At 36.4% G+C, this 288,358-nt stretch overlaps 2 protein-coding genes across 7 annotated transcripts; one reads left to right on the plus strand and one right to left on the minus strand.

Moving 5' to 3' along the window:
- Positions 1 to 27,022: 27,022 nt before the first annotated feature.
- eIF5 (eukaryotic translation initiation factor 5) lies at positions 27,023 to 132,610 on the plus strand. Of its 4 annotated transcripts, none has more exons than XM_081725507.1 (10): positions 27,023 to 27,156; positions 27,333 to 27,471; positions 88,071 to 88,185; positions 91,884 to 92,132; positions 106,502 to 106,786; positions 114,868 to 115,031; positions 116,828 to 117,112; positions 119,276 to 119,413; positions 129,375 to 129,557; positions 131,578 to 132,610. In XM_081725507.1, the coding sequence occupies exons 4-10, from the start codon at positions 91,976 to 91,978 to the stop codon at positions 131,701 to 131,703; spliced, it is 1,338 nt and encodes a 445-aa protein (XP_081581633.1). In that variant the 5' UTR covers positions 27,023 to 27,156; positions 27,333 to 27,471; positions 88,071 to 88,185; positions 91,884 to 91,975; the 3' UTR covers positions 131,704 to 132,610. The 4 variants fall into 4 exon arrangements, 3 of the variants coding, with proteins under 3 accessions (XP_081581633.1, XP_081581632.1, XP_081581634.1); XR_014126809.1 differs by lacking the exon at positions 131,578 to 132,610 and adding an exon at positions 127,743 to 128,078 and having other exon boundaries at positions 27,119 to 27,186; positions 129,375 to 129,510; XM_081725506.1 differs by having other exon boundaries at positions 27,124 to 27,186.
- Positions 132,611 to 155,269: 22,659 nt separating this feature from the next.
- On the minus strand, positions 155,270 to 246,791 carry LOC145660461 (uncharacterized). 3 transcript variants are annotated; one of them, XM_081725509.1, is made up of 7 exons: positions 246,564 to 246,789; positions 224,305 to 224,424; positions 210,880 to 212,572; positions 205,546 to 205,778; positions 191,814 to 191,964; positions 176,612 to 176,774; positions 155,270 to 168,393 (listed from the first exon to the last, which is right to left on the minus strand). In XM_081725509.1, exons 1-7 carry the CDS (start codon positions 246,624 to 246,626, stop codon positions 167,895 to 167,897), a joined length of 2,922 nt encoding a protein of 973 aa, XP_081581635.1. In that variant the 5' UTR covers positions 246,627 to 246,789; the 3' UTR covers positions 155,270 to 167,894. The 3 variants fall into 3 exon arrangements, 2 of the variants coding, with proteins under 2 accessions (XP_081581635.1, XP_081581636.1); XM_081725510.1 differs by lacking the exon at positions 246,564 to 246,789 and adding an exon at positions 235,564 to 236,641; XR_014126810.1 differs by lacking the exons at positions 155,270 to 168,393; positions 176,612 to 176,774 and adding an exon at positions 201,327 to 203,300 and having other exon boundaries at positions 191,825 to 191,964; positions 246,564 to 246,791.
- Between the last annotated feature and the right edge of the window lie 41,567 nt (positions 246,792 to 288,358).

Below are 288,358 nucleotides of genomic sequence, written 5' to 3' on the forward strand. Positions count from 1 at the left end.
TTTTGAACAATGCTCTCATGGAGAGGATTCGTTTATGGAAAGCATTTGAACTATTCCCCCCCCCGTTAGAATTTACGTTCAATGAAAGTGTAATGACAAAAGTCTATAATGTCACCCCTTCCCCACGCTCAAAAAGGATGAATTTTGATTTATACGGTATCGGGTAGATCACTATACATATCAAGGACCCCATAAATTATGGACTGGACACCAATTTCGCCTGTTTTCTATTATTTGTCGTCTCCTTCCTATCTTCTCTCAGCCACGAGCCGAAAAATAAGATCCTAAGATAGGCCTGGGTGCATTAAAGTACCAAAAATACTTGGTACTTTAAGTTGGTTGAGGAGGAGTTAGCAGTCAAACATTGTTATAATGACTTTTATTTATATGAATAGAAAATGCCCTTTCTTCCCCTTAAAACGGAAATTTTCAAAACAATAGGAGATATTTTCCCTTAAGTTTAATGAGGAGTTTATATACCGAGCTTCTAAGTTGATAGGCTCGTGAGATACTGTATTTTAGGCACAAATTTTGAATCTCTTCTACCCCCTTAAGATTCGCCCTTTAATCAAAGTAATGTGATAAAAATTTTAGGCCATTTCAACTCATGTACTAAAAATTATAAAAATCGGTCCAAAGGTCTAGGATAAGTCAGCGAGCAAACATTATATTCATTTTTATCTGTATAGATAATTAATCATTATTAACGGCATTTATTTATTTATTAAATTATATTGTCGAATCTGTGAGTAAAAAATTCATTATTTGTATTTGGAAAGACAAGGAAGTTCATAATTATGTTTTGATTCCAGTTTTACGAGTAAAGCACGAAGTGTAACAAGCAGGCAAGCGAAGAAAATCTTCACCAATACCTCCACATGACGTCACGGTCAGGGAGCCAATCAGAACGTTAATCGCGAACTGGAGTTACCTGTTATTTTATATACCTTGGTCAAAATACTATTTTACACAGATATAGAGGCTACATTCCACGTAAACTAAGAAAATAAATACTGATACATATAACTATACATGCTCATACATAAATTATCACATCACTCAAATATAAATGAACCAAATAATATTATTTGAATTCCCTAATCGGCTCTATAAACTGAAGAGGAGGGAAAAGAGACAATCAGAGCCAAATAGCCCTTCTGTAAACTAGATCGTGTTTTCCAATTTCTGTTTTAAAGCTATTGCAAGGATATATCAAAACTGCTAATTGTGGGGGGTCCCTTTCCTAAAGGGAAAAGGACCCTAAAAATTGTTTAACCCATTTTCGTTGGAAGCTTGCTCAACTTAAGAGTGAATGAGAGCCCCTTTCTTCGTTTACACTGCCATCATAAAAATTACATAAACTGCTACAAAATCTGATACCGCCATGTTACTAATGATAAAAAAAAATACACTTACTACATACACAAACTGGAACTATATATATGAACAGTTCGCTGCAAACCTAAACTGAATTTTGGGACGGTAAAAAAGGAGATTTTAAGAAACACAAATCACAAAATTTGCACTTGAAAACGCACACTTTTATAAGTCTTATCCATCACTATCTGAAGATTACATCATGGCGTCTGTCAAGCTGACTGCGATATTTCACTGTTTTTTTTAATGAAATTACCGATGAGTTTTTGCAATCTCAGGATCTCTGTCTGCTTCCAACCATTTAATTTTTTAAATAGAGCTAATTTTACCTGAATTAACTGCCTATTTTGCTATAAAACCACCAAATTATCCGCAGCAAACGGACGTACTTGTAGCTCAGATAGTCGTAAGTTCTAGAATGATCATTCTCGCGCCTTGATACCATAGTGTCAGAAAATAGTTCAATCAGAACAAAAGGTTTCGGCGGTGGAAAAGTATAAAACGAATAGAAAATGGTAAAAACTGGATAAAACCGGATCTTGGGAGGATATGGGTATCTCAGAGGGACGAAGGGGGTCTAAATTATTTTGCCAAAAATCAGATTGGTGGTTAATTCCGAGAATTTCTGCCCAATAACAGGCCTATGTTTTTGTATAGCATTAAGATGATGGTTTCAATATTTGCCAATTTGAAATACCAATATACAAGATATTAGCATGTAATAATGTACACATAACGTTATTATTCCCCAGAAATATAATCTCTTACGAAATTATTCCAAGCTTCCGCGTTAATTTTGAGTTGAATAATAATAAAATGACTATATTATGTAAACCGAAAATATATTATGCAAAAATTGCATGGTACAGTACGTGCAAAAAATAGTGGACCCCTCCCAACAAAAATTTCATTACACAAATTGTAATGTTACATTACAACCGTTTCGGTCAGTATTTCCAAACTGCAAATTTCTTTCTAATTATTCTACTGTAAAGATGTTCACTAAAACTTTTAATTTTGTTTATTACCCGAGTATCACAACGAGTATTTTTGTTTCTTGTTTTCCTATTCTGTTTGGGATGAGGAATCCTTCGTCTGTTGTAAGTTCTCTGACTTCTTGGTAATCTTAACTTGACGCATGCATGGTACTTCCATTTACGTTCAATGACAGACTATTAGCCCTCGGGATAACTTTCAATTTCGGTAAGCTTCATGATCAGCTGTTGTATGGTTTTCGGTTCCACTGCTCTCAGAAGTTTTGATTCATTAGCTGGTAGACAGTCGAGTAAAATTTCCAACAGTTCTGACTCATCGGGATTTTGAATTGATGTATAATATACTTTACGTCAATTATTTTCCAAGCAAAATCAGTGAACCTTTGGTATTTATTCTTATCGTATCGCATGTCTTGGATAAACTTTTTCTGAATTCTTTCCATCTTGCTCGACAAGAAATGTTCTTTGAAAACATGTACAAAGACCTAATAACACACTGAATTTTATCCATAATTGTTGGGTACCACGCTTTCGCTCTCGACGTAAGGCACTGTGGCAATAGTAATAATAATTTATTACGCTCTGAAACGGCTAACAGCTCAAAAGTCCGTTCAAGACCTCCTAGAAAGGATCCAGCTAAACCATACTCACCCGCAAAAATTGGCAGGTTTTTTTATCTCCGATAAAGATCACTACTTAGCTTATCTCCGATGCAAATAAAGTTTGAGAATTCCGAAACCAGACATGATCCTGGCTGGGTCGCCAATTAAGTGTAACTACCCTCATCTATAAAGTATTTTACCCAAATAAATAAAGAAAGAAAAATGGAATTATCCATCTGACTTGTGTATGATGTTCACCTTCCCTGGATTGAAGTGTGCCCAAATGCATTGCAAGTTTAACCAGTCACAAGTGTTTAGACCCTCACAGAAGTGCGACTGGCAACCTAAAGAACATTCGTGCACTCCACTATCAGGTGGGAACGCTGATCTCAAAAGGGCTAATGTAAAACTTTTGAATAATTCTGCGCAACGACGGAAAGAAAAATTGGAAAGGTTGTTATGTCTACTTTTAGGTTCCCCTCAGACTGTATTTGTAACATTTCACTCTCTGTCAACCTTTTCTCTGCGATCACAACAAATGTTTACTTAAAATTTTACAAATCAACTTTGCCACTACATTGTCACTGCTAATTATTTTCATTACGAATAATGCATCAGCAACAAACTCTCAGTATATATTTGCAATGCAGGGAATTAGACATCCTGCTCTTTGATTTAGTGTGCTGCACATATGTTTTAAACAAATTATATTTTACTCATTACGAATTAATTAGTCATCAAGCAAGAATACTCAACTGCTACACAAATATTTACTATATATTAGCACACATCAACATCATGTTCTTGTCCTAACTTAACCTAAACTTAACCGACGCACAAGTACATACATAAAAAACAAGAAAAAATCACATTATATGTATCTGCACATATTAGTTGGTGAGGACGTGTCGGAAATTGAACGGGCATATTTACTCTGGCCTAGCTTATATTACTTTCTCTAATTTAGCTTTTAAAATTCTTAAGGTGAACAGCAAAACTTTGACCTTTTTAAAATCGAATGAATATCAGAGATGGGATGCGAGCCACGTACCATCAGTGAACTGGTGCAACTGTACACACGACTACATCTTTCCATTTCTTTTGATAATGTATAAAACAACAATGAAAGATGAATGATAAATTCACATAAGACCTTACTACCGAATTCTCATTTTAATTTGCTGTATGTATTAGGCCTATTGTAATACATGGTTAATTTGGTGAGTATTTCTTTTTTTTAAAAAAAAATCTAACGTTATGCAAGCCTAAAGAGTGGTATAGGAATTTTAAGACTACATTGATTTATTTACCTTCTACATCGTATACTGAAAGATACTACTAAAGTTGTACATGATACTTGATTTTGGATACCCCTTTCCAAAGAGGGACTGTTTGTTTACATTTTGTGTTTGAAAAGCAGCTCTGTAGGGAACGAAGAAATTACTCAAACATATTGCAAATGGATGCCATCGCTAAAAAAAATCACTACACAAATCACGATTCTTTAACAAATTATGGAATTGGAGAAAGTCACGTTCGTCACAGACTTGCCTTCTGCATCTCCGACACAAGTTTATACTTACAATACTAATTCCAGACTTTGAGGGGAGAGTCTGTAGAGATCAAACTTACTCGTAGGCTACCAATTCGATTCTCCTCGTATACAAGCATCTGTCAAGGGACGGACGAAACTGTAACTTCACTACCCACTTCTGGACGTAAAATTTCATGTATCATCGTTACACACCTGGTTTACCTTCTTACTTCCATCACCGCGTCATTCACACAAATTTTACCACTCTTCATCCTGAAGAGTTACGGCAATGAGTAAAAAATGTCATTGTATGCATACAACCTCAGAATACCATTGGGGCCATGTTGCGCAATGCGTTGAAGTACACTTTTCAATTTTGCCCTTGTTTCGTTCCATCACTCGGCTTTTTAGTTTTTTTAATGACTAGTTCCGACTTTCGCCACTTTGGTTCTCTTTCTAAAACAGTTTTTTTTTTCACTTCAAAACTTTCATATTTCGCCGAAAAAGATTCACAACGATAAAGCTACGTCATCCACTATGGATGCTGCTTTATAAGACATATTGCTCACAAAGAAGATTACGGGGATTGGCTGATAAATTTCGACAACAATATGAACAAATCGTGATTTAAGATAAAAAAAATACCGATCAATTAACTTTTGACACCTGATAATTCTTCCTTTACGTCAGATGATGCATGTAGAAGAAGGAATGTTCGATTCTGTACAGAAATCTTTGAGAATTTATGTTAGGATGGCCGAAAATATAGAATTTAGAAATTACTAAAATTTACGAAGAAAATTATAAAATTCTTATAGATGACTCATAATGCAAAATTCGATAGGAGAATGTTCCGAAGACATGAAAAATACTGAAATACGAATTTTTTACCACGAGAAAATCATAAAACACAGGAAAACAAACAAAAAAATAACACGAAAATTAATATACTCCAATTCTACGACCTAACCTAACCAAAATACACCATTTTTCTTCTTCTTAACATTAAATACAACAAAATCAAAAATTACACCAGAAAATACACTTCTACCTACAGCACCTAATTTTATATTATATCGGGTGATTCAAATTGTACCGCAACATGATACCTGACATGTTGGGAGGTTTCAATTTGACAACCATGAAGAAATCGCTGTGTCAGGGGAGGCTTTTCTGTTTACTTTGTATGGATGTGACATTAATGTAATTTCGAACCAACAAGGCATCAACTGCATGTGCGCAAAGTGCCAAAGTTTTCTCTGAAATCAAAATTTGATTTGGCGATTCTGCCTCCTACCTCCTCTGCAGCAAAGCAGCATTTCTATCGAATTTATCAGCAGGTGAGGCTGAAATTCAAATTAGTTTACTTTTGTTCTCTCTTTTCCTGGAAACAAGCTAACCTTTTTAGTCACTTTCTTTCTTTGGAACAGCATGCTTCCAGTTCGAATTAAACAAAAATTGTTTCATCAAATTTGTTGTGCCTTTTATAATTGTGGTCGGGGGAGATAAGCCGTCGTGACTCTGCAAGGACCGGTGGATGCTCACAGTAAAAATCATAAGTAATTAATCTACATCCATGGAGATTATACTCCTTTATCAGTTCTCCGCTTTTTTTTTTTTTTTTTTTTACTCAAATTCATATTCTTACACTATTCTGCATTTAGCTGCTTTATAGTTTTTCGTTTTTATATCATACGTAAATATTTATAGTTCATTTATCTGCTAGATTCAAAATTGGAAGGGTGTGCGTGCATTTACCGCAACTGAATGGGGTTGGATGCTGAAGAACGGCTGTTACAAACCCATCCTGAACGAGCTAGATGCAGCATCGGACAATGTCTTACATATCATCTCGTGCAATAGTAAATGTGGATGAGAAGGAGATTGCAAGTGCCTGAGAAGTAGTCCACGAAATGTGTAGATACTGCGTGGGCACAGAAGTAAGAACTGAGCATATTATGACGATGCTAAGGACAATGAAACAGTAGACGCTTAAGTGTAACATGCAAAATGTTTTCAACAATGTTATATGTTATAGAATAACAATAATTACGAATGCTCTGATTTATATATATCAGGTTTTTTCGGCTCTCATGGTCTGAATCAATTAAGACATTACTATTATGTAGTTTCAGTAAACACCGTTTCGGTCAGTATTTCCAAACTGCACATTTCTTTCTAATTATTCTACTGTAAAGATGTTCACTAAGTCTTTTAATTTTGTTTATTACCCGAGTATTACAGCACATAATTCAGTTAGAGTGGTAAGAAGGGCTAAATTATGGCTTTTATTTAAAGTTAACGTTGCAGTTATGTAATCCGGCTTAAAATGTTAATTTGACCCAAGAAATACCTTTATTGGACTGCTATTTCAAAGTTACACCCCAAAACTCTAATATCTAATATAGAGTCAGTTTTTCAAAGTGGCACATTTTCCCCAAACTGGATGCTTTGGTACTTTCAGTATGTTAATTAGAACACTTCCACCAATTTTCAGCGTGGTTTTCGAAATGTCTGGATCAAAGCCTAATTTATAAACCCTTAGATGCGGCAGCCATGTTAGAAGTGGCCGCCATATTTGATAACACAAATGTCGGAGCAGCGAGGACTTTCGGGGGATGGTTAGGGTCTTGCCCACCAAGTTACGAAAACTCACTAATTTTGTGTAGGTTTCACTAAACTTTTACTCCTACATACTGGTCTGTAACTCCTACAGCGTCACAATAAATGTAACAAAAGATTACGGCTTGCTGCACATAAAATTGAATATCTCCGTTAGTTTCAGAGATACAACGTAACTGGGCTCGTTGGAAATCTCTTAAAACGACAAATAACGATTCCTTCAGCATATTTTCTCGTATATGCACCTCCTGTTAAGTTATTTACAGTTAAATCTTAAAAAACAGATCAAGAAAGTACCTTATTTTCACTTTGAGATCCTTTATTTGGAAGCAGCGCCAATATAAGACAATTAGTGCTTATAAATAACAATGTTGAATTTTTTCTGTAAAATAATGCAAAATCATATTTCCTATCTTGAAATGCAGGGTACATAACACTTTTTAAAGTTTAAGGGATGAATTCGGTCGGCGGCCTTATTGATGACGTCATATCTCGGTTTCCCCAAGCTGGATTTTTTTGGGACTTTGAGTGATTGATTGATTTTTAGTTTAGCGTCCCTTTCAGCAACGAGGCTATATGAGACGTGGACCTACTGATTAACGTGGAATCCGAACCACATGAGCTCCCGCCGGGAATCGAACCCGGGTCTCCCACGCCAAAGGCGCGTACGCTAACCGCTTAGCCACGGAGGAGCTCGGGACTTTGAGTGAGTTGATTAGGATAACATTCTGAATATCTCTACCAATTTCCATCTTGTTTATCAAAATGTCCGGGTTAAAGCCTAATTTTCCTGGACTATAAGTCAATTCCCCAGAATATATCTATATCTATCTATTTTAAGTGTAACGACTCATGATGTGCTTAGCGTAAGAGTCTTGGTCTTGCAGTTTTTGCAAGAGTCTTGCATGTAAGACCAAGACCAAGACCAGGAATCCCGATGCAAGACCAAGACCAAGACCAAGGGGTGCAAGACCAAGACCACACCTGCAAGACCAAGACCAAGACCAAGACTCTTGCGTAAAAGTCTTGCACAAGTACCGGTTCGGTGGAAGAGCAGTCACATGTGGTTATATGGGTCCCTGGTTGGATTCTAGCATGCGCCATGAGAACTTTTTGGTGGGCAAACACCGTGTGCGTGGGTTTTCTCGGTGTTTTGATGTTCCCTCCTACTTTCTTCAATCCACCATTTCATTCATTTCTCATCAATTCCGTCTCCCTTAGCCTCGATGCATAATCGTAGGACATTAAACTAGATATTTCGTTTCGTTTCAAAACATATTAGTGGTGTTTTTCTTCCAAAACTAAAGAGAAATGTAGTATTGAACATTGGTAATACCGTACACCATAGGTGTCGACTACACGGGTATGGCCTTGGCTCCGAGACTCAAGCATCCGTTGGGAATTTTTAATGTGTGCTCATAAAATTAATATCGAAATAACATTTTCATGACATTGAAAAAACTTAGTACATGTGACCGCAAGTTTGATTTCATGGGCGGATGCTTATACGTTGAATAATTGTTTATCAATATAATTTTTAGCGTCCTTAGGTATACGACACATCGAGGATTGAGCGATATAACATTATCCTATAACAATAAATCTATATTATAAAATTGAAAGTGACTATTTTTGTGACTCCTAATCTCTTGAACCACCCGACCGATCTCGATCAAATTTTCAACATAGATGAAGTTTGAGCCTGGGTGTGCTTTTATCATTTCACTTTGACGGTAAAACTTAGGGGAGGGGGAAGGGGGAGTTATAGAATAATAAATAAAACTTAATAACCTGAACCAAACGAGTAATCTCGACCAAATTTTTAACAGATGAGGTTCAAGCCTGGAATGTTATATGTCAGTTCATTTTGATGGTAGAACCTAGGGGGAGAAGAGGGAAAGGGAATATATATATATATAATAAAACATAATAACTCTTGAACCACCTGACTGAACTCGGAACTCGATCTTATTTTCAACATAGAAGAGGATCGGACCTGAGATGGTTTGTCATATCACTTTCACCGTGCAGTTTAGGGGGGAGAGAGAGAGAGGAAAGATATTTAAAAATGATCGAAAATGACCGACATTAAAATGGAATCTATAGTTTTGGGGATCGCTGAGGTAAACAATGATACTTCCGCTGCTGTTTAAAACAAAATTCAGCACCGTAGCTTGGCGGAGGGGAGGGGAGATATATAAAAATGATCGAAAATGGCGAATATTAGTGTCGAATCCATAGTTTTCGAGGTCGCTGAGTTTTATACTGAGACTTCCTATACCGTTTACGACCAAATTCAGCCTCGTAACTTGGGGAAGAGGGAAATACATAATAATGATTAAAAATGACCAAATATTAGTGCCGAATCCGTGGTCTCCGACACGAACAGTGACACTTGTGATGCCGTTTAAATCCAAATTCAGCCCCGCAACTTGGGGAGGAGAAAGAAAGGGAAACATAAAAATAATCGAAAATGACCGATATTAGAGAGCGCTTTACTAATAGTAAAAAAGTGATTATTATTATTATTATTATTATTATTATTATTATTATTATTATTATTATTATAGTTTAACCCAACAAAGTGGATAGGCCCTACTTGATGCTAGTAATCCATATTCACAAGTGAGATTCAAATAACTTGGAGTTTGAAGCCGTTATTTTGTATTTCTAATACAGGTCACCATTATTTATATTAATTGAGTTTACACAAAAGACATAGACAGTTGAGTCGTTTTCAGTTTTCACTCAAATTATTCTAAAATATTAAGCGGTTTGATTATAATAATTATTATTTTAATTTTCTCTCCCTCCTTTTTTGGTCAATATTGCTAAACATATCATCATCATCATCATAGCTATTCTGCAATTATTGGCAGGTTATTTGCTTCAACAGACAAGGTTCGACGTTCGGTGGTCCTCAGCTAGTCTCTTCGTCTTGACGTGGCAATTTTCTGTTTTAATACCTTCCTTCAACTAGTCTGCTTCGCTCCCTCCCTCTTTTTCCTTCCATAATATTCTCTAGCACGTCCCTCATAATACAGTTTCTCGTCAGCCAATATCCTAAACAGTTCCCTTTCCCCCTCTTAACAATATCTAAAATTCTTCGTTTTTGCTCCTACTGCTAATATTTCTAACACCTCATTCGTTTTCGTTCAACACGGCTTTTTTTTTCTCCACGCCCATGTTTCGAAAGTCTGTACTTTTTTTTTATCGCTTTTTGTAATGTGAATGTCTCTGCCCCATAGAGTACATATTGGAATCAATAAAACAAAGTTTCAATATTTAATTGGAAGTTTGTTTAATACAAGAATTAGTTAATCGTGGTTGGAAAGAAAAATCTGACGCCTTTAGAGTGTAAAAATTATTTTGCAATTCATGGAATTTCAATAATCTGTGCCATCTGATTTTCTTTCATGTGCCTCAGGGGTAGCCTTCCCAGTTTGGGAACCAGTAAAGTGCTGGATCTGTTAAATATATATATATATATATATATATATATATATATATATATATATATATATATATATATATATATAAACAGATTACGAAACGTTGTGATTTATACATATCTTATAAGTAGTGAAGCATGGGCACCCATTAAAAAAATAAAGGTCATCACCTATGTTGTACAGCGGGGGATACTTCTAAATGGTACACCTTAGCCGTAAATCTCCATATGGCTGTACCATTTAGAAGTGTCCCCCGCTGTACGCTATCATACTTACACGTTATTATATTACATTTAGAAACATACATTGTATTTCCGTTACTACTGGTGCATTGTAGAGTTTGTTATCCCTTATATCCATAGTAAAATTTACCTATGAAAAACTTCAGATTTCTTAAATGCAAGACTTGCAAGACTCTTGCATGCAAGACCAAGACCAAGATCAAGACTGGGTATGCAAGACCAAGACCAAGGGTTCCAGTGCAAGACCAAGACAAGACTCTATGTGCAAGATCTTGGTCTTGGTCTTGCATTTGCTCATCACTATTCGATGCTAAGTAGACGACAATGATAATGGTAAGGAAATAAATAAAATAATGACGAAAGCGGAAGAACCGCAAGAAAAACAACACACACGGTGTATGTCCACCTAGAGATGTGGGTCGGGTAAATACCCAGTGGGTAGGTAAATAAAAAATGGGTATTTACCCCTTTAGTATTTACCTACCCAGAAAATGGGTATTTTCCGGAAGTTCAATTATTTTAAAGTTTTAAGAATTGATAACCTTTTCTAATATTTTGGGGTCTGTCGAGCGTGTTTTCTCATTCATTCACTATAAATATGCAAAATAATAACCAATTGACCCCGTTCATGTGCAGTACGGGTTTGCAGGCAATTTTGACCATGGATTACCCGCGATACAATTTTGGATATTATATATTATTCTAGGTTACAACGATATCTAAAACCTATATATATTCAGCTCATCCCCACCATTCTTATATATATATATATATATATATATATATATAGTAGGCCCCCCGTTATGGCGAACTGAGTCAGCAAAATTTTTGTGACGTCATAGATCAAAGGTCAATGACCTTGGCCTGTGGTCAATGACCTCGGGGTACATAGGACCACCCCCTCTAAATTTTGGCAGGGGTACCTTGGCCCACCCCCTAAATTTTGGCAGGGGTACATAGGACCACCTCCCCTAAATTTTGGAAATTGTCAAATTTAAAAATTGGATATGGTAGTCTAGGGCAATAGTATGTACCTCTATTAATATTGAGGGGTCTATGTCGTCCCCTTTTATGGGTAAAAAATGGCCAAAAAGTCAAATTTCGGTTTTTTTTACTTCATTTATCCCCTTTGATGAGGTGTTATTACCTTATATAGTTATATGGGCGTATACAATGGTCCATTCCCTTTCATAAGATATGGGTACACTAATGCACCCCTTTAAAAATTGGGGACTGGTATATTGGCCCACCCCTTTACTTTTAAAAATTGCCCAATTTAAACATTTGGTATTATAGTATAGGACCCTAATATGTATTATGATAAATTTGGGTGGTCCACCTCGTTCCCTTTTAGGGGAACAAAATTGCCAAAAATATAAACGTAAGCAATAAGTTGTACCACGTGTTTGGTTTTTGCCCATTTTATCCTCTTGAATGAGGTCATATTATCTTATATGGTTATATGGTCATGTAAAGAGGCAAATTCCCTATTATATAGCATAGGTATATTGGTGCACTCCTTTAAATTTTGGGGAGGGGTATCTTGGCCCACTCTTTTAATTTTGGAAATTGCCCATTTTAAACATTTGGTACTATGGTATAGTACCTTGATATGTATTGTGATAAATTTGGGTGGTCCACGTCGTTCCCTTTTAGGGGTACAAAATTACCAAATTTTAGTACAACCACGTGTTCGCTTTTTGACCCGATTTATCCCCTTGGATGAGGTCCCATTACCTTATAAGGTTATATGGTCATGTATAGGGGTCCATTTCCTATCATAAGTCATGGGTACATTGATGCACCCCTTTAAATTTTTGGGAGGGGTACCATACCCCTCCCCTTCAAATTTGGAAATTTTCCAATTTAAGCATTCGGTATGATAGCGCAGGGCCTCAGCATGTATCTGTATAAATTTGGGTGTCCCACCTAGTTCCCTTTCATGGGTAAAAAATTGCCAAAATGTAAACATAAGCAATATGTTGTACCATGTGTTTTGCTTTAGGCCCAATTCATCCCCTTTGATGAGGTCCTATTACCTTATATAGTTATATAGTGTAGGCAAGGAAGTAAATTGTCTATTGGACACCGGAGCGACCTGCTCCGCGATCTCTAAGGAATTTTGGGACACCGTCTCAAATAGCCAACCCCCACCCGCATTTTTAAGTGCGAAGAATATAAGGGTAACGTCGGCTTTTGGAAATAAAGCAGCGACACTAGTAGGCCAAACTCTGTTAGTCATTGTGATACAAGGGAAGGAATACCATACGTTGGGTATTATTATTTCAGGCTTGAATAGGTCTTTGATACTAGGTTCCAACTTCTTTACAGAATCTCGTGCCGTGTTAGACTATGACACCGGCCTTCTACATCTAAAACATCCACATGATGTAGAAGTAGCATTTAGATCTGTAGATTGCGAGACTGAAGATCTAGTAGTTCGATGTTTGGAGTGGAATGGAGAGTGCAGCAAACCATTTAGTTTAATGGATGAAATTAAAAATGTTAATTTTAATTTTTCCCCGTCAAACGAAAGACGGAAGGCCATAAGGGTTAATGCACATGATGAGTCTAAGACCTCCAGGGAGCAGGCAACTCATGCACCAAACTTGGATGATGGAAGATTTCCAAGTGCCCAAGAATTGGCGAATCACGTATTCCCACCAGAAGAGTGGATGAAAGTGAAGACTCGCGCCCCCGATTCAGAGATAGAAGAGTTTGTATCGAACTACTCAGATCTGTCAGCCTCACAGAGAGATAGTTTGAAAGCTGTGCTGCTCAAGCATCAAGCTTTGTTTGATGTCAAGCCAGGTTGCATAGCTAACTACGTGCATGAGATTGGAGTAACGGACGAACGTCCAATCAAGACCAAACTTTATCCTTACCCTAAACGCTACAGAAATTTAGTATCCAATGAAATTTCGAGATGGCTCGCGTGGGGAGTGATCAGAAAACAGCCTACGGCATATATCAACCCACTGGTAGTGACAGCAAAGAGTGATGGACGTATACGAGTATGTATCGACGGTCGAGCTTTGGCTGCTAAGATATCTGGTGATTTATCTGACCGACCAATGCCTCCCTTGTCTGTTCTCCAAGACATCTGCGATAATTCTTGGTTCAGTTGCGTGGATGCAACTGAGATGTTCCTTCAGATTAAGGTCAAAGAAAGTGATCAAAAGTATTTAGGATTTTTACATGAAGGTATTTCCTACGTGTTTCAGAAATTACCTTTCGGTACAAAACAGAGCCTTGCTTCATGTGTTCGAGCACTAGATATGCTTATTGGAACTGAAGCGCGAGAGTACTGCGGCGCGTATGTCGATGATCTGATAGTAGCCGACAGGAGCTTCAGCGAACATCTTGTACACCTCGACAGAGTGTTGGGTTTACTCACTGCAGATGGCCTAACTCTCAGGCTGAAGAAGTGTAACTTTGCAAGAAAGAAATTAAACATACTTGGTTTCGAACTTTCTCAACACGGAATTGGTAAAGATCCGGAGAAAGTGAAGTCGGTGTTAGAGTTCAGAACACCCAGGAACGTGAAGGAACTGCGTTCCTTTATTGGCTACTGCCAATATTACCGTTGCTTCAGCAGGAAATACTCGGAAGTTCTCTATCCGTTGTTCAATCTGCTGAAGAAAAATGTGAGGTTCAAGTGGGAACCTGAACATCAGGCAGCGATGGAGAAGATCAAACAGATTTTCCAAGAAGAAGTAGTTTTGAAGACCGTCCTGCCTGATAAGCAATTGATACTAGAATCAGATGCGTGTGATGTTGCGTGTTCAGCTCTATTGTACCAGCGTGATGACAATGATGACATTAGGGTCATCGCTTTCACATCACGTGTGTTCAACGCAGCACAGAAGAACTACTCTGTGGCCGAGAAGTAATTTTATGGACTTATAGATGGGGTTGTTAAATTTAAGCAGTATTTAGTAGGAACTAAATTCAAAATTCGCAGCGACCACCTTGCTCTTAAGTTTATCCTGTATTGTAGACTTACAAACCAGCGCATCACCCGTTGGGCGATGTTGCTGTCCAATTTTAATTTCGAGTTCGAGTTTGTAAAGTCGAATGAAAATTTGAGTGATTATCACTCACGGTACCCTCCTCACACAGAAGAAGACCTCAGTGTTGCACGGAAGCCTATCCTCCAGGAGTCGCTGATGACCATACTGACGGAAATTCCTTGTGAGTTGAGAAAGATGATAGCCATACTACCGGAGATGCAGTCTTCTGACCCTGTCTCCGGAAAGATCAAGAAAGAAGTAGAAGAGAAGACGAACTCACCAAGAGTGAATGGTGCTTGTCACCGTTTCGAAGTTTTGAACGGACGCTTATGTAAGCGTGACCGGGAAGGAGTTCGCATATGCATCCCAGAAGTGTTAGTAACTCCACTGCTCGATTATTACCATTCAGATCGAGGGCACATGTCGGCCAGCAAGTTGTTCCACTTCTGACTGAATTTTTCGTATGGCCAAAGATGAGAGCAAGCGTGAGGAGATATTGTGCTTCCTGCGAATTATGTCAAAAGAGCAACCCTCCCCACTGTTATCGTCCGGGACCACTGAATCCCGTCATCGTAGAGAAGCCAGGCTACCTGGTATGTACAGATTGGCTAGGACCAATAACCAAAGGAATTGGAGGAGTCCATTACATTCTTGTGTTCTATGATGCTTTTTCAAAACTTATAGGTTTATATGCATGTAGAAAAGCAAACACTGCCACCGCAGTAAGAAAGCTGAAGGACTATTTGAAAGTAAACCCTAGTGTGGAACTCGTCTTGACAGACAGAGGGTCACCTTTCCAGTCTGAACACTGGAAAAATGAGTTAGCAGACCTTGGTATCAGGCACATAACTTCTACTCCATATTATCCCCAGGGAGAAATGGCAGAAGTAGCAGTAAAGGCAACCGTACGTTTACTGCGCAAATTGTGTCATGACAACCAAAGATTGTGGCCCAAACACTTGGAGAAAATAGAGAAGTGTTTGAATTCCGCGAAACACCTGACCACTGGCGTGTCAGCCTATGAATGTCATTTTGGACAGTCTATGTCTAGAGACATAGCCAGGCTCTTCGAAATCCCAGAAGTGGATCAGCGCCATGACGTGCAGTACTACATAGATATCGCTAAGAAAAATCACAAAAAGAATGCTGCTGCACGGAAGAGAAATTTCGACAAGTCACACGCTACAGTAGAGTACAATGTGGGTGACCTTGTATTATCTAGAGTTTTCCCAAAGTCGGATGCTCTAGCAGGTGTTTCTAAGAAGCTCCTACTCCTATTTTCTGGCCCATGGAAAATTGTCGCTACCACGGGCAAAAACATGTACACGCTAGCGGATCCTGCGACAGAAGAGGTCAAAATGACCAGAAATGCTTACTTACTCAAGAAATATGTTGGTAGAGAAGAAGCAAACAATGGTGGTACTGGTGCAATAGAGACGAAATAGATAACTCACACACAAAGCATCGAAACCCGGATTTGACAATTTGTGTAAATAGTGTAGTGTTATATTGTTTATTTTAGTGTATTAGTGTATTGTGTGTATTATGGGGAACTTATGTATTCAGGTCAAGTAAAGTAGGGCTTCCTGAATTCTCTGCATTTAGCTTTTTGTAATTTTTCTTGAAATGATGTTTATTGTGCGTTATTTTGTGATTTAATTTGTATGTTATTGTGTGACTTATGTAATATTTTGCTTATGTTTACAGGAACATAAAATGTGCCCTCATTATGATCTACGTCCTGTATTAGTAAATACAGCACCTAGAATCATAGGGGGAATTGTAGAAGGCCGAGTTCCTTCTTCTTCATCTGCATATCAAAATGCAGATGAGGGGCACATTTACATATCATTATTTAAATATATTAATTTGTGGTAAAATTAATTGCTTTAAAATTAGCGTGCATATTAAATATTGTCCTGTTATTATAAATAAAAATGGGTAAACACCGAGCGTAATACGGAAGTATTAATACAATATTGTTGTATATTGTATTTAATTATGTATGTTACTTCCTTTATAGGCTAATTAACCTTTATTATTGCGTGCATCTCATTTGCTGGGACATTGTATTGTATATATTACATATGGAAATGAAGTGAGATAGTTATTAAACTGTTCTACATTCAATTAATTAAAGAAGAAATCAAAGAATATACTATGGATTCATGCATAGTCACTTGAACTTTGGGTACAGAGCTACGTGGACAGAGAATTTTTTTTCTTGGCGACTCTTGGCTGCATCGAGAACTGCATGTGAGGTCCATGACAACTCACACTTGAAGAAATCACTAAATGAGCAAGAGAATATGACTCATTACATATAGGAAGGATCCTGTTCACTTCCTCGTGAAAAGCAATGCTGATTTGGATACCTTGCTGACTGACGCTCAACATGCTTTGTTGAAAAAGTTGTAAAAATTTTAGCGTCAACATGATAGATTTTGAATTTGTAAAGGTGCGATTTCTTCGCCTTTTAAAAGAATTTCTCGAGTAGCAAGCTCAAAGCGTCATTCCACCCCTCTTCACCAAAGTTCGTTACCCCGTCAGCTAGCGGACCTAAGAAATTTTCCCAGGATGCACAGCAGCTTTGAAAAATTGTAATTTATTTTGATTCATTTTATATGTAAAATATTAATATTAACGTATTACGCTCACTAGTTCTTGGAAAGACCGTTCTAAATTCATGACTATATTTGTCAACGTGTTTCCCGGCGTTCAAGACATTTGGCTCTTGTATTTTTCAAAATTAATAGTAACATAAGATGTTTTCTTCTCTCTCTCTCTTGTGAACATGGCTACGGGTGTTGGTAGCAGACAGTTTGAAGGGAAGCCAAAGGAAAAGAGACTTCCTTCTAATATCACGAGAGATGACAGCTCTGTATAATAATATCAATGTATTCTGTGTATATTTTTCTTTATTTTTGTATATAATATCATGTGTTTCTATTATGCAAAGTGTTGGTTCTGAGTGAAAATAACTAATGTTTATGTGTAAATGCTATGGACTTCTGTTTTGGTCAGAAGCTTTTCATAGTTACCGCCATCAAGCTGAGGGCAGCACCTCTCATAGGTGTCTGGCTAACTATGCAGTCAGAAGCAAGTTTCTGTGGTCTGTTTGCAGGAGACCACCCAGTAGATGTTGCCCGCGGCATCAAACCCTTTGTGGGAAGATTCCGAGAAGAGCAAGTCCCGCTTTTCTTGGAATTTCATAGTTTAATAACCTTGTTCAGTGGCTGAACAGGGGGAAGTTGTTTTGATAGATCTGGAGGAGTACACCTCGAACGATCGTGTGTGAAGTCTTCAATAATACTGCAAGTACCGGGAATTGTGACCCAGGAAGGTGAGAGTATCGTTTCCCTGGATTCCTGTGTATTATTATACATGTACCGACATGTATCGGGTACTTATTTGTTCTAGTGAACAGTGCTAATACCCACCTATTTGATTGTGAGTTACCTCAAGTGCATTCAAACAGTGTCAACCTTGAAAAATTTGAAAACTACGTTATACTCAGTTGCTACGTCTGAACATGATAGTTTCAAACATTAACTTAACTATAGTCTTGTAGCTATATCTTGGTCAGCACTGCCAAGTAGCCGTTATTCGTCTAGAAACTTTCTTAGTAGCACAGTGGTGCATTTCACTAATTCCCAATGTGGAATTGGAATTTTATATTCAAATCTCTATTAGAGGGATTTCTGGCCTGTCACGCTATTACGGCAGTGCCATCCTTGTGCTCTAGCACAAGGAAACAAGCAGTAGCTTAATTTGCCTGTTTTACTGACATTTCTTATGTCAGCTCCAGCGTGGTTTTGACTATCCAGCAAATCTGAATCGCCAGGAACATTTCCTTGTTTTAGTGGAATGAGAATGTGGACACTACCTTGGTGATTTTCCAGCAGGAACTGTGCGTCAACTTTCCGAATGAACAGTGCAGCGAATATATATATTGATCATTTTCTTTTTATTTTATTTTCACATATCAAGTGTGTATTACTATTTATGTGCTATAATCATCCTCCTCTCTGAAAGACAGTCTGAGACAGTGAACTTAAAAATAATGAGGAGTGCATATTAATGTAGGGTAACAGATCAATTAATAGATTTAACAGATCTTCAGTTAAAAATCATTATCATTTTTTTTAATTTATAAATTTCTCAGAGAAAAATTTGTGCGAAATTTCAATTAAGAGTGTGTGTGTGGTGCACCATAAAGAATAGAAATTCAATATAAGTGTATAGAAAAATCGAAGTGTTAAGTGTGTTGATTTTCAACAATGGTCTATCAAGGCAACAATAAACCTTCATCTATCCAAGGTATTTCTAGAGGTCTGTTTTTCCTGCATGGTGAGTACCTGATGCTAATGCCTATGTTTTGTTTTCAGGAGTGTGAGTCAAGGAAACATTTCTCCTTGTCTTTGTACATCTGACCATCTCCCTGAATGGGGTCCAGGGAGAATTACGCCCAAAAGAACTAACAGAACACAGTCATGAGTATAGAGAGTAATTAACAGGCTGCTACCTGTTTGTTTTTGAAACTAGATTTTTTTTCCTATTGTTTATTTTGAAAACTCTCTATAAGTAGCTTCCAGACCATGACTGTAGTTCAAGAATACCCTGGGATCTTTTGTTCATTTATATTCATTTACATATGCTCTACCGACTATTAAGAGTGGCAGTGGCGGCGTCCACAGGAGGTCACCTTTATCTCCAAGCAGGGAATTATTTATGCTGATGCATTCCTTATGTATTTTATGTAAATTTTGGTGTTATTTTGAATATCCCTAGCCACTCCACCTTAATTTTATCATTTTATTGTGGTGGTGTTTCTCTGGTATGCTAAGTTTCGTCTCTAGCTACCTGCACCTCACAATAGTCATGGATATAGATTCATTTGCTATCATTAGACATGGGTACATTGATACACCCATGTAAAAATTTGGGAGAGGGTACCTTGGCTCATCCTCTCAATTTTAGAAATTGTTTAATATAAGCATTTGGTATCATATTACAGGACTTCAATATGTACCACTATAAATTTGAATGGTCCACATCGTTCCCTTTCATGGGTAAAGAACTACTAAAAAATCAAATTTCGGAGCTTATTGACCCATTTTATTTCATTTGATGAGGTCTTATTACCTTATATGATTATATGGGCATGTATAGGGGTCTATTTTATTTCTTAAGATATAGATACATTGGTGCACCTGTTGAAAAACTTGAAGTAGTACATTGGCCTCTACCTTAATTTTTGGAAATTCCCAAATTTAAGCTTTAATATAGTACTATAGGACCCTAATTTGTATTAGTATGAAATAATTTCTAAAATTGAGAGGATGAGCCAAGGTACCCCCTCCCAAATTTTTACATGGGTGCATCAATGTACCCATGTCTTATGATAGGAAATGAATCTATATCCATGACTATATAACTATATAAGGTAATAGGACCTCATCAAAGGGGATGAATTGGGCCTAAAGCCAAACACATGGTACAACATATTGCTTATGTTTACATTTTGGCAATTTTTTACCCATGAAAGGGAACTAGGTGGGACACCCAAATTTATACAGATACATGCTGAGGCCCTGCACTATCATACCGAATGCTTAAATTGGAAAATTTCCAAATTTGAAGGGGTGGGCTATGGTACCCCTCCCAAAAATTTAAAGGGGTGCATCAATGTAACCATGTCTTGTGATAGGAAATGGACCCCTATACATGACCATATAACCATATAAGGTAATAGGACCTCATCCAAGGGGATAAATCGGGTCAAAAAGCGAACACGTGGTTGTACTAAAATTTGGTAATTTTGTACCCCTAAAAGGGAACGAGATGTAATACCCAAATTTATCATGATACATATTAAGGTCCTATACTATAATACCAAATGTTTAAATTGGACAATTTCCAAAATTAAAGGGGTGGGCCAAGATACCCCTCCCAAAAATTTAAAGGAGTGCACCAATGTACCTATGCCCTATAATAGGGAATTGACCTCTATACATGACCATATAACCATATAAGATAATATGACCTCATTCAAGGGGATAAAATGGGCAAAAACCAAACACGTGGTACAACTTATTGCTTACATTTATATTTTTGGCAATTTTGTACCCCTAAAAGGGAACGAGGTGGACCACCCAAATTTATCATAATACATATTAGGGTCCTATACTATAATACCAAATGTTTAAATTGGGCAATTTTCAAAATTAAAGGGGTGGGCCAATATACCCCTCCCAAATTTTTAAAGGGGTGCATTAATTTACCCATATCTTATGAAAGGGAATGGACCACTGTATACGCCCATATAACTATATAAGGTAATAACACTTCATCAAAGGAGATAAACTAGGTAAAAAAACAACCGAAATTTGAATTTTGGCAATTTTTTACCCATAAAAAGGAACGACATAGACCCCCAATACTAATAGAGGTACATACTATGGTCCTAGACTAACATATCCAATTTTTAAATTTGACAATTTCCAAAATTTATATATATTCTCGAAGAACTTCATAGGTAAAGAGATCGAAATATTGAATCGAGTGTTTTGAAAGGGGAAAATGGTGGGGATGAGCTGTTACAATTTTCAGACGAAGCCCTCGTGTACACCTATACAGGCATCTAAGTTTGAGCAACATCGATCAAGCCAATCTTGAGAAATAATTAACTTTTCCGACTTTACGTCATTGCTCACGAACAAATCAGAGTCAGTTGAAACATGAGAAATTAATCTCTCCTGGGGGTACCTAAATCACCACCCTCTTGTCTCAAGATTGATCTCGGGCTACTGTACTATACTTATCCAACTATGCCCTTTCTTCACCAAGGTGTGAACGGCTTTTAAACTTGGATTAGTTTGGCCAAGACTTAAACAATTAAGAAATCGAAGTATGACTTCAAGCCTTAGGTTGTCCAAACAGAGAAATCGTAAATAAACCCTCTTTGTTAAATCCTTGGGAGACAGCCCCAGTTTTAAATGCAAAGTCTGGGATACGCCGCTGATTCTCAAGATCCCTATCAAGTCATTGTGTATTTTCATTCGAGAACACATGTTTTGAGACTCCTTCAATTCAACAATTTTTCCCGAAATGTACAATTTTGAAATTTTAAAATTCTCAGAAATGTTTCACAGACAACTCAGACAACCGTCATACGAATAAAAGATAAACGAAAGCTGGATCATGTATCTAAAGCATTACATATCAGAGGTTACAACTAATTGAATAAAGATGACAAAATTATCAAAATCTTTCCGAGTCGAACATTATAGAGGTTCAAGTTAATCATGAGGAGATGGTATCTTATGTCTACTAGTTTCTAACTTAAAAGAACATTTTGGAGTAATTTTAATGAAAGGAGAAAGTGGGTTTGATATAGTAGGTATAGTCGCATTTATTATACGAAAAAAATACATCAATTTCCATAAAATATACAGGCTTTTCTTCACTTTTTATGGCTTCTTAGGTTCATCGTTACTATTTCGGATTTTTCATAGAATCTTAATATTGATGTTTCTTAAAACAAATGCCGACGTATGGAACCTTAATGAAGTCTTACAGGAAGCGTTGAAGGAAAGCATTGCCAAAGCGATCTTCGTTAGTGGGTGTGCCCTGTCACTTGTTGATCACCCTTTCTGGATAGAATTTTTAAAAAGAAAATCCGTCCTTCGTATTCTCTCCCATCAAAGTATCGCCTGGCTATGAGTTACTGGGAAGCTCAACACAGCCAAATGCAAGAGGGAGTTAAAATGAAGTTAGAGGAATCAAGAAACCTATATTTACAGTGTGACGGTTGTAGTAACTTAAGAAATGAATCTATCAGTTATTACGTCATTTTAAAGCCTGAACCTGTTTTTGTTGATTTCGCGTTGTCGAAAGAAAATAAACACGATGCACATCACTTGTCTGAAGAGATTATGAATGTTCTGTAATAACATAACATTGAAAAATTTTTAATAATCATAGAAGACAACTCGTCCAACATGAGAGCAGCTTTTAAATTAGTAAAACAGAAGTATCCTAGTATAGTATCTTTGGGTTGTCTTGTTCATCTTCTCCATTTGCTTTGTTCTGACATCATCGGATGTCCATCGGTAAAGACATTACTGGGAAGTGTAATTGATGTTAAAACATTCAAACATAGCCATCACCTAAAAGCACTAATTACACAAAACTCAAGGAAGAAAAGGGGTTATAATTTCGTTAAAGTTACTTAAAAAACAAGATGAGGAAACCATTTACAATGTCTCCAAAGTGTGCTTGTCAATAAAACCGTGCTTTAGACGCTCGCGTGAGTGAGGAATCGTCATTACCTTCAGAAATCAAGAAAATACTTCTTGATGCTGTATTCTGGATTTGTATTGAAAACCTTGTAGTTATTTTGAAACCTATAGTGGATTTGATTAATTGCTTCGAGTAAAATGAGTATCATATAGACACTTTGCACTCAAAATTCCAGTCTTCATCCAACTCTGACAGAACAGTTACCACCATCAATCCTTTCGTAAACAGAAGAGCAATCAATGATGGAAAAATTTAAACAAAGAAGTGAACCTGGCTTGAGTCCAATTCATCTGGCTGCAGATCTCCTCAATCCCACTTTTCACGGCTACAAATTGACCGCTGAAGAATTGCTGGATGGAGTAAACTTCGTTTGTGAAGTTGGAAAACAAATGGGATTGAATTCTGTTTTACTGAAATCACATTTGACTGGCTATAGGGACAGGTAAGGAAATTGGGAAGGATGTTTTTGTGGAACGGAGTGGAACAAATGAACTCACTACTTTGGTGGAGAGGGTTTCGAGACATCAGTGAATTAGCTGATGTCGCCATTCGAATCCCTTGTGCTCCAGTTACATCTGCTGGCACAGAAAGAACTCTCTCTACATTTAGTAAAACAATAAATCGTTTATCATTGGAGAGGACAGGAAAACTAACATATTCTTCTTATAACTGGAAGCTTTTAAATATGAGATTGCTTGAAGTTTCACGGATGCAACACTCAGGACCAGGATCATCAAGGAACAAGTCACCAGCGTTGCTATGGAACAGAACAAAACACCAGAGACATTGGAAGAGGATACAGAGAAATGGGTGACAGAAGGAAATGAAGAAGCGAGTAATAGTAATGTTGATATTGAAGAATTATGTGATGATTCCGACTCTGATCTTACGGTTGATTCTGAGTATGACGGTAACATTTGTGGTCGTTTTATAGTACTCCAAATATGGTACAGGTTAATTGCTGTTCTATATTGAATAATTTAAAGTATAAATATTACTAAGTTACTACACATCTTAATGTTGTTTATCACATTAATATTTTAAATATGCTATTCCAACAAATTCTTTCACAAATCATTATTCTTAGTCTTAAACTCCATTTAGTGAACACTTCTAAAAATCAGGAATTAGTTACTTAAGTGGTTTACGAGATGTCATTCCTTATTTTATGGATAATTTTCTTTCAATGGCATATTTAGTAAATAATTTAATCGACCAATTTATTAAATTTAATTACCTTGATTATTCTACAACTTTCGTAATCGGTAAATATGTAATTTTTTAAGTTTCTAAATATTTTCAAGCTTATTAGTTACTAAAGTCGAGTTTCTTTACTACGATATAACTATATCAATAACTTCGTTGTTACAGTGTAGTTTCTTAAACAGATTAATTTATTAATTCCGTAAACCAGGTGTGAAACTTAAACTTATTGGTCCAATTCTTTGCATACTCTACCATTCAATACATCTCATAGTCTATAATACCAAAAATAACATAATTTTGCGTGAAGAAAGTAACCAGCCGTATCTGTAATATCAATTCAGTTTTTTTAATTATTAAAAAGGTTGTTTTCATCATTACTATTCAAAAAAAATTAAGGTAATGTTAACAATATATAAGTATACTAAAATTGTTGTAAACTTCAGGGGCGGTATTCAGAGAGAATGCGTTAATCGAATTTTAGTCACATTCTATATATTACAAATCACGTAAATTGATTCATAACTCATACGTATGGTTGTTCTGTCGTTAATTTTCAGTTTGTTTAGTTGGAGTAGCTTAGAAACTATGGAGCGGAAAAAATAATTTTTCATTTCCACCGATAACCAATCGGATGAGGCCTCTGTAAGAAGAAACTAGGGAAATCGTAGTTTTCATAAATTAATACTCAGAATTGGCAACACTGCTGATTTTTCAGTGCATCGAAAGGCGTGCTAAGGATCTGTCTACATTAGGTAATTCCTGAAAACAATCTATATATATAAAAGAGAACGTACAAATCCTTTGTTAGCTCATCACGCTAATACGGCTGAACCAATTTCTTTCATTTTTGGGGGGTTATTAAGATTTGGACCCTAGATGGTTTTTATCATATCACTTTAATTTTCAATTACCAGTGTCTTGAGATAATTGACCATTCAAGTGTCCATAACGTACAAATCCTTTGTTAGCTCATCATAGCTAAATCTAACCGTATTTATATGCAACCCACATGACCGTGTCACTCGGCGGGTTAACATAAATGACAGGCGATATAATGTTAACATTTACTCCAATCTTCTATGGTTTTTATCATATCACTTGAAAGCGAAAAAGTAAAAATTATCTAAGTAACAAAGTTTATTGCGTTCCGGGGTGACCCCAGCGAAGCGGGGTGAACGCTGCTAGTTTAAAAAATCCATTGAAATTATCATAATAAAACTTTTACTGCGTACGCGCCTTTGGCGCGGAAGACCCAGGTTCGATTCCCGGCGGGAGCTCAAGTGGTAAGAAGTCCACGTTAATCAGTAAGTCCACGTCCCATATAGCCTCGCTGCTGAACGGGACGTTAAACTCAGAATCAACTCAACTCAAAACTTTTACTTACATGCACCCGCCAACACTGGAATTCACTTCTATGGGGCTGCTTAAAGTAAGAGGTATACAAGAACAATCCTCGAACTATACAAAATCTGGAAACAAACATTCGCAGTGGCACTGACCGTGAGAACATTAACACTTCTACTCTTCGTAAACTTACTGCCGACGTGATGAAACGTGTGAACATGTGTTTGAATCAAAACGGGGGGTGGGGGGTGGCACTTCCAGCATCTGCTGTAGAACTGACAATTCACATCATCGTCATGAATAGCAGCGTTTCCGGGTGCATGTAAGTAAAAGCTTTATCATGATAATCTTAAAGTTTCTTTTTCATTGTTTTCACGAATTGCATAACGTATACGGATGAACACACTTTTGATGCACTGAAACATCAGCAGTGTTGGCAATTCAATGTTAATTTATGAAAACTACGATGTCCCTAGTTCCTTCTTACAGATGCCTCATCCGATTAGTTATCGGTGGAAATGAAAAAATCTTTTTTCGTCCATAGTTTCTAAGCTACTCTAACTATGCAAACTGAAAATTAACGACAGAACAACCATACGTATGAGTAATGAGTCAATTTACGTAATTTGTAAAAAAATTGTTTTACATACACCTTCGGTTACATCTGACAACACTGTTTGTTTCTTAATATACTACAATCGTTGCTTTATAGTTTAGAAATATATGGATGAACAAGGCTTCAATTTCCTATAACCATTATTTGTGTACCGCTTCTGGTTCAAAAGTTCTACTATCCCAAACTCCAGGTTCCATTGTATATTGGACACCCTGTAGTAGTTCGGATTCTGCTTTTGGCAGTAGATCACTCATTATCATTTAAAAAAGAAAGAAAAAGACGATACACTTCAATAAATCAACCAATAAAATTATCACGTTATGATTAAGAGAGAATTTTCTGTAAGGTTTAATTTACCGCGATTTGAGATGTTTGGTTTGCAACACTGAAGGAGTTTAGCGTGTCAACTATTAAATTAAGGAAATGTTATGAAAAAACTAAACGATGAATAGTTTTTGTAGTTTGTCTAAAGAATAGTGACATATCAACAGCTCCATTGAAATATTAGATCTACCATTGTATTATCAAAACTCCATAAAAGGAATCAAGTTTTGGAATGTTTTTTCTACTTCTTACACGCAGCTGTGAAGCGTTTTTAACGTGTGAAGGTGGCGCCTCTAGCGTCAAACATGTGAAGCATTTCAATAATGATGCAATAAAATTTATTATTTTTAAAAATTTCAAAAAATAAATTGTATACATTTAAAAAATAAAATATTTAAATAGCTCGTCAAAATCAATTTTTCATTGATTTTACTGTAATTATCTTAATTGACCTTCCATGATGACTTTTTTCGATAATCGTTTGTACATCCGGGTGATTTCTCCTCGTGTGCTCTTGTGGAAGAGGTACGTGATAAGGCTATACCTACATAAATTGTAAGTTTTAAGTACAATTTCCAAATCCGAATGCAAATTGAAATATGTTTGTAAATCTATTAAGGTTCATGTATTGTTTGGTATATATAAACGTGTGTTTACTGTGATGTGATTGTAATTCGATACTTGTTTCCTTTCACTTTCAGATTAGGTGGGTCGCATAGGATTCCACCTAACGAAGACAACGTACCATCTGTTTCGTGTCCCCTTTTTTTTTATTCTCGAAGTTTTTGATACCGTCCCGCCGGGCGTTACCATTTTATATGACTTTAATTCGCCGAAAAGGTAAGTAGAAGTTAATCTTTTATTAGAAATAATATGATGTTTAATAGTATGCATGAAAACTTGTATATTCAAGCGTTCCATCGATAATTACGGTGCCAATGTGGCAAGACATATTTGATACCTGTATATTTCATTCTATGCATTATTCTCTCAGTAAAAGTAAATTACCTTGTACAGCAAGAGTATTGTTCAGTATGTGGATTAAACCTATTAAATATGATCGACATTCATAAACATGAGAAGTACTTAAGCTGTTTCGCAAGTAGGCTATTGAGAATTGAGCGAACTTTTTTGTCAACTACCTTTTTATTGTAGTTAACAGAACTTTTGTAGGCGTAATTTACTCAATTACAGAGGGGAAGGTAGAAATCATCTAATAGTAATGAAGTTGGACGTTGCCTGTTTATTCTTTCTCTGTTATTTTTATTGAAAATTGTCACTTTTAGCAAAATAAATACCATACTGAAAATGGCAGGCAAGGTAATTATAAAATGGTACTAAAGAGCAGTACTTTATATTGCGAAAATTGGCAAAAATCTATGAGAATCCTTCCAGTTCTTCTATGAGCAAAATATATGTAATACTTCGTATTCATAATGTAAATTGCTTCTCACTGCGTGTCTGTATAATAAGTCTCATAAAGAGGGAAATTTCAAACCGGAGGGTTTGGGGAGCAGAGCCTCCACAGGGCGCACGTTTATATATCCGGACCTCAAAGGCAGAGGGGAGGAAGTCATTTTTTTTTTTTTTTCTGAAAGGAGTTATTGCCAGATTTGAAACGCGTGTTCTGATATCTCTTATTCTTAGAAAACCTGTATTATGAATACTTTATCAAATAGCAACAACAAAATTGGATAGAAGTCCGAAGGCACTTAAAGGTAAAAAGAAGTAAGTCACTGTTTTCTGTCTCTCGTGTCTGCCTTTAAGGTCCGGATATTTAATGTATAGTGTGTATCCAAAGCAACTTCCACAGATTTTTCCGACACACGACTGTAAACGTTAGGTTACCTCGGGTTCCGTATGCTTATAAATTATGCACACTTAATATTCTGATTTGTAAATCTTTCCACTTCAAAAAATCATGTACAACTGTTTCATCCTGTTTTCTCTTTAGTAGTACACACTATACGAGACGAGCAAATTTATTCTTTCCTGTCTGGTGAATTTTCTTTTTTTAAAGATAAGTAGTGGGGCTTAACCTAGGGTAGCTCCCAAAAATTAGTATTCATTCCATTTTTAGGCATTTATTCCGAAGTTGTTCGTTCGCTTGATTTTCGGCAAAAAGCGTAATAATAGCTACGAAAATCTAAAAGTCATAAACTTTTAGATAGAGATGTAAGGGCTCGGAAAAAACCCGACTGTTTTTTTTTTTTAAACTTCTGCTTCGCTTTTTTGCTTGGGGAAATTTTGGGCTTTTTTTTTTCTTTTCAAAATTCTGCTTTAAATTGATAAAGAAACTTTAGTTTCGCTTCTTTACAACACACAAACTCATTTAATTAGTGCAGGGATGCAGATGAGGGGAAGGTTCTAGAACACTGGTCCACCCCATATAGGTTAGTTCCTCCCTGTATCAAAGTTATTTAATTCACATAGTATTGCCGAGCGAGCGTAAGCGAGTGATGGCGGGTTAGAGCTCCGCAGAGCTGCGTGGGAAGGGTGGGACCTATGTTCCAGAAGCTTGCCGCAGATAAGCAACAAAATTTTACTAGCCCACATCCCACAGTATAAATCATTTATTTACCTTCGGTATGATATTAAATACTCGCCCGCACCGATGAACCACTTGCCCCGGGCGAGTGGTTATTTGCATCCCTGAATTAGTGGTTGATGCAGATAATACAAAACCTCGAGAATAAACCGTGAATTGGTTTAGAATCGGGAAATTATCGAATTTTCTCTCCATGGATCATATACGTAGTAAACTGTTCCTCAGAACGTGTGTTTTCCAAGGTTCTAGAATATATAACCACCATCATGGTTTACTCAGTCCTGAAGGTTTCTGAATTTTTAACAAGAGGAATTCAACGTATCAATACGGAGCTCTCTCTTAAAAAAGAAAAATTAAGCTAAGTCGAGCACAAGTACACAACAAGCATGAGTGAGTGGTTAGCTTTTGCTCTTCTATCAAGAAGTATGGGATTCAGTCGCGCACTCGACCATTTTGACGTAGTTTTTCTTAAGGGTAATCACTACAGCGAAATTAAACTACCAGCAGTTTTAGAGTTTTTCTGTAATATCTTAAAGACAAATAAAAATATTCGAAAAGCAGAAACGTAGTGCACTAGACAATACAATTTTGCATATGATACCTTTACCAGAATTCACTAATCTCCTTTTGGTGTACCGCTGTTTACAAAACCCGAAAAAATGCTAAATCTATCAACAGTCCCAAATCGAAAGCAGATAGATGAGTTGTAATAACGGTATCACATGCAAAATTATACTCTAGTGCACTAAGTTTTTGCTTTTCGAATGTTTTTATTTGTTTTGAAGATATTACAGAAAAACTCTACAATTAGCGGTAGTTTAATTTTGCTGTAGTAAAGACCCGTAATCCTATCTGTAAATGTAGAGATACTAAGTTAGTGTGAGTCCTGGCCGACTTCCTTTCTTATTGTTTTTAAATCGTTGTTACCGGTATTACTAATTAGCAGCAATGACGGATTTGCGAAGGAGGTTAGGGTGAGGGGGGTGTCTTGCGGACAAGCCTGTTCTCCGAAGTTACGGAGTCTCTAAAACAAATTAAATGTTTGTTATGGTCTTTACTCACGATCTTCAAACTTTCGTCAAATATAAATTTGTAATTTTTAGAAAAAACTAAACATTAATCCACTGATTATCAGTATGAAATGGTCTTCAAGGTTGTATTCGGAAGATTGTTGCTGAATTTTCAAACGAAACGAAATATTAGTTATCCCTGTGCTCGTGAACTTGAATCTCCTCCCAAATGATAATAATAATAATAAAGAAGATTTTTAGAAAAAACAAACCCCTCACCCCTCCTAAAATATTTTTCGAAATTCGCTACTTATTATTTGTGTAAAATGGTTTATAAATAAATGTGTAAATGTATTCAAGGTTGTATCCGAAAGATTATTGCAAAATCATTACACAGCTATAGTATAACAAATGTAGAAGTACGCTGTGACTGATATTGAAAAACGTATACGCTATGACTAATATATGTGCTAGAAGCTAGAGTACTAAGATCTAAGAAATGAAACACAGATGATTAAAGATAAAGTGATCTAGAGAAAAAAAAAGTATCGACAACTTAGAAGTTGAATTGCCCTTAAATACTACGTGCTTTGTTTACTTTAATTCATAAAACATGTGCTCCATCCATCGTGATGGTGAATTTCAGGGTGAAATATGATATTTATGTCATGAAAGCTTATTTAACTATAGAGTATACTATAAGAGAGCTACTTAGATAGAAAAATCATGAAAATGAAAAAAAAAACCGCCCCCCCCCCTCCAAAAAAAGACTGTTTTTTATGTGAAAAAAATCGATTCAAAAAGCCAGCTTTTTCTGCATCTCTACTTTTAGGATCGCTTTAAAAGGATATAACAGAGTAGGATAGGATACAGTAGAGTAAGGTAAGAATGAGTATGGTAGGTTCGGGTTAGCTTAAGGAAATTTGAACCCATTTTGTTAAAATTGTAATTTCTCGTCTGTGTGTAAGGGTACCAACTGGAGTGTCTTTGTACACCTGCAGTCATGTTCAGAAATTTTGCTAGAAACGAACTACCAACTTTAGGGCTTAACCCCATTTTTATGCCTAAATTTATCACATGTATTCAAGGTTGTATCTGGAAGTATTCAAAGTTGTACACTGTGCTAATTTACATAAAGGATTGTGAATATTACTAATTCATATGTGACTCAAAATATTAACAACCAGAGTACAACAAAATGAAGAAAAGGATAATTTCAAATCATAGAAATATTAATATAAACATAAAACTACAGAACCCTTCTGTTGGTATAGTGGCCAGTGCGCGCTGCTTTGGGTTCCGGGTGTGATTTCTCTGGTTGGAGAGCATTTAAATTAGAACACATAATGGTGGTTAGTCCCACCTTAAACTATAGCTCCAGTGTAATGTAGGCTCAGTGGCAGAGCGTTCACTTCTGCTGTTCCTGGTTCCAGTCATTCCGCCGAAATGATCTTTGTGGTGGACTAGCACGGTGTGTATAGGGTTTTTCTCGGGATTCTCCCGTTTACTCCTACTTTCACCATGATCATCTGCGTCATCATTATAGTCTCGGTGCATAATCGTGAAATGTTAGTGGAAACATGGTCATGAATACCGTGAACCAAAGACTACGAGGAAAACAGACAATTATATTAGGAAAACCTACGGGTACTTGATAATGCACTTACACCATCCAACATATTGTTCTCTTCTGTTTGCGTATTCATACGTTTTCTACAGCTTGTCCTTACAAGTTAATGTCATATGTCCGGACAGATGCATTTGAACCAAGAAAACTATTATTTGACATCTACTGATGTGAAAATGACATATTTGAAGCATGTCATAGCCTTGGGAGCGTAAGGTTCGGTAATTGGTGTTCCGCTAAAATAAATGGAATTTCAAAAGTTCGTCTGAATGGTGATACAGTGATTTAATTGTACTTGCGAAAGAAAATCACCAAAATTGAAGGTGGAAAGGAAATAAATAAATAATAATAATAAAAATATTCATAAGTAGCGCAATGCAAAAGGTTGTAACATAGGAATGACGTAACTCTTCCTCCTTTTATTTTCATCGATCTCCGCCCAAAACTTCAATTTAAATACCACTATTACAATATACAAATTACCAATTCCGGCGGGAGTTCATGTGGTTCGGATTCCACATTAATCAGTAGGTCCACGTCGCATATAGCCTCGCTGCTGAACGGGACGTTAAATTCAAAATCAATTCAGCTCATACGTGCTACAAATAAAACAGCGAGGACATTAATAACTTATTTACGAAATTACAATATTGACCTTTGACAAACAGTGAAAGAAACTACATACCAAGCATATACCGTGATCGAGTAATTCACACAGATAATGTAAACTTTTAGATAAAATTAAGCTAGCAATCAAACTCAGCTCACTGTCAACCAGGACAAAACGTGCAAAGTACGTGCTAGGATAAAAAAACATTCTCAGTGAAGAGAGGGAAACAATACGAATTTTTATATAAAAATGAAACTAAACCTTATTCGTGTTCGTATTGAGTAGCTAAAAAATTACTCATGGGTCAATGCCACAGATGAAATATTAATGCAGTTGACCCAGAAGAATATTATAGAACAGTTTTCACACAATTTCTAAATTCTGTTGTTACAGAATTTGAGAGCTGTTTTTAAACCACAAACATATCCTAAGTATCAGACATCAGGTAATAAATTTGAATGTTCATCACGATTCAAGTAATTAACTGTATGTAAGGCACACTAACCTACCTGAAATGCTCTTATGAAGATGATTATAAGACATTTCGCTTGTTTCGGAAACCTGTCGCATTTCATTAATGAGACTTATACAAAATGCATCACCAACGATTTTTTAATCCATTTATAGTCTGAAAACACACACATTTTTTTCACAAAGCAAAATATTTGTATTGTAAAAAGGATAGTATTTAATATAATCTTCTGTGAACAATAAACCTAATTATCGGTACTCGTTGCATCTATCAGGATTCATCAGGACAAAAGTGGGTAGGGTGTGGGATGCTGTGATTACGTATTACGTTAATAGACTTATTATTTATTTCTGATCTTTATACATATATTTATTACAACAAAAATATATCATATTGTACATATAAAAATAATCAAATAAGAAAAAAGAGCAAATAAATAGAACTTTAATATTTGAGATAGCAAACATAGAAGACTCTTCATTTATTGTATCTTTCTTATTTAAGTACTAGACATACTACAACTGGCTTAAGTAATCTTAAAAAGACCTAACCTTTTGTATCCAGGAAGCAAAAACTTTCGATACACAGGCTGGTAAACCGGGAAAACATGGAAAAGTAAGGGAATTTACAAACACCGGGAAATATTAGGGAATTTTTAAAAAAAACCTGGGAATTTCTGCTTCAATGAAAATATAAGTATTTACTATCTTTCTAGCCATTTAGCCTCTCTGTTTTCATTCAAAATACATTCGGTTTACCCCCACTTGCAACAATAATGAATCAACCGGTACTTCGGTGCGAGCGGAGAGGGCGGAACCAATGCTGTTAGCGTTGACCTTCAGCCAGTCAACACCCTGGTTGCAAACGTGGCCTGTCTTCTGCTGTGCCAAAGCAAGTCGACTGTCACGTGATTAAAGAAAGAGCGCTGGTAATGTTCTGTCCAGGGTTTGAAAAATCCCGGGTATTTTTGAAAAAACTCAACCCACCTGGGCCCATATGGGTTTTTTCGAAATATTTCAATGTCTTTGAGGTGAAAATGTTAAAACGTGATTTATATTTCAAGATTGTCATTGTCGCAACTTGCAAAAATTTTTTGTTCACTACTGTTTCGAAAAAATGGTCGCCATTTTCAAATTTTATATTGAATCGCCGAGAAAATCTATACAGCTAATTTAGAATGTCTCTTGCTTCTACCCTCAAAATTTCAACTTAGAAATCCGAAAATTGCACCCTGTAGCGTGAATAAACTCTAGTTGAAAAATGGCCGCCATTTTGAAATTTTACGTTGGATCGCTGCCAAAATACATATAAAGCTAATTTAGAGTGTCTCGTGCTTCTACTCTAAAAATTTGTTTTTAAAAGACCGAAAATTGCGCTTTGTACCGTGGATACCCGCTATTTTAAAATACCGCCAAAATCTATGCAGGGAATTTAGTGTGTTCCGTGCTTGTACCCTGAAAATTTAAACTTAAAAAGATCGAAAGTTGTACCCTGTAATATGTGTGTGGTACAGGCAGACAAACGAACAAATGTAGATCGAATCATTCCAGGAGCCTCAGTAACGTTCGCCAAATACAATATGAATATCAAATATATTAATTTAAAACAAAGATATAATTCATGTATTATAAAATAAATGTTTCAATAGCAAATACCTTATATGGCAAATATTTTCCAGCGTAAAATAAATGGTTTTATTGTTAAAGTTCACTTCCGATACTTTGCGCGTTCAATTACGGGAATTTTCCTAGCACTAGCAAGACGGTTCTTTCTCGAAAATGAATTTAAAACAATTAACAAAGAGATAATTTCTGTTTTATAAGGTAAATGTCTTAAATGAAATTAAATATCTTCCAGTTTAAAATAAATAGTTTTATTGTTAAAGTATTCACTTCCAATGCTTTGTGCGTTCAATTGCGGGAATTTCCCGAGCACTTTTTTCATGACGGGTTTTCACCGAAAATGCAACTTTCTTCACTGTACATCGACACTTCCACTAGTACCGGTATGGAAGTTTAAATTCAGCACCTGAAATAGTAGGGTTAGATAGTCTTCGGAACTCCAAGCGTTAAGCTTCTTAAATTTGACAAGAATTTGTCCGCTATTGCTGGTGTTGATTCTTCAGAATGCTTATTTGAAGAGTAGCAAGTAATGACTGAACTAAACTGTTGTTGTTGGAAAACCAAAATTTTACTGAAGAATACTTGTGTTACCATCTAATGTATGAAATAATGCTATTAGCTTTACTAATATATTTACATATTTACTGGTGATACAGGAACCTATGGTCTTAAACTCGTCAAACGTATGAGGGATAACGTCCCACGGCGTCGCCGAGCACACTATTCACGGAAAGTATTTTCTAAAATATAAAATTACATATTTTACTTCAAATGGGCTATAAATACAATCCATACATGAATTTCTTCTATAATTATCTCAAGCTAAGGTAAACTTTTTAATTCATTACAGTGCATTCAGAACTTTATATAGGGCTAACATTGAATGTTGTTGTATACTCTAACATGAAAGCATCTAATTCGTTCAACGGAAGTCCAAAATCTGATAAAAGTCACTTTCAATGTGATCACCTTAGTTGTACCGATATTATACCAATATAAAGCTCAAAAACCCAGGTGGGTCCAACCCGAAAAAACCCGGTGGGTTTTTTCGGGCTGGGCTCACTTGGGCAAACCCTGGATCTGTCGTACGTATTATATAATTATATTAAATCATAGTAACATTTTAAACTGTCTGTAATGGCACTGTAAATGCATGCATGCAGTCACAAATATGTGAGTGATATATTATCATTTCATATCGTCAATTTGCGGGGCCTTGGGCGCAGTGGCGGTTTTTTAAAAGTTCAAATTTTATCGGTAAAAGTTTAAATTTTATCATTACGAGCTAAGGGTAGGAAACTTTATACAGCATCATAAAGCACATCAGGTAAGCTTTCTTCTTTTAACTTGTATCGATAAAAAATTAATTTTTATCGATATGATTTCCTTCAAGACTCGCCACTGCTGGGACGAAGGGAAAGTGTAGAAGGGAGAATTCCATTTTCGGTATTAATAAATTATTTTGTCAAATTCGAGACTTTCGTATTGCTTGTTTTAATATTGCATAGGCGTAAGTGGATGGAGCTTAGGGAACAAAGGAGTTGCAAATTTTGCGTTTGTTGTCTACCCTACCCTAACCTAACTTTGTTGTGTCGAAATGTAGTTTTCGAGTTTTCTTAGTTTAGTTTAGTTAGTTTAGTGAAATTGCATGTTACGTCGTACTCATGCCTAAGAAGTCAGTGTTTTCAAACAACTTTCTGTTGAGCTCAAAATTTTCATTGTGGCTTTCTCCTGAGAAGCACAATAAGTATGCAACATTTTGCAAAAATTTGCAAAACTACTTTTAGCCTTAGCAATATGGGCAACCACAGGGCAAGGAAACACAGTGCACCTGTTAAGAACTCGTTGGTCAATCAGCTGATTTCAAGTTTTTGTCAAAAGCTCGAAGTGGTTAGTATTGCCGTTGAAAATCCAGGATTTTCGTGTATTAGTGAAGAAATGGCCGTAAGCGGCTTCAGAAGTAGCTTATACCATTGTTCATGGGGTTGAGCTACTGTCTAAAAGTGATCTCAATGAACTACAAAACTGCAGGCATTACGTTATTAGATTTGATGAAAGCCTTAAAGTCCTCACGAATCGTTTTTGGGATATGAATGAAAACCAAGTTTCATCAAGATGTTTGAATTCAGTTTTCCTCATACATTCAACGTATACAGACATTGAATCAAGTTTTAAGAGTGGCGTCTTAGGTTGAGACCTGAAAAAATGGTTCAAATTTCCACGGATGGCTCTCATATTAATTTCAGGTTTCTTAGTGAGTTGTAGAAAGATCTTGCATGTTCACCTTCAGACCCAGTTCCTTTTGATATTGGAAATTGTGGGGTGCCAACTATAAAATGTGCTTTCAAAGCTGCCATGCAAGCAACAGGCTGGAAATTAAAAGAATATCTGAGGGCTTCTTACAATTTATTCAAAGACTTTCGAGCTCGTCGAGCAGATTATATAAGATTCACAGGATGTTCCATGTTTCCTTAAAGAAAAAAGAAAAGCATTAGAAGGACGGAAAATGCAGAGGTTGCATCCCAAGCCATGGAAATATTACCACACGTGATGAAATATGTGCAGCGGGCTGCTGACGAGAGGAAAGTACCAGGGTGTACAAGCTTTGATACTGTAAGAAATTCCATAAATGATTAGTTCCTTGGTGCAAAACTATGCTTGTTCACAACATTAGCAAAGGTTGTTGAACCATTTTTACGTGAATTTGACGGAGAGGCTCCCTTAGCTCCTTTCTTTTACAATTCCGTCTATGCCGTTGTGTTGTTTATAACTGGTCGTTTTGTGAAATAGTGATTTGGCAGGCAAGCCGTTAGTGAACATTACTTTTCAGAACAATGGAAACCTGAAAGAAACTACATTTGTAAACATTGGCTTATACATCAAAGGATGCTTTACGAAAAGTCAGTTCTATGTCTCAGAGAGATTCTTGAATTTCGCAGATTGTCATACAAGATGTCAGAAATTTGTAGTAAAAATAATGGAGAGGTCACCTTTGAAATCCAAGCTGACAAGAGCAATTTCGTTTCTGGATCCGAGCGTATTTGTGGATGATAAGGCAGCTACAGTGTGTCCAATTGTCTGGAAATCGTGGTATCCAGAAATTGGCTGTCAGGAGCATTGGCTCATCAAATCGAAGAATTTAAAACTTTTTCTCAGAATCCTCTGGTATTGGAAGCAATGAAGACTTATGACAGAAAAAATAAGAGATTAGATGACCATTGGATGGAAGTGCTAAATTTATGCGCATGATCAAGGAAGATGACTGATTTTGTGAAATTTCTCCTAATTCTTTCTCATGGAAATGCCAGTGTAGAGAGGGGATTTTCAATCAACAAAGAATGTTTGAAAATCAAAGTGAGCAGAGTCTAATTGCACTAAGGAGGATGCACGATACGATTTCGGTTGTTGGTGGTATAGAAAAGTTCAAAATTCAAAGAAACTTGTCCATGTTGCCCTAGAGGAAAAGAAGAAACAGCAGAAGAGAAATGCCATTAAGGGTGAGGTTGTTGAACTCAAGGCAAATAAAATGAAGTTTGTTGACTGAGGTTAAGAAGAAGCTGTCTGCAATTGAAGAGGAAGGAAATCAGTCATTTGAGGTCTTGAACATTTCAACGAATGTTGTATTTATCTCAGTAGTTTGGTTTTTGGTGAACAGCTAGTGTGATGTGAGATATTAAAAACAGTTCAGTGAATGTCGTGTTGGACTTTAGAAACAGTTACAGTGTGTCGTCTTTTGTAAGTAGTGTTAATCTTCAGACTGAAAGTTACGAAAGAGATATGGACCAGTGACGGAGAAATATTGGTAGGTAGGTGATTAAAATTAGATCTTAGAAAACTAGATTAAAATTAGACTACTGTTACTTTCTGTAGCGTTCTTTTTAGTTTTAGTAATACTACATTGTAGTTCACTTACAGCTTTGTGTCGAATTTTGCTTTAAAATATGCGAATATACCCATTTTGGATCTTTCCTGGAAATTTTCTGAAAAGGTCTGGAAAACCGGGAAAAGTCAGGGAATTTCAAAATCCCAAAAGAGTGACCACCCTGATACAGCTTCGATGCTCTCTGGCATCTTTTTCATTGTTTTCCAACTGCGTTGCTAGACTGTAACATAGGTAGGTTCCTTCTGTGGAAACTTACAAGAACTAAGCAAGTTCAATTCTCAGTTCCAAAAATTGTATTAAAGCCGACCATCTGAAACAATACAGTGGTGGAAATAGTACGGAGAAGTTTTTGCTCCTCAGGTACAATGCTAGGTCTTTTTATCTAATTAATTCAGTATGTGTGTTATTATTCAGTATTCAATCTAATTTATTCAGTATTCAGTGTAATGAATTATACCGACATCCTGTAATAGATGATTCCTCACATCAAAATAAGACAGTTGATATGGACCAGTGCGGAACTTTATTTCGGTTCGCGTGGTCAGTGGTGTGGGTACAGTTGAACGACCAGAGCGGTTGGAATTCCATTATAATCGGTAGGTCCACTTCTCCTTTAGCCTAGCAGGCATACCATGGAACATTAAACTAGATTAAACCAAAACCTGTGGGACACATTGGACACGAAATGCTTCAGCGGGAAGTCAGAAATGTTAGGGACCGCCAGCTCCGCGGTTCCTTGTGTTCGGAGTAACGCGTATTGTTCTGTATTTTGTCATTCACTTAAGCACAAAACAAAACATCGCAGTACACGTTATTCCGGACATGAGGTATCGTGTAATTGACAGTTTCCAACACTTCCGAGTCCCAGTATAGCATTCCGTGTTTACTGCTTCCAGGGGTTGCCTTTTGTCTACTTCAGACCCACCTTGAAATGAGAGGGTGTCCGAGGATTCTGTTGAGAATATGTTTGGAAATTTTACCGTGTAGGAAATTCCTTGCACACCCATTACACATTGATGAAATTCCATTTTTAGATAACGTATATATGAATTCCTTTACGTTAATATGGACTGCCACTCCACATTTTCTCGAATTCGAAATAGCACGTGTTGAAATTTATCTTTTCGACGATTTTGGACAGCGTCAGCTCTGAAACTATGCGCTTTTCGTCCAAGTCAATATGAACTTTTATTTTGATGTGAGGAATCACGTCTTACAGTTTGTCGGTACAGTTCATTAACACCCTGTATATCTTATATTATAATTAGAAAGTATGATTCGTTTGATTTAATGAAAGTGATACTAATTTTGTGATTGAAAAACTAACTTGTTGGTTACCATCAAACCTGTGTGTTAAATAAATACGTACATGCTACGAATTAATTTCCTTACAAGTTATGTTATACTCATGTTTGACAAGAAGATACATACTTTAAGGATTGAGTCAATAATTAGGAAAAGACGGGAGCATGTAAGTTTTCTTTTCAAAATACGAGGGTGCCAGGTGAGTTCTCAAAACTCTGAATGCAGCGAAGACAATAGCGCAAGGACGTGAGCAGTGCTCTTCTGCAACACTACATCCTGGATCCAGAGACACCTTACCAATCTTAAGGCATTCATGCACTTTCGGTGCAAAGTGATTTTGGCAAGTCCTGTGGCCGCCCTCATTTCCGTGAATTGAAATGTTCAATGATGTTATCACAGTCACTTTCCTTTCAGAACTGGTTCCCTTCTCCGTTGATGTGCGGTCACTTTTCCAACCGTCCACCCGGTTGTATACGGTTTTGCGTGACTGTGCGCACTCTTCACACACAGCCACCAATCGCAGTTCAAAGTTCAAATTACAGATGTTCAATATGTCCTCCATCAGCGACACGAACAATATCACATGGATACTCAAATTCCTCCCAAACTTAAGGCAAGCATGTCCTGCGTCTCTGATGTTATGGCAGTACGGATCCGGTTCTTCAACTCTTCCAGGTTCTATGGGAGTGGTGGTACATAAACGTTGTCTTTAACGAAACCCCACAAGAAGTCCCAGGGTATCCAATCCGGTGACCATGGAGGCCAGCTGAGACATGCTACGTCGCCAGCTCCTTGACTACCAATCCAACGGTTCGGTAGAGTTTCATTCAGATATTCACGCACTTGGCGACTCCAGTGAGGGGATGCCCCGTCTTGTTGAAAAATGAAGTTGTCTTCGTGCAGCGTCGGAAACAACCAGTTTTGTAACATTGCGAGATACTGCTGACTGTTAACCGTGTTTCCATTAAAGAAGAATGGGCCGTAAACAGATGATCGGGATATTGCACAAAACACATTGACTTTGGGCGAATCTCGTAGATGTTCAATGACTGTATGTGGGTTCTGTAGGCCCCAAATTCGAACATTTTGTCTGTTTACATGACCACTAACACGGAAAGCCGCTTCATCACTGAACACGAAGCGTTGTGCAAAAGTGTTATCATTGTTAATAGCATCAAGAATCTCGTTACAAAATGCCACACGTTTGCGTTAGTCATCAGGACACAGAGCTTGTAACGGCTGTAACTTGTACGGCTTCATAACCAACCGACGTCTCAACCACGCCAAATTGTTGTTGTCTGCACTTGTAACTCCTGACTGGTACGACGAGTTGATTTTGAAGGACTACGTTGGAAAGCAGTTTGAATTCGTGCAACATTTTCTTCAGAAACATGAGGGCGGCCAAAACTCTTTCCTTTACATACACATCCTGTATCTACAAACTGTCGATACCATCTGCGAATGTTCCACCCATTCGAAGGGTCAATTTGGTACCTTAACCTGAAACGTCTTTGCACTGTAATCACGGAATTGCACTTCGCAAACTCGAGAACACAAAATGATTTCTGCTGCGGAGTAGCCATTTTAAACATATGACGGTTACCAAGCAAAACAGAAGACAACTGACATCTAGCGGCTATTAATATAAACTAGACTATGTATTCGTTTCTCCAATAGCCGAGCCGAGGCGCAGTGATCGATAGTTTGGACAAAATAATTCTTTGTAATACGTATATTCTTTTTGAAACAGGGTGTAAGTGGGAACCCTGGTGCTATAGTAATTCATGCAGGCAAATTAAAAATCTTGAGTTTTAGGTACTATTGAATCTAACATATGTTAAAATTCAGGACAAAGTAAGGAGCCTGTATTTTTTTGTTTTGTCTAAAAATTCCTAGCCTAAGATACAGGCCACCAAAAATGGCGCTTCGGTACCATTTCTTACGTGCAATATAGTAAAATGTTCCGGAACGGTTCAAGATATTTTGTTGCTTTTGTTTTGTTTGAAAGATAATTACAGTAAAACCCTTTATTAAACGGAAAACTGTCTTAAAGGGAAATATTTCATGGTCCCATGGACTTTGGAATAAAAGACATGTAAAAGTCCCTTCATTAAGCGGAAACTGTGTTATGCGGACAACGGAAAGCAAAATAAACCTTTAACGGAAAATTCTGAGTTTCAGAATACATCGTTTAGAAAATTTTTAAACATCCTGTGAGAGGGTAAACATATACTGTCTGCGATAAATACTTCGTTCTTTTGTTAAATCTTTATGGGCAGTGTTGACCTTTGTCAATCACTACTCATATTCAGCTCCCACAATTTTTCACTAGTCCTACGTAGCATGTCAGCTGTCAGTCTTCTTTGTAGGAGTACTTCTGTTCCGCTTGTGTAGCAACTAGTGACAGCCAACAAAAATGAGAAGAAAACAGACAAAACGAAGTTCTGGAAAAAAGGAATTGATGTAAAGCAGAAATTATATATCTCCAGCACCTGTCGTGAAAACAAGGACGAAAGAGTTCAGAGGACTTTCAAAATTCCAGAGAAAGCTTTTCTGTGTCCTGAAGTATACCGCAGCCAAGTAGTAGCAATGTATGCAAAAAATCCTGCTTGACTATTGGGAAAAATAAAGGGAAGTGTGCACAGCATATTTTGTGTTTATTTTAAGTTTTTTTCGGGTATTAATCCGTAGAAGGAAAAAGTACTGTAATTGAACAAGTTGCGTACATGATTATATTTTCTCATTATGTCCGTTATAAGCATATATATATTTTTAACGGAAAGGTCTATCTCCATTAAGCGGAAACCTGTCTTTAACGGAAATTTTTGCGAGTCCCGCTCGATTCCGCTGAAGACAGGTTTCACTGTATTTACTAATTGAAATGATATCCCTGTTTTAAAATGTGTCCAAGTTCTTGTATTTTTGTTTTTGATTTTGTTTTCACCAGAAATTTTGATTTTGTGGCTATTGATTAGTACCATACAGTACTAACTTCCCTGAAAAGGAGAACTTCCACTTTAGAGTTGAACAGTATTTATCATTTTGCCATACATAAAACCAGTTTTCGTTACTACATTCTTATATGTTGGTCTCATGAAATCAAAATTCAGTCCTATTAACAATACATTTTAATTCTGTATAAAGGTAACAGATACAGCTTTCAAACACATTAAAGCTTCCATAATATATGTGCAAGTTTCAAAATATATTACGAGTTCCAAAGCATACCACTTTCTTGCACTCTGCTTAGAACTAAAATTAGCAATTCAGTGAACTAAAAATATGATCAACTGCATCGTATATTCCTTGGATGTTGAATAATGTCTTCCGGTGAACCAATAGGAAATGGGGATGCCCACAATCATTAAAACAGTACGAATGCAAGTGAAGTAAGCACTGGTGGTGGTGTTACTGCCTTGCCGGTGGAAATTTGTATCCAGTGGCCGGTTTCATGGTGGCATAAAGTTAATGACGATTTCATTTAACTCACAGCTTGATATCTACAGGGTTCCTACTGGTCAGGGAAAAAGATTGGAAATCAGGGAAATTTTATAAAAAAATATTTTTTCTGACGTTAATTGTACACCAATTTTGGCTTAGCCAACCATTAATGATCACAGAATAGAACGTTGCTTAGATTTTTATGGGTGGTAAGTGGAATGTACATTCCATGTCCAAAATGATTGCCTAATATCAATAACTGTCTTCTTGAAAGAATATAATTTGATGATCTTGCAGGGTACTTTTAATACTGGTACTATGTGTATAATCGGGAAATGTATATTTGTGGTAAATTTCATAGGAAAGGAATTATAAATACGAAAATTAGAATGAGTAAAACAAAATGTTGCTAACTGAATAAGAAAGTTTTATTTTTCGTTTTATTAGTTTTATTTACTGCTCTTTTGACATTAAATTTGCCACATACATGTCTTTGCTGATTATACACATACCAACGTTACAAGAAATCAGGGTGGAAAAAAATCATGATTTTTTAAACAATCATTTTTGTTGATTATTTGGATTTAAATCATTTTTTTTTTTTTATTTAAATCAAATTTTTCTCCTCGTATAATACAAGTAGCGAACTGAAAAAAAAAAAACATTAGGAATTAGTGTTAAATGTTCATTATGCCATTTAAGTGAAAGTATTGGGGTTTAATTTTGAATTAATTCCCAATCGTTAACCTATTTCAATCCCAAACAATGTTTTTTTAAGAATTAAGAAAAAAACGTACAGCATCGTTTATCAACATGACACTTTCCTACTCACGAAAGTTACTGATATTTGGCAGGAGCATATTTTCAAAAAAAGAAAAACTACCTAGCGGCACGAAATACATATTAAGTACATAAATTTCGCCTAAATTTAACTAACTCTATGGCCTATGGAACCCGGATGTTCAATGCCGCGTTCACGAAAACTCTCCACTGACTTCTATCCTTAGCCAACTGAATCCAGTGTCTACTTTGTATTCCTATTTCTCCAGAGATCCATCTTAATCTTGTCCTCCCATCTGCGCCTAGGTCTTCTTAATGGTCATTTTCTGATTGGTCTTCCAGTTAAGACTTTGAAAGTCAGGGTTGGCTGGTTTAAACCATGGTTTTATCGGTCTTCCAGTTAAGACTTTGAAAGTCAGGGTTGGCTGGTTTAAACCATGGTTTAAATCTTGGTTTAAACCATGGTTTAAATCGTGTGAACTTCATGGTGACGTTTCTACATATTAAACCATCTGCATTAGTTTTATCTCGTTTTCGCCTTTTAATCAAGGTGTCCCATGTTCAATTCTCGGTCGAATCACAACCCTTCTTTCATGTGTAAACCACGCAATAGCGGCGGGGCCCTTTTCAGAGGAGGCCGGTTTCTAGCAGCTCGCATTGGTGTGATGGGCCCAAGACTCTGCAAGAAAATTACGCACTTGACACATTTCTACAATGCGCGACGTCGTGAAATTAACGTCGGAAAGGGCCGCAATGAACCCCTTTTAGTATCTGTTCAGTTTCGGCGGTATGAGACTATCCTAGACCACACTGCTCTACTGCGTAACTAATGAAATACTGTTACTTGTCTTGTTCCAGTTGGCGATGAGTTGCAAATTGACTTCTGGTTGATATAAACGATTCAACTTCTGTCTCTCGCAGATAACAAATTGTAATTTTTTTTTTTCAATGTTGATGTTATTCACCATTTCCTGTTCATTGGCCAATAACGAAATCAAGATTTATTCAGTTTTCTACTCATAGTGGTTGAATTCATTGCTTTACTGATTTTCAGCGTTTGTCTATTATATGGAATTTTAACGTTGTCTTCAGCACCGAGGCTATAGTGAGACGTGGACCTACACTGAGGTGGAGTCCGAATTACAGTAATCGTTCATATCTCAACGTACTTGCACCGAGAATCGAACCCGAGACCATGTGCACCAAAGGCTCCTTAACTAGTAGACCAGCTGGGGGGCAGTTCAGCGTTCTAGTATATAGGGAAATTAGTATATTGGTTTCTTTTAAAAAGTTTATTCTGTACATTGTCACCATGCGCCAAACTCGAAGCTTTCACTGGCTGCAAACCAGTCTGTGTTGAGAAATTATGAAATGAAACCAGGGTTGGCAAAAACCATGGTTTTTATTGAAAAAAAACTACATTTTTTTGGTTTAAACCTGTTTTTTGTAATCGGGAAACTCCCGCGTTAGCCATTGGGAAAATCCTGTTATTACTTTTAAATGCAAAGCAAATCCTGTTACTGGTTTGCATGTAAAATCGAAGGTCAACGTATCATAATCAGTACGCTAAAACTGATGTATTAAATTCCAAATTTAGTATGTAGATATCATTCAATAAAATTAAAACGAAGTCCAATCCAATCCAATGTTGGAAGCTACGTAGGTAGTAGATAAATTTTGCCAATGTCGATCAATACATTTAGGCAACCTTTGCTTCTTTATAAAGCAACAAACATTCAGGCAAACAAAAACATACAATTTGGTTTCGTTTCGTATGTTTAGACTTAACATCTTTATGTAATACCGAGGTTATAAAGAAGACTTTCGCTTTAAAGTGACATCCAAACCGCTACTTGGTTTACACATGAAAGAAGGGTTATGGTTCGACCGAGAATTGAACATGGGACACCTTGATTAAAAGGTGAAAACGAGATAAAACTAATGCAGATGGTTCGATATGTGTAAACGTCAGCATGAAGTTCACACGCTTTTAAAGCATTTTTCGTTTTTTTTCTCTTTGGTTTAAACCAGTTGTTTTTTTTTTTTTTTTGTTTTTTGTTTTTTAAAAAAAAACAGTTGGCTTAAACCAGCCAACCCTGAATGAAACTAAATCTTTTTAAGTTTTACGTCCCACGATTATAGGCTAGGCTGAAGGTTAGTGATGAGAAATGAATGAAGTGGTAGAATGGAGAAAGTGTGAGGAAACGGGAGAACCCCGAGAAAACTACGCACACGGCGTTGACCACAAAGCTTACTTGGCGCGAGCTGGGATCGAATCAAGAACACCATACAACAGAGATGAACGCTCTACCACTGAGGCACCGCGGCCCGTTCAGAAATTATAAAAAACAGTAAAGTTGTTTTCGTTTGATAATATGGTGAAACCTCGCTTCGTTGGCCACATCGGTTCCGTTGAAAAGGGCGGTCTCAACATAAATAACATTTTTGAAGCATTAACTGCCTTTTTCGTGCGTATCAGTTTGTATCTTGGGCGCTGGAACCCCTGGTTTGATTCCCGGTAAGGGCTCGTATGATTCTGATTCGATGCTGAGTTGTAGGTGTATGTCTTATATAATCTAGGTGCTGAAAGGGATATTAAACATTTAGCGCCATGTAAGCCCCATGGAACCTACAGTTACATTTCTTAACAGGTCACATACCGGTATGCCCTATTAGACCTACATGTCTATTGTTTCGTTATTTCCGTAAGAGGCTTTTGGTCTGATCTTGGTGAGATCTTTCCATTAGAAGGGATTGATGTGGCCTCTCCAACGGTTATGTGGTAACTATCCAGTAATATTGCATTTTTATTTTTTCACTTACAAAATTATTATAGCGGTCCCATGTGAAGAAACACCAATTTACCGCGGCACTAAACGTGTTAAGTTCCGAACCGACCAAGCAATAACATAATAAAAGCTATTTCTGTAGTTTAAAGTCATTATATAAATAAATGTCTTGAGTTATGAGTGTATGTCTTGAGTATACATGTCTTGCACTCTTTTTGAATTAAGGGGCCGCGGTGGCTCAGTGGTAGAGCGTTCATCTCTGGTGCTTGGGGTCCCGGGTTCGATCCCAGCCCCCGCCAAGTGAACTTTGTGGTGGACAAACACCGTGTGCGTGGGTTTTCTCGGGGTTCTCCCGTTTCCTCCCACTTTCTTCATTCCACCATTTCATTCATTACTCATCATCACCGTCTCCTTTAGCCTAACCGGCATAACCGTGGGACGTAAAACTCAAAGATTTCATTTATTTTTTTTTCTTTTTGAATTAAATGTAATTTCAAGTTGCTAGCTGCCTACAAAATTCACAGCATATTCTCTTTCTTCCTTCCGTCTATACTAATGAAGATAAGATAAATTTATCCGTTTCATGAAAAACCGGAACATGCATTTCACCCCTACTGGCTCTTAGTTCTAGTTTCACAAATTCAAAAGCTACCTCGTGGCTGTGTGGTTAGTGTACACGTCTCTGGCGTGGGAGTTTCGGATTGGATTGCCGGCGGGAGCTCATGTGATTCGGATCCCATGTTTAAGCTGAAGGTCCAGCCTCACATGCTCTCGCTGCTGAAAGAGACGCTTAATTCCAACCTAATCACTAACAAATCCTAATACTGAATTTTGAGCCAACAAGAAGCAGGAACGAGTTTTTTTCCTTTTCTTTACACTTTGCAACATGAATACGATCGTCATTTGTATGAATTTCCTACAAGTTTTCCAGAAGGGAAATATTGTGAACACGTGGCGAAATCAGTTTTGTTTTACGATAATGCTGAAAATAGTGAGTGTGCTTTTACGGTAACAGTTTTGACGTCGCCCTAACATGAAAGTTTTATCTCAGAACCCCTAAGGTGGGCCTTGTGATGGACAAACACCGTTTGCTCAGGTTTTCTCGAGATTCTGCAGTTTCCCTACATTTTCATTGCACAATTTTTCCATTACTGCCCACTTAGCCTTGGAGCATAATCGTGGGATGACACACACGCACACACTCACTCACACACACACACTCCCTCACTCACACTTTCTCTCTCTCTCTCTTCGTACCCGTACTCAAAATAAATACGTAAAATTTCCAAAATTGAAGGGCTAACAAGTGTTACAAAAATGCCCCAAATTGACCAGGCAGTTTTGGAGTGACGCCAAGTTCAATTTTCGGGCCCTGCTCTAAAATGAGTGATATTTAAAACACAACTAATTTGTTTTTTAGTTATGTAGTTCTAGTATTTAGTAAATATTCTACTTACTATATTTTAATACTATGCTAACTCGCCCAATAAAAGTCCATAATGTCAGGAGATACAGAGTGGTTATACCAGTAATATACTAATGAGTCTAGAAATCCAGGTGGAGTTTTCAGGTAGGTCCAACCCGAAATAACCTAGTGCCAGGTCCAACTTGCGGTATAGTGGAACTGCAGTGGTTCAGGTGGTCGTTTCTCCGAGTTACCGCTCACATAGGTCAGAGTAGTCCATCTGTGATATACACGAGGAGACAATTTGCACAGCAGACGTGCGAGCTAGTGTTCCCGCAACGTGCAGAGTTGTCTTGATGAAATGATATATTTGAAAGTTCTATAAAATACTTGACGTGTACATATCACTATCCAAATAGCCATTTAGTTTGGATTATCTATGGTTGCAATGTCTGAATGATACGTAACGACATGATTTACGTCCTTTCGTGTAATAAATTTCTACCAAAGGTTTTAGTTTCATTTGTGATATCTCGTGTGTTGGATTTTCCGTAATGGAAAATGGATCGACACACCACTTCGTTACATGGAGAGAACGTTTGTTGCTGCCTTTGTGCACGCTTTCGTTAGTTGGCGTTAGGTGCCAAAACATTGTCCTTTTCGGTATATATGTATTGATAAAAAATCGTAACATGAAAGCAGAAATCGTTCAGATAACATGGATATTTTAAAATAGTGTTTATTCTTTCCAGTAAAAAGTATTTCATCTGTTCTGCCGATCGGTAATTGATGTTACGTTATTCTGTTTAAATAGTAAATAAATGACTGCCATATAAATGAAAGTAGTAAATATTCGCTTCTATTAATCCATTGTGTTCTGTGGTGCATATTTTATGTTCGTGCGTGAATCAATGCATATAACTTCATAAGTATTTTATTGCCACAATATTTGTATTCTGTAGAAAAAGAAAATTATTTTGAAACTTTTTTTTATGTTAAATCGAGTTTCCATTTTAGTTTATACTTGAAGGTGTTACAGATCAGTTGGTGATTGGAACCGGCATATGTAAGAAATACCGTATTTTTTTGGCTGTAACACGTTCCTCTGTATGAGACGAACCCCAAAATTTAATGCAATGTTTTAGGAAATTGAAAGTAAAACAATGAGAATAATTAAAAAATAAAAGTATTGAACAAAATATTAGCTCTTGAACAGTCCTTTGACCTTTTAGAAATGTGCAAAATCTATCTTCATTTTGAATCTTTTTCCTCATCTTTGACGTATTCTTTTTGCTAATCAGTGTCAAAACTAACTCCCCATCAATGGCATTACTGATGCCTCACTTGCAACCAAGATGTCTTAATCTCTCGCACACTTCAAAACATCTTTCTGCTCGTAGAAAAAAAAAAAAAAAAACTATATTATTCTATAAAACGCACCCAATTCTTAAAACCAAAAAGGTGCAGGTTATACTCTAGAATACAATATATTTTCAAATACGTGAAGTTGTTGCTACTTTAAAATGCATTGGCCAAAATCGTATTTTCTTTTGGTTTGTTAGGGAATACTTTCATGTTTATGATTGATTGTAGGTCCATGTTTCATATAGCCTTCGTGCCAAAAGGTATGCAGAATTCTAAATTCACCACCGTTGATAGGTTTAATTTTATTCCTAGTGCGATATGGGTATTGGTTGAATTTTACAACTTAGCTTGTAGTACATATAAAATGGTGAATCCTAAAAATAGTACTTTCAAGCTGAGGAACGTTGAATGCGAAATAATGATGAAAGTGAAGGAGCCCACATGGAATATGTCTACATTCATAACCTCGGTGTTGCTGAAGAACCTAAAGGAAATACACTTTTGAAACAACTCCGGGGTAAGGTGATGGCGATGCCATACATCTGATGACGAACTACTATATAAAGAATAATTGGGGTTCTTGCAATAAGTGACCTACCACCCTTTATCAAAATTGAAAAAACTGTAACATTACTAAAAGTACATGCCATGAATATACGAGGGAGTAACAAAAAGGTTGTGCCATCACCTGGAAGAAGAAACTGCATACCTCTGAGACTGTGATGGGGTTAGTCCCTTACGTAGTCATCATGCATCGTGATACATTTTTGCCAGCGTTCTATGCATAAGTTGTTTCTGTAGAAGTCTGCATTTTGGGCTTGAAACCTCATTTCTACTTCCGAAATGACGTCATCCCTGCTGTCAAAATGGCGTCCTTTGAGTGGGCGCTTGAATTGTGGTAAAAGAAATCACATCGTGCATGTGGAGAGTGGTGCAAGATTTTATATTAATCTGTGCTGCATTGGTTTAAAGAATGAATGGTTATCGATCAACAGCGGCACTCCTGTGCTAAGCATTCCCAATGTCTGGTCTTCAGTTTCTGTGTAGCCGAGATGGGGATTAGAATGTTTTATTGATTAGTGATAGTTCGATCCTCTGGCAAGTAGTCTGTCATGATGATCCCCTCAATCACAGAATACAACTCCCCCCCCCCCAAAAAAAAAACAACTAAGAATTCTTGGTGTTTTATCAAACGTTGACTGAGAAAAATTTAGTACAATCAAGTACATTACTTCAACGAACAAATATCATAATACATTGTTCAAAGTTAGAAAAACATACTTAAGAATTCAAAAAAAGAGACATATGTTGATCCGGTTTGTCCCAGTGCAGAACAAACTCTCCGAGAAAGAACTGCCCCTCCAATTAGTGATTGGCAGTGGAACTTTCCCGTGGGAAGGAAGGTACCAAAAAAAAAATAAATAATAATAATAATAATAATAATAATAATAATAAAATAAAAAATAAATAAATAAAAAAATGGGAATATTCCCGGTTTTTTCCATGGCATAAATTTCCGGGAAAGAATTTTTCAATTTCTTTATTTTATCTTCCAAATTATAAGAACCGTATGACTAATTGCTTTATTTTCATTTATTATGATTTACTTGTAAGTTTCAAATAATTTAGAGGTTAAAAAAGTTAAAATTCGTTGACTGCACTTTATATAACTAATAATATAACTTTTGAAGTTCTATTTACACTAAAAAGTAGCAAAGTACTAATTTACAAATGATGAAAAGGAACCAGTTTGTAAAGTAATGTAGAATTTCTGTAGAAATAGGGGTGAAGTGCCACCAATACACCCCGAACCATCGTTAGTAATAGACGTCGGTCTGCCTCCTGTCTTTGACTCGAATTTCTTGAACAGTTTAGTTCCGTCATTAGTTGCTACTCTTCAAATAAGCATTCTGTAGAATCAACACCAGCAATAGCGTAAAACTTCTTGTAAAATTTAAGAAGCTTAATGCTCGGAGTTCTGAAGACTAACGCTACTATTTCAGGTGCTGAATTTAAACTTCTGTACTAGTGGAACACCGTACAGTAAAGAAAATGGCATTTTCGGGGAAAACTCATCAAAAAAGTGTTCGGGAAATTCCCGCAATTGAACGCACAAAGCATCGGAAGTAGGGCTGCTCCGATAATCGAGTAATCGATAACAATTCGATAAAATTTCAAAACAGTTTCGTCAATAATTTTAATTTTATCGAATTATCGAACTTTTCGCGACTCTCGTATTGTTTAAGACTCTCGAAGTGTTAGAAACATTCAACGAGTTTCAGAGACTCGAATTGTTTGAAAGCAGCAAATATTAAAAGATCTGGAAGAAACAATGCAATCGATGTTATCATACAGGAGTTGGAAAAAAAAAAAAAAAAAAATCTAAAACGTTTGCAAAAGTGTGAAAATCATACCTAGTATGGTGTGGGGCCTCCTTTTGCTTGGATTCGACGTGGAATGGACGTATACAGCTCCTGAATCGTGGTGTGTAGAATTTTGTACCATTGTTCCTCCAAAACATGCTCCAGTTCCTTAAGGGATGCTGGTGGAGGGTAATGAGACCGAACACGCCTTCCTAACTCAGACCACAATGGCTCAATGATGTTCAGATCTGGTAATTGTGGGACCCAGGGGAGGTGTGATAGCTCCTAGTCATTCTCCTCAAACCATGATTTCACCGTTTTTGCAGCGTGACAGGGTGCTACATCATCTTGGTAGATGCCATCACCATCAGGGAACAATATTTGGGCCATGGGTAGAACCTGGTCCCCCAAAATGGCCTCATACGCCTTAGCATTCATCATTCCATGCAGGGCTATGATATGACCTGCGGGAAACCACGATATCACCGCCCATACTGTAACAGAACCACCCCCATGCTTTCCAGTTGGGAGCAAACAGTCTGTGTCATAGGCCTACAACGGTGTTCTCCATACGTAAACACGACCGGTTGTTGGAAACAAGGTGAAGGTCGATTCATCGGACCACATTACGTGTTTCCACTGCTCATGAGTCCACGCCTTGTGGTCCTTGCACCACTCGATACGTCTCTTCGTATTTTATTGCTGTGACCAGGGGTTTGGCGATAGCAGCCCTGCCATGAATTTTCATTTTATGAAGTTTCTGTGGCACTGTTTACGATGAAACCGGGTTCTGTAGGCCGGAATTCAGTTCAGACATAATTTTCATTGCAGTGGTCTTCTTTTTAAGCTGCTACAATCAGTTTTAATGCCCTCTGGTCCCTATCTGACAGGATTGTCTTTCGACCACTGTTGTGGTTTGCAGACGTCGTTTGCTAATGAATTGTGTATGCCCCCGTGACATTGGACATATTGCCTTTCGATACGCCCACAATGTTCACCACTGTTGTCACTGAAGCTCCAACCAGACGGGTACCAACGATCATGCCTTTTTGGAAGTCTGTCAGGTCGCCCATTATATCGTACCACTTTCACACCATGCCACTCATAGGTGAACTGGTTACTGCTGACGGAAGAGGAAGGTCCACATGACAAATTGAAAACAAAAAGCGATCGGTAACCGTAACACGCTTTGTACATATACGCAGGGTGTTAATTTCAAAAGTTGCCGCCCTTGAAATGAAGTGAAAGCAGAGTTTCCACCACATGTCTTTAAGACCAATGTTTATGCATGTACAAGGATTAAGTAGTCCATCAGGGAAAGGAGAGAGAGAGAGAGAGAGAGAGAGACAGACAGACAGACAGACAGACAGAGAAAGGAACGCTAAATCATGCATCACTCGAACAGGATTGGAATCCAAGACACTGAGCCTTATCCAGAGTAATTCTGACCCGTGATTAGTGCCATATTAAAGAGTTCGACTAACATATGTTTCCTGCTGCAGTCCGGCATTTAGTATGATGCTAATCATACGTCAAAGCGACTCTGCATAAGGCCCCATTAGTCTACAAACTGCCACTTTACCGATTGTCAACAACAGAATAGGCAGAAAAAGGAAATTTTTAATTCTGGTTTCGAGGATTTAAATTAAAGTTCTGGATGGAGACAGCTTCTGATATAGGTAGAGTAAGGAAGTTCGATAAGGCTGAAGACTTATCGAACTTCGGTTTTGAGAATTTATTATCCGGTACTTGAAGTCCTTTGAGTATTCGAGATCGTCTAAATTTCGTGTAATGTCTGGACTTCGAGTATCATTGAAACAAATTTTGGAAATTTTCTGTGCGAAGCTCACTCTAGATCGTACTGTCTGTTTATATCTTATGTCCGACGTTAACTTTCGAACAGATTGTACGATTTTGGAGGACTTACTTTAAAATGTTGACCATATTAAATATGTTGATTATGCTAAAAGCCGTAAGAAGATTGTACACAGAAAGAATTCTAGACAAAAAATTTATCGTGCGGTAAAATATATGGATTGCGTACAGCGTGTCTGCCCAAACGTACTATTAGGGGAGGATGATTTATTTGTGTCCTGTACACAAAGCGATTTGAAAAGCAGTATGAAAAATTTTGAGAGGTGAATGCTTCACCGTACTCTAGGTTTCACCGATAACTGCCGTTTTAATGGCGACACATTCTTGTTTAGCATGTTAACTGTCTGGTTAATGGTTTCCAAATCTACATTGAGAGGAACAGATTCTTTATCTTGCTGGTGCATAATTTCATATTTACCTTCTTCCGTGGTCACCAATATCTCACACACATTCACGTTGTTCACGGTAAATATTTAAAGCACCCTTTACACAAATAATCATCCTCTCTTAATACGTTTTGGCAGACGCGCTGTACGCAATACATATATTTCACCGCAAGATAAAGTTTTTGTCTAGAATTCTTTCTGTATACAATCCTCTTATGCCTTTTAGAATAATCAATACATTTAATACGGTCCTTACTGTAATAGGACTTCTTGTTATTCACACAAACACTGTAACTAGTGCACTATAATGTCATGTTACCAGTTAAAACAATTTTCATGGTTCTAGAGAACACTAGGACGATGTTCACGACACCGAATCACGTAATGAACTGTTTCGTGGTTGCAACAGAATTTCTTGAACAAGTTCGAACTCGATGCGTGGAGTTATGAGAGGTTTTGCAATAATAAAAAATAAATTTTCTTTTTCTTGTTATTATTATTATTATTATTATTATTATTATTATTATTATTATTATTATTATTATTATGACAGCTTATACAGACGTAGTTTTTATTCGAGATTTTGGTTTTATTAATGATGGCAAACATCAAGTGAAATTCACTTAATGTTGCGAGCTAATACCTTTTAATGAAATACATGTGTTTTCGAAAACTGATGATGTGGAGAAAATTGTGTTTCATGTGATGTTTACAATCACTAATGAATACCAAATATCAAATGAAAAACATGTAATGTCATTTGGAAACAAATGAAAGTTCTACGAAGTTGGCAACACTGCCAACCGAATTGGAACTAACGTCAAAATCATCATACTGATACAAATCAACTTTCGGAACGTCATCATAACATCAACACACAGTTTCTGATTTAATGTGGAATATATATTTAATTTTCAATTGTCCCGAGCCGATTTTGGGTCCCGAGTTGGAAACCCTGTAACTCGAAAACGAAGCGGAATTCGACTTATGTTTATAGGAACTTTTCTACTGGATTTGATGTCAGGATTCATCCCTCAAAATTTCCACACTCTCTTTCAAATCGCCTTGTGTATAGGACCTAAATACCCATAAGAAATATTTACATTTCAAGTACAAAAATGGAATTTTTAATAATTAATTGCGAATGTTAGGGGCTGCAGCCGCATGAACGGTTAACGGATATTAAATACTTAGGTACTTCTCCAATAGTTGTAAAAAAATCAGATTTTTAAAAGGTGGGTTTTTTGAGAAAATGGCGTCCAAACATGGCGTCTTAATGAAATTTTCAGCTTTTCATCATGCTATAACGTGGGATGTAATAATCAGAAACATAAGTCCTTTACATTTCCAAGAGACCTTATGGAGTAGATTTCGATGCTAGAAGCAAATGGTTGATATTGCTCGTGAGGACAGAAAAATAAATGTTTGAAGTTAGCAAAAATTTCATCAAAGTTGGCAACATTGCGAGTGAATTGCGCGATTCCTATTGGACCAATAAACGAATTTTGGTCCTCCACCGAAACATACGACTTTATACTCTTCCTGCTATTGCGATTATGTTACTAAGTACACTCGTTTCTCTACAATAAAAATTTTAGTTTGACATGTTTTTCAGTTTTTTCGAGCAATCCGAGAGGAGGGCAGCCATTTTGGAAGGCTGTAAATCGAAAATTTTTTTTTTCAGCAAAAAAAAAATATATATATATATATATATATATATATATATATATATATATATATATATATATATATATATATATATATATATTGGTCTAATAATATTGCATGTAGATCCCATATAAAAAAAAATAAATGAAATCTGAGACTATGATGGGGACCAATTGTGGCTTACCTGGACGATTTGAAATGGAATCGGTCTATAATCTTTTACTGTCATTTTTGGATCTGACGTTTAATACGTTTCAGTAGTATATTTCAGCCTTTTTTCCTTTCTTCATAGTAGACTCATGATACCATATATTATGTGAAGTAGGTAGATTTTACACCAAATTATTGATATGATTTAGAATAGTTTAAAGTTACACAACCCAATTAAATTTTAACTACAATCAAAAAATGGCGAAAACTGCAATGGTAATAGAAAACTAAATTTCATTACATTGATGGAAAGAGATTTGGATTAGTAAATATTTGCTGCATGGAAAATAAGTAGACTCGCCCTTCTGCCAGTGTTCGCTTTTTTTTTTCCTACCACCATCTTGTTGCCCTCCATTTTCTTCTCTGCTGTTACTTTGAAATGCCTATGGTCACATACTGTAGTAATATGTAACGATTAGGAATCGGGTCTTGAGACCGCCCTTCTAGTATTAGCGAGCCTTTCTATGAATAAAATTTCCGTTTTGTGCCACGTTGAAATGCCTATGAGAAAGTACCGTAGTAATCGGACACATTCTCCCCTCCGATAAGAAGGTTCGCAGGAGAAACCTCATTTTTGCCGTTTTCGAACATTCCTTTTCGCACCCGCCGAGCCCGCCCCTCATGAAATTATAAGCCTGTAACTGTAGTTACTGAGGTCAGTAATCGTGCAAAGAATCACTTGATTCGGTTAATAAGTTTATGAGCATGATTATACTTCATCACTTTTCCATTGCCTCCATTTTGTTTTGGCCACCATGTTGAAATAAAATGGTGCGACTGACAACTTTTCCTGTGCCGGTTCTGTTGTCTGTGGCACTAACTTACAATGTTAGTGTGTGCAAAAGCGTATCGCTCTATCTGGTGCCCTTTGCATGGGACACACACACAGGCACGAGCCGTTACTTTAGCCTGTCCCTTCTTATAGGGTGGGCCAAAAAGGAGAGAAAAGTGGGCCAGAGTGGATTGCTCGACGGCTGTAAGGTTTGAATCTTTTTTGGAAAGCCTTGTTAACACCTAGTAGTATCCATTTCCTCCTATGGGGCGACATTGATTGATTCTAAACCTTCCAAATTACAGGTAAAATATCAAGCATTAATAAGCACTCTTTTCCTTCATATCTGACATAATTATTATTAATTTCCGCATTGTTACGGGCACTAAAGATTTCATGCCAAACTTGCTAGCAAAAAGGGTTAGCTTGCTGCACTCCAAAGCTAGGGATCCTTGATTCGAATGTCATTCAGGCATGTATATTTCTTTTGGCACCATTAGCCTCGCGCATAAGAGACAGGCCTGCAGCCACATCAAAAAAAGAAATCATGGTTGGCAGAATTTGGTGACATTCAAAAACTTTTGAATACTCGACTAATGAAGTTTCGTATTGGTTCGACAATAACCGAAATGTCAGTAATATTGAAAGTTTGGATAATGCTTGAAATTTCGATAATACCCGACGTTACGAGAATACCAGAAATTTCTGTAACAATAAAATTTTCAAAATTACCTGAAATTTTTGATAACAATAGGACTTTCAAATATCTGGAACTTCGATAAGATTCGAACCTTTGATAATACTCGAAACTTTGATAATATTCAAACTTTCGATAATACCCGAAACTTCGATAATATTCATACTTTCAATTAGTGATGGGTAGTTTCAGAACGATTCGTTCCAAAAGAACGAATCCTTTAGTTGAATGAAAGGATCGCATCTCGAAAAGGAACGGGATTGACTGGTGGAATCAAAGGACGGATTCGCTCAGCGGAAGGAAGAGACGGATTGAGACAGTGGATTCGGTTAATGGAAATAGAGGACGGAACCAAACAACATCAGTTCAAGAGCAGACCCAGTTGATGGATTGATACAGATGGAATCAGACAAAAGCAGTACTGCAAAACAGATGGACAATGTATGACTGAGTGAGCGAGTTAAAAGCCTACTGCGCATGCCTACAAACAACCAAGCCTTCTTTGTGATTGTGTCCCTTCTAAAAATATTCTGATCACGAAACTCCTCTACCAATGAAGGCAGTGGGGAAAGTGGCAACTAGGTCTTATCAGAATGTTTGTTGACTTTCTTCTCTTCCATAGGTGTTCAGGATTACCAAGTAGCCTATATTGATGTTTTGTATTGCAATTCAGAAAATTAGTTTTTTGGTGTATCCTATATTGATGCATAGTCATGTATCCTACTGTAAAATTCACAATCGACTGTTTGATTGGGTATTAATATTACAGTTCAACACAAAAGCTATATGGGATAAGCCCAATTCCATAAAGTGATATTCAAAACATTACTCTGACTTTTCTCAAAGACAAGCACCTTCATTGGGATCGAAACCGGAACCATACGAATATTAACCACTTCGCTTAGCTCTAAGTTAAACTAAAGTTTGTTTCACTACGAATAAAAGAATATAACTCTTACAGCATGATATGTCAGCCAATAATACAGAAATGTGAGAGTACTATTCCAAATATTCCTACAAAGATGAGATAATGAATAAACTGAGACTGGAGGAAAACTAGGATAGAGAAAAAATACTTCAACGTTAGGTGAATTAGTGGTATACGCAATGGGGTTTCGGGGTTTTAACCTCCCTTGATTAAGATAATGAAAAAATAAACATTATATATATATAATATACACAAACATCGAACTTGGGAGCTTAAAACCGTCTTGACGAACCTTTGCATACCCCACTGGGTGAATTAATATACCTTACAAAATTCTGATCCTTTTACGACTAGGTTTCTAATATTTAATATTTAATCTATCTTTTAATAGGCCTATATATAAAATAATGCACTACGTTATTCTGAATTGATGTAAAACTGTTACGTATGTTAGGCCTACATTATTCGTCCAGGAAGCAATTTGCTTCCCTCCAAACGACGCTTCTGGATCCGCTAGTGTGTAAATTCATCTTAATGTACAAACCGACTGTTTAAATCATACATTGTATATATTTACTGTCGTGGTAATAGATTTAATTCCGTTTTTCATCATCATTAAACTCGGTGATAATTTCAAAGTTTCCCCCGGGTAAGCTTACCATATGTCTGGGATTCAAGCCTGCGTCCGGAAAACTGTCTGGAATTAACTAATGTCCGAAATTTTAGGGAAAATGGAAGGTCGGGAAATTTCACTGTGTTTGGTCAAATGGTTGGCTTGCAAATGTCTTGTGCTGATAGTTACGAAAAAATCAATAAAGTGTTCTTCGGAAGAAGACTTTACTCAAAAATAATGTAGAAAATTATTAAGACAATAATATAAAAATATATTTTAAGTAAAGAAAATGAGCATAAGTACTTTTGGACTTAAGGTTAGACTTTAACTTCTCTAAACACACACCATTTCAAAAAAAAAAAAAAAAAGTCCGGGATTGGTGTCCGGAAATTATGGTAATCCTACTCCGGGAGATTCTCAATACACGGAGAGTGATAGTAGCAAAAATACTGGTAATCGAAGGTGAACACAATCAGACATGTTTGTGGAGAAATATCACTCCTGAGCAACCCCCTGAAGTCACCACTGATTTGATTATTTATTTTAGTGACAGGCGAAAGGTTGGGTTTGCGCCCAAAGCATCATCATATCTGATTGCGGCAATGTGTGAACTAGAGGCCATTGAGAGAGAGAAAACATGGCAGAAGATAACACATTTGGCTGAAAAAATAAAATTTTGCTATAAAATTCTAGCAACATCGCACATGATTAATATGGTTGAGGTTTTGGACCTTATACTATATCCTACGAAAAGCAAATTACCGTATTTGTACGTTTAAGACCATATGTCTGGCAACACTGATACAAAAGGTGGTCAATAAATAACAAACAAGAGTTTAGGAAGAAATTGAACTTTCCTGTGTATGTGTGAGTGTGTCTGTCGAAAACGCAGTCCCTTTCTGCACGCTATCCTTTCTCCTCACAAATACAACTTTGCAATAACTTATCAGTAATGTCCGGATTTGTATGTAATTACATATTTTTCCTTCATATTCATATTTCGTTAAATCCTTAGATGTTTGTGATTCACACCTGTAGGGTGCTTCAACTGAAGTTTCATATTACATATTTTTACATTTTTTGATCAGTATTACATATTTTTATGGTTTCTACATTTTTTTTTACATAAAACTGTCTTAAAACTTTGCGTTTACTGAAATTTTAATTTAAAATAAAAAAAAAAAACACTTCCCAACTGTGCAAGGCTTGCATCTAGATTCAATTTTGTCATGTCTATCGTTTCGTTAGAGAAATATATCTCTTTTTTTTATTTGTCAAACCATGTTTCGCAGAATTTTCGCCGATAAAAAAAGAAATAAGAAGAAACAAGTGAAAATCCTCCCTCCGAGGTACATTAGCAGCGCCTTTTATTCTGAACTCTGGAGAAAGACGGATCACGTGCCTGACAGGCGACTGGCCAAAAAATTCCGAAAATGAAGTCTATTTGATTGTTATCGGAGGTCGGACTGGAAAAAAGATGAAAGCAAATCCTGCAATTCAAGTTAAAACTGTATGCTAGTGTGCTTCCAGGAATTTATTGCAAGAGTTCGTTCCAAGAAGCTGGCGACAATGGCAATATCATAGTAGGTAACCTAAGCTTTCAAAGAACTTCGCTTGTTCAACTGAATGAGAGGACAGTACTCTAGTATTGCAGTTGCAAAACGCACGTGTTCTGTATTGACCGTCGAAGTTAGAAATGGCTCCGGTTGCCTCAACTTTATCCGCGAAATTGCGGTCGTGGGTAACTATCGATGATGCGTTTACTACGGACGGTAAAGTAGTATTGTGCCAAGTGTGATAAAAAAAATTGGATATACAATGAAATCTGTTAGAACAATACGTACGAAGTGCACTCAATGCAAGAAATAAAAATTTGCGAACTGCAAAAAAAGTACTCTTGACACAAATGCATCAAGATAATTCAGTGAGTGAGTTTTTCAGACTTGTGCCAAGCAATGATAGCAGGAAGCATTCCTTGGAACAAAGTTCAAGTGCCAAAATACCGTACTTTTCTGGAGAAGTACTGCGGGCGTCGAATTCCTGACGAATCCACTCTTCGAAAGTGTTATCTCGAAGTTTGTTATAGGGAAGTTATAGATACCATTAGGGCAGAAATAGGTAGTTCATATGTTTGGATTTCTGTGGACGAAACAACAGACGTCCATCTAAATCCTATCTTATTGCGAGTAAATTGCTGGAACGTACGAATCATTCCACGATTGCTCGCTTTGTAAACGATAGTCTTGAAGTGTTGTGGCCGGAAGGAGTTCAGGAAGAAAAAGTCCTTGTTCTCTATACAGTTAGTTTTTTACCCTCACTTAATTCATTTCACCTGTATGGCCCATGCTCTTCAGCGTGTTGCTGAAGAGGTGAGAGACAATTTTGCGAAGTAAATCAACTAGTTTCTTCCACGAAAAAAAAATGTTTAAGGCCCCACAACGTGTTCAAGTTTACAGAGATCAACTGCCAGACGTGCCACTTCTTCCGGAGCCTGTGCTAACGCGATGGGGCACTTGGATACAGGCAGTACATTTCTACAATGAACATTTTCAATGCCTGTTGTTCATTCATTTCCATCAGAGTCTGTTGTCAGTTGGTATTGCTCAGAAACTGTTTAATGACTCAAAAGTAGCGTGTGATATCGCATACATAGACAACAATTTTGGTTGGCTACCTACAAGCATTATAAAGCTAGAGACTGTTGGGCGGCCTCTTCCGGAATCCATGGAAATCATAGAGAATGCAAAGAGACTGCTGCAAGGTGTGTGTGCAGATGTAGGAGAAAAAGTTTGAAAGAAACTAAATGCAGTGCAGTACAACTAAGTTCAACTCGCCTTATATGTCGTACTTTCTCGATAACAGCTATATTTGGTGGCCAGGCTCAGTTAGGGACAGATTCGCCTATGTTCGGCTCGTCTGGTATGTGGTACTTTTTCTCGCTAAATACTGGCCGGATTTAAACTAAATTCGGTGGACAAGTAGCTCATCGTCTTAAAAAATATTCGGCTAGGGACAAGCTCGGGTCGGCTCGCCTTGTATGTGGGTATTATGTAACTTTATTTCTCGGTAACTGCTGGTTGGATTTCAACCAAACTTAGTAGACAAATAGTCTATTGTCTAGGAAATAAAACTTACTATATTTGGTGGCTGGGCTCAGCTAGGGACAGGCTCGACTGAGCTCATATTGTATGGTACTTTAATTTTCGATAACTACTGGCCAGATCTGAATGAAATTCGATGGACAGGTAGCCATTGCTTAGAAACTAAAGATTGCTACATTTGATGGCCAGGGACAGGTTCAGCTCGATAGCAGAGGCTATGTTCACAGCTTTGCACGCCGGGACCTTCTCAGTTCAGTTGTATTTCCATATTTACGTGATTTTATTAATGGGCTTTCTCTGGTGCCTGATTATGTTAAATTACACAGTCACAAACTACACCAGCGAAGAATCAGGTGTCTCATAATCAATGGTAAATATAAAGTAGGTCACCTGCTGCTACAGGTACGATCCGATAGGGCACATATTGCGAGAATGCCGTATAATTTAAAAGTTGCGAATTTTGATAAGGACTAAAACGCCACCTTGTAAAAATGTTTATTCTTCAATAGTCATTCACAGTGAATTTCGCCATTTTTTCCTTTTAAAACCTCTGTTCAAGAAGGGGGTAAAAATATGAGGTCTCCATAGTTCATTTTAACAGCTGAGAAATAATCCATGATCATGTTACGACCTGATAACGTGATCATGACTTATTTTTCAGTTAAAATAGCATGACATAAATATAGTACGTTCAATGTTATCTGCTTCAAGATTTTTTTTTTTTTTTAAAGAGTGAAATGGTTTGGATTTTTATTAAGTATAACTTAGGAGTTACATTAGAATGAAAAATATGAAAAAGGCTGTAAATTCTCTTATTCTTTCCTGTTAATTGATTAACACATTGTTTTACTTAGAATATTGATATTTATACTTCGGTAAGCATAAATAGGCTATTGCACAGTCTCTTATTGAACAAATGTATATTTCGCAACTCATGTAGTGCGATTCATGTAACACATTATGGAGATGATTATGTGTAGGGATCATTACGAAACCATCACTACGGGATAATCCACACTTCGTTTGGACATATCTTTGATAATTTTGGGTCGTAAGACACACAGTTTTATTGACAAACGGTGTTAGTACTATCACAATCATCTGTAATGATCATGAAATATGAGTGTCATCCAGTGGAAAGTTGGAAATTCGATTTTTCATAGTTCTTATTCGAAATGCACGTGAATCCAATATTTCACACTGATAATGTGAATGAATACAAATTAGCACCGCGCAAAAGTTCTGTAAGAGGAGTGTTCAAAGAGTCTGTATTGATCAATCACTCTTTGTTCAATTCGCTAGCTTTTATTGTTCAGTTATTGAGCCTGATCCTGCTTGAGCGCGAGTGTCATTCGCGAGCTCAAAGTTAATCTCTGTTGTAGAGAAAGCAACGCCTCTAGTAAATCTACTATAATTCATTCTCTTTGTCTTCCCTGTTGATTTAGTTGGTAGCGCGTGCATCTTTGGTGCACGGGATCCCGGGTTCGATTTCCAGCGGCAGACTTTTAAAAATTTGAACGTATTACTGTGGTTCGGATTTCCCCTTAAACTCTACGTCCACATTTCAAATGGAAAGGGACCCTAAATTCCAACCAAATCAAAATATTGTACTCCGTATAAGAGCGTAGTGCACCATCCTTAGGCTTAACATTCGCTTGGGATTCAAACCTATGTCCGGGATTTTCGGCTTAGTCTATGGAAGGTCAGGAAATTTCGCGCTAGTGAATCTTTTGGCTTGCTAAGCTGTCTTGTTTAGGCTTCTATAAAAAAAAAATCAAGAGTAATAAGGTGTTTCTCGAAAAGTACTTGCATCAGAAAAATAAACTTTTTATCAGAAAATAATTAAGACAACTGTAAAAAAATGTATTCTGAGTAAATAGAAAAACATATTTGGAATTTAAAGTTAACCTATTTTTAACTTTTCGACACCCACCCTCACACCCCGTTTTAAAAAAAAAAAATATCCAGAAATTATTGTAAGCCTAACCATTCTCGGTATTTTCAAATGAGCATAATTTCTGAGGTTGTCAGATTTATATTAATAATTTTGTTAATTATTAAGACAAGTACACAATATGCTATTATAGTCAGGGTTGCTCACGAAACACGAGTTTAGCAATCTCCTCGAAAATGTGTCGTGAAAGTGATATTTCGCCTCGAAACTTGTTCCTGTTGAGGCTTGTCTCTCGTCTCGTGCGCAACCCTAACTTTAGTGAGATATTGAATGTAGTAATTTCATTTTGAATATCAGGGTTTATTCCTAAATACTTAATATTTTCAGTGCTAAAATGTTTACAATAGTACCTTTTCACAATTATTTAATTTTAATGATATATTTGTTGGATGCCCACTACAGAATTAGGTGAGAATATCAAATATCTAGTTTTATCAGCAATTAGCACTAATAAACTGTTATTGAGCCATAACTTTATTTCCTCACTTGTGGCCCAGCTTTTAAGAATTTTTCATCCTATGCCAACAGCAGTGAGAGAATATCTTCAGAAGATTGTATATGCCCATCAATTTGTAGGTTATATATATTACTAATACACGTTACTATGGGTGCTTCGAAAGTTTCCAATTTGAACAGACACTTTTCTGCTAATTTAGCATCTAATAAACAAAGATACCGTTCGTCTCCCATTTCACACTTATCAACTTTGCATCACAGAATTTTATGTGATAAGTGCTTATTGCTGTAGTTACCTTATAAATAATTACAGTAATTTACATATTTATGATAATTTTCTTTAGTAGTAAAATGTTTACCATGACACATTGTAATTTTTTCAGTTATTTTAGTGATTTGTGTGTTAGATGTGCTATGTGAGAATACAAGAAGTCTTACAGATCGGCTATGTTTATCTATCTGTTGACAGGCATTAGAGCAAAAACTGTAAAATAACTAGAAGCTCTGTTAGAATATATTCAGCGTTCCAAGAATAAATTCTGTCTCCACATTTCTCTCTATTCAAACCGCACTGGTTTCAATGCATCACGAAAAAACAATAGCAAAAAGCAGGTGAATTCAGTATCACAAGACCGAAAACTAATGGAAGTCGACAAACTGTACATATCAGTCTACAGTACCGTAGTGATAAGCTCATTGCATTTTACATAATTTCTTATTGTTATCCATCAGGTAGACTGTTTCTTTATTTGTTCTCAATGTGTTTTTACTTATATCTTAAGCTCGGTACAGCCGAATCAAATAAACCCATAAACTAAAATTTTATACTTGATTAATGCAGGGGTGTGTACCTAATTTTGGGCCAACCTGTGTATATAATATGGATTCAGGATGACAAGAATAGTTTAATCTCAGATCTTACTCTTCTACCGAAACCCAAAGAAGTATGAATTAATACAAATTCCAGTTTCAGTAGTTACTCTTAATTGATACTGATTCAGCGTCCGAAGACCAGGTTCTGTGTTTGAGGCCTAAAAGAAGCGTTGAAGTACATTGAGATGGATGGGAAGTGTTTTGAAAAAAATAATGTTCACATTGAATCAGAGTAATAAATGTATGAAAAAAAAAAACTAGTCTTTTTTGAATAGCCCTAGTATTCATAGATCTACTAGTTACAGTCCACTCATACACATAATTATAATTCCTGAGTACTAAATCTAGGCTTTCAGAAGACCTTAATATACTTTTGCAAAAAGTAGAAGTATTAGAACTCGTTAGAAGTACTCACATTCTAATTTTTTAAACTTTTCTCTCAGAGGAGAAAAATAGTCTGAATTAAACAATATAAACCATTATTATTCAAGGGATTAAATTCCTGTTTAGTATAGATTACTCTTTCAAAGCTATAAGACAGACTTTATGAATACAGAGTGAAAGTGCAAATCTACATTCAGGTACTAAAGTAATCAGGTCATATCAAAATTTCCATATGACAAATTGGAAAATTTCCTAGTATTCCTTTCGAATAGTACCAAATTCCTACGATCAAAGTTTACCGAGCCCTGACTAATGACTGAGTATTTTATTTTCATTAACCGTATTCCAGTTAATAAAGAAAATACCTGTCATAACTTTATTCAGGAAAAAACTAAGTTAAAATTATGTACAGTATTTTCCAGGTTCTGTAAAATTATGTTCCGTTTTTTTCTTTTTCTTTTTTTCTTTTTTACCTTTCGTGTATACCATCTCAAACACTTTCAAAACTACAGGTTGTGACGAACTTATCAGACGCGTCTTTTGCAAGAAAGTGTACGTTGAAACAGTAAATACATTGCTAGCCTTATAAGAAATATGCATGACAAAACATCTTCAACCATTGTGTTAACTCTTTAACTTTCTTATCTTTATTGATTCTTGTTGCACCAATTTTTAATTACTACATGCATATTCTTCATATCGATCACATAGTAGCTAACCTTCAACATTTTTATCACTCAAGAGCAAAAGTTCAGGAGGAAAATAATTTAATTAAAGCAACGCCGACTGTCGAGAGAGAGCAGAACAATTGTATAAATGTATAGTTGGAACAGTGTTCTTTCAAACAACATGCCATATACGCGAGATGCAAACAATAACGTTATTTGCTAACGATAAGAACATCTCGTTCTTTGGATGCAATTTCAATGACAATAGTATTTTTATGTTCATTGTGTATTACTCCATACTATATTTCACAAAACGCGGTTTCTCCGATATTACATATTCATGCATCTCCTAAATGTCAAAAACTCCACAAATCAACATTCTGATTTTTCCATTACGTACGTTTACACTTTCGGTCTTACTATGCAAGTGTAAATTATTACAAACACTGACCATTGCTTTTGTTTTCAATGTGGTAATACTTTCTCTGTTCAAGTGGTAAGAACAGCAAGGAACTTGCACTCCCAATCGAACAAGAATCCAAGCAGCCTGTGTATTGATCGACGGTTGTGCTGCACTGCGACGGACGTCTAGCGTCGAAAATTCAGAATCGTCTACACTTGTAAAATGCTTACGTCTACCATACAATCCTAGTTACTACTGTAGCCGACAATTCTGTTGTACACGTTCATTAGCATTCAGTGATAAACTTAGTTTTTACTGTTCACATTGTAGGCTTGCCAACTCTTATGATATACAGGTCCTTAGAGATTACATGGAATCGTCAATTATAAGCTAAACTGCGTATAAAATAATCGCATTTTAAGCAGATTGAGATCTTCATATTGAGAAAATGTAGTTTTCCATCTATAGTACCAAGCAATCCAATGTAAACAAAGAAACAATCTGTTTCATTAACAAAATATGCTGCTGCTTTAATGTTATTATTCATGCTTCAGTGTTATTATTTATGCTAATGAGTGAAAATTTTATAGAATTTCGTTAAATAGCCATTAAGCCATTTTACAAAGTAAAATTAGATAATGCTCTTGTATATTAACACGATAAATTGAAAGTGGACATAACTGGAACTCCCAAATTATATAACACTGTCTATTATTCAGGAAGATACGGAACCACACTTAAAAAAACTGTTCAATTCCAAGAGAATCCTGGTCATCCCCAGAGATGAGAAACACAAGTAAGACAGATTCACGTTTATTATAACTCGTCTGCGTAGATTCATTTTACACACATCATATCACCTTGAAGTAATGTTTTTCCTAGTACATAGGGGTGCCCACAAAGGGGGGACTATGACGCAAACTGCGTCATTAAAATATTTGGGGAGGGGTTAAAAATCTATATATGTTTGAGGAGGTGTAAAGATTTTTTCGAAAAGATTAATCGATTAGTCGTAAAGATTAATCGAAAAGATTTTTTTTTCATGGAAGAACACCTACGGATAGACAATTGAGGGGGGGGGGCACCACTGTAGTACATAACATTTTCGTATTATATAAGTAAGAATTACTGCTATTTGTGATAAGGGAGAATGACAGGAACAGTAATAGTTTTCATCTTGAACATTTAATTCCTAACATCTGTAAATGATTTTTTTTTTAAAAAAAAGCGCTTGATATACAACTAAGTGAAAAACCTATTTAAGACTTACCACATAAGAATATTAATAAATGCTTCATCGGACACAGAAAAACAAAAGTGTGAATATGTGAACATGATTTTTTTTTCCTCAAAATACTCCATCCATCCATCTTAATGTAGTACTGTTACAACATTTCTTTTAGACCTCAAATACATTGACAGTTTGTGGTAATATCTTTCAGAATCGCCTCACAACCCTTTAACATCTTTGTAGAATTCTCGGTGACGATCGCGTTTTTTTTTTTTTTATTTTTTTTTTTTTATTTATTTATTATCAGTGTTGAGAAGTCTCATGGGGCAATACCAAAGCTGTAGGAGAATGAGTCAAATATTCCATCTCAACATTAGGTACATGAGACCTTCCGTTGCCATGATCCACCACTCGTTCCGATGAAGTTCTGATCGTTTCTTGCAGTATGCTTCCTTTGATTCTCCATAATCAAAGGCACACGCGCTAGCCACTAGACCATCAATCATTGTATGTGTAAATCCTAGTCATTTTATATATATATATATATATATATATATATATATATATATATATATATATATATATATAAACATTCTGGGATATTACCTGTGGAGGGATTAAAGAAATGTGAACTTCTTCGGTCAACTAAAATTTATTTCAAGCCAACTCATTAACTTCCTACATGAAGTTAAAGAAACGTGGACAGTGATAGTAATATTACTATTATTAGAGGTCTTGCATGGATGAGGATATCTGCAACAATACGAAGGTTGTTACAAAAGTTCTAAGCCGAATTGTAAACGGAGCAGGAGAGAGTTTATGGATGATGTTACTTTTCAACATAGTCCCCTGACAAGTCTACATTTTGCCCATCGATATTCATGTTAATACCGCTGGCAAAAAATGGTTGAAGTCGTTTAAAATTTCATCTTCAGCATATATGTCATCATCAACTTAAAATGTACTTCGAACTTCTTTCTGAGCTTTGGAAAGAGGTTAAAGTCAGAAGGTGCCAAGTTAGGCGAATAAGATGAATGGGGGACCAATTCGTAGCCACAATCATGAATTGTTGCCATTGCTATGACTGACTTGTGGCTAGGGACATTGTCTTGATAGAGAAGCACACGTGTTGTGAATTTCCCACGATGCTTCTACCGAATATCTTAACGCAGCTGTCGTAAAAGACATACAGTACTCACCCGTCACTGCTTGCCTCTTTGGAAGATAATCCACCATCACTGTCCCTTCCGAATCCCAGAAAACTATAGCCATCACTTTTCCAGCTGAGGGCACTGACTTGGCCATTTTCGGAGGGAGAGATGAAAGGTGTTTCCACTGCATGGTACTTTGTTTAGACTCTGGTTGTTACTGGACAGGTGGATCGAGGTCTCATCACTGTTATGAATCGAGTGAGAAAAACATCTGGATTTGTCCGGAAGAGAGGAAGATTGGCCCTTAAAATTATTAACGTCTGATGAGCTTTTGATCAGGTGTCAAAAGTTTTGGCACGCATTTAGCGGAAACCTTGCTCATTCCCAGAAGCTGGGTGATACTTTGGTCAACGCTTTCAGTAGATAGGTCTACTGTCTCAGCGATCTGCGTGATGGTCATTCGCCGATCATTCATGATCATTTCATGCACTTTGTCAATATTCTTCTGAGTTAGTTTCCACGGGCCTTCCTGATCAAGTTTCATCTTCATTAGTTCTCCCACTCTCAAATTTGGCTGCCTATTACCTAAAGTACCAACATGTTGACGTGGATCTTCCTACGGCTGTAAACCTTTCTTGTGGAGATATTCAATAACAGACCTCTCCTTCAATTCTCCATTTGGTGACACATTGCTCACTTTTCTAACTTTCTGGACCTGTAAGAACAATAAAAGTCGATATGAATACCAAATTTGGTATGACATCATAGGAAGGTTCAACAAATACAGGTTAAAAGTATTACAAGTCTAGTTTTAATATTTCTTGGTTAGGCTTAGAATTTATGTAACAACCCTCATATAGCTTTTTGCGGATGGCAGATCAAATTGCGTATACTTTTAAAGATTCGTATTGACGTCGTCAATTAGTGTATTGACCTTTTAAGGAGCAATTAACGGCCAAAGGAAATTCCCGACCATAAAGGCAGAGGGGAGTAAGTCATTTTTATTAAATTTTCAGGAGATACAGAAAACAGTGACTTACTTCTTTTTGCCTTTAAGTGCCTTCGGACTTACATCCAATTTTATTGTTGCTATTTGATAAAGTATTCATAATACAACTACAAGCTTTGTAAGAATGAGATGAGATATCAGAACACGCGTTTCAAATCTGGCAATAACTCATTTTCAGAAAAAAAAAGACACTCCCCTCTGCCTTTAAGGTTCGGAATTGTTTTTCTCTGGATTAAAAAAAAAAAAAATTGCTCTCAAAAACCTATTGTAACTGGTGTTTGTGTGTTTATCTGGAGCAACTTATTCGTGTTTTTGAAGAACATTTTATCTCTATTTCACTTTTGCTTTCTAAACAAAGACGCTCGTGTCTTATAAGTAATGAGATAGAAATAATATAAATTAAACAAAACAAAACAAAAAACAAATCAATTGACAAATACGGTATTACTAGGGGCACGAGTTTTTCGCAATGTGCGATAAAGCGAAATGCGTCAGAATTAAGTAATTTTTAGTTTCTTGACATTTTGTGATATTCTCGGTGTATTTTCATTGGTTTCCGTTGCGCGATAAAACGCGAAATTGGCAGTTTTGCGCGAAATGTCGAACTACGCGATATAACGCGAAATTTTAAAAGTACGTTTCCATTAGTTTAAAAACGCCAGTTTTCCGCTAACGGAATGGTAGAACGTGGCATGAATGGTGCATTTTGGGTGATTCTGACGGCTATAGAGAACATGTTGCGCGGTATCTATCACCATCGCAGCTGATTGGAAGTTCCGAAGTGGTGATTGTTTGAAGTTTGTTGTAAATGCACTTACATATGTGTGACTTCCAACAAGCAATGCCAATTATTTTTTTCTTCTTCTTTCAAGTATGAAGTAGTAATAAGTGACAAACGTACAACAATGATAAAGGAAAATGTGGAAACTTGTAACATGTTTATGTTTAATGCTTAAACTTGTGCGTATGTGTTTTCAGAAGACAGCAAAACTTTCCTACTCATAGTAAGTTTAGTCACTGGGTTTCCTTCGGTTTAATTTAAAAAATATAATTTTCTATAAGTGAAATTACAATGTCAAGTGAAATATTCAGTGTATTTAGTTTCTAGGTAATTAATGGTTTATTTCTGTAGTAATCTATGAGTAAAAGGAACAATTGGAAAAATGTCAGAATATTTTTTTCCACGAGAGTTACAAAACGCTAAACTTTATTTTTAAAATGCGACAAAACGCGAAATATGAAAAACGAAACGCGAAATTTTCAAATTCTTAGTGCGAAAAACTCGTGCTCCTAGGTATTACCAATTTGACAGTCTTTGTCATAAATTTGCTTTCGAGGGGACCGTAAGTATGTATATTTTCTACTAATTCCGTAATTTGTTTGCATGAAATTTATTGCATTTTATTTCGAGTGGTTAGGAGGAGGAAGAATCGTATTTAATGTTCAGCTTTAATTATATATATATATATATATATATATATATATATATAGATAGATAGATAGATAGATAGATAGATAGATAAATTGGATTTCGTATATCCACAAACCATACTTCAAACTGTACTCTGCTTTGTTAGTTTGCAGATGAATGAAAACAAAGCGTTTGGGCGTCTGGACAGGTATTGATCCTGACTGCAGATGGTGTGACTATGGCACAACTAGGAAGTCGAGCCGCGGCATTGCGGCTGATTGCACTGATTGATGTGCGAAAAATTATTTTAAAAAGACTTATGTTAGATAAATAAAGTTCTGAACGAGGCACTACAGTGAACTTGATACTGGATATCTTAGCGTTGTTCGTGTTGTTAAGATAAAATTGAGCAAAGCACTATTGAAGCAACAGTTGCGTTGTTCAGATTTATCATTGAGGGTGCTTTGTATTACTGTATCTGAACTTTCAGTAGCGCTCCAATACCTTTTTTCAGAGCAAGGCTATACCCAGAGGAAATTTACACCATTAGTTCGTCATTTTAGATTCTCAAGTGCCTCCAATAACAGTTCTTGGTTTAGATATCACCTCATCCAAGATTTTTTTTTCTGGGATATTTTCTTGTAACATGCAAATCATCCTCATACGTAGCACGTGAAACAAAACAGCTGCTTAGAAGTTCTAGTAGAGCGCTTTTTGTACTTAGATCGGATACACATATTGATATTTTCCCCATTCGTTACCAAACTGTTGTCGGAGATTCTTTTCATTAGCGTTTAAAATGTATTCCGAGCAAGCTAGGTGCTGAGAAATCAAATTTGAAATATAAAATAATTCCCAATTATTGTGAAAGCTTGACAATTTTGTAAGTTCCATTTGTAATCTTCAAGCAAAATGATCATGAGATACATTGATTCAAGTCGAAGTTTTAGAGATTAACTTTTCAACATGGAAGGTAAACCAGATCATTATAGCTTTTGCAGATATCCTAGATTCTGTGCAGATGGCAGATAACTGCGGATATTCGTGAAAAGACTGAAGAATTTTAGTAGTCAATCTCCTAGACACTACTATTAACTATTCACATCTTGTAATAAATCGCGAATACCTTTTCGATATAAATAAAATAAAATCAAGTTTCGTTATTTATTTTCTGTTTTCGAACCCTATAATCAGCATGAAGTGCTAATCTCATTGTATGGCAGTTATGTGAGTTGACTAATTCTTCTTTCTGGAGGGTATTTAATCTCCATATTGCCTTTGTGCTCTTAGCAAAGACACTGTTTTCTGATGAGTTATGAATAAACAGAGTAAAAGAACTTACTCTAAAATTGACAGATTTGACATTACCAGCCTTACAATTTTCTTGTCTAAAATCTGCATTTCAGGGAATCCTAAGTAAGTAGGTATGCTTTCCATTAATTTCGTATTGTTTGCATGCATTTTATTTATCGTAGTTGACTTATAATAGTAAAAGAGCATTGAATGTTTTATCTTGAATTTTATATCATAGGATTCATTGAACTATAAAGGAGATATTTCAATGAAGGCGGTCTGTGTTTAAAAAAAGCCACATAAGCTTATGTGCCCTTTTTACATAGATTGCCAGTTCTTGTTCTCCTGTGTCTAAAGGTTCAGTGGTGCCAGTTTCAATCAATACTTCAAAAAATGAGTCTGGAACACGTGTTTGAAGTTGACGATATCATATACTTTCTGATGTCATAGATGGTCAAAATAGAAATTTTCTGGTGAATAAGTTTACTCTTTTGTTTACAAGAGTTTATAAAATGTATGTGCTTAAACAGGGTGTCTATCGGTTACGAATGTCACGAAAAACTCACGAAATCAGAAAACGGTCATGAAAGTCACAAAAAAAAGTCACGAAATTTAGCTTTTGAGTGACGATTTATTTTAACTGTGCAAATGTAAGTACAGATCGGAAAATTTTGTTCTATAAAACGTCAAAATTCACCATCAAAAATGTCTATGACCGGCTTTAGACGCTACCAAATCGCAAGAAAAGTAGGTTTCTATAGCATGGATGAAAATTCGGCCTAATTCGCACCCAAATTCGCCCTTGAAAATGTTAGGAAATCTTATGATTTGGTAAAGAAAAGATCACGAAAAAGTAATGAAATTTCATTTTGGAATTTTAGTAGACACCCTATTAAACCTTTTCCGGTCAGAGGGCATAGTTTTCTCTTAGTACGACCGACACTGAACTGATCAGAAAGAAAATTTTACAGGAGGTAAATGGTACTTCAAAGCCTTATCGATCTGCAGTGGTGTTGTAGAGGGAAGAACCCATAACTTTTTTACGTTGTTATGAATGCAGAGCTTTAAGATGACTGGGAGCCTTTTCTGAACAGTTTCTTTTTGAAAAAAACTTCTCAAAAATGAAGGTTCCTTTTACTTTAATGAAACGTGTTAAAATCGAATTATTATTATACAGTGGTGCGTTGCTGAGTTCTAAAACTTATCTTGGACAGTATAATGTGTTTACTTATTGGCGATCTATTAAAGAGATTAAAGTTTTTCACAACAAAAGAACTATAAAATGTCTTTACCCCGAAGTGAATCAGTTAAAAGTCAATGATGATAAAAGTTTGTATCTGTTTTTTTTTTTTCTTTCTTTCTTTCTTTCTTTCTTTACAATAGAACGATATTGACTTTATGGAATATGTGATTTCACAATCTCCATAAGTTTCAGTTCCAATGCATTTTGAGAAATAGTTTCTTAAACTTTAATATGGCTTTCAGTTATCTGTTTTGTACTACAAAAATGTTCTGTGTAAAAAGGGCACGTAAACATACTGCAAATTTGTATGTGTTACTCATTAATATATTAGTGTAATACAGTGTTACCGGCAAATTAAGTTTTGCTAAGGATGTATTTTCTATGCGGTTTGTTTCCAACTCAGTAGTCATTTTATTAACAGCATACAATATTAACACTATTCTTTTGGATTTGCTTGAAACATAGTTTTCTCGTACGTGCCCTTTTAACGTAGACCGCCTTAACGGTTATAGTAGGAACTTACTGTTGAAATTGTAATTGTCGTAGAATATACCAGCTATGTAAATTTGTCTCACTATCTGCGGATGCAGCTCGAGATGTTGCACATACATATTTTTTTTTTTTTTTTTTAAATCCGTGCAGACTTCTAGTTATGCCCTTTAGGCTAATGGAGAAGGATATTTGAAGATCAATGGATTAGTCTCCCGGGAAAACTACTGAAAAGTAAAACACGCCTCTGATTCTACTTCAGTCACGTGATGTGGAAATGGACCACTGAATTGTTTTCTCATTGCAACATTCTCCTGACTATCTATGATAAACTGCTGGAAATATGCATAAAGTTGTAGTATAGTATAACGTTGAATAGTGAGACAGTATTGTAGGACAACAGGGTATACAAACACTTTTCTTTATGTATTATCCTGAAAGGTGTGTTAAATTAGTGAAAGTTGTTATTCAAGCCTGTGACAAACAACTTGGCATTTCAGCTAAACGAATAAAACGCAAGCTCTGACGCGACGTTGCCGAGTGTTAAAGGGGTGTGGCTATGGCTAAGCAGACGAACTACAGCGCGATCAGATGGCAGGGGATAGACGTGGATGTGTATAAACTAAACGTGGCAATACCGCTGGCCTCTCATTTGCTAGCAGCATTTAAAGGGAACTTGGAGCGCCGCCTTCAAATTCCAAGATGTTTGTCGCGCCGTTTCGTTAGGAGCGAACAGATAAATGGTAGAGGGGGTCGAAAACTTAAGCTCTGCTCCACCTGTTCGGAAAACCTGGAGACACCACTGCTCCTAAAACCAGTATCTTATTGTTAAAAACATAGACGTGGAAATTTGGAGATGTATGATCGTTCAAGAAGTTTCCAATATGGTGCTTAAGACTTCCCGAAGATCTGTTCCAATTAACTTACGGGAGAAGGGCGATTCCTATACCAAGGAATCTACCAAAATCCCTTGTCGACATCAAAGGGCAAATTTAGCAAATTTACATCCAAGTTTTGGTGACGTGGTTCCACAAGGTACCAAATCCCACGGTATGACCACAACTTGTAAAAGACCAATCCACTTTTGGGATCTTTTGCATTTCCGAGAGGGCGTCTTCATCCCAGTTCTGTCATCCTCCATTTTACGTGCTGAGATACCAGGACAGTAAGTTAATATATAACTATGTTTTGTAGTAATCATTATGGTTGACGCCAGAAATCCGCTTGGATCCATCATGGCTGAGTAGCAAACGTACAGGGATGTAATAGGGCATGTACGGTGTATACCCATCTATTGTTTTTGTGGTCACCTTAAATTTACGAAAGACCTAGCTTATATGGAAGTGGATATACGCTGTATTTTTAAAAACTGCCGAGCGTATATCGACCATAAATTCTAGCATTACATCTGTGCTAACTTGTAGGTCCACGTCTCGTGTAATCTCGGTGATGAAAAGGAGCGGTAAACTAATAGGAAAATTCTACACATACTACTATATAATTATTAATGAACTTAGCTTTATACCTAGTATAGTTTCTTTTCATAGGCGTAAATTGCATCCCCGCGGCGCGCGGGGAGGGATGACCCCAGGAACGTAAAATACAGTATGGTAAGAAACTATTGAACAGATTTCGGGAGCTGATTCCCGACACCGAAATTAGCAAAAGAGTCCTCTGGAACTTTGGTTAGTGAGAGAGTGAGTTTCGGCGATATAGGTTGCCGAAAGCGTGGGAAAATGAACTTCAGAGGGCTGTAATTCAAAAACAACGCAAGGTAGAGAGTGCGGTTTAGAACACACTCATTTTAGACATACCTGCTTAATTGAAAAATGAATGTTTCAAATCTCCGCAAAATGTGTGCGAGGGATTCCCCAAATGAACGTAGGGATTACTTGCCAGGTTATATGAAGAGTCTACGTTCCTTTGGGAATCCCTTGCACACATCTTGAGGAGGTTTGAAACCCACATTTTTCAATCTAGCAGGTATGACTTCCAGTGTCATGTTCTAAACCGCACTCTCTACATTGCGTTGTTTTTGAATTAAAGCCCTCTGAAAAGTTCATTTTCACACGCTTTCGGCACCTTATATCGCTGAAACTCTCTCTCACTGATCAAGTTCCAGAGGACGTTTTTTACTGGTTTCGATATCGGGAATCAGCTTCCGAAATTCGTTCAAATAGCTTCTTATCATCCTGTGTAGAAAGTAGGAGCGCATAATTGTGTTTGGCGGGGGGAGGCTGAAGCTTCAAGTTATGCCACTGTTTCTTATTATTGTCCTGCTTGAAAGGTGTAAATTCGAACTATCAAATAATAATAATTTTTTAAATACCAAAAGTCAAGCGAACAAAAGTGTACACGGAAAGGAATAATTAATTAAAAAGAATCAGATGTTAACCAAACGAAAAGTTAACATTTTTGGAAATAGGTTATTTTGTATTTATTGGGAATGCGGTCATCCTGATTTTTTCCTCGTGTTTATTTTCTATCCAATCAAATAGTAGTACTTATGTTATATATATATCAAAGCCTTGCCGATTTCTGAAATCCTCCCAACATCTTCCAGTAATTTTCAATGTTACAAGGTCTTACAGTGGCGATACTACATACCACCATTATCAATAATGATAATTTAGGCATAATTACTACTACTAGTAGTAGTAGTAGTAGTAGTAATAGTATTTTCAAAAATTTCCGATATTGTTTATTAAACAAGGCTTATAGTAATTTTCATAAATACAGACATTCCGTTCAGTATTAAAATCCTGAAATGTCATATTACAGATAATTTTAGCTGACGTGATCATTATTTCTAATTGTGGAATAGAACTTTTAAGCGAAACGGAATATCCGTCTTCTTAGCTTGAATAAGACATCATATAAACTGACAAGCAACGATGAACATTATCTTGTAAATATGTAGACTTGGGAAAATGAAAATATTTGTTCAAGATGTATAACAACGTATATTTTGTAGGTTTTTTTTTTTTTTTTTTTTTTTTGTGCATTAATTAGATTTTGTGTATGTGGATTATTCTAACACATGTGTTCCGAATGAGCACACGTAGCAGACGATAATTGTGTGATTGCCTTGCAGAAGATGCAAAGCGGTAGGTGGCAGTGTAGGTCGGGCGCAGACGTCAGCAGCAGACTGTTCGGGATACCTTTGCGGCTTGTGATTGGTAGACTTGCGAAGCTGCCTTACCCTGTGAAATCAATGGTAGTAGCATTGGCGAGCTCTACCATCGCGGCTGTAGGGGTGGGTTGGAGATACGGATTGTGTAGCTGGTTGTGCTGTGATCGAGAGGAAAGGTTGCGTGGAAGGAACGAGAAGTTGGATTTTGTGAGAGTAGAGAAGTGGAATTAAATCTCTTTCAAGTAACAAATTGGGAGCCAAGAGTTGTTGAAAGCCAAATAAACCCTGGGGTTTTGCCCCCTTTTCGCGTGTTCTATTCACCTAGTGTTCACTGGTCCAGTATTGTAGATCTTGGTCGCCCGGAGAAAGGAGCTTGCCCTGCCCATCTGCTTACCAAACATATGGTGCTACCCGGCACAGGTGAGTTTTGTCAAAAATATCGTAGTAGGGATTTTGACATTTTATATATAGGAAAAAATATTGTCCGCATATTTCAAATTTCATCGCACGCGAACCTATATTATTAAAAATAGCAAAATATTGTTTAACATCAGATGGCATGAACAGTAATACTACATGATCTTTTGAAAATAAACTTTAAAGCGATAAGAATTCAAGATCTAAGATTTTGATACATTTAAGTGACAACATGTGCAAATAATAATAATCAGTGTCTAGTGCGTATATGTGATATGATTGATATTACTTTAAATAATTCAGTTCGTTACATTACACTGCGTGTTAAGAGTTTTTCAGAAACTGATAGCGATATTTAAATTCGAAAATAAAAATGAAGTATTAGTTTTATGCTCGATGATTATGTCCTATAGGCTAAAGGAGACGAATGATTAATACAAAAGTGAACGATTGTGATAGTGGAATGAATGGGAGGAAACGGGAGAAATTCGAGAAAACATAATATTGTTCACAGTACATTACCTAGGATCGAACCTGAGACTTCTTGCACCAGAGGTGAGCGACTGAGCCACTGTATCTTCCATGTAAATTTAAGTGGAAATTAAAACTTACCATTTCTCCAATGCAACTTCGAGTATTCAAACTATTAAACTGCCGTCGACGTGAACATTATTGTAAATTTCATTGCTTGAAAGCAGAAGATTCTTTGAAACCCACCTCCCCCTCTCTTTCGTAAGTTAGATTCAGTGACGACTTATACTTTTCTGGGATGTTCACTACTCCATCACTACAGTAAGAGTTTCGATCATAAAGTTGACCTATTATTGACATCGTTGCATATTTTAAATATGATGCTTATGCCCTTTACAAGCTGAAGTGTCCGGCTTCGCGCGAGAAAAATGTTTATGCACAATAATTGATAATAAAGAACTGGCTATGAGTAGAATAAATAACGACAATCAATGCCGTTGGCGTTGCCCCTGTCAATTCTCGAACTTGACATGCACGTACTTGACTAAATTTTGGCTTAAATCTCGTCACTACTGTCATCAATCAACTTAATGATCCCGAGAATTATGGATTTTTCTCTAATATCGGTTATTTTCGGATGTCAACTTGTTTTTAGAAATGCCGTTTCATCTTTCGAATATGAGGAATTCATGAGATACTCGTGTTTTACTTACATTTTGAACCATCTCTGCCTCTTTGAAGCCCATCTATAAGATACGAACCAAAAAGTTTTATAGACTTTACCCACGGTGTTTTCCAGTTTGTCTTTTGAGAAAATTATTTTGAAGTATACTAAATGAACGGTGTGGATTTGTATACCGGACACACACACACACAAATGTGTATGATTTAATAGTAGTAGTTCTGCCCAAATCTTCAGTCTGCTATACACTATAGGTAAAAATCGTTCTGTAATTGTTATATTTAAATTTTTCTTTTCTTGGTTTACCAACCACCCCAAACTACACCATTTGTATGCGTTATTCGTTTATTTATGCAGAGACTTAGTTTTAAGGCATGCGACAGCGCAGGTGTGATCTAGGAATTAGCGTGACGTACAGACTGAGATGTTTTTGACCGTTCATTGTTAGGCTGTTGGTTGAAGTTCCTGTCCAACACCAAGGTTATATGAGACGTTTACCTACAATTGAAAGTGTAATCAATCCCACTGTAATACTTTCAAATTTTAATGCTATCCCACCAGAATCGAACCCTGGGCCATGCGCACCGAAAGCGCACGCACTACGCACTAGACCAACGGGTGCTAAATCGTGAATGTACAGGCTTTGTGTATAAAATCTTTAAAATACAAATAAAATCGTGTTTGTTTATACTTTTATCTATTAATCAAAGTGTATTTTTTCGTGATTCTATGATTTTCGTAAAGAAGGGCACGATGAATCAGTTTTACAGGGTGTCCAATATACAATGCAACCCGGAGTTTGGGGTAGTAGAACTTTTAAACCTGAAGTGATACACAAATAATGGTTATGCCAAAATGAAGCTTTGTTTATGCATATATTTTTAAACTATGAAGCAACGACTGAAGTACACTAGGAACCACACAGTGTTGTAAGATGTAACCGAAGGTGTAAATCTTTTTTTTTTTTTTTTTTTTTTTTTTGCAAAACCTGTAAATTGAATCATACGTATGGATCTTCTGTCGTTAATTTTCAGTTTGTTTAGTTGAAGTAGCTTGGAAACTATGGATCAGAAGAAAGAATTTTTCATTACTACGGATGACTAATCGAATGAGACCTCTTTAAGGGGGAACTAGGGAAATCGTAGTTTTCATAAAGTAACAGTCTGAATTGGCAACCCTGCTGATGTTTCAGTGCATCAAAAGGTGTGTTAAGAATCTGTCTATATTATGCAATCCCTGAAAACAATGAAAAAGAAACTTTGAAATTATCATGATAAAACTTTTACTTACATGCACCCGGCAACACTGCTACTTATTTCTATGGGACTAAGTAAAGCAAGAGGTGTACAAAAACAATTCTCGAACTATTCAAGACCTGGAAACGAACATTTGCAGTGCTGTTGAGAACATTAACACTTCTAATCTTCGTAAAGTTGCTAACAACCTGATGAAACGTGTAAGCCAGTTTTAAATCAAAACTGAGGACACTTACAGCATCTGCTGTAGAGCTGGTAACTCATTTCTGATAGTAACAGTGTTGCCGGGTGCGTGTAAGTAAAAGTTTTATTATGATAATTTCAATGTTTCTTTTTCATTGCTTTTAGGAATTGCATACTGTAGACAGATCCTTAACATACCTTTTGATGCACTGAAACATCAGCAGTGTTGCCAATTGTGTTAATTTACGAAAACTACGATTTTCCTAGTTCCCCCTCAAAGAGGCATCATTCGATTAGTTATCGGTGGAAATAAAAAAAATCTTTCTTCTGATCCATATTTTTCAAGCCACTCCAACTAAAACTGAAAATTAACGACAGAACATCCATACGTATGAGTTATGATTCAATATACAGGTTGATCCCAGCCCCCGTCAAGTTAACTTCCACTTTGTGGTGGATAAACACCATGTGCGTGGGTTTTCTCGGGGTTCTCCCGTTTCCAAAGATTTCATTTCATTTTTTCAATTTACAGGTTTTGCAAAAGAAAAAAGAAATTACACCTTCGGTTACATCTGGCAACACTGTGTGGTTCCTAGTGTGCTTCAATCGTTGCTTCCTAGTTTAAAAATATATGCATGAACAAAGCTTCATTTTGGTATAACCATTATTTGTGTATCACTTCAGGTTCAAAAGTTCTACTACTACAAATTCCGGGTTGCATTGTATATCGGACACCCTGTAGAACGCCTGCCTCTGGTGCATGGGGTTCCTGATTCGATCCGCGGCCAAGTAAGCTTGTGGTGGACAACACTGTGTCTGGGGGTCTTCTCGGGATACTCCCGCTTCCTTTCACATCCTTATTCTACAGATTCTTCAATTCACTTGCCTTAATCATCCGTCTCTCTTAGCCTAACAGACATAATCATGGGATGTTAAACTGAAGGCTATTCGTGGAAATTTTCGTAGCTTAGATTTTGACTATTTACGGATGTCGACGTTTCTATGTACAACATGTATTTGCTTAGAAACCTCTATTGTACTTTGACGTCCAAATTGTGCTCCAGCTCAAATGGTGACGTAGTGTGGGGTGTATTGGACTCTTGTGCAGGCTACCCATACTTCGTTTTCGGTGCGTTACATAATCATACCAAGTGAATGCTGGAGTGATAAAATACCATGGTGCTCAAAAATCTATCATTTTTTAAATTTGTTGAGCTAGAGATGTATATTTACATGAGCAATTCTATGAAAGCTATTGTAGGTCCTAGTGTATGGTGACTCAATGGTGGAGCGATTACCTCTGGTGCGTCGGACCCCTTGTTCGATCCCCTACAAAATAAGTCTGTGTAGGTACTCTCCTCACATTCTCATTCCACAGATTCTTTTTCATTCATTTGCCTTAATCATCCCGTCTCCTTTAGCCTAAAGGACATAATCGTTAAACCTGAAAGAATTTAATTTTTTCTAGTGTAGGTCTGTCCCGTAGCTTCAACACTGAAACTGACTATAAACAAAAGAAAAAAGTAGTCAATTTTCCACGCATGTTGCCAACAGGCCGTAAAGGGGCAACATGGAGTTAATAGACTTCGATATTCGGTGTAATTGGCAAGCCATGAAATTGTGAGTCGTTCTTCTACGCAACATTCTAGAATTGTACTGTGAGATTGTGTTGACTTTTATGGTGACTGATGGATTACGTTTAACGTTCCTTGTATGAAACGATCTGTGTAGATCTCTACTTTTCTTTTACTAACCTACTCACTTTGTGGCCTATGGAACCCGGAGGTTCAATGCCACGTTCACAAAAGCTCTCCACTGACTTCTGTCCTTAGCCAGCTGGATCCAGTTTCTACTTTGTATTCCTATCTCTGCGAGATCCATCTTAATATTGTCCTTCTCATCTGTGCCTAAGTCTTCCTAATGGTCGTTTTCCGATTGGTCTTCCAGTCAAGACTGAAAGCCTTTCTGCTTTCTTCCATCCAAGCTACTTGACCTGCCTACCTAAGCCTCCTTGATTCGATGGCCCTAACAATGTTTGGTAAACCGTATAAATTATTTAGTTCCTCGTTATGAAGTTTCCACTATTCTCCATTCCCGTTCCTCTTGGGTTCGAATATTCGTCTCAAGATCTTGTTCTCAAATATTTTCAGTCTATGTTCTTCCTTCAGAGTAAGCGACCATGACTTTTCTTTTACTAGTGCTTATATATGTTAAGTGATGCACGATCGTAACTGTTTAGAAAAGAATATCGTTGGATATGGATACCAAGATTCAAAACCATCGTTCATCAATTAGTATATTACAGTTTTGTTAATCATATTATGTTTTTTTTTTCAAACTTTTTCAATCAACTGCAAATATTTTCTTATTGCATAGTTCATTATTATAAAGTGATGTTCCAAGTAGAATTCTAGTAACTTAAAGGCGTATTGATGTCCTTCAATAACTATTGTACACAATTTGTTACCGAAAAGTAGTGAAAAATTCAGCATTTCTGAAAATTGACAACTTCATCATACGTTTTTGCTTGCCCTGATAAATCTTTATATGGTCTGAGTTAATGTTACGAAAGTAAATGGAAATAGGATTGAGTGTGGACATTTTTCAAAATATTACAGAATTCATTAAAAAAAAATGAAAGTTCTATTTCGTTATTTATCATTTAAAACACCAGTTAGTGAAATGAGTTGTCGATAGATTCAAGTTAGTCACGTCATAGGTTTAGATGATGAACTGAGCAAGTACGAAGGATGATAATCATTTATTACTTTCAAGAGGTAATCTTACGTACTAACCAGAAAATTACACAAAATTTAAGTTCTTTGAGTTGGGTAATATTTTCAAAAGAGGAGGAAGTTACGACCATCTCTAGGGATAAACAACTTTCACGCTAATTTCGTAGCTAAGCAAGATTTTGTACGATCGTGAGTGTATTGAATCAATAAATCAGTTTCAAAATGAATATGAAGACAACAATCCATATTGTTGTAACCAAATTTATTATTTCCATGGTTGCTTCTTAAGTTGGTGTGCGATTGTGTTTTGTGCGAAATAATTGAACGACGAAGGGATTATTTTGGCAAAAGGCCAGACCGACGCATGGCAGATATTATCCTGCCACTTCTGTGCCGTCTTACAAATGAAAATTTTTCAACAGTTCTTTACCGCAGTTATCTGCGATTGTATTCATAGATTCGAACCGGTAGAAAAAAGGCTAAGCGTCGGTGTAGAGTTATCTGTTCCCGGTTGACGGAATGCTTGCGATTAGAAAGATTATTCAGGAAAATCCAGTCGTCACATCCGTCTTGACCTACATACACCAGGAGATATGTAAGTTCCTATTAATTGGGACAATAACCTATTATTACTTGCGATTAAATAGTGATTACAGTGTAATAACGTTGTTGTTTTAACATTCCTCCAAGCTTCGATGAAGTTGGCGGAAGTTGAGCTCGCAAATGAAAGCAGGATATGATTTCACGGTAACTCTACCATAAGAAAAGTGAAAAGACGGAACTAAAGAACTTGAGTATCGAATGAATGATGTAGTTCCTGTGTTAGTAGTATGTTACCTATTACAATATTACGCTTTGTTAAACAGGTAATCCTTTTATATAATTTAACATGAAAGTGACAACGCTAAATGAAAACGAAATGTAGTAGAATACAGAATTGTTATAACACGTGAGACACGTTCATTGTTACAGTGAATTAAATGTCTATTTCGTATTTCATCGTGAAAAGTTTTATAACAATTTGTGACATCTAGTCATATTCAAGAATCTGACTATGCATTCTTTGAATAACTTAGGAGTCACAATCGTTCTTTGTTATATATTTTAATAAATTTACAATATAGATCTCAAACAACCCAATTGTAGTCTGTTTTAATTTTGCTGTTGGGTATAGGAGTATGATTGTGTATATCCAGTATGCGATTAACGAGAAGGGAGAATACTACGAAAGGAGTAAATTTCATACGTTGCCTGCAATTTGTTACATAATTTGTAAATTAAATATCTATTTTATGACTTTGCTGTGGATTGTTCTTCCCTGTATTTTATGACTTTGCTGTTGATTGTTCTTCCCTGTGCCTTCATTGTAACTCTGAAATTTTCCTGACTGGTCGCTGCCGACATATGAAGAATCGAATCCAACAAACCGAATGTTCCTGTCCATGAAAACCGGATACACACGAATCTGGTTGCACTTGCACTTAGTGTATCAAAATACCTCGTCGAAATAACTCGAAACAGTGTGACAATCGCAAAAAGGATCCACTGTGCTTGATCATACAGTAAGTTAGTTTGCTTGATTTATTGGTGTATAGGAGCGAACTGTCCAGCGTATCTATAAAGAACGGTCAAACACGCGTGTTGCGCAAACCGACTTTATAGCTATAGTCAAAAGAAACTCGAACTTGAAGGGGCCACCTACAAGTTATCATGCCTGGTTAAGGAAAATAGCTTCTAACCTGACTGGAATTGCTACAGTTCGTGAATGTAGGTCTGTTCAAGCAACTTTCCAAAAGAACATAGTGATGCAAACTTCATGCAATGGATATTAGGCTAGTACACCAAAACAGACCACTTCTCACTGCGGTGCATGAAGCTGTATTTTTTTAACGGGCTCAGTAACAGACTGAAATATATAAATGTGCAGGTGGCCTGACGAGTCTCATTTTTGTCAGTATTGTATTGATGCAAGACTTCGAGTGCGTCGAACATTGAGGGTGTTGAAGGGTATGGTTCAAAATGAAGGTTGGATCTATGCATTGAACATAAACCAACATGAATGTGTTTAGAGATTTTCAGTGATCAGATGTTTGCGTTTCTCCAATATTTACATGGTGACTACGTGTCCCTTCTTTCAAGATGAGAGTTTTCACAGGTCTCCAAACGTTTGTATGCGGTATGAGAAACTCCAGGCATCCATCGCATCTGGTGAAAAAGTTTAAACCAAGTTCTTTAGGACTGGTTGGTGCAGTGGATGAGCAGAAATAGGCGTCCGTGTATTTTACTGGAAGCACAATATGTACTGTAGAGAGTGAGAGTTCACATTCGTAGAACCGCTTCCAAATATAATTAGAGGTTTAGGATTTAGATTTCTGAGCTTTCGGCATCTAAAGCCATTTAGCCCTTTACGATTTGTGGGATGACGTCCCTCGGCGAGCACACAACCCAGGAACAGGGAAAGAAGAAAGGATTGTGGAAGGAAGGAAACTGCTTGGGACCTATAAGTTAGGTACCACCCCGGCATTTACCTGGTGTGAAAGAGGGAAACCTCATGCAGGGTGGATGGCCTGAAAAAGGTGTTACACTTTTTCGACCGAGTGCCGTTACTTAGGTCAGAGGTAACGTTAAGCCGGATAAAGGAAGTTCTACGAACGTCGACTTTTTTTTTCTATTTGAATGGTTCGAATGGTTTGAATGGTATTTCTAAATACTACGTTAGACTATCTTTTTTCCCAAAAATTTTATTAACTACATAAGGATAGGAATTAGGGACTTCCATAGAAGTATGGTTAATTTCAAGAAATTATGACACACATTGTTTTGTAGCACTTGTTCATATAAACACATGGCCCAGTGATAGTTTTCTTAAAAGAGAATGATTTTCAGTCATTTTCCCAGTAATTCGTATATTTAGTAGTATTTCGATATTAGCATAATTTACTGTACACTGCATATAATTACCACATGAGCTGTGAATAATCTAAATTGTGTAACCTCTCTAGCAGGCACCTTCCTTTTTACAAACAGTTATGTCTCACCGGTGTCCGTTATTTAAAGGTTTTACTGTGTCAGCGTTTCTCAACCTTTTTCAACTTGCGGCACACTACGGGTATAACTTTAATTCTCGCGGCACACTCACTCATAGATATTATGTATTTGTAATTATAAAATACCGTGGTATTTTTTTCTGTGATTACTGATCTCCTTCTCATAGACAAAAAGCTCGATCACTGGTTTTCCCCCGTGGTAAATCATTATGCTTATTTTTTTTTTTATTGTAATTTAAAAATAGAAAATAATTGCAATGTAATGTTGGACTCAGGTTTTTAAACATACACTTTCTTTTTCGAAAACTGTATACAACCTTTCAGTAAGATGGAAGATCACTAAATAACGAACGAACAAACAAATCTCTTGATCTTTTAAAAGATTAATGCAGGTAATTTATGTGCATGTTTGGTTTGTCGAAAAGATTGAATGATATTTTAAAATTTCAAGTTACAAAATAGACTGCAACAATAAAGAAGCAATAATGGTCATAAAATGATAATAAATAGTTTTTTCAACATTAAAAATGCACAGAAAAGCAACAAGGTCTGAAACTTGAAATTGTAGATTCGTAGTAGAGGTCCTCATTTTTCCCCGTGTCTTGCAATTTGTTTGCTATGAAATTAATTTTATTTCGATTTCCTCGCGGCACACCAGCGGTTCATTCACGGCAACCAGTGTGCCGCGGCACACCGGTTGGGAAACGCTGCTGTATGTGGTTGAACAATTTCCAATATATATGGTATATTAAATTTGAATAGTTAACTTTCACACGACTGAATGAATAATCGCTAATTATGAAGTAAATTTCTTACTTCTAGTTCTCATTAATGCATTTCCATTATATGTAATTCGTCCGTAGGGGATTAGTAGATATATTTTTAGAACTACTGATGAGTATTATTATTTACTACTACTTCTTTCCCCCTACTGTTTTGATATTGTTGGTGTTTATTATCTTGCAATCAGTTCAGTAATCTTTCTATCAAGTTATACATACCGGAACACACAATCTGTAGTAATGTATGAAATGTTCTCCATCTTACAGTTACTATTTACACATTTTCGGAAGTGTATTTTCTGTAGGACCTCTGCTTTCAGCAATACATAGTCGTCTTTTGTCGTCCCCTGTTAGTGTAAAAAGTGTTGGAAATTAGAATTAAATTTTGCCTCGGCGCTGAAGTAATTCAACCAAACAGATTAGAGCAAGAGGAATGTTGGAACTTGACCTTTGAAAAAAGTCTGTAGGTTGCATTTTGAGCTGCTCTTTGCATTGTTTGTTTTCAGAGTGTATATCGTGTATTCATAATAATTATTATTATTACTAGTATGAGAAAGTTTAGATTATCCTGAGTTTTGTTCATTTACTAGAAGATCAAATTTTATGTAGATAATCGTGCGCTAGTTATATGTATGTTGGGATTGTAAAGGTCTTGGTACTAATGAAAAGATGCTAATTTTTTCTTTCTTTCCTTACAGAAATATCATTATCCAGAGGAAAATCTGGGAGTTTTCACATAGCCCTAGAGCCAATCCTTGGCCTAGATTCAAGGTGTATGATTTCAACTAAGCGTCAAGAACCTATCTGTTATAGGTAAGCAGATCACATTTTTATCGAGTATTTTGTAATATCGCTAAATCTCAAGAGTTGTAAGGTTCCAAACGATATATCTATTCTCAATGATTACGTCAAGGATGTAATATTAGATGGATACCAAACACTGTAAACACGTTAAAAGGCAATTTACCTGTTAATACAGCCTTGGACTACCTTTAGCCTTAGCTGTGTTTGTCGTGGAAATGGACATATAACTCATGAATTGTTTCCAGAGGAACGACGGACCATTCTTCATGCACTACACCGATCATTTGCGTCAGCGATGATGGAAAGCTGTTCCAAGTCGCTGCTCTAAAGTCGACCATGTTAATGTTCAAGTTTAGATTTAGCGGCCAGGGAAGGTATGATCCTCAAATCTGTGTGCATTGAGCATTGCCATTTTATATGATAGCATCCGTGTGAGAAACATACTACCAAAGTTGTACCTCCTCACCTAAATGTCGAAGAATCGATGCCAGCAGTTAGTCCTTTGAAAAAAATAGTAGTGCCAACACCATACTACGAAATTGTGGCTGACACCAGCACAGATACGTCGTTGGTTTTAACGGCTGGCAGACCAGAGCACATACCTCATTGTTTGCAATGCAGAAACCCTGTCTGTTATTGGAAACAAAAGAAAAGTTGACTCATTGGACTATATTACTCTCATCATCGGCTGTCCATGTTACTGGCCCATGTTTTTTTTATAACGATGGTAGAGGTTTCGAAGTGGCAACCCTATCGCTGATATTGAGGTTATGCAGCTCTTCGTCGGACTGGGATTGTGGAAACCGTGTCCTTCCAGATATTAAGTGTTTTTGAACCAGTTGTACCGCGTTAGATATAAGTTTCCTGGTGTGGGGCCGCGGTGGCTCAGTGGTAGAGCGTTCACCTCTGGTGCATGGAGTCCTGGGTTCAAACACTGCTCCCGCCAAGTGAATTTTGTGGACAAACACCGTGTGCGTGGGTTTCCTCGGGGTTCTCCCGTTTCCTCCCACTTTCTTCATTCCACCATTTCATTCATTTCTCATAATCACAGTCTCCTTTAGCCTAACCGGCATAATCGTAGGTCAATGTTCGGTGATTTTTCTCACGTAGAGTTGGTTCTGTCCGTTATTCCACTTCTAATAATTTCATAGTATGAGCTCTGCATGTCACCCCCAGTAATGTTGCTCTCGATACGCCCGAAGGTAGTCCTAATACATCTGATCGATCTAACAATGCATCTGCAATATTTTGTTTGAAAATCAGATATATATATATCATTTTGCAATATCAATTCCGGGTTTTGCATATACGTATATGTACTAAATCTCCTTGCGTACTACGTAGTCATACAATATAGTCGCGATGCACGACACATGCATTGTAGCACATGGATACTTCCTTTATGTATAGGCACAAAAGTCATAATTACTGCATATATGAAAGTGTGTACATTTCACTTTGTTTTGTTCCGCATACTTTTGTGTGTGCTGTATGAAGTACAACACTAATAAATTGAGATTGTAATACTGGAGAACTTCCCTGCATTGCATTTAATTTTAAAAAGTAAGGTTTATTTCATAAACACTTGAGTAGGTGACATTTTCAGTAGTTAACTATGCCGAAGTGCATATATCATATGTCTTAATGAATGGAAAGTTAAGTCAGAAACGTCAAACCTACAATTACATAAATTCCAAAAAGGTATTTGAGCATTTCTGAAAAGGTGGCAGGTGAGGCGTTTGCGAGTTTACACTTAAGTCTAACTGCATATCTAACATTGTGGTCTGTTAAAACGCTTTGTATTATTATCTATTAGGATTTTTCTCTTAAAATATACAAGGGTGTATCAAATAGTTTCGTGACTAGTTTTATTGACAAAAAAGTACATTAAGTACCTAAGTTTGAATATTTTCTCCTTGAAAATAGTCACTTTGTGGTAACGTACTTGTTGCAGCGTTCCTGCCATTGCTGGAATGCGGCCTGGAAGTCATTTTCCGTAAATGAATCTATAACCTTGTGCAATTCGCTGTGGATATATGTAGCGGTGTGAAGTTTCTGATCTCTCAGCTGCATTTTCATCTTCAGAAAAAAGAAAAAAAGTCTCTGGAGCTAAATCTAGCAAGTAGTGCTAGTGCGGCAGCGATTATGCTCGATGAGTGGGGGTGCATTGCCCTTGTGGAGTATCCAGTTCTTCACGCACCAAATGTTCAGTTGCTTTCGCCTAATGTTCTCCCACAAACACGACAGACCAACGCAGTAAATTTCGAAAAGCACGATGACCTTTATCTTCGATGAGCTCACTCTCATCTTCAGTCGTGCATATGAGGACTCCACCTCAGGGCCGCACCTGTACATCCAAGACTTGTCATCGATGAGGTGGACGTGAAGAGGAGATCATCCGCACCACACTTACGGTGATTTGGCACACATTAACACGATGTTTCTTCTACTTAGAGGTCAGAAGTCGGGCAATGACACACCGCATATTCAATTCCGAGTTCAGTATTTTCTGTACTGACCCTTTCGACCAGGCCCTTGTTTGTTTAAGTATTTTATTACCCTGGGTCCAAGGAAATCTTCGCCTCCACCGTTTATTTGTTCGTTTTCAGTACAGTCCTAAACAATAGGGCTACATTCACTTACATTGACCCCTCAGCAACAGGAATGAGCATGCAGAACCATATGTACGGATTGCACTGGCAGCCAATAAGCAATAGCTTGGTCCTTCTAGCGCCAATAGCGTCGTAACGAGAAAACTCATTCACGCGGTGGTACAAACATTATTTTCAGTACAGATCTGTCTTAAAATTCTCTTATGGACAGTCCTTTTTTCCGCAAGTCATACTTTAATCTCGATTTAATTTGCCACCATAGGCCCATGCGTAAATATGGGCCTACGTACAACCACCAGCAATATCTGCGATCTCGTTGATTATCCTCCGACAATCCTTATGCATAAGAGTTTTTAATTCGTTTTACGTTTTCAAGGATGCTGTTCCTGGAAGATCGTCCAGATCGTTCGGCGACTTCGAGTCGTTCTTCCATCTTTAAAGCGCCTGTGCCACTTGAAGCATGCGTACGACACATTGCCTTATCGCTGTAAACTTGTCGCAGCATGCTTATTGTCAATGGCCGATTTGTCCAGTTCAACCCAAAATAGCATGTCGGCGCGTTGTTTCTTTTTTTTGTCCATGATGTAATTGCAAACCTTCTCTCACATGTGCTCATAGATACGCTACTAGAACGATTAGCGATGTCTTCTTGCCGCAACGCCTTATCAAGATTGAAGATCACTATAGCTGCAAGCGCAACCTTGTGCTGCCATCCATTGGCGCGCATCAGAACTAACTCGAAATTTTTTTGATACAGCCTTGTGTGTGTATATATAATACTAAATCAGTGATTAGTTTTAAAGTAGCCAGCAAGGTAAGGATTTGAAAAATAGTCATGAAAGTTTCATTTACATGTTCCTTTTATTTGGGTGTTTGTGAAATTTTGTAGATAGATCCATCACAATCCCTGAAGGTGAATGCAATTCCGCATTCGAAACGTCGGAAGTCAATATTTTTGCCTGGTTTGATAGCCCGAGAAAACTTACTAGAATCACGTCGCCAGGAAAGATTCAATTCTTTAGTGTAAGGATATTTCAAAATATGTTTCTTTAATTTCAGTGAAGGTTAATACGGCACACTTTTTTTTTTTCTCAGGACGTCAAAATTTTCCAGTAATCGACACAGGAAATTACAACCCTTTAGAGAAACGTGACTAGTTTTTTGTTATCCTCATTCAAGATTCCAACATGGGGAGTGTGAACGTCAATCGCAGTGTGAGCGATGCATTTTACCGCTACAAAATGCCACGCCTCTTGGCAAAAGTTGAGGGAAAAGGCAATGGCATTAAGACTGTCATAGTAAACATGGTAGAAATCGCCAAAGCTTTGTGTAGGCCCCCAACCTGTAAGTATTATTCTTTAATTATATATAAAGTGATATGTAGACTAGAAGAATTGACACTTGATGTTCAGACTCTCTCTCTCTCTCTCTCTCGATATATATATATATAGAGTAATGCAATTTTTAATTACTCCCCCTCTCAAGTTTCACATAGACATACCAGTTAATTATGTGAATTTCAATATGTAATAACTAGTACTGCAGTAATATGATACTAACATAACTGTATTTTTCATGTTAAGTGTTTAAGTGAAGCAATGCACTTAGACCCTTTGCTTTCTTTAAGTAAAGCATTTGTAAATTAGTAGACTTATTTCACATGTTATAAAAATGTTATTTTGAGAAACCATGTGCTTTTCTTTAAGTGACGAGGTGGTAAATGCACTCAAGATTTTCTCTGTTCGTGAATTGACAAGTGATGCTTGAATCTGTAGTTCCTTCTAGTCAAGTAAACTTAAATTTAGTAGGAGCTTTTCTTCTTTTTAACAAAGAATGTCATGGTGAAGAAAGCATTAAAGTAGCTTATATAAAATATTAAGAGATCGCCAAAATTTTCCGGAATCGCAGATTTCACCTTCCGAATTTCGGAAAAATTCCGGAATTGGCCATACCTTATATATATATGGTTGGACAAAAAATGTAAAACGTTTGCAAAAGTGTAAAAATCATTCCTAGTATAGTGTGGGGCCTCCTTTTGCGTCCAAAACAGCTTGGATCCGACGTGGAATGGACGTATACAGCTCCTGAATCGTGGTGTGTGGAATTTTGTACCGTTGTTCCTCCAAAACATGCTCCAGTTCCTTAAGGGATGCTGGTGGAGGGTAATGAGACCGAACACGCCTACTTACTTAGACCACAATGGCTCATTGATGTTCAGATCTGGTAATTGTGGGACCCAGGGGAGGTGTGATAGCTCCTGGTCATGCTCCTCAAACCATGATTTCACCGTTTTTGCAGCGTGACAGGGTGCCAAATTATCATGGTAGATGGCATCACCATCAGGGAACAATATTTGGGCCATGGGTAGAACCTGGTCCCCCAAAATGGCCTCATACGCCTTAGCATTCATCATTCTATGCAGGGCTATGATTGGACCTGCAGAAAATACGATATCGCGGCCCATACTGTAACAGAACCACCCCCATGCTTTACAGTTGGGAGCAGACAGTTTGTATCATAGGCCTGCGACGGTGTTCTCCATACGTAAACACGACCGGTTGTTGGAAATAAGGTGAAGGTCGATTCATCGGACCACATTACGTGTTTCCACTGCTCATGAGTCCACGGCTTGTGGTCCTTGCACCACTGGATACGCCTCTTCGTATTTACTGCTGTGACCAGGGGTTTGGCGATAGAAGCCCTGCCATGAATTTTCATTTAATGAAGTTTCCGTGACACTGTTTTCGATGAAACCGGGTTCTGTAGGCCGGAATTGAGTTCAGACATAATTTTTATTGCAGTGGTTTTCTTTTTAGCTGCTACAATCCGTTTTAATGCCCTCCGGTCCCTATCTGACAGGATTGTCTTTTGACCACTGTTATGCTTTGCAGACGTCGTTTGCCCATGAATTGTGTATGCCCTCGTGACATTGGACACAGTGCCTTTCGATACGCCCACAATGTTCGCCACTGTTGTCACTGAAGCTCCAACCAGACGGGTACCAACGATCATGCCTCTTTGGAAGTCTGTCAGGTCGCTCATTATGGGACCTACCGTAGTCGGTTCAAGACTTGACGTAGGAACTAACGTGTGCGCTACCCAGAAATACATATTTCAGAATCCTAAGGTAGTCACGCAATAATTTTTATAGTGGGAGTTTTTGAGTACTTCAAATTATATGCGAGTAGCCAAACTGCCTCTATAAGAATTGTGGCGGAAGTACCGCAGGATTCTGAAACATGGATATTTGCACAGGGCACATATTAGTTCCTAAATAGTTCATTTTTTCATGTTTTCGGCAGCCTATAATTCCGAAAGGAAGCATTTGTTCACCCAGGTTGGTTTGTACTTTCCGTCTTATCTAGGTGTCCGGAATCACGTCCCAAACGTTGTCGGTGTTGTTTTGAAACACATATAATACACACAGGGTGTCCCATAAGTCCGTGTACATAGGCCATCTCGGTAACTCTTGAAGATACGAAAAAATGATAAGAGAGCAATGTTGTTGGAAAGTATGTTTTTTTTAAATCTAAAATGTTGGAATTTTCGGAATTGGACCAACCGTCTGGGATCTATACTGGTATAGCGCCCAAAGAAAAATGCAACGTTGCCACGTCTTTGTTGTACAATGAAGGTAAGTGCGTGTAGTTTGAAGTATTGTTGACCAACGAAAATAGAAGGGACGGCCACAATGAAAGATATGAAGAAGAATCACACGCAAAGTCAATCCAAGGCAGTGGCGTCACCATCAAAACGGGAGGAGGCACGTACGAAAAAAGAAATTGAATTGAATTTATTCACGGCAAAGTGTATTAATTGCTTAGTGATATCAACGAGATGAAACAAGAGGCCAATTGAATAAAATTAGAAAAGGTCTAAGTGCCAAAACTCAGAAACCAGAGAAAAATCTATAAACATGAGTCATTACAGTACAAGTTAAACATGTACTATGACCATGTGAGTGCTTTGAAACAGAAGCAACAACTTTTAATCTATAAACTCCTTACAAACATATTGTACTTGGTACTAAAAAAACTTTTAAACGATACAATTCAATTCTACTCAGTGCGACACTTAGATCCTGTCGCTGTCCAGTGCCGGATTTAGGTTTGATGGGGTCCTAAGCTATTGAAAGAGGTCCCTTATACGTCAAGCTTTAGGGGTGTTTTGTAAGCTAAGCTTTCTTTTTCAGCGACAGATGTCACCATATTTTAGGTGTGAAAATATGCTGTGTGCTAATTTATGGACGTAATTAATATGGAAATAGAAACAAAGGCCTATTACAAGAAGAGCTAGGAAACGAGGCACCATTATAGGCGGTATTGTATAACAGGGTCCTCATTAGAAGTGGGGCTGAAAAATAGTGTTATTACTTGCTTCACAAAAACCAAGTACATAGCAATACAAAACACCATTGTTGTATGTGCGTTTTATCTTACTTGATTTTATTAGGAAATTACATTACAATAAGTTTTTTCTTTAACTTTTTGGGCCCCCAAACGAGTGGGGCTCTAAGCTATAGCTTGTTTAGGTTATACGTAAATCCGGCACTGATCCTGTCTCATTATTCAATTGTTGTCTCGTCTAGAAATAGAAGCGTCAGTTTCCAGATTTGTTCAAAAGAAACATTAATTACCCCGTACTCAGCCGGCGGTGTAAGGGTAGCGTCACTGTCCGGCACACATTTTGATTAGTGTTGTCAACGGCTGGAGCGGCTCGGTTCACGGCTGAGTCACCACCGAGCCGGCTCAAGCGCTGGGCTCAGTTAGGCCAAACCGAGCCGAGCCGGTGGCTTATCGGAACCGAGCCGCCTCGAGCCGATGGCTCATCTGAGCCGAGCCGAGCCAATGACTCATTCCCATAGCGCTGACTCGAGCTATTGTTTTAGTTGAACCGAGCCGTGCGGAGTCTGAGCTTGAGCTGAGCCGTTTGACATCACTAATGGGTAGGTCAAACTTGGCACAAAACCTGTTTCGACGGGACATACTGACTAAGGATTCTCCTGGTTTTCCTCAGTCTCCCTGGGTGCATCCCGAAATGCAGTCGTTCTTTCAAAAAAGGTATTCCGGGGGAAGGGCACACTTAGTATTCCGGAGGTTCACTGCTGGTACTATTTTATTTATTATTATAGTATAGACGTATTATTTCGGTCTCCTTCGGGGGGCAGCGCCCCCCCCGAAACATATCTGAAAGAAACACTGCCGGAATGGTCCCTTCTCTCAAACCAAAGCAGCTTCCTTCTCCAGCCCTACACTCACCTAAAGGGCTGATGTGACTTCGGAGCGGAGTCCCCATCTCTCTGTGTATCATTTCCTTGAAGAAATAAAGTTTCTCGGCTGGTGAGCATCATTATTCATTTGCAGGTCTAGTCTAGTCTCAGCTCGTAAACTTGAGGCCTCATTTCATTGAATGATTGTCTACTCTAGATTTCAGCGTTATAGACCCCTGTGTTTAAAGCCTTGTTATGCTAAAATGGCTGTCAACTATTCTATACATTATACCTTGTTTTAATCGTTAAAGTATTTATTACAAATTGGTGTATATTTGAGAGCTTTACGTGTAACTAGGAAAAAGTTATGAGTAAAAATGTACTCAAAACTGTGTATTTTTTAGCCATTTTCATAAATTAACCAGTTTCACATGATATATTTCAGAAACGACTGGCCTCTCAAAAGCGCCATTCACACAGTTCAACATGTGATTATTACTGATTGCAATGAGCAAGTTTGGTCATGTTTACTCCTTTCATCTCCATACAAATACCGATATTGTGATCCCATGCGATTTCCGAATCTAACAAAGCTGCAGGCATATTAAAACGATTTAGATAAAATATGTTATATCTATAAAACAGAAGTTAGTGTAATGTTGTAATATCGCAAATAATAAATTATATATTTAATCAGAAAGTTCCGAGCTCTTTCGCGGAAAAAAATCTCACTGCCAGCTGATTCCCTTTGTGCGACGTTGTTACAGAATTCGCCTACGCAGAAGACTAACGCATCACCAGTATGGGAGAGGGGCTCTCTCCGACTTCGCTGTGGCAACGCTGCAGACCCTCTGTTGCCGGACATTCTGCCTCTTGTGAGAAGGCGAGCGTGATTTAACAGGAGAAAAAATATGTAACAAATTCTACTTAAAAAAAAAAGCGCTGTACATAATTCTATAAACATTTTTTTTAAAGAGAATTGCACACACATAATCGAGCATACATTTTTAAATAATTGCTTTAAATACTTACTTGTTTATTCGTCCGAATCCGAATCCGAATCCAGGATTTCACTGTCACTACTACTGCCATCCGAATCTTGTGTGTTGATTATAAAGGGTTCCAAGGCAACGTCCAAATACTCTTGCGTACTGTAATAGTGATCTTCTATTTTTTGTACGTGACGAACTGCATTTCTCCATACACAGTCGGGAACATTTTTAAAGGCATCTTTGCAAAGAACACACACATCATCGACACGAAACGTTTTATTTTTCTTTGCAACCTCATTCTTTATGTAAGACCATATCAACTCTATAGGGTTCAATTCGCAATGTGCGACAGGGAGCCACAAAAGTTTGATTGTTTTGTTTTCAGTATTTCGCACAATTGTTTCTAGAAGACGTTCCTGCTCTTTGAAATAAGGCCTGCCAATATTCAATAGCACACTTTTGTGAAGTTCACTGAAAGTTTGAACGTAGTACGGAATAGGAACTTGATTCTTCTCCAGCCATTTAATTATGTCGTCTTTTTTCCATCGCATAGTTGGATTTCTAGTTTCAGGATTCAGCATAGTATGATATGGTGCTTGATCTAAAACCACGACTGATTTGTCCGGCAAAAGCTGAATGATGCGTTGAAACCATTCTGTATAGTGCTTGGCGTTCATCTCGGAATGGTAATCCTGAGTATTCCCTTTTCTCCAACAAAACACACTTCGACTCCATCAAGAAATCCCTCCTCGTTGCCAATATGCAGCATAATTATTCTCTTCCCAGCACCGGAAGGAGTACGAATGCCCCCTCTCCAACCCGAAACCTGTTGAACAGCACTCCGGTAGTAGTCATACACTGGTGTGTCTTCTTCTGGCAGAATTTGCTCTTGCCATCCATACTTGGCAGAATGGTTCGCACCGCACCAAGACTCATCGGTGTAAAAGACACTAAAATTATTACGTCTGTAAAATTTCAACAACCGTAAAAACTGATCCCTTTGCCCAGCAATCTTATCACTTTCCATTAGAACTGGTTTCTTGTTAAACTTTTTATACCGAAATCCCAGTTTTCGCAACACGCCATAACGAAGTTTCACTCATTTCTGGAGCATCAGTAAAGTCCTTTCTTATTTGTTCCAAGAGTTTCTTTACCGTTGGATACTCTTTTCGCACATAAAATTCGTGGAGCTTCCGGCGAATACACCCTTGAAGGAATTCGTCTATAACCAACTTGTTTGACGGCGAACCTGTTTTTTTCGGAGATTCTAGGACACTATTATTGCGAAACTCACTTGAAACACGCTTCACAGTTTTTTCAGACACCTTTAAGCATTCGGCAGTTCTTTTGACGGATTGGGAGAACGAAAATTGTGGAGCGTTGTTTTGTTTCTCCAAATCAAAAAATGATCTTGCATTTATTATAAACTGTTTCTCGAAACTTCGAAAATGATGCTTTTCCATTGTTTATATTACTACCTAACCAAAAAACACACAAACATAAAAAAATAAACCACACGAGAAAAAACAACGACACAAGAACAAACACAGCCACAATTTCTGTTTCCCGCGCGGCGCGCAACGCTGACTCATGAAGTTCCATGCGGCAACGTCGCAACAGCTGAGTGGTAACTGATCGTAAAAAATATGACTATTTTCATATTGTAATTTCGGACCTTTTGTCTGTATCTGAACTAAAACTGTATACGTTGTTAATATTGCCATTCAATGGAGCGTACTTCAGTGCTTTCCGTTCTTCGCTAATGGAGTTACGGGCAGAGATCGGTACATGTAACAAAATAACTTACTGTACATTAACTATAAAATTAATTTTAAAAATACTACTGCACTTTTGTTTAGTATACTTTCGTTCATATTCAGTAAAAATTTCATTCTTGTATTGCAAAAAATAACTGAGATATTTTTCTTTAAACTTCAAGGAAACCAATTTATTGCAAAAAAATTACATTTTTAAATACATTTTTTATTTTATAACCTAAAGTATTAAGCAGAGAGTTGCAAGCAAATAACCTGTTATAGTAAACACTTCAGTGAGTAAAATGGTGCATATCTCATGCCTCTACCTTAACTGGGCTCGAAGATATACTTGTTTGAACCCAGGGGTCTATAACGCTGAAATGGAGAATAGTGTTGTGTATGAGTTTTCGAAGCGACACGAGACACGAGAATATTCTGGTCTCGTGAGCAATGCTACTTATATCATTGGAAAGGGATTTAAAAATATAGAATCCAGCAGTGGCATATTTAGGGGCTTCCGGGTTTAACCCCCCTCCCCGAAATGTTGTTTACTATAGTAAAGTATATGAAATATCTTGCAGAATTTTCACATTTTCAGGCAAAGCTCCCCGACACAAAATCCTAAATACGCTACTGGAAGCCAGCTATTTTGAGATGTATCATCCCAGCATTCGTCTGATGGACGACAATGGCATACCGTCCTTGTTCCTTTGACAAATGAATGATGTGAGGAGAAAGAACTGTGACACTCACACAAGGGATACCACACCTAATCTAACCCATTAACTTTGTCACCTACCTGTTGGAAGATTCTGAAACAGGTAAAACAATGCTGCAACTGTGCTCAGAGTAGATGATCGAAGTGATTTTAATCTTGTTATGCACAAATTGCCATACAATGTTGCAAACTGGCCCTAATCCGTTTAAGATTCTCAGTGGTAATAGCAGCGCATGCCTCGCGAATACTGTGTTGTAGAGCAGCAATTGTATGCGGGCGATCCCTGTAAACGACAGATTTTAAGTGGCCCCACAGAAAAAAAAAATCAAGCCGTGTTAAATCAGGCTATCTCTAGCCATTCCACCCGACCTCGACACTCAATCTGATGTCCACTAACTGCTGCATCCAACCAATGTCGAACGTTAACTCTGAAGTGCGGTGGCACACTATTGTGTTGGCAGTGAAAGTGCTGGCGGTTTTCGAGAGGCAAGTTGTCCAAATAAGTTTTTGGTATTGCTTGTAGCAGATTTTGACAGGTTCTTAGACGAGACAACAATTGAATAATGAAACAGAATCTTAAGTGTCGCAATAAGTAGAATTGAATTGTACCATTTCAAGTTGTTTTAGTACCAAGCATAATACGTTTGTAAGGAGTTTATAGATTAAAAGTTGTTGCTCTTGTTTTAAAGCACTCACATGATCATAGTACCCGTTTAACTTGTGTTGCGATAAGTCATGTTTATCGACTTTTCTCTGGTTTGAGTTTTGGCACTTAGATCTTTTCTAATTTTATTTAATTGTCCTCTTGTTTCATCTCATTGATATCACTAAGCAATTAATACACTTTGCCGTGAATAAATTCAATTCAGTTTTTTTCGTACGTGCCTCTTTTCCATCTGATGGCGACCCCACTGCCTTGGATTGACTTTGCGTGTGATCCTTCTTCATATCGTTCATTGTGGCCGTTCTTCTATTTTCGTTGGTTAACGATACTTCAAACCACACGCACTTACCTTCATTGTTGTAGATCAAAGATGTGGTAACGTTGCATTTTCCTTTACCATTGTGCGCTATGCCAGTGTAGAGCCCAAACGGTTGGTCTAATTCCGACAATTCCAACATTTTAGATTGAAAACACATACTTTCCAGCAACATTGCACTTCGTATCTTCAATAGTTACCGAGATGGCCTATGTAAACGGAACATAATACATAATGAGCTTGAGAATTTGTGTGTTAAGGTAGTTGCATATTGTAAAACCTTTTATATTGTAACTGTATACTTCCCCCCCTGGTTCATGTCTAAATCATTATCTAAATTTCTTTCAAATATTTGAAGAAAATGACTTGTCCCAAGAAAATAACGTATTAGTGGCTGGAGACTTTAATCTACCACTAGTTACTGGTACAGACTATAATTTTTTGAGCCTACAAAATCTTTATTCTTTAAATAATTTAAAAAATAATCTTTGTAGAACTTTAGACTTACTGTTTAGTAATATTTCGGATGGTAGTGTTATACAAAGAAGTGAATTGCCAATTATAAATGAAGATAACCATCATCCTGCACTAGAAATTACTATTCCGTTGAAAGGGCAAAATTATCCACTAAAAAATGAAACAAAAATTGTATTCAACTTCCAGAAAGCCAATTTTTTAAAACTATATCAATTAATTCGAGAAGTTGACTGGTCCGTTTTAAAGCAATTTAGTAATGTTGATGATGCAACTAACGCATTTTATGAGATAATAAATAAAATAATCATTGATACAGTACCTAAAACACTAAAATGTAGTATAAGAAAATATCCGTGCTGGTTTACAAAAGATATAATAAACAAGTTAGAATTAAAAGAACATTATAGGAAACACATGAAAGACTCAGAATATAATAAAAATATCTATAAGGAGATAAGGAAGGATATAAAGAAAATTATTCGTAAGGCGTATGAACATTATATTAGGGAAAGCGAAATTGAGGTTAAAAAGGATGTAAAATCTTTCTGGTCATATATAAAATGTAAACAGAAGAATAATAATAGTGAAAATGGTAGTATGACGTTGAACGGCAATACATTGAACACAAACTAATTGTTGATGGTTTTGCAAATTATTTTAAATCAGTATATGATAAAAAATATATCATCATACAACCCTCCTGAGGAAGAACATATGGATGTAAGCAACTGCTTAGAAATTGATGAAGTGTCGAATGAAGAGTATAGGAAAGCTATATTAAGAAGTTAAAACTTAAAGCATGTGGACCAGATGGCATTCCTCCATATGTGATAAAAGCATGCTCGGAAATACTACTAGAACCACTGTCAATACTTTTCAATTTAATACTTAAAACCCAAACGTTTCCTGAAATCTGCAAAATTACTAAAGTATCACCAATCTTTAAAAATGGGGATAAGAGTAAAATAGAACATTATAGGCCTATAGTCATAATTGGTGCACCAGTAAAAGTTTTCGAACAAATATTATATGATCGGGTTTTTAACCATGTAAAAGAACTATATTTGTGAAAACCAGCATGGATTTTACCCTGGACGATCGACAGTAACAAATTTACTTAATTTCACTCAATTCGTTCATGAAGCTATACATGATAGCAAACGAGTAGACACAATATATATTGATTTTGCAAAGGCATTTGACACAATTAATCATGACATACTACTTAGAAAACTCTCATGGTTTGGATTCTCATCAAATTTACTAAAATTGTTTAAATGTTACCTGTATCAGAGAAAACAGTATGTATACTTCAATCACACAAGATCATTCAGTTATAATATTAATTCCGGTGTCCCGCAGGGTTCAAACTTAGGACCCTTATTGTTCCTATTTTTTATGAATGACCTCCCAAAATATGTTAAATATTCCAAATATTTATTATATGCTGACGATTTAAAATTATACAAAAACATACAGGAAAATCAGGATGTATTGAAACTGAATGAGGATCTAAATAACATATATCAGTGGAGTATAGAAAATAAATTATATTTTAATACTAACAAGTGTAAATTCATGATATTTACAAAACCAAGAAGGTTAACTAAAATTAATCCCTACAAGATAGACAACAGAGTATTAGAACGTGTATATACATATAAAGATTTGGGTATTACTTTCAGCTGTGATATGTCTTTTAATAAACATACATTGCTGGTAACACACAACGCTTTTAGGCAATTGGGATTTATTATAAGAAATACGAAAATGTTTACAAACATTGATGTTATAGGAACTATTTTTTAAAGTATTGTAACATCAAAGATGGAGTACGCCTTGGTGATCTGGACTACGAAATACGTAACTTAAAACAATCAATTAGAAGCAATTCAGAAAAGGTTTTTAAGGTATCAGTACTACAAGAAAACTGGACAATCTGCAATTACTAATAAAATTTCGTATTCCAGACTACTAGGTGAATTCAATTACGTAACTTTTTCGGATAAATGTGTTATTCTACAAGAAATGTGTGTATTTAAAATAGTAAATGGTAAATTCGATAACAGTGAGTTTTTGCAGTATATTAAATTCAATATAAAATAAAGGACTTTAAGAACGAGGAAATTATTATGGTATGCAACTGCGAAAACCAACACGTACAACAACTCGCCTTTTAATAAGACTATGTTCATTATATAATAATATAGCTGAGAGTATCGATGACTGACTTAAGTTTGGAAGAAAACATATTTAAAAAATTATTGAACAGATATTTGTGCGAAATTAAGTTATATAGAAAACGTAATTAATATTAGATATTACTACATTAACTTCGGTAATCACATTTGATTATTTTCTATTTTCATGTTATTGTAATGTACAGTCATGTCCAAAATTATTGTCGCATGTTTATAAATATATTGTTGTAGGAATATAATTTGATAACGAATTCGCCCAGTATTTCTTATAATGTTAGTATGTGTATAATCGGCAAAGACATGTATGTTGAAAATTTCATGTCAAAAGAGCACTAAACAGAGTGGGAAAAAATCATGATTTTTTTTAAAAAATCATTTTTGTTGATTTTTTTGATTTAAATCGATTTTTTTGATTTAAATCAAATCTTTCTCCTCACATAATGCAAGTCGCGAACCGAAGAAAAAGCATTAGGAATTGGTATTAAATGCTAATTATGCCATTTAAGTGAATGTATTGGGGTTGAATTTTGAATTATCCCCAATCGTTAACCTATATCAATCCCAAACAATGTTTCTTAACTCTGTTAAATTATGGCTCTTTTTAAACGTAAATTATAGTCTTTCAGTCAAGCAGCTAAAGCATCATCCCTATTTATCCTAGGATCATGGTGCATACATCACTCTCTTTAGAATAGAACAGCTTTTGAAACGGTAAAATTCAGATTTCCCCATCATGTCCGTGAAGAAGGAAATTTTGAGAGTAATCGGCATTTTTTTAAACTTTTTTAAAAAAATTTGATCCCCTGTGTTAACGCACAGATCTCAAAATCAACTGGGAAATACTAAGGGGTGTACTAAATGTGTGTACAAAATTTCAAGCTTCTATCTTGAGTAGTAAGGGTGAGGAAATTATTTAACAATGAGCTGAGAACATTCTCACAATGCCCTAGATGACCCGGATGTAATATAAAAATTTTCTCAGACATTCCTATTTATCCTAGGATCATGATTTGTACATTATTCCCTTCAGAATAAAACAAATTTTCAAGCGGTACACTTCAAATGTCTCCATCATGTATCTGGGGCGGGTAAATCACGAAAAAGATTTTTTTGTTATATATATATATTTAAATTTTTTACCTCTGTGGACCTCTCTCCCTGTTTTAAGGCAGAGATCTGAAACAAATCTGAAAAATACTGAGGGGTGCACTGACTAAATGTGCAAAATTTCAATCTTGTAGGTGAAAAAGTAAGCCCGCGAAAAATATTCCCCAAATGCTCCAGATTCCCGTATAAAACAGGATCTCAGATAACAGTTTCCTGAGACATCCCTATTTATCCTAGGAGCATAGTACTACATCATTTTCTTCAGAATAGAACAGCCTTTGAAACGGTACCATTCATATGTCTCCATCTGAGGCGGGAAAATCACGAAAAAAAGCTGTTTTTGTTAAAAATATTCTTTTTTTAAAAACATTTTTGCCCCTCTGGACCCCGCTGTTTCCACACAAAGATCTGAAAACATCTGAAAATTATTAAGGGGTGCACTGAACGAGTGTGCAAAATTTCAGTCTTCTGAATATAAAATGTAACCTGCCAAATAATAATAATAAATACGCATAACAAAAAATATATTTTTAAATTTATGACGTTATCACACTATGCTTCAACGCAGAAGGGTGTTGAAAGCATATATAACGTGTTCTAGAATGCTTCCAGTTTTGAAGAAAATGAAATAAAAAGCCTTATTGGTACTTTTTTAATCGAATAATGAAGATTCTACCCTATCACCTAAAAATAGGTGATATAATTTAAAAGGTTAAGCATTAAGGAAAAAGTACAGCAACGTTTATCAAAATGACACTTTTTTTTTCCCACAAAGGTTACTTATAATTGGCAGGGGCCTATTTTTGAAAGCTCAGAACTAGCTTCCGGCATGAAATACATGAATTTCGCCTAAAGTTATAAAACAAAACAAAAAAAAAAAAAATGGAGAGGGGATAGGACCCCTCTAAATACGCCCTATTATCTAGGAACAAACAGACACGCACAAAAAAGAATTTTCGTCTTAAATGTCGATAGTGATTTCCCCGTTGGAATAGTTAACTATCTTAAAACCCAAACCCAATGTTACGAAAAGAAGAAAGCAGGATTGCTCCGTTACCTGTTCAAAACGGGATTTTCCCTAATCATCCTCTGCATGACATTTGTTTTTATACTATACTGTACATTTGAGTCTCATTGTATTATGATTATTAATTTCCATAATCGAAATAACAAAACAGAAACGGGATTTTACTTATTTTTACTTTAAATTAATTTATTTCGGAATTCGATTTAAATCAACGATTTTTATTTAAAAAATCAAGTGATTTAAATCTTGATTAAAATCGTGATTTAAATCAGACTGATTTAAATCAATCCACCCTGGCACTAAATAAGAACAATAAAACGAAAATAAAACTTTATTGTCCATTTAGCAACATTTTGTTTTACTCACTCTAATTTCGGTATTTATAATTCTTTTCCTATGAAATTTACCACATATATATTTCCCGATTATACACATAGTACCAGTATTAAAAATACCCTGCAAACTTTTTATCAAATTATATTCTTACAAGAAGACAGTTATAGATATGCGACAATCATTTTGGACATAAGTGTACAATATCCATGGTGAGCACATGAATGTGTGCATGTGAAATGTGCGAGATACATATGTGTGTTCGTGCATATATATTTGTATGTATAAATATTGGTGTATGTATATGTACATATATGTATATGTAAGTGTATATATGTGTTATGTATGTATGACTATTTCTAGAATGAGAGTATGAGTTTGTGCTTCATAAAATGTATGCATTGATCTATGGAATGTCCGCATACAAAGTTATGTATTGTTTTTGCTTATTGCTTTTACTATTTTTTATTTTTATTATTTTCATTTATAAATTTGTTTTACATATTCATATTCATATTATTATTATTATTATTATTATTATTATATAATGTGATCAATTGTGTACACCTTCTATAATTAGAGATATCTCTCTGTTGGAGGAAATAAATAAATATATATTTCGCGCCGGTAGTTGTTACATAGATCTCTATGCTGGAAAAAGTTGATAATTCCCTAGCATTATATATTTAGCTTTAAGGAGTGAACTGAAAGTACTTTAAGTACTTTAAATTTAATTCATAAGGGTGAAATTTGCGTACCTCTCAAGTATACATACTATTTATTTGCCACCCTTATATATATATATATATATATATATATATATATATATATATATATATATATATATATATATAATATAGAAGTGCGAAACATCTGACTGTCGTATTTTTTAATATAACATTTTTGTTCTAGATCCTACCAAATATTTTGGCTGTGAACTGGGTGCCCAGACACAATTTGATTTTAAAAATGATCGCTTCATTGTGAACGGCTCCCATGATGCAGCCAAACTCCAGGACTTGCTTGATGGCTTTATTCGCAAATTTGTTCTGTGCCCTGAGTGTGATAATCCAGAGACTAGTCTATTGGTCTATCAAAAGAAAGGAGTCATCAGTCAGTCTTGTAAAGCATGCGGTTTTCACGGTCCAATTGAAGTAAATCATAAACTCAACACTTATATATTAAAAAACCCTCCAGGTAAGTCTGCGTATCAGTACATAAAGTATATATAATTTAGGGTAGAGCGTTTATCTTTAAAGATCCCTTGTAACTTTTAAGCCAATATATATTTAAAAAATGCAAATGTCGAGAGGAGGGTATTATTGTTACATCCTTTGCAAAACAATCAGATTAACAGTGTTTTCACCGCAATATAAAGTTGTTATACATGTTAAACACTTAAGATTATTACATATTTTAAATTATACTAGCTGAACCTGCGCTGTCTACTCAGCGCATCGTTCTATTATGAGCATGAATCTCCTTCCCACTGTGCACGTCTCCTTACTCACACAAGTAAAGGATAGGAGACTCACAAAGAAGGTGAATTGCTATGTATAGATGTTGGAGTGAGTTTGTATCAAGTTTGAAGAAGTAACACGATATCAAGTGGAAACGTTTTTTCCTAATAAATCCATATCCGTCCGATATGCCTCATTTCGTCTCTTGAAGCCTTTGAAGTTGCCAGCATGCAATAGGTTTTGCTATTCAGATTTTAAAAGCTTGGGTTTTTGAGGTACTTTTTAGGCTTTCAGTCAAGCAGCTACTCCATCGTCACTATTTATTCTAGGATTATGGTTCATATCCCATACTTTTCAGAATAGAGCACGCTTTCAAATGGTACCACTTACATTCCCATACCATATACCAGGAGAGGGAAAAATTGAGGGAAAAGGGGAAATTTCCGGGAAAATTTTGGCACCTCTGGAACGGCCCTGTGTGAACGTAGAGACCTGAAAAAATAAATACTACTCGAAGGACTGAATACGTGTATCAAATTTCAAGCTTCTATCTTGAATAGTACGGGCGGGAAAATATTTATCAATAATCCCCACAATGCCCCAGATTACCGCAAAAGATCTTGATCTCAGGTAAAAAAATTCCTGAGACACCTATATTCATCCTAGAATCATGTTTCGTTCATCACCCTCTTCAGAATAGAACTGCCTATCAAACGGTACCATTCACATGTCTCCATCATGTATCTGAAGCGGTGAAAATCGCGAAGAAAGGGATTTTTTGGTTAAAATGTCTTTTTTAAAAAACTTTTTGCCCTTCTGGACCCTCCCTGTGTTAACGCACAGATCTGAAAAGAATCTGATAAATGCTACTCGGTGTAGTGAATATTTGTGCAAAATTTCAATTTTCTAGGTGCACAAGTAAGCCCGCCAAAAACAAATAGGCCCACAATACCAAAGATTCTCCTATAAAAAAGGATCTTGTGTAAAAATTTCCTGAGATATGCCTAATTACTCTAGGATCATGCCTCACTCACCATTCTCTTCAGAATAGAAGTGCCTTTCAGACAGTACCATTCACATGTCTCCATCATGTATCTGAGGCGTCAAAATAGCGAAAAAGAGATTTTTTGTTTAAAAAAAAATCCCTTTTACCTTTTTGCCCCTCAGGACCCCCTGTGCTAACACAGAGATCTGAAAAAATCTGATAAGTACTACTCGGTGGACTGAATAATTGTGCATAATTTTAAACTTCTAGATGCAAAAGTAAGCCTGCCAAAAAATAATGAAAGTAGCCCTAACAAAATAAAATATATATTTTTTAAAATTATGACGTCATCACCTATGTCTAGACGTTGGAGGGCGTGAAACCATAGGTAACACGTTCTACAATGCCTCTAGACTTGAAAGAAAGATTTAAAAAAAAAGCGACGAAGCTCAAATAGAGTTATAACGCAAAGTTCCAGAAAACACCCGTATGGTACAAGCTGTACCATAAGATCGTAAAAGGGTTAAGCAAAGCGCCTGCAATGTCCGTCAACCCGTCGTACGTAACTTCTCTACTGGTTGCGTAACACCGCAGTTTAGGGTGCAACAATGTTAATCTTATGGGCTCAAAACGGCCCCTAAAACGTTGAATAGAACAATAACGATACTGTTTTTGAAAATTTGAATGAGAACTGGACAATCTACACAAAATTTGGAATCGACCACCGAAAACGGCACGTTTCTAGCATTTGTGGTTTTCGAGATTTCATTGTCGAAAGGATTGGCGACAAACATATAAACCTAGTATTTTAATATATAGACTAGCTGAACCTGCGCTCTCTACACAGCGCATCATTCGCATATGAGCATAAATCTCCTTCTCATTCCTCACAACATATGTACATGTCCCTTTACACACGCAAGTGAAAGACGTCTTGATTTAAAAAAATCAACAAAGGGTATCATAAAGGGGAGATTTTTTCGATTATTTTTTTTTCAACATCTCGCACAGTTTGCAAGATTTGAGCATACTTCCGATTGGAGTTTCTAATTCATGTATGACCAGTGTTTTCTTTCTTCTTGCATGCAGTATGTAATATGCAAATACATATGCAATTAATTATAATGTCAGTTATATATGGTGTTCATTGGGCAAAACACACAAAAAATAAAGATTTATCTTAAGACTCGAGAAATGGTTATCCTTCCTTTTTCACTGTATTTGGCCATGGAACAAACGCCTGAGACATATACAACCCCAATATACAACATTGTGGTGTTGGAATGTATAACGCATAGGATATGCTTTAGTTTTTTTTTTTTTAATTTCAACGCTTCCAGCATACCCTAAAAAAAATTAATAAAGAAATAATGGCCATGTTTTTTAAATATTCAATTAGAACTGGACAATCTACGCAAAATTTCCAATCGATTAGTGAAAACGTCATCTTTCTAGAGCCTGTAGTTTCCGAGATCTCATTGTCGAAAGGATTGGCCACAAACATATAAACATAGTTTTAAAAAACTCGGAAGATGGAAGCACAGCTCACATGCATTGATTTTAGAGAAGGCTTATTAAAATACAAAGACTTTGAACAATAATTTTATATCATAAACTTTATGAAAAAGATATAGTTAACTAATTTAGACTGTTTAAAGTACAAATACTTAAAATGTTTGTCTCTGTTAAACGTGAAATCACACATAACCGTAAATGAAAGATTTGAAAGCTAAAGTTATAGGTTGGAGCTCAGGCGCTTTTAATTGCTATTGTAGCATTTTAATAGATAGATGATGTTAAACGAAAACTTAACCACATATTGTTCATTGTTGCAAACAAAGAGTACTACACACATCCAAATTTCAGATGTCTGTACAAACACTAGTAACGTAAATGAGATTTTTTTAAAAATTTATTTTAAAGGAAAAAGCTACGACGTGTTTCACATCGAAAGACTAATGCAGTGTTTATGAAGTTTTGGCCTGTCAACTTTGAACTGTTACAACTCTGGAATGAAAGCGTGTAATATGAATAGGGATTGCTTATGAAGAAAGTATGATCCTTTGACATATTTTTCTGGGGAAGTGAAATGTCATGCAAGGACACACGTGGGAATGGCGTTAGGTGTAAAAACAAAAATGAAAACTCTTCGCCCAAGAAATTTTCCAGACTCAGTTTCGAGAACTTCTGCAGTTTTAGACATGGCACGTGCTAACATATAGACCTGTTTCGATATCTTGTCTTTACAATGTGTGAGTTGACATTAGAGCTAGTGGTCTACCTCCACGCTTTATCGCATGTTCGCAAGATGTGCTGTGGCCGCTCGTCCGCTCTGATGCACCCAACCCGCTTTCCTCAATCTGGACCTTAGTCCTCGTGCACGTTGTGCACCATCAAGGTTTGTCGGTACCATAACCTTGACACCTTAGCGTGAACCCCCATTCTCTGAGGGAGTGGGATATGCCCACTGCGGCAGAGCTAAAGCCCCACCTACCAGTTACTACTGGTGGAGTCACGCTGCTAGCGAGTCAGTCTTACCACTCTCTGCAGGTATGGCGCCCGAGCGTTTCAAGGCAAGCTCACCTCCTTCCCACACGCCCACCGTTACCCAGATTCTGAGATTAGCTCCCGTATGGTACCGAATTCTACGGTTTCGCCACAGCCCGGCAGTCCAACCCAAATCCGGGAGCCCTAGGCATGTCCGAGGAGGCTTGTTCAATTCCGGGCCTGCCTATCTCTATCGTTCAACTGGCAACCGCCTTGTCATGTAAAAGGTACCACACACACGTGGAGATACTCCCGTATTTCATCCCGGATCCAATGGTACGTGTTAAGTCACCATTTGAGTTTGGTGCCAGCCCATATCCTTCAGAGTTTCCTCCCTTCGGCAGGATCAGAACCGTTACCCTCATTCCTGGGATTGGTCCCTCTCTCACCTCCATTCAGTCCTCCAGCAGGCAGAAATCCGACACTTCTCTCCCGGAGGATCGTCCAAGCAATATGGGGTTTCCTCTAATTACGGTAGAGGTACACCGTACATTACCAGACCCAATGGTTGATATAGACTGTCTACCTTTAAAGACAATGACCATTTGGGAGCAGTGGCTACCCTGGTAGGGTTGTGAATACTGCACCCAGTCGGTGACAACCAGTATGCAGTAACTCTACCTCAGCGCTCCTGAGGTACAAGTGTGCGTTAGGATACTAGGTATCCCATCCCGGACGCAAAAGCATGCACTACATGCTCTTTGAGGGCAGTACCTTCATCCTCCCGGTAGGGCATTGGATCCGCCCAAACCTTGGGCACACTAACTACATACTCTTTCATACTTGTTGAGGTACCATTAGTGATGTGAGGTGGAAAATTTTCCATTCCGGAATATTTTCCGCTATATTTTTCCGGAAAATTTTCAGTTTAAAAAAAAAATAGTAATAAAGTAACAATTTCTCAGCAATCATAAAATTGATTGAATTCATGTATAGAAATGTTAAAAAGTGAAAGATCGTTTAAAGAATCTGAAAATTTTCATGGCTCAGACAATTTTCCGTACTATGTAGGAACAAATGAAACAATTTTTCATGAATCGAAACATTTTCTCTTATATGGGAAATTGAACTTTTTATGAATCTGAAAATTTTCATTTTGAAGATAAAAGTAAAACAACGTTTTGTTGATCGGAAAGTTTTATTGCTCTGTAGAAACAATTTCTCTGAAGGAAAGTTAGTCAGCAACAAATTATAATTTTCGAATTAGGTTTCGGGAACCGGAAAATTTTCTAATATTTCAAGTTGGAAAGTAAAATTTTACATAGTGTTTCTCTCTCTCTCTCTTCCTCTGTGAGCATCTTCGTTGCTAAGCGGTTAGGATACGCGCCTTTGGCATGTAATACCTGGCTTCGATTCTCAGCGGGAGCTCATGTAGTTCGGATTCCACGTTAATTAGTGGTCCCGTCTTATATAGTCTCGCTGCTGAAAGGAACGTTAAACTCAAAAGCAACTCAATTCAACTTCTCTCTCTGTGTATATATATAATATGCAGAGTGCAGAGAACATACATAGAGTTCGTAGAGTACAAATATCCCATTTTATTATTTAAAATTTCAATTCATTAACAGTCATGAATATTTTCCGATTCATAAAAACATACTCCACTTATTCCTACATCGTTGTTTAGCCGTAAAATTTACTGATAATAAATATTGTCTTAAAAAGTTTTAAGAAGTGAAAATATAACTATTCTTCATTTCAAGAACGTTTCAAAAACTTCAATGCGTTCTTCCCTCAGAATCCACCTTTGATCTTACAACATTACATTCCGTCAGTTTAATACGCATAAGACGGTTTTCTCATAGCTTTACAATTTTTATAGATTTACATACTGCAACATTTATTAATAAGTAGATATATTAATATAAAGTGCCTACTGTAAATTTTTGACTACCCAAAATTCGAGTTTAAGTAACTCATGAAAGCAAGTACTGACCATTTTCTGGAAATAAACATATTTATTTATTCATATATTCATTCAGAAGAGAAAGTGAAATATAACTAATAAGGAAGCTGATTTGTCTAGTTGTTCTTCCAATAAAATAATAAAAGAAAACTAAAAAGCTGCGCTATTAGCGCTGCGTTCTAAAAGCAACAGTGATTTCATTTCAATTTACAAAATAAAAAAAATTTCTGATATATATATATATATATATATATATATATATATATATATATATATATATATACAGAGAGAGAAAGAAAGAAATACTGTATATTTTTACTTCCTAACTTGAAATAGAAAATTTTCTGTTTACCAAAAGCTAATTGGAAAATGATAATTTGTTGCTGTCTAACTTTCCTCTACAGGAATTGGATTATATAGCTGAATGTGCAGTCAAATATAGTGGGAAGTTTTCCACATAACATCACTATACATAATATCCAAAATTCTCCGGATTATGAAAAGTTTTTTCACTTGTTTGTACATCGTGATGAAAATTTTCCGATTCATGAAAATTCCTTTCACTTGTTTCTACAGAGCAATAAAACTTTCCGATTCACAAAAGTTGCTTTACTTTTTGCTTCAAAATGATGAAAATTTTCCGACTCATAAAAAGTTCTTTAATTTTTCCATACAAGACAGAAAATATTTCGATTCATGAAAAATTGTTTTACTTGTTCCTACATAGTACGAAAAATTGTCTGAGCCATGAAAATTTTCAGATTCTTTAAATGATCTTTAACTTTTTAACATTTCTATACATGATTTCAATCAATTTTATGAATACTGAGGAATCGTTTACTTGATCACTGATATTTGTTAACTGAAAATTTTCCGGAAAATATAGAAGAAAATTTTCCACCTCACATCAAGGCTAAACAACGATGTAGGAATGACTGGAGTATGTTTTTATGAATCGGAAAATTTTCATCACTGGGTACCACGTAGCTTTATCTCCCAGACCCAAGGGCATGGTTTAGTTGCCCATTTCGGAGGATAGCCTCACCTCCGCCGGTAGGGGCGGCAGTTGGAAACTTATCTATCTCGCAGAGGACGTGACAAAGTCACACGTACTCTCCCAGATCCAGTGGCACGAGTTAGTCGCCTAAGTTAAATAGTCTAGTCGCTGAACAAAGCAGTAAGTTTTTGTAAAAATTATTAATGTATAACAGTTTCGCCAACTATCCACTTGGCTTCATCAGACATTATGAATACATAGGTAGCGACAGATTATATGTATGAGATCACGAAACAATCCCTGAATGCTGATTGGCTACCATAGGCTACTACAGCCAATCCCCTTAAATCACAAACCCAATATATATATATATATATATATATATATATATATATATATATATATATATATATATATATATATATAATATAAATCGGTAATTCCCTTTCGCCCCTGTTAACATTATATTGTAAATGTTTGTGTATTGTAATAGTGTAATGATTTAATTTTACTTGATATATTCGATCCCTAATTTTTATGGTGTAATATATTCTATTCTAGTCTAGTCTAAATAATCCTGCTAGTATATCTAAAATATTTAATAGTAAATTTACTGTATTTCTGTAACTAAAATAGATTGTTACGAAATTGTTGGTACCGGTGTATGTTACATTGAAGACTACTTCTGTACTTTTGGGGGCGCGGTGGCTCAGTGGTAGAGCGTTCACCTCCGGTGCTTGGGGTCCTTGGTTCGATCCCAGCTCGCGCCATGTGGACTTTGTGGTGGACAAACATCGTGCTCGTGGGTTTTCTCAGGGTTCTCCCGTTTCCTCCCACTTTCTTCATTCCACCATTTCATTCATCTCTCATCATCACTGTCTCCTTTAGCCTAATCCGCATATCCGTGGGACGTAAAACTTAAAGATTTCATTTAATTTTTTTTTACTTCTGTACTTTGGAACCAAAAATTTAATAACTTTTGATCAGGAAGAAAATGTCCATTGTATAATTCTAAGAACTTCTGGTGCGGCCCTCGCACAAAGTTAATGAGGCACAGCGTGTCTTTTTAGAGCATCATTTGACATAGTTTATAGACGAGTGAAAATCTAGGGCGAGCCATAATTTGAAGCTCAACCCTTTCCTCAGATCGTGTTGAAATAGTAGACTGTTATTGACGGTCGTAGCACTGTGTGGAAATATATATTATGTTGCAGTGGACAGAGATGTTAAAACGATGAATTTAAAAATTATTGGCAAAATTTAACGTATTTTTTATAATTAAGTTAAATCATTTAGTCAACATCTTTTACCTATAAGTTATGTGATTCAGCGAAATTATGTGTGGTTTTAGAATACATTCGATCATTTAATACTACTTTGCAGATCAAAACCCAGCCGCCCAAGGAGCTTCCTTGACTGAAAGCAAGAAAGGTAGACGATCGAAGAAGCAAAACGGAGAGACTAATGGAGACGGTAGATCCTCGTCACCCAAAAACGAAAGCAGCGTTGACTTAGAAGTTGTCGCTCCCGAGAAGAAGGAAGATTACGTACGTATGATCATTTGATGTTTATTTCGAAATTACGTACTTCAAAGATAATAATTTATGTTGCGTTTTATCTTTCTTAATGTTAGGAAACTCGCAAGAAATGGTAAAAATTAATTATGTAAGAGAATACCGTGAACGACCAACACTATCGATATTTCTTCTGTCGTAAACATCTGCGGAATAAATTAATTGCGAGAGATTGATCAGAACACACATTGACGATTTTGAAACCAAATCTCCACAGAAACTGTAATGACCTACCATGATTGTATTTTACTGGATAACGAACATTGTGATAATAATGTTTGTGCATAGTTTTCAATATGAAGGCCACTCTGAAGAGGGATTGTGTCCTTTTGCGCAAACTTTTCAGAAGATAACCGTAGTGGACTTGTTCCCAACCCTTCTTGACTAACGACATACTTCTGAACGCCACAACATCGCGACTCACTGGATTTTTTTTACTAATATAAAAATTACAGTAGCGTATAGTTTCTATGCTAAAGTTACTCTATAAAATAGTGAACATCGTTGCTGCCGCTGGAGACATAGACTGATATATTCTGTCTCAAAATTTATTTTAACTCCTTCGTGATTTTTAAATTCTAAAATTTCGCAATACACCTCATGGAAGTACACGACATAGCAGTGTTGCAACACACCAGTTGAGAATCACTGCCGTAATGTACAGTTGAAGAAGGCGATGTTCGAAACGTTTCAGAAGTCAAAACTTCACCACTGTGTGTAAAGAACATAGTTCATTGTTTCATTTGGTGATAAATTATAGATTTTACAATATGACTGTGAACAAATCGTGTACATATATATATTATTTATACATTAATATATTATTTAAATGAAGTCCTAATATTCATTTGCAAGATTTTGATATTTACTTGTATTTGATGCAACTCTACAAATCACAAATTTCCAATAAATCCAAGCATAATAAATCCCTGTGGGAACCTTTTTGTCCAGTGGCAAACATTTGACTCATAAATGGCAGCTTTGAGAACAGTTTACCCATTTGACCTTTCTGGGTATCTGTCATGTGGGATGTACTCGCATGATACAAATTCCTGGTATATTTTGTTAGTGAACATTAATGTATGACCATTATTGACTGAAACAGGTTACGACTATCTCTCCGATAGCGAACCAATAGTATTAACGACTTTCTAAATCTTTTATAGTTCAAGTGTGCATGGAAATAATACTTTATACACTTTTCCCAATATCAGTTAAATATAGCGTAATTTCATTTTGGATTCTGATGGTTAAGATACACTTATGCCCCACGTGCAGCACTTCGCTGCAGTTCACACATGTGGGATTCAAAATGCAGTTCGTAATTTGCAATATATATTCTGATCAACTTTCTGTAATGGATTATTTAAAATAGTCTGTTGCTGCTTTTCTCCACTTTTCGTGCGGAATATTAGCACAAAATCGTGTGACATTCATCCTCAGTTTCTCGATACACTCACTTCATTTATTTTCAAATCTTGAAAACAAAAACTTCGTGCAGCAAACTTGTAAATACTTTTTAATTTTGGTATACACTTAAATACCAAATCATGAGATACTTATGTAACAGCTTGTGCGACCTCCTCGAGGACAGCGAAGTGCAGTAACTCGCTGGTAGTCAGCTGGAGAAATGTGCAGCCTCGATTAGCGTCCACAATTTTCGGTGGTTGCAGGTGGAGGATCCTGGACATAAATAGCCCGTTCGATGATATCCCACATGTGTGTCCAGAATTTTGAGTTATTAGCTAAAATCTATTTGTGTTGCGTAGGTTGAAGATGATGATTGGGCTGTTGATGTAAGTGAAGAAGCCGTGCGAGCACGTCTTCAGGATTTGACTGATGGTGCCAAGGGTTTGACGATCACTGATGATTTGGAGAAAACTGAGAAAGAACGCATGGATATATTCTACGAATTTGTGAAAGAGCGCAGAGATAAAGGTACTCTGGAAGGTGCAGATAAAGAATTAGTTGGAGAAGCCGACCGTCTTGAAGTTCGATCTAAAGCTCCTCTGGTATTGGCTGAACTTCTTTTTAATCAGCAAATTCTTACTCAGGTTAGTGACTACGTGCGTTTTTATTATTACAAGTAATAAGTTATTTTTGTGGGAATTGCTAAGTTGATCATAGGTTGTAAAGCAAATTTTATAACGAAGTCAGTAGTTTATAAGAGAATATTGAATTCAGACTACATAGCAGAAAGAAAAGTAAATATTCTATTAATAGTATATTGATGGCGTTTACTTTTTTTTTTTCTTCCTAAGTAATGAGATTTGTGCTCTTTTAAATAATGGACTGTTTATTAAGAGGTAAATCTGGTCGCCAGGTAAGGACTACTACTGTACTTCAGCATGGAATGGTAGCTAAAATGGGAACGTTCTCTTGTGCAGAAATTTTGCTTAAATTGTCAAATCATGTCATACAGCATCGATGCTAAGAAGGACGTTCAACTCCAATTGAGATGAAAATTACTAAAGTAACACATTGAAAATATAGAACGATAAGACATATGTCGTGGCAACTTTTTTTCTTTTTACGCGAATGGGGATAACACGGAAACCCGATGATAAACGTTGGAAAGAATGAGGTGATATAAAAAAGTATCGATACTAGTTCTGTAACACGAACAGCCGGAACGCACAGGAAGTATCGACCTTCATAAGTATATGCCAAGACCTCGTTCTGTGTACATCAGGAGCTGCGCGGCTGTTGCTTTTCTGACTACGTGCATTACCATGTCTAATTTCGTCATGGACTGCAAGTTAAAACAACGGGCGAACGTGAAATTTTATGTGAAACTAGCCACAGAGACGGTTGGCATGATTCGGCGAGTGTACGGCGATGCTGCAATAAGTCATTAAAGATATTTTGAGTATTGTGCCCACTTCAAGAGCGGAAGAATATCACTGGAAGACGACGACAGGGCAGGACGTCCTTCAACGAGCCACATCCAAAAATGTCGAAACTATTCGGCATCTTGTTCATGAAAATCGTCGAAGAACAATCCAAAACATTGCTGCCATTGTCAGTGTGTCATGCGGAATAATGCAGGCAATCTGAACGTATGGTTTGAACATGCGATATGTTGCTGTAAAGTTCGTCCCCCAAGCTATTGACCCAGGAACAGAAAGAATACCGCATCGAATTTTACCAAGAACTCCGTCAACGTGCCGTGAATAACTCGTCCTTCAAATTGAGACTTATTACCGGTGACGAAACTTGGGTGTACAGGTACGACCCTGAGACAAAACAACAGTCTTCACAGTGGAAGAGCCTATCATCTCCACTGTAAAAAAGGCGAGACAGGTCAGCAGGCATTGTGGATCACAAATTCGTCCTTGTTCTACAACGTTTATCGTCGCTTCCACGACCATATATTGAATATACATGTATATGTAATGTAGTTGGAACACAGGAATCTTAGTGAGCATAAAAAGCAAATAATTATTTACGAAAAAAATTCTTAATGTGTCTATTACTGCTACACTTAATCCTATTGAAATACAATTAGATGCATTTCTGATAAGTTTGTGTACTTTATAATTTAGAGTATATACTAGAACTATTTGGAAGGTTCTCGGAATAGATGGGAAAACTAGTTTCAAATCTAGCCCGTTGTTAGTTACTGACAACTCCATATAATTGTCTGGATCAGTAGACAACTGAAGATACAGCTAATTGTTGTCGTTTAGTTGCACTTAAGTCGTTTATTTTTTAATGACAAAATTTGAGCACTGAGCGGCCTTTAAATATTTGATAACGAAGGATATGATGTTGACAAAATACATAACGCAATGAAATATACACTGGAAGTCTTGTCCTACTCATTTTTTCACTGTTGCCCAAGTAAGCATCAAAGTTCAAGGGCGGTCGTGAAAGACTGAAAGATAATCCGCAAAGTGGACAGTAAAATATATCACTACAACAGACATTGAAACGTGTACAGTATGGCAATCAAAGATCGCCGATTAGGGGCGAGTAATAAAGGCTTCAGAACAGCGTTGAATCAAGTGTATTAGTGTCAACTAGAATTGTTGAAAAATACACAATTTTCAAGATGCAAATAATATTTTGAACGTCATAAAGAGGACTTCCCAAGTGATTTTAATATATTTCTTCACACATCCACAGTAAACTTAATTTCCATTCTCAGAATAATATATATTTGCATGTGCCGCGTGATGTTGATGTGTGTTTGAAAATAATTTAATTTGTTTCAGGTGAAGAAGCATAGAGTTCTATTCCTGCGTTTTACTCATGAAGATCTTAAAGCTCAAAAATATTTAATTGGTGGTATTGAACAAGTTATCGCGTTGCACAAGGATTCGTTAATGGCAAAAGTACCTCATATTTTCAAGGTAAGTAGTAGTTTGTTTCTATTTGTATAGTGTTGGTAGTCAAGAGAGTAGGAGAGCTCGATATTTATAGAAACCTCAATGATTATAAGTTAATCAGACGTTCTGATGAAGAAATTTAACTATAAGGCAGACTATGAGAGGTTACTATTTTTAAAATCTAGAGGTTAAGTTTAAAACTAAGTTTTGCAAAGTGTACCATTGTATCCGAAATAATTTACTCTAGAACATATTTTAAATCTGTAGGAAATATTATTTAAGTAGACTAAAGAGAGATATTTATTTACATTAGTGTTCATAGTCGTGTGGTATCCGTTGCAAACTAGGAACACTACATTATCACATACGAATTTCCTTTCCATTTCACGGACGGAGAAGACAAGATGTGTGTTTCCGAACTTGCTTATTTTACCGTCTTACGTAGACATGAAATAATAATCACAAATCAAGATCTTTCAGTTTAACATTACACGATTGTGTCCATTAGGCTAAGAGAGCACTTAAAATATAGCGATGATCGGTACTCAACAACGTTAAGCTTTTCAGTCGAGAATTGCTTCTTCGGAAGTGAAGTTTCTGAAAACACTTGAGATTTTTTTTATTTTTTATTTTTTTTTTTTTTTTTAAATATAGTACATTTAAGTGGCTTTTATTGTTACAGCCATAAAAGTTTTTATCGAAAATAATGTTGTATACTGACGTCCATCCGTGTTATCTTGAGTTTTTCAGAGGAAACTGTCTGCGAAAACAGTTCGCGTAAAGGAAAAAATAAATTCTTTCTTTCATATGACATAACTTCCATCATTTTAGCGTGATGTCGTCTTGATTCTCCAGCGTAATAAGTGAAATGACATGAGTTAGACCATACGGATTTACCCTACGATGACCGGAATATTTGGAATAAAGTTTCATGTATTTTTTTTATTTATTTGAAAATTTTAGTAATTATAAGAATAATAATTAAATCCCACAATAAATCAACCTAGTTCAAGTGAGGGAACTACTACTTGTTTAAACAAACAAACAAAAAAAAAAAAAAATCAAACTGCATAGAACCGCCTTCTCTGGATTTTATCTGGGGCTTTAATTCAACTAATTGGAGATTGATTTTTACCATTTTGTATTATTTCTTGAAATATACTGGAGGAGAAAAGATTAAATTATACCTTTCAAATATTCTCCCCCTACGTGTGCAACGGGGCCTCTTAAAAATTTGTGTGAATACCTCTTCCAAAAAAAGTTTTAAGTAGTCAAAACATTAGTCTGTTATATATAAGTTATAAGGGTGGCGCAGCAAAACAGGAAAATTTTAATTGATGTAAAATGCACTAGTAAATACAGGAAAGAATACATTTAATGATTCAGGTGTATGTAGAGAATATTAACAATATTAGCTATGGCACTTACATGTCACTTTATTTCATGAAGACAAAATCGGGAAGATGTGCCTCATCTCGGCATACACATTATGAGAGTATGTTTTGGAAATTCGCTTGAATGCTTACTGTAAAGGAGGAACGTAAGTGAGTCCTCCTTTAATCCTCAGTTTCAGTTCAACGATGTTTGCAGGTTGTGTACTTTACTGTGCTTTCGAGATGTCTTCATAGATTCGTCTCAGAGAAACTGCAAACACTGAGCTCAGGGGATCTCGAAGGCCATAGAATGCCACAGTTCTTATCAAATGCTTTCACAGCAAACACACGTTCCACACAACTTCAGTGCTTCATTACTACTAAATGACAGTCTTCTCAATGTTGTCTTATCGGTCCCGCAAACAAATGCCGGCCATACATATGTTGCTAATTCTAGATTCAAAATTTACCGTTTCACTGCGCTACCAATATACACTACCAGAGCCAACGATTGAAAGTAAATACTAAACTATTTAATAAACAGTACTGATATGAAGATGTACATAGGAAATTTTAAGATAACGAAATTGTTGAAATATTAAACTATGTGAAAAGGGGATAATTCTCATTGTTTTCCTTATTAGTAGATTTTTGTTATTAGTGTGTGTAGTTTAACATTGTGTTTGTGCTTATTATTTCAATCACACAGACCATACAAAAGTTATTCGGCATTGCAACGTGTTCTTGAAACAAAACAAATTAAGTTGGAATCCGGTTCGATAGTGACGGATAAGGAAATAAGCCACATTTACGGCAATTCATCTTCAGTCTATAATGAGATTTATTTTTGTTTCAGAAATGGCTGTCAATTGTTCATATCATAGTCGTAATATTATCGTGATTTCTCACTTTGAGACACTTTTGGCGTATTTCCTTGCGACTGGGCTCTTGACTTGTTTTGTTAATGAATTTTGAAATAAGCATATTGTTCTGTTGCCCATGAAGCAATATTACGAGTTCCATATATTATTTTTGCTTCGCTGTGCACTGAGTTCACTGTTATCCTAATTCAACGCCAGTGATTTGTATCTGTCATGGAGAGATTATACGAGGGCCATCCGGAAAGTGGTACCCGTTTGTGCAATAAAGACACAGTAGTACATATTAACAAATATACACATTTTTATTGAAAAGAGCATACTTTACAATACTTCTCCACATAATAAACAAGCAAATTGAGGCTTTTGTCATACCGTGTGACGAGTTTTTATATTCCAGCGTCATATTCCTCCGCCGCCAGCGTATTGAGATACGTAGTCACGCCTCGTTTAAGTTCTTCATCGCTGTCAAATCTTTTTCCCGCCAGAAAGTCTTCAAGCTTCGTAAAGAGAGGAAAATCCGAAGGTGCCAAGTCCGGGCTATACGGTGGATGGTCGAAGGTTTCCCACTTGAATTGCTGCAGAAGTTGTTGTTTTTGCAGCTGCATGGGGCCTGGCATTGTCATGAAGGAGAATGACGCCTGTAGACAACAGACTTCGCCGTAGATTTTGTATTCCCCGCCGTAATTTCTTTAATGTTTCACAATACGCATTAGCATTAATTCTCTCTCCACGGGCCGTAAAATCAATGAGCAGTACACCTCGTCGATCCCAGAATATGGTTGCTATGAGTTTCCTGGTGGACGGAACTGTCTTGAATTTTTTTGGTTTGGTTGGTGAATGACCGTGATGCCACTCCATGGACTGTCGTTTACTCTCAGGTGATGCATAACAAACCCATGTTTCGTCCCTTGTAATGATGCGATTCAGGAAAGTCTCTCCTTCATCGGAATAACGTCCCAGAAACGTCAGTGCTGCAGCCATACGCTTGGTTTTGTGTTCATCTGTGAGCATGCGAGGGACCCACCTTGCACAGATTTTTGAATAATGCAGATGGTCTTTGACAATTTCATGAACAATTGTTCAAGACACATTAGGAAAATGTTCAGAGTTCATCAGTTGTGACGCGCGATCGTTCCTCACGCATTCGTCTACTGACCTCAGCAGTTCGTCTGTAATGACAGATGGTCTCCCTGAACGCTCCTCGTCGTGTGTACTGCCCCTCCCCAGGTTGAAGTTGCGACATCAGCGCCGAACTGACGACTCGTCCATCACATTGTCTCCATACACCTCCTTTAATTGGCGATGAATTTCACAAGGTCGAACGTTTCGTGCATTAAGAAATTTAATCACGGCCCTCACTTCACAACTGGCGGGGTTCTCAATTCGTTTAATCATTATAAACGAGCACATACACAACACAGACACTGCTAGCGTCACGCAACCTCGCACAGAGCAGGCAGACAAGCCACTGACGCGGTCTGACCTTGCACAGCGGCTCCCCGAGTCGTCAGCGCTTCATGCGGTGCAATCGGGTACCACTTTCCGGATGGCCCTCGTATAAAGGTAACCAAGAAAGTTCTGTCGCTTTTTCACCCACCACCTTCGAACATCAAAATGTCACCTCAGACGTACCTAGAAGATCAAAAATAGTCCCCATCAGCATCGACGACCTTCTGCCAACGCTTTGGAAGGCGATGGATTCCATCGCGGTAGAACTTGTGGGCCGTAAAGCGAAGAAGGTATCAAGTGCATTTTAATGCATTTGCATCTCTATTAGGGATTTGAACTGGCGTCGTCTAAGGTGATTGTCCAAGGAATGAAGATAATCGGACGGTGCAATCTTCGGGAGTATGGCGGATGCAATAGTGTTTCCCATGAAAAGCGTAGAATAGTGTTCCGGATCATGTTAGCCACGTGGGGCTTAGCGTTGTCCCGCAACAGGCGGTCCCCTTTGCGATTTAGAACTTCTGACTCCAGAGTTTTGAGTTATTCTTGAACACGGCTCAACTGCTTGATACTCTGGCCAGCTGGTAGCAGTTCTCAATGCACGATGCCGCGAGTAGTCCACCAAACACACAGGAGGACCTCCTGGTGCAGTGCTGGTTTCAACTGTTTTGGAACCGGTTCATGGGATGCTAACCGATGATGATGGCGTCGTGGAGCTTCGTACAGAACCCATTTCTCATCATATGTCAACACCCTGTCCAGAAATGGCTTCTTCCTCAGACGAGACCGTAAAGAAATATAGGTGTCTGCTGGCGTTGCCTTCTGGCCCGCAGTCAAATCATGTGGGACCCATCGACCGAACTTATAGTGCTTCCCAAGTTGATGGAGGTGCTGCCGAATGGTTTCTCCATTCACACTAACTTGCAGTCCCAGTTCCTCACACTCCTCCAGTCTGACCACTGTTCGCCTCAATTACTGCGTGGAGATGTACATGTGTTGGTCTTCCGGCACGTGGTGCGTCTTCGAGTATTTCGTCAGCGTCCTTCAACTTGTTCAACTACCGCTGCACTGTCCGGGTAGTCACGATACCCTCACCAAAGGCCTGGCATATCTTCCGCCACGCTGCAGCGGCGTGTAACCCCAGTTTGAACATGTACAACATACACGCCCTTATGACGCTCTGTGGAGGTCCCATGTTCACTCTGTCCTTACGCAAGTTGACAGTGTAACTGAAGTACCACAACCAGGTAGTATGTTGGATACACCCACACCAACACCTGACCTTCGCTTTATCTCCATTCGCATTCAACTCACGGTGTGAGGATTAATGGAACACAGACCTCCACAAAAAGGGACAGAATTTTCTTGGTTACCTTATAGTTAAATTTATGCAGCAAATAGCGTTCCCACATTAATAGTTCTCTATGTCCTACATTGGCTGTGACGTAAGTAAAATTATGTAAAACTTAAAGTACTTACCTTTTTTGTATTATACGATACTTAAAGTAAACGTGTTGAAGGTCGAATTTCCGCTGATAACTGATAAAGACGGATAAAATGTTTTAGTTAAAACACACCTCCTGTTGCCTGGTTTAGAGTGTCTGAAAAACTTTATTTTCAAACAATTTACAACCAAATGTGAACGATACGTTATTTTTATGTAAAGGAAAGTAACTTTCATACGACAGTATGTATAAAATTCCGTACAGCCCAGCATCAGAGTAACAAAGGAAACAAATTTCAGAACATCGAAGCGCCTTGTGTATGTATTTTTTTTCTTTCCTCCGTCTGAAGTGTCGAGCTTCAGGGATAAGATATTCTGTACAAGAATCACACACCTGCTCTCATTCCATTTTTATATCCTTTCTTCTTTGACACTGTCCGATTTCTGGGTCTGACGTGTGATCGCCTCTTAAAGTGGGCATCACGTATTCGTAATCTTAAATACTAAGTTACAAATTGCTTAGCGTACTTCCCACCACATCTGGGATGCCCCGTCTTATTGCTCTATTGCGGTTATACCTAAGACTTGGTTATATCTGTTCCAAGTTAGGGACTGCCTCCATAGTATTCACGACCTGCGAATTGCGAAGGTGGTCGACAAGTTGAGAATGCAAATGATGCTAAAATGCTGGGATAGTTCGGGTGAACAGCGTTGCCTGCAGTCGAAGCGATGTAGTTTTCAGCGCGAGAAACCCCTATAGAAGCTGTATGACATAAAACGGGAACATCTTTTTAGTTAAGTGATGTGCCAGTATATTATCACTGTCTCAAAAGCTTAAGATGCGAATTTTCAAGTATAAAATTTAAATTGAATTTTTAAGAGTGACAAAGTAATTTACATTCGTAATTTTCGTATCTAGTGGGTGCTGTTGAGTTCATAGTTGCATTGGTATTCGGTTCCACTGGAGGCACAGCCTTAGGCCATGGATGTATTTCTTACTCATCTGATCGTTTCCCTCTGCAGAAGCAACTTGACTGGAGAGACTTCTCCACAACCCATACTCATTTTATTACCAACCACTTCTGTAGCTTTTCTCTGCATCGCGCTCAGATATACGATTGGTATGCAGCGCGACCTCGGGTTACACGCCCAAGGTATGTTCGTCGTGACTCGCACAAGGATAAATACCCAGAGATACAAGGGTGAATCAAAAAGTAAGGTGAATTGTTGATTTACAGAAAAGTGTACAGAGATACGTCGATGAAGCTTTACTATGTTTGAAGTATGGTATCACACTATTATTCGAAGAAGGAACCGTAGTTGTCTAAACATTTATTCCAACGTGGCACCAAATCATCCATGCCCTGTTCAAAGAAATGTGGTTCCAGATTTCCTAACCAGGTACGTGTAGCCTGTTGTGCCTCTGCCAGTGTCTGGAAACGCTGCCCACGGAGATGTTGCTTCAGGGGGCCGAACAAATGGTAATCCGACGGGGCTAAATCAGGGCTATACGGAGGGTGATCGAGAATTTCCCACTTGAACCCGCGGAGGTGTGTACGGGTCCGTTCGGCTGTATGTGGACGTGCGTTATCATGCAGTAACACGCCCTCTCGGAGTGCCCCCCGCCGTTTCTGCCGTGTGGCTGCTTTCAGCCTGTCCAGGGTTTGGCAGTAGGTGTCTGCATTAATGGTCGTACCCTTTTCCAGAAATTCAACATGAATAACCCCGAGACGGTCCCAAAAGACAGTAGCCATTGTTTTCTGGGCAGATGCTATTGTCTTGCATTTCTTGGCCTGTGGTGACGATGGATGTTTCCATGTCATGCTCTGACGTTTGGATTCAGGTGTCCATAGAGGTATCGGAGTTTCATCGCCCGTTATGATGCGATGAAGGAATGAATTTCCTTCGTCGGCATAACGTCTGAGGTGGCTCAGGGAAATGCCCATTCGCTGGTTTTTGTGTTCGTTACTCAGAAGCTTGGGTACCCAGCGCGCGCACACTTTTGTGAAGCCCAGTTGGTCATGGACGATACCGCTTACGGAACCATAAGAGAGATTCAATTCATTGGCAATGTCGTGCAACCGCACTCTTCTGTCTTCACGAATCATGGCATCGACGACAGCCACATTCGTGTCGGTGATGGACGTTGATGGTCTGCCACTTCTGCCATCATCTGTGACAGTACTCCTACCACTTGCAAATGCGTTACACCACACGTACACTTGTTTCAGCGACATAACACTATCTCCGTAGACCTGCACCAATTCTCGATGAATATCACATGGTTTTGTTTCCTTGGCCCAGAAAAAACGAATGACACCGCGCACTTCCTCCTTGGCGTAATGTTCCAGTCGTTGCGCCATCTTTGAGTTGCTCTCAGCACCAGACGGGTGGACATAGAATGTTGTACAAGCCGTCACACTTCTATTACCAAATTACCTGTAACATGGAAAAGAATTAATTAGCTACACACAATACTATGGGTTTGACAGGCAATTTCACCTTACTTTTTGATTTATCCTTGTACTAGCAAACACCGTGTGCGTGGGTTTTCTCGGGGTTCTCCCGTTTCCTCCCACTTTCTTCGTTCCACCATTTCATTCATTACTCATTATCACCGTCTCCTTTAGCCTAACCGGCATAACCGTGGGACGTAAAACTCAAAATTTCATTTTCCTTGTACTAGCAAGTGTTCGGTACGTTGTTGGGACAGTATCGATTTTAACGTTTTGTATATGGACAGTTCTAGAGATGAGAATATCTTTGGCTCTTCTTTCATCACGAAGAGGACAGCTGCATCGCGTGTTCAATAATCACTGTTGAACTAATGCTTGCCCCTTGATCGTGAGATTCAGCTTCAATGCGTTGGGTGCTTATTTTCACTGATTCGCAATGATTCGCAAAGCATTATTAAAAGCTTACTGAATGTGTTAGGTAAATACGCCCTCATACAAGACATTCTTATAAGTAGTGATTTTTCCCCCTTTCTTCCACTCTTAATCTGGAATCTCTTGTGATGTTTTATGTTCTAACAATTGTCCGCGATAAGTAGTGATTTTTTTTCCCCTTTCTTCCACTCTTAATCTGGAATCTCTTGTGATGTTTTATGTTCTAACAATTGTCCGCGAGTCTTTACTCCTTAAGTGCTTATCTTTCCTTACTTTGCCTTATCTCATATCCTTTTAATTTTTTTTTTTTTTATTTACTAGTTTAAGCAACCCGCTCCGCCGGATCAGCTAAAGGAAATAAATCTCTGAACAGGGAGTAAATTAGACTATCATCATATGACTATCCAACAGGGAGTAAATTAGATACGGCAGGGAAAGGCGAAATTGAGAGAGGATTGTAAGTAATAGGGCAACGCAGCAACAATGAAAAATTTGAGCCGGGTAGTGACCTAATGGTTCTCTCTTACAGCATCGATGCAAGTACTATGGAAACCACTCCTCAACCCATGCCCTAATTGTATGTTCAAAGATTCACTTTAAAGTTCAACTATTCCGCCATAAAAAGGCGACATACATCATCAGTTTCATTTTATATATGTAAGTTATAGTTATTACTTTCCCTGCATTATCTCCCATTGTTTATTATTTATTAATGTATAATCAATCATGTACTATTCTTTATTTTTGTCATAATTTGTAATGTCAGCTTGAACTTACTAAGCAATTCATTGTTTCCACACAGTAACTTTTCAGTCATTTGCATGTAACACCGTTCTACGTGCTTCTAAATATTTAACTGAGCGCGTGCTCTGTAAGTATTGTGGTTTCTGCAGTTATATGGATAACGTACTAGGTTCCGATCTACGTTACTGTTCCCCCAGTTTTCAGCATTAGTACGATTGAATTGGTAAAGATTAAACAGGGTGTCTATCGGTCACGAAAGTCATCAAAAAATTACGAAATCAGAAAACGGTCATGAAAGCCAAGAAAGTCACAAAATTTAGCTTTTTTTTTTTTTTTTTTTTTTTTTTTTTTTTTTTTTTTAACTCTACAAACATAAGTAGAGACTGGAAAATTGTGTTCTATAAAACGTCAAAATTCACCACCAAAAATGTCTATGGTCGGCTTGAGACGGTACCAAATCGCAAGCAAAGCACACTTCTATCGCATGCATGAAAATTCGGCCCAATTTGCACCTAAGTTCGCTCTTGGAAGTGTTACTAAATTTTATGGTTTGGGAAAGAAAAGGTCACGAAATTTCATTTTGAAATTTTAGTAGACACCCTGTTAAATCAACTAACGTAATACCATTTGGTTAATTGATGTAGATTTAGTGAGGACGTTAACAGCAAGAATGTATATCCCCTTCACGAAATAACTATAACTCTGTTAAAGTGATGAGCTCCTTTGTGGCTAAGCGGTTTGCGTACGCTCCTTTGGCGTGAGACCCGAGTTCGATTCCCGGCGGGAGCTCATGTGGTTCGGATTCCACGTTAAGCAGTAGGTCCACGTCTCATATAGCCTCGCTGCTGAACGGGACGTTAAACTCAAAATCAACTCAACTCTGTTAAAGTGATATACTGCTCAACCTGTGTATGTTATACCACAAAGTGATTCATCGCACCGGTTATATATTTCTGAAATCTGACTCATTTGGATAATATAGTATTCACCTTCTCTAATTTACTTCATTCTAACCATATTTTGTATGTAATCTCGTGTGTAGTTATATATTGGAGAGACTACCGGAAATGGAGGCGACTTGAGGGCTGTTGACATATAAAGTAAATTAAGTAAAGTTGGCTAAGTAGTAAAACTTTCTAATGTTAAACTTGATTCAATAATATAAAACTTGAATCAACTTAGTGATGAGTTAAATTTGTTTATACCCAGGCATTCTACGATGCTGACATCCTGGAAGAAAAAGTGCTGTTGGACTGGTCGAGTAAAATAAGCAAGAAGTACGTGAGTCGGGAGCTGAGTCAAGAGATCCATGCAAAGGCTGAGCCATTCATCAAATGGCTCAAGGAGGCTGAGGAGGAGGAGAGTGACAGCGAAGAGGATGATGATGTGGAGGTAATTCACAAGCTTTACTAAATGTTATATACAGTACGGGACAATTGCTAGAGAACAAGCTCATTGGCTTGTAACTTTGGGAACATGATCTGTTCATATAAAATGACCAATACATGTGTACAGATATCAGTAAAGTTTTGCTGTCAAAATATGGCTAGAATTACCCGGCATGCAAAGAAACAGTCCCCTCCCCCCAAAAGAATTAAGATGTGGGGAATATTCTGGTCAGTCCGTACGGTTGATATCCTCACTGCCCAGTGTGCCTCTTAACTTCAGTGGTAGTGTGTGCGTGTGTGTGTGTGCGGCGCACGTTGTTATCCATGTAGTGTCACGATTCAGTACATCACGGAAAAGAAATATATTCTTTCAGGATCTGGATAAAAGACCGGTCTTTAGTAATAGGTTTTGCGTCGAAAGATGTGCAGCACTATTCTTTTACCATTCCCGCCTATACCATAACTCCAGGATCCCCATACTCCATAACTCCAGGTATACCTGTCATTCACCGATGTGCTTCAGATATCTTTCTCTCCATACTATTATATGTCAAAATCATTTGTAGCACAGGACCGTGATACATCGAGAACGTCATCGCAGTCATGATGTATCCTACAACACTGTAATCGTGACATGACAATGGAAAATGGAATCCACTTAACTGCTTTCTGGAATACATCGTCGTAAAGTGATAGTGGGAAACACATGGGCACCAGAAGCACAGGCAAACACATGACCAATTTGAGCGAGAGTCACTAATCGATTTCTTTTCGCAAACTGGCTTCTTCAGCGATGCTGTCGAACTGTTACCGTCCACAACCTCCACCATGCACATGCATAGCTCCTTTTGTAGCAGCAGCTTTCTGGAATCAGGATATACGCTCATCAAACATAACACTTCGACCTGCCTCAGACTGACCGACTTTTGTGTCACTTTTCGAATCACTTTATCTCGCTATTGCATTTGTGGAGCGAGATATAGTGATGAAGCTACCTTTATAGCTTGCACACTTCCCCGAAGGTCAAGACTAAGGGAAACACTACTTGAGGCAGAAGAAGGTCAGTCTCCTGGTATTTAACTGGTTGTAATAGTGGGAGCATTCTACGCATTGACAATCTCTTAAATTTACTTTTGACAATTTTTACTGCTACTAAGAAAAGTTGTTTTAGTTTGGATTTCCACTTTTAAGGTTAATATATATTTATAATTTTGTTTACGATGGGTAAGTATTGAATATGACGAATCCTCAATCCAGTTGGTTGGTTTTGAATTTAATGTTCTTTTCAACAGCGAAGGTATGAGATATAGATATACGGCTTGTAGTAGGGTCCGAACTACATGAGTTGCTACCGGAAATCCAACCCGGGCTTTCCACGAGAGAACTCAGTACTAGTAGTACGCAAAAGTTTGATGATGGGAAGAAGCAAAATAAACTTAAAATATGAATTGATTGTGTTAACGTACCTAAGTTCGTTCTCGCTGCTTGCTGATGTTTCACAGTAAGTCATAATTTATACAGCACTTAAGTGTGTAGACTGCGCATAAAATTTCCATATGCATTTTGTTAGATAAGGTGGGTATTGAATGAATACAATAGTTACTAACATCCTGTATTTAATTTGTCAAATCATTACTACTAGCTAATTCCGAATTTGACTTCTGTTTTACGTGTAGTTTGTACCTTTCACCAGTGTCTTAAATGGTGTCTTACTACGTAAAGATTTCAAGAAAGAAAAACTTAGTAATGTACAACCAGATGCCAGATCCTGCGCATGGCAGAAGTAGATGAATCCATTCCGAACAAGGTAATTGGTCTTTCGAGAGGGAGATAGTTCGTTTAGTAACGAGAACTTTTAAGCGATGTTTCTTCTGTAAAGTACATGAATCGACACTACTCTACCCTTTTGCCAGCCATACGGATCTCGCATCTAGTTTGCCAATAACCACTGCAATTAAACATTTTTGTATAAGTTATTAATGAGCATTGCTTACTTAGTAAATCATAAATTGTTCTTTCTTTAGATTGAATATGATGATCGTGCCAAAGTTTCACCATTAAAAGAGCAACCAAAGCAGGCTCCAAAACCAACTCCTGCACAGAATGACGATGACGATGATGATGATGATTTGGATATCGACGCTATTTAAACATTCGATGGCTGTGTTTTGAGTATAGAAATGGGTGTCAGGTCATTGGGTCACGTAGATGTATACTACTTTTTTTTTTTTTTAATTTGATTACACTCATTAAATAAACCCATGTTTTAAGATACGTACTGAAGTTAGTAACATGAGGAAGACTGATTTTTTTTTTTCTCAAGTGAATGTGTAGTCTTAAAAAGAAAACAATTTAAAAATATAATTCTGAATGGCATAACCAAAAACTTTCTGTCAAGTGAAACTAGATTACGAAGCAGAGAAAATGTTTACTGACAGACTGTAATATGCTATTGCCTTTATGATCAGCATCTGTTTACATTTAGTCAGGTATACAAGGATCGGGAGAAATATCGTATTTTGCACGTATGTTGTATTTTCATGGGAAACTGCTTTTACAAATTTTACTCACTTCTATGTGTTATACAAAAGAACCATTGATGTTAACATATGTTACTGGATTTGGCTGTGTAATTGTGTACTCTGATGTTTTCATGAGGAAACAGATTTCAGCTATGTATTATATATATATATAATTAAACTGTGAACCCAAATTTTGGGGTATTTAAAGATTCTGTCCTGTCTAAAACAAACTGTGATTGTTCTTACTCGTAGTAATTTATGTTTTATGTTGGAAATTTTTGGCGTCATTGTATTAAAATTAAAGTGCTTAGTGCATTATTTCTTGTTTCGTCGTAGAAATTTACAGTATTTCCAAAGTTCTCTTTTGAATAGGATCATTTTGTTTTGAAAGTTTTTATTTATGCCTTGCAGATTTTTCCTTGTGTTGATATATTCGCATTTAATGCTGAGGTATTGTTCTATTGTTGAGAAGCTTAAAAAATAGAAGTTAATGTATATTACGAATGTAGTGAAAAATAAAAGCATACATTATTTATATTTGTTAAATACCTTTACAGAAGAATCTTAATAACTTGACCTGAATGTTTCAAATAGTGCTATAGGTTGCACGAAGTCGGATGTCCTTGTTTTTATGGTGGTGGTACGAATGACGATAAATCTCGTTCTTTCTTGGAATATTTCTTTCTAGTGATAGTTTATTGGACGGTGATAATAAGAATAAACTGCTCTAAACTATGCGAAAAATCAAGAAATGGCAATTTATTTGGGTGAGTTCTCGGATTTTTTTTTTTTTTTTTTTTTCAGACTACTAATTTGATTTTCTTCATATTTCATAAACATTTCATTACTACCCCCCACACTATGGTATTAACTAAGTTATTTTTTAAAAAAAGTTACTCTCTGGGATTACTTAGACTTTCTCAAATTACTCAGTTCTGGAATGTGTGATTTTTCATGGAAATATCCACAATGACTTATTTTTTTTTTTTTTTTGTTTGTTTGTTTTCTAATTTCGTAAACAAATCTTTCAGCAATAACTGTAGCATAAATTAAGAAAAGATAACAAATGATGGCCCGTACTTTTTCATGAGAAAAACTAGGTGGAATAAAGACCAGCGTCAATTTTGATAGAACCTATCAAGTTGGGCTCCTACTTCGTGCAGCTACATATATGGAATCATGTAAGCGTTACTCCATTAATTATACCTATAGATTTAAATGCGGCCAACTTCGTGTTTCCACTTATTACCAGCATCCACTTGAAATATGGTGCATGTTAAAACCTTTCGGTCTCCCATGTATCTTCAATTAAACTTCATATATGCCAGTTTACTATTGGATGTTAATTGTTACCATTTTAGAACATCACATATATGCCCTAATTTTCTTTAACAAAGAAACCTTAAGCGGGAATAGAGAATAAATTACTTGTCAGAAAAAAAAAGTAAAAATAAAACCCCATCACCAAAAAGTACACTACGAGCACTTTCGTTAAAACAAACGGGGAAAAAAGATAGAGAATATCCAAATTGGAATGCAGGATCACGTGGTAGTATTACCAAGCTGTAAGTACGCTACTGTGACATCAGAAGACACCCAACAAATGAGCTTGTGGCTATTGGTATGTAGCAGTACACAAAGAAGTCATTGCTGATAATGCATATACGTAGTAATTGCTGGAGCCCGCTTCGGCAGCACGCGATGACGTGATTGGTAGAATTCCCTTTGGCAGCATGCAATGTTTGTCGTACGTGGCATGGTATCCAGTAAATCATCAATAACCTACTTTGACTACCATTCGTCACAGGGTTCCTCTAATACTTGTTCGTTTGTTTGCAAGGAACCGTTTGTACTATTTCAATTTGTAGATGTTGAACATTTTCTATAGTCGAGTCGATTGGTCGAGTCACGGCAGTATGAATCCCATTTGCCTCTTCCAGAGGGTGGTCGGCTTTACCTTACTTGGTGATACTACTTTGATCTGCATTCAGTATAGATGATGTGCCAATACCTTTACTACGAACATTGGCGACAAAGGCATGGGCATAGTCTTCTACTTCCTGTTTCTCTGTCGTGATGCAATTCGGTGTGGGTGACTATTATTATTATTATGGTGAATTCCAGGTGTAAAACGAAATGTGGTACATCGCCTTATCAACACATACACAATAACATTTTTTAAAAAATTAAAAAGGTATTATTATTTTTGACAATAAAATTATCACAATTTTATTGTATCCTTATCAACACATACACAATAACGTAAACAAATTTAAAAAGGTATTATTTCTGACAAAATTATTCCTATTTTATTGTATCCTTACTTGCTTGCTGTCTGACGCTTTAGAAGAATCTATATTTTCGCAAAGACTTGTACTCTCTCATCTTCCTTGAACTAATTTGCGGAGCATATCCTTATAATCTTTGTGAACTGCTTGCAGCATCATCGTGACATTTATATAGGGTCACAATCCTTGGAACGTAACTGGCAAAAGTTAAAAAATCCAATAATATTCTAGTGAATGTTGCTCCTTAAAATACGTAAAGATCATCTTTAAGTTGAACAATAATAGTCTCTTCTGCTTCAAGATCTTTCCATTCCCAATTGACACACATACACAATCCTTTTTAGCAACATACTCGATTTATCATGTAGGTAAAATTCTTTAACACATTTTATAGTATCTTGGCTTACACTTGCTCCTTTTCCTTTGCCAGGTTTGGATGAATCTGAGCCATCTATTGAATATATGAAGAATGTACATTGTTCAGTTCTGCCATCTGTGTGTAATTAACAAAACTATGTAGCCACATGAGAAACAAGTCCAAACTTGTCCAGTATAGTGAGTGCTGGCATTGTCTGAGTAGGTTACAATGGAGACTTGTTTCCTTTGTAGTGCTGAGGATGCGGAGATACAGCCATTGTGCTCTGTGTCTGATTTAAGTGTAGAAAATTAAGAACAAGACTTCTCCAGAATGAAACAGGTGACTTTACTTCACTACATATTTGAGAGTCACAAAACACAATACCTCACAAGATATGAACATAAGCAAAGATGATGCTGTGACCCTCTGAATCTGCGTCCCCATAAGCCACGAAAGAAATATCTTAAAACTATAACAGTGAAAATGTTGTGGAAGTCAACCTTACAAATTTGAACATTGCACCAGGACAGAAACTGTGCATCACATGCTACCAAAATATTTTTACTGCAACAGGATATATGTGCTTCACAGTCTGAAGATGTTTTCTGAACCAAGTACGTCTCTGGAGGGACTGAACACCTCCCTCACTGCTGGTGGCTGTTCACCTCTCAAGCGCACACCATAGATTTAAGTGTAAAATGTGTTCAAACCGCAGCAAAGCTGTCCAAACTCATGAGGTCGGCGCTCACGAGTTCGGAACTCTCGCTCACTCGACCTCAACCTCACGAGGTCAGACTGGTTATTTGAGCGTGAGGTTGGATCAAAGTACACCTGGTTCTTCCAATAGCAGGGAGAAGTATATTGTAATTCGAAAACACTGTAGATTTTTTTGTTCTCTACACAAAAACTTCTTTTTCTCTATCTGAAGATAACACCTGCTGTGAAACGACCATAGGTAAGCAGGGAGTATCTTTGATTTTTTTTTTTTTTCTTTTTTTTCTCATCATTCATTCATTGGCCAACTTGGGATAGAAGTTTTAGTGTCTTTGTGATCAGGTATTTCTTAGCAAGTAGAAAATAATCATGGAATGTCTTGATGTTTTGTCAGGCACACTGGAGTATTTGGCCTCGAAATCCGTTCAAAAGAAAATACATCATTTATGCTCGGTTGCACCAACCGAGGGTTAATCCATGGATAGGGATTAAACTAAAGTTAATCATCGAAGTGAGGATTGTGTGTTGCACAAACACTAACCTGAAGATTATATAGCCAAATCGTCGGATTAAGATTAACCATTGAAAACGGAAGATTAATCCTTGATAACATTGTGATCAGCTGTGTGTAGAGTTAATATGCTTCAAAAGATTTGGATGTTTTAGAAGAATTTGAAGTGCCTGAAGAGAGAAAATATGCTATCCAATCTAGAAGAATAATGAGACAGGCAAAATCCTTTTGGGTACTTCAACGATGATGAATTTTGTATTCGTTTTCGCTTTTCGAAGTATTCATCTTTGGATATTTTACAGCGCTTGGTTGCAGGATCGCTTGCAGATTATATCAATAATCTGGATGTTTATATGGTTATTTATGTGATTATGTGGATATAAATTGTGTTACTGTGCTTATTTCAATTGTTCTTAAAGCAGGAAAGAGTGATATTTGTATTAATAAATATCTGTGATTACTAGAATGGACCGATTGCATATTTACACTAATTCATGATGATATTTGTTTTATTGACTTATTTATTACTACAGCTTGTGAATTTAAGAAATGTAGTTTTTAGTGGCCACCTAGTAGAAATGACATGGTAGGTTAAGTTTATCTCACTTTTAAGGTGATTATAATATTCTACTTTGCAGCAAGACACTCCCACAGGTTTGTAAAATTTGCAGAACAAACTTGTAATATTTTAATAGATAGTGTGTTACTAATCGAAGTATCTTGTCTTCTTACCTGTGAGATACGTAGCTCCGTAAAAATACATTAATGTAAGTCGAACCTGCTATGCACGGATTCCCCTATAAGGTAGATAGTAACCATAATATGTGAAGTGAAGTAAAGTATCTGAAGTAAATGCGCTAACTCATGACACGTAACTTTACAAAGTCGGAGAGTTAAGAGATCCACATAATTGTGTAATTTACGTTAGTAATGTATTATGCTACTTTGGGCACTTGTGCTGTATCACTGGACCACACGAAAATCGAAAAAAAAAAAAAGTACCAAAATGTACATCATTTCGTTAGATTAGATAACGTTATATTAGGTTAGGTTAGATTGAGTTACAAGTCAGCTTGAAAACAGAAGAGTGTAACTTTTACAACTTGAAATAAAAAATCACTATATGCGTATAAATACGGCGTCCGAATTTATGCCATAAAAACTAGTGCAAAAACCTAAATCAACCTGTGCTAGGTTGCCACTAAAAAGCACAAATGCCATCTAACCGAGTCAGAGCAGGGCGAAGCTAGTGGATTCGCACAACAGCACGGAGGTGCGTCCGAAGGGAGTAGGTGCGTCAGCGATGGCGTATACTCGCGTAAGCGAGGGTAATGAAAACAGGTGGATTTTGGTAGTGATAAGAGTTTCAATAGCATTTGCCATGATTTCATACTAATGACTATCCACTTGAAAACATAAAATACACTTTCTGCACTGTTTGCAGAAATACACCGCTGTGGTGGGCACCTAGCACGTTAGCTTATAATTTGATAAAACTCAAGCACGAGTGTCAGAATCTTGATACATACACGCCATTTTTACACTGTCTTTTCCGCCACTTAATCTTACCTCTCCGCCAAGTAGTCCATTCCACCTCCATGTGCAATGCCGCTTACATCAAAAACAACTAACACCACCAAATACTTTCTTAACTTAAACTATTCCCATCACCTGACTTTTACTCATTCTTCATCAGTAGAGACCGGATGTTAGGCAAAATGCCTATTCTTTAATATTAAAGGTATGATCAAAAATAATATTTTAAAGTTTATATGGCGGGTTATAGTTTCAATTTAAGCCTATTTTATTTTGCCTATTTCGCCCATTCTGCCTGAATAATTGCTTTAGTGCCTAAGATTGCCTATTCTAAGTATTTTCTTCAAAGTAGAGCTTTATTGGGGAAAAATATATAATTTAGTACTTTAATAAAGGATTCTACCTCTTCCGAAAAATAAAAGTGCTGTTTGTAGCGATAGATGTTGTAAAATTTTGGACTACTAAGTGTACTGACAAAGTGCTTTAAAACTTTGGACTGCTGTGTGTACTGATAGCGTATAAAATTTGGACTGTTGTGTGAAGTGATAAAGTGCTGTAGAGAATGTATTTACCCAATATATATGGAGTACATGTCAAGTTTCGTTTATATATAAACGCTACTCATATATATAGTAAAAGAAAATATTAACAAACACGTAAGGCCATGTTCCTATATTCTTTGAACATTATCTGTGACTTGATTTCATTTTTTAATTTATTGAGTATTTACCTTCATTATTTCGAGTTACATTTCAGTACCTAACCTACTTAACTGCCTATTTTTAAAATTTTAAGTTTCTATTTTACAGGTTTTTAGTGCCTGAACATCCGGTCTCTATTCATGAGATATCAAAATAAGCCAATTCACCCGTAAATTTTCTAAAACTGGTCCGGCGATACAGTAGTTAGTTAATTTGACGCAAAAATATACAAGCAATGAAAACATCGGAATATTACCTATACTGTCTTTAGTAACGTACAAATACATTATTCAACGTGTTAGGTAATTTGATGACATATAAAGTGTTTGCAATAATCGATTGTCTTTTATTTGTATACCGACATTCCGTGACACACACCCTCGCTAACGACCGCGCATCTCCTCTGCGCTCGTACTATAATTAGGTTAGATAGCATTCATGCTTTTTAGTGACTATCTAGCACAAGTTGGTTAGTGTCTGTGCAATAGTTCTTATCGTGTATATATATTGAAGCTCCCGTAAAATGAATCTGTACAAAGCAATGCAAGTCCACACCCCAAGAATGATTAAAGATACAAGAAGTCGATTTGCTGAAAAAGAAGAATATATGCAAGGAATTTGTGCTTGGATACGTACATAAATCCGCACCGCATCGCCAATTGGTAACATTATGCAAACCCGACAATGAATGACTAAAATGAACTTTGCTTAATTAAGAGGGTTATCTATGTACACCAGTGCCACTTTCTGGAATGAAGCATAACCAACTCGCGACGCAAATGTAAACTTAAACTGTTGCTAATTTTTTTTCTTCAAGTGGTAGAGCGTTCAGCTCTGGTGCATGGGGTCCCTGGTTCGATCCCAGTTCGCGCCAAGTGAACTTTGTGGTGGCCAAACACCGTGTGAGTGGGTTTCCTCGGGGTTCTCCCGTTTCCTCCCACTTTATTCATTCGATCATTTCATTAATTTTTCATCGTCACAGTCTCGTTTGGCCTAGTCTGCATAATTGTGGGATGTAAAACTTAAAGATTTCATTTCATTTGATTCTAGTGGAATTGGAGGGGCGATGTAAATGTAAATCTATGTCAAAATTTGGGTTTTAATAAAGTTGTCCGAACAGAGTTGTGTGTGTGGAAGGGGATTTCTTGCTGACTTAACTGTTAAATAAAGTTTTATGGTGAGAAGCGGCAATACGATGAGCTAACCTAACCTAACCTTTCCTACTCTACCAGTCTAACCCACATTTCAAAATAATAGCTAAATATTGAAAGTAAAGTAACCTAACTTACTCTATCCTATATTTGGAGCGCTTACCTCTGGTGCGTGGCGTCTCTGGTTCGATTGCCGGCCAAATAAATGTTTTAGACAACATCGTGTCGGTGGATTTTCTCAGTATACTCCCATTTCCTCCCACATTCTCATTCCACCAATTCTTCCATCATTCACTTGCTTCATTCATCGTCGTCTTTATCCTGAAGGGCATAATCGTGGGACGTGGTTTCATTTAATTTTTCTGCCCTCACAATTGTTAAACATTAAGCTAACGTAATCTAACTAAACTTCAGTACTCTACCCTATATTTGAGTACAAAAACTGAACGTTGGATTTAAGAGAAGACAGTATTTGTGAAGCTGAGCGTAGTATGTAGCCAAACAGTATTTAAGAAAAAGGGACTACTCACCCATACTTGAAAATCTTTTTACAGTAGGATAAAGAAGTGTGATACGTTAGAGGCTCTTTTTGCTTTTAATATTTAGGCCTCAGATATCCATATTTTATTTAGTTTGGAGTTTAGTATCACTTTCAGCAGCGAGGCTATATGATACCCGGTCCTACAGCTTAATGTAAGATCCGAACTACATAAGCTCCCGCCAGTGGATCTCCCACGCCATCCCTCTTATTAAAAAACAAAGAAACGAAACTATGAACTCCTACATACATATTTTGAAATATCAGAAACAGCTTACTTTTCAGTATTTGATATGGCTTTTTTTGTATGTGGGATATGTTTGTGCATAAGCATTGAAACATATTTGCCTTGCCCGATTTCTTCCTATATTTAGTACGGAAAGTTACCACATACTACGTGAATCAGTTTTCAGTTGTTCCTGCACTGTTTTAGTCAATCAAAAATATGATATTGAATGACGTCATGTCGTGAACGTCATAGTTTTATACAGCCAGTGGCGGCGTAAGGGCGGGGCCCCAGCCCCGGGCCCACTATGTGGGGGCCCCCGGCGGTAGGTAAAAAATAATTACTAAAGAACCTTGTTAGTATGAGCCGTACAAGGGCCGTCAAGGTGTATAATCCACACCTTCTCAAAGTAAATGCAATTAATTGTCAATCAATATTACACCAATAACAGATGAAACAACAGAAAAATGTGTCTAATAAAACTAATCAGTGCCTATTATGTTGTATACATTATAAGGTCTTATGGTGCAAGTAATGGGGCCACGTCTGCTAACTTCCTTCCTAAAATGTCACTGTTTATTTATCAGTTCAAGGAAAGGCCACAAAGAAGGGATCAACGTACATAATGATTTATTAGGGTACTAGCATTCTGTTGCTAACTAACAGCTCTGGTGTAGACGCTATAGTCGTTGATTCATTTATTTTACTTCTGTCTTTTTAATTCTGTCCTTTACAATTCGAATTTTCAGCAAGCGAAACCCTTTTGCTTAGCAGGTTTTCCCTTTTTTGCTCTTATTTTTTGGCATATGAATTGACACTTCAGCCCACAAATTTAGAGTGAAGAAAATGTTCAATAAGAAAACAATTGTTCGAATATTCAAAAGAAAAAAAATATTTACGTGAGTTATATTGCTTCCTTCTATACTTAGATGGAAATAAAATAGAACTATTTTTGTACTTTGCCAACTTTGTGCAGCAGCTAGATGATAACAGTGAGGGCTCTGATTTGCCTTTGTTCTTCCCGAATGACCTGGATGGCGTAAAATTATTTCAGGATTGTAAAGATATAAATCGTTTGAATGCCACTCATTCTAGCTTTGGAAGTTCTTGTATAAAATAACAGACAAATTCTGACCAAAGCATATATTAACTAATAAATAATAGCGTTACAATTTCGGCAAATTAACTTTGCCTTCATCAGACACATTATCTGATGAAGGCACAGTTAATTTGCCGAAACTGTAACGCTATTATTTATTAGTTAATATATGCTTTGGTCAGAATCTGTCTGTTATTTTATAAATCGTTTACTAAGGTGAGCTCAAAAAGCTAAAGAGCAACTTGACTTTTCCCCACAAGGCATACTGAAATATGTACCTTCAATGGGGATTGAAGCTTACAAAAGTTTCGCAACCGCCCTTCAGATTTTGATAATACTGCCCGTATTTGTCGCATCATGTGAAAGGTCTTTCAGCAGATGAAACTGATAAAATTATACTTGTACTCCACAATGAGTCAAGAAAGACTCACGAATCTGAACATTCTTTCTATCGAAAATGAAATAGCATCTACTTTGGATTTTGAAAATACAGTTGACACTTACGCAGCTCCTAAAGCAAGGTGGAACCTAGGCTAATAAGATAGTGAAACTTTCGTCGAAAGTAGTTTCAACTTAAGACAATAAATATACGAAAGTGCCAAAAGAATGATAAAAAGCCGTCAAGATCTGTCAATTGACTGGTGATGGGTGGTAATTGAAAGTAGGATGTACAGTCCGAGGCAGAAAACCTGCAACATGAGCATGTAAGTTTATTGTGAAACGACGAAATCTTTTGCTCCAAAATAAGTGTGCAGGGGAGGACGCCGAGGTTTCTCCTGGCGTGATTCGTGCCACTTAGACGTTATATTGATTCCCTGGGCTGTTAGGCGAAAAGTTTCACAATACAATTACATGCTCATATTGCAGGTTTTTTTGCTGCGGACTGTACAACCCGTAACAGAATTATGTGCTCACATATTTAATCCCTAATTATTCTATATATTTAGGATATTTTGTTATAATATATTCTAATACTAAGTGCATTAGTAAGTGGTAACGGAAACAGTCATAAGTGACAGGATATAAATATGACTGAATTATTAAATACAAAATAATGTAAACATAAAACAAGTGTGAAATCTGGAAACTACAGTAAAAGAGACAAGCAGGAGAGAAACATTCTAGATCTTAACTATTCAATTTTATTTCGGCAAAAGCAGTGGGACTAAATAGATTGTATATTATCACTGGAGAGAAACTTTGTAAAAAAATAAGTGAAGAAGACACACAGGAGAGAAATCTGTTTTAGCCATTATTAACTGATAGTTTTTTTTTTTTTTTTTTTTTTTTAATGTTTAACTATCGTCTATGTTCACTGGAGAAAACCCCAATGTTGAATGGAGCTAATTGTAGGAGAAAAATCTAATGAAATAAAACATGTAGCGTAAACTCAGACATGAATAAACTTAACCATATGATAAAATACACACGAGAAACACCAAGGGCGAGAACCGAACAAGAAAGTCTAGAAAACTTAGAGCTTACATTTAGAAATCGTATCGGTTATATATGGGGTGGCCCATTTTAATCTTCCACGGAAATATCGAAAACGAAATGAACTAAACAAAAACGCGAATAGGAAATACCATAGGGCAAATCGAATGGCGATGTCGCGGTGCGCCCCAGGGCCGCTCTTCAAGGGAGCCCGGGGCCCAACTTTAAAATTTTAAATGGAAACATGAGGCGAGTGACACCTCGTTCGATAGATCTTTAAAAACTAAAGAGCGATGTGGTAAAAGATTTTTCATATCGGTCACAGTATTCAAAATAGCCGCCAAGATATGTTACCTGTATTAGATAAACGTCCAGTACGATTAATATAAAAACGGTTGAACATAAATGAACCAAACAAAAACTCAAATAGGAAAGCCATGGGGGGAAATCGAATGATGATGTCGTGGTGCTCCCCAGGGTCGCCTTTCATGGAAGCCCAGGCCCAACTTAGAAATTTTAAACGAAAATGTGGGTCAAGTGATACCTCGTTCGATAGATCTTCATACACTAAACAGTATTGTGACCAAAGATTGTTCATATGAGTCACCGTTTTCAAAATGACCGCCAAGACATGGTGCCTATCAAATAAAACGTCCAGTACCATTAATATGAAAACGGTTGGAGATAAATGAACAGGATAAAACTCGTATAGGAAATCATAGAGGGTATTTATCACTCCATGCCCTGAGAATAATCCAACGGAGAAGATGATTATTAAAGTATAAGTGACAAAATGCTAAAGAGGAAATCTAATTCTTAGAATATCTTTCCGATCTCCCTCCGTAAGTGGGTGAAGCAAGAATGAATGGTAAAATCTCAAATAAGAACCCCACTTTTACTTGCAATATAGGTATGGTTTGTCTGAAACACTTGGGTGTACAAGTGACTGGTACTGTAATGAACCAATATTGTGCAGACGACTTTTGAGCAAAACCAACGTTTGTACACATTGTTCTAAAATCACATTGCTCGACAAATTGGTTTCGCATTACAGTGGATTCTTTTTTGCACAAATCATTGCCTCCAATCAAAATGGAAGGTACCATTTAACAAGGATTTTAAATATTTTTTTCCCATTAAAGATACCTATCTCTTATGAAAACACATTTCTGATAATTTTGTTGTGTAGATACAGTTTGAAAAAACTAAGGTTCTCATTTGCAATTTCACAGTTCCTTCCAGCCCCGCTTCCCCAACTTACGGAAGACGTTGGAACGATGATTTTCTAGGAGTTAGATTTCCTCCTTTGCATTTTAGCACTTTTACTGTAATCAACTTCTCCTCTGTTACATTTTCGAGCCGTGGAATGATAAATGCCCTCTGTGATTTCCTATAGGAGTTTTATTCTGTTCATCCGTTATTATCTTCAAACCTTTTCATATTAGTGGTACTGGACGTTTTTTCTGATACAGGCACCATGTCTTGGCGGCCATTTTGAAAACGGTGACTCATATGAGCAATCTTTAGCCACAACGCTGTTATACATATACCAAGAGAGAGAGAGAGTAGATGGATAGGTAGGTAGATAGATAGATATAACTCTCTTAGGGAACAAATCATCCAAGGTAGACTAAAGCAAGTTTTTTACTGGATACCACAAGTGACAAGTTGAGACCTACACAGCATCTTAATACAAGATGGTGTAACGAAATTAGGTAGAACTGCGAATATCTTGGAAACGAATTATCCAAAATATATGGTTGTCAAAAAGTATTGGAAAGACCTTCATCCAGTAATGGATCAACAACTGTTGATTATGGTATGTATGTGTTTCAAATCTAAATTACCCTCACTATTACACTCATGTGATTCCAGTTCTCATTCTTGATATATGACCATTTGAGATTAAGAAATAAACGCTTATAACTTATTCTGAGACATTATAAGTTTCACTTTGAAGCTGTAAGAGTTTCTAAAAACAAAGATAGTTAAACTAAAATTTACTGTTCCAGGGTATAACTGGGTAAAATTTACTGTTATGTCTGTATAACGAACGGTTCTGCGAACTCGAAATATTTTTTTCGCGGTGGCTCAGTGGTAGAGCGTTCACCTCTGGTGCTAGAGGTCCCGGGTTCGATCCCAGCCCCTGCCAAGTGAACTCCCACTTTCTTCATTCCACCATTTCAGTCATTACTCATCATCACCGTCTCCTTTAGCCTAACTGGCATAACCGTGGGACGTAAAAATCAAAGATTTCATTTCATTTTTTCGAAATATTTTTTTTAACAACCGGTTCTAGCACTACTGGTTATAACCAGTTAGAAATCGCATTTGTAATTTTTTTTCAATATCAGCTCATTGTTACATTTTGTACGTATTTGTCTCTAAATGTATTATTAGGAGCACTACTTCCACTGTTTCATCTAATTACAGTACGCGTTTAAACTAGGATAGTATAACAGCTGTAGGATAAATTCTGGATTACTTTTTACGTTTTGTTTGTTCTTAAGAATATGCTATTTCTGTCGTGGGTTATAGTTTCCATTACACTTGTATCTCTAATCGTTTTTCTATCGTGTCCTTTGTCTAAAAATGAATAAAAAAGAGAAAAGACATGCAATGATTGCCCTGGTCCGATTTTATTTTTAGATACCAGCCTGAAGGTTGTTCTGAACATTAAAAAATAAATAAAAAATGGTTTAAACATACATACCAACGGGAAAGGGGGGAAGATGTGTAAACAGAAAGAATGATTATGCAAATGAATATCAAAAATAACAGTGTATAAATCATGATTGCTCGAGAAAGGGCCCCGATCTACTTCACTGGCCCGAGTTTGCCTTACGCCGCCACTGTATACAGCTACTGATTATTCGTGGATAAGTTAATCATTTCTCGCAAACTGTTGGTGCAAAGATGTAAGATTCTTATCCAAAGATAAAAATAATCAATGGATTATTTTATTCGATCTTAATCCTCGGTTGGTGCAACCGAGCATTACTATCATAAAATAACCGATTAAATTAAATTGTTTTGTATTTACCTAATTTTTACATTACCGCCAAAACTGGTTTGAATATTTTCCTTTGTCCCTTTAACTAGAGTTTTATCTTGTGATTTCGCTTGCCATTGTTTAATAGGGATTTTGTAGGCTAAGTCAGTGTTTTATTTACGAATTTTCTATAGGGAGAGGGGAATCTTGAATCTTGGGCTAGCAGTTAACCACATAAGAATTACAGTCCTCCCCCGCTCTCGGCCGAGGGGAGCCCATCTCTCCAACTACTTGGGCGCAATTTCCCTAGAGTGCTTAAATTCTTAGCAATATTCCCCCTCCCCAATGAGTTTCCACACTGGTTTGCATGTCGAATACATTGCAGGCTACATCACTTAGTATCCCGTGTCCATTCTTTCTAAACAGGATCAGTCTATACAGTGTTTTCTTCCAACTTCCGTCATAATTTTATCCTTTCAAGCCACAGAGAATACATTCATTCACCTTCACTGTTACCATTCTTAAAAGGAAAATTATAGTATAATTAAAAGTGCGATTCTATCATTTTGAAAGAAAATATACCCTTCCCCCCAAAAAAGAAAAGTCTAACGGGTGCAACCAACGCCCTAAAACCAGCCTGTGGTCACCCCTGCCTGCTCCAAATAGAAAATAGAATTTATATATTTTCTGGGCGAGTATTTGAGAGACATTATTACATCTTGATAAGTATATAGAATTTCATATACACCGACTATTTACTTGGAAATAAAATTCATATAGCAAGTAATTTTTTTGTATAAATATAACTACGTAGAACAGTCATAAATAAATGTTTTGTATTACTAGGGTAAATGTGCCAGTCCTCGACCACTTAACTCATTTTCGTATAATCCTTTAATCGTTGTACAGAGAGCGGAACAACTTAGGAGGATGCAACTAGCTTACGTGTTTCTAAAGCTATACCGTATTTCATCTATATTTTAACTAAAACGGAGATAACATACCATTTATGTAATATTAGTCGGACAAGCACCGATGATTGATTTAATTTTAGTGTTCGACCAGGGCCGAATTTAATGTTTTGCCGCCCCTAGGCCCAAAAGCGTTTGGCGCTCCCCCCCCCCCGCGTCGATGAACAAAATTTTAACAATACGAAATAATCATATAGAAAAACATAAATATCTTCGTTTTTGTACAAATTTTAATGAATTTTCTGTAAAGAAAGATTTGAATTTCATTTCATTTCATTTCATTTATTTGCCTGTTTCATTAGCTTACAAAGCATGAGAAATTCTCATGTAAGCATTACAGTTGTCAGAAAGAAAGAAAAAAAAAACATACAATATTATCAAGTACCAGAAGTATACATCATGCAATCTTTCTAAAAATACAAAAGCACATAATTAGGTAACTGTTTGTACCACACCAGGCATGTACTCACGGGTAAGTATCTGTTTCCAACTCTTCGGTTAATGAGTCATTTAAATATTCTTTAATTGTGTAATAGCACTTTTCAGTGAGTAGATTATATAAAGTCTTACCAAGAATGGAAACATTGGTCATATTTTTCAAGTACAGAGGAAGTTTATTATACAATCTGACACAATTCATGTACACGGTTTTGCTTATATTAGCATATTTTTGATGCATCACAAATATGTCACTACCTTGTCTTGTATTATGGCTATGAACATTTTTATTAAAGATAAAAAGATGCTTGTTTTTCACAGTAAAAAGAATAGATTTATAGATGTATAAGCTGGGGAGTGTTAAAATTTTTGCTTCTATGAAAACCTTTTTACATGACGATTTTGTGGGTAACCCAAAAATTATTCTAATCGCTTTCTTTTGCAATCGGAAAGTGCTTAAACTATTTTCAGCAGATTCCCAGTGTATTATGCCGAAGTTAATTAATGAATTAAACTTGGCGTAGTAAAAGCTAAGAAGTGCTTCTCTCGATATAGTACCTTGAAGTTTGTATAAGGCAAAACACACGCTACTTAGTTTCTTGTTTAAAGTGGAGATATGAGCAGACCATGAAAGATCATCACTTATGATTACACCTAAAAGCTTTGTTATGCAAGAATATTGGAGTAAGTTAGAAGATATTTTTATTCTAGGTGATATACGCGGTTTTCCTGGAAAATGAAAATGTAAGAGGATCGATTTATCATGATTTATAATTAACCTATTCGCTGTTATCCATTTTACTAATTTGTCCGTAAAAATGTCAGATTTCCTCTCAACTTCTTCTATTGATTTTCCTGATATTATCATACTGATGTCATCAGCATATAGAATACATTTCGCTGGATGCATAAATTCTAACAAGTCATTTATATACATCAAGAAGAGAATAGGACCCAAAATGGAACCTTGAGGAACACCTCTGACTACAGTTGATAAAGACAAACAAGTTGTTTGAAACCCATCTGCAGCTAATTTTGATATTTGTACCGCTTGTTGCCTACTGGATAAATAAGAGAGAAACCAGTTGTGAGCTACTCCTCTAATACCATAAGCATACAACTTGCTTAAAAGAATTGTTACAAATTCATTTTTTTAAAGTAAATTTACAGAGAATGATTAATTTGAGTTTTACAATACGAGCTAGTTCAATAATATGAGAAATTAGTTTCGAATTTTCGACTGTATGTAATAGTTTTAATATTGAAACTACCGCCCTAACATCTAAAATGACCAGAATAACTGTTTGGACTGTTGAAATTTATCTAGATAGAGATTGGTAAGGTGGCAGATGTGGAGGGTCACATGCGAAAGAGAACTTAGGGAAGGGGACGAAGCGCATCTAGCGACGAAGGGGACCGGCCTCTATGCAAATGTCTACTGCAAGTATAAGGTTAAAATTTCACTTCGAGCAATGATTCAAGACATACATTTGCAAAATCAATTATTTCTTGGAGAGCTTCATTTTTACTTTTATTATTATTATTATTATTGAACTTATTTTGGGGGCCGCGGTGCCTCAGTGGTAGAGCGTTCACCTCTGGTGCGTAGGGACCCGGGTTCGATTCCAGCCCCCGCCAAGTGGACTTTGTGGTGGACAAACATCGTGTGCGTTGCTTTTCTCGGGGTTCTCCCGTTTCCTCCCACAATTTCATTCATTATTTCATCATCCCCGTCTCCTTTGGGCCAACCGTCGTAACCGTGGTCGTTAAACTCGAAGGTTTCATTTAGAATGAAGGGTTACGAGAGATGACAACTATTCTTAGATGCCTAACCAGATTCCAAAGCCTACTTCTCGCTAGTTCTTACCTTTTCTGCAATATGTATTGAATCCGCAAGTTGTAATGTACTTATCATTTCCGATTTAGGTGGAAAGATAAGTAGTGATGAGCGCAAGAGTCTTGCATGCAAGATCAAGACCAAGACCGAGACCAGGAATCACCATGCAAGACCAAGAGTTTTGCAGAAGTACCGGTACTACTTGAATTTTTTTATAGAATGTGGAAAGAAAGGGGAAAAATCACTATATCTTTCACTTGGATTTCTTGGCTTCAGTAAAAAAATGCCGCTGGAGTGAATGTTTTCCCAGTAGTTTATGCAATCCGTGAGAATCGTTCTGCCTCTGTAACATATAACTGCATATAGCTAAAGTATGTCGTTTTCTGAATCGATTATTCGCGTTTTCTGTAGTTATTGCTCGTTTTCAAGCCACACAGGTGTCATCTTGCGCAGTGTGAACCTTTTTGGTGGACAAACTCCGTATGAGTGGATTTTCTGGTTTTTTTTTTTTTTTTTCTCCTACTTTCTTCATTCCACCATTTCAGTCATTTCTCATCATTACAATCTCTCTTAGCATTGGTGCATAACCGTGGGGGTTTGGGTACAAAACCTCGCCGGGCCGAAACCTCTCCTGGCCAGAACCTCGCGGGCCAAAACCTCGCCTGACCAAAACCTCGTTGTAATGATCTCGCGACACAGAATCTCGCCTTGTCTAAATTAAGCAAGACGTAGTGTCGCCTGGGAAAGAATGTCGTCAGGATAAAACCTCTTCACGACGATTTCTTCAATGTAAAATGTTCTATATATTACTGTATGTATATATTTAGTAATAACACATAATTACATTAAAATAATGACAAGAAAAATTCTAATGCATGCTTTGGAAATCTATATATATAAAAATTAAATGACTATGTTTGTTACATTATACCTCTTGAGCCATCCTACCGATCTCAATCAAATTTTCAACATAAATGAGGTTCGAGCCTAGGATGTCTTTTATAATTTCACTTTGTCGGCACAACAAAAGGGAGGGGGAGTGGGATATATATATATATATATATATATATATATATATATATATATATATATATATATATACAGAGCCGTAGCTAGAGATTTCGGCGCCCGGGGCGAAGTAGAATTTGGCGCTCCTACTCACCACACCAAGCTCTTCCTTCCTTTTTTTCTTTTTATTTATAAGAAAAGCAGCAGATAGCTGCAAGAAACCATGTCTCGCTATATGTTACCGGTACTGTTTTTGCTCTATAGTAATCAATGTTAAACCGAAAATGGCTAATTTCTACCTCTACCCATGGGTAAATCATCTTCATTAACGAACCTTTAGAAATAATTATTTTAGCTATCGATCCCAGGAGACGGAATTCAATAATTCACTTGCATTCAATAGTTCGCGTGTGAAGTAAAAGTCATATAAACGTACAAACTAATATTACAATATTGTAACTCCCACTTGGGTGATCCTGATAAATCGACGTGTGTTTGTCATATTTGGTTGTATTAGGTAGTAATCCTGTGGAACAGAGAACGCTGAAGTATTGAAAGACTTTTCATTGTTATATGAATAGTTTTCGTTATGTTGAGAAAGTGGTATCGGTATACCTTGATGTTGAAAACAAGAAAACATCGAAAACTATCCAAATACTGAAAACTATCGAAAAATCCCGACATTTCAAACTATCGATCGATACATCGAAATATCGCAAGTCCTACCCACGACCATGTGCACCAAAATGCGCGTGTTAGCCAATAGGCTAGCGGGAAGAGCTGTGCCCAAACTCATGAAATCGGCACTCACGAGTTCGGAACTCACGCTTACTCGACCTCAACCTCGTGAGGTTGAGTGAGTGTGAGGTCAGACTAGTGAGGTGAGCGTGAGATCAGACTAATGATGTGAGCGTGAGGTCAGACTGATGAGGTAAGCGTGAGGTTGAGTGAGGATAGTCAAAGTGGTCACCTGAACCGCAGCAGATCTGTTACATGTTCCTTCTCATGAGTTACACAATATTTCAACGCCGTGCACTACATGTTCAGGCCGTGACTCATTGATGGAGGACCTTAGGAGAAAATTTGCTGAATCTACCATTCCGGATAAGATGTAAATATTGACTCTAGTTCCTAACTCATGGACTATAGAATATATGGTTAGACAAGCACGTACGATTAGACACACAGAAGGTATTCTATCCAAACCTGGCAAAAGAAAAGATGCAAGTGTAAGCAATGATACTGTGTGTTCAAGAATTTTACCTACATGATGATATAGGTCGAGTTTGTGTTGGTAAAAAAAAAAAAAAAAAAAAAAAAAAAAAAAAAAAAAAAAATGTATGTCTGTGCCGACTGACAATGGGCCGGTGTTGAAGCAGAAGAGGCTATTATTGTTCAATTCGAAGGAAATCTTTACATATTTTAAGGAAAAAACATCCAATAGAAAAAATCGGATTTTTTAAATTTTGCCAGTTACGTCCGAATGTGTGTGACCACTGTAAGCCGTGGAATGCATTCTGTCTGTGTATGTAAATATCAAAATGTCAAGCTGATGCTACAAGCCATACACATACAAGATTATAAGGGTATGCTCCAAAAATTGGTTTGTACATTAGAGAATGAGGAATGCATGATTCATCGCTGGAAAAGCTGTCCATCTGAAGAGCTTGTCAAGTCAGAACTGCTGCAATCTGAAATGTTTAACCTTGTTGATACTATAAAGTATTACCAGTGGGAAGAAACGGATAGATCAACTAGCATGGATAGAACAACCATGGGATGACTTTATTGACAAACTGGTTACCAATCTTTCAAATCTTACAGCTCATCATTTCATTTCTAAACGTCAGAGCACTTTTTTGCAAATATCAAGGGAGAACGTAATACAGTAAACAGTTATCATTATTGCTGATTTTTCTGAAAAGTGCTCTGTTGTAATTCAGGATTCCATTCAGAGTTTCCATGGAGTACTTGTCAAGCTATGGTTCATCCGTTTCTGGGCTATTATAGAGATGCTTCTGGGTCGGTCTGTCACCTCTGTATGTGTGTAATAAGTGACTGCTTGCAGCATGATACAAATGCGTTTTGGTCATTTCAAAAACACATTGTTGCTTATATTAGAAATGTTGTTTCGGAAGTGGCCCATATTTTGTATTTCAGTGATGGTTCAGCTGCACAGTATAAAAATTACAAAAACCTTACAACTTTGTGCTACCATCTGGAAGATCACGTCATTTTGGTATTGGTGCAACTGTGAAAAGAATGGCTACTCACAAGTCTTAAACACCCAAAAGATATGATATTAACTCCTGAAGATCACTTCAATTATACAAACAAGAATATCACTGCCATCAAAATGTGTTTCATCATCAGAAATATTTGCTGCTTCCATTGCTCTGGGAAAAAGTACATTAGTACACAACCAATTCGTGGTATCAGGCACTATCAGTTTCATTTCTATACCGAATTCACTAACACTTCAAGTGAGCAGAGTTGCTGGTTCTCTTCATTCATACAATGTACACTTGGGTGAAAGGGAACATGTACAGCCACAAGTTACTGAGTTACAAGTAGAGCAGTACGTAGCTTCTGTTTATTGTGGAAAATGGTGGTTGGGAAAGATCATCGATATTTCACAAGAAAATGGTGATGTAAAAGTACAGTCCATGCATCCATCTATGTCTTACACCTGACCCTCACTCCTGATACATGCTGGATCCTCACAGGCCATGTCTTGAAGATCATCAATGTTCCCATTACATCAACAGGACGAACATATTACATCAGTGCAGAAGATACTGCCAATATAGTGTCCCTCTTCCAGAAGCAGTATTTGTATTTCTCGGTGGGAGCTTCTACATGCTGTACCTTCATACCATCATCGTCTTTGGACGTACTGTGATTATCATGTTATACCCTTGTTAATAACGATGTATAATTGAAGCATTTGCCTTCTATTATGTGAGTATTAATTCTTACATAGTATTGACGTACTTCCACATATCTTCTGGTGTGCTAGAACTGTTCAATTTGTGACATATATGTTGTGTTTGCAGAAATATGGACTCTTCTAAAGCGTTAGACAGCAACCAGGTAAGAGTACAATAAGATTGTGATAATTTTATTGTGAGAAATAATATCTTTTTAAATATTTTTTATGTTATTGTGTATATGTTGTTAAGGTGATATACGAAATTATTTTGTTTTACCACCTGGGATTCACCATTAAAAAATTGTCATTTCGGGTGTTATTTTGGTTAGTATTTTTTGTTTATTTCACAAGATTGTTCTGAGATTTTTGGGGTTAGGCATGCAAAAAATAACGTTTTCAGTTTGTACAGACTTTCCACTTTCCAACAAAACCAAAATCATTACAACTGGTCAAATAGCTTTGAGATGTGGCTCTTTCTCTGTCGTAAGGTGTTTTTCAGGAACGTCCAATTTGGAGAAATTCGTCATTTTTTGAACACCCTGTATTTTCTGCAGTATATATTAAAAACTCTCAATGCATTTCTTGTTACGTAGACCACACTACCTTTCAGTACAAAAAAATCAAGCAAATCTGTGATCATGCAGCAACATGCATCTGGTATGACCCCATTCGTATGGAATTACCCCATCGCAACTATATATATTGACAAAAATGAGGACGAAGCTAAAAATTCTGAAGTATGGATCCCATCAGGATATAGCACGTGAAAAATGAGTACAGTTGTTGCGAATAACCACAACATACATAATTCAGTGCAACATGCAAACCTCTACCTCGGTAGACCAGGCCTAGCTCTTATCTTCAAACTTTTTTTTTTCTCAAAGGAAGAACCACTGGACAAATCCACCGAAATACAGGGTGCGGCACGTAAAACCGGCCCGTCGTAATATTCTGGTATATTGTGTTTTTGGCAACACTTAAATAATCTACCTTCCTACCAAGAGATGGCGTGTCGAGGTCGGGTCGACTTACGTGACCTGCAGCTGTCACGTGCAGCCGCAGCCAGTGAAACTTGTCGAAACCAGTTGAGAAAAAGGCCTCGTTGTGTTAATCCGGGTGAGTGTCAGTGTGTGATAATGCCGTATTCGATACCCGAGCGTGTTGCCATTGTTGAAGGGTTCATTCTCACTGGATCTTTTGTGAAAACAAAGAATTTGTTTCGGGAGAAATTTCCAGGACGTTCTGTGCCAGCAAAAAGCACCATTCAGGAATTGATTGAAAAATGGCGGCGTACAGGATCGGTTCAAAATGCTCCCAGGAACAGACGACTATCTGTCTGCACACCTGAATTAAAGATGCAAGTGGAGGAGATAATGACAAGAAGTCCTCGAAAGTCAACCAGGAGATTGAGTCAACAGGTTCATGCGAGTGAGAGAAGTTGCAGACGTGTTTTAAGGGGACTGAAGTTAAAACCGTACCGGATAAGTGTTGTGCAAGAACTGAAGGAGCCTGACCTGCAGAAGAGGGTGCATTTCTGTTCATGGCTGTTGAGCAATGTTGCCAGTGGTTTCTTGTATCCACTAATGCTAATCATGAGTGACGAGGCGTGGTTTCACCTGTCTGGGTACGTAAATTCCCAAAACAACCGGTATTGGTCGACAGAAAATCCACACGCAATCCACCAGGTACCCTTGCATGGTGAGAAGATTGGTGTTTGGTGTGCCATTTCCGCCACACGCGTTATTGGGCCCATATTCTTTGAGACGACAGTGAACAGTGACGTGTATATGGGAATCCTGGAGGAGTTTTATACACACTTGACCGAAGAGGAGCGTCAGTTATGTTACTTTCAGCAGGACGGTGCAACATGCCACACATCAGCTGCATCATTGTCCCTTGTGCATGAGATGTTTACACCAGAGAGGACAATCAGCAAAGGCTTGTGGCCTCCTCGGTCACCAGATTTGTCCACGTGTGACTTTTACTTATGGGGACTGTTAAAGTGAAGAGTATACGAAACAAATCCACACACAATTGAAGAACTCAAGACCAGGATCCAGGATGTCACCAATAGCATTACAACACAAGAACTAACAAGGGTATATATGAATCTCCTCAATCGTGCTCACATGTGTTGAAGTGGGCGGAGGACACTTTCAGCACCTGCTGTGAAGGTGAGTAGTCATATTCAATAAATTACATTTCATTTATGTGTTGTAGTTAATCATATTCAACACATTACATTTCATTTTATGTGTTCACTTTACGGGCCGGTTTTACGTGCCACACCCTGTACAAGTTTACTTTTGTACTACGTGTAATGGAGCAATTTCTACTTTTCATAAAATACTACTTCAATTTCCTTTAGCCTTATTTGCAAAAATATTTTTTTTTTTTCAAGAGTACCAAATTAGTGGGGTAAGGATCTAATCTACGTTCTGAAATTGTGAATCCCCAAAATTCCAAGGTAGTTAACAATTTATTGTAACAAATATGTAGAAACAACAATAATAAATATATATCAAACAATTTAAATCTCGTATATGAAAATGGTAACTTGAAAAGCTTTAATAGAACAAAAACAAATCCAGCCTTGAACTGGGAACGAATACTTTTGTTTCAGTCAAACCACAAGGAAGTTTTAACACTATTAAATTTCTTACTTTTTTTTCACAAAAATATTTAACAACTTCTTTCTCTTTTGTTTTATGAAATCCTCCTTCAAATTTCCGAATAAGGAGAGGTTTTTTGGTTCAAATTCTTTAAACCTGATCTTAAGTTTGTTTTAATTTGACTTCGTTTTCTGTCATTAAACTTTAGAAACCAAACATGAAGCTTACCTTGAGAAAGACAGTGAATAGAGTCAGTGACGGAATCCGCTATAAATTTAGAATAAAAATAAAAATGCCAAAAAAAGAAAAAAAGGATTAACATAGAGGATCCCTTCACTAACTCTCCCACCTCTTCTGTGAGTCACACATTATAGTTCAAGCTTATGAAACGTTCAAAGATCGTAACAACTTGCTCAAAAATGTTTAACCAAATATCTGTTACTTCGATATTTATATTAATTTCACCTTCATTTGCAATATTTCAAGTCTTCCAAAACCATGGTGTCACAAAGAAATAATATACACTGATTAATATTACTGTATAATACTTTTCACGTTCCCATTCTCTCCTTTAAAGTACAGCTAAATTTTTCCCTACATTACACTCACCGGGTTTCGCAGTCAACAGGAAGAGCCTCTCGTTTTGCACGTAGAGGAAGCCTTCCCGATGACGTCAGCTACTCACTCGCGCAGCCGGTCTCGGAAGCGAGCCATTACGCAGTAGCATGACAAGGCAGGGTTGCCAGCCTACTTTTACGGAAACATTGAAAGGGGGTTTCATTTACAAGTAGATTTTAATACCATGATAATAATTAATCTAACACAGTGAACCGTTCGTTTCATGCGTGTTTTACCTCGAATTACATTACAAACTATCACAATTACAAATATGCGTACTTCAAAAACACGTACCAGTGGCATCTACAGGTGAGTCAAAAGTCCCTCATCACTCCTTATAAAATGAAAGCGAGTATAGATAACAGAAATTAGTAATTGTAGGGATACAGTGGGTCGAGGGGAAACCTTTGTGATGAGTGTCAGGTAAACGGCCGCCATCTTGCTGTTCGCCATTTTGAATCTCGCTCAAACAGTTTAAATAAGAAGAGGTTTGTGCGATGTATAATACTGAAAGTGAATTTTAAGAGAAACTCAATGAGTAAGCAGATTTAACATAACTGTAAGAACTTTGAATCTCATATTAACTCTTACAAAATGTACTCAGTGCTGGCCGTGTTGCACTATGCATGTTCGCAAACGTGTCTCCCAAGCTGTATGAACACACATAGCAGTGTCTTGTGACCCTCAGCATGACCACAAGGTTGCACTTTTTGGACGGACTGTGTACTCTCTTAACTTTAATCATCATGCAAAATTATTATTTTATTCACGGAAAAGAAGAAGTTATTTTTCTTGCTTTACTCTGAACGTTTTCGAGCTGGTGAGAAACTCTGTTCTTTCTTTACCTGCAGGTGTTGCTCAGACTTATCGTCGCCGTCGATAATACAAAGAAATCATTCATTTGGAATCAAACTCTTCTCTCATTAGCAGTGTTTTGAAACAGCAAACTTTTTTTCTTTCCCTAGATGAAGTTACCAACTCATGATTTTCGCTACTGAGACCGTTTTGTATATATTCTTAATAACAATAATTATCAACGTTTGGAAATCTTTTAGACACGAAGTTGTTACATTGTAAACAGGTGCGCGTTGAACGTTGTGTTCCCACGCATTAACGTTTCGTTATCTCTACCATCGTGAGAACAGTGCTCGCAGCCTTTATCAGTGCAGACAGAATGGTTAATCTACACACTTGCCAATGTGCGTTCATTTTTACTAAACTGTTTTGTGTCAAACTATGAGGTGAAAATCCATCAGTCATGGACCGATTTCTTAAAGTTAGTCTGCAACACTCATTTAATTGCAATCCAGTTTTTTTTTTCTCCCACGAAACTAAAACACGTGTTGCCAGAGCTATTAAATCTACCACCCTATATTGTATTATGTAGAGATATACAAACTTTGGTATTTCTCTTGTTAAATTTTACAATACACTGCCAACCAGAGGCATGACAACCGGGTTTTTCCCAGATGCTGGCAGAAGTGAGGAGTTGGCGTCTAGCATTGAGTGGAGGAGCGAAAGTCTCCTGCAGACTAACTTAATTATGTGTTAATGTGGGACGGCTATGAACAGGTATTAAGTATTTGGTGGAATTATAATTAGAGTATCAACTGGAAAAGTGAACGAAATGATGTTCCAGTAATTACCTCCTATAGTGCATCATCTTTGGAATTGCGGAGCCTCGTCAGGAGTTAGTGTTCCCTCCAATCCCAACACTCATCATCCGTATTTCGCAGTGAAAGCCCAACGTCAACGCGAATGGTGATTTAGTGAAAGTGATTACAAATATAACCAAAGGGCTACATTCTTAGTGTTTCCATCTACCATATATATATATCTACATATATTTTCGTGATATTAAGTGTTTTATCTTTCTCAAGTGTGTGCGCAGTTTCATTCGCTCGAGCATTCATGCTATATTAAGTGAAAATTTTGTGTGTTGTTACTATCTTTTCGTTTACTTCGTACATACATATGTCTATTCAATAAATAGGAATTCACCCAAGGTAATATTCTCTTCTTTATTTGTGTGTGTGTGCGAATCCTTATGGATTCTCAGCTTGCCAGTCACGTATATACAAGTGTGTGTAAAAAAGTAAGTACGATTAAACTGGAGTTTCCAAACCACTGAGGCTACTCATGTCAGATCGCTTATTTTATCTTACTACTGTCAATTTGCGCTTGGACAGAACACGAGCTCTGACCCAGATTGTTATCAACAGTTTTTTTGTTAGGGAATACGCTGGAAGCCAGTACCCAAGGGAGACGGTAGGTAGCTGTCTCAGGTGTGATTTGTGCACATGCATCCTGTATCCCTTGCTCCAAATGATTCAGATCCTTAATCTTTTCGCCGTATATCATTGTCTTGAGCTGACCCCACAGGTAAAAGTCCAATGATGATAAATCAAGTGATCTGGCAGGCCATTCCACTGGCTCACGTCGATCAATCCATCGATCAGGAAATTGTTCATCCAGATACTAACAAACCTGCAGTCCATAATTACATGGCACCCCATGATGATAGTAAAATAAAGGACAGCTGCCATCCGGGGCCGACATGAAAGAATGAGTTGTCCTAATATGTCTAAGTAACACTCTGGAGTTAAGGTGCCAGGGATAATAAAAGGGCCTATGATACGTGTCCCCTAGATCCCTGCTCACCCATAATTTTTCCTGCACTAACCATTTTACACGGATCTGTCCACTGAGGTTATCTGGAGACCAGTAGAGTAACTTTATTTGTTTACTTTCCCTGGAACAGAAATTTGAAAAGTTGGGTCCTGCCGCAACCGTGTGCGTGGGTTTCATCGGGGTTCTTCCGTTTCCTCCCACTTTCTTCATTCCACCAATTCATTCATTTCTCATCATCACCGTCTCCTTTAGCCTAGCCGGCATAATCGTGGGACGTAAAACTCAAAATTTCATTTCCATTTTGTTCCATTGTCTACTCACAAAATTACATTCGCATCATTATCATCCTCAAAAATGTTGCTGCAGCTAGTAAGGATGCCACTATGTGTGTTTAACACCCAAAAATTGGAGGTTTGGCTGACTGGCATTTCTGTGATGTGTGTGTGCTACGCACGCAGTAGAGACGCGACAAATAATGCGAGCACTACCGTAGCTATGCCTTCGTCAGTGTCATTTCTAGGCCTATCTGATCGTGGCCTGACCTCGATTGTATTTGTCTTTTCGAACTTGATCAGTAACTGTGCCATTGCAACGTGCGAAACGAGCATTTTGAAGATGCCTTTTATTGAAATCACGAGTTACAGTGTGACACGTCTACCACCTTACATCTTGAGGATGGTGAGATGATTTTATTTAACGTCCCTTTCAGCAGCGGGGCTATATGAGACGTAGACCTACTGATTAACGTGGAATCCAAACCACATCCGAGTTCCCACTGGTAATCGAACCCGGATCCCAACGCCAAAGGCGCGTACGCTACGACTCGATGCGGCCGGCTTTAGCTAATGACGTCGACCAACACCTAGAAATAAATTTAAGTTTCATGTGATCATAACTTGAAAGTTATTATAGTTACGTTAAATGTGCTTACACCATTGAGTTTCTCGCAAAATTCTAGCCCTGTTTCATTTATCGTATGAACCCCATTCCATTAAAATGTTTGAGCGAGATTCAACATGGCGGCCGTTCACCTGACATGCACCATAAAGGATCCCCTTCGGCCTAACGTGTCCCTACAATTAAAAATCCCTCTTATCTACACTTGAGGGACTTTTGACTCACCTTGTTAAGTCCTTCGAAGTAGTCTACCCAATACACCACATACTGTCAACGATCTGGAAGGTACTGAATACCCGTGGCCTCACCGTAAGTGTCTTCTAATTCAATTGTAGATATCTTCACATGTTCCAAAACCAATTTCATGTCATGGCTCCTTCAGTTTTGGTATGAAGTGGAACTCGAAAAAATTTGGAAAATACTGTAGATGCTCGAGTACTTCCCATCTGCATTGCGCGAGGAGATTCTGCATACATACTGTGGTGTCATGATCCTGCCATTTAGTGGATTCTTTGGGATTGGGATCCTACTACCGACTCGAGATCCTTCTGAGCTTTACGTGTAATTGTAATGGTTTGTAATGTAATTCGAGATAACACATATGGAACAAACGATTCGTTGTACACATTTTTCTCGTGCTATAGGGATATGTATGTTCATCCAAGTCCCTACATGTAATGTTTACTTGCATATTTCAGAATTTCTTACTTTGTATCCATTTTCATAAAAACAAATAGTTGCCATGGCTTTTTCAATAACTCTCGTATATAGGATGATTCAAGACCAAATATCATAATCACTTATGCGATTGTGATAGGTAGTTAAACCTTCTTGCTCATTTGAAACTCAACATTTATTAAATTGTTATAATACCATGCTTTCATTGTTGCCAGGATACAATTCATGCCTCATATGAATGGCTGTGGAGTGAAACTGAAAATACTTACGGTACTTCTACTACTTTCGATGCACAAAAGAGGAATAGAGGGATATTTGTAAAACTTTTCTCAGAATTTGGAGATATTGGGTGGCAACATTGTCGCAGACAAACATCTGTCCAAAGATATCTTTTTATTTGTTAAATATATTAGGAAACTTTTATGTTTGCTGTAAAAATAGATGAAATATGTCCTCTCCGCTGGTCTACTGCCTTTTTTGTAGGTTTCAGAGTTCAATCCCCGGTGGGAGAGCACCTTGAACGCATTACGGTGGTTCAGATTCCACCTTAATCAGTAAGTCCACGTTTCATGTAGCTTCGGTGCAGAAAAGGGACGCTAAACTTCAACAAAGCAACTAAGATACAGTAAAAAATGAACTAACTGAATGTACAGTTACAGATGGTAGTACAATAGTAACAAATTTTGAAAAAATGGCATGAACTCCATTGCATTTTCGTGTTCTTATGCGTATACCAACGTTTTTGGTCGACGGAGTTGATTTTCCGTATAACATCCCTTTCAGCAGCGAAAAAAATTATAGATGATCATTTTGCACTGGGCTCGCTCGCGCTCACTTCTTTCGACTGGGCTCGAACTCACTCGGGCTCGCGCTCACCTATCTCAACTGGGCTTGGGCTCAGTTCCCTCAATTGTGCTCGCGCTTACCTATTGGGACTCGGGCTCAATTATCCAGCCCGAGCCCAGTTGCGCGAGTCTGAACACCTATGAAATGGGCTGATTAATGGCGTACTCTACCCTCCAATTTCCACCCCTCCCTGATACAGTTTTTAAAACTAATCGGAATTTTCCAACTTTTCCTATTTTTGCGACAGCCCAAACTATTACCTGAATCAATTTTTGTTAAAATAGTGTCACTAAAGTTGGTTCAATCTTCCTTTTCAATTCTGCACACGGAATGCGTTTCTTATCTTTTAATCTCACAAGGGACCTTTTTCTGGTGTCACACGAATTGTAGAACGAGACTATGGACAATCGATTTGTGTTAGTAAACACGAAAATCCATAGGCGAGGAAAACCCTCGATCACGATCGTTCCGTACTTAAGGGGGGAGTAGGTACACTGTCAACACAACACGTTGTGGATAATGAGACGAAATATGGGTCGAGTTGGATGCAAATTTACATAGAAGCGCAGTTAAACATATACTACAATGTGACATTACATTCGACAATACTCTGACAAGTGAGGGCAGAGGCGTAGCACGTAACGACAGGGGAGAAGGGCTGGTAAACGTGGAGTATGGCGTAGGGGAAAAGTTCTAGGTAAAGCATGAACACATACGAGCCGGACTTGAGGGGAATAGCACAGTAATATGTCATGGACATGGTCAAGTACATGGGTGGAGGGTAGAAAGACATGAGGCAACGCCCCCCCCCCCCACACACACACCTACCTGAACTGATCTTTCAATGTATAGTGGTGTATTGGCCTTTGCAGTGCATTCACATAAGGGCGTATATTGTCGTCTTACTTTTATGTCATCATCATAAACACATGAAAATGAATGCTTATATGTATACAACAGTTTATACACATCGGACGTTACGAGGGGAGGGGGGTCCGGAACCTAAAGACAATCCCCTCCATAGCTATCTTTCTTCCATTTCTGCTTCACGGTGTCGTCTACAGGCTGTTTTATAGTTTGTGATTGATTATTTAACTATGTATTATTACTGTACCATTCCCTTGACGTCTTGCTTCTCCGTTTTCCTTAATTATATGGCCATTTTTACTTGCGCTTACCCGCCCCTCCTCTGTCTTTACGTGCTACACCTCTGCCCTCACTTGTCAGAGTATTGTCGAATGTAATGTCACATTGTAGTATATGACTAACTGGGCTTCTATGCATATTTTCATCGAACTCACGCCATGTTTCGTCTCATTATTCACAGCGTGTTGTGTTCGCAGTGCCCCTACTCCCCCCAATAAGTACGGAACGGTTGCGATTTAAGTTTTCCCCTCCCTCCCCTATGGATTTTCATGTTCACTAACATAAATCGATTGACCATAGTCGCGTTCCACATTTCGTGTGACACCAGAAAAAGTTCCCTTGTCAGAAGCAAATGAGTCCAAGTGAGCTTTCGAAGCGAGCGGGCTCGCGAGTTTGGACATCTATGGGCTGTATGAGACGACCTACCGCTTAACATGGGATCCGAACCACATGAGCTTTCGCCGGGAATCGAAACCGGGTTTCCCACTTCAAAGACGCGTACGCTAACTGCTTAGTTAGGAGGGAGCTCTGGAGGATGAAGTGTATCCGCACGTTCTTTGATACGGGTAGTTGCGTCCATAATCGTGCTAGTAATTTATTGCAGGTATTTTGTACTGTACACGTCACTCTTCAAAAGCAAAATTGTAACTTACATCGGGCGATCGTAAAAACCAGGTAATGAACACACACGCAATTCAGAGGTTTGGAAGATGCTTGTGAGGACAATTGTTCAGGAATCTGTCACAATGGTTCACCTTGCTGGAGTAACCTAGGGAAGTTCAGTTGCTTAAGCAATCTTCGGTTATATGTGCATCCAGAATAACAGGACAGAATAGCACACCGTCAGTCACACCACACCATACATTTATAGAAAAATGCACTTGAAAATTTGTTTTTGATATGTCATGTTTACTTTCGTGTTACTACTGTTATTTGTGCTATTTCTGATGGAGATGGCCTCAATATATAATATGCAGGAAAGCAAGTTACGATGGGCGTTGAACCAACCATTCGCAAAATTCCAGACGTATGCTACTGTAATAAGCTTTATGCTCGAGATTTTTTTAATGTCCCGCAATTATGCGCCGAGATAAAGGAGAAGCTGGTGATGGTAATGCACAAAATGTGGGAGAACCCCGAGAAAACCCACACAGACGGTGTTTGTCTACTACAAAATCCACTTTCGAGATGAAATGGGTACAATTGCTTCTTGTTTGGTGTTCGCCATACCGTGTGTGTGTCTCACACCACAGGAATAGCAGAAATACGTCTCGTAAGTGTCGTTGGATTGTTGTGGATCATTTCAAGAAAACATTTCTGTTTTTCAACATGTTGCTTGAATACCTCGTTCACAAGTGACATGAACACTTGGAAACATTCCACATTCACGCATAAAATTTATGAACACAGTACCACCTGTAATTTGTCTATTAGGAAGCATCGACGATACTCAACAACAAACGTACATTATTAATATACTCTGCTGAGCTAAAAAAAATATAAGGCGTTTTTAAAAAGCATGTAGAACAACAATTCTGAAAAATAAAGTGCGCTTCGTCTATTCCTTTGCAACAACTACGACAGTTAATTTCAGTGTGTTATCAGATCCCATGGCTATGAATGTCCACTAAAATTGAAGATATTACTGCTGCAATTTAAAAAGTGACTGATGTAATTTTCCTTCCTAGTGTTATTACGTATATTAGTACTATCCTTAGACTTACTTCTCTGTATTGTATAATATCGATAGCCTACTAGCGTAAAGTGCCAACGAGAGAAAAAGAAGTTAAATCGGCTACTGTACATTAAATGAAATTACTTCATTTAGGAACAGTGGGTTACAGCAAACAACAAACATTTTCGTACATATTCAACAGACAAAACAGTAACTTTGCATTGACTTTCGTGTTTGGTGACAGTGTTGCCACCCACTATTTATAAATAGTAAAACGATTTATTTTAGAAATATATATAGGGTGGATCATTTATCTAGATACGTATTTGTAATTTTTAAACTGGTGTACAAAAAACGCTGAAATTTTGTACCGTACAAATATCGGCGAGAAACAGTTTGGCAGATCTGTGATACTACAAGGTTAACAGTGTCGCTAGCCTAACAGTTCTATCTTTTTTTTTTTTCTTTCTTCAAATTGTACTACGTCAGGTTATTACAAGTTTCAAGTTTACATGTAAAAAGAAAATTTAAAATGTGTCGTTTGTTATGTATTGATGCAAACCATGATGCTACAACATCGAAAAAGAATCAAATTTTAGAGGGTTCTACATAGGATTGCCAACTGACCGGTTTTTCACCGGCCTGGTCGGAAATATTGTTGTTAGTTTCATTAACGCCGGTGACCAGTACAAACTTCTTACCAGCCTCTTTATGACCGTTTCTTTTCTTTCTTTCTTTTCTTTTTCTTTTTCTTTCAAATTTGTATCTAGGTCGAAATATAGATTTAAAAAGTAACTTTCATTCTGTTAATCCAAAACTGTCACCCCTCACCATCTATCAACGATTAATATATTGTGTTCGTCAGTGTAGATAATTTTAGACAAATTTACCCTGTAATGGGACTGTATCAGGGAAAATTTAAAATTTACTTATAAGGAATTTTATACATTTATTGAAAATGAAAAAGGACTTCTTAAAGCAAATTCCTGTAGTTGAAGTATAAGTTTAAAGAGTAAATTTCATTTTGTAAATCCAAAATTGTCACGTAAAGATTAATATAATTTTGTTCATCTGTTTCGATAATTTTAAAGAAGTGGCAGTTACTGGTAAATAGAATCAAATTATCAATATCGACTTCAGTTTCTAATTTTTAGCACAATGAATATCTACTAAGCTTATTAGTGAATGTATTGATATGCAGAAGGATATGCGGAATACAAGTGCTAATGCGCGTTCGTCCACGTCAGTACATTTCCTTCCCATGGATGGGTCCGAACAGGGATACTTCACACTTAGACCTATATCATAGGGAATTTTGAGAGGATTCCTTTTCTTTTCCTTTTTTTTAAAAAAAAAAAAAAAAAAAAAAATATTTTCCAGAGTTGGCAATCCTAGTTCTACAACAGCAAAAACGCAGGTGGGACAGGACAGGGTAATGCATATCCAAAGAATTTAAGTCGAATACTACAGTCACCACATGACGTATTTCGAACAAGTAGAAAACAAAGTTACAAGGAATTGAAAATTTGACTTTTTCTGAATGAGAGTTTTTTTTCTGAGTAGTTTTTTTTTTATTTCGAGAAAGTGCTTAGATAAGTAGCACATTGAATTACATCCATACATAGTTTTTCAGTAGACATAAAAATCCTAATGCCGTTTAGAGCAATTTGATATTTCAAACCATTCAGGAGATATGCAAAGAATGGTGAAATTCGATATATTGCTTAAAATGGCGTAGGATATTCGAGGGAACTTTTTAAAACAATTTTTGATTTACTTTGCTTCTATAACACTATAACAATACTTTATGGTAAGTATAATCCTGGAACAAAATATGCTCTCGGAATTACATAATTTTAAGTAGTGTTGTAAAATAAGTTTTTATCACATCATGAACGGTTTGAGATATCAAATTCTGTAAACCCCATTGTGTAGTTCACATCTATTGAAAGCATCTATAGAATTAGATTAGGTACTTACCTTAGCAGTTTTTCGAAATAAAGGCTTTTAAAAAAAGTGAAATTTTCAATCTATTGTAACTTCGTATTCATTCGAAAAATCTCATATCATAATCAGAGTATTAGGCACTAAAGTACTTTCATGTGCATTGCCTCATCTGTCTCATTTGCGTTATTACTGCTGTAGAGGTCACCAAAGTTTGGATGTTTATCATACTATAGCATCCTTAGTTTGCAACACAGTATGGCAAATGTGGTAATGTATGTTTTCGGTTTACATGTAAATTTGAAATACACAATAATCTGACGTAGTACTGTTTGAAAAATATAACTTTATATTAGATTGGCAACACGGTTAATCTTGTAGTATCAGAGTATGCCAAGTGGTGGACAAACACCGTGTGCGTGGGTTTCCTCGGGGTTCTCCCGTGTCCTCCCATTTTCTTCATTCCACCATTTCACTCATTTCTCATAATCACAGTCTCCTTTAGCCTAACCGGCATAACCGTGGGACGTAAAACTCAAAGATTTCATTTCCTTTCAGAGTATGCCAAACAATGTTCCTCTGCCGATTTTGCACGGTACAAAAATTCAGCGCTGTTTCTCTGTTAATATAACAGTTACAAGGGCGTATCAAGATAAATAGTCTTTTCTTTTCATCGACACTACTACAACGTACTGTATACCGTTCGATAGTCCACTCCATTATTTGAATCAGGTACGAATTGTGTCTTAAGCGCAGCATGTGTATGTTGTAGAGTTTTAAATGATCAAAAGGGGTTACCTTCCATGTAACAACTATCAGATAGGAACTTGTTTCAGATTCACATCCTCTATTATCTCCCGCAGTGATAATATTTCTTCTTGATTCATTTTGCTTCCATACTATAACAAGCATGCAAAATAAACTTACAGATCTCTACAGGTTTCAATTTGCAAGCTGATTTAAAAAATAAAATTAAACAACTGGCTCAAATACCAAGTTCATACAAACAGAAAAACACGTATCTTTATCAGCTTTCTGTATTTATGTTTTTATTTAATATTGGTACTTACAATACTTTTATCAGTATAAAAATATACATTATTACATTCAGTAACGTACCAATAAATTGTTTTGAGAGGCTGTTAGAGCTACCGCACTTAATAATAAAAATAAAATTACAATTACAAAGAAAACCTACAACGAGTTTACCAGTCTGGGGCCATAGGCTAACTCTTTTAACTATTATACTCTGATCAAAATTAGAAACGCATTGACGTTTAAAACTACGTGGAAACTTGTGTTGAGAAGGGAAGCAACGTTACGGAATTATTAAGGGTACCGAGAGAGGGGGTGATTATGAACGTCGTGGTGGTAGTTACAAGAAGAGAGTTTCTATAGTAAGCAACATTAATACAATATTGCCGCCTTGTAACACATGATCAGAAGTGTTTATCAACCGAAGTAGAGGAACCACAGCTGACACCTCAACGGAATACTTAAGGCGTAGCAACAAAGCAACACGTGCTTCTCCGAATATCAATTCGTTCTTATTTTGATCCGAGTATACTAAAGATACGAGAAAAAATAAAAGAGGAGAGAAGTTTTGGAAATAAAGTAGTGGAACATTTCCAAACGCACAAGTCATTTATCCTCCACATTGGTAAGGCGCCTTGTATTAAATGATAAACCGTTGTTGCCATTCAGGCAGAATTCCCTTGAGTTGTCACCATACCAACAATACAGTATTATTGGGAAACAGATTCAAGGCATTCTAAGTTCCTCACAATAATGTGCACGTTCCCTGTGTCATTTTTGCGTGTTCTTAAGTTTCAGTCGAGAAGCCTACTGAACTAGAAACGTTACTTTGTCATTTAATATAGGAATCTTACCAGTATGGAACCCGAACGGTTGCTGTCATTCGAAAAATTCCACGATGTTAGACTGAAAAACCACTTATTTCCAACAATGTTCCATTTTTTTCGCGTCTTATTCAATGGAACTGGCCTATGACCATGAGTTATATATATATATATATTCGTTATACGGTACTAGTTTCACAAGTGTCCACTATCTCTATTACGTTGTATCTTTCCTCGTTCTCCTCATTGTGAAGATATACAATAGAAATATCGGACGGATTAATTGAATCCGAAATTTGTACATCGTCTTCAGTTAGAGTCTGAATTATATTTTCTCGACAATTCAATGCTTCAACGTTATGAAGGTTTTCACTGCTAAAAGTGTAAACATCAGTTTTCGAGTTAGAAGTTTTACCTTTTGATGCAGTTGTATCGATGATATGAATAGCTTGCTCAAAAATTAATTCCATTTGATTCTCTTCAATGTGAATAACAGGAACTTCATCAGAGACTTCCGTTTGTACATGTATCGACGGCAACAGGCCATTAGAAATATCGTTCACCTCAGACCCTTCTACTGGAACTGTGGAAATAATATTCTCGTCCTGGAATTCATTATTTGTTTGAGCTACCTGGCCAACAGTTGCTGCCTTATCCTTGTTTCCTTCAATTTCTAAGCTGTAAAATAATAGTAGGTATTAAGATTTGATGCGAAAAATTTATCACATTTCTCTGGACTAATTTTTGCACTATTTTAACGTTCCATGCATATGCCCTTTAGGCTAAAGGAGACTGTGAGTAATGAAAGCGAATGGTTATCAAAGAATGGGTAGAATAAGAATGTGAAACATCACAGACACATTTCGCTGTTAGGATTTGCCCAAGTAGGAGCAGACTGAAGAAACCGAAACCCAGGGGTTTTTGAGTTTTTTATTAGTATATTATTTGTACAGCCACGCTGTATGATATTGCTTTATTTTTTACGAGATCTCGGACGTTTATTGGTAGAATTATATACCTTCACATATTACAGAGGTTGTTCAGCCTACGTTTGGCCGATTTCGTTCCTTCCTCCTCCCGGGCAGAATGGACTCACCCGACCTGGCTCGTGGCGTCCTGGGAACGGAGTTGTTTTTCCGCGCGGACGACAATAACGCACAAAACAGGACCATTGTTGTGAGTGTTGTGTTAAATTTGTTTCCAAGTGTGTGGGTTTCCGCTCTCTGACCAAAATGCCGCCCAAACCAAGCCGGTTTTAGAAAGGCTATGTTGCGGCTCTTTATGACGCCCACTTTAGTATTTCTGTTATTAGAAAACAGTGCAAGAAGAATGGTTGCAACATCAGTTTAAGTGAAATAAAAAATATTATTAAAAAGTACTTTGCCTAGGAAGCGGGAATGCACCAAGGCCACCTCCACCATGCAGAGGGAACTTCGCAAAATGGCAATGCAAGAAAATCCGCCAACACAAAGGTGTATGGCTAATCGTCTTGACGTGTCTTTGGGGACTGTGAGCCGGACGTTACACCATCAAATCAAGCTAGAAAAAGTCATGAAAGGTCGCGGCCATCTTCTCACGGGTGCCCACCAAAAGTAACGAAAGTGTAACGCTCGGAAGCTGTACGAACGGCATCTGGCAAAACAAAGGTGGATGAACGTCGTAACGCTCGATGAAGCATGGATTTATCTTTCCGACTGCGGCAAACCGAGAGCTATCATGTACCAAGAGAAAGGCGCCAAGAATTTCAGAAGGTGGGTCCGTGTCTGTAAAGAATCCTTCCCAAAAGGGTTCATTGTCGTACTGGCTCAGTAGCGTAACTAGAATTTTTCTCATGGGGGGGGGGGGGGCAATGAAGGAACCAAGAAAATTTGAGGGGGCCATCTCCAATGAATGAATTTTTTTATATATATATATATGTGTATGTTTTCAAGGTGAATGTTTTCATCTATATTGTTCATGATTTTACTTTTTTACGGCGAAAGTATAAGAATTAACTACTTCAAACAACTAGGATATATTAATACAATTGATTTCCAATATAAGTAAGTAGTAATTTAATCGCTGCATTTAAAATATGTGTGGCTGCTAGATTTAAGTGGAAGCAGAGAAATACACTTTTACAGGTCAAGAAAATAACTTAAGAGGTTCATGCCTCGACTTAAAAGAGGATCTTTCTTTCTTGTGGGCAGCAGCAAACTTATCAACAACTTCTTCAAGATCTAACGATTTAGCAATTTTCTTCAATATAAAGTAATCCTAAGTTTATCAACCTATCATCAGTCATTGAATTGCCTATATATCTTTAATCTTTTCAAACATGAGAATGGCCTTTCACATGTATCACTAGAAACTTATATAGAGATTATATGTAACTTGCTGGTTTCTAGGAATGCGTTGTTGTAGACGCAAAGATGAACGAAATTCACCAAGGAATCAACTTTGGTTTTCTCTCGTCTTCATACAACTTAATTGTGTTTGGGAGGATTTTGAGTTTACATTTAAATATTTTCAGATCACTTTCATAATACTGGACCATATGCTCCACAATGTTGTAAATTAGAAAGTTTTCACCTTTTCGATGTAGAGTGGTGATTGATCTAATGATTTTGCTACATGATCCAAAGCGTTTTTCCGTCTCAGTGATTGCTTTATCAATACTAGGCAGAAAAATGTCTCTTAATATATTATCTTTAGAAAATTCGTTTTCTGCCTCCAATGAAGGAAGAGATTAATCCACAATGAATTTGTGATATTTCAATGGAGAATGTCTAATTCGTTTCCACAAGGAATCCCTATAGCCTATCTGTTTCCGGCTCTGGAATTTCAAGACCATTTTCTATGCATATCGACAAATATTCTTGATAAATTTGTTCGAATGTTGTTCGTTGAGAGTCATATTCTCCAGACCACATTTTCGACAGCGTTCGAACTAGTGAATCTACAAGAATCAAACCTTCCGACATGTCTGCATCTAATTGAAATAAAGCGAAGCTCAAAGTTACAGCATGGCAGCAGTAATATTAAATTTTACCCGAAAACATTCCATCTCATATAGATGACATTTATTTCCCGGGTGGAATGATGGAATTAAATAAATATTACAAGTTCCAGAGTTGGTTTAATACCGCATAATAATATAAATAGTTGTTTGGTAGATAAACTGTATTAATAGTAATAATAAAGTAAAATGTGATGTACGAGGACAAAAGTGCTTACGAGACAAACGTCGCACAGAAACAGGAACTGAACTCTAACAGAACAGTGATTTGCCGTTCCACCCCACTTTAAATTATAAGCCTTGCTCTTGAAGCTTAAGTTTCACCCTAAAGTAAACTGCCAATAATTATCATGTATTCTTAATATTTCAGAAAAATGTCAAAATTTCACGCTCTAAAAGATAGTAGCCTAATCAGTGACGAAACTAGGCATTTGGTGCCCAGGGCAAATTTTGCGATTAGTACCCGTTTCATCTACATCCACACCAATAAACACACATATTAGTTTGCTGGCGCCCGGGCAACTGCCCCGGTTCCAGTATCTTGTTTTGATCTGGCCGTAGTTCAATTACTTTTTGTTACTTTTACCCTTGAGCTCTAAAACTGAGTAATGAATGTGCCTTTACGTTATTAAAATGATGAAGTGAGCACTCTTTGAAGCAAAAAGAGGAAATATGTTTTTCTTTCCCTAATATCAAACAGTGTTAGAACAGACATTTAAATCGGGACTCCTTACAGCAAAAGAAGTATACGTGGTCCTTTTCTTTCTTTCGTTTGTTTACCTTCACTACTTTTTAGAATTTGTTGTGAATTCAAATACACAAACACTTCACACCCACACCGAATGGCCAAAGCTCAGCGGTAAAACATCAGCTTAAGATTCGGAAGATGGTGTAATTGATCCCTCGTGGATAAATATTTCAACTGAGATTACCAAGATTCTTCCTCGGTGGCCCTATTGACTAATTTCCCTTATTTCTATTCTCTGAGTCTCGGATGTTTCAAAGACTTAAAATAAATTCAAATGTAGTTGAAATAACGCTACTATCCTGTAGTCGATGCTAAATTAATATTGTAAGTTTTGAGATTAGATTTGAAGGAGGGCATTAATTAGTATATCCTGTTGAAAATCCATGTCACCACTGATTTACTGTTCTGCATAATTCCTATAATGTAATTTTCTCAGAAATGCTTAATGCTTAATTTTCTCAGAAATGCATATTTTGACGCAGAATTAATATAAACCTGTGATAAAAATTGGTATTCACTGACTGAACTTACTGAATGGAATATCTGTAGATCAGTCCCACAAACATCAGATAACATACAACCTGGTCATGGGAGTAACTACACTTTTACACAAAACAGCATTACTGCCGCGACTAAGTTGTATCATCTCGGTATCTTACCTGATGGTTAGTAATCAGGAGATTGTAGCACTGGCTCTGTGATAAATTTCGGAATTTCTCTAGTAATAGCAGTTTTGGGATTAAGCTACAGTTAAAGTAGTTTAAAAGAAAATACTTCTGAAAGATTTATTTATAAAGAATCACTGATTTTTGTTAGCCTCATTTCCCAAGGCTTTAGTTAATAGAATAGGTCTACCAAGTGTAAAGTTTTACTGCAGTGCATGCTATTTGTAAGGAAGCATCTCTTATTTTAGTATGACTTTCAACATTGAAGCAAATCAGAATGCAGACTGATTTTTTTTTTTTTTTTTTTTTTTTTTTTGTTCTTTGTCGAAAACAAAGAAGACAACCAGATAAGGGACAGAGGTTAAAAGGAACGTTCAGATGCTGAGGTCAATGCATGCATCTTACAGATTTAGATAAATTAGATCTTGCTGTACTCCAAACAAAAAGGAGCCTGAAGATTTTTGCTCGGAACGCAGACTATTGCAACATACGATATTCTGCAGTTGGTAACTTTGTTGTCGAGATATTTTCGGTAGTAGTTTAACTTGCGGCCACTATTAATTCACCGTTTGTCGACCTATAGCAGTATCACTCTGTGTGTGTGTGGGGGGGGGGGCGCTAGGGGAGCCAAGATTTTGAGTAAGGGGGCCTGGCCCCCCAGGCCCACCCTTGGCTCCGCCACTGTACTGGCTACTGTTACCGAGGTAAATTGAAGATTCGTAGGGTGGCGAAGAACTGCAAAATAAATTCGCAGTATTTTCAGGAGCAGATCATGCGGTCGATCTACGAGCATCAGATTCCAACAATGTGCGGAAATGACGTCAATCTGGTGCGCATTCACATGGACAAGGCCTCATCACATACCTTACGATCGTCCCTCGCATTCTACAGGGAGATGGAGGAGGCAAGTGGTATACAGGTGATACCTTTCAATGCGGTACCTGTTAAATCTTCAGATGCAAGTCCTATGGACTATTGTGGATTTGGACTGCTGAAGCGGGCTTTGGGAAAACGGCGTGTGACAACTGTGGAAGGACTTTGGAAAGCTGTGCAAAGGGAATGGGACAAGATTCCCCTCCCAGTTCTTCAGAGAAGCCTATTACAGTGGAAATTACGCTGTCGGGCTATTGTTAGGAACCAAGGGAAACACATCGAGCACTTACGGACCTGGCGCCATGGATTCTTCTAAATTTTTAGGTAAGTCGAAATTGGCCAAATGTAGACTGAACAACCTCTGTATTACGATACTATTCTAGAACCATCGATAAATTCTGAATATACTGAGTGAATGAATTCTCACCTTGGTTAGGATTCCAGCAAAAAAGTGAAGATCGATTTCCCTGACATAAATGGAAAGATATGGGATAAATTCATACACTTTTTTAACGGCCTCCTCCATTCCCATACCCGTCCAACTCATTCCTTTAATTACTATTTACATATTTGTTATGTTCAATATGAATAATTGTTATTTACACAAAATTTATCATGTAAGTATATAATAATATATGTATACGACAGTACTACACAGCTTGACATTACAAATTTAGACTTTTTTGCTTGAAAAAACAATAAAAAGGAATACAATATGCAGTCAAGAATATATTGCCAACTCTCCCTGAGACCTACTACTATGTCCTAAAATAAAATGAAATGACATCTTTTAAGATTTACGTCCCACGGTTATGCAGTCTAGGCTAAAGGAGACAGTGATGGTGAGAAATGAATGAAATGGTGGAATGAAGAAAGTGGAAGGAAACGGGAGAACCCCGAGAAAACCCACGCACACTGTGTTTGCTCACCACGAAGTTCACCTGGCGCGAGTTGGGATCGAACCAAAGGACCACATGAACCAGAGATGAACGCTCCACCACTGAGCCACCGTGGCCAACTATTAGTCCTAATACTGCCAACTCTGAGACATGTTAATCCTTACATTTACATTTCATAAACAGAATTTTATTTTGCTTTCAGTTTTTGAATTTGTTCTACGAGAGCATCTTGTTCTTGTTTGTAACATAATTCCATTTGTTTCTTCTTTGCTTCCAATTTAACTTCAGCACTTAGTTTTCTTTTTTCACCTTCGATTTTACTTTCCTCTGCACTTTTGACTCGTTTCTGTTTAAGTTATTCTTCATAGCGTCTCCAAGCTGAACGAACTGAGAGAAGCATTCTTCGATCAACAGAAACAGATTCTACACCTCCCTAGTACATATTTGGATCATGCACCCGCTTCTGCTACCAGAGAATCTACGATTTTGTTTTCTAGAATAAGTGTCTTATTGACTAACCCCTCTTCCCCTCTCCACTGAGACATTGCCATAGGATGAAATTAAACATTTTCACAGGGAATGTTAATTTCGAAAAGTAACCCTTATGTCATGTTAATCCTGTGAATGTCAGATGTCGGGCTGGCACGCCTGACTGACATGACATAGTACGAGCCCATTCAGAGACTCAGGTGTCTTTTGTTACTGCGATAACACGAAGAACGTCCATAGTGGGGAGAACACGTGATCAGAGAGTTGTGGTTTTGAGAGTGTGCAGATCATATGTCTTAGTGAACGTGCCCTAGAAACACATGACGCAGAGAACACATATGAATGATGTAATGCGCGGTCGGATCATCAGTAGATTAGAAATGGGACAAAGTCAACAAGGTAAGGTTCGGGACTTGAATACTTCTCGCAATGATGTGTCGCGACTGTGGAATCGTTTCTTGGCTGGTGGAAACATGGAAGTACGGTGAAGGTTGTCGACGTACAACCACCCTGCCTGAGAATCCTTATCTGGTCTTAAATGCCCGACTTTACAGCTGCCCATGGGACTAATGTATCTTGTCAAACTGTTTACCGGCTGTTACAAGAATCCATATTGTATGTACACCGACCCGCCAGGTGATTCCCTTACACAACAGCAGCGGCAGTCACGCCTACAGTTGTGTATGGCCCACAGTGAGTGGACCTCAGAACAGTGGAGAAGCGTACTCTTCAATGATGTCACGATTCAGTTTGGAGAGTGGTTGGAGAGTCTGTTCGTTGGGAAGCACCTGGAACACGTTACCACCACCAAAATGTTAAAAGAGACAAATATGGAGGCCTATAATGTTACGGGTCTGTACACCAACCTCATGTGTTCCAGCAGCGAACAGCTGAGATCTACAGAAACGTCATTCTTAAAAGTGTGTCTGACTGTTCCGTAGTGCATACAATCCTGAATTTCATTTTGTGGATGATAATGCACGTCCATATAGGACACAGTTCGTGGAGGATTCCTGCAGCACTAAGACATCATGAGTCCCTAGTGACAAGCGCAGTCACTGGTCTTCAATCCCATTGAGCATGCATGAGATGCCCTCGGACGACGGATTACACCCTTAACACCTCCCCCACCGTCAACTGCTAAACTCTGAACGGTGCTTGTGCAAAAGTAGGATGCTTTACTACAGGAGTTCCTTAATCTAATCCGTAGTGTGGGTGCACGCTGTGCAGCCTGCATAGTTGTTCGCGGTAATTACGCCCCGTATTGAAGGTTTTTGTCAACAAAAACCCAAACTTGTGACAGTAAACAGGTGGTGACCCAAATTACATAAGTGTATTCAGTCACATTTTTCAGTGTTTATATGTCATCGCTACATATATATAAAGTTATTGCTAGCAATGAATGTACAACATTAAATGTTCCGCACTTTTCATATTTAGCATCTTTTCTGAAGCCAGAGAAGTCGAAAAATTCACGATAACTCATAAATATTAACATCCAGGATTGACTTTGGTTTTCTAGCCACTTTAATAAATATTCTCGATTCATTTATTTTCTGTCATAGTTTACCAGAGCTCAGTAGTACAGTTAGCTATGATTAGTCACAAAATCTGCAAGGAATGATAAAGGAAACCTCACAAACCTAAACTACTTTCTCCTTTTCTAGACTTACGGATGCAGATTATTAGCGAAGAGATACCAGACTATTTAAAGATTTAGGCTAACAGATATATTGAGAAATAATCATTTAACAAATCGCAATCTAAAATCGATCCCGTAACCAAATGCATCAGAACGCACGAAGTCTGCAAGATCCATGTTTTAAGTAATGTAACCAATCTCCTTTCTATGAAAAACTCCGTACTCTAATTCAGAAATGAATGGTTGGTAACAATTTAATATCCCGTTGGACCATGTACACAGAAAGCACGCGCGTTAGCCACTCGCCTACCAAGTTCACTATTCATTAATGGAAATGAATAAATAAATATTAAGCTGTTTTGCCTGTTTGGGGTCTACACTTCAAAAGTTAAATATTTGCTTACCGTTATATTCAGAAGTCATGAAGAAAACATACGTGGCTACTATTTTTGACCAGGATTAGGACTGCACTTACAACATACAATTTATGAAAACAACTTTACTGGCATATTTCTCAACTAAATGCAAACCGCACTGTCCTAAAATAAACTACCAAATTATAACTTTTACTTCGATTCTTACCGATTATGTTGTTTGTGTTCCTTGGATTCATTTTGTTCTTGAAGTTGTTTGCTACAGGAACGCCGGAGTTTCTTGATCCCTAGATGTTTCATGAGGTGCTGCCTTAACAGAGTTCGAGAGAGAAATCGCATGCTACAGTACTGGCATTCGTGCGGCTTTACATCTAAAATATATATATTACATATATAGTTAAAGAAAACTTCGAAGATTAAGACATATTCAGTCGTATTCAGAGACATTTTCACGTGTAATTAGCGTCGTACTACACGTGAAATACTTGTAATATTAACTTTCGTATGTAGAAACACACTGGTTATATTGAACACAACTTATATCGAAAAAGGCCAGCCACGACTTTTCCGCAGGATTGTTCAAATACATTAAGAGATATTAAGATAAGAAAGAATACTGAATGAATATAAGGCTAGAAATTAATATTTCAGTGCAAATCAAACAAACCACTAATCTTAAATGATAACATGCAGGTGTGTGCAGTCTAATACCTAGGTAAGGAACGGTTATTTAATATTGAAAAATATTACCTGAACCGCAATTGAAACTATTTCACATTAAGTCATTTTTACATTATTATCAAGACATTCCCTAGAGCCTGTCTATACCACCTATGCCCTCGGAAAATATGCGAACTATACTTCGTCCCCACCCTCGCCGCCCTCTGGCGGATGAAACCCTTTGCTTAGAGAAAAGTGAATGACCTCAGCTGTGTTGCCAATTTGTCATTTAGTCGTTTCGTCTTGACGAGTGAAGATCGTAGGCTACTTAAAGCGGTTAATAAGACAGAGCACAGAAGTCCGTGAAATAATTCATTGCGGCAACGCTTCCACATCCAACAATTGAAAGTTCGCAGCAACTTCTCTCTTTTTTCGAGGGAGGTACGGGAAATCACATATCGACAGCAGCGCCACTAGGGGCACAATTGAAATAGAAAGGCTCTAGTATCATTTAACGGTACTCTACCGGGCACATTCCATGATGGTTTGCGTCAATGCTACGCACAATTTGCGTTAAGCATAGCAGTTGTTACTTTTTGCAATTTTTGCGCCGCGTTGATATTAGGGATGAGCACAAAAATCGGTTTTCCGGTTCTTCAAAACTGGTTCGGTTTTCACCGACACCGGTTATCGGTTTTCTCCAAAACCGATTTGGTTATTTTCAAAATTGTTTCCGGTTTTTTTTTCAAAATTTGTTCTACTAACCAGAATAGTGTTTCGTTGTTCTCCGGAAACCGATTCCGTTTCCACAGAAATAGTTTTGTGTTTTTTCCAAAAGTTTTCACCGAAATCAGTTTCGGTGAAAACCGAAACAGGTTCTTGGAGAAAACCGAAACCGGTTTCGGTGAAAAACGAACAGGTTCTTGGAGAAAACCGAAACCGGTTTCGTTGAAAAACGGAACCAGTCTTAGAGAAAACCGAAATGTTTTTTTCTGGGATTTCGGTTTTTCTAGAAACCGGTTTCCGGTTTTTATAAAAAACGGTTTTGCCCATTCCTAGTTGATATACGCAGAATTTTGCGAACCCCGGTACGGTATACGTAAATTTGAAAAAAAATATTTTCTGTATTTTTTCTTCCATATTACAATCAGAAATGACGTCCTTTCGTGTTGAAAGCAAAAGCCACATCAATAACAGATGCAATTTTGGAACAGGTTTTCCAAAACTGAAGATACATGCAAGCGCCATTTATACTTCTAACCAAGCAGGGTATTATTTGAGATTGTCTTATTCCAGGAGCGCACCCATGGGAGTCCACCGGGTCCGGAACCACACAAAATTTGTAACTCAAAAGATATTTGTTCACTTTCTTAGTAAAAATATACTTACTTGAGAAGAGAAATGATTCATGTAGCCTAAAGATTTGATCTTACTTCTCATTTGTACTTTTTCTTTCCTTTTATAAAAACAATTTAGTTCTATTATTTTTTTCTGAGAATTTTGGAAACAGTAGTTACAAATCACTTATATTTTTCAAGTATATAATGATAACAGTTCAATAGTACACCCAGCCACAAAAGTATCTCTCCCCTAAGTGCTCTAATTCCATTACTTGGGGTCCAGGTAATTTGCAGTTGTGAGAACGCCTAGACAGATGCAACCCAACTTACACGTAACATTTCTCGGGACTGACAGCAGTTGGTAGCCCTGGTCCAGGTGTTTATCCAGGTAAAATTGTAAAGTAGGTGACTAACGAAAAGTTCTCCATTCTAAGATGAATATCTATGGTTCGGATCGTGTTTTCCAAAGAACAGCATATATTTATCTTAATATTGCTGTGTATGTAATGTATTATTTCTTTATATACTGTATGTTTAGAGAAATAAAAATACTGACCACGAATGAATCAGAAAATGCTTGAAAATAGCTGAAAATATCAAACCTAGAACAATTGCTGGAAATAAGTTAGTAAATGATTGCATTCGTTGAGAGACCTTCTCCAATTCTCCTCATTCCGACATCTTTTTCTTTCTGGAGGAGATATTACCTTTCTTGTGACACTGAGTATGTATTGAAATTGAAACATTTGAAAAAGTTTCAACCTGGCCGGGATTCCAACCCGGGCCCGCCGAACAGGAGTTCAATACGCTAACCACTTACCTACCACGTCACTCAACCTTTTATCTAAACTTTTAGCTAGTTAAAATCGTTGCATGTAAGACTATACAAAATCGTATGAGAAGACGTTCGTTATGAGTGTCACAATGACTTACTCGAGATTTCAATCTTTAACTCAAAAGCAAGTTATATTGACCTTCGTCAATGAGGAAAATATCACGAAACGTTCTTCAAGTTGAGGCTACCTCATCGTTTTTAACTGCTCCTGATGTACATTACTACTATTCTTTCTCATCGTAACATCTGATTTTCAAAGAAGAGCCGGCAGCATTTACGCCGATCCCAAGAGTTTCAGTATTCGCACGCTACCCTAGCCAGCTGTTTGAAGTTGGTCATCTAACTAACCCCTGCGGGGCTTCTAACCCGTTCCTACTACTACTACTACTACTACTACTACTACTACTACTACTACTACTACTATTATTATTATTATTATTATTATTATTATTATTATTATTATTATTATTATTATTATTATTATTAATATTATTATTATTATTATTATTATTACTTTTACTATGGATCCGTATAGTGAAACTACAAGCTTATTTTAATGAAAAAAGTGTTATGAAAATTTAAAAAATCCTTGGGCAAGATTTGAACCCACGCCAAAAACTATTTTCATTACTAGAACGTTGCCCTAGAACACTCAGCCACGAGGGCCAACAGCAGTTGGCCTTAATTTCCGCTATATGTAGAAATGAAAATGAAATGAAATTTTTGAGTTTTACGTCCCACAGTTATGCCGGTTAGGCTAAAGGAGACGGTGATGATGAAAGATGAATGAAATGGTGGAATGAAGAAAGTGGGAGGAAACGGGAGAACCCCGAGAAAACCCACGCACACGGTGTTTGTCCACCACAAAGTTCACTTGGCGGGAGCAGGGCTTGAACCCGAGACCCCAAGCACCAGAAGTGAACGCTCTACCACTGAGCCTCCGCGGCCCCTGCCGCTATATGTAGGTCATGACTCTTGATGTCCTATCTGTATCGGCCAATAAGATCAGAGGATATCTGAAACCCTTAGAATCTCCCGCACACCAAGGTCTGCGGGGTAGTTAGTTACGCCTCTGGGCCCGTTCCATACATGACAAATTAATTAAGGGGATAATATTAACAAATCTGACAATAATATACAAATATATATTATTTCTAGTGCCCCTAATAGTAGATATTTTTTTTTTTTTTTTTTTTTTTTTTTACTGAAATGGGCCCACGACTTATTATTGTTTTATTTACCTTTAGTGTGCTGTTCTGTTTATGTAATATAGTGAACCTGTTTGATGCTTCACTTATAAATTCATTTTCGTATCGTATATGAAGTAAGACAATTTTGTCTTAAAATGGGAACTCCTTGAAGGACCGGGAGCTTCCTTGGGGGGGAGGGCAGTGGCCCCCCTGCCCCCACCAAGTTACGCCCTGTATCGTGGGAGTCATTTGTTCTTATTTGGAAGATATTGTTTACGTAATTGATTTTGTAATTCTGTTATTCCTTTATTATTATTGCAAAGTCGAGACTTGGTTACATATTTTATGTTTTATGAATTTTCTGATTGGATTTCAAGTCTCTGTTGAATAATCGACACACTCCACTTTAGGGGGGTTTGGAGGTGGGAAATATTATCCTGTTGCTTTCATTTGTTTACTTGCATACTACATCAAGCCTGGATACTACATTTTACGTTTCTATATCTACGTGAAGTACCCTAAAGGTTGTGATGATCATAAGAGAATAAGTGAATAAGTAATGAGATCAATGAACTTTGCGTAAAACAACATTTAAAGTATCAGGTCGGAAGCCATAACGTATTTCGGTAAAACATGACAAATGATGGTTTGTGGATATACTAGAGTTATTCCGATCATGCAATAGTTTGTCATGAATAGCTAAGATGTTGAGCGTTTTGTGTATTAATATTGCTCTTTGTTTGGTTTGGTTTTGCAGATTTGATCAGAGATGACGTGGGTCAATGAGAACTTCACCCACCACCCACCGCGACCCACACTCACCCATGATCCACCACCCACCACTCTGACGCACTATCCACCATGACCCACTCCGACCCACCACCCACCATGAACCACTGACCCACCAAAACACATCGTCAACTCTGACATATGATCCACGCCCTCTTTTCTACCGACTAAAGAGTTTATACTTGTAATAAATCCAGGTTGTCAAATTTCAACTAATCGGGGTTTGAATTTCTACGGTCAATCCCTCAAGAACCGCTCTGTTACAATAATGATGGATCGGGCCTTCACGATATAAAATGGTAAAGTGTTTGTCATGGGCAAAATTACGATGAATTTCAATTAAATTATCATGGTCTAATTATTTTCTTGTTGAATTATCGATACTTTTCAGTGGAAAAACGGATAAAATTTGAAAGTCCCAAATCAAGGTACGTAGACCAACATACAGAAGCTTACATTACAAATTTTATGTCTATTTTTCTCACAACTTTATGGGTTGATTGCTCTGTGCTCTAAGCGTTCCATATAATAAACAAGTTTCAGCAATTATTATAAAGCGCATGGTAAGCATATATGGATATATGATGCGAAGCACTGTATTTTTTGTTGAGTTGAGTTGATTTTGAGTTTAATGTCCCTTTCAGCAGCGAGGCTATATGAAACATGGACCTATCCCATGTCGTAAACGTCGCCAACACCTAGTGGCCCACTTACGGGTAAACGTCGATCGTCAATATAGAGACGAGCCGAAAGATTGCCGCTAGTGTCCCACTGCTGGCAGGGTTTCGTCGAGTCGAAAAAGATATCTCGCGTCGGGGTGTTGAAGTTGCCACCGCGTAGCAGCGAGGACTTCGTTATAGTCCGCGCTCCTTCGATTCGTCGCGGAGAATCGCGAAGGGACCAACACGAACTAACGCCAGTCATTTGCATGCGATTATTATTATATATTATTTTTTCCTGACGAATTGTTCCTAAATTGAGCTCCGGGGGTCAAGAATAACCTCTGCCTCAACATCATGAAGTGAAAAATCTTGAGTGCGATAATTGTATGAATTTAGATGGCAACTGTCTTCGATCATTAGAAAGTGAGTATGGGAGAACTATGAAATAAAGTAAATAGACACGCGTCATTTTGTTATAAAATTTCATGACGAACGCATTTCATCTTATCCCAAACAGTATCGTCGCATATATACGGTTAAAAGAGCACTCTGATTGGCCAAATTAAAAAGGTCTCAACGATTTATCCCTTTACAAGCGACGTCTCCTTCATCGCCTCCGTGGCGAAGTCGGAAAAAGACCCGCCCAGTAATCATAAGGTTGGTGGTTCGAGCCCCCTCTGGGGTACTTTTTTTGTACTTTTTTAAAGTGTATTTTAGACTCACCTTAATGTAATCAAATCACACATATAGGCGATTTAACATATTTTAAGGGAGTAATTTTGTGGTTCATTGGCGTTTTGTCGCGTCAGAAGATGCTGTCTACAATACAGTGAGCAGAGAGGGTCGGTGGGTCAGAGTGAGTTGTGGGGCACGGTTGGTGTTGCGTCGCAGTGGGTCACGTGCTGTGGACCCACTCAGAAATCTCCATCAATTTGACCCACTCCAACTCTGGATTTGATACCACATAGAAAATGGAAGACCAAAAATTGCATGTTCACAATATTTTATTATTTTACTTCAGGCAAGGGAAGAACGCGCGAATAGTGTCTGTGATTTTTACTGTCCTCCACGTTTCTGTGTTTTTGTCCCTGTTCTTAAAGAGTTAGTGGAAAAACTGTAAAAGTGAGTAAAACGCGTCAAAATAGAAAACAAGATACTGGGACGGTTCGTTAAATTCATTAACTTAAAAAAATAATCCAGTCCCCTGAAACACCAGATTCCAATCAATATAAGCATCTGTCCAATGCCATGCCGTGAAAAATCCCCGAGGCAAGAGCATAAGGCAACGCCTCCGTACATATGAATTGTCAATTTAAAGTTGACTTCTGTGGACTATTCTTTCTGCATAATACTTTACTATTTTATCATGACTGAAATCAGAAAGTTTCAGCATTATTACACTGGAATCGTAAAAGTGTGTAATTACTTAATTCACTGCAGCTCCATTTTTTTCATTCTCCTAGTCTTAGAGTAGTGGCTTAAGCGTTAGTTTTATAATGTTGGGGACGCGAGTTCGATTCCGGCTGTGGCAATTCAGGAAATTTTTATAATCTACAAAACTGATACTTTTGATATATACTAATATGAAAAATATTCAATTTCTCTGGGTCTAACCGTAAGAGTTGAGACAACTTCCTTTACAGGTGAAATACCAGTAACACAATATTACGTCATCTGTATCAACCTTCGCAACTGCCTGGCAAGTAACGTGTTTGGACAAGAATTGATGAACACATAAGGGCTAAACACGTCCTTACTGCTGTAGTATGGGCCAAAAATGAGTTCCAAGGAATTGTTCGTAGCTGTGCAGAAATTGCAAATATTGATCGAACTTACAATAGGGATCGCTACTCACGAGAATTATCCTATTTAAGATTCACCCCACCTTTCTACTTAGAAGAAAGGGGAAACAAAATGCATTACTGTTATCAGCTAACAAATCTGTTCCAAAATATGTTCCATTTCTTGTTGTCATAAAATGATAATTCTATCTGTAAATCCATAAACGTAATAATATTATTGCGTTCATGTGTAAACCTAAGAAACATCTGACATACTGTATATCTTTTCTGTTCCTATGAATACCTTCGACTATGTTACTTATTCTTTCCATTGTCGTAATAATAATAAGAATAATAATAATAAAGGAATAACATAATCACAATACCAATTACATAAACATTATCTTCCTATTCAGAAAAATTACTAATTACCACGACGGGATTTGAACCCAAGTAGCTGCAATGGGAGTTTCCTGCTTTCACAATTTTTTTTTTAAACAAATCGCCCCAACCGGAGTATTGTTCGCCACTGGCACCTCATTTCCTTTCGACGTATTCCAAACACTACAGGAACACGAATAATGAGGACAATTAATATTCCGACCTTGCTCTTCAGAGGAATTCGAACCCCTAGTGGATTGCGCCTCATGATCAGAAGCCGAACGCCCACGGGATCACTCGGCTAGTGCCACCGGTTCAATTTGCCACAAACTCCTCATATGAATATAAGAAAATAAACTAGTAGTTATGGAACATAAACATAGAACTGTCTATTTCTACAAGTGTTGATACAATTCAAAGAATGTGAAAATAATTTCTGTCGTATTTTCTTCTTTGGAAATTAGAAGTTATGGTAAAGACGAAATGTAATGTAAATCGAGACCATCCCTGCAACCGATGACCAGCGACGTAACTTAGATTCTTTTCTGGGGGGAATATTAATAAGCTTATTTGGGCCCCCTAGAAAAAGTTGATTTTCTAATTATTGGGCTCCCTCTTTCCAACTTTCTCTTAATCTTTATGGAGCCCCCGGAGCCTGTGGGCCCTCCCGCACGGCAAGGTCTGCGGTTCCGTTAGTTACTCCCTGGGCCCATTCCATACATGACAAAATTATTAAGGGGACAATATTGATAAATCTCAAAGCCATACAAATAAATATTACTGAAATGGGTCCACGACTCATTTTTGTTCTATTTACCTTTTGTGTGCTGTTTTGTTTATGTAATGTAGCAACCCTATTTGATGCTTCATTTCTAATTTCATGTTCGTATCGTATATGGAGTAAGAAAATTTTGTCTCAAAATGGGCCCCCTCGAACGGCGGGGAGCTTCTCTGGGGGGGATGGAAGTTGCCCCCCACAAGTTACGGTTCTGCCAATGACGTAGGCTCAACTTGAAGAGCATTTCGTGATATTTTCCTCATTGAGCATCGTCTATATAACTTGTTTTTGAGTTAAATAAGGAAATCTCGAGTAAGTCATTAAGACACACACAAGTTGCTTATATTTTCTTATTTATATTTTTATTTATATTTTGTTTATATTTGTTATATTTGAGTATGAGTGTTTTTGTTATATTTGAGTATCTTGTTAATATTTTTCCATGAAACAACTTTAACTAGATATTAGTTTGGGTGGAAGTTTAAATGGAAGTTTAATGGTATTAGTTTAGGTGAGCGGTTAGCGCATTGAACTTTTATTTGGTGGACGCGGGTTCGAATCCCAGCCAGGCTGAAAGTTTTTCAAGTGTTTCTGTTTCAATTTCAATTTCAATGCATACTCAGTGTGACAATTAAGATCTTCTCTCCTCCAGAAAGAAAAAGATATTGGAATGAGGAGAATTGGAGAAGGCCTCTCAATGGAGGCAATCATTTACAAAGTTATTTCCAGCAGTTGTTCTAGATTTGATATTTTCAGCTACTTTCAAGTATTTTCTGATTCATGTGCGATCAGTGTTTTTATTTCTTTGAGTATACAGCATATAATGAAAAAATACATTACATACACAGCAATATTGAGATTAACATATACCGCCTTATGCACAGTCGTTTCGAAGTTTGATTCAAGTTATACTAACAGCCTGTCTACTACAGGAACCTTATGTTAGTCGAATTCTTTAGTATGGCACTAATCACGTGAAAAAATGACTCTGCATACGGCACATGATGTTCATTGGACAACACGCTCTGAACCAGAGAGATTGATATCAGAATGGAGAAATGTTTCGTGCGTCATCTAGTCACAATTTTACTTCCATATAGACTTGACTCAGTGGTACCAACTGCTGTCAGTGCCGAGAAATGTTGCATCTGTGTAGGCGTTCTCACAACTGCAAAAGACCTGGACCCCAAGTAATGGAATCAGAGCACTTACGGGAAGAGATATTTTTGTGGCTGGGTGTACATAAAATAGTTTCTTGTAGTATTGGACCCCCCCCCCCCCCCCGCCAACACACAAATATAGGTTGCGCGCCTATCTTATTGTATTATATGAGACAGGATTGGCTGTTTTTTTCAAAAAAAAAAAAAAAAAAAAAAAAACTGGTTTAAACCAAAAAACGAGAAATGTTCGTAAAAGTGTAAGTGTTTGTAAAATCTTGAAGAACACACATTTGTGGGTTATCACGTTTCACTCCCGTATATTATTCGTATTATATTCAGACCTAAATTTCCTATTCATTACTCAAAAAGATTATGCTACAAAAGCAACTTTTTTTTTTTGTATAAGTTTATAAATGTTTGTTTTGTGATTTTTTGTAGTTGTTATTATTGTTATGTAATTGCAATCAAAGAAAAATTCTAAATATTGTTTCGTTTCAATGTTTACTATTGATAAAATACATCGAAATGCCGTACTTTTTGTGTGTGTGTGTGGGGGGGTCATACAGACCCCATGAGAGGCATTTAGTGAAATGAGAAGTATCTTTGGTATCTATTTTATGTATAAATGAGCCTGAGCCAAAGTGGACTCAAATAATTCGTATCTTTACTCACTTTTCTTACTGATATGCAAATTAAGTCGTTGTATTTCTTTAATTTGGACCAATAAAAGTCGTTGTTAACTAACTTGAACTAAATTAGTTCTTCTGTACTCCGTAGTACTTTGAAATTGTCCATATGTAATTCTGTATAATGGTTTCACGTGTGCAACTGTTTATATTTTTGTCCTTCTGAAATGACTCTTGACAGTTATATTAAGAAGCATGTAAAGATCAGTACAACGTATTTTTATCAGGATTTCTTCGTGAGTGAGTCGGCAGACGTATCGCATTTGTGACCAATTAGTCCTGGTTCCGAGTTCAAATGGAAGACAATTTCTCTCGGATGTAACTGGAGAAGCAGTTTTTATTCCGCTTTAAGCTTATGTGACCCCTTCCAGCATAGCCCGGCTGTTGCATAATAACATCAAGACGAAACAAACTTATTTCTGTCCATATATGATATGAATATATAGAGCAAATTATTTAAACCAAATAAACCTGGTTTAAAGCAAAAAAAAAAAAAAAAAAAAAAAGGTTTAAACAAAAAAACTGTTTTTTTGGTTTTTTAAATAAAAACCATGATTTTTGCCAACCCTGATATGAGAGAAATAAATCGAGAAACAGTTTCTTTTTAATCAGAAAGATGTAGATTTCCATTAAATGACGTGCGGGGAAATTTCTTGATAATTACATGATTTCGAACACAAAGTAGTTAAGATTGCAGTTTAGATCAAATTTCCAGTAATAAATAAACAGTTTCTTATCAGACTACATATTCGTATTTTATCATTTGACCCCTTCCACTACGATTTATTTTCTGAATTTCCTGCTCCTATCTACAATTTATTTTTCTTTGTAATTTTTTCAATGGAAATTATATAACTTTCAAAACATCAATATAGGAACCTTACGTGATGCTACAATAGTTTAAATTTTATGACGAGTGTAGCTCGTCATTGTGCGATTTGGCACCGTGAGGCCATGACGAGCTAGACTCGTCATTTCAGTGCAAGGGGTTAAGACTAGTACTTTGCTTGATTTCCACCGATATATTAATTTCTAACGTTATTTTTGTTTAAAATTCTCTCTTACCTCTTCTTTTCTCCTATCTCCTAATGAGTTTGGACAACCATGCAGAAAAGTCATAACTGATCTCTTTCGACATAAGTCAGGATAACATCGCTAACGTGTTTCTCAATACAGAAATTTTAATTTCGCTTCAATACGACTCTGAATAGTCCCCATTAAGTTTTATTACATGAACGTAACGCACAGATCTGTGTAGGGTTGCCACTTGTAAAAATACGGGATACTTTGTTACGACCTTTCTATTATGAATAAATGAATAATAATAATAAACTTAAATCTAAAACATTTTGTACGACCTTCCTATTATGAATGAATGAATAATAATAATGAACTTAAATCTAAAACATTTTGTTACATAAAATAGACATAATTGTACCAAATACGGGAAAATTGGCAACTCTAACTAGAGCTTTACACAGAATAAACAAAATTACAATACTTAGAGCAAATATATAAACACTTCATATATACCACCACATTGGCGGAAAAGCCATTTAAGAACACCCCATATTTATCACTTGGTTCGAGCAAAATTGGCACCATATACATCCTCAGAGACATCCTGATCTTTCACATCGACCACTATACAGGATAGGACGATTGTAGCATGCTGCTAATAGTTTGAAGGTTATCGGACACGAACGAATTTAGTTCTGTATGCGAATCCGTTATACAGTATATAGATCACAGTCTACGTCTGCTATGCCAGGACGACGCCTATTGTGTAATTAAGCGAATTCGAGGCCATTTATTGAGGCTGCGAGAGGTCGGGCAGTTGTATCACAGAATTGCTCTTCATGTAGATTCTGACATGTCAGTGGTCCATCGGTGGTGTACATGACTGGAAGTAGACAGTCCAACAACAGACTGCTCTAGTGATCCCGTGTCGCACTAGGGAAGTTACACGTGTCAGTAAGGTAAGCACTACACAGCTTTTACACTCCCTGTATAACATTTCCGAAATGTCCCACAGGTAACATTTGGGATCCAATTTTCGGTCAAATCCCTGAATTTCTTACGGGGTTCTTTAGTTTAACTTTCCACTAGTGTGGTATATATAAATTAAGTACTACAAAACAGTGAAATCACTAAGTACGAAAGTATATAGTGAGCACTTTCGCTAATCGCTTTACCAGATAGCAATGGTAAGATGTGGGTAGAAACGAAATAAAATCAAATAAATACGAGCCGTGAAATGTCCAGATAGATGGCACCATTTCGTACTGTAGTCAGGTCAAATGCTTGGAGGTTTGGTAGCGGAAGATAAAAGGGATTGCACGTGTGTCCCATTAGACTGGAAAAGTATGTAGGAAAATATAGGGAAAGAAAAAAAAAAGACATGTGTACGAAAACAGAGTGACATATACACTTTCCACCATTCTGGTAGTTCCGCTTCCTCTAACATCATTTGTATCCTTAAATGCACCCACTGTTCAGCCTTGGCAAAACTCTTAATCCCTTATTTCGAATAATATCAACAATCACCGATACTCCTGCAATCCTCAAATTCCCTATTTAGCTGTCTCGAAACACACAGCTCTTTAAAACTACATGTCTGGTCACACTTCCGCGTAAACATTCTCAAAAATCTTTCATCCATAGTCCCAGAAAGAAATGGCAAGCCACTAACATCACCATTTTATCTACTCGTTTTTCTACGTGTTTTTAAAGTAAGCCATCTCTTTATATATATTTTTCATTCTATATTGTCTCCTATTATTTTCATTATTCTCTATAATTTATTTTTCATATTTTTATTTTATTAATTGGAACGAAGCTCCTCTTTACTCGACTTAGTTGTTCGTTTATTCGGATACTCCTCCGAGAAGCCTGAACCGTTCTTAACTAAATTTGACATGGTGATTCGAGAGCGCGCATGTCTCAATCGGACATACCATTGAAGAATAAACACCGAAAAAGGGGGTGCTCATAGCCTTAACATTGGAGAAGTATTTGGCGCGCGAATTTTCTCATTGTAAACAATGAAAAATAGAATTTCTAGCATTAGAAATAGGGCGAAGCCCTTTTTGTTCTGCGAACACAAGTTTTCAAAGCCATTATGCTTTTCGCTGATATCCCAAATTCAACTATTTGCATGTCGTGTTCGTTCACAAAAACAATTGATGCACTAAAAAAAATCTACGATTAATCAATAAAGGTGTTCCAAATTTGCAATTAATGCATACCTAGTTTATATTTTTCTCTTCATTAACTATCCCTTCACTGTTCTCCACTCTTATCGAACCATAGTACCATTACTATTTTCTTCTGCCGTAAATTTCTTCAAATTTCTATTCTTACCTCCTTGTCTGATGAAACTTAAGCTGAACTGCTTGTTTTCTACCTCTTTTAGCGTGTATATAGTTATACTTTCTTTCTTTCTCTCTTCCTATCTAGATATACAGATAGATATCAACATAATAAAAACACCTATGTACTGTAACACGTAGTTTCTTGAATTAGTAACAATGTCTTGTGTTGGATTCGTATGTACAATAGGTAAGTGGTGCAAAACGTACGACTTCACCGACTTTTAAAGATACTATGGGTGTGCAGTTTGCTGGAGCAAAAGTATTAAGATTTTCAGCACATTAGGCGTGTCGAAAACAACAGTATTCAGGATGAAAATGGCATATAGTACTCGTGGCAAACATCAGAAGAAATTAAATGAAATGGACTCTTTCAGTTTAACGTCGCGCGATTATGCCCTTTAGGCTAAGAAGAGAGACGGATGATTAAGATGATGGAATGAGATCGTTGGAGGAAACGGAAGTACCGGAGAAAGCCCACAGACACGATGTTGTCTACCACAATCTTACTTGGCTGGGGATCGAACCAGGAACCCCACGCTCTACTAGTGAGCCACCGTGTCCTCAAACATCATCAAAAGAAAAGTGGTGGAGTGAGTCCTAGGTGAGACGGATCGCCGAAATTGAAGCTAATATGTCACAATGAGCTAATGAAAACAACTGACTGGAAAATTTAATCAAGATTTGGCTCTACGATCGCAGTCCAACGAAACCTACATAATCTCAACATTTACGGTTGGGTTGCGATTTCAAAATATCTGATCACTGCCGCCAACGCGGTAGTGCGACAAAGTTAGTGCCGAGAACATAAAATATGGACCGCTGATAATTAGAAGGAAAAATGAGTTTTTTTCTTCTTTTCTTATTTTGAACAATAGGACGGGTTTACACGGACGCTTAGACAGATGTATGCTTCGGTCTGTCTACTTCCTATCGTAAAACATGTCGACGAGAGTCAATCAGTTCGAGTTCGTTAATGGAGTCTATCAGTTGACATCTTCAAGGGTATCGGTGGCTATCCACATTTCATTCATTCATAAATGTAAATTTTACGTTACGCTAATGTAAAACTGAAACTGAAATGAAATCTTTGAGTTTTACGTCCTACGGTAATGCTGGTTAGGCTAAAGGAGACGGTGATGATGAGTAATGAATGAAATAGTGGAATGAAGAAAGTGGGAGGAAACGGGAGAACCCCGAGAAAACCCACACACACACGGTGTTTGTCCACCACAAAGTTCACTTCGCGGAGAATGGGATCGAACCCGAGACCCCAAGCTAATGTAAAACTCTCAAAGCATTTAAATTAAGGGCTGCAAAAACATCCAGGGAATATACTTAATCTTTATTATAAACGCAAACTCATTCATTTATAAATGTACGGTTTGCGTGATGCTCGTTATTGTCTTTAGCAGTGTCTATTTCTTCTTATAAATTGTCTATTTTATCCTGTTTCCAACTTTAAAAAGTAACCACATTCTAGACACCAAATGAATTCAATAGAAATTGTGCGTACCTTGCATTATAATGTACGTTAGTAATGAAAATAAAAAATGAAAAAGAAAATAACACTAAGAAAGGACTGAACTTCAACGCAACTGACGGGTATTGCAATGCTATTAATTCAAATAATATATATATATATATATATATATATATATATATATATATATATATAAAAACTTCAGTGAAGTAGATATGTCAATGTAATGTTTAAAATTGTCTCAAGCTTTAGTAATATGATTTTAAACAAACCAAATATTTGTACAGAACCTACCAGTATGTCTCATAAGATGCATCCTCAGACAACGCCGATCATTGAAGCGACGATGACAAATATTGCACTCGAACCTTCTTTTATTTTTTTCCACGTGTGTTAGCTCATGCTGTCGAAGATTGCCTGCTGTCGGAAAGGTTTTGCCACACAACTACAAACAGAAAAAATGTAGATCTACATTAATATATTAAAAGTGATAACTCTGTTCACAATATTAGAAATCAAGATCAGCAATACATACAATAGTATTTAAGCACTTTCTTGTGTTTTCTAGCACTATTAAATATGCACTCTATTGTCAAAAAACGATAATCTTACATATAAATGTAGGCTATTAATATGAGTGTCTACAAGAGGAGTGCAATAGATGATATTTGCCCGCCATTTTAAAATATCCTACACATAATTACTACTAGATTGTATAGAATACACGTAATAAAATAAACTTGTACTTGCCTTGTTTGTATTTCTAGAAGACTGAAGTAGTTCCCATATTTCGGATAATCGATTAATTTATCCGAATTATAGGAACGACTTTAGTTCTCTAGAAATACAAACATGGTTTGTACAATTTTATCCTTCATTTTATTTTAGAAATTCATAACGATGAGGTAAATATAGCTTTCATGAAGATAAATAATTTATACGTTGTTATAAATTTTGATTACATTGGGAATCCAAGATGTTAACCAAAGTAATACATATCTATTTATGCTATTAAAAATGTAATATTGTTTGTAAGCAAAACTTAATCGCAGCACGAAACAGAATTTTATAACATGAATTCTAAGGCTTCTTCTTTAAAAAAAAGTAAATCTGAATTAAGAAGTTTTGGCTTAAATCAATAGATTGTAATTACAAGGTTATTCCGCTAATTCGTTATTCTGAATACAAAGTTTTTTTTTCTTTCTTTTTCATTTTAATCAAGAATTGAATTCGGAACAACACGTATTAAATGCTTATTGATCATGAGACCAATGAGATATGACGTATAATGCCATGAACAAATACAAAAAGCAAATCATGTTACTACGTACTGTCTAAATTATATAGAGTTTTAGTATATCTATTTGTTTAACATTTTTTACTACTATAAACAGACCTAATTTGTGTAGATTAGTAGATTGGTTTTGTGTAGACTGATAGACTGGTTTTGTGCATATATTTGAGGACTTTAATACTCGTTATATAGATGAATTAGCAACATCATGTGGTTATTTCAAAGTTCGCCATTTCAATCTTTGCATACCTATATTATATTATTAAATAATATACATTCTTTTATTAAGCAAGGGTAATATAGAAAGAATTAAAAATTTGCTCATGTCAGGATTTCAAATCCAGTTCACATGATCCTACTAAACATCAAGTCAACAGTTTATTAATTAGGTTACCAAATCTGCTTGCCGTTCGCTGTGGTTATATATATTGTGGTAGTACCAATCTTAAATTTTACTACGAATTAAATCTAATTCTCATTTTAGTTATAAAACATAAAAAATACAAAACTAAGTTCACTTGTAAATAACTGTGTTAAAAATTAAATCACAATCTAAACTCTGTTATACAATCGTATCTGTAAATTCGTCTTATGCGCTTATAACAGCTTTACTTACATCATTAAACTCATTACAAAAACTTGGCACAACCATACTTCTTTCTTTCTAAATTCCAAAATTTATTCTAAAACTTCTAAAACCCAAACTCAAAATACTATGATTTACTGCGCGTAGTTTTACATCACGCCCACGAGCTTTTAAATTATCAACCTTCAACAAAGATCCTAATATAAAATATTAAATAATTTTAAAGTTCAAGTAACTCTAGCAGTTTTAGCGGAGTTCACAACAATAAATCTCAAAAAATAAACAACGTAAAAATCTATGCCCATTATCATCATAAATATAACCTAAGTTCTGTATTCTTCATTTATTTAACAGCAATTTAAAACAATATTCATCATAAGTTTAACGCCGCCGAAACAGAGGGTCTTCCGCACAATCGTTGCAGGACTAATAAAAAAATACTACTCATCAGTACTTCCGTCTCCAAAGTAAAACTTCGCCACCAATCAAAACCATATCAAAATCAAAGCTAAAATAGCGATCAAAAGCGTAAAACTAAATATTCATCATCATCAAAATCAATCAGGTATGTGTAAAAAAAAAAAAGAAAAAAAAAAAAAAGAAAAGAAAATCTATTTATACTAAGCTTTCCACGTGCATAAAAATATCCACTATCAAACACATAAATTTATATTCAAAATTAAAAACTTATTAAAATCCTTTTAGAATTAATTTATAAAATTTCATTATTATACCTCTCGCAAATACTTCCAAATTAAAACCTTAAAATTAAAAATAATCTCATATATCAACTATCTATCTATCTATATACAGCGAAGCACAGAAAACGAAATACATATATGTAGTGGGACAAGTGATGAATGGATCGACCAAGTTTGAAGGCCATGACGTCAGGAATGTGACCTTGGCAGCCGTTCAAGCACACGTACTTTCAGTTTCGCATAAGGCAATATGGAAGTAACACGCGAAGAACAGTACAGTGCACTGAAATTCTGTTTTCGCTTGAAAAAAACAGCAGCTGAAGCATATGCGATGTTACAGAAGGCGTATGGGCAGTCTTGTTCTTCCCTATAGCACAGCGCGAAGATGGTTCAAAATGTTTAAAGATGGGAGACAATCAACTTCAAAGGAAGGTGAACCCGACGCTCCAGTAACTGCTCTGACAGAAGTGAACATCAATACCGCTGTTATGATAGTGAGAGAATATCATCGAATCACGGTAAGATAACTAGCGCAAAGAATGGATATTTCATTTGATTCCGCTCATACGCTGCTCACAGACAAACTGCATATGTCACGTGTGTTTGCGCGATGGGTTTCACGATTGATCATTCCCGATCAAAAGAGTGTGCGTGTGGAGGTTCGTTCGGAGTGGAAATCCCGCTGCAAAACGATCCCATGTTTCTGTCGAAAATCATCACTGCCGATGAAAATTGGCTTCATCATTGTGACCCTGAGTCCAAGCAGCATAGTTCTGTGTGGAAATCTCCTTCATCACCAACACACAAGAAAGCAAGAATGGTTGCTTCTGCTAACAAAGTTATGGTCATATCATTCTTCGATATTCGAGGCATGGTGTACTAACATGTCGTCCCACCACATACAACTGGTGTACTGCAAACCCTCCAAGGTCACATTCATCGGAAACAACCATATTTGAAAGAAACAGGATGGATACTACACCATGATAACGCCAGACTCTATATTTCCAATGTTGTTATTGACTATCTTGCAGATTCATGTGTACTCCACCCTCCATATAGCCCCTTGTGATTTCTTTTTCCAATTTGAACAAACACCTCCGGAGACGGCGTTTCGCATCTTCAGGGGCCGTGGTGAAATCTGCGGAGGCAATTTTGAGGGATCTGTCCAAAAATGCCTTCCAGCATGTCTATGATGACTGGAAAAAACGTTGGGACAAGTGCATTAAATGTAATGGGAACTATTTTGAAAATGACCATTCACATTTAGATGATTAATACAGGTAATTGTGTTTTATTCATTTATGACCATTCTTTATTGATCAGCTCTTGTGTATCGGGTGTTCTAAAAATGGCGCCCAAGGACCACACAGCAATATTCTACAGGCCAAAATAAAGCGAAAATGTTATATGATGGTATGCCCTCCTTCAGCCGCTATGGGGAATAATAAAAATTTCACAACGTGGCAAGGTCACAGATTAACTTGGAGCCATTAGCATTACTCTACGAATACAACAAGCAATTACATCGATTGCTACACTAATAACTGATGCTAGTGTCAATCAATATCGACTTTAGCTGCAATCTGGTAAGAATCAATATAACTATTTGATAGATTGATAAATCTAATCTATGGTTCTTTATTTGCGAAGTTGACACATAGTGCAATTTGTGCAATTTGTGTCTCCACACGAAGACTCAAAAGGTATACAAATATATATATATATATATATATATATATATATATATATATACAGATGATCAGAAAAAAAGGAAACACCTGAACGAAATTGCAACTTACCAGATTAATATGGTGTCGGGCAACCTTTTGCTTTCAGAACAGCCTTGATGCGACGTGGGATGAAGTCGTAGAGGTCGTGAATGGTAGCAAGTGGAATTTTACACCATTCCTCGTGCAGGGCATCGGCCAGTTCTGTGAGAGAGGATGGAGGTGGAAATCGTCGCTAGAGTCGTGTTTCCAAGACGGACCACAGATGTTCAATTATGTTGAGATCTGGGGATTGGGCGGGCCAGAGGAGGCGTTGAACTTTATCCCGATGTTCCTCAAACCACGCTGCAACAACGCCAGCTGTGTGAATGAGTGCATTATCATCCTGGAAGATGACGTCATTGTCCGGGAACAACATCCGGACCATAGGATGCAAGTGGTCTAAAATTGCGACATAATCGTTGGCAGTGATTCGTCCGCTAAGTATGACCACAGGGCACAATGAAAACCATGATATTGCAACCCATAGCATCACCGAGCCGCCGCCATGTTTCAAAGTTGGGAAGAGACGCTGCAGATCATAAGCTTCTTTGGGCGTTCTCCACACATACACACGGCCCGTGGTTGGGAATAGGGTGAAGGATGACTCATCCGACCATATCACACGTTTCCAGTCCTCAACGGTCCAAGTTGCATGGTCGCGGCACCATTTGCGACGTGCGAAATCATTATGGTCCCTGATGAGCGGTTTGGGCCGTGCAACACGACCCCGTAAGTTCATATCGTGTAATTCGCAGCGGACTGTAATTGTCGAAACAGGGTGGGGGAGGTGCTGATTGAGTTCCTCCGTCACTTGCTCCGCAGTGGCACGACGGTTCTGAGTGACAATGCGCTTTAATACCCGGCGTGACCTGTCACTCATGATTTTCTTCCGCCCACTGTTCCGCTTCCCCGATGTTTTCCCATGTGTTGTGTAGGCCGTCATCACCTTCGACACTGTCCCACGCGACACACCTAACACAGTAGCCACTGCCGTCACACTCACTCCACATAACCGCGCACCAACAATTTGCCCTCTTTGAAAATCTGAGAGGTCTCCCATTTTACACTACCTCCGTCTGCTGCAGCCACTGCACACTGCTGTTCCACTGCGCCTGACATAGTATGGAGACCGACCCAACACACCACCACCAGCGGTCCGGCGCTGCGGGCGCCACGACACCACTGCCAACCCATACATCTGACGTGTTGCCAACTACAGGTGTTTCCATTTTTCTGATCACCATCTGTATATATATATATATATATATATATATATATATATATATATATATATATATATATATAGCTTTATTTTTACTTGTAGAATAATGCTCTGTGGTCCGTGGGCGCCATTTTTAGAACACCCAATATACAGAGTGGACTATTTATCTCGAGACGTTCTTGTAACTTAAATAGATAAAAAAAACTGAAAATTCGTACGATGCTAATATTGGCAGGGGAAATATACTCTACAAAACACCACATGACCAATGTCGTCAATTCAACATAAAGCTGTATTATGTTATATTATTACGTATTTCAATTCTACATGTTAAACGATAACTTACGATACTTTTAATATTCATTTCTACAAATCAAGAACGCAACAGCATCAGAAACATCCAAATTTTGGAGGCCTCTACCACAGTGATAAAGCAAATGAGACGGGCAAGGCAATGCACATGCAAAGTACGTTAGTGTCGAAAACTATGATCATGATAAAATATATTTCAAATAAATATGAGTGAAATTAAAAGGGATTGAAAACTTGACTTTTTCGAAAGTATTTATTTTAGAAAGTTGTTTCTATATCAAATCCAGGAAGTCTTTACTTTAAAAAGTTGCTTAGATATCAAATCCAATTACGTAAATGGATTTCAATACATATAAATATCATACATAATATCGTTTGTGGCAATTTGATATTTCAGGCTGTTCCGGAGATGTGATAAACATGCGTAGAGATTGCTATACTGCTTAAACTGACGTGTTTGTGGGAAGTTGTTAAAATAATTGTTACTTTCTTTTATCTTCATAACATTACAGCAACAGACTTGGTAATTGTAATTACAAATTCTCGCAATTACACAATTTTAAATTGTGGTGGAAACTTTACAATGTTTATCGTATCTCTGTAAAAGTTTGCTGTATCAAATTGCTGTAGACGGCATCTTTATTTATCTATTGTTCTCTTTATACCAGGGTGTCCTGCTAGGGTAGAATCATGAAATTCTTTTAAGATGTGATCTTTTACATCCTGATTTAATGGCTTATTTTCAATTGTGAGAATTCTACTGAGGGCATCGGCATGGCAATTCTTTTTGCCTGGCCGGTACCTAATTTCGTAATCAAACTCCTCCAATTTAATGCGCCAACGCATCAATCTAGAACTGGGATCCTTAACATTTAAAATCCATACTAAGGGTCTATGATCAGTATATATTATAGTCTTTCTCCCTAGAATGTAAGGTCGAAATTTTTGACAAGCCCATACTACGGCTAGCAATTCTTTCTCTGATGTACTGTAATTTTGTTCCGCGTTATTCAGCGCGCGAGAAATATACGCTATCGGCCTATCATCTTTACCATCTTCTGTATCACTCTGACTTAGGATAGCTCCTATCGCAGTCCCTGATGTGTCACTACTAATTTGGAAGGGTTTTGTAAAGTCCGGATGGCGTAACACTGGATAAGATGTTAATTTAGTTTTTAGTTCCTCAAAAGCTTGCTGTTGTTTCTCTGTCCATTCAAATTTTGCGTCCTTCTTGAGCAGCAAATGCAAAGGTCGTGCAATTTTACTAAAGTTGGGAATAAATTTCCTATAGTATCCGCACAAAGATACATAACTTTTCATTGTTTGATTGTTTTTGGGATCGGGTAGTCCGTTATCTTTTTCACTAACCTAGGGTCGGGGCGAATCCCATCGGCTGAAATAATGTGACCTAAGTATACGACTTCTTTTCTTAAGAACTCGCATTTGGTTGGCTGCAGCTGGATGTTATGTTCCCTAAATCGTTCAAAAACCTCAATTCACCTCTGATTATGGTTCTCTAAAGTGGAACTATATAAAAGTACATCGTCCAGGTACACTAGACATTTTATACCTACAAGACCTGCTAGGACTGTATTCATTAACCTTTGAAAGGTACTTGGTGCACCTTTAAGTCCGAATATCATTCGATTAAATTCCCAGTGATTCTGATTTAATTTTCGCAAATCTGCTACCAGCCTCCAACGGGGTTTGCCAGTGGCATCAGGTTTTTTAGGTACCATTAAAACTGGAAAATTCCAGGGACTCCTACTTGGGCGTATTATGCCATCGTTTAGCATTTGATGTATTTGAGTTATTTCTTCCTTATGTATTTCGGGGATTCTACAATTCTTTTGGGTTACCACAGTGTGGGCATGCTCTGGGAGTAACTGTATAATATGTTCCGTTGTTTTAGTACAAGTTAATCTATCACCTGGCAGGAAAAATATATCATGAAAATTAAAACAAATATCAAGGAGACTGTTTTTCCTCGGAACTTAAGTGTTCTAGTCTTAATAGCTCTAAAAGTTTTTGTGTTCTTTCTTTCTGAGAAGTGAGGCGGAGCGGAGTAGAGTTACTCTCATCTTGAGTAATGACCTTGATTTGTTTACTTTCTACGTTTTCTGGAAGTGGTTCTAAAACTAAAGGTTGAACAGTTAAATTTACAGGTACCTCATTAGTATTCAAAATACATGCTATGAATTTGTTATTTTTAGCAACCGTAATAGCTTCACCAAGGATTACATTATCAGCTAGCTCTTGTTTGTTCACTATACAAATTCCGTGATTATAGGTGGGAAGTTCAACTATTTGTTCACATCTTTCTGGTATTTCAAGGGTTAATATTAATTGATCGTTACGCTTGAAATTCAGAGTGCAATTGTGCAAGGTTAAAAAATCTACGCCAATGATCCCACTATAGGGTGAAGGTAAGGTAACCTCATTTGAGATTACATGAAAGTCAAGTTTAAATTTATTCCCATCTAATTCTAAGGTTAATGGAAGTTGTCTTCTCAATTCCTTGTATTCGTGTTTTCGTATTGGGATTCACTGAATGGAGTAACTGAGGGTTCAATTCACTTTTCTTGATTAAGCTGAGTTGTGACCCAGAATCAGGAAGAAAATTTAATGTTTGGTCAAGTTCGCAATTCTTATTTTCAAACAGCTAAGGTGGCCCAATTCATTATTGCAACCGAGAGGGTCAATGGGTTGCCGCATTGCCTTCTCTATTGAGAGTTTCTCTGCCTGGCAACAATCCTGCTCGCTTGACCTTGGTCTGTAATCTCCTTGGAGCAATTACGCGACGGACAAGTTCCACAGGTGGGACAACCTTGTGCGGCACCTGTATGTCTGGATGCGCTAACACTCGAGATACCAGAACAGTGGCCGCTATTACCTTTACAGTGTGCACACTTAACTTCGACTGAATGGTTGAAATCCAGGGACCCCTGTTTCTGAAATTTACGCCTAAATCTACTCTTGCTGCCGTCATTAGTGGTGGCTTGTACCACCTTTACCTGAGCCGTTTTAGGCTCGCGCCCCTTACGCAACTAACATTTTGGGGCCCTGTGGACCTGTTTTCCGCAGTTGAAACAAACAAGTTTTGATTTATCCGCTTTTATTGTTTAGCTGGATGAGGTGGATTTATCTGATTTACTCAATTTCTCTTTTTGCGAGAGTATATGACTCTCTTCCTCCAAGGCAATCTCTACAGCTTTACTCAAAGTTCTCTGATCGTCTCTACTTCTGACAATAGTTTGTATCCTATCATTAGCTAACCCTTGTATGAAACTGGCCTTTGATAAGTGCTCAATTAGTGAGATTGCTCCAGCAATTTCTTCATCGTCTAACACTCTGTTTGCAGCTTCCTTCAAATCCGATTGAAGGGAGTCGACCCGCGAACCCCAGGAAGCTGTTGTCTCTGTTTTACCTTGCCGGGCATTGAACAAAGCGCATGCATAAAAATCTAACGTCCGACGGACAGCGTAATTTTCTTCTAGAATAGCCGTAACTTGGTCCCAGCTTTCCGCGATATTACGGACCAGTAACTTGACCTTTGCCTCACCAGTTATTTCTGCTTTTACAAACTTAAGCAATTATCATGCTGTGCTGGTCTACTAACTCAAATGCTGTATCTACGTTATCAATAAATTCTTTTAATTTCTTTTTATCGCCACTAAAGGGTTCAGTGATTAACTTTATAGCTTCATTTACTGTACAATAATCATTAAGTTCGCCGTCAGCTGCCATGGTTTACAAGATATTTGTAAATTTAATGTATTGCACCTATTATAGCAAATTAGGTAACTAAAAAAATTTTTGTTGCAAAATAAACACACAAATTTTTAAAAGGTTATTTGGAAACGAACGTAATTACTAAGGTTTCGTGCAAGAAAATTTTGAATAGGAAACTTAACACTTACGTTGCTGTAGCACTGGGATGTTGGAACCACTAGCTCTCGGAACTGCTGATCCTTACTGGAACTTCACACAGAACACTCCTTTCACTGGTTAAAACAGAGAATAGAGGTTTTCGTCAAAATGGTGACCTCGGAGACGTGGTGCGATATCCAGAACCTCCTGCGGCCAATTCGGGAACCGGAACTGGAAAACCTTGGTTGTTGGTGCGTGGTGACCAAACTCAGCCTCTGTGCGTGAAATCGGCGATGTGTCGGTCAAATGTTGTGGGACGATCGTATATCCAAAAGACCAAATGGCTAGACTCCTGGCTCGGCTGCTACCACCAGTGGCGTATTCGGAGGTGTTGCAGAAAAGTATTTCCTCGTCCTCGCAGTAGGTCTCAAGTCCAAATCCTGCGTCTGGATCGTGGAGACAGGGATTGTCTGGGTGGAAGTCTATGAGAACCTCGTCGTCAATATGAATAGTTTCCTCCTCTTCGCACAATGGTTCCAGTAGAGGTTTCATCCGGGGTATAAGATGCTAAAAAAAATTTCCTTTTCTCCTTTCCTTGCGTACACTACTGCCTCTGTTGTAGTTATACTCAGCGTTTGTCGAGAGCACTTGCCACAGTTACGCACTTCACTGTCAACTGTTAGTCACTACACTTCACTTGAAGGCACTGAAAGATGGAGAGTTATAATTCGATGTTCTATGTGAACCACTATGTGCTTTGAGGCCACCCCACACCTGACACCAGAAAGTTTTGTATGTCGTGCCGGACCTGTGGAAATGTGAGTGGAGAAAAAATCCCAAGAGTTCACACAGGGGCGGATCGGCAAAATAATAGAGTGGAGCAAAGTCGTTGGTCTCTTAACACTAATGAAAAGCACTTAGAGTTCTTCAAGGATCGAACTGAAACTCTCTCGGATTCCCTTTTGCTGTTTATTTCCAATAATATTTGACTATCTACAAATTTATTTACAGAACGGTGATGTGTTTTACAGAAAACTCACAAAGCTGCGTAGGAATCCGCAAAACTGGCGAGGTAACACGCACTATCACGAATTGTTAGGAATGGTTTCGGAGTTGAAATACTTTGCAGTAGAATGGTACGGACTTCGTGCGAACCAGTACAAGCTTGGTACGAACTTCGAATGTACTACGTATGAATAACGTAGTTTCCTTTATTGAAACAAATCATATCATGATCACAATATTCGATACTAAGATGCTTTGAATGTGGATTCCCCATTCGTCTCACTTGTGTAGTTATTGGTTTCGAGGGCTCCAAAATTCGGATGTTTGTGATTATGTACTGTTCTTAGTTCGTAACTTTATAAATTTGATATTTTGAATTTGCCTTTAACCCCTTAGCGTCCAGTGTACCTTAAAAGGTACACGTAGGTTTTTGTTTATGGTATGCCCCATAGACAATTTTGCATACAAGAGTTCATAATTCGGGTATTAAATTGAACTGTATTCTTCGTACAATTTCAAAATAATGTGTTAATTTCTTACATCAGCCAAGCATAGTTTGTCCGTTCAACCTGTTTTATATAATTAGCTCTAAAACCCCATATTATGGAAATTTGCTTGTTTAATATATGACATGCATTGGGAAAGCAGCATTGAGAAACTGAATGTATTTCTAAATGACTCGTTTCTGTTGTGTTTGCACTTGTGAAGAATGTTAATATACCTTTTCAGGTACACTGGTCGCTACCGAGGACACATTTTCTTATTCGCGCTCCTTTTTACTAGAATGTCTAATTGAAACAATAGACAAGTAGTACACAAAGATGCGACGTTAGAGGGGGATGGAGGGTGTGCCCCCAGTAACATCGTCTTCTTCCCCTAAAAATGATGTAATATATTTGAAGTAATTTAAAACTATTACTTTCGATATATAAAAAAGTTGCCTCCCAAAAATATTTCTGCCCCTCTGCTTCCTTCTCCCTCAAGAAACTAAAGCTGGCGTCGTCACTGGAGACACGTAACTGAAACCAAAATATTATCAATTAATTTACACAGTTTGCAATAGCAAGAATTAATTAAACCTTGCCACATCGTCCATACCTGCTGCTTCAAGAAATTTTTGACGAATTAGAAATAGTGTCTGTGGGATAAAGAATTATATTCTATGGATATAAAGGGTTGCCCAGAAAAAAAAAAAGTGAAAAGGAGCAACATGAATACCAAACTGGAAGCAAATAGAGGATGATGGTTATTCGAGTGTTTGAACATATTCGCAAATAAGAATATATTTACGCTTGGCTGAAGATCATGCTTGAATACCGGTTTACTTTGGTTTCAAAGTTTGAGCACTCTTCAGTTCATCAAGTCATTGTTACAACCTCAAACAATGTACAAGTTAGAAGTGTCTGGAAATGTAGAAAATGTGAAGTGGTTTTTGCTGGAAAGTTAGTATTTTGTAAATTTCCACATATTGTAAAACAACACTTAAGTAATAAGATTATGGTAAGAAATGTACACATTTCTGCCCGGTGTGTACACATACACGTATCTCAAAAACGGTGAAATAGATAACCCTAAATAAATGTATGCATTCAGAAAAAAAAATACAGTATTTTAATAGTGCACTGAAAGTTTTGTTTAAAAATCTCAAGGACTTTCCTCTTGGGCGTTAACCAGTTAATTTGTAGAATTGATGTAGGCCTATGTAATAATCTGATGTAGTGGCATTTGTAATTTAAAGAAACTGAGTTGGCAACACTGCTTAATTGGTAAAATTGCAGAGTACGTCAAACAATTTTCTTCCTATGGATATTTCCACTGTACAAAATTTCAGTTTTTTTTCTTTTTTTTTTTCCTATTAGTTTATAAGTTTCAAGAATGTCAAGATAAATGGTCTGCATTATGTCATACTTTAGTGAGAGAACGAAGTTTCGAATGAAGACACATTTTCACTTAAATACTACGTATATTCATAAAGAAATTCGAGTGCAGTCGCATATATGTGTCACGCAGATTTAACACAGCTGCAGTGCGCAGTAAAATTTATTCAAACAAACGAAAGTTATTTGTATGAAGGGACAAATGTGATCAGACTAGTTTCCTTCGAATTTTCCCTTTGGGTTGTTCATGCTGTAAGAAATGCATAAATTAAGTCGCATGGCATTCTTGAAGTGAAGAGCTTGTGTTGGGAAGACACACTAGTATCACGAATAGAACATGTAGTAGTTATAATTTTTATTAGTTTTTATACAACTGATCTCGGTTATAACAACAACAAAAGGACCTATTGTTATAATCGACTGTTGCTGTAACTGAGAAGTATAAAATCAGTATTAGGCATCGAAGGTTGGGAATGGTTAAGTATTTGATCACTCGATCAAGCCGAGTTACAGACACGAATTTCAGATGTTATATACGAGTTTGATGCATTTATGAATGTCATACTAAGCATGGTATAAAATCACTTGGATTATGAGAAATTAGTTCGTCCCACTGAATATTTGATGCAAATAGATAAGGTGTCGCTAAAAACCGATGTTGCCACAGCTGAGTTCAACTGTATTAACTGTCCAATGCAAGTACAGTGTCGTTTACATTATACCATAATTTCTAGACATCATAGAATGTCAATTACAATGGAAATGTCGATTCGGAAACAAATTTTTGTTACAGGGAATCTATATCTTCTTGCAACTCCAAATATAAGAGGAAACTCGAACGGAGCGTCATATACATATTTTTATTTCTACAATCTGATATAATAATGTGTTATACAACTTGAAGAATCAAATCAGGAGAATCGTATTTGTATCATATAATGCTAATTGCTGTACTACATGATAAGGCGTCTACCTCCAAAAGCGACTCGAGTTCGATTCCTGGTGGGAGAGGGAATTTTCTTCTTGTTCGAATGCGGCTCAGGAGTCAACCCAATTTCATTAAAATGAGTACGTTGGGAGTAAATCTGACCGGATCGTGATAATGCCTACATGACCTACTACACGTACCTATCTAGAAAGTGTGGTACTTTACTTCCACCCAGCTATTTGAAGCTTTTACGACCTGCCATTTATTTTTAGCCATTATCTAAAGGAGAATGAGAAATCAGGGTGTGAAACTTAAAAATAGAAGTGCTAGCAGGAGTAGAATTGTAGTCTTTACGTGCAATCTATGCCAGTATTACAACAAACATAATTTTACATCACTTTTGCGTTTACTATTAGAGTCACCATTTTCGTTCTGATTTAAAAGTACTAATATAATTACCCTACATAAATACTGCTTCTCAGCTACGTGTCGCCGCAAATGATGGAATCGGAGAGCTTTGGCACTGCTTAAATTAGCTCCACAAAACTGACAAATCACTCGCTGACCATGCTGTTTTACAAGATGAGTCTCCAAATTCCTTTTCCACGAAAATGTGTCAGAGCACAATGGACATCTATATCGATGATCAGATTCCATATGACTTCGTAGTTTATCTCGAGTCATCGGAGGCTCTGAAATATTATATATTGCTTTTCAATTGAAAATTCGACAACGAATATTCGAATTTCACTAATATTCATGAATACTGAAAGTAAAAGAGGAAGCTCTGGATTTCTAATCAATCCTAAAATTTTCATGTGTACTAATACTTTTCGAATTACGTGGTAAAATAATTAACATTAAATTAGTGATTGTTATATGCAACTATTCTCAGGAAACGCAATGCTGAGAATATTTTATAACACAAATTCATAAAGCAAGAAAGAAAAGATTGTACATAAGTATTTACACTCAGAGACCAAGAAATTATTCATTTTTAGATCTACACTACATTTCAATGCTTTTCAAGGCTCTTTCTACAGTTAAATAACAAAGTATTTATGTTTTCTTCAAAATTAATACGCTTGCATAAAAACATTAACAAAACAAAAGACTTTACATTACCGTTAAACGAAAGAAACAAAGAAAAAGAAAAGTAGGACAAAAACTAAGTGGTCTATTGCCAACAATTCTTTCTGTGCTCTTTGTACAATTGATATTCGCTTCTAAATTAACGGTAATGTTATTTACAGAAAATAAATAAATATTGCTCAAATCATTGGCACCCAACAAAACAACAATTGCAGGAAATATGAATAACCAAGTCTTAATAAACACTATGCAGTATACTTTCATTTGCAGGAAAATTATCTTTTTCTTCCGAATCCAAATTGACCCTCCAATAGATTCTGCTCTATTTTCCCTGTCATTCTTTGATAATGAGCTGTGAACCGGGTTTTTTTGGGTCGTGTTAAGGTGCAAAATCAGAGTAAGTTCGTGTAAAACAAATTGAAATACAGTATTGACAAATGGGTAATAGAAGACATAAGGTAAGATAAAATTAAAAGATATATGACTGGAAAGTTCAACGACAAGATCAGATGCTGTTTTCATTGGTACGAGAAACTGCATAATAACAGAAATTAGAAGAAAGCATTACAATGATTTCTATATACATAGTGAAACTTTATTAAATGACTACCGGTGGTTGGGGTCATCGAGTGATCGCTTAAAAGGGTGATTTTTTTTTTTAATATATTCATTGCTAAGGATACGAAACACTACAGTACTATGAATGTGGATAAATATTCCTAAATATTCCTTTCAGAAGAAAGGGCTTGCATTAAAAGTATCTCCCTTACTGCTACACTAAACCCTGTTTGTTACTTGGAGTTAAGTCAACTGTTTACAAATAAAGGGGTTGAGTATACATCATGTCTTCGCAACGCAAAATTTTCATACGTGGTAAAATAAATAACATTAAATTAGTGATTGTTATATGCAACTATTCTCAGGAAACGCAATGCTGAGAATACTTATAACACAAATTCATAAAGCAAGAAAGAAAAGATTGTACATAAGTATTTACACTCAGAGACCAAGAAATTATTCATTTTTAGATCTACACTACATTTCAATGCTTTTCAAGGCTCTTTCTACAGTTAAATAACAAAGTATTTGTGTTTTCTATCTGGGCCTACGATTTTACTTTGTGTGAAATTAAATATACTGATGTCAGTCGCATCGCAAAAGATCTTTAATGCTGTTTGTCGCAAACTAATCGCGAATATTGCGTTGTGATCAGGCAGCTCAATATTTAATCGGGCCCAAGGTCTCTGATACATTTTTCTCGAATAATTACGGTCTCAAATGACTCCATGAAGCACATGAAATAAGTCATGAATACCCATCTTCTCACCACAGCTTACAAAAAGTGTAATTTTATGCAAATATTCTAGTTTTCAAGTGCCTCCAGCAATTGGTATTAATTGAGTCTAAACCGATCTCTTTACTATCATCATCAACTTTAACCATTTTCTAAGGGCAAGGAAAAAATAGAAAAATAGCACAGCATTCTAATTACTCAATTCAGTGTAATTTTTAGGAGCTACAGTTATCGTTAAAATAAATTAGTTTTTTTAGCTTCCTTTGTTTTTATTTTTTAGAATATTGGTATGATATACACATATGTATGTACATATGATATATGTATGCATAAAATAGTGATGATGGAAATAAAAGTTCAAAGAAAAAACAACAGATTAATTGTAAACAATGTCTGTGCGAAATTATTTTGACACATTTCGAAATTTAAAAAAAAATCATATTGTTAATTCGTTAAAGTTGGTATTTTTACGCAAATTCTTGAATAAAGAATACACCTTTACCTTGTGTTGCGTTTATATGTGTACAGGCAATGGCGTATCCTGAATTTTTTTTAAATGTTTACCGCGGTTGTATAGGATAATATCTTAACGGTACATCATTTCTCGCTATAGTCCATATTTCTGAGGATCTTAACTGTATACTTACACAAGAATTATATTCACAATGTATATGCTAATTATAACTTACTTTATGTTAGGCCCGGTCACAAATAAAGAGCCACGGTAGCTCAGTGGTAGAACGCTCTCCTCTGGTTTTGGGGTTCCTGGTTCGATCCTGCCCGTCAAGTGGGCTTTGTGCTGGACAGCACTGTGTGTGGGGCTTTCTCAAAGTTTTTCCCGTTTTCTCCCACTTTCTTCATTCCATCATTTAGATAGTTTATCACCAACTTCACCGTCTCCTTTAACCTAGGTGCATAATCGTTCGACATTGAATACAAGAATAAACAAATAAAATGGAATACTGTTTATTGGCTGGTAGACGCAATAAAATAGTTAACAACTTACCTAAATTATGATGTCTGTTTCCTCTTGTAATTATTTGCTGTAATCACTTGTAATTATTTGAACACCAACTCCAATCTCCTGGTCTTTTTCATAAAGGTCGTTTGATTTTATTTTGAGTTTAGTGTCCCTTTCAGCAGCGAGGCTATATGAGACGTGGACCTATAGCTTATGTGGGATCCGAACCACATGACCTCATGTCAGGAATGAACGCAAGTCTCCTATTGTTAAGTTCGGAATAACAACATCATAAAATTCGAAGCGTACATTTTGTCTCATTTCACACAGTATTTGCTTTTTCGATGGAAATCAAAGCTAAGGAGTTTAGTTTTTCCCTTCCTTGTACGGATCGACAGTAAGTCTTGATTTTTTTTTAAAGAGGAGAAGGAAAGTTCTACCAAGGCTGTCATGGATCACAATCACAATCTATAATGCACTTCGAAGATCAACATTCCACACTTTTCTTCACGACAAACAGGCCTACTTAAATTCAAGATTATTGTTTCCACACAGTGAAAGCAAACCAAACTAAGAAAAAAAATCAGTACTTCATCGCGCTTTTATAACACTGAACCTTACAATCGCAAATGGTACTCTACTGTCATTTATTGTTTTTTCTTCGTTTCGCACCTTGACTCTTCCACCCCCACCTGTTCTACGAGTATTTTGGAGGAAGCCACTGTCCAAGAAGGAACCCAGAGTACTATAGAAACAAAACACGAGTGAGTTGTCGTATAAAAGACAATTTGGTTGCTAGTTTTCTTACTTTTTTTTTCATTTTAATTTTGTATTTTGCAGATTTCAAAATAGATATAACAGAAAACAAATTTTAATTAATACAATAAAATGTGTTAAATACTTATATAATTATTATTTACTTTGTGTGGAGGAAGGAACAGCTTTCTCGTCGTCTGCTGGTGAGTAAAAATGTTTTCATGAGATGCCACGACAATCACTGAAACCACTTCTCCTTCCACAAGGATTATACCAGAAGCCTTAGTTTTTCAAATTTTAGCAGTTAACCTCACCGCCGATCCCAGGTGCAGCTCTTGCGGCTGGGTGTTACTTAGTCAAATGTATGTTGACAAGTAGATGGTTCCTTCCTCCGGTAAACTCAACCTTTTTTGAATCCGCTAGATAGTGTTGGTGTTTCAATCTCGTACTGAAGCACAGTGAAGAGCCACGAGACATTTTTATTTTATTTTTATTTTGTACTTGGGGTGAGTCAAAACTGAAAATTGATTTTGCTCCAATTATTTGTTTACCGCCGGTAAACGCGGTAACACCGAGAAAACGCCAGTGTATACAGGGTGTCTCAAAAGTCCCCTGACATAGGGTAACTCTGTTATTATCAGAGTTACAACAAATTGTAAGAGGAAAAAACATCTCCAAATATAATGTTTTCAATCTAAAGTTAAGGATTTTTTTTTTTTTAATCGGACGAGCCGTTTGGGCTGTATACTCTTTATGCGCCCAATGTTAAATGAAAATGCAACCTTGCCATTTACCTGGACCCACAACGTAAGTGACTCAAGTTACTGTCATTTACGCTAATGTGTCGATGGCTATCCCAAGTTTAAATAATAACTTCATTTATTTATGTTGTGGATCCAGGTAAATGGCAACGTTGCCTTTTCATTTAACATTGGGCGCATAAAGATTGTACAGCCCAAACGGCTCGTCCGATTTAAAAAAAAAAAAAAAATCCTTTACTTTAGATTGAAAACGTCATATTTGGAAACGGTTTCCCCTCTTACATTTTGTTGTAACTGATAATAACAGTTACCCAATGTCAGGGGAATTTTGAGACACCCTGTGTATATATCTTATTCTTTACCATGCTGTTAATATTTTGCTGCAGTGGAGAATCCTACTTTATGCCGAAAACCTATGCACAAGTTGCAAAACATTTTCTTGATATACTGCTGCAGGCCACTGATTCATTATTTATAGAACATATAATTGTACTAGGAAGATATTACATTTTAACACAGAAAATTTTCTGTACTATATTCGAGAGTAATATAGCGGCCATGTCTTCTAGACGTTCATATATGTATACGTTCGCCCTTCATAACTCGCTTGTTGCATCGCGATGTAAAGCATAATCACAATCGAAGAACTGGAAATTAGACAATGGAATGCGAATTGTGCAAAGTAAACCGAACATAAAATGGAATGAGTAGAAATTGTGAGAGGAGTAATTAAAAACAGGTACAGAAATCTTACATAATTGTTTGTCTCATTTTATGTGCTCGGATTAGATAAACACTGACCGGAGAATATTGAGACCAATATACCAAAGGAGAAAAACAGAAATTTACCTTTAACAAATTAGTGTCCTGTATTTACAAGTGCTCCAGTATTTTTTTTAATGAACCATATAAAAAGGCTTTGTACTTACCTCTGCAATATAAGCACTGGAACACAGAGACAGAACTATTTACTTGGTGTCTTTCATGCAGCTCCAGATCGCTCTGTGACTTTAAATTCTCTCCACAAATATCACAATTTACAATGTTTCTGGATTTGGCTTTGTGTTTTCTTACAGTGCGATAGTTAGAAATTTCTAGTGACAGGGGTAATATTTTGTTTCCTTCGAGCGAATCTTGACACGAAGTGGGAATAGCCTCCATGTTTGTCTTCTCAACTTCTGAAGGAAAAGGAAAGGTTTTTACGAACTTATTTAAATCATTACAAGTATCAAGGCACTCGCTGACAGATTCCAAGGCTTTGTTGTACAAAGATTCAGTGTTACCTGAATCCGTTGTATTTGATAGCACATTTTTACACTTGGCAATTTCGTCATTGTGTTTCTCCTTATTTTTTTCATCATTTAACAAAGCGTTACCGTCCATATCAATATTTGGATATAAGAAACATACTTCTGTAACTGAAGGTAGAATATTAGTTTGATCTTGATGTGATATGACACACTTTTCACTAGAAACTGATTGTGCACATTTAAATGAATTAGAATTAGTAGCAAATTTTATTTCATGCACTGAGAAAGGTTTATCAAAATTTGTTTGATTTCCATTATCTTCTATGTTTTCACTGTGCTGCAGTTTTATATGATTATTAAGAGCAGATCTTCGTCTAAATTTTAACTTGCAAAAAGTGCATTGCAATTCCTGAGGAAGAACTTCATGATTAAATGACAAATGTTTCTCTAAGCTCTCTGTACTTGGGAAATTTGCTCCACATAATAAGCACGGTAAATCTTGAGGGACTTCAGCATTTTTTATTTTACGTGGTCTTCCTCGTTTTCTTTTCACTGATCTCTTGGAAATGTCAAGAAATTCACTGAGGAAGGATACACAATTGTTAGTATTTGTACATGACTGAGCACAATTTTTCGAAGTTCCTTTTATATTCACACTCTTACTTTCCACCAGCGAGGTCGACGCATCCGCTAAGATTTGTCCATACGAGCACAAATTACCAGTTCTCTTCTCTTTAGCCACTTTATCTGTATCAATTTGACTGTAATTCAATTTATTTTGAACGCCTTTGATATGGTCTATTTCAATATGTGATCTCAACTGACTTGTACTTAAAAAAAGCTGACCACAAACTCTACAAGAATAAACGTTATGAAGTCTTAACAAATGCTCTGATATAATGGAGCTTGAATTACTCACTTCACCACAGAAAGGACACAAGTAATTCCTTTCTTCGTCTAAAATATTTGGTAATTCATTATGGACATAAGAAATATGGTCCTTCAGAGAACTATCTGACAAAAATAACTCTTTACAAAACCTACATGAGAAAAAATTGGACGAAATACTTTCACTATGCTTTTCCATAGTGTGTGTTTCCAATTGTCTCAGCGATGTGGCAGTTTCTTCACAATAATCACAGAGAAAATGTTCCTTAATTTTAGTGCACTTTGTGCGTTGTGTGTATTCCTCACTCCTTTTTCCATTGTTATCCGAAATGTTATTCACATTCACAATGGTCTCTACAGTTTGACTAGCAACTAATTCCTTCTCCTGCTTAGTAGTCGTGTAGCTGATACACTGCGAGGTAATTTTTGACCAGTCTCTAGTTTTATCACATTTTTCTTCTGAAGATAAGTCATTTAATAAAGCCTGCAAGAAAATATTGTTATAGTTATCATCATCATTTAGAATATTCATTGATAGTGAAAAAAAATGAATACCTTGCATAACACGGTTTGAACAACGCAGATATTGTTTCAATGTGGGTTTTACTATTATATACATGTACAATTTGGCAATAAGGTGCGTATATTTAAATTTTTATTACTTACTGACATAATAGGATGAATATTAATAATAAAAGTACATATTTGTACTCACTGAGGCATTCAAATGTTAAAACAGCGTGCCGCCGTTACGTTTTAATGATCTCTTGTCATCTTTATTATGCGTGTTTTTTTAAGGAAGAAATTATTTATTCTGCTAATAGAACTACATATTTTTATCAGCATCCTCCAATTACACAGAAAAATTTTTCCTTCAGTCGGTGTTATTAAAATTTCTTGTTGAAATCCAGTGAATCCAGTGAATTTCTTAAGAGGCAGCAAAAACGGACAGACTTAGTCTGGATTACGAACTTCAATTTAACCTGGGACACACAAACCTTCCATAATGTATTTCGACCTATGAAGCTTAAGATATATATATATATATATATATATATATATATATATATATATATATATATATATATATAAAGACATCAGCTCAACATAACGATAGATACGTTAATGCAACTACAAGTATTAAAGCTTCAGGATATATATTATACTTATAATTTATTATTTTAATAATCGAAGCTTCATAAGGAAATATGTGAAAAACAAGAAAACTCCATGCCATTTTAATACGTTTAGAGAGCAGATGAACTTCGGTTCTTCTACAACTCAATTCAGCTGTTCCAGGAAAGACACATTGTGACTTAGTTTCTCTTATAATAATACAAATTATTAAAAGATATTCATAACAATGATCCTTTTATACAAATTTATACTAGCATAAATTTCTTATCCCTGCAGTGTTCAATCAGTATGCTCAGTTAGTGATAAATGTTTTTACCGTTGTTCAGTATCAAAGAAAGGTCTTTCAAACCCAACTTTTCTGACCTGAAAAGGATTCGCATCATACTTAGCTATCTTCCTCCTATTTCTATTCCTCACCGTCATCATCATAGGCATTCACTATCATGATAGGTATTTACCATCACTATCACCATCACCATAATCATTATCATCATTATTGGCAGGTCACCTACGCAACTGAGAAGCGTCCATGCTCCACGGTTTTCAGCTAACCTCTTTGTCTTTGTCCATCAATTGTAGCCTCCTTTTCCCCTCCTCTCTTTCCTGACACCATACCCTCTAGCACGTCCTTCATGATAAGAGTTCTCCTTTAGCCAATCTCCCAACCAGTTTCTATTCCTCTTTTCAATTATATTTATAAATTATCAACTAAATCGCCCAGAAAAACTGAGAATAAGCTACTCCTTTAGGTTTTTTAAAGAAAAAAGCACTAGTGCTATTAATAAAACTAGTTGTTCCCCCAAAGCCTTCGGCTCGTTGTACATTATAAGTGAAAATCACCCTTAATTAAAAGTTCTAACTATTTACATTTATTTATTTCAGGGTTGGCTGGTTTAAACCAAGGTGGTTTAAACCATGGTTTAAACCAAGGTTTAAACCAGCTGGTTTTTTCAAAAAAACCAAGTGGTTTAAACCAAAAAACGAAAAATGTTCGTAAAAGTGTAAGTGTTTGTAAAATCTTGATGAACACACATTTGTGGGTTAGCACGTTTCACTCTCGTATATTATTCGTATTATATTCAGACCTAAATTCCCCATGCATTACTCAAAAAGATTATACTACAAAAGCAACTTTTTTTTTTTTTTGCATAAGTTTATAAATGTTTGTTTTGTGATTTTTTGTAGTTGTTATTGTTATGTAATTGCAATCAAAGAAAAATTCTAAATATTGTTTCGTTTCAATGTTTACTATTGATAAAATACATCGAAATGCCGTACTTTGTGTGTGTGTGTGTGGGGGGGTCATACAGACCCCACGAGAGGCATTTAGTAAAATGAGAAGTATCTTTGGTATCTATTTATGTATAAATGAGTCTGAACCAAAGTGGACTCAAATAATTCGTATCTTTATTCACTTTTCTTACTTATATGCAAATTAAGTCGTTGTATTTCTTTAATTTGGACCAATAAAAGTCGTTGTTAACTAACTTGAACTAAATTAGTTCTCCTGTACTCCGCAGTACTTTGAAATTGTCCATACGTAATTCTGTATAATGTTTTCACTTGTGCAACTGTTTATCTTTTTGTCCTTCTAAAATGACTCTTGACAGTTATATTAAGAAGCATGTAAAGATCAGTACAACGTATTTTTATCAGGATTCCTTCGTGAGTGAGTCGGCAGACGTATCGCATTTGTGGCCAATTAGTCCTGGTTCCGAGTTCAAATGGAGGACAATTTCTCTCGGATGTAACTCGAGAAGCGGTTTTTATTCCGCTTTAAGCTTATGTGACCCCTTCCAGCATAGCCCGGTTGTTGCATAATAACATTAAGGCGAAACAAACTTATTTCTGTTCATATATGATATGAATATATAGAGCAAATTATTTAAACCAAACAAACCTGGTTTAAACCAAAAAAACCTGGTTTTAACCAAAAAAACCGTTTTTTTTAATAAAAACCATGGTTTTTGCCAACCCTGATTTATTTATCTATTTAATTTGTCCACAAACTAACTTGGGATTACAGGTTACACAAATATAATGCTCAAATCTAAATATGGTTACGGCCCTTCTGTTAATAATAATCAGCAAGGCACGCAAATGTTATAACGTTAAAGGTTGGGTTTCACGTTAGTTCTTGGGTTCGATAGTGTCGTTCCTCTTCGGGACATCATTTTTGTAACGTGACCAGTGGTTAGAGTCAGTTGTTCGGGCGTTAATTTTATAATATGGCTGTGGTTAGTATCGAGCATCAACCAAAAAGTATAATGTTTACCTTCGTTACCAACCAAGTTAGACAAACAATATGCTCTGCACTTCAATTACTTAACACTCCTGGCCTACTTAAGGTAAATCTGTGCCCACTGCATGTTGACTTTGGAATTCGAACCATAGTATTACTGGATGATTAATGTTTTCAATCACGTGATTTTAAAAGGAAACAATTTATGAGAGCGTCAGTATAAAGAATAATTACTTAATCGTTATTCCGACACACACACATTTATATTTACTCAACATTATTCATTTTAAAGGAATATTATATCATTTCTCAATTAAATATCCGAATATACAAGGAGTTGAAATATATTTATTTCATAAATTTCAGATGATATATTTGCCTCACAAAGCATAGTACTTACGTGCCCATAATATAACATAAAACGTAGTTTGTGGATACTACCTTTATTGTAACTTTTAGTAGGCCATTTTTGGAATAAAAATGATAGCAATAATAATAATTATTAATCGACGAGCCGGCTTATTCACTCACTGAAGATTATAGAATAGACGTGCACTTTCTTTCATTTCACTTCACTTTCAATTATAACAGTACACACTTTCATGCATAATAATAAGGAATTGGAGGGTGGGGTGGGGTGGGATTATCCAGTTGAATTCCGCAATTTCCTCTCCAAGTTCCAGATTTCAATTCCATCCAAAGGTCTAGTGACGACAGTATTTGGAATAATAATAATATTCAATGTTTCCTCACATCACTTTATGACGGCGCACAGTGGGGCGAAAACGCAAAAAGCTGGCCAAAATATGATAACTATATTCAGATTGAATGAAATTTAGTATTAAGGGGTTATTAAGGTTGCTGATTACGATTCTGCAACTAACGTTGAAAAAACAAAATGGCGGAATAAAATTTGCAAAAGTCAAAAAAGTTGTAGAAATGTTCTCAAAAGTAGCGATAAAGGGGTTATTGATGTTGCTGATTACGATTCTGCAACTAAAGTTGAAAAAAACAAAATGGCGGAATAACAAGAATGTCAACAAACTTTGTAATTTTCACAATGTATCTTTAGCAACATTCACTTTTTTTTATATATTTTAATGAACAATTACTTGTTACTTACGTTCTTATTTATTAGAAATGTATTATTACTTAAATGACACGAATTATTGGTATTTGATTCGATTATGATAACTGCAACAGCTTGTCACTGTAACATTAATAAGCAATAATTAACATCAACACGCTTCGTAATTGGCACGTTTTGGCAGCTACATTTTTGTCGACAGCATTAATTAATTTTCAGACTACCATTCTACAAAATATGAACGTGGTGCACGAGGGTGCACATAATGTTTTCAACACTTTAAGTTAATAAAATATATAAACAATGTGAAAATTTTGCCTGACTTACGATTCAAATTATAAATTATTACATCATTATTGTTAATTTTTCACTTCATACACTTATTCTACTTACCAGTACGATATAGGAAAACTTTACAGATTTAAAAACTATGAACGCGTTCGAAAGTTACAACCGTTTAAACGGACGCTCACAATTCTTCTATTGTTCTCTACGCATTTGATCTGCTGAAGGGTCTACTTAAGAGTGGCTCAGGTAGTTGGAATAAAGCAAAAACCCTATTCTATTTATGGATTTGGGCCCTTCTAACGTCACTCTAGCCAACTACATAAAAACATTCCTATATTACTAACTTTTGTTTTTTTACTTTTGGCCAGCATTTTGCGTTTTCGCCCCACTGTGCGGCGTGCTCACTCGTTATTTGCAAAGAAAGAGTTTGCGTTATATTTGCTGATCACGACATAATTATTTCAAAATATTACTTGTAAGGTGACGTCACATCTCTTTTTATAATGTCTAAAAATACACGATGAAAAATGAGTAACTACACTACATTCCTAACTTAATATATTTCACATTGCAAACTATTCCATCCGCCATGGCTGCTTTGCTCATGCCTTCCTTCCTGTAGGTAAAATTACTGGTGTTCGTATTTCTACACCATACTAAAAATGTCTATTCATACTATATTACGAAGAAAAGTCGCTAATACTGCATAATACACATAAAATTAAATTTTACAATTGTTTTTCACTTATTTGATAAAATTTCAATACATAAAACATTAAGATACGCACGGATGATCATTGCTTTTCAGGAACTATATTTTTTATTACATCCACCATAGCACTTTCTTTGTTCTGGGAGCGCAAGACAACTGCGCCTACTACAATCTGTTTGCAGGGTGCTACGAAGAAGAGTGCCGCTGTACCTCAGACGAAAAATCTGCGCTGCAAGTTAGGGCCTCATTCCAAATAAGATTTGAATTTCTGGAACATAGTGAATGATAAAAGGGAAAGGGGAGCCATCCGCTTATAATGTTCAGCATCATCACTATCCATTTTAATATAACTAAACTGAAACAATACAGTTTAAGTTGTAATTAAATCGCCACAATACATTACTGTTGAAAGACACGACTATTAGTGTTCAAATCTAAAAATGGTTATTGCCTTGTCCTATTTTGAAATAATTAAATTGAAACAACGGTTTCTAAGTAGCAATTAAGTCGTCACAATACTTCCAAATATGCAAGTTCGCTACACGCTAACACAATCTATTGGCGTCAGATAGGCAGTAAACATAGGGAAGCGGCGAGTTTTAAGTATCAGGAATAAACATACTCATAATCTGAGATGTTCTACTTTTATAATAAGGATATATATTTATCAAATATGAACAGAATTATCTGAAGTGCTTCCGAAAAAAGACACCTCAAGAGTAAACTACCCCTTGTAGAATTTTCGAGAAGTGATTAACTCCATATTATAGTATAATAATGAATACTTATTTATGAAATATAAACAAAATTGTGTGAGTCGTTCTGAGAAAATCGTCGGAAAAAGCAATCTCCAACAGTAAACTATCCTTCCGACTTTTCCCAGAAAATCCACTTATACCATATTATAGGTTGTTAATGGAATATTCATTTATGAAATATGAATAAAATCGTTGAAGCCATTCGGGAAAATAGCAAGTTTTGATTTTCACCTTTAAGTAAACTATCCTTATTTTCATGGGTAGGACGAAAATTCGAAGAATTTCTCTGTACAATCTTTTACTACAATCACAGGTAAATTACCCCTGGATTATATATATATATATATATATATAGGTAGAAAATATTCGGTTTTGTATACAACGGTAACGTTTTTGTTTACGTGCCTGTATAGTAATGTATAACAATAAAGCAAAATAATAACTAAAAAGAAAGAAAACATAGTAAAATACATATTTTATTTTGCTTCATTATTATACATTCCATTTTTCTGTTATACGTCATACATATTTCTGAGGCTTCACAATCACTCAACCACCACCAGAATTTAAAATTACGTTACATGATGGAGACAGTTTAAAAAAATATGATACAGTAGTTTGTATGTTTATTTCAGTCCTTACTATTTTCTTTTCTTTTTTCTTTCTTTACTATTCCTACTGCTTTAGATTGAAATCAGTCAAGATTGAGAGGCAAATTTATTCCCTGCCCATAAAAATATGTTCCTCCATAAATTTTGTTAAAACAAAAGAAAAAAGGCACATATTTTTCTCAGGCTTGGCAATCGCCTCCACTGCTTGGGAGCTGAAATGGGCTAATAATGAGTGAATGAATTAACCTTCCATTAGATTTAGAAGTTGGGTTCATCAAAATTTTGTAAAAATGCAAATTTTATGAACAACAGTCTGTTTTATTTGAAATTACAGACTTATTGCAATTGTTTGGGATTGTAGTTACTCAGAGGGAAGAATGTAAATTCATCCTTTCTTATGAAAGAATTTTAACGATAACGTATCTTGAAAAATACTCGATTTTCATGAAACACTGTATATACTTCTTCCACGTTTGCCAACGAGATCCATTGCTAATGGTTGATATCACTGAAAGGCAAGTGGGTAAATTTACACCAACATTAAGTTCATTTCAGTTTTTCAACATTATATATCAATCTTGCTTTGGTCATACACTGACACACAAAACAAGTGAATATTATTAAAAGCATATGGACAGACACTCTTCGGGCCTATTTATGTTAAGAAATTTAACTACTTTAAATAATTTACCTCATTATGTGGACTAATGTTCACCTACTGTCTAATATTCTTTACATATATTTTAATTTTCCACCTAATATGCCTGATTTTTCACCATGAGCAAAAGAAAAAAATCTAAATTATTGTTTGGCCCTTTTCCAAATTTGATGTGAATTTGGATGTTCTTTCCTCTAATCTGTCATTCCTAACAAAATAATCCCTCTCCCTTTTATTCACCCAACACTCACAATTGTATTCAATCCAAGAACGAGACACAGCACTCTCAACATGTTACGTCGTTGGTCAGTTATATGTTGATTTATGAGTTATGAGCTCGGGATAGGGACGGTAGAATAGTACAAACTATAAACACTTTTACTCTCAGAAAAGAGACATCTATTAATTGAAAAAATATTTATCACGAATCGAGAATTTTTCAATGAAAAAAAAAGACGAAAACCTCTAGTTTCCCCCACTACTGCTTACGCTTAACATTCTCTGCGAGAATTCAGAAGAATACCTATCACACTTGATAATACTGCTCCTCATTCTCTGTTAATTTTATATGTAACGTATAAGACAGTGAGCCGACAAGAAATATATATATGCTATAACCTTATTGTAACCTCTTCACTCCAAAATAAAACTGTAATTTGCAAATTTCCAATTGGTTTTTCAGATTTGTCCTGTTGAACTTTAACCGAACATCAATTTCAATGTCATCAAAACTGTTTTCTGTGTTCTTTTCTTACCAATTATCGAAAAATCAAAGATATATGTCGTAATAAATCACAAGAGAAGTAGATTTATTAACCTGCTTTATTTTTTATATGTTTTCTATAATACTTCAACTTACAAGAGATTTAATGGAATCATTTCTGTTTGCTCTTCTTTGCATCACAACTATGCTGAACTTCCTTTAAAAACAACTAGATAAATCTAAGAGTTTTACTTTTATTTCTAATTTTTTATTTATCATTTTAAAATTTATGTTGAACAAATTTAATTTAAACCCACTGTAAATAAACCTCTAATAACGTGTTTTTCCATTGTGCACAACCAATTAGCCGCGTTATGCATGATATTCATGTACACATTTTAAATATTGAACTCAACTGAGTAACTATAACTATCATGGTAGACATCAAAAGCATCTATCTGGAAATAACTCCACACTTATAAACTAATGTTACTATAGTATTATCTTTGCACTTAATCACTTATACTTCTTAAAAAAAAAAAATAATAATAAAAATAAAATAAAATAAAAAGAAAGATGTCATTTCAAACCTACAGTAAATAAGGGTCACAAAGGAATTAAAACTAAAAGGAAAACCAGTATGAATCGTTCCATCTGTAGCTAATTTCACAGAAATAAATTTCCCCAGAGACTTAGTTCTGACATTCTTTGTTAACCAGTTTCAGAGCTAGTAGCATTTTTTCTACCTTTCGAAAATATCCGGAATTTTAATTCAGCTTTGGACTACGTGGTTCTTGCCCAAATTCAATCCTGAATTTCTTATTTAAATAGAAATAACTCCAACTAACTTCTCTGTTGCTATTATTATTATTATTATTATTATTATTATTATTATTATTATTATTATTATTATTATTATTATTATTATTATTAGATTTAAACAAATTTCGTTTCATTAACGACAAGTGAATTTTGTATTTAAATAATGGGATAATGTGGAACATGTATGTTCCCTTTCTTTGCATCCTTTTTATGTTGTTAAACTGTGATTGATATATTTCTTTTTGTGGTCCCTATTATAGGTTTTTTAACACCAGAACGGAAGTAGATAAACACCACTGGTTTGCAAAACCGTGCATAAAATTGTACAATAATTTTTATATTCCGTTAAAATGATTCTCTAAGTCATATTTTCACGGGACCTAGTATATAAACACTTTCCAGACATTATTAACATGTTTTAAAGTACGGAAAACATACCTTCAACAACCCTAACATCTTAAGAATTCCAAATCCTTTCAAGATATTACACGTACACATCTCCTTTAAACAAATTATAAGTCTTCTGAAAAATATATCAATAAAAATGAAAACCACGTTGTCTGTCTCATCATCACAGGAAAACGGCTCAACTATTTGAAATGAATTTCTGAATTTAGTTACTTCGAACTGGGTTTTAATTATTTGGTCTAGGAATTAATTCGTGCGGGTGGACAAGAGATGGCGCAACGAACGGAGCGTCCCACAGTTACGTGTATCCACACATGTGTTGCAAACCCCTGTCATCGCGTATCGTTCGTAGTATAGGGCAGTGGATTAAAGCGTCAACAACACCAGTTTGTAGTTAAGTGAACATGGCGCAATTTGTGCCTGATAAAGTGTTTTTGCGGGGTGTCCTGCTGCATTACTTTAACATGCAGAAAAGTGCGACTGAAAGTCATCGTATTTTGGTGGAAGTGTATGGTGACCATGCTCTAGCTGAGCGAACGTGTCAGAAGTGGTTTACACGGTTTAGAAGTGGTGATTTCGGCTTGGCAGACAAAGAGCGAGCTGGACAGCCAAAAAAATTTCAAGACGAAGAATTGACAGCATTGCTCGAGCAGGATTCGTGTCAAACGCAGGAACAACTTGCAGCAGCATTAGGCGTTGATCAAACAACAGTCTCCAAACGCTTGAAAGCCATGGGAATGATTCAAAAGATGTCACATTGGGTTCCACATGAATTGAAAGACAGAGACGTTGAAAGACGAAAAACCATTTGCGAATTGCTGCTTCAACGACAGAGCAGAAAGGGGTTTCTGCATCGAATTATTACGGGTGATGAGAAGTGGATCCATTACGAGAACCCTAAACGAAAAAAGGCCTGGGTGAAACCAGGTGAACCAGGTCCATCACAACCAAAACGAGATATTCACTGTGCAAAGGTTATGCTGTGCATATGGTGGGATATGAAAGGTGTGGTGTACTATGAGCTGCTGCAACCGGGTGAAACTATGAATGGAGAACGTTATCGACGACAATTAATGCGTTTGAAGCAAGCTCTGGGCAGAACACGACCAGAATGGGAGAACAGACATGATAAACTTATTGTTCAACATGATAAAGCTCGCCCACATGTCGCAAAACCGGTCAAAACCTATTTAGAAAATGTCGGATGGGAAGTTTTACCCCACCAGCCGTATTCACCAGACTTTGCTCCTTCGGACTACTACTTGTTCGATTGCATAAACAACGATTTGATTGGACAGCGGTTTACTTCTTCAGAAGATATCGAAACATGGGTCTCTGACTGGATCGCTTCCAAGGATGAGGACTTCTTTCGCCACGGAATCCGTACATTGCCTGACAGATGGGCGAAAGTGGTGGCTAGCGATGGACAATATTTTTCTTAAGGTATTTATGTATTTTGTGTTTGTACTACAGCTTCAATGTGTGCGTACCAACCGCACGAATTAATTCCTAGACCAAATATATAAGTTTAATTAAAATTTAATAATAATAATAAAAAAAACAAAAAAAAAACAGGGGTTTAAAATTTATCAAAAACAGGGTATCTCAGGAGCCGCTCTAATTGGGAAGATGAAATATGGTACACAAATTCTCAGTTAAAAATAAGCGGCCTTCTATCTCGGCATTTCTGAAAATTTTGTTTGTAAGTACAGGAGGAAAAAGGAAGGGGAAAATATCTATAATTTTTCTTCACGTTCAAATCGAAATTGTTTCATCATTACGGGCAAAAAGACTGAACCGTTTGAAATTAATTTTTAAACATAGTTAGCACTGTCCTCGAGTCACGTTTTTATCACATTACTATCATTAAAATGCGTATCCTAAGGGGGAGTTTAAAATATATGCCACAAATAGCATTTCTCCCAAGCCCCTCATGTTTGGGAGATGAAATTAGGTATATAAACTCCTTATTAAAAACAAACGGTTATATGCCCCACCGTTTTCGAAAATTCCACTTCTAAGAGAAAAAAGGGGCAACTTCTATATTTTCGAGATTGCCTGTCTCATCATCACGGGAAAATGATTGAACCGTTTGAAATGAATTTCAGAACATAGTATTTGATTCCACAAGTTTTTTTTTTTCTTTTACAATGTAACTTCTATTAAAATGCATAATATACGACAAAAGTGCCTTTTAAATGTTCTCCTAGGTCTATTTTTCCTTTGCGAACAACGGATATTTCAGCTCGTCTATAAATAGATGTGAACTGTACGTTATACAAGTGCTTCAAAATGGACGCAATCGTATAGTTTTACTTCTGATTTAAACGTGGAAACTGGCTGAGATAACTTTATTTACACTAAGAAAAGAGACACGAGATGTTGAAAATGATACCCGACAACCTGAGTGTAGGTTGTTTTACTACATTGTGGGCGGAAAGTAACTCCCTATTTTGAATTGTAAATTTCTGTTGATGTTATGTGCAGATAGCAATGAAAGTTATCTTGTTTCATAGACAAAAGTATGACATTTTTTCCTATTTTTATTTCCTATTATGGCCTTTTTTATTGCTTATAACCAGTTTCATTTAAAACCATTATGCTTGCCTTTTGTAGGTGTTATACTAACACATTATACTGAATTATAAACTATAAAATTGAAATCTACACAAATTGTAGGCCTTCGCCATAATTGCCCTCTGTTAGAATTATCCTACGTCACTCTACTTCATTTCATATAATTATATATACATGTATGTATGGAATAAAACAAATTTAATTACAACTCACCTTTAGACACGCCACAAAACTACTGTAAATTGACATAAACTCAAGATAGGTGTCCATGCTGATTTCAGGAGAAATATCATATTGTAGAGAAAACATTCGTAGAACTCCAGAATCCATTAACTGAAAAAAAAAAATCTAGTGAGAGAGATTTTATGTACCTTCTGTTACTACGGTGATATTTAAATTTGCATAGCAATTTACAAGTTTTATATTGAATTTTGAGAAGGACACGAATTTTATTTTATCATTCTTAAGGTAACCATTCTACGACAAATTTCACTAATTACTGTAAATTGACCCCATATTTGTAACCAGGCATTTCCGACCAAAGTTGCAGTTTATTTATTTATTTATTTTATTGGGGTCCTGAAAACGTGTGCAGTTTAAAGGTTTACTCTTGAAACATCTTGTATATCTGCTAAAAGCGTTGATATTAAATCCTTTGCTCATTTTCTTCTTTTAGGGCCGTCGGCATATAGAGAACAAAATATTTTACAACTTAGTGGTCAATAAATCTTGATCAGATTTGTGTTGTTCATTGAAAATAAAATTAATGATTCTTCGCATTGGGTTCAGTGAGTTTCAAAGTAGATACATCAATACAGAATATTCGTTCTCTTATTATTATTTTACCTATCTGTTTGTTTATTCTTAAACTTTTAGTAACTCAAGACAGTAGAAGACATACCGCTCATAAAAATATTACGAAAAGGCAAAATTAAACTCGATTCTGTATACCATGGTAATCATTTCCCTAGAAAGATTTATAGAACAGTGCAAGAAATAAAAGGGAGTTTCATTACGCAGGTAACACTAGCAGCAGTTCCACTTTTATCGAACTTTAGCAAATACTTTTGCACTATAATTTTGGATTTTCCACCATATTGAATTGTGGGATAAATAACATATTTTCTGGAGCAAAAAAATAGTTCCCTTCATATCAAAATTATTGCCTGTATGTACAACAGATCAAGTAACAGTAAAATTTAGTAAAAGTTTGCCCGTCTACTCTTCGAGAAGGAATTAATAAAATTCGCGCAAGTAAATAAGATTCTAGCAACAAGACTAATATGCTAATTCCGTATCTGTACGTTTAGTAGTTCCAAATAAACAAAAGTAGCCACACAATTTTATCCTTCCTCTTGCTAGGGTAGAATTTCAAAATAATAATAATAATAATAATAATAATAATAATAATAATAATAATAATAATAATAATAATAATAATAATAATAATAATAATAATACTTGTATTTAAATTAGACCTGTTCTATTTCAATAGAGTCCGTTTTTTTAATTTAATTATTATTTTCAATGCAACAGTTTACAAACTTAAATTTTAATTTTATGAAACGAGGTTTTCACCCTTCCTTCCCCTTCGGTGCTGGATTTTCAAATTCAAAGAGAGTTCAGCAGAACAAACGCACAACATACAGCACTAAGTTTTTTTTGTTTTTTTGTTTTTTTTAAAGGTTGATCCACCTGAAAACCCAACTGGACCTTTGAGATTTTTATTAGTATAATATTGGTACAATCAAGCTGTATCATATTGCTTTATAAAAATAAATAAATAGATAATGACATTTTGGACTTCTATTGCACGAATTAGACATTTTCACATATTATTAAGTTATAAGACCATCGTGAAATTCTGAATACACATAAATGTACACTCACAAAATCTCGCCTTTGTTTGAGATAATTAAAGAATAAACTAATGTATGGATTGTATTTATATTTGAAATAACATACGAAATTTTACATTTTAAAAAATGTAAAACAAATGGTGATAAAATTTTGATAACATGGAAGTTTAGAATGTAGGAATTGTTGACTCGCACCGTTCTTGGCATGTTTTCTTGTATGCATTTATTGTGGCGCATATAACAATACTTGTATTTCATCACTCTTTATTATATCTTTATTTGTATTTGTGGGCAGAAGTATTTTAAATTATGCACAAGCTGCTCTAGAAAGGAAGAAGATGATTATGAAAAAAGAAAATATATAGATGTAATTTCTTTTCTAGTTGTCATAGCAACGAAGAACAAATATATATAATAAAGGATCATCTTGTGTACACTGCATGTACAATTTTTAAAAAGTGTAAAAGTTTAATGTGTCACATACTATAATAAAAGGTAATATCATGATGTCGTGTGTAAATGGATTTTATTAAATCAGTAGCCTTAGTTATATATAAATATATGAACTGGTGATTTCGTCCTTATATAATTTGGTGGTTTGCCGCCAGGACCTTAGGAGATTCGTTTGAAGGTAAGTAGACAATCTCCTAAATAATAAATTCCATGTGTGCAGATTGACTTTAAGGCTACTTAGTGATTTTGTTAAAAGAAATATCAAAACGGAGTATATTTTATTAAGGAGTGGCACAAAAATTTTCAGAAATACTAAATGAGTGTTCCTGGTAGTGAAAATACACCTGAAGCAACTGGTAATAGGAAAATGTACACTTCTTCTGACCTAGCTGATCTCATTAAACAACAGATAGGACAATTGAAGCAAGATTTTGATCAGCAGATGGGACAATTAATGCAAGATTTTGGTGATCGAATGAACCAACTTGATAGTAAAATCGATCAACAGATGGGACAATTAAAGCAGGATTTTGATGATCGAATGAGCCAACAAATGGAACAAATGAAACAAATACTACGTAGGTTCACCAAAGAAATGTCATCAAAAGTTAACGTGAATGCTCCAAATGAACCTGAATCTTCCACAGAAACAACAAAAAATGCAGATCTTAAGTTTGCATTGATGAAATTTACTGTTTTCGCAAAAACATACTGCGGTATTGGTTGGATCAGATTATCCCAACTTCTCTCTTCATTCTAATCTTTTTGATTGCCTTACTCATACTGCGTGTAATGAAGATTTTGGTATGCATCAATATGTGAAAAGTTATGGTCATCTTCGTCTAATGAATGCTATTGACTGCTTGTATTCATGATATATTCAACATGGTATTAATGCTGGAGATGAAGTAATTGTAATGGAACCGTTTAATGATATGTACCCGTCATTGGTTCATGTAGCAGGAAGAAAGTTGATTCCAATATTCGTGAAATTCAGAAAGAAAACGTGTGTTCCCACCAATGTTTGTAGTGATTGGCCGATTGAGTTGGAGCTATTGAAATGTTCACTCAACGAAAAGACTAAAATGATGTTAGTAAACAACCCGATTATGCTTTTACCGAACGTGATACAGTGCGTTGACTTCAATCATCTAAGTATGACATTGCAAAATTTTGAAAATCCATGAATGGTGCAATATCGTACTAACCTGAACCATACTAACCTAAATCGAAACCAAATTCGAAACATCTATATGAGATTAAAGTGTGATCCCAATGTAAAAGGTGATGTTAAATTCACGTATACCGGTAATGTAACCAAACCTAATTACAGAGGGAACAAAAACCGTGGTAGGACAAATTACCGTGAATATTGTGGAAAGAATAGGTACAGATCTGCTAGGAGAAACGACATCTCGCCACCAGTAAAACGAATGAGAACTGAACCTAATTTTACAGGTAAGATAACCGAACCTAACCTTAGTAATAACAGTAATAGTAATCGCGTAACCGAACCTAATCCTAGTGTAGTACGATTACTTACACTTAAGCAGCATGTAATCACTAGATCTAATTTCCCTCGAATTGGATTTCGTAGAAATTCCATAAATGGTACAAATTTTCAAAGTAAGAAACAAAGAACTGTAGAAGTAAATAACGCGAAAGACTGTATTCCGATTTATGATTTTCAATGCAACTTAAACGAATTCGTTGCTCATGTAACTTAAGCTAAAGTTACGACGTCCGAGGAAACCGTATTCAATTGATTTTTGCTTTATTTCACTGTAAATACCATTACGATTTTGTTTGTTATTCGTACTTCATTTGAATTCTATGAACATAATATAAATAATATATAACAAAAGATCCGGAATATGAATAATGCTTATCAAAGTTATGATAACTATGCTAATTCCTAATATGATAATTTACTTATGTTAGTTTATGTTATGATCTTGATTATCGTGTTTTGTTCTAGATATTGTCGATATTTCATTTATAAATTGCATTTTGTTTGAATATATATTTGATCCTTTCTCATTTAAGAAAACAATCATACAAACATCATAATAATATCCTTTTCGCAATCTTCTTAGTTTTGTCCAAGAAAATGACAGATTTTGTTAACTTCCAACTTGTAGTATGTAACATTGGCCACCAAAGGACCTTAAAATTAAATTACATCTATGCCGTAATCTGAATGTACCCTTATATTATCGATGTTAGAGTATATAAATATTTGAAATAAAATTAATTAAGAAGTTAAGATAAAATATAAAAATAATATTGCTATAAAAGTGAAATACAATGTATGTTTATATGAATTGTAATTGTTATATATATATGAGGGTCATTGGGGAACTTAAGTGACTAGTATGTAATAGTTAACGGTCCAGGATTTCTCTCTCTCTCTCTCTCTCTTTTTTTTTTTAAAAAAAAAAGGTCCTTTAGTTCAAGGCGCCATATATAACAATACTTGTATTTCATCACTCTTTATTATATCTTTATTTGTATTTGTGGGCAGAAGTACTTTTAAATTATGCACAAGCTGCTCTAGAAAGGAAGAAGATGATTATGAAAAAAAGAAAATATATAGATGTAATTTCTTTTCTAGTTGTCATAGCAACAAAGAATATATATATATATATATATATATATATAGTAAAGGATCCAGCTTGTGTACACTGCATGTACAATTTTTAAAGAGTGTAAAAGTTTAATGTGTCACATACTATAATAAAAGGTAATATCATGATGTCGTGTGTAAATGGATTTTGTTAAATCAGTAGCCTTAGTTATATATAAATATATGAACTGGTGATTTCGTCATTATACGCAGTGAACAAAGGTGCTCGAACTTTGAACACAGCATCATATACATACACAAGTGAAATACGCATAGACGTAAAACCCCGTCCTTCATTTCTTTATTATTATTTATTCCGCGCAAGAATGATCTCTACTCGCCACATATATGTATTCCGTTCAACGGATTAATTTAGAAATTCGATTGTGCATAACTCAGGAACCCAAGAACGCTACAATATACGTGGGACGTTCATTAAAGATTTTCCTTGATCTAGTTGTAGTTAACGTAGCAGCTTAAATTTTACATATCACTATATGTAATGAAGAAAATTTTATCTTTTAAGTCTTAATATTTTCTGTGTTACAGGTACTAACTGAACGAAAGTGTAAAGATGAATCCTATTGAACTCCGGGCAGTGGTCAAATTCCTGTACTTGGGAAGCCGCATACGAAAGGAAATAACATAGGAGATGAAGGAGATTTATGAAGAGAAAGCTCCGTGACATGATGTGAAGCACTGGCATCACCAATTCAAGAGTGGTCGAAAACAGTCCTCATTCCAGTGCGCCCGCAGTCCGCTATTGATGAAGACACCACTGGGTAAGTGGAAACCGCCATCTTGAAGGATCACACATAACCATTTACCAATCAGCTGAAGATGTCAAGATAGTGTGGGTCTGTAGAATAAACACATGCATAAGTGTCTGCTCGATGGGTTCTCCAGCTACTGACACCTTTTCAAAAGCAGGAACAAGTCACTTGCTCCCAGGAAATTTTGATCCTGTTCCACGAAAACCAGGAGGACTTTCTTGACAGACTAATAACTCAGGATGACACATGGACCCATCACTATTGATTCAGAAACTATGGCGAAGCCAAAGTAATGGAAGTATATTTACTCATGAACTCCAAAGGTGTCCAACCCTCAGCGGTCAAGGTTATGCTGAGTTTCTTGGGACCAGCAAGGAGTAGTGATGATGGATTTCCTGGCGAAGGGTATTACAATTACAATTATGCTTCACTGCTGAATTACAGGATACCATCAAAAGCAAGAGTGGGATGCTAACCAAAGATGTCCGTATCTTTCAAGACAACGCTCCAGTTTACAACTCGCATGTTGCCCAAATAGAATCACCATCCTGCAAGTTTGAAATCCTTCCCCATCCTCCATATTCTCTTGATCTTGCACCGTCTGGCTTTTCCTAATCATGAAGTTATTTATGAAGAAAACGCATTTCAAAGACGATGAAACGTTGATTTCTAAGGTCAAGTACGATCTTCGTACTTCTACACATAAAGTACGTATCTACAAGTGCATAAGAAAAGTGTGTAGCCAGGAAGGTTTCTATAAAGAGAAGAACTAATATCTGTATTAAATTTTGTTTATCTCAGGCAACTGTAAGTGGGTCAGCAGAAATCTTTAGTGAACATTCTACGCATTTCAAACGCTAATAAAACAGATTTAGTTCTACCAGCCTGACAGCTTTGATGCCGATTGGATGAGATCGGTGTATCGGTTTTTGGTTTTGAATAAATAATACAAAACCTGACAGCCCATAACTCAGGTACCGAAAGTCCGTAGAACGTACTATTTCACATGCTTATATAGCAGGTCAAGGTCTACCACCATAGCATATTTAATTCCGATTGGATGAGTTACATATATTTATATGGGTTTTTGTTTTCGAAAACATGGAGCAATATTTAAACGCTCATACCTCAGGAATCAAAAGCCTGCACAACATAATATTTCACACGTTTATATAGCAGGTCAAAGTCTACCACATACCAAACGCAATTCCGATCGGATGAGTTACTTATACATCGATTTTTATGTTACAGTAGAAAATATGACGCAAAATTTGAGCGCGCAGAACTCGGTAACCATAAATCTACGCAACGTAATATTTTACACGCTTATATAGCAGGTCAGGATCTACCACCAATACCAAGCTCAATTTGATTCTGATCGGATGAGTTGCATATAAGCAGGTTGTCGGTTTCGAAAATATCATGTAATTTTTCTCCGCACACTTACATAAGCACGTCAAGTTCTACCACCTTGCCAAAATTTTCGATTGAATGAATTTGGCGTATGTTTTTCCATATTTTTTTTTTTTTTCGAAAATATGACGCAAAATTTGACCATCCATGACTAGAAAACTGTAACACTGCGCAACGGAATATTTCACAACCAAATATACCAGGTCAAGGACTACGATGAGTTCGTCTAAATTCGTACAATATATTATGTTCTTGATTTTTCAGGAGGGAATCAAATAAAAGACAAATGTACAGTATTTATTTCGGGCGGGAAACAAAGGAGAGACGCGACAGAGGAAGCTTAAAATTCAACAGTATTATGCAAGCATTCTATGAACGATTTTCAACGTTATTGGTACAAGAATACGTCACCGGCCTCGAAAAGTTTATGACTGCAAATGGCTTGACAAATTTGTTTTCACCGCGTGTTTGCAGCCTTTTTCTCCTGAGAAACTTCCATTAAATTTATAACAAATGATGATGAGATTTATGTTGCGAAATAAATATAATAATAAAGAAGTAACTTCAACTTGTTCTTACTCCTTGATGGTCAACACTCATAACAGGATCAATGTATGAATGCAGAACTAAGAGCTAGTAGCCTGAGATTGAACTATGCCCCATTTACTTAAGATGTGAAAATAGTATTCGAAGGAAGAATCGTCTTATGAGCTACTTTCACTTCTTATTACTTCTTTCACTATATGCACTCTTTCCTTACAATAATCCATTTTTTTTTTATTTATGTACAAAATTTATTTATGCATACCAAAATGATATTCAAGTCTCTCTGATACAAAAAATGTCATTCCGTAAACTACAGCCGTTTGTTGGGTAGATGTGTCAGAAGTGATGGTAACTCATAATAAGAGAACGAACATTAAATTTTTATGTGCTAAACACTTATAGTGCTTTTTGAATGCTCGCAGGGCAAAAAACTATATAATGTTACAATAGGGTAACTCCATGTCAAATGACCGTCTCCTTTAGCCTAACCGGCATAACCGTGGGACGTAAAACTTAAAGATTTCATTTCATTTTTCTCCATGTCAAATGGTCCAGGAAAGGAATAAATCGTTGTTTGACATTTTTTTAAAAAAAATCTGATTTTTGATGCGCAGTTACCTTACCATGTTGTTAGTTCAAAACAACCATTATTTTCATTTTAGTGAATTTATGTTTCGAGTAGCAGCCATGTTTGTATTCGACGATGCGCTATTTGATGGTGTTGTAAGGGGTTACTGAATCTAAAGTATATCAGGCCCTAGTTGTTCTATCGATATGGAACAAAAACCAAATTGATCAGCAAATTGTAAGCTACAAAACTATGTATTAATCATTATCGTTCATGAAGTATAGCAGGGTGAAAAAGAGGCCATTGACGTTAAAAGTTGCACGTTGAGCAGACGATTTCTGCAAGAAGGCCAATGATCAGGAAGGTGAGGTTTTCTTGATAAAGAGGTCTTATATAGGAGTACTCATTCATCAAGTTTCAACTTTTAGATGTCCTCCTTTTTGTATAAAAATTATTAAATATTCAGGAAAGTGAAAAACGTGCGTACTCCCCCGGTATATATATCTCTAGTGGGAGACCTGATAAAAATATACAATTCCTCCTCATAACAGGTCTGTATGATATTATTATATATAAAAAATTAGGAGTTTCAAATTTGACTATAAGTACCTTTATTGTTAATACAAAATTATACCTACAAAGAAGCATAGGCAAAAGTACGGATAACCAAGACTTTACTTTATAGACTTCATAAATCAATAGGCAATGGATGAATAACTCACAGAGGGGTTAAGCAAAATATACAGTATCAATGCTGGTTTACGTAACCATTGAAACAGTGTATTCCACAAAAAGTTCGGATATTGTATCACACAACTGTGGAGTGATAGTGTGACACCGCCCAGTCGCCATCAGTGGATTTACGCTTCCTTAAAATGTTCTTGAAAGGCACCCATGTCTTATTGTTTCTTGAAAGTTTGAATGAAGTTTCTTATTGATCGTTCGTAAAACTGAACTTTCAAGTCATCATGTTCAATGCTGACATCTTCAACAATTCCAAGATACCAGTTTTCATCGTAAATACACGCAACTGTGTCACCTATTTGGAGGCATTGAAGGATGCTTTACTCGCATTTACTTCCTGAAAGTCAGTAGAAATTGAAGCGCGATATCATCTAACTTTTGCGTCACTGAATAAGAGGTACATATTTATGATATAAGCGCGTTTTAGAAACATGTAAACAAGTAGCAAATCTCTCGCGCAGATCAGCTTCATAGTTGACCACCTTCTCACTGCTACCATGAATGTACTGTATACCAGAAATATTTTTCACATATATCCTCTGGGAACAAAATGTGATCACTGCTTATCATCTGTAAACTCCTTTTGATTACTATCCGTTTTATTGTCCCTCCTATCACACCATAAGCATGTTTCCCATGATGGACGCAAAAAAGTGCCCACTCCGCTTCAAGACCAAAATCGTCTTTGTGATTAAATGCTTTCTAGCAAAACTGCACTTTGAGCAGAACATTCATAGGAACCGATCCACAATAAACAGCAATGTGAGGAATTACATTTTTTTTTTTAAACAAAATGGGTTCAAACTTTCCTAATTCGAAGCTAACCCAACCTTATCCTACTTTTCCCTACCTTACCTTATGTGAACAATGCAACATCTTGTGACAAAATCACATGTTCTACTCAAAGTGCTCTTACCGTTTTCCCTATTCTTAGCCCCATCCGTGGAATATATGATATATGTCTTAACATCTTCAATCAGATGATGTTGGAAGGTGTGAACTCCTGTAGACAGTGTCCGAAGTGGGAAAAAAAAGCAGAGGCGGTATGTTTTATTACTATTTTGACTCGACATATTGGCTGTCCAATAATTGAAATACAATGAGGGTATGTTGCCTAAACGATTGCATTTCTATTTACATACGGAGAACTTCTCTTTAGTTACGGGAAGGGGGGTGTGGAGAGACATTGATCCGTCGCCAACAACTTTCTGGAAAAATAATAAGAATATCCTCTTATGTTGTATTATAGAGAACTGCTCTGAAACAGAGTTTTTTATATTAAGAATTTCATGCGGGAAAACTCTCGGATCCCCACTCGAATAATGGGTATTTCAAACCCCAGTAAGATCCGCCCCCCAGAGCAGACAACCTCTAAATCCAGACATGCTCAAAACACGACATTTATATGAATTAAGACAAGAAGACACACACATACATACGAAAGAAACAATTCAATATAGCACATTAAAATATAAACTAGATGGACTTCTTTGAGAAACCTTACTTTACAAACAAAAGGTAATAAAAAGATAACCATGTCGGTGTTGTCAACTTAGAAATTATTTCTACATAAGAAACAAAATGTTTTTACGTGCAAAGCTATTCGTCAATTCCTGTGTATAAAAATGGATTTATTAAAGGTATTTAGCATTTACTCTTTCGCGTCGATATGTCTTGATCATTGAAAAATCAGAGGCGGTATGGCATACCACCCCATACCGTCTCACTTGACCACTGGCTGTAAAGGTATGTTCTAAATCAGTGGTCCTCAAACTAATTCCTATCACGACCCTCATTTTATTACATCCTCTTGCCAGCGACTCCCTTATAATTTCTGGTTTTAGTAAGTTTGTGTGAGATTTTTAATATATCTATTACGGAGATCTCACAATATCCATCTATTTCTATAATAGTAGAATTTATTGTTTGTATATAGTAGATACAGTAACTTCCCTACCAGCAAATGGATTAAAACCAATTTGGTCAGTTCATTCATATTACAAATATCGAATCCGATTCATCATACTGTTTTAAAATGAAAGTCGTTTGAAAAGTTTAAAACTTCATAACTTCCCTAATTTCGGGTTATATGATAAAAAATACAGTTATTTTCTAATTTTGGTTTTAAAAATTTGGACAGTTGTTAAAAAGGTTATTGAGTATTTTAAATGACTTGATAACGTGCGTCACGAAGACTGAACCTGACATTGCTGCACTAATGATATCACACCATGCTCAGGTATCTCATTAGCTTTCAATTTTAATTGTATTTCAATATGCAGTTCTCATTAGTTTCATATGGTACCTCTTTCATTTAAATTTATTTTTAAACAACTCTGCACCTATTGAAAATGTTTAGCAGATCTATTTTTTGTTGTTCTTAACAGTATGTATAAAAATAAAAGTACGACTATTAGAACAAAATTCAAAATAATATTTAAAAATATTTTCCGGTATTAGATTCTAATTATATTTATCTACTCTGCTTACCTTCATGACCTCCATGAAACCCTCTCGTCCCAGGTTGAGAAACTCTGCTCTAAATAATCACTGATAATAAACAGACTTCTAGCTGTTACATCACCTCCAACAGTTACCAGTTAGTTTATAATAGTAAACAAATGGGGAAGCGTTGCCTGTTTGTTCATCCAATGAAAACTTTGAATCTCGTCTTGAATGACGAATGAGAAGTTTTCTGAAAAATCAGCAAACACAATGCATTCATACTGTGAAAGACCCTTTTGTTGCGTACAAGAAACCCAGATTGTACTTTGGACACATAGTTGTGTAACTTGAGATGTTTGAGTTTTGCTGCAAGGTCCTCAAGAAAGTCTTCTCTTGGTGATCATCTCAGTACTTCTTGTTACCCATTGCTTGTAAATAATATGGTCAGGAATGTCGTCTGTAAATTCTTCACCAAATAGTATTGAAGTAGATTTTCAGGATATGGGCACTGCATGCAATTATCAGTCATACATTGTGAATTGTTGAGATCGCAAGTCAACATTTCAAGCAAATCTTTATAGTCCACATTTAACTCAGCACTATCGATCATTAACTTCATATTATGCTGATAAACTTTGGGTCATACTTAGAGAGCTCTTTTTCCAAGAATTCTGAAAACCCTGTCCACCCTTCTAAACCTTCCGCTAACTAGTCTCTGCGACACGTGTTACAGATTTATGATCCCTTCTGGCTAAAAACCAATGTTGCCTCGATTCCTTTCCCTTCTTTCCTTTTTCCTAGTTGATTTTTTATTTATTTATTTTTTTAAATTTTTGTTGTTGTTAACTGACAATAGGAAGGAAAGCTTTCTCCTTATTTTGCCGTACTTTAAACTACACAAGTGGGTCGGAGGCACGGCAACACTGAGAGCAGTGACAGCTTACACGCTAGCGAGAACTAACCGAGGGTTGTGGGGGTGAAAAGAAGCAGTGGTTGGGGAAAGAGCCCTTTAAGGCTGACCCGATGTATAGGTGCATAGATGTACACACTACTTAGATCTAATTTCACGCGAATTCAATCGTTTAATTTTACAATCTGGGTGTGTCTCAAAGCATGGTTGACAAAAACCATGTTTTTTTTTTTTAACTTTTTTTTTTGGGGGGGGGGTAAATAATTTGCTCTATATATTTATATTACATATGGGCAGAAATACGTTTGTTTCGCCTTAACGTTATTATGCAACAACAAGGTTATGCTGGGTCATATAAGCTTAAAGCGGAATCCAAACCACTTCTCGGCTTACATCCGAGAGAAATTGTCCTCCATTTGGACTTGGAACAGCAGAATGGAAGTTACACCTAGTTCACTCCAACACCAATAGTATATTCACTTATTTGGAAATCGGAACCCTCTGCTTTCATAAAGTTGGGAATCCGGTCAGTAAATTTCTTAAATCGGGAAACTCCCACCTTATCCACCGGGAAAACAATAACTGGAAAATTCAGTTACTGCTTTGCATGTAAAATTTTACGGTCAACGTACCATAAACTGTACGCTAAAACTGAGGTATTAAATTTCAAATTTAGTATGTAGATATCATTCAATTTAACTAAGAAGTCCAATCCAAGCTAATGTTAGAAGCTACGTAGGCAGTGGATAAAGTTTGCCAATTTCTATCAATATATTTAAGCAATCTTGGCTACTTTATAAAACAACATGCATTCGGGCAAGTAGAAATATATAATTTGGTTTCGTTTCGTATGTTTAGGCTTAACATACTTGTGTAATACCGAAGTTATCAAGAAGACGACTTTCGCTTAAAGTGACATCCGAACCGCTACTTGGTTTATACTTGAAAGATGGGTTGTTATTCGACCGAGAATTGAACGTAGGACGCCTTGATTAAAAAATGAAAAGGAGATAAAACTAACGGAGATGGTTTGATACGTGGAAACATCACCAAGCAGTCCACACGATTTAAAACATTTTTCGTTCTTTTTTCTTTTGGTTTAGACCGTTAAAAAAAAAGATAGTTTAATCCTAAGGGGGTGGCTTCCGAGGCCCAAATTATTTTTGTTACAATTTGTAACATTTCTAATTCGATAAAAAATCTGAAAAAAATTGATATTGTCAGGCTTGACCCCATTCACCATCAAACGTGTAGTACTAAGGGGCTATTCACCGCATACACTAACTATCACATTCTAGTGTTTTGGCTATTTTATTTTATTTTCATTTGAGACAATTTTGGTCTTACATCATACAGGGGAATTCAACATTGAAACTATTATGATGCAGTGTTGCAAACTACACATTATAAATATTCGTATTTATATTTTTCTGATCATTTCCTTGGTACATAAGTATTTTACTTTCTATTAGTTTATTACTTCAAACCTATTAACACCTAAATATGTCACTTTATAATAACACATACACACACACACATCTCTCTCTCTCTCTCTTTATATATATATATATATATATATAAAGAGAGAGATAATCAAGTTTTAATAGTGATGGGAAAGAACAATGCTGTTTCAACTGTGGTGTTATCAAATATTTTTAATCGTATCAATAAGCAGCAACCTATAACACTGACTGAAGACGCATATTTGATAGTTGTTTGTTATTCTGTGACTGTGTGTGGGAATCTGCAGCAGCATTGGAACAATAGCAAATCGTTCTCTTCGCGAAAGTTCAGTTGAGGAAGAAATTTAAAAACTTACAAATGAATCTAACATAGAAGAGAGAGAGCTCGAAGATAACGAAATGGAAATAAACCTGTCAGGTTTTGATGCAGAAAACAGTGATTTGAACATTTTATTTGATAATACAAATGGAAGCAGTGGTACGTTTATTGCAGTGAATACCTTATAATATTCTTCATGTAATAGTGTAAGTTTACAACACTGACAGATAAGTGGTAGCTTGTTTGCTTACGTTTTACATGTGCATTCTACACGTGCAAAAACCTGACGTCCTGCTAATAGAAAAATGCACTTTATGTTGGGTTGGCAACGCTGCTAGTCTGATGGCATTCTCTATAGTGCGCAATGAAGACTCCTCACACTATCTATCTTTTCGCGGAAATAAAATTTAAAAGAATTTCGCGATTGCAAGGTTAACTGGGATAAAGAGTATAAAATGTTAATCATGAATTCATTGGAATATTGAAACATACCCCACCCCACTCTACCGTACCACCACCGAAATGCATTTAGAAGCCGTCTTTGCACACATACTACACTGTACTAAGTTGCTATTGATCTGTATGATAGTTTTTCTACAGAAACAAATAAAATAAATAGGTCATAGTAACTGACATAAATAAAAAAAATAACTTAAATAATGACACACATAGTTGACAACACTGTACTTAGAAAGCTAGTAATTATAGGGAATAAAAATATATGATGTGGACATCCAAAGTTCATATCAGACATTATAAATTAATTTCCGTAAGAAATAATGTCCTTTAAGATGTGGGCCTCAGAGGGTCCCCTGTTCGCGTTTCATATAACACAAACATACCTTGGTGTTCCTAGGGTTAAACCAAAGTTTAAATAATCTTGATTTAAACTAGCCAACCCTGCGTTAAAGTGTAAGAAAAACCTCGTTCAAGCTACCAAGTAGTAACTGCTTGTGCCTGTGAACTTTACCAAACTAATTCGCACTTTCTTATTTTATTTTGCCATGAAGGATCCTACTGTTTTCTTCACTTGTCTAAAAATCTACAACCTTCATCAATAGTTTTACCACTTCTTCTTTTACATACATCTAGAGTTTTCATTAGTTTCCTAGCCAATTTAACTAAACGTTCTGAAACATTCAATTCAGTGCGCACCATTTGTCTTGGCCACGATTCGGGTAGTAAGCTCATTATTTTCGCAGCAACAGTGCATTTCTGTTTTACTTTTTCGATCAGCATTTCATATTCTTCGGCCAACGACACTAAATGCATATTTTCTGTCCGTGATTCATCAGCAACTCAACTTCAAAGGCAACTTAAAACCTTCTTTGTAAGCCTGCAGTCAATTGTTGCTGATTGTTCTTGGTCTCTGTTCAACACTTTCTTATTTTTGAAGCAGGTGATACACATACTTTTGAACACGTTGCATTCAAAACGTCAATATTGTCTGATGGATGGTCAAAACCAAGTTCATTTCCTGAATCATCATAATTTTTGATTTTCCTTTTCCCTTGTAGAACAAAGATTTTTGTATAGCATGTAACACATAAACGATATTCCAGGAATCAGCTCTACTGCATGATTTCTTTCTTTTACTAAGTGTGAACTCGAAATTTCTGCACGTGCCTTCGTTATAGCTTTTTTAAATGGATATTTAACGGGTCGCAACACGAATTACCAAACAGATGAAGATACTTTCGAGAAAACTCCACTTCATGGTAGTTGCATATGTTTACAGTGCCACTGCTTGTTCGCATTATGAGATGATTTCTCTTTCCTTCACTGAAGTCACTAAGTGCTGTCATACCTCTTCACACAGGCCCATACACACGCTTATGACATTATCCACCAATCAATTTACCCACATCACATTCCATTTTGTCACTAACGAACTGAACTAATGATACACAGATCGCCACGAACAAACCATTTCCTTGCGCTATTCGCATCTGACTGAGGCACCAGTGGAGAATTCCGACCTTCTGCATGTTGGGACACACAGCCTTCTGCTTGCTTCTTAACAGGATAAAACTTGTTCTAGTATGTGTTGCTTAACCCCTCTGTGAGTTATTCATCCACTGCCTATTGATTTATGATGTCTGTACAGTAAACTCTTGGTTAACCGTCCCTCTGCCTATGCTTGTTTGTAGGTATAATTTTGTATTAACAATAAAGGTACTTATAGTCAAATCTGAAACTTCTAATTTTTGATATATAATAATATCATACAGATCTGTTATCAGGCGGAATTGTATATTTTTATCAGGTCTCCCACTAGAGATATATATACCGGTGAAGTACGCACATTTTTCACTTTTCTGAATATTTAATAATTTCTATACAAAAGGGGGACACGTCTAAAGGTTGAAACCTGATGACTGGCAAGGTTCTAGAACACAGGCCCCCCTTCCCATTAAACTGTAATAAAAACCGAAAACAACGTGCCCTGCGGGGCTAACCCGCCTTCACTCGCTCACGCTCGCTCGGCAATACTACTTGGATTAAATATTAAACTTGGTTACAGAAAGGAATCAACCTAGGTACTAACCTATATGGGGTGACCTGTGTTCTAGAACCTTCCCTTGATGAATGAGTACTCCTATATAAGACTTCTTTATCGAGAAAACCTCACCTTCCTGACAGGGTTGGCTGGTTTAAACCAAAAAGTGAAAAATGTTCGTAAAAGTGTAAGTGTTCGTAAAATCTTGATGGACACACATTTGTGGGGTATCACGTTTTACTCCCGTATATTATTCGTATTATATTCAGACCTAAATTCCATATTCATTACTCAAAGGGATTATACTACAAAAGCAACTTTTATTTTTTATATAAGTTTATGAATGTTTCTTATGTGATTTTTTTAATAGTTTATTATTATTATTATGGAGTTGCAATCAAAGAAAAATTCTAAATATTGTTTTGTTCTAATAATGTTTACTATTGATAAATTACATCGAAATGCCGTACTTTTTTTGGGGGGGGGGTCATACAAACCGCACGAGAGGCATTTTTTAAACCAGAAGTATCTCTGGTATCTATTTATGTATAAATGGGTCAAAGTGGACTCAAATAAATCGAATTTTTATTCACTTTTAGTGCCGATACGCAAATTAAGTCGTTGTATTTCTTTAACTTGGAATAATAAAAGTCGTAGTGAACTAACTTGGACTAAATTAGTTCTTTGGACTCTGCAGTATTTTGAAATTGTCCATATGTAAATCTGTATAATGGTTTCACGTGTGCAACTATTTATCTTTTTGTCCTTTTGAAATGACTCTTGACAATTATATTAACAAGTATGTAAAGATCAGTACAACGTATTTTTATCAGGAGTCCTCCGTGAGTGAGTCGGCAGACGTATCGTAGTTGTGGCCAATTACTCCCGGTTTCCAGTCCAAATGAAGGACAGTTTCCCTCAGTTGTAAGCCAAGGAGTGGTTGGATTCCGCTTTAAGCGTATGCGATCCCTTCCAACATAACCCGATTGTTGCATAATAACACCAAGGCGAAACAAATTTATTTCTGTGCATATGTGATATAAATACATAGAGCAAATTATTTAAACCAAAAAAACCTGGTTTAAACCTAAAAAACCTGTTTTTTTGGTTTTTTCAATTAAAACCATGGATTTTGTCAACCTTGCTTCCTGATCATTTGCCTTCTTGCAAAAATAGTCTGCTCAACTCGCAACTTTTGACGTCAATGACCTACTTTTCACCCTGCTATACTTTAGGAACGATAATGATTAATACACAGTTTTGCAGCTTACAATTTGCTGATAAATTTGGTTTTTGTTCCATATCGAAAGAACAACTAGGGGCAGATATACTTCAGATTCGGTAACCCCTTACAATACCACCAAATGGCGTATCGTCGAATACAAACATGCTGCCTGTCGAAACCTAAATTCACTAAAAATAAAATAATGGTTGCTTTGAACTAACAACATGGTAAGGTAACTTCACATCAAAAATCAGATTTTTTTAAAATTGTCAAGCAAAGATTTATTCTTTTCCTGGACCACTTGACAAGGATTTACCCAAATAGTAACCGGCATGTGATTGGTTATTTGCTGAAAACGGTCCTTGAAGGGAACGATTTGATGAACATTCGCGAAAGATATCTTTAAATGGCACACTGAATATAATAATAAAAATAGTTTTCAAATTAATTTTCATGTATAAGAAAACTTGTTTTAATATATTGAATTCTTAAACTGTCTTTACACGTATACAAAGATACATTCTGGATTTAAACCTAGAAAAAACATCCACAGCTTGTTCTGTTACGTAAACAACAGACAGAAATTAATATAATTCCTTACTTAAGTAGTAAGTTTGTTGAGGCTTTATGGCTTAAATTCTAAATGGTAGACGCTGTCTACCCTCAAGCCTCGCCTCTGTTCCCTCATTCACGCAGGCAAATGCCGGGATGGTTCTTAACATAATGGTCCCAGGCTGCTTCCTTCCCTTTCATTGGATAGTGTGTTCGCCGAGGGATGTCATTCTTCATGCATGTGACGGACTCAATGGCCATAGATGCTGACATCCCAGAAATCTAATTCCTTAGCGTGACGCAATCTGGTGGTGTTTACAAAGAGAAATCTTGGCCATACGTCTTTGGTTGCAAAAATTGCTCATCGTTAAAGCTTCCTCTCTAAGTGTATGTTTTGACAAGATTCTAGAACACAGGTCCCCCTTCCCATTTAGCTGTAATAAAAGACTGAAAACAACGTGCCCTGCGGGGTATAACCTGCCTTCACTCGCTAACTCTCGCTCGGCAATACCATTTGAATTAAATATTAAACTTTGGTACAGAAAGGAACCATCCTAAGTACTGACCTATATAAGGGGGGGGGGGGGACTGTGTTCTAGAACCTTCCCTATGTTTTCCGTTTTCAAGTGTAGCATTGCTAGTATAAACTCATTACTACAAGTCAAGGTCCGTCGACCCTACTGTTCTTTCCCTCTTTTAAGGTCGCGTCATAACTACCCTTCTTTGAAAACCGAAGATAAAATCGTGACGTCACCGCGGGAGCAGAAACAGCTTTCGCCCAAGATCCTTCTCATTCACTCATGCTTGTTAGTTTGATTTTTGCAAGAAAGCGAATGATTCTTGTTTTCCTGTATTGAGAAAAATTAATTACTGTAGTGTTCGTGTTAGCTTATAAGTATGTCGAATTGTACGATAAGTACTTGCAATCATAGTAGAAATATTAAGGGTTCCGAAGTTATTTATCAGGTATTTCCCTCGGATCCTCTGTGGAAAGTTTGGCAAGAGAAATGCTGTCGGAAAGACACCTTTATAGTTAAAAACGCCAGCGTCTATTCCGATCATTTTATTCCCGAAGCTTATAAATGTGAGTTTCTAAATATTCCACTCAAGAATAAGTTTAAACCGATGTTGTGCCTTCACTGAACTTATCAGTGTCATACGGAAACGTGTTTCTGTAATGAAAGAAATAAGTGTACGAAAGCTAGGTGTTTAGAGTAAAAACAGACATTTGGGTACAGTCAGATGAAATAACTATTATGACCGGAACAAAAACTAACTCCTTATGTTCCGTTTGTTCTGTGCAGAGTGAGGGGCATGAACTAAAGGAATAGCTTTCCTTTTTGCATGAAGAGAACGAGAAACTAAAATTAAATCTTTAAGTTTTACGTCGCATGGTTATGCCGGCTGGTCTAAAGGATACGGTGATGATGAGAAATGAATGAAATAGTGTAATAAAGAAACTGGGAGGAAACAGGAGAACCCCGAGAAAACCCGCGCACACGGTGTTTGTCCACCACAAAGTTCACTTGACGTGCAGGGATCGAACCAAGGACGCATGCACCAGAAGTGACCGCTCTACCATTGAGCCACCGCGGCCCAACGAAAAACTAAACTCTGTCAGTATGTACAAAGCCAAAATAATAGTCTATATTTTACAAACGAAGTTAAAAAAATTGGAAAGCAAATATAATAAAAATTAATTTCAAAGACCGGTTCTAAAATATAATATTGTGATCGTTTTAATAGAGTGGTTAATAACCGGTGGTGGATATATTACGAAAAAGGTTTATACAGGGCCAAGTAAATATGCTAATAAATAGCAAGAAAAAACTAAGATGGACTGATTAAGATATTATTCGTGCATTAACACAACGCGCCACCGTGATAAATTATACAATCATCTGCGATTACATGTTCTAATTCGCGTACCCAATGTGTCAACACTTCGACATTGCATGCAAAAATAACCATTTTCTCGTGGTATTCTTACATCAGTTTTGAAAATTTTGACGGAGCAATGGCGCTGCTTAAAGAGTGTGAAGAAATTTTCAGTGCTCATATTTGATGAAATGAATGTTAATGGGCGCGTGTCCTATGACGAACAGGTTTACTTAATTTTGGAATGACACAGAAATGTCCAGGTGGCAATGATTCGAGGCTTGATAGATGTGTGGAAACAGTCAATGTATGAAGATTTCGATAAGACTATGAGTAAAAACTTAAACTTCGAAATCATATCGAAAGTTGAAGTCTTAAGATTAAACATAGTTGCAATTCTTTCCAAGTTGAATGGTGGCAATGTGAGGCTATGTTGTGGTCCCATTTTACCTTCTTCCCGGTGGATGGAAGCAACAAAAAATAAGATGTAATTTGGAAATTTTAGAAAAAAGGTCGAAAACAAAAGAATTTGATTGGCCGACCATTTGATGTCCTAAGAAAGACACTTCTATGTTGAAACTATTCGACAAGGCTAGGACATTCTTCAGAATTCGGTTTTTGAATAGAAAAACACGGGAACTTCGGAAGAAGGATGCTTTTAAGATACTGGATGCAAAGCTATTCTTCAAGTGCTACACAATCCTAAAGTAAGTATTATTTTATCTGTTTGTAGTCTATTTTTTGTCGCATTTTAAAATTTGTTTTCCTTTGCAAATTGCTATGGCGGAACACTGGCTTAGCCTACGATATTTGTCTCAGCTTCACCGCGGTGACGTCACACTACAGCTGGAGAAAGTGGCTACGCAGAAACAGCTAGTTATGAAGGGACCTGTAAAAGCGCGGAACAGTAGGGTCGACGGACCTTGACTACAAGTGCTACTGAAACTCGTATCACTGCGAAGAATACTTAAGGTACTTGTTTACAACATACATGGACTAACTTAACCTCACACACTCGATCAACATAACTTAATCTACCGAGTTACCCATAGCTAAGCTACTCTACTGACCTAAACTAACGCACGCAACTTTCTCCAACCTAATCTACCCTATCCAATAACAACCTAATCTGGCATATTTTTGGATTTAGGGGGCCAGGATTTTTTGAGTTAAAATTTCTTACTTTCTTGATGGTTTCTGTATTTCTGTTGGTTCAGGTTAGGTTACGATTCCATTGGCCTCCCATTTCCAAAACTATCCCTCTAATCTAATCTGATCTATTCATTAATCTAATATAACTGTTGTAACCTTATCTATTCTACTGAACCGTACCACACGTTCATGAGTGTTTCTTGCATAATAAATTGTTTACATGGCACATTGTGTTTGCATGGCTACTATCTTTCTGTGCGCAATTGTTCGTGGATGTGCCAATCTACATAGTACAGAATATGGCCTATGTTTAGCAGAAGGGGTCCAGCTCTTTTCTCTAAAAAATGTTGCTATTTTGGCAATTTCTGTTTACATTCGGTTAGTTTAGGGTAGGGTTGGTTAGTTTAAGTTAGGTTAGTTTAATTTATGTTATATTAGTATAGGAGTCCCGCATAATTTTTCGAAATATGATAGAATTTCGCCTATTTCTACTAATATTACGTTAGTTTAGGTTAGTTCAAGTTAGCTTACGTTAGTTCATGTTAGGTTAGGTTAGATTTGGTTACGTTATGTTACGTCTAAGTACTTGCATCACTCATTTCTCCTGTAAATTTTGTGTTTTTTACGTGCTTCTGGACCCCTTGTACTAAACATACTCCCAGAATATTTTTACAGAATTATTTAAAACTATAAAAGCAAAAAAAAAAAAAAAATGAATTTGAAGACCTATTTTCAATCTGAACGCGATAGTGAATAAGGAGCAAATAGTGCAATTGATTTATGTATGGATTCGTATCCTCAAGCTAAATCGTAGTGGTACACCAGAATTACCTACGGCCCTCTTGAATTTTATCTACGCCAAGTGAGATATTTTCATGTCACCTAAAGCAAATATTTTAGAAGACAATAAGAAGGAAGTTGGTGAAAAATTACAATTTTTCAACACATTTCTAGTGGTGCCCCAAAACTACACCTGCACGGTACTTATACAGTGAATTTATTCAGGGACCCACCCCTCTTGTAATTTTACACCTCAGTTACTTCACCTTCAAATAGAACTGTTCAACTTCTGACAAAGCTCTGGTTATGATCCACCCACTGGTACTCATGTTTCATACAATTCTCCATTCCTATAAATGTTTTTAACACTTATCTTCGTTAAAAGTAATTTACATATTTCTCATTCATATGTTGATAAACATTATGCACAGATCACATAGCCTAACGGCAAGATTGGTAACTACGTGGAAAAACAAGTGTATCAAGTTCGTCGCGCTTGCAGTGACATCTACTCTCGCTGGCAGGATAATGTAACTACTCACCAGCAGTGTAACTATCCACCTAAAGAATTCACCAATATAAGCAGTAGATCCATAGGCATAGACTAGTTACCAACATTAGCAGTGTATCCATACAGCACCTTCACGTAGTTTATAAATAATATTTGCCATTAAATTCAAAATGCAAATATGATGTCCTTCTAGTAGTCCTAATTTCCTATCTTTATTCATCCGACTATTTTAATCGAAGGTCATATTAATAAGAGTTGAAATGTGCTTATTGTGTACCATATTCGTATAATTTAGAAATTGGAGACACTCTTTTTTCACTCTATGCTTTAAGTACGAATTCAATAAAATTCAAAGAGAAAAAAAAATGCTAGACTTGTCTGGCAATCGAATCTTTCCTCTACTCTTATAATGCCGGTGAGCTATCATACAATTCCAGTTCCTCCCCCATTGGCTCTTCGCTGTCCTGAACATTGAATTAGGGTTAGTCTGGACAGTATACCGATACAGTAAGCTATAGACCGGAATACGACCTCTTGTACTCTCACATTTTCATTGTTCTAAATTCATTGATTTCGTACCTATAAAAGATACAGTGAAAGAAAAATCAAACCTTTTCCCCCAATTTCTTAATAAATAAAGTTATATATATACACAATAACACAATTAAAATATAATACTAACACGCTGTCGATCGGAATCATATAGTAAAGCTAAAAATTTCCAAATTAAGGCTGCTAGAAGGTAAATATAGCTATTTAACTTTAATTAATGTTAGGTAACTATTAATACTATAGTTCTAACTATATACATTTATTAAAATTTCATTTAAAATTCTCTTATATCTTGTTTGAGTGCATTGTATTGCCCTTCTTGCGGATAATACAGGTGTCTTTACCAGCGGCGCAAATCTGTCTTCAATATTGGGTGGGTGGGGCGAGCAAGACCGTTCCCATATTTTTTTCTAAGCGATGTTCAAAATATTTATGAAGTTGAAAAACAATGCTGTGGAGGATCAGGGGAGCAGAGTTGTCTTCAACATTGGGAGGCGGGCAGATTTGAGGCTTATTCTGGGGGGACATCAATTTCATTGCACTTTCCTTTGTGGCAATCGGACACAAATCATCACATTTCTCACCGAAAAACACATTTCAAATCAGATTATTGGGGAACAGTTCCCCTCAGTTTTAAGATTGGAGGGGACATGTTCCCCTCATTTCCCCGGGATTTGCGCCAGTGGTCTTTACATTCCCAGCTCGCAGGACTGTTTATTTACTTTAAATTTCTCTGTTTTCTTAAAAAGTAATCGTTGTAGATTTTTTTCTTATCCTCTCTCCCTAAGTAAGAAATCAATAAATTTCCTAACAAAGCTTGCTTAAACATGTTAATTGTGTTGAAAATCTTACCGGGAAGCGCGATGGTAAAGTGTTCACGTCTAGTGCATGGGTCTCTGGTTCGAATCCAGTTCGCGCCGAGTTAACTTTGTAGTAGACAAACACCGCGTGCATGAATGTTCTCAGGGTTCTCCCGTTTCCTCACCATTATCACCCATCTCATCATGATTGCATGCCTTGGCGAGCATTTATATAAAAAAAACTTACCTGAATTTCAGTCTCACCTAAAACAGTCACTCCTTCCTTGCTGTTCCATAACTAAAAGGTTGACATTTCTGCCAGAATAAATTAAGATAACATTCAACTTGGGAAAATCTACATAGATGTAATAATTACTTTTGCGTTGCTTTGGAATCATCAAATTCTGTGAACATTATCATGCAATGAAGCTCCTGAGCCCGTAGTGATGAGCTCTAGTATTTGTATAACGGAAGTAAATCATGCTTAGGAGAAATTGACGATTGTAAATAAGAATCATAATTACTGCAGTTCCTTTTATTTAACATTAGTACTATGCACTTATTACATAATAACAATGCAACTTAAAAGAGCAGTCTTAATTTTACTATCTCCGCCTTATTCTTTCTTTTATTTTTCATTCTTCAATTTACAGATACAAAAACTTTATAAAATTGTCCATGTTTTCCACAACATCCATTTAAGCACTGATAATTTCAAAGTGGAAATAAGATTGCAATACAAATACAAATCCCATTAAATAGGATACAAATCTGTACATTTCACAAACAAATGTGTATACTCAAATATTTATAAGATGTATAGCGTACAAAATACTACACACTTTTTAACTCAGTAAAGGATAGAAAATCATGGAAATAAACACGAAAGAAAGCAAACCATCAATTTCCATTAGAGGCAACGGTAACAAAAATGTATAAACCAATAATTACTTTTTGTTCTCAATTTTTTGATGAGTCATAAGTCTAGCAATATTCTGGTACACAGTCAGATTAACATTCAAAGTAGACCTATAGCTCTTCGAGTTAATTATCTGGAGCTACCTTCTTGCTAGTTCCTGGTTTCCACGTCGATAGCTATATAAGAATATCATTCATATGGGGTAAAGCCCATTACGCTTAGTTTTGTAAGCAGTAACAAAGAGAATACATGCACCTACTGTATCTACAAACTTGTATAATGGTAGAAATATGCTTGCAATCTAACGATAAATGATTAATACTGGTTACAGATTTCATACATAAAATAAAGAATATTATTTTTTGTCAATAATGACTGCTTCTGTCGTACAGACTGTACAGATACTCGCGTCTTCTATTCATGATTAAGGGACTGTGAAGTAGGTGGAGACAACCGATTTCCTTCTATTTCACACATAGCGTAGTTGAATCGGAAACACTGGTTCAAATCCTGAAGAGTGTAGTGACTGCGAGCATTAATACTGACATTCACATTGTTGTTACTATGTGATACAAGGACGTGAAGACTTAAAAGCTTCTAGGAGTAACAACAGAACAGTTATGGTTCTTGTTTCCTTCACGTGAGCGAGAACCAAAAAATAAGGTATTTGTGACTCATCGCATTCTCTCAAATGCAGAAATAAGAGCTATGACGTTTATTCCACCCAATTAATGTTCAGGTTTCTGTATAAGCTTAATGCTTCTGTTCACTTCTGATACCTGTCAAAATAAAGAGCTAATAAAAATAAATGAGATAACAAAGAGATAAAAAAAGAGAATGAGATATATATGTATTTAAATTACTTCGTGGAATTCGATTATGGTAACCTGTCTTATTTCTAAAATCATTATAATCTTAAAATATAAGATTAGCCAATATTCGCTATTTTTTTATTTTAACACATCACACAAAGTAACTCTATTCGAGATTATGAGGGTGTTTAACCACTTTTGACTCATTCTATTGAACTTAGTATTGACAGAAAGTAATTAAGGACATTCATATCTACTTATGTATGCTATGAGGCGCGTCTCTTAATTATCCATATAGCCCAAACACATCTGTTATAGACTTTAATAACTAGTTCAAAGTGAACATACATCTGGTGTTGGAAGGTTCAAGTATCAGCAATTCTCTCATTATGTCATTCAAATTATCGGAACGATTAACCAGCTGTCGACATATAGTAGCCAAAACGTTGTGAAATATTACAGTACGTTTGTTTTATCTTTTCACATTTCCCGCCAGTGCACTTGGTTTTCCTTTAAAGTATTTTCTTCTAGCACTCAAGTGAACGTTTTAATCCAATAGACGTCTTATTGCTTTTGTCGTGTACGTGACGTTAGTTGTCAGTCAGCTCATCAAATGAGGTCATTGCTGTTTGGCGGGTATTTGAAGTGCTCAGTTGCCACAGGCGAATAGGTGTGTTACTGTGATTTGTAAGTGGTGTCGCGTTTTGCTGTGTTTCCTAGCGTATTGTAACTGTCAACTTAACCGTGGCGTGGCAACAATGCGTTTGCAAACAGATCCATCCTATAGGCGGGAAGCGTCCCAAGATGAAACAAACGCACTCTAAAGCAATTCCATAGGAGATGGTCACACTAGTCATACAGACTTAACTTGTCTTCGCCTAACTTCTACATATTTGATCCAATGAAGGAAATCTTATTGGACAGAAGAACCCTCTACCAACAGGAATAACGGGTAAAAGTCTCGGCTCATCTCGATAATAAGCGTATTTCATTACAATTCTTCGGAAGAGTTTAACTTGAAGATCTAGAATTATTACGAAATTTCAGGGACTGGTAAAGAAAAATCATGTGCTTCCAGAATACAGAAGCTTATAGTCAGGTGGCAAATATCTGCTGCCGTAGCAGAAGACTAAATAGAAAATAGAACATTAAACTTCAGTCCATACTCTACAGTTATCAAAATTCAATCAGTCATATCAGAACTGAAATAGTGATATATGGGTGTATGGTAATTATATTCTGTACTTACAACCAGTAGTGTGTAGTTTGGTATATGTTGGAATTATTCATCCTTTTCAGCACCGAAGCTATATGAGGCGTAGACCTACATTGGAAGGTGAAAACCGAACCAACATAATGTGTTCAAGTTTCAAATCTTTTCCATGGGAATAGAACACAGTACTCATCACGTTATCGAATAGACCAACAGGCAAGCCAATTTCAACTCTAGATTTCAATACTTGTTGAAAGAAATGAATTGCGAGTAAGTGAACGAAATTAGCGACGAAGATAACAGCGTTTATCGAAATCGTTTTAAATACTAAAATTTAATTCCAGACGCAATAAAAAGGGTAATTGGTAACTTCCCATTGCAAATAATCCAGCTTTCAATATCTAGTTTTGATGGATAATTATGTGCCAACAAAATAAAACAAAAGAAACATATGGGACTAGGATAGGAATTGAAAATAGTATCCATCTTATCGTGCCGGTGCGATAACTAACTCACTACTCAACTAGTCCTGGATCATAAACACACAAACTTTTAAATATAACTTTCACCGTAACAGTAAACCGTAAATAGATGTGGTGATTAGCAAGAGTGGAATACTGCATCATTCTGCTTGTAGTTCTCTCTACGTCGGACGGTATTAGTCCATTATTCGGCGGGCCAAGGGTATTGTTCAATTTCATCTACATGTTCCTCAAATCACGACACAACAGCTTCAGTTGTATGAATGGGCGCATTATCATCCTGGAATATGGCATAATTGACCGGAAACACCATCCCGCTCATAGGATACAAACGGTCCCCCAAAATCGGATCATAATCACAGCAAGGGCGAGACCGGTAAGTGTCAACATAGAACCCCATGAAAGCCAAGATATTGCCTCCCACATGGTCACAAAGTGTCCACTATGTTTCATGGTTGGGTGGAGACACTGCATATTATACGCTTCTCTGGTGTCTGACCACATAAACACGGTCGTGATTTGAAATATAATGAACGAAGACTCATCCAACCATATCACACGTTTCCAGACATCAGCAGTCAATGCTGCATATTCGCGTCAACATAGGCGTGTGCTAAAGCTTTATGGTCCCTTATCAACAGTTTCAGTTGTGCAACAAACACATTATGTCGCTATCATGCAATTTGGGGCGGAATGATTTCGACATAGGCTGTGAGAACTGGTGCTCACAGCCTTGGGTCACTTTCATCACAGTCGAACGACAGTTCTAAGTGACAATCAGCTTTAATGTTCGGCAGTGCCTGTAACAGGGGGCTTCATTCCAACCTCTGTTCTTTTTCGCTAACGTGTTTTTGCCGTGAGTTTTGTTGGCAGTAATAATCTTAGGCACTGATCCTCACAATACACTCAACACATATAGCACTTTCGTTACACCAACAATTTGGCCTCATTGGAAATAAGAGGCTAACTATTTTACACTATCACTGTCTGTTCAGATCGCTGCACACTGCTATTCTATTGCTCTTCATATAAGTTCAACCTAACACATCACCAGCATCTTGAAGCCTCTTCTATCAGTAAACAGAAAACAGTCTTGCATTTATTTGTTGAAGTTTCAGTTCTTTTTCTAGCACTAAAATTATATCAGACGTGAACTGATAGTTCTTGAATCCGAACAACCAGGAATCTGACCAAGAACTCCTAGCGGTGCAACAAAAGTGCGTTCGCTACCTAATACTCCAGCTCGTGAGCTGAAGATCTTTTTCAATTTAATGATGCATAATTATCCATCAAGGCTAAAAGAGACGGTGGATGATAATGGAATGACAAAACGGGAGATTACCGAGAAAAGCCATAAGCATGATGTTTGTCCACTGCAAAGTCCATTTGGCTGGGCTGGATCGAGCCAAATACCCCATGCGCCACAGGTGAGAGATCTACTACTGAACCACTCATTCCCCGAAACAAGTTATTGTATATGATATTACAGAATCACATTTTAACATTACCGTCGCAAAGAAACTACAAAATCAATTTAAACCAAAAATACCCACACGGACTCATGTGGATTTTGTTTTTCAAAGCCTAATGAATACTATGTTTTTTAAAAACAAAATTCGTTTCAAATTAATTAAGTAGTAGTTATATTTCTTCATTAAGTTGCTTGAACGAGTGGATTGTTTCCGTGAACTAGCTGGAAACATGCAAAGCCCGATCCCTAACAAATAACACGAAGACTTAGGACTCCTGTCAGAGAACATGCGTTATTTACACTAAATTTTGTTTAAAATACATAAATTTATCTAACCTAATTTGTAAGCATTAGTTCTATCTGTACTTGTTTTTGCACACTTTTTTTAAATCAACTTTTTGCATTTCACGTAACCTCCATTAGTACCAAGCTAAAGCAACAATTCTCTCACTTCTTGACAGTACTGTCATATAACCATTATAGGTACTGGTATTATGTTCCATGTGCTCTTTCAGTACTAGGTCATACTTGAAGATAAATAACGCTCAGAGAGAAACAGAACGTCTTCTGTCTTAGGGAACGACTTTTGATTGCTGAAATTCTTCGGTTCCCCTTACCTTAAAAGGTATGACATATGCGCAAATTATATATAAGGAGTGTTCAAAAAGAAATGAGCTGAAGGCTGTAATGTTCACACCGGTGATAGAATGATAATATTATTGTGTAACAAATAGGTGTTCCGACAAGAGAGCGGAAGTTCACAACCCGCGGCTAGAATCACGTGTACAAGCCACGCAGCGACGGAAATACGCTAGTTGACGCCCGGGGCAAGAACTCGCCTTAGATCCTCCCTGACCAATCAAACCAAACCACTGTCCCAAATATTGCCCAATTTTGCGACTTTCCAATCCGGCGCCCGGGGCATATAAATAGTATATTACCTCTAATTTCCATATGCTAATTTGCAACACTCCAGCAGTACGATTGCTTCTAGACTAGGGATGGGCAGAACCGGTTCCTGGAGAAACCGGTTTTCGGGTCTGAACGGATCCGGTTCCGGTTTTTCGGATCCAGGTCTGGAACCGGTTCTTCGGATCCAGGTCGGAACCGGTTCTGAAAATCAGATCTTCAAGAACCGGTTCCTCGCAGAACCGGTTCCGCTGGAACCGAAAATTTGTGACCATCCCTACGCTAAACCCGAGCTGCTGGCAGGCTGTGAACAGTGTGCTAGATGAAATGATGGAATCGACAGGCAGACGCCTTTGTGCTGGACAAACAACGTATGCGTGGTTTCCTCGGGGTTCTCCCGTTTCCTCCCACTTTCTTTATTCCACCATTACATTCATAACTCATCATCACCGTCTCCTTTAGCCTAACCGGCATAACCGTGGGACGTAAAACTCAAAGATTTCATTTCATTTTTTTCGACAGGCAGGCGCCCAGGCGGCGGCCGCTTGTTTTATTTGGCTAAATAAACTGGGTAACTGGCAAACTCATTGGCTAAATAGGCAAACTAGCCAACTCATTTGGCTAAACACCCACTGGTGGACCAAAATTTTTTGTGGGGGCACAAGCGGGTCTGGGCGGGGAGGGCACAAGCGCATGGTCCTCTTTGCAGTGTTTTGAAGGTGAACTCTGTGCCTCCTTTACGGGTCTTTGGGGGCTTTCGGTTCAAGGTCTGGAACCGGTTCCGAAGATCCGGTTCTGGAACCGGGTTTTTGGATCCAGGTCTGGAACCGGTTCTGGAACCGGGTTTTCGGATCCAGGTCTGGAACCCAGTTTTCGGATCTAGGTCCGGAACCGGTTCCGCCGGAACCGGAACTTTGTGGCCATCCCTATTCTAGACAATATGAGTCATTTTGCCCAGAAAATGCATTTGCAGCAATAATAATTGTGTTCCCAATTCAAACCTGCTGTTATAAAATGCAACTTCTCAAGGTACTAACGATACAGTTTAATCAAACGCAGGGGATATATGTAATTACTTTTTATATGGCTTCTTCACTGATCAAATGGCTCACATGCACACCTTTAGTGCACATGTTCCTCGGTTCGACTTGCGATAGAAGTACATTCAATGAGTTGAGTTGATTTTCTGCTTAACTCCCGTGCAGCAGCGAGGCTACATGAGACGTTGACATATTGATTAACGTGGAATCCAAACCACATGAGCTCCCTCCAGAAATCGAATCCTAGTCTTCCAGGAAGTACATTGAAATATAAACGCATTACGATGGTTCAAATTCCACCTTAAATTGAAGGTCTGAATCTCATATAGTTTCAGTACTGGGCTTGTGTATAGCCCGCTCCCCCCAGTTCTTTGTCGCCGGAACTGGTAGGGTCACTACTACTACTACTACTATTACTAATACTACTACTACTACCAGTACTACTAGTACTACTTCTACTACTTTTATTGTACTTATATAGAGAACAGAACCCAACCAACCCCTGCGGAACTTCTAACCCGTTCCTACTACTAGTACTACTACTACTATTGCTATTAAATACTACTACTACTACCGCTACTACTACTACTACTATTACTACTACCGCTACTACTACTACTTATACTAAAGCTTCCTTATCACAAGATTTACATCTTACATCTTTATAACATGCGATTCCGATTCATTATGAACTAATATGAATAGTTAGAATCACTATGATTCGTTAAAAATCACTGGGGGGAGCGGGCTATACTCAATCCCAGTACTGAAAGGGACACTAAAGTATAATTCAACTAAACGAAGATTTTAGATTGGTTCACCTATTCTTAATCTGCACATGAAGGTGTAACAGGACTCATTTTGTAGTTCCACAGCTTTTTTTGGTTAAATTTACACTTATCTTTCACTCTGCTCTTATACAAACATGTTAAGTATTGCTAAATTTATGTATATATAACGAAAAAAGTTCAGTCAGCCATATATAGGCCTACGTGTATCTTTGCTACTCAATTACTTCGTTAAAAACACAGAACCTAAATCCAACAAAATTTTAATTTTAGATAAAAGTTAGTAAAACTATTATTTGTGAATATTGATATTCGAACACTGAAACTTTTAACTATTTACCCTATAATGTTATAATGTAACAAACCTATTTTCTGGAAAATACTAAAACATGTAGCAGCACTTCTTTCCAATCGGTAATGACACAGCCGCAATGAAGTCATCCATACTGCTTTAAAGAATGTCATATAGCCTACATAATACAACAAGCAACACATTATAAAATAAGCGGATATTTAATTATAAATATGAAATCAATTGTAAACACATTGAAACAAGACGGCTCAAGATATACAAATATTACTTCTCACCAAAAGATTATCTTGGAATCGGTTCTTATCAGAAAAAGATGGACACATTCCTAAACAAGTGAGTATTAGCATGCGAGACGGAGCGACACTATCGACATCGCTCTCGCTCTCGCAGTGAAAGTTATGAACTAAAACAGTGTACTTCCGAATTCCCTTTGACTGTCATGGGCCTGTGTCCAGGGTTGCCAACAAGCAGTTACCGTTTAGTACTAGATCGGAGGTTTGAAATTCACTAAAAATCACTAAACGCTAATTTTATATTTCTATATCTATCTAATATATATATATATATATATATATATATATATATATATATATATATATATATATATATATATGTGTGTGTGTGTGTGTGTGTGTGTGTGCAAGAATCATGCGTATCCTAAAGGGATACGAGACTGTTTCTAGCAATCCTTGATGAAATTCTGGTTATGCTATATATTATGAATTTCCTCGTGGCTATTCTATAATTAACACATGGATTTTCGCACGAGGAAGAAATCGATAGCCGGTGGGAGATGATTTGGATTGGATTCCACATTAAAGTATATTTCTCCTCCCATATAGCCATGCATATAATGCACATGTCTTTGGTACACTTATATTCATACTTGGTCAAGATGGCGGCAAGTGTAGTTGGTCGACCCGTAGCTCCTGAAGAAAAGCAAGGTATTAGCGTGGAACTGTGTAAAAAATGTAAATACAACATTGAATCTACTACATTAAATGTTTGTGAAGCATGCAATATAAAGATTCAAAACAAAAATACAATAGTAACACGATCAAGATCGAAAAACGTTCAGACGAATTCATGTGCTTCGCAAACAAATGACGATCGAGTGGAAAATGACACAGTAAATGGAAAGTGTTTTAGTTGCGTTCGGATAGAACATGAGGTTTCGTCTTTGAAAGAAATGGTACATATTTTGCTTAGTGATGTGAATACATTAAAAAGTAAGATTCATGACGCCAAGGAACAACAGGAAGGAAGTGTGATTAAAAGTGATGAAGTGCAAATGCAAGTGCAAGGACAAAACATGAGTTCAAGTATTGTAAAACCGAACCATTGTGACGGCAATGTAGATGTTGATAGCTTGGTACAAATAATAAACTTATTACAGGATGACATAAAGTCCCTAAAATCAGAAAACGAGGCATTGCAACAAAAAATAAAGACAGTAGAATCAGATGTTGAAACTCAAAGGAACTCCAACCAGTGGCAGAAAGTAAGTTACAGTAGACCTAGAAAATATTCTGATGTGGTGTCAAGTAGTTCAGTTGTATGTGTAAACAGATATAGTGTGCTAGAAAACGTCGAAAGTGAAGTGGATATGAGGTCAAATGTAAATCAGGCAAGGAACTCACAAAAGAAGACAAGTGTAAGAATGCCCATAAACAAAGGACAAACTATAAAGCAATCTCAAGTGAGCAAAGCTTCAATCAATAAGATTGGTACAAGAAGAAAGCTCCAGACAGAGTCGCGAGTGTACATATATGGTGATAGTCATGGTCGAGGACTGTCTATGAAAGTGAGCGATAATTCTAAACACAAGTTGGCAGTACAAGGGAACATCAGGCCTGGAGCGAAAAGTGTTGATGTGTTATCTGGCATCAATCCGAACAATGTAAATAAAGAAGGTAATTGTGTAGTAATATTAAGTGGAACAAATGATGTGGCTAGCAATGAAGGTTGTGAGGCTGTGAGTAGGATTAGAAATAAACTAGCTGTTTTGAATAAATGTAAGTTAATAGTAGTAAACATTCCTTACCGGTACGACCTTATTAAAGAGTCATGTGTTAATAAAGCTGTACAAGCCACTAACTTAAAACTAAAAGCAGTATGTAATCAATTCACGAATGTTGATATGGTGGATATCAGTAAGTTAGGTAGGGAAATGTACACTCAACACGGTATGCATCTGAATCAAGCAGGGAAGGATCTATTAAGTATAAAGATCTGTGAAATAATTGATAAGAGCATAGACACTACATTAGAAAGTAAAAAGGCAATAGCGATGCCTTGGTCTGTACAGGAAAACCCAAATCACCCGACTCCATGAATAAATTTAAAATTCCGTGGGGCCGGGTGAAAACTTCAAACCTAACAAAGTCGCTTAAAATTAATGATATATGTAGAAATGTAACTGTTAATAAACGATCAAATGTACAAGGTAATATGAGTCAGGGAGTAGAATCGATTTCAGTCAATGCTGTCCACTTAGCCCGACTATCTAATAAAGCTGACGATACACACTCAGTGACCAGCAATGCTCTTAAACTATGCTTTCTTAATGTACAAGGGTTGAAGGACAAATCATTCCTTATTTCAGATTTTGCCTACGAAAATGATTTACATATTTTCTGTGTGAGTGAACATTGAAGTGCAGACAGTGAACTCCAATACAACAATATAGATGGTTTTTCTATGGCAAATAGTTACAGTAGGAGTATATACATACATGGTGGGGTCGCTATCTATGTTAATAGCCAAATAGAATATCGTCAATTAGATATAACTTTTCTTAATACTGAACGTGAATTTGAATCAACTGCAATTTTTCTGGATCAGTACAAGTTAATAATTGTATCTGTTTATAGAACTCCTGATAGTAATCCAAGTATTTTTTTAGAAAAATTGGAGAAGTTATTGGTCTTTCTCAGCAACTGGCATAATTATGAGATAGTAATAGGGGGCGATGTAAATGCACATTTTGATGTGACTACTGACAAATGAACTGTCCATGAGTTACTTAATCTACTCAGACAACATAATCTTCAAGTGGTTAATCGTAAACCGACTAGAGGCAAAGCGTGCTTAGATAATGCATTTACCAATGTAAAAACGGAATATTTAACCAGTAATGTATGTCACTTTCCTTTCTCAGATCATGATGCCCTGCTAGTCAATCTAAGTACAACAAAAGTAGAATCCTGCAACTTTAGTTTTCCCACCACCGAACTTATAGCAACTAGGCCCATCACAGAAACTAATTTGCAAAGTTTCATTCAACAATTATCGTGTATAAACTGGGAAGTAAACATTAAGTATGATAATTTAAATGCCAGCGATACATTTGATCTTTTTTTCACAAAGTTTCTAAATATTTTTGATATGTGTGTGCCTAAAAGGGTGGTCCGATATAATTCATCAAAGAAAACAAAGTTAGGTAAAAGAACGTGGTATACCCCAGAACTCTCTGCCATGAAAGCTAAAGTAATGCAGTATTATAATATATATAAGAATAAAATGACTAGTGAATCCAGTGATATTTATAAGTCTCAAAGAAGTAAATATAAATCTGCAATAAAGGTAGCGAAAGCAACATACAATGAAAATTGCATTGAATTAGCATCAAATAAATGCAAAACTGCATGGAAGATAATCAACAAGGTAAGCAATAGTAATAATAATAACAACAATAATGTTACGCTGTCGCCTGATACTCTTAACACGTATTTTGTTACTTCCGTAGAGGAAATCAAGAAAAACAATGCAGATACTAATGTAAATATGTATCAGTATTTAAGTCAACATAGTCCATTTAATAGTTCTTTTGTTATTAACCATGTTAGCCCTGATGATGTCATAAAAGTAGTTAAAAAAATGAAAACTTCGGACAGTAAGAATATATTTGACATATCGAACAACCTTATAAAAGCTATCATTAATCACGTTGCGCAACCCCTTGCAATATGCTTCAATAAATGTTTCTCTCAAGGTATTTTTCCTAAAGCACTTAAAATAGCAAAAGTTATTCCTATATACAAAACGGGAGATCGATCGTGTTCATCTAATTACCGTCCTATATCCCTTATTCCAGTTTTTTCTAAAATTATGGAAACTATTGTTAAAGATCAGCTATATAAATATATGACTGAGCAAAACATAATTCTAGAAGCTCAATTTGGATTCAGATCTGGGAAATCCACAATTGATGCAGTAGAATCACTAACGAAAAAAAAATATGAAGTTTTTGAAAAGGGTTTTGCTCTAGCTACATTCTGCGATTTAAGTAAAGCATTTGATTGTGTAGATCATAAAATTCTATGTGATAAGTTAGCGTATTACGGATTCCACAATAGCAGTTTAAACTTTGTAAAATCCTATTTAAAGGAACGTAAACAGATAGTCAGTGTTAACAACATGCATTCAAACATCTTAGAAGTGAAATATGGGGTACCGCAGGGTTCTGTTCTGGGTCCGGTACTATTTTTAATAATGATAAATGATTTGCCTCTAAATACTAATACCACATCAATTCTATACGCGGATGACACTACGCTACTTAACATAAATACAAGCTTTGAAGAAGTGTATATAGAAGCTCAAGCTGCATTAAGAGAGGCAGCGACCTGGTTTGAAAGAAATGGTTTTGTGCTAAATCAAGATAAAACAAAAAAAGGAACCTTTAGCCTCAATCACTGCAATGACAGAGGAAACTATGATGTATCTGAGGTTAAATTTCTAGGTATACGTATAGACAGCCAACTAACCTGGGAACAACATGTCAAATATGTATGTGCAAAGCTCTCCCGAGTGCTCTTTCTGTTAAGAAAATTGAGAGATACAGTTCCTTATGAGTATCTGAGGAATTCATATTTTGCATTTTTCCACAGCATAATTGGATATGGGATTTTGCTTTGGGGTAACAGTAGCCAAGCACATGATGTTCTAGTTTTGCAAAAGAAAGCCATCAGGATTATTGTTGGAACACATGATAAAGAACACTGCAAACCACTATTTATCAGGCTTAAGATAATGACAGTAGTTAATGTATATATTTATCAAGTGCTACTTTACACTAAGTAAAACCTGGCAAATATGACACTCAGAGATGAAGTACATACATATAATACTAGATTGTGTAAGAAAATTGATATACCCTTCACTAGATTATCGAAGATCAAAAATAGTTATTTAGTTATAGGACCAAAGCTATTTAATAAACTAACATCCTCCATACAACAGCTGCCATTTAAGGTTTTTAAGAAAAAGTTATATGACTGGTTAATAACGAATCCATTTTACTCGATTCAAGAGTTTATTGAATGTCAAGACATTGTGTCCTAGTTTGCAGTATCACTTTATTTCAAATATTATTAGATTGTTCATAATAATATTAACCAATAACTGATTGTCTGTATGTAATGATTATTTTATATATATATCTGTATCTATAGCTATGTATATTTCATTCGGACGTTGTCTATTGCTTGTAAAGCTCAATGACAATAAAATATTCTATTCTATTCTATTCTGACTTGAGGCCCTGTTCGAAATTGTCAAATACCGAACTGTGGACCAAAAAGTGGAAAACACTGGCACAGACTAAAACTCTCATAGAAATTGAAGCTCTAGAGTGTCGAAATTGAAGTTTTATAGTCTATGCTAATTCTTACACATGAAGTAACTATTTGGCTAAGTTATAATAAGAGGAAATAAATCACCTGTAAGAATTTGAGAATCTTCCTTCCTCCTGACGAAAAATGCAATATCCACGATTTAAATTTGTGTGAATGTAATACAAAAGCGATTAGTACTCATTGTTTTCTACTATACATCCTTTCAATGGACTTGTCCCCCACCCAAGCTAAGATAAATAAAAATTGCGATTACATGTTACTCTTGTACACTAGCGCAAATCCTGGAGGAATGAGGGGGACTTGTCCCTCCAATCTTGGAACTAAGGGGTCTCTTCCTCCAATAATCCGATTTGAAATGCGTTTTTGGGGAGAAATGTGATTATTTGTGTCCGATTGCCACAAAGGAAAGTGAAATGAAATTGATGCCCCCCCCCCACAAAAAATAATCCTCAAATCTGCCCGTTTCCCAATGTTGAAGACAACTTTGGCCTCCTGATCCTCTACAGCATTGTTTTCCAACTTCTTAAATATTTTGAACATCACTTAAAATAATGGGAACGGTCTTACCTGCCCCCCTCCCAATGTTGAAGACAAATTTGCGCCACTGCTTTTGTAGAAAGAAGGCAAAAAGAGTCCCAGTGCAGCCTACTCCCATTTGATTTTGCCTCCGGACAAAATTTTCTGGAGGAAACCTTGTTAGTACTGTTTGTATTGTCTTCGTCTCTCAGCTAGGAACCTAATAGTTAGGTTAATAATACAGAAACAAAGTACAAATATGCAAAATCATAGAAAAGTTTATGAAAATTATCTCTTGTTAATTTATGTATAATACATTGCACAATGGGGTTTAGACCTCGAACCCTTTGCTTATGATTTGCGCCACTGGTTACACATATAAAACGAAATGATGGGACAATTTTAGTGTGGTTGAATGTGTCATGTAACTGTGGTTCTTAACAAGTGTGTCACAGGTGAAATTGTCTGTTTGCTGCATCTATTTATTTTCTGGTGCATACGTTTTATTCATACTACTTATATTGTTAAAATTTATTGGGAAACAAGTAAAGACTGTGCCTGTGTGCGTGACAAGACGTGAGTGTACCGGATAATTATTTCTCCACTTGCTTCAGGAAACTGCTTACTCACTCGAGCAACTTCCAATCACACCCCATCCCTTTTCGGTTAGCAAAATAGACAACCGGCCAAAGATCTTGTCTATTTTTCTATGGTCATTTACAATAGAGTTTCATTTAGTCAAAGGGGAATAACGAACTGAAAGTTTTTGTGTTTGTTTCGAACTGAAATATACTTCTTCCTATTATTTGAAGAACCCTTTCTTTGTCGTGTCTCTGCATCAGAAATGGAATATCGTAAAATCACTAGAAAGTGCAGATTTTCTGAAAGTACGTACTAGATCACTAGTTCAACAGTAAAATCACTAAATCTAGTACGAAATCACTAAAAGTGGCATCCCTGCCCGTGTCCGTTATGTATCATTCATGTCTTGTCTTGAGACCATTATCAATCAAATAGGTAGATGCACCAACATTAAAGACATATGTGCCACAATTGCAAAATCTTATGTTTACTTCACACGGAGGGTTTGTGATTCAGGAACAAAATTGAATAAAATACAGGACACAATCGGGAAAAAGTCAAAATCGGGAAAGAAGTTCAGACAGTGAAAAAGGGCTGAATGCTAAGTTAAACAGGGCCAAAAATAGAGAAAAGTGGGAAGTGTAAAATGAAAAAAGAAAGAATATAAAAAAAGAAGGGGAGTAATGGATAGGAAATCTCACTCAACTCTCTTCCTAACAGAGCACCACAACCAAGGTTCTTATAAAATAGAGGACCTGCCCTTACAACAAAATCTTGAAGCCATACATCACAGTTTTGCCACCCCTACTCTGCTAACTCCGCCCAATAAGATCGCAATGTTTTGTGCCAACAATCATACAAAACGGCGGAAACGAAGTAGCCAATCAGACAATGGCAAAAGCGAGAGTAGCTAATCAGACTTGCCGATGCTCGGCTGTTTTTTTTTTTTTTTTTTTTTTTGGCTACATTAACTTAATAGGATGAAGATGCATATAGGCAGATCCTCTATTTTATAACAACCTTGACTCCAACACACGAGGCACTCGCCTAACGGCCATTGTCGAACTCCATTATATCTATTACCAATTCAATCTGATAGCTCAGTGTTTCACCGTAATTACCTAACAAAAATATTTCGTACTAACCTATGCAGAAAAAAAAAAACTAAAATGTTATCTGCTCCCGTTTCACACTATTTTTAACATTTTAGGACACAAGTATCATACTATAAGGTCTCTGGCAGCTTCCCTTCCCCTGCGGGGGGCGGTCTAGGCCGTGCCGTGGAAAATCAGCGCCAGGGGCGAGAGTATACGGCGGTGCCCCATACATATATTCCAAGGAACTTTCCTATCTTTTTTCCTTTTATCTCCTGAATTTTTCGCATCTTACTTTGGCGCCCACGGACGTGCCCCATTTACCCCGCTATGGCACGGAACTCGTAGGGCACGAACCCTACATTCTTAAAAGAACCTCCAACTTTAATTTTTATACATTCAAATGAGCTGTGTTGATTTTGAGCTTAACGTTCTTGGACCTACTGATTAACGTGGAATCCGTACCACATAAGCTCCCGCCGAGAATCGAACAGGGGTCTCCTACGCCAAAGGTGCGTATGCTCACGCTTAGCCACGGAGAAGGAATTCCCGATACTTGCACTCGCCCAGTTTTGACTTTACACTCGCAAACTAAAAATCGTGGAGGAATCCCTTCTCAATTGGCGTATTAGAAATCACTGTAGAACCACTAAAGTAACAGAAGTATGATAAATATAGAGGATGTTGGAAGAAAACAATTAATATAAAATGGGCTTATTGAGAAAATCGAGTTTTCATTCCTTAAGCCTGTCTGAGACGGGACTGAAGTAAGGCTGCGATTCACGACCTTACTTAACGATCGTGTGAGAAGTAACTTGTTCCTAGTTCAAGTGGAAATTTTCTCCTGTGCTTAGTTGGAACCTGACTTGGAAGAAGTAGCAGTTTCTATTTTCTTCTGGACTTGCATACAACTACCAATCAGAAAAGAGTAGCGCCTGACGGCATTCAACTTTATTTCTCGCTGTAATTTCAAAACAATGCTGTCTGGAGATGAGAAGCATTAATAGTATTAATAGTGATACGAAAAATATGATTTTTTGTAGCACGATTTATATTATTTAAAAAAAAAAAATGCAAGAATAAAGACCTTAGAGGAGGTATGCAGTGAAGGTATCCGCCCGAACGCTTTAGGTGTGAACAAATGTAATTACATCTTTTGAAAGGATAAAAATAAGTGATTTAAGTATATTGTGCAATTTGTATTAAAAAAAAAGTAACATTAAAAAAGCGTGCAGGTTTACTTTTGGCGCACCACTCGAAATAATTGTTCAAAATTAGATTTTTTCGCTAATTACCTTCTTATTGTTTTTTTAAATGATTTATGCTGGGCGACATGAAAATTTCCACATGGCATAGTTAAAATTCAAGGGGGTATCATAAGCAATTATTGAAATATAATTATTTTACGATTTGCGTATAAATACAGCGCTCGGATGCATACATAAAAACTACAGCCCAAAAAACACGAAACAACATGCGCTAGGTCGCCACTAAAAAGCACGAATGCTATCTAATCGAGTCGTTGCAGAGCGAAGCTGTAGGGCCCGAGAGTTAGCGAGGACGTGTTACTGAAGGGAACAAGCGCGTCAGCGAAGGTGGGTATCTACATAAGCGATGGTAGTGAAAACGAGTGGGTTTTGACAATGATACAAGTTTTAATTGCATTTGTCATGGTTTCATACTAATAGCGTTCCAGTTGTAAACAAAATAGAACTTTTGTAAACTGTGCAGAAATTCACCGCCGGTGAAAAATAGTTTCTATACAGGCATCTTTCATATAAACTCACTTATTTTATCCGTCGTAAAGCACTTATAATTCTAGACTAGTAATCCTACACTTGTAAACATAAAATTCAGATGTGATGCGCCAAAAACAGAAACAATGAGATTTAATACTCAACTGCGTTACGTGGCTTTCGTGAAATATTAGGGAACAGTTCTACAATGCTGACACAATACAAAAATTCCGGGTGTAGTGCAGGAGATGGGTTTCCGGCAGGTATAAGTTTACTTTATGGGGTAAGTGGGCATTTTTTATGGGTGCTGAGCTCAGCGGATGCAATCAGTACCTACATTAGAAAATTGCCCTTTCTTCTTTATTTTAGCTTTCCGCGCCTGATAAGCCCTCATTTACATATTTGAACAAGTCATTTGATTTTCAGTTCTACAATCTGGTGGATCCAAGGATCTACAGACCGTTTTTCAGCTTATACAGACTCCCCATGTTCGTATCTCGCTGCTGAAATTTCGGAGTTACTAATTTCAATAGCGTATGGAATTCTGAATAATCCATTCTTTTTTATTATTATTATTATTTTTAGGAACGAGGATCTGTGAGTAGTTCATTATTCACCATTGAAAGTACGGTGCTTTCCTGTGCATTATTGCGACGAAGAATTCTCTCCCTGGTCCACCAGCTTCTTTTTACTCTTTCTCTCCCTCTCTCGGTTTTTTTTTTCTGAGGAGAGGAGAGGGCGGATATTGTGTCAGCAACAGAGCAGATATCGCTGCTATCGCTATTTCATCCTCTTCGGATGAACTCATATTGTAAAAATAGAAAAACAATAATATTTACGATTACAACAGTTGATTGCCCTGTGGGTAGCACGTTTTTCGTCTGTTTAATACAGCGACCACGAGAGGCTCTGCTGGTAAAACCTACCTAGTTTTAAGGATCGTCTCAGACCTCTACATCACCTCAGGATAAAAGAAATTGCATGGAAGTTTGAGTTTGAATAGGCTACTATTAAACAGATCCCCGTAGTGTCCATTAAAGCTATAAGACTTAGCCTATCCATTTATTTATACATCAGCCTGAAATGTTGCTTTTGGACATTGATACAATTAATTTTATTAAAATGCATTTATTTTATAATGCGCTGTTTAAACATCAAACGAGAAATAATAAATTGAAGCTTCTGCAAGAACGCATTGTAGGCTTTGGGCCGCTAGCTTTTCGCCTTTCCCATGTAATCTTGAGAATGGGGCGTTGACAATCGCTTTTCCTTCACCCTCAGCAGACGAAAACTATCAGCAATACGCAAATTTAACACGATGCAACGAAAGTGAACGAATGCTGACGAAAAGCTAGCCTTTCGGGTGTTTGGAGAAACAAAAGCAACATGACGCGGTGGGAGTTCTTATGTTGACATAACCAGAGCAACAGCACATGACGTCGCTAACCTGGAGCACTTCATGCTCAGTATATCCATAAGCAAGGCAGTTCTGTTGACAGCATTACAGCTGAGGTAATAAGCCAAGGTGGATTATAATTTAAGATATACCTGGAATTTGTTACAGCCGTTGTGTGAATTGCGTTTTACATTGAGCAAACGAACAAGATTATACACAAACAATGCGCTGAATAATGCGTAAATAATTGCAGCTTGTCGTATCAAAGGCGGGAAGAATGCCGGAATTTAAAAAATCTCATTTCGTGCTAAGTACTAATACATGTATCAAGATTGAAATTTCAGGTTTCCTCAGTTATGTTCTATTTTGTAAGTGTACTGACGTTCATGATATATCGATTTCTTTTAGCACCAAACGAACTCTTGTAGGTTTAGTAAGTGTTTCGGAGTGGCAGAAACGGGATTAAGAATATGTGAGCATTTTTAAATTACAATTTACAGGTATAAGGTGTTAATTCAGAACAAAAGACAAATGTTAAAGGAATTTATTTATGAATTCGCAGAATATGTAAGTCATCTGTTAACATAGATACAGCAATAAGATGTTGCTTTCATTCTATGAACCTCTCCATAAGGAGCGTTATTCCAGGGTTGCAAACTAATGTACAAGGGGTTTGAAATATGACTATTTAGCTGGCCTGAACCTACCCTAACCTAACCCGAACTACTACTAGTATACTATTATTACTACTACTACTCAACTACTAACACTACTGCTTACTATACTACTACTACTGCTGCTGCTCCTAGCCTATTACTATACTATCATTGCTACTACCAGGCCCGAAACCAGCTACAAAGGTTTGGGAGGGCCGTTAATATGTTAGGGGGGCAAGTCATTAAAATTCTCTTATAAATATTTAATTGTGTTTTTTGTATTAATAATAAAATTTTGATTGAAGTCTGGAGGGGCCACAAAAAGTTTAGGGGGCCTGGCCTCCGTCTGGTTGCGAGCCTGGTTACTACTAACCTACTACCCTACTACTACTGCCTTACTACTATGAAGTGTGCACCCATAAATTTTTAAAAAATGTAATTTTTGAACAATTATCTCTTGTAGCGCCCCTGAATTTTACTTGTTCCTGGTGGATTACTGGCATGCACCTATTGGCTCAACTTTTAAAGTATTTCGTTTTATTAGCTTATCGACGTCGACCATACACTAGACGCCGCATGGACAACGTCGCACATAGTACGAACTATTCGCAAAACCAAAGTAGGCGAATCACTTATCGACAATTTTCGCATTTATTACTGCCTTAAAATGGGAAGGTCATAAAGTGACATAAATTCCCGCCTATATATGTATTCTCTTGTGGGATTACATGCACAACATTTATTAATAGATTTATCAAGAAATATTTAACCCACAGGTTCAGCACACACATAATTACATTACTTATGAACTGCACTGAGAAAAGTTCGTTCTCTGGACAGCGGTATATTGTAAACAAATATACGGAATCCTCTTGCTTACTCCAGAAACCAATATGGAGCATACATTATCCATATGTTACATACGTACTGCCCTTAGATGTTACATAATGCCATCGCAGGATGTCTGGCATGTAACAATTTTCCGTATATCACATCTATATACTTATGTTACATTCTTCAGGTATACGTTATATACGTCCAATTATATGTGAGATACTGACCGCCTACATTGTTTCATACGGAAAGTACGTGTAGCTGTAACATTTATACGAATATTATAAAACATGCGTTTTCAGTTATACGTCTGCTGTATGTTAAGTCCAAAAACTACAGGAATTATGCATGTGACCTACCTTTTAAGTACTCTACCTACATTTTTTCCCCTGTGTCTGCTTTGAAAACTAGCCATATGTCGGATTACGGGGAGAAAGTATTTTTTGTTGAAAATCATTGAAGTTTTCTTAAATGTTTGTTAGGTTAATCTACCTTAAGCAAACATACCACTAACTAAAAAGTTTCAGACAGTATTGATAAGCGTAAGTAGTCGCTAATGCTCTCGCCTTTGGTCCTGGGCTCGATTTCCGGCAAGGTCAGTCGGTCGAAAAGGTGTAACAGCTTTTTCAGACCAGCTATCCTGAATGAGGTTTTCCTGGGATTTCCTCATTCACACCACGTAAATGCCAGGATTGTATCTAATTTATAGATCCCAGGCCTCTTCTTTCCTTATCCGTTCCTTATATCCCTCCCCGTACCGTGATTGTGTGCTCGCCGAGGGTGTCATCCCTCCAACGTGACGTGCTTAAGGCCATAGATGCCGGTAATGGCCATCATTGTATCAATAAATAAATAAATCAGTATTGATGAGCGAGCGGTAGCAAGGGAAGTCAGGTTAGAGCGCTACAATGCACGTTGTATTCGTCCATTATAATTAATAGCAAATAGTAATTGCAAAATTTTCCATTCCGCACACGGCATTTCCAGTCTACTCAGTTCGCAAATTACTCACATATCAATATCAATTATCTTTCCGCAACATGAACTCATTTCACCTGTAAACATTCTGTTTTTTACTAAGGTTTTGTCCCCTGTAATCCTACAGAACCCGAGAAATATATTACATACTTATTTCGTATATTTTGTGAATTCAAACTCATAAAATAGGACAGCACCATCATTTTCTACATACAGTAAACGTTATATAATTTGTAAAAATTAGTAGTACAGTCCTTTTTCACACGCAGTCATTCATTCTAATTATAAAATTACAGTTTTTATGTTTATATATTCTACACCTGCATCCACTTATCCAGCGCCCTAACTTAAATTTTTTTCTTCAGAGATGGGTAAACATTAATATGCGTATTTGGTGCTCATAGAAAGTTGTTTATCTAATTTTTGGGTTCCCTTTTTCCATCTTTCTCTTATTCTTTATGGGCCCCCGGGGCCTGTGGGCCCTCCCCACGGCAAGGTCCGCGGGGTCGTTAATTACACCTCTGGGCCCGTTCCATACATGAGAAATTAATTAAGGGGACAATATTGACAAATATCAAAACCATACGAATAAACATTATTTCTAGGGCCCCTAATAGTAGACTTCTTTTTACTGAAATAGGCCCACGACTCTTTTTTGCTTTATTTACCTCTTGTGTGTTGTTTTGTTTATATAATATAGTGGACCTGTTCGATGCTTCATTTATAATTTCATATCCGTATCGTATATGGAGTAAGAAAATTTTGTCCTAAAGTGAGTCCCCTCGAACGGCGGGAAGCTTCCCTGTAGAAGCAGTTGTCCCCTCCCTTCTCAAGTTACGGCCCTGTCACTTATCACATACCAGGCCGGTAGCCAGCCCAAAAATGTAGGGGGAGCCCGGTAGAAGTTTGAGGGTCCCGATCGAAACGTATTATAGTTAATCATCATATTATAGTTCACTTGCAAGCCTACAGTGAAAATTTTAAGGGACCAGTAAAATTTAAAGGGGGCCCGCCTCCCCGTGGATACGGGCCTGTCACATATTAATATGATATAGGCATATCATTAATTTCTAGTTCAATTATATATAGTGGATCTCCAAATTTTTGGTGGCAACAAGTCTTTCGCGGAGTATGTCATCAAATTTCGCGTGTGGAAATGCTATGTTTTCATACAAGTATATAAATATCTCTTTAAGTATATTATTTCATTAATAGATAATCATTTTTAACATATTTTCTTTACCGGCCTGTTATTCTAGTATAAAATTAATAAGTTGACACCAAATCAGTTGCAAACACTGTTCAACTTCGAAACACATTTAGTGACGTCATATTGTGTGAAAAAAAATGAAATTTTTGAGTTTTACGTCCCACGGTTATGCCGGTTAGGCTAAAGGAGACGGTGATGATGAGAGATGAATGAAATGGTGGAATGAAGAGAGTGGGAGGAAACGGGAGAACCCCGAGAAAACCCACGCACACGGTGTTTGTCCACCACAAAGTTCACTTGGCGGGAGCAGGGTTTGAACCCGAGACCCCTAGCACCAGAGTCATATTGTGTGGTGGTATGGCTTGTCAACCTAAGGTCTCCCTTGTAAGAAAGCTTAAAACAGAGAGACTTTGAAAAATTTAGGAGCTCCCATTCAGTAACAAGTTCTGACAAAGAAAAATAAAAAAAAAAAAAAAGAGAGAATAAAAATCTTATTATGATTAGCACTAATACATCAGGGACTTTATTGCGTACCTGCGTACTTGCGTTATCTCAGCGTAAAATCTACATTTTAGTTGGCGATATGACATAGCAGTTATAATTGCTTGTTGTACATTTTGCGTTACGACCCGCAAGTTTTGCGAAAATCGAAACTGAATGAGGCCTTGGACGAGATATGAGGCCTATGGCCGTGTCCAAAAGATACAAGTGTGCATTCGAAGTACGCTTATTTCCGGAACTGACGTCACCTAGTGTGCGTCAAAAGGTTTAAGTTCACAAGTCTGCGAGTGCATAGTACGTAGTGTGCGAGGATGTACACTACGGCCGTGTCCAAAAGATACAAGTGTGCATTCGAAGTACGCTTCTTTCCGGAACTGACGTCACCTAGTGTGCGTCAAAAGGTTCAAGTTCACAAGTCTGCGAGTGCATAGTACGTAGTGTGCGAGGATGTACACTACGTTAGCACACTTGCGTACTTAAGATGGGAGTTCTTCGTAGTAGGAACAGCAATAATGTCAAAGTGACTTAATAAAATTTTAAAAGACACATTTTTAATACTTTTTTTGAGGTGAATATATATGCGGGCTAATCTAATAATAATTTACTTGATAAATAGGCCCTATACAAATTAGTGATTTTACAAGTGGAATATAAAAATGTTACGCAAATAACAAACGTACTACGTTGTGTTCTTTGAGTATGCAATGGAGTATAGGAAAAGCAACCAAGTGTTTATTTAATAATGCTATAAAGGCATTTGTCTTTAAATATTACATGGTTTATGTAGCTTATTTGAAATAATTACACTATCGGTAATGGAGCTATTTGCACGTAAATGACAAATTTTAATGGCGTATGAATTAAAATGTTAAGTTCTAGCATAGAATAATGAATACCTAGATTATTCATTTCTCTATAGCTACAGCTACAACTGCAGGTGCAATGTTAATTCGTAGGTAGATAGGCCTAATTTTCTAGTTTTGATTCTAAACAAATTCCTTTCAAAGCGCATATTTCCTTGCGCTTGAGAGACTGTAATATACCAATTACCATACATTTTGTATTTTTGACAGCTGCCCAAAAGTGAAGTACAGATCAAAAATTTCTTTCTCCACATTTATCAAAGATTTCATAAATTCCTCTGGGTAAGTCTTTACTTTGGCCACTTTATTTTTTTTTATTTTTTATTTATTAATTATTGTTATTATTATTATTTTTTTTTTTTTGATTCTTCTATTCAGCGATTTGATCTTTCGGTTCCGGTGTTGAGAACAGAAACCAACCTAGTAACTAACTTATAAGTTAATTACTGGGTTGGTTCCTTTCTCTACCAAAGTTTAATATTTAATTCACATAGTATTGTTGAGCGAGCGTCAGCGAGTGAATGCAGGTTAGAGGCTCGTAAGGCATATATTTTCAGTCTTGGTTACGAATCGGTTCATTGGATGAAATGGCCAAAGTAAAGACTTGCCTTCCTTTTAATTCATATAATCCCATTACGGTACCCATTATGAATTGATTATGAACAAGTAATTCCTTCCGTATAGTTGAACAATGAGGGCCACTACGTTGCATACTGTATTTTTTTTCATAAAAACGTCTCTTACTTTTCATAAAATTCTTATTAGGTTAATAGTAACTTTTTATGGTTATATTTGGACGACGGGATTTGTTTCGTTAATGAGTAAACATTTTCGTAGTGGGAAGAATGTGGGAGAGACAGCGGATATATTTCAAGAAAGATGTAGGGCACCGAAAGCATAGTGAAGTGCACGCAAATGTTGAAGTGTATACAATGTACAGAATTCAATTTAAGCGGGCTTATAAGATAGTAATCTTGAGTACACATGATCCTTATAAATTGGTATTTCATAGTGACATAATAGCTTTTTCCTGTAAATCCTGGTCCTCATGTTGTTGAACTCCACCACTTCTTTCCTTGTCATCCTTGTAAGTGTTAATTTTGGTGTACCTTAACAATATGGAGACACTATTTTTAAGATTTATGGGTAAAATCTATAGATTCACAAAGAAAGAGTAACATATAAGGAACTTCAACATCAGCATAATATGGTAGAAATAGTCTAATCAGTATGCCTGTAACTGAAGCAATACAGTAGAACGACGACAATTATAGTGTCATTCTTGTGTATCTACTGTACATAAAGGAATTATACTCAATATGAACTCTCTCCCAAAGTGGATTTGAGCCACATTATTGTAAATAGCGATCTCCCCTCGGTGTCCTAACGCTTTTGCAAATTGCGTACTTTCACCTGCAATAAAATTCTTAATCTACTTCGCAACAGTGTAATCAGCGCCCTAACCACCAGTGCTGCTTTTCTTCCGGGGATTAATAAATATTAGGAAGCATGTCTAATAAAATAGAACCGCCAATAGTTTTGTGGTTTTTATGCTGATAAATATTTGCAGATACTGCAAAGCTGAAGCTGTTGGCATACATGAAAGAAACCATTAAGTCATTTTATGGTTACCCCATATTGTCAATCTGTAGATATATTTATCTTTAATATAACTGGAAAGTCATTCATCTAAAAAAAAAAAAGTTAATTTTTCTAGTACGCGAAATTCTCCCTTCTTTTGTTATCAATGTTCCATATTCCACCACGATGAGGCGCTGTAAACAAGTGTGGAACAAAAGCTAATTTGACGAAGTGTACACTATTTAGTGTGCACTTCATTTGTAGACTTCGAGTGTGCATCCTCGAAGTGTGCACTATGCACTTTTGGACACGTTTCTTTTTTCCTACTTTCAATCTGAAAATGGCTTTTTCTGTAAAAAGCATCAATTGAGTGTGAGCTGCTGCACTACTGTTATCCATCAGTATGCTGATAGATGTTGTTGTGGGTCAAGTGCTTAAGTTTGTGTCCATGATTTGGGGAATTTAAAATGAAGAGAGCCCTATATCCGTTTTCATTTGTTTCTTTGAAACAGTAATACAGTGTATGTTTGATATGCGAGTATCTCATATCTAAGGAAACCGTATATGTAAGAGAAATATGAAGCAGAACCACTCTTATACTTTTTTTCATTGTACAGTATAAAAAATATATGGCATGAATTAGCACTTTTCTTCAAGCATTACAGGCAGGTCCGTAGTCAGAACACTAAGACGTGAAAGTTTAAATAAGGGCAGGAGTTTTTTTTTGGGGGGGGACTTGAATTTACTTTACACTCATATAAATACATACATCAAACAATTGCAAGTTTCAGGGGACTGGGTTCCTCCTAGTCACCGTCTAGCTAATTTCAGCCTACCCATTTCAAAACTTCATGGTCCAAGTGAGCGGTATGCGATTGTATACTATATCGCCTCTGGTTTTTCAGTGATGAAGATATACCGCCTCTGGTTTTTCAATAATCAAGACATACCGTCACTGCAGAGTGGGTTAAATACCTTTAATAAATTCATTTTTATACACAATAATTGACGAATAGCTATGCACGTAAAAAGATTTTATTCTTATGTGAAAATAATTTCTAAGTTGACATGTTTGGTATGTTTTTCTCACTACAACACGGACATATTTGATATCTTTTTCCTATTTTTTTTTTTTTAATGAAGTGTCCAAAGAAGTTGATCTAGTATATATTTTGATGTGCAATATTGAATTGTTTCTTTCTTATGTAAGTGTATGTCTTTTGTCTTAATGCATGTAAATGTCGTGTTTTGAGTTATGGCCGGATTTAGGGATTGTCTGCTGTGGTGGCAGACGTTCTGGGGGTTTGGAGTACTCCTCAGTCGAGTGGGGATCCGGGAGTTTTCCCGCAGGAAATTGTTAATGTGAAAACCTGGTTTCTAGGGTTTTCGTGTATAATTTTCTATGGGTCAGTCCATATGTAATCGCCGAAATTAGAAAAAAAGTCCCCAGTCGACCATCAAGGATTTTTATGAAATTTGACACACAGGTACCTACATCCCTCGTAAGAAAGCCTGTAATTTTTTTTATCCTCCTGTCTCTACCAGTTCCTGAGAAATTAACTTAGAAGCGAGGCAGTCCGCATCATGACTTGCCAAACACGCTGATTGTTTAAGTTTTTAATGAGCAAGAACTCGGTTACTAATTATGTTACATGGGTCAAACCTTTTCTGGAAAAAATATATGCATCGTTATAATGAAGTAATATGTTGAAAGTGGCATGACCATTTTATGTTCGGATATATAAACTATCAAACTCAGCGCCTGTGTGAAGTTGGCCCCCCAAAAGTTTGGGCTACACGAGATATTTATTGGGCCAGAAAGTACTTCATTTGGGCTGTTTGGGCTAGCAACTTTTAGCGTTTGGGCTACTCTGGAAACAAAGCTACAGCCTCACAAAGTTTGAGGGGCCAACTTCACTTTAGCCCCCCAAGTGTTTGGGCCAGACGATATTTTTATTGGGCTGGATAGTACTTCGTTTAGGCTGATTGGGTCCAGTAGCGTAGCTAGAATTTTTCCAGGAGGGGCCAATGAAGGTCCCAATAAAATTTTCAGGGGGCCATCTCCAATGAATGAAAAATTGTATTCTCATATATATATATATATATATGTGTGTGTGTGTGTGTGTGTGTGTGTGTGTGTGAATGTTTTCATCTTTGTTGTTCATGATTTTACTCTTTACAGTGAAAATGTAAGAATTTACTACCTCAAACAACTAGGATACATTAATAGTATTGATTTCTAATATAAGTAAGTAGTTATTTAATCACGGCGTTTAAAACAAGTGTGGCTTTTTGATTTAAGTGGAAACAGAGAAATTCACTTTTACGAGGTAAAGAAAGAACTTATAGGTTCATGCTTCCACTTAAAAGAGGATCTTTCTATTCTTATGGGCAGCAGCAAACTTATCAACAACTTCATCAAAATCTAACGATCTAAATTCATCAAGAAATCAACTTTGGGTTTCTCTCGTCTTCATACAGCGGTGGACACTTCTAAATGGTACAGCCATATGGAGATTTACGGCTAAGGTGTACCATTTAGAAGTGTCCACCGCTGTACAACTTAATTGTTTCGGGGAGATTTTGTGTTCACATTTGAATATTTCCAGATCCTTCCATAATGCTGGTCCATAGGCTCGACAATGTTGTAATTTAGAAAGTTCTCACTTTTTGGATGTGGAGCGGTGATTGATCTAATGATTTTGCTACGTGATCCAAAGCGTTTTTCCGTCTCAGTGATTACCTTATCACTAGTAGGCAGAAAAATGCCTCTTAGTACATTATCTTTAGAAAATTCGTTTTCTACCTCCAATGAAGGAAGAGATTCATCCAAATTGAATTTGTGATATTTTGAAGGCAAATGCCTAATTCATTTTCACGAGGAACCCCTATATTATCTGTTTCCGGCTCCGGAATTTCAAGACCATTTTCTTGCATGTTTCCAAACATTCTTGATAAATTTGTTCAAATGTTGTTCGTTGAGAGTCATACGAGAGTATTCTCCAGACTTCATCTTCGACAGCTTTTGAACTAGTTAGTCTACAAGAATCAAACCTTCTGACATGTCTGCATCTACTTGAGATAAGGTGAATCTCAATGTTATAGTATGGCAGCAGTCATCTCAAATTTTATCAGCCCGAAAAATTCCCACTTGTGCAGGTCACACTAATTTGCTTGATGGAATGATGGAAGTAAATAAATATCATATGTTTCGGATTTGGTTTAATGCCGCATAATAATACCGCATCTAAAACTAAGTAATGAATTTCCCTTTACTTCATGAAAGTTATAAAGTAAACGCTCTTTGAAGCAAAAAGAGGAAATGTGTTTTCCTTTTTCTAATATCAAAGGGTGTTAGAACAGACATTTCAATTGGGACTCCTTACACCAAAGGAAGCATAGGTGGCATTTTTCTTTCTTTCGTTTGTTTACCTTCACTAGCTTTTAGAATTTGATGTGAATTCAAATACATAAACACTTCACAGTCATACGGAATGGCCAAATCTCAGCGGTATAACATCAACTTAAGATTCAGAAGATTATGTGATGATCCCTCGTGGGTAAATATTTCGATTGAGGAGTTTACCAAAATTCTTCCTCGGCGTCAGTAGGGAAATTTTTATTGCCCTATCGAATCATTTCCCTCATTTCTATCCTCTGAGCTTCGAATGTTTCAAAGCCTTAAAATGAATCCAAATGTAGTAGAAGCAACTTAACGCTATTATCCTGTAGTCGATACTAAATTAATATTGTTAGTTTTCAGATTAGATTTGAAGGAGGGCCATTAGTTAGAATATCCTGTTAAAAATTCGTCACCACTGATTTACTGTTCTGCATAATTCTTACAATGTAATTTTCTCAGAAATGCTGAATGCTTAATTTTCTTAGAAATTCATATTTTGACAAAGAACAAATATAAATCTGCGATAAAATTGGGTATTCACTGACTGAATTCACTGTATGGAATATCTGTGGACCAGTCCCACAAACTCCTCATATCTCTCTGATTACTAAACATTAGAAAACGGATGAAACAACCTGATCACGGGACTAACTACCACTTTTACACAAAATAGCAATACTGCCGCTACCAAGTTGTATTATCTCGGTATCTTACCTGATGGTTAGTAATCAGGAGATCGTAGCACTGGCATTGATAAGTTTCGGAATTTCTCTAGTAGTAGTATTTTTGGGATTAGGGTACAGTTAAAATCGTTTAAAACAAAATAGTTCTGAACGATTTATTTTTAAAAATCACTGATTTTTACTACATTTCCCCAGGCTTTAGTTAGTAATATAGGTCCACCAAACGTTGACATCCTTTTCCTTGAAATTCGCTAGTATCGCTAGTTAAGTCATAGCAGAAGGTTTCTACAGAGTTGCCAACGGCTAAGAGCGTTAGGAAAAAAAGATATACTAGAGACAAGTCCAGAAGGTAGTCGAGAGGGAGAATCATTATCGGTAGCAAGTACTAGGTGTAGGTAGAATTCAGTGTCTTATTTTTCTCAAGCGATCTGGATACGAACAACAGGGAGAATGATTATTGCAGAAACAGGACCTGATAAAAACTTTTGTTCTCTTCTTTTACTGTATATTAAACAAGACGGCTCGATATTAAGATTCTTTGAAAATAATAATACCAAATTATTTAATGGATGCTATGCATTTGTTCTGTCGCCATAATCAATGAAAATTAATTACTTACTGTACGAATTATAATAAGTAGCGTCATGTTTTGCTGTAGTGTATGCTATTTGTAAGCAAGCATCTATATGACTTTCAACATTCAAGTGAATGAGAATGCTGACTGATCTTGCTTTTTTTCTGATTCTTTGTTGAAAACAAAGAAGATAACCAGATAAGGGACAGAGGTTAAAATGAACGTTCAGGTGGTGAGGTCAATGCATGTACGATACAAATTTCGATTAATTAGATCTTGTTGTACTACAAACAAAAGAGCTGCCTGAAGCTTTTTACTCGGAACGCAGACTACTGCAACATACGGTATTCTGCAGTTGGTAACTCTGCTGTCTCGGTAGTAGTTTCACTTGTGGCGACTATTAACACGACGACTTGTGGAGATTCCGCTTGTCGACCTATATCAGTATCACTGTGTGGGGGGGACACTAGGGGGGCCAAGAATTTGAGCAAGGGAGCCTGGCACCCCTTGGCCCTCCCCTGGCTCCGCCACTGATCGAGTCAGCAACTTTTAGCGTTTGGGCTATTATAGTTTCCGAAATTAAACTTTTTGAAAAGTGATTTTCCTGCTTCTTTTGTCGGGGCCAACTTCACTAATATGATATTTCTAACGAACATGTTTATTGGAATTTACAGTACTTTGAGTCGACTAGCAGTTTAGGAAGTTTCAAGATTTGGGCTGTATTTGAAACAGAATTAGAGCTTCACAAAGTTTGGGGGACCAACTTCACGTTAGCCCCCACGTGATTGGGCCAGACGAGATTTTTATTGGGCTGGATACTACTTCGTTTGGGTTGATTGGGTCAGCAACTTTTAGCGTTTGGACTATTATAGTTTCCGAAATATGGGCTATTAAACTTTTCGAAAAGTGATTTTCCTGCTTTTTTTTTGTCGGGGTCAACTTCACTAATATGATATTTCTGACAAATACGTTTACTAGAATTGGCAGTACTTTGTGACGACTAGCAGTTTAGGAAGTTTCAAGATTTAGGCTGTATTTGAAACAGAATTAGAGCTTCACAAAGTTTGGGGCGCCAACTTCACATTAGCCTCCAAGTGATTGGGCCAGACGAGATTTTTATTGGACTAGATAGTACTTCGTTTGGGCTGATTGGGTCAGCAACTTTTAGCGTTTGGGCTATTATAGTTTCCGAAATATGGGCTATTAAACTTTTTGAAAAGTGATTTTCCTGCTTCTTTTGTCGGGGTCAACTTCACTAATATGATATTTCTGACGAACATGTTTATTGGAATTTACAATACTTTGTTTCGACTAGCAAGTAGTAGAAAATGGATCGATCTGGCTCAGTTTTAGCCAACTCACAAGCCCCTGGGAAAATGACCACCATGCACCGTGAGCCCACGGTCTTTTACGACCTCCATTTTCGGGGTGAATTTGTTCCCTTTTATGACCACTTTTTAGGGGGTGTATTCGTTCTCTTTTACGACCTCCATTTTAGGGGGGTGAACTCATTCCCTTTTATGAACACTTTATCAACCCTTATTTTAATATAGCAGAAATTACGAACACATAGAAGAGAAGATAACAATACGTAACACACAGCAGAACAGATAACAGATAAGAATATGAAACATAGAAGGGGTGAACTCGTTCCCTTTTCCAACCCCTATTTTAACATAGCAGATAGCACAGCTAATAAAAGAGCATGGCTTATTTTACCGTGAGCCCACGGTCTTTTACGACCTCCATTTTAGGGGTGTATTCGTTCTCTTTTACGACCTCCATTTTAGGGGGTGAACTCGTTCCCTTTTATGAGCATATTTTCCAACCCCTATGAACAAACAGCAGAACATCAGACTACGTAACATAACGAACATACAGAAGAGCAAATTGAACTCGTTAGCACATTTTAAGGGGTGTACTCGTTCCCTTTTATGAGCATATTTTTCAACCCCTATTTTAATTACGAACACAGCGAAGAGAAGATAACACTGACACTACGTAACACACAGCAGAACAGATAATACATAAGAATACGTAACACACAAGGGTGTATTCATTCTCTTTTATGAGCATATTTTCCAACCCCTATTTCAACATGACAGAGACTACGAAACATGGCGGACATAGCACAGGGGGTGTATTCATTTTCTCCACCCCTAATTGAACATAGCAGAACTAGTAAAAGAGTATGACTTATTTTTCAACCTTAATTGAAGACAGCAGAGAATAGATAATATTCAACCTCTAATGGAACATAGCAGTGAATACATAAAACATAGAAGAAGTTACATAAGACTACGGGGGTGTATTCCACCCGTATTTGACCATAATGAACATAGCAGAGAATGGGGTGTATTCGTTTTGGATTCCACCCTTATTTGAACTTCGTTACCTCTTACGAGCATATTTTAGGGGTGTACTCGTTTTAATGTAACATAGCAGTGGGCCTATTTTTCCACCCTTCTTTGAGCATAGTCCATTTTTAGGGTGAACTCGTTTTCAACCCCTATTTCAACATGACAGAGACTACGAAACATAGCAGAGGTGAACACACAGCACAACAGATAATACATAGCTACGGAGGGAGGGTGTACTCGTTCTCATTTTTTCAACCCTTATTTGAACATAACAGATAATACATTCGAACCCTATAGCAAAGATTCTTTTAAGGAGTGAACTTGTTTCAACCTATATTTGAACATAGCAGAGATGATTATTTAAAGAATGCGAAACTTCCGTGTTTTGTTATCAGTTACATAATAACTTCCGCCATATGTAGATAATTCTCATTACGTCATTTATCCGGATTTGAAAAAACATTGACCTAGTTTTCTCTTTAACAGACAATAACTTGTCATTCAACGATAGGAATCCCTGAACGTAATGTAATCAATCACAAAGGTATAAAAAAAAAGAGGGGAATTCCCGAGGATGACTCATACTATTGCGCAACATGACGTAATACTGTCAGACAGGTATAAAAGACTGACCGACATGTTTTTTTGTAATCACTTCATGTTTACCGTGTGAAGCGTAAAGTTCAGATATTTTTTGTGTGTGTGCGTTTATATTATTAGTGTGGTTTATTAATAGTGTGGTTTTGTTTTCTTTTGTAAGTAAGACATTTTATAATAATACTATTAATATTATATTATAAAAACTCAGTTCAAAATTATTATAGTAACTTTGAGGAGTTAGTTTAAAAAAAATGGTAACAAAAAAGGTTAAATCAAATACTATTAATTCTGATACTCTATTTAATAATAATTTAAAAAAAATTATTTTAAAATGTGATACTGAATTAAATGAGGATAGTGGATGTTTTTTAAAGAATAAAAGAAAAGACTGTTTAGATATATTACAACAAGAACAAACTAAGACATCGTTTAAAGTAAATTTTTCTTTGGGTACAACTTTTGTAAAACCAGTAGATTTAGAAACATGTAGATTCTTTGTAAATAGTGGTAACGAAATTATTTTGCCGAGTACAGATTTGAATTCTATAATTGAAAAACTATTTAATAAAATTTTAGTTGAACAAGAAAATAGGGCAATTAAGAAATCAGGGTGGTCTTTATGTTCTGAACCAAACCATCACTTAGAAATTAAAATCAGTAAATATGATCCGCTTTCCGCTTCTTCTTTTATAAAATTACCTCAATGGATTTTATCCAAAAAGAAATGTGTTTTAAATATTCAAAATAATGATAATAGATGTTTTATGTACTGCATTCTAGCTGCGTTGCATCCAGTAAAAGAACATCCAAATCGTGTGAATAATTACATACAATATAGTAATACTTTATTACCATTATTTGAAAAAACCAATATACAATTTCCAGTCGAAATAGCACACATATGCAAATTTGAACATATGTATAATTCCGTATTTCCTAAGGAACAAATTTCCATTAATATATATGGCATTAACTATGATCATGAAACTATTTTCCCGTTACATATAAGCGAAAACACAGCTGTAGGTAAACATATTGATTTACTGTATTGTGAAGAAAATTGCAACAGTCATTATTGTCTTATAAAAAATATCAATGCGTTATTGAAGAGTCATAAAGAGAAAACTTATGTAAAATTGCCTCAATGGATTTTATCCACAAAATGTGTTTTAAATATTCAAAATAACGATAATAGAAGTTTTATGTATAGTATTCTAGCTGCGTTGCATCCCGCAAAAGATAATCCATATCGTGTGAATAATTACATACAATATAGTAATACTTTATTACCATTATTTGAAAAAACAATATACAGTTTCCCGTCGAAGTAGAACACATAAGCAAATTTGAACATATGTATAATTCCGTATTTCCTAAGGAACAAATTTCCATTAATATATATGGCATTAACTATGATCATGAAACTATTTTCCCGTTACATATAAGCGAAAACACAGCTGTAGGTAAACATATTGATTTACTGTATTGTGAAGAAAATTGCAACAGTCATTATTGTCTTATAAAAAATATCAATGCGTTATTGAAGAGTCATAAAGAGAAAACTTATGTAAAATTGCCTCAATGGATTTTATCCACAAAATGTGTTTTAAATATTCAAAATAACGATAATAGAAGTTTTATGTATAGTATTCTAGCTGCGTTGCATCCCGCAAAAGATAATCCATATCGTGTGAATAATTACATACAATATAGTAATACTTTATTACCATTATTTGAAAAAAACAATATACAGTTTCCCGTCGAAGTAGAACACATAAGCAAATTTGAACATATGTATAATTCCGTATTTCCTAAGGAACAAATTTCCATTAATATATATGGCATTAACTATGATCATGAAACTATTTTCCCGTTACATATAAGCGAAAACACAGCTGTAGGTAAACATATTGATTTATTATATTTAAACTCTCATTATTGTTTAATTACAAATTTAAATGGTTTAGTCAGACATCAGTTAGGTAGTCATCAAACATTTATTTGTAGACGATGTTTAATATCTTTTTATAACAAATCAAAATTAGATGAACATGACAAATTATGTAAAGAACACATTCCAACCAAAATTAACATGCCGAAACAAGGAGAAGTTTTAAAATTTCGAAAATTGAAATTGTTATTACAGAATGATGTGATAATAATTGCAGATATGGAAAGTTTATTAAAACCTATAAATAAACAAAGTGGATCTCATACAGTACAAATTCACCAACATATACCATGCAGTTTTGGTTATATTGTATGTTGGAGTAACAACTATATGAAATCAGATTTAGTTATTTATCGGGGAGAAAATGTATCGATGAAGTTTATGTCTGCTATGGAGAATGAATTAAGAAAAATCATAAACATATTACATCAACAAAAACCATTAATACCATTAAATAGTTCTCAGTTACAGGAGTTTAACCTATCCACTGAATGCTCGGTTTGCGATAGTAAATATACGAGTGACAATAGAAAAGTTAAACATCATAACCATTTAACTGGTCAATTTATCGCCACGGTGTGCAACAAGTGTAATTTACAAATTAAGCGTCAAAGTAATTTTATCCCTGTCTTCTTCCATAATTTGTCTGGGTATGATGCACATTTATTTGTGAAAGAATTAGGTTGCACCCCTGGAAATATTTTTGTAATTGCTGAAAGCACTGAGAAATACATAACATTCTCTAAGCACTTTAATTTTAATGGTAGACCTATCGAGTTACGTTTTGTAGACTTATTTAAATTCCTACCGTATAGTCTCGAAAATTTGGTGTCAAAATTAAAACCTGAGCAATTTGTCTATACAAAGCAATATTTTTCTGATGAAAAGTTTCCTTTAATTCTCCGTAAGGGAATTTATTTTTATGAATACATAACAAATTTAGATACATTTAAAGAAACTGAATTTCCTGGAAGAGAAGCGTTTAGTAGCAAATTGAATGGAACACAAATTTCCGAGACTGATTATCAATATGCAAAACTGATTTGGCGTGTGTTTAAATGTGAAAATTTAGGGGACTACCACGATCTATATTTAAAATGTGATGTACTTCTCACAGCAGATGTGTTGGAGAATTTTAGAAAGACATGTTTAAATGCTTTTTGTATTGATCCGATTAATTGTTTTACTGCACCTGGGTTGGCATGGCAAGCCATGTTATATAGAACAAAAATTGAACTTGAACTTTTATCAGATATCAATATGTATATGTTTGTAGAAAAATCGATTCGCGGAGGTATTACTCAAGCTGTGTTAAGATATGCCAAAGCTAATAATCCTTACGTACATGATTTTGATGCGGAAAAAGAAAAATCTTATTTACTGTATATTGACATGAACAATCTGTACGGACTATCAATGATTGACTATTTACCATATGGTGGTTTTCGGTGGGAGGATAAAATTGACAATTGGCAAGACAAACATAAAATTATCAATTGGCCCACGGATAGTGAATGGGGATTTTTTCTAGAAGTGGATTTAGAGTATCCAAATTATTTACACGACTACCATTCTGATTTTCCGTGTGCTCCAACTAATGAAGTTCCACCGAATGGTAAATATTCAAAATTACTATTGACACTTAAATCGAAATCGAATTATATCTTGCATTATAGAGTATTACAATTTTATCTAAAACAAGGTTTAATATTGGTAAAAGTACATAAAATATTATGGTTTCGTCAATCTAAATGGCTTGCATCTTATATTCAAGAAAATACTCAACGCCGTGCACATGCTACAATTGAATTTGAAAAAGATTTCTATAAGTTATTAAATAATTCTGTATACGGAAAGACAATGGAGAATGTACGAAAACGAATTGATATAAAATTAATTAACAATGAAAAAAAGTGTAAAAAATTAGTAGCGCAAAATCAGTTTGAAAATTAGGTAAAATTGGCTGATAATTTGGCATTGTTTCATATGGTAAAAAAATCGGTAACCCTTAATAAACCAATTTACGTAGGAGCAACAGTTTTAGAATTATCAAAATTAGCAATGTATGAATTCCATTATAATATAATGAAACCGCGATATGGAGATAAAATTAGAATTGCATATATGGATACTGACTCTTTCATTTACCAAATTAAAACTAACAATATTTATAACGATATAAAAGATATGAATGAGTATTTTGACACCTCAAATTATCCTGAAAATAATTCTTTATATAGCACAAAAAATAAACACGTTTTGGGTAAAATGAAAGACGAATTAGGTGGAGTTCCTATGATTGAATATGTTGGGTTACGAGCAAAAAATTATGCTATAAAAACTGGTGAAAATAAAGAATTGAAAAAATGTAAAGGGATCAAGAAAAATATAGTTAAAGAACAAATTACGTTTGACGATTATAAATCATGTATATTTAAAAACGAAACGATCTATAAAACACAATTTGAAATTAAAAGTAAATACCATAATTTAACAACAAATCAGGTAAGAAAATTAGCATTAGATCCGTATGATGACAAAAGAAAAATTTTAAATTGTAATATACACACTGTAATTGTAATATCATTATAATAATAAAGATGTAAAATGTACGATTTGTATATTATAAATACGATATAATTTTTTTTGGATATATTAGTATTAAAAAAAATGTCACAATCAGTTCGAGAACAAATAGTTGCAGAATTACATAAAAGTGCAAGACGAAACTATCCTCGAATACCCGTTATAACGAAAGGGATTCGTGATTTATGGCAAGCTGATTTAGTTGAAATGAATAGTGGAAAATTGAAAGGTCTAGCAAAAATTAATCGAAATTACAAATATTTATTAACTGTGATAGATACATTCTCTAAATATGCTTGGGCTATTCCTGTGAAAAATAAAACTGGGAAAGAAATTACACAAGCATTTATAACAGTAATGAGAGAAGCAAACAAAAGCCCTAAATTTTTACAAACTGACAGGGGTCGAGAATTTTATAACTCAGAGTTTCAGAAGGCGATGAACCAAAATAACATTAAACATTATTCCACGTACAGTGATGTGAAAGCAAGTATTATTGAAAGATTTAATAGATCGTTACGTAATTTAATGTGGAGACAATTTACACTGCAGGGAAATTATAAATGGATTGGCATTCTGCCGGAATTACTACATAATTATAATAATACTATTCATTCCACTATTAAAATGAAACCTATCGACGCTGTTAAAAAAGAAAATGAAAAACATCTATTGACAAACATCTATTGCAAAAAGTTTTCTGTGATAAAAAGAAAAAGTAAATTTAAGATAGGTGAATATGTAAGAATTAGTAAACTTAAGCGTCCTGGTTTTGATAGAGGTTTTACCCGCAATTGGAGTACAGAAATTTTTCGAATTGCTAAAGTTTTCTTCACTAATCCTCCGACATATCACTTAGTAGACTCAAATAATAAACCTATTGAAGGAAGATTTTACGGACACGAATTACAATTAACGAAATTTCCAAACACATATTTAATTGAAAAAGTTTTGCGAAAGAAAAATAATAAGGCCTATGTGAAATGGTTAGGTCTGCCAAAAAGTGAAAATTCTTTGATTGATTTAAAACATACTATATTGTAAAAAAAAGAGAAGTCAAGAATTTATAGATGAAGCATGTCGTCACAAGTATTTCTTGTAGATTTTATAATTTCAAAAGGTGAATTTTATATTTTAAATTCTAGCAACACTGTAAATTTTCGTTGCTTAGTTAAATTGTCATCATCATCATCATCACGAGGTCTATCAGTATCACAAGTTCTTCCACAAACGCTGTTTTTTATGTAAAGGAGAAAAGAAAGCAAAATATTTAAAAACGCTATTTAAAATAAATGCAATATATCTGTAATAGAGATGGAATGGAAAATTCCTTTTACATGTATGGTAGCAGGTCCTACAGGTTGTGGAAAATCATATTTTGTTAAAACATTTCTTGACCATTATAGTAAGTTATTTAAAAATATTGTATGGTGTTATGGTGAATGGCAACCATTGTATGATACTCTTTCAAACTGTACGTTTAAAGAAGGTTTACCTCAAAATAATGAATTTCAAGCACATGAGGGTCCACATCTTGTCATTATAGATGATTTAATGCGTGAGTGTGACCATCGGATTGTAGATATATTTACTAAGGGTAGCCATCATAGAAATATAAGTGTAATATTTATCACACAGAATATTTTCCATCAACAAAAAGGAATGCGGGATATTTCGTTAAATTGTCATTATATTGTTTGTTTTAAAAATCCTAGAGACCAAGCTCAAATTAATTATCTCGCACGACAATTGTATCCAGGTAATACAAAATTTATTCAAGAAGCATATCAAGATGCAACTCGAATTGCACATGGTTATTTACTCTTTGATTTAAAACAAAATACTCCTGATGAGCAGCGAGTTCGAACAAATATCTTTCCAACAGATTCTTTTAATTATGTTTATGTACCTGTAAAAAATAATAATTGTAATATGGTTTATATTCTAACAACTATTTGTGCTTTAATAGCCGTAAAAAATGATTAGTAAGGAAAATGCACATATGTTAAAACTTTTAGCAAAGTCAAAACCGAAAGCACGTAAGGCAATTTTACAAAATGCAGATCCTGATTTAATTCGCTCTATTTGTGAATGTTCCTATAACGTATTACAGGGAAATGTTCCATTAAATAAAACAGAGATAAATAAGCTAAAAAAATATAAAAAGGAACTGAGATATTTGGTGAAAAAAGGTCCGTCATTAAAACAAAAGAAAAAACGAAATAAGGTGGTTTTCTTACTGCTTTGCTTGCACCTATTATTGGAGGTATACTATCTAGTTTAATTAAATAATTATGCAAAACGCACAAAAACTTATTTTAATCGCACCAGAAAAATTACATCATTATCAAACGATATCTAATCTTGATGATGAAATGAAAGAAATTTTAAATAATAAAAGTTTAAATGTAGAAGAAAAATGGACAAAATATAGAGAAGTCTTACAAAAATATTTAAATATAATTCAAAAACCGGCAGCAGTTACAACAACAGCAACTACTACCACTA

The sequence above is a fragment of the Thermobia domestica genome, chromosome 9 (assembly GCF_964235325.1).
Source record: "Thermobia domestica chromosome 9, izTheDome1.hap1.1, whole genome shotgun sequence".
In the NCBI taxonomy this organism is placed as follows: domain Eukaryota; kingdom Metazoa; phylum Arthropoda; class Insecta; order Zygentoma; family Lepismatidae; genus Thermobia; species Thermobia domestica.

Excerpts from the sequence above, each read along its gene's own strand:
- eIF5 (XM_081725507.1), top strand. The coding sequence starts at position 91,976 with ATGGGGAGTGTGAACGTCAATCGCAGTGTGAGCGATGCATTTTACCGC. Across the intron at positions 119,414-129,374 it reads AAGTACCTCATATTTTCAAG|GCATTCTACGATGCTGACAT; the intron begins GTAAGTAGTAGT and ends GTTTATACCCAG. Across the intron at positions 129,558-131,577 it reads AAGAGGATGATGATGTGGAG|ATTGAATATGATGATCGTGC; the intron begins GTAATTCACAAG and ends TTCTTTCTTTAG.
- LOC145660461 (XM_081725509.1), bottom strand. The coding sequence starts at position 246,626 with ATGAGTACCAGTGGGTGGATCATAACCAGAGCTTTGTCAGAAGTTGAA. Across the intron at positions 224,425-246,563 it reads TTGAACAGTTCTATTTGAAG|TTAATGGATTCTGGAGTTCT; the intron begins GTGAAGTAACTG and ends TTTTTTTTTCAG. Across the intron at positions 176,775-191,813 it reads GCATCTTATGAGACATACTG|ATGTAAAGCCGCACGAATGC; the intron begins GTAGGTTCTGTA and ends TATATATTTTAG.